This window comes from Saccopteryx leptura, chromosome 5 (genome assembly GCF_036850995.1).
Source record: "Saccopteryx leptura isolate mSacLep1 chromosome 5, mSacLep1_pri_phased_curated, whole genome shotgun sequence".
Taxonomy (NCBI): domain Eukaryota; kingdom Metazoa; phylum Chordata; class Mammalia; order Chiroptera; family Emballonuridae; genus Saccopteryx; species Saccopteryx leptura.
This window is the reverse complement of record NC_089507.1, coordinates 36,076,297-36,364,654: the sequence shown is the minus strand read 5'-3', so window position 1 is coordinate 36,364,654 and position 288,358 is coordinate 36,076,297. Positions and strand designations below refer to the sequence as shown.

The window sequence follows — 288,358 nt, the reverse complement described above, 5'->3', positions numbered from 1 at the left end:
TGCTTTTACTTACTATAAATACTCATTTCTGAATAAGGATAATTTAGATTAAAATCTCCAAGAGGAAAAAAACTCTATCACATGTATTGCCTTTTCCAGTCTCAGGCCATTTCCTACACCTGGGATTTTTTCTCCCCAATGTCCCAGCTCACCGAAATTCTGCCAGATCCAACACCAACGTCCCCCCACACCCCGCCCTCACCACCAAACCCATAAGGCACCACACCTCCTCTGACAATTCTAGTGCTTTCTGCCTCTTTCATGAACTGAATCATAGACCACATTTAATTATTTCAACTCATTCTGATTTTCATATATTGAAACCTATCCGAGAAAGAGACCAGGTTTTAGTTAGATATTTTTGTGTTCCGCCCTCCCCCTCAATCTAGCACCCATGCATACAGAAGGAATGTCTGATCAGGACATTAACAAATATAATGGAGTGAGTGGAGTAACAAGAGATGCTCACTAAACGCAGTAAGAAAGGTGGGTCCTATCACTGCCAGGGATTTTGGTTTCTGTTTTGCTGGGGGCAGGGTTAGAATTTGGGGGCTGGAGCTGCATCATTTGATGTAATTTCAGAGAAGTGAAGTGTTACCAGATACAGCTCTCCTCCCCCATCACTCTCTCTAAAACAAGGTTGAAACAAATATTTTTAAATGTTTTATTTGAAGGAACAATATATTGTTAGCCTGTCTGGTGTCCACATGTCTTAGGCCAGCCCTGTAGTCAAAAGGCATTGACTGCATATTATTTGTTGAATAAATGAACAGTGGTGAATCCTAACAATACTTTTAGTTTTCAGAGATAGTATTGCTATTATTTTTTTTCTTTGACAGGAGTATTAGTAATCCTCCCAAGAACTACTATAAAAAGAGACTAATTTTGTTCTTCTTACTTTGAAGTAGGCGGGAAAACAAATACTTGCGATGCCCTTTATATGGTGTTGAAACCCAGACCTTATGAGCAGTTTCTCCAAATCATGGAGAAGTTCAGAGGAAGGGGCGTGTGCTGGGATCAGTGGACTAGGGTGTCCCCTTCTCCATTCAGAAGGCTGAGATCTAATAGCCCATTTTCTTTCAAAAAGAAAAAGAAAACTATGAAATAAGTAAAGCCTATTAGTCTTTCAACTAATTCAGAAAAACCTACCTCTACTTCTTTCTAGATAATCAATTCCTTAGTCCAAGTTAGTCTGAAAATCAGTTTGGGGTTATTACAACAGATTTCTTTTCTACCTGTAAACTTATAATCACCTCATTTATAAGCTACTGTTGAATTTAAATTGTCAACCATAGGATGATTTGGTGCAAAAATGGTAAGATATGTACCATGCTTAAACCAATATGGCTACGAGGGCAGATGGGACTTAAACTCCTGCTTCGACATCGGGTTACAGGTCGCACTGAATTCCACTAAAAAGCGAGAAAAAGAGAAATAGGTCAATCGCTCATGAAAGCTCACACAGCTTAAAACAATATGCATGTCCAACAGATAGAGAGGTTTTGCTGATATGATCACACTTGCCCATTACTAGTCACCAGCATAAGGTACTCTCCTTTTATTTGCCATAGCTGCCCAATATTTGACAATAACTTTGAGGTATTTCTCAAATAAAATCCCATTACAATGAACTTCTGGATGGTAAAACCCTTGGTGCTAGTAGAATTTTGTTTTGATGAGTAAATTGTTACAAATTACATTGAGTTCCCAAGTGTTAGAGAATGTAAGCTCCCTGTGGGCAGGGATTTGAGTCTGTTTTGTTCACTGCTGAAACGCCCAGCACCTGGATCATAAATAACTAGAAAACAACTCCTCTTGAATGAAATGAATTGAGTGGCTGAGTGAATCACCATTGTCGTCCAGCAACTCTCTGACTAAATTAACAAGTAAGAAGAAAACTATAGTCACTATAATGAGATTTCACTCATAAAAACCCTTCTTAAAATTTTCCTTTCATTCAACCCTTTCTCATTTTGTATTAGGAGTTTAAGTTTGGGCAAATGTTGGTGATATGTTTGACTAAGAGAGAAGGAAATTAAAAGGCAATTGCCTTTTGATGTAGAGCATAAGAGTGGCTATTTCTTCTCCTTCCCTTCTAAATTGTCCTGCAGACTGCCTACAATTAGAGTTTCCTAACAGAGGGTGATTATTGTTGGGGCAAGAGCATGTTCTATGAGCTCATTCATTGTACAGTATGTGTGTTTGTCACATCAGCACAACCCTATTTCTATGGGCTCAACTTTCATAACACAAACTACTTCATTGAGATATTATTAGCTAAAGTGGGCTGCTAAGGCTATAAGAACTTTTGTCTCAAGTTCTTTTAAAATACACTACTTCCCTCTCCCCCACCCCACCCCCACTGGGGAAAAGCGGCTCTGAAGCTTACTCCCTCCTCTCCAGCTTGGAGACTACAGGAACTGGGTCACCCAGGTGGTGTCCTTGGCTGGACCGAGGAGCTACACTTCAGAATTTACTTTAACTCTTTCCAAGAAGGGCAGGGTAAACACCCCATAATGTTCACTATACAGAATGTCCCAGCATTCGTGGCCACCAGTTCCAACACCCAGTCCCCACAACCACACACACTCAGACACTTGCATATCTGTGACTCTATTTTAAAGACTGCCCAATTATTTAACATGTTCAAAACATTCTACCACCAATGTACACTGGAAGTAGCCTTCCAAAACTGATTGGCTCCTCTCTCCCACTGCCTCTATGCTCTTACCTCTCCACCCCTCCCCTCTCTACACTTCATACCAAGGAGAGAAAAACTGGGCACATTCATCGTTTCCCAAAATGTAGAACTGTCAGTACAAATTTGGTAAACCGTTTCCTGAAAGTTAATGGCTTTTAAATGCATAGGGTTAAAGAAGGCCTCCCATAAGGTAAGCTCAAAGTGTTTAATATATCTAAGACAGGGGAGGCAGATAGGACTAGTTCCATCTTAAGCAAGAAACGACTGCCAGGAAATTATGAAGAATTGTGGACAAATCAAAGAAAAGAACCCGTTCTTTCCAGCCAATGCCTTCCTCTCCTTTGTATGAAATCTTATCAAGTAACTCTTTAGGAACTTCTTTTATAGAATCTTTGGGTTTATAAATGTTCTCGAACTTGTGAATCAAACATCTGGGATGAATTGTCACTATGCAAGGCCACCGTACAAAAGCCCCTCTCTTGGTGACAGCTTCTCCCTTCATAACGACGACGTCATTCTCCATGAGGGCAGGCCACACGTGATAGAAGACCAGGGGAGCAGTGAAATCAGAGTCATAGCTGCGACGGTACCTGTTTTAAACACACAAAAGGAGGAGAAAGAGAAGTGAAGCATTTATATCAGTATAAATTGTTTCGATTATGCTCAGATCTAGAAAAATACAGGTCCTAATTCTGTTATTAAAGAGATGGTGCTAGTAGAATTTGTGGGCTTGACTGACCTGTCGTGGGACAATGAATACAGCATCAACCTGGAATGCTGAAGTCATCGGTTCAAAACCCCAGGCTTGCCTGGTCAAGGCACATAGGAGAAGCAACTACAAATTATTGCTTCCCACTCCTTGCTCCCTATCTCTCTCTCTCCTCTCTTTAAAAATCAATAAATAATATCTTTAAAAGAGAGAAAGATGGTGTGGGCTCTTAGAATAGAAACCAGTGATAACAAGGTCCCACATGGACTCTATAAGAACAAGTCGTGCCAGACTAATCTTGTTCTTCTCATCTCTGGAATATAGGAGTTGCAATTATTGATAGGAAAATGCTAGAGACCAGTGAAGTCCCATAGGTTTCCTACAAGATTTCTCATGCTATCTTTCTGGACAAAAGAACAGAAATATAAGTGTATGATTAACTTAAATAGGTAGCTTGGAAACTGGTTCAATGATCATATTCAAAGAGGGTTAATTAATGGGTCAATAAGAACAAGAATGAAGGAGCAAAGAGCTCTCTCTCAATCCTGTGATAAATTAACATATTCATTAATGATTTGCATGAAATACAGAAAAATCATTCAAAGGTGGGAAGTGGGTCAGAAAAAAAATCATGACAGTATCAAATATTAGCTCAACTGGCTGGAAAAATAAGCTGAATCTACTAAGACACAATGTACTGTGGATACCTATGGGGTCCCGTAGTTGAGTCTACGAAGCACTTAACTACATGGACAAAGGTAATAAATGACTTAATCAAGCCCACGTAAAAATTATAACAACAGATTCCAGTTGAACTCAAATGAGTGAATAGTGTTATATGGCTGAAAAAAGAAAACAACCTATAAAATTAATAGAGAGAAAGAATGGAAAGGGTGCTAATCCGAACCTTTCCCCAGTTCGAACCAGGGGGCTACACTCAGTGTGGACACTTTCTTAAAAAGGAATGCTCAGAAGAACATGGAGCACCGACCAAGAAAACAGATCTACACTGCTCACAAGAAAATAGGGCATCAGGGACCGTGCAGACACTCCAGTACTTTCAGCCTTTTCTATAGAGCATTTTCACCGAGGAAATAAAAGTTGGTTTTGTATCTCATTTGCATAATTAAACAACTTTCTTTGACTTGTCGTTTGCTTTCCTGATGTTCTTGTTTAATAAAAAAAAAAATCAAATGCTTCTTTTTTTAATTACTTCATATTCATTTTGAAATATCCCTTCATTTTTGTGAGTAGTATATTTGTCAAGCAGTCTCAAACCCCCACCCCTTCATATGGAAAAACCAGAAGGCATCAGACCAGAAGAAGGAGAATTTGATTAATTGCTTTTAAATAGTGAAAGACTGCCAGAGTTTAAAAAAAAGGGGGATTATACTTGTGCTGTGAAGTCCTAGAGGTAGAACCAAATCCAGTCATTATAGGAGCTGCAGTTTCCACTCCACAGCCCACCAAGAGTCCGGGCCAGAGTGCCCCAAGAGGCTGCGTGTTCCCTCTGATTAAAGGCGTGCAGGCAGGAAGCCCGCCAGAGGTCTGTGAAATGTGCAGCTTTCGTAAGCCAAAATGGATGAAGATTTTTGAGTGGGACCATGCATCCACTAAAGGAAGAAAGAATTTTTAAAAAGAGGGATGCAGATATGTTCTGTAAGAGAATCGGAAAGATCCAACGGCAGTGTAATGTTCTAATATTCAGCTCTTCTTTGAACAGACGTACATTGGGAGCCATGATCTGAAACAAGCTAGAGACAAGGTAATAGCAAGAGAATACGGCAGGCTATAAGCAAAGGTACACATTGCTGTGATTTGCATAAGCAAAAGAAAGATACATGGTCTCTGTCATCAACAAGCTTCCGGGAATAACTCTACAGCCAGAAGGAAGACCCAGGGCTAACATTTCCTAGGCGTACACTATATGCCAGGCCGTGTCCTTAAGTACCTTATCTGAATGACTTCATTGAACCTTCTACAGCCCTAGGAAGTAGAAATTATTATTTTCCCCCATTTAACATAGAAAAACTAAGGGGACAGAAAATTAAGTAACATGCCCAGATTGTACAGCTAATTAGTAGTGGAACTGGGATTAGAACCCAGGCAGTTTAATACCAGAGCCTCTATTCTTATCCACTTGGCCTTCTCCCAGATAATCTCCAGCTCTATCATAAGATCTCATAAAGTTAGAATAAAATGTTCCAAATTCGTTTAAATTCTTTTAATTTATAAAGGAAATGTATATCATATAACACTTGGTAGAAATCTAATGGTCCTAGATAAAAGATTCTAGAGCATTCCTTTTCAAATGTTAGCATACATAAAGAATATTGGGGGACTTATTAGATTACAAATTCCAAAAACCCAGTCCCAGACCTACATTTTTTAACAAATATTTTGTGCAATTTTGATGCAGGTGACCTATACACCATACTTTGAGAAACCTGGCCTAAATAATGTGATAAAAACCAATAAAAGCAAAAAAAAAAATCTGGTTTAAAAATTGGCAAAGAATCTGAATAGATATTTTCCCATACAGATGGTCAACAGGTACATGAAAAGGCTCAACATCATTAATAATCCAGTGAATTGCAAGTCAAAACCACAATGAGATATCACCTCACACCTGTTAGAATGGCTATTATAAAAAAGACATGAAACAAGTGTTGGTGAGGATGTAATGACAAGGGAAGTCTTGCATACTGTTGGTAAGGATGTTAAATTGTGCAGCCACTATGGAAAACAGTAGGAGGTACCTCAAAAAATTAAAAATAGAACTATCATACGATTCAGCAGTTTCACTTCTGGGTATTTATCTAAAGAAAACAAAAACACAAATTTGAAAATATAGATCCATGCCCATGTACATTTCAGCATTATTTACAATAGCAAAGGTTTGGAAACAGCCTAAGTGTCCACTGATGGATGAATGGATAAAGAACATATGATACACACATACAGTGGAATATTACTCAACCTTAAAATGAATGAAATCTTGCCATTTGCAACAACATGGATGGAACTTAAGGGCATTATGCTAAAAGTTACAAGACAGACAAAGAAAGACAAATACCATATGATCTCACTTATATGTGGAATCTAAAACACAAGCAAACAAACAAAATCCAAGTTCATAAACACAAAAAATAGATTGGTGGTTACCAGAGGCATGGGGGCAGGCAAATGAGTTAAGGACGTCAAAAAATACAAACTTACGGTTATAATTAATAAGTCAGGAGATTTAATGTACAGTATGGTAACTGTAGTTAATAATACTATATTGTACATTTGACAGTTGTTACAATGTTAGATCTTAAAAGTTCTCAGAACAAGAAAATAATTTTATAACTATGTATGGTGATGGATGGTAACTAAACTTATAGTGGTGATCATTTTACAACATATACAAATATATTGCATCATGATGTTGTACTTCTAAAAGTAATATAAAGTTATATGTTGATTATACTGCAATAAAAAATTTTTAGACAATGAAAAGTAAGTAATACATGTTTGTATCTATATAGCACCTTTCTTTTAAAATGTTCCAGAGAGGTTCCATGCACTTATTAGTTCTTCCCGGTACTTATTAGATCTTCCCAAGACCAACATGATCAACAAAAATCATATCGTCCCCTCTGAATCACATCTGGCAGGGCCTGGACGGCAGGCAGGATCTGTTGATTTCCCCACCCAGCGATCTTTTCCCTAAGTTTTTCCCAGGAAATAGACAAGATCACTTATTTATATATATCCCTTAGCTCCCTCCTCTAGGTCTCTTACTTGGAATCATTAAAAATTTCTCCATCGGCTCCAAACGCAATATCTAAGGGTGGCTCTAAAGTCTGCATCGCAAAGGCAATGCAACATATCTCCCGGATGAAGTTACTGAGGAGGCAAAAATCGACTTCTGGAGGGAATGAAATCTTGGGATTGACATTCATGGCTCGGATCACATCCTGAAAAACAAAAAGACAGCATCACCTTTTACCAAGCTGTGACCAGAAACTGTGACAGTCCTAAGGACATTATGACTGACAGAGGTGGGAAAAGAAAACATGAATGGAAGCGAGTCAAACTAAAAACGGAATGTATGTGCTAAAGGGAGGGAGCGTCACTCGTAGGGAAGGAGGACAGGTGGCAGGGTACAAATGACATACCAAAGGCCAAGAGAATCCTAAAATAATGTTTTTAAATAAATTTTAAAAACCCCTTAGAAGCTTTTATTTATTCTTTCTGGGGTTTTTTATTCTGGGCAAGTTATATAATGTGCCAACACAGAATTCTTGACTTGTTCACAATTTATAATAATAACAATTATAACTGCTTGCTTTTATGGAGAGTTCAGTATGTGCCAAGTCTTGTGTTAAGAAAATGACCTGCTTTCTTTCATTTAATCCTCTCATGAACTCTATGGGGTCGTGACTATTGTTGTTCTTATTTAAAGATTAGAAACCTAAAGCACAGAGTGGTTAAGTAAATGTGCAAGGTCACACAGCTGGTAAGTGGCAGAGGTATGGTGCAAATCCATACCTCTCTTTTCTAAAGTCTTAGGAACTATGATGTTCTATCTTCTAATCTTAAGGGCCCATCTACAGCAGCAATTTTCAATCTTTTTCATCTCATGGCACACATAAACTAATTACTAAAATTCATTAGCACACCAAAAAATGTTATATTTTTTGTTCATCTGACAAAAAAATATAGGTATAATTTTGATCATTCACACCAGACAGCTATTATTGCGTTGGCTGTTGTCATTTTTTTATTTGACAATCTAAGGGAAAAGAGGTCAGTGCCCTGACTAAATAGTCAGGTATTGCATGTTTTAAAAATTCTCGTAGTACACCAGTGTGCTGCGACACACTGGTTGAAAATCGCTGATCTAAAGAGTAGAACTATTAAGCTCAGAATACTTTTCTCCATACGATGTCTAAGAAAGAAACAGTGAATATTGACTGGTTCTACAAAGTACATTGGATGCTGCTTGTTTCTGCTCTGCCATTCCACAGAAGAATTGAATGGGTTTCTGAGTTACTGGTATTCTGTGTAAACCTCATTCGTAGCAAACCAGCCCCAAGAAGAGACCCACCACTTACGTTGACACTGCTTTCAGAATCATATAGATCAAGGTGACAAATGATATAATCCGAGACGGCATCCTCAAAGTCCTTTGACGCCACATAAGATGGTGACAACGATTTCCTCACACGGATCTTGAAATGTCTGAATGCCATTTTAGCTACATGGAATGCCTCCTGCAATAAAAATTGCAGCAAATTTATTTGGTAAGAGGAGGAGGACAAAGAAGTCCAAAGCAAGGAATGAGGAAATAATGCCTATCAAAAATTCAACATCACATGGGTCTTCTCATAACCAAACACAGTGTGTATATATATTTACATACACACAAATATATGGAGTCCTCGGGTTACGTCAGTCTCGACATAAAACATTTTGAGTTTATGATGCTCACTTCCATAAAAACTTTTAAAAAATGAGACATGAGTGTTTCGACTTACGCCATTAGCGTGGTACTTACAGACTTCATGGGCGAACTAGTTTGGTTGCACGCAGCAGAAGAATACACAGTAAGACATATAATACAGTATATTATTTTCCTTTTTTTGTGGCTTAGTTGTGTTTTTATGTTCTAGATTATGATTTGACAACTGTGTTAGGATAGGTAAGTGACTTAGGCTAGGATGTTTTTCAACTTACACCAAAATTCAGGTTATGTCACTCATAGGAACAGAACTATGTCATAACCCGAGGACCTCCTGAGTCTCAATTTTGAAAGGTACATAATTACATATATGATTATCCACACTCACTAATTTTAAGACAGTGGACCATCTTTCTGGTAATATGGAATGTAGGACAGTACAGAAATTCAAGGAAATAAATCATCTGTGGTAACATAACTACTTGGAAAGTGTTAGCTGATTCTCTGATCCCACAGTAACATCATATTACTGGTCAAGAAATAAGAGAAAGTTACCAATTTAGTGTTTGTTATGCATAGACACATATCAAGTGTTGGACATTTTTCCTGACATATAGTATTTCAACAAATATTTTTTAAATGCTTATTATGTAGTCAGCACTGGGAAAACTTAGTTGTGCATGAAGAACATCACCTCTGTGCTTACAGAACTTTATTGAGCTCAGTAAATGATTCTCAAACCAGGGACTGGCAAACTTTTTTCTGTAAAGAGCCAGACAATATACATTTTAGCTTTGCTGTCATATATTTCTCTGTCACATTTTTTACAACCCTTTAAAAATGTAAAACTATTTTTATAATCTTAGCTCTCAGGTAGTATTTTTTGTAGAAATATAGTTCTCTGCCAGATAGGGCCCACAGCTCCTAGTCTGCTGACCCCTGACATAAGTTAATAAATACAGGATATAGAGTTGAATAGAGTCTGAAAATTCTGCTCTCATACCAATGTCCTGTTTTATTTAATATTCAGCTTTGGCCCTGGCTGTTTGGCTCAGTGGTAGAGCATCAACCCAGCATGTGGATGTCCTGGGTCCGATTTGCAGTCAGGGCACACAGGAGAAGTCACCATCTGCTTCTCCACCTCTCTCCTTCCTCTTCTCTCTCTCTCTCTCTCTCTCTCTTTCTCTTCCCCTCCTACAGTCATGGCTCAATTGATTCAAGCACATTGGCCCTGGGCGCTGAGGATGGCTCTGTGGAGCCTCTGTCTCAGGCACTAAAAATAGTTCCATTGAGACCATCAGCCTTACATGGGCAGAGCATCAGCCCAAGACAGGGGTTTCCAGGTGCCTGTCGGGGTGCATGTAGAAAGTCTGTCTCTCTATCTCCCCTCCTCTCAAATTTTATATATAAGGTCTACCAGAAAGTTCTGTCCATTTCTATCACAACAAGTTTCAACACGTAAGCACATGTTTATTTGGTGTATATGTGCCTCTCTATTTTTATCACTTAATGTATACATACAGACATAGCAAATTAACTAAAACAAAGTTGATTCACGTTAGTCTTATGTGTGAAGCGATAGTATACCCATGGCTACTGATAAAGTTCATTTACGCCACTGTAATTTTTACGAATTTCAACAAGGAAGAAATGCTACAGAAGCATGTCTGTTGCATCCACCATATTCCCCGGACTTAGCACCCTCCGACTATCACTTGTTTTTGTCCTTACAAAATTTTTTGAAGGGCAAAAAATTCAAAAATGAAGAAGATATCAAACAAGCACTGGTTCAATTTTTTGCATCAAAAGATAAAACATTTTTCAAAAATGGGATATACAAATTGCCCTCACGCTGGCAAGAAATCATTAATAATAATGGCAATTATATTATTTAATAAAGTTTATTGACGGTAAGAAAAATTTGTATTTTGTTTTATTCCAAAAATGGACAGAATTTTCCGGTAGACCATATATATATATGGCTGTTCTCATAATGGACTCAGGTCTCAATATGGTACCAAAGAAATAACTCCACTTGCTTTAAGGATTACATATGAGCACTTTTTAATCTGCTATATTCAAGTAGCTGATATGACAGCAGTTTCAGTAACTACTACTGATTTTTCTAATAATGGAAGGAAATCAATCAAATGATAGCCATTAGCAATAACATATCCACTGGTGTATCCATGCCCATTTATAAGCTTCTGTGTAAATCAACTAAATATATACCCATTTCTACAAATGTCTGGCCAATAGCAATATTAATACATAAGAATAGTTATTGATTGTGACAAACGATTCATCTCAAATACCTGCAATGGAATGAGGAAAGGATGAGAGGGAGGGAGGACAAGCATGGAAATCTCACCCTCTTGCAGGGACCCCAGATCTACCAGTTTTTTTAAGCTGTACTGTTTAGTTTACCAAACTGCTGTCTCCCGGCCGCGCCCACAGATCTCTAGAGCGCAGCCCGAGGGTCACATACCACGGTGGCGATGTAGATGATCCGCTGCACGGTCTCGGCTTTGTCGATGCATTGCCGCAGCAGGCACTGCACATCCAGGCGGGCCTGGGAGTAGGCATCGCTGAACCGGGACAAGAGCGCCGCCTTGCGCGCCACACTGGACAGTTTGGCGCGATTCGGGGACGGGGTCCTGATCTTCACCATTGCGGTGGAGGGGCTGTGGTTGCGGCTGTGGCTCTGGCTGCGGCTGTGACTGCGGCTACGGCTGCGGCTGCGGCTGCGGCTGCGGCTGCGGTGGGGGCTGCGGTGGGGGCTGCGGTGGGGGCTGTGGCTGCGGCTGCGGCTGCGAAGGGCAGGGCTAGGAGACCGGCTCCTGGTGGACCTATTGGTAAGCAAGAATCAGCATGGAAGCACCTTGATTCACTTCCCTGTCCTTCCTGGGCTCAGCTTCTCCCCACATGAACTGCAGATGATACTCAAGAGCCATGGGCCCCTGCAGGCCCCGAAAGCAGCTGCCTCCATGGCCTCCCCACTAGGCCTGCCAAAGGCCCTGCGTCGCCGCAAGGTCTCAAATGTGACCACAACCGTGAAACAAGACTCTCTATTTGCATGGTGGATCAGACGTGATAAAGCACTCTGACTCACTGAGCACCCCATTTATCCTTCAAGCAGCCCTGTGAGTCCAGCACTGACTGTCAGGTGTTTTACAGATGAGGAACTTGGAGCTCAGAAACGCTTATTGGCTGTCCTGGGGTACGACCAGCTGGTAAGAGCCAGAGTTAAAGAAGTCAGATTTTCTTTATTGCACCTCCCCAGCCTCGGGGAGCCTTGTGGTGGAAGATGAGATGAACACAGGACGATGGGAAAGGTTGTCTGCGCTGTAGTCCCAGCCCCACTACATCATAGCGGCAGGAACAGTGCCAATCGTTTCTCTTCTCCAGAGCTGCAGTTTTCACCTACATCTTGTCTGCTCTATTTAGGGGCGGGGGGTTGGGGCTGGAAAATCAGGTGAACGAATATATGTGGAAGTACTTGGCAAAGTGGAAAGAACCAAATCAGTAAAATGTTTATGGATACCAAGTACAACAAAAATGATCAGATTAGCTAGCCCAAAGGCAATGCCTCACCCCACAAAAGGAAGTTTCGAAGAAGAAACCATGGGACAAAAAGTAGTGTAAAGTGGACTCTGAAGAGAGGGGGAGAGCCCTCATTAATAGTATATGTCAATTTCCATGGTGCAACAAATACTACAACCTTGGCCAATTTCAAGCTATCAGTGCAAAGTCACTGAAGTTGGAGTTGGTCAGAAATGCACGGAATACATTCTTAGGAGCTGGGACAAGCCAGCAGCAGCACAACACTGAAGTGATTCTTAAAAATGAAAGGCTAAGGTGACATTTAGGGGAATGAGGACCAGGCATCGGGGTGGCTTTAATAACTTGAATAAGGGCTTGTTATCAGGCTGAGGGAGGGGAGGTATTTAGAGAGAACAAGGAAAATGCAATGACTCCAAAGAGAAACATCCTACTTTGCCTTCACTCAACATTGTCTGCATGACCGGTCTTAATGTTGTCCACAGTAGAAAGGGATATTACAAGAATGCTAACCTATACCTTCATCAAACAAAGCCAGAGAAAGGAAATACCTTACAGTAAAATGACAGTTGGTCATCCTGGAGAAAGGACTCTTAGGCCTTAAGAAAATAAGACTGGGTCCTGACAAGTTGGCTCAGCAGTAGAACATCAGCCAGTGTGTCGATGTCCCAGGTTCAATTCCCAGTCAGAGCACACAGGAGAAGCGCCCATCTGCTTCTCCACCCCTCTCCCATTGCTTTCTGTCTAGATCTCACTTCCCCTCCCGTAGTCATGGCTCCGATGGAGCATATTGGCCCCAGGTGCTGAGGATGGCTTGATGGCCTTGCTTCAAGCAATAAAATAGCTTAGTTGCTGAGCAACCAAGCAATGGCCCCAGATGAGCAGAGCATTGCCCCATAGGGGGCTTGCCGGGTGGATCCCAGTGGGGGCACATATGGGAATCTGTCTCTGCCTCCCTGCTTCTCACTTAAGAAAAAAAAATTTTAAAGAAAGAAAGAAAAAGGAAAGTAAACAAGACCCTCATATAATGAAACATTCTTTCAATATGTGTACCAACTCTTGCCTTTACTGGCCCCCTCAAATCTTGTTTTGAGCCAAAGAATTTCCCTTTCTCATACCTCTGTTTCATTCCTTAAGTTTCCATGTCAGCCTAAAATCAATTAGTGCTCAAGCATTGGCCAGCCAGGAGGTGGCTTCTCTCTCTGGAAGGGTAGGGTGCATGCAGTCAGAGAAAACCCTTTACAATTCAGAGCTTCCCATACTTGCCATATTGTTGGGTTTTGGGGGGGTGTTCCAGGGCGTCATTTTACTTCACCCCCCCCCCCAAGCCATATTTTTATAACTAACACAAGGAACTTAAATGAAAAGATGTGTGAGAATATATCAGACCTTCCTTGGAGTGCAGATTTTTCAGCAGACAGAAGAGCGATCTCGTCCTTCAGCGTCCGGACCTGCTTTTCATAATCGGATATCACTTCTGCATCAGACCTGTCAGAGCTGCGCTTGCTGGAGCTGCTATAGTCCGGTCGCCTCTGCTCCAAGGTCCGCTGCATTAAGCCTCTGCTCTCAGCAGGGCGCTGCTCCGGGATCCGACGCGGAGAGCTTCTACGCGCTGTGCTTTTGTGGCGGGATTCCTCCTGGGCTTGAAGAGATTTAAGCCTGAACAGAAAAAAAAAAAATGTTTTGTTTTTAAGTAAAGAAAGAAAAGAGAGGGAGGGAGGGAGGGAGGGAAGAAGAAAAGGTAAATAAGCAATAATCGGCATTAAAACAGAGGCTACTCTACATCGTATGGCATCATTGCTTTGGAAACCTCTAATGGAAGTACATAGGAACAAACACAGATCAGCGAAGAGTAGACTTGCCAGGGTCAGGGGGCCACTCCATGTGTGCAACTTGCATTGGAACAGTTCTCCTGAAGATACATAGGCAGATCCTCTAGCAAAAGCAGAGTGGGCTTATAGTCACATTGTTCTAGGTTGGACCAATACTAACTGCACAGAATTCCAGGAGCATCTGACCTCAAAAAACCTAGTCTGGAAGCTGGGCAAAGATACTATCTCTGAAGAAGGATTATGGAGAGAAACTACCATGGAAACTGAATAACATCCACGATACTAGGTGGAAGTGCGGACCTATGAACATAATGTATTACAGTAACAAATGAGGCTTTAGCAATAAAGTTGGCATACTCATAAAGGTACAGAGGCCTGGCCATCATAAGACAGGAGCAAATCCATAAGAAGACATGCTGTGAGGAAAATGACACTGGGTGAGACAAAAAGGTAAGGGGTAAGACTGGGATGGATGCAGAGAAGCCAAACATGCGACAGCAGAATTAAAAACTGCTCTAGAAATAGTGAAGAACAGAATCACTGGGTAATCTGATCAGTGCATGTGAGAAGGTCTGTCAAACAGGAATAAGAGATTAAAATGATGAGAGAGGAGATAGAAGTGGAAAAGAGAACGGTGCTCCAAGCTAAAATTTAGTGGTATTTCTGAAGAAATCAAAACAATTAGAACATGACTGAAGACAATAGATATTCATATATATATATATATTCATACATAATCATATTTATATATATGTTACTATAAACTTAATACAAAAAATTATATTTTAATACAATTTCCACTTGCTCTTTTTGGAAGGAAAATATCAAAATGAAAATCAAGGAAGGTATCATTTTAAGGATCAGTGTTTATTTTTGCCTCTTCTAGAAATTTAACTTTAGAGAATCATCTGAAATTTAAATTAATATTTGCCACAGAAATCATCATTTAACATTATTTCAAATGTTGAAAACTGGTATCAAAGTAAATAGTCAATATTAGAAAAATACCCAACTGACAAGACATGATGCACTTATTCAAAACTAAGTTCTGCAGTGAGTTATTTTTCATTAGTAATAGAAAAACAATGTTAAGTGGGAAAAACTGGGATCCTAAATTGTAAGCTTATTCTTATTTTGTAGCCTTAAATCTATTTTCAAAGTATGACTTGGAAGACATGTCCAATGGTAACAGAACTGGTTCTGGAATTATGAGAGGGGTTTTTACTTTCCTGTATGCTATATTGTACTTTGAAAATTCTCTCTAGTAGATAGGTAATGTTTTTGTAGTAAGAAAAATATATAAAACACTAATAAAAATATCGTTCTCTTTCCTCTTTGATTTCAAACAGATTCTTTCATGTCGTAATGGAACACCAAAAAGCTAAATTCAAAGATTAATCAGCAGGCTGCATTAATCCTGTCATTTTTTTTTCCTTACTGCTTTCTTAGCTGATTTATTTCCTCCTCTGCAGCCAAAAGGGATATGGCCGATCTGTTCTTGGTTTCTTCAAGAGTCTTTGGAGTTTCAGCCAGACTGTAAGAAAAATCAGTAACTAAAGACAGATTTTCCAAAATTGGCAGACTTTCTAAATCAAGGCATAAGATTCTCTCTAGGGAACTTTTGGCATATGATATAAATTCGACATAAACAAGATCAAATTATAAGACATCTGCATTTAATCAGATGATATTGCAAATATTATGGTGCATTTATATGCAAAAACATGCTAGCATCCTTTTTCAATGTCAAACACAGATATTATGAAGCCACTACCCCCTAGAAGACTATATAAGTACATAATAATTAATATTAAAATGTAAAGGACAAAGAAATTTGTTCAATTCCTTCTTTTCACCCTCTTCATGCATCTGCTCTAATTATATCAGGTCCCCAGAGAGCCTTGCTCTATAAAAATCTTCATTTTTCTGAACTACACTCCTATCTATTCTGATTACTTTGCATAGTAAATTGAACTTGACTTAATTTTCCTAGACTTCCTAAATATATTTTAAAAAAATTATTTCCCCATCTATAAAGTCCTCCACAATTACACTTGACTACCAAGTATTTCGTGTCTTCCTGCCTGTGACTTCCATCTCTTATTAAACACGAGTTTCCTGTTTTTCTGCAGAGCCTCAGTCACTGTTGTTTTAATGAATCTCTCCATTGTAAACAAACCATAGTAAATGATACTATTTCTTTAAGTGTAAATTCAAAAGGAAATGGGCATGTGCTGGATGATGATGGTCGAAGACCAACGGTTCTCAATGAAGTGGTCCCAGGACAGTGAGAGACCATGGGTTGGCAAAGGTTTCTTGATTTAGCTGAGCCCAGTTCCCTGGGACATCCAGGCTTTTACACAGTGGTCCTGAGGCTGAGAGAGAGCAACTGTTATCTAAACCCACACCAGCCATCCTCATCCTTCAGGTGCCACTCACAGGCCAGCCTTGACTCTCTCAAGCGAAGTCTGTCTCCCCTTCTCCTGAGCTCCTCCACCACTAACTGCACATTTACAATAGCCTTACAAACACACTGTGAAGTATTTGGGGAAAAAGAGATTATTTTATTCAGCTTATTATCCCCAGCACCTAAAGCAGTGCCTGTCACATAGTATATATCTTTTTACAATAAAAACCTAAAAAATGAATGAACAAAATGTCTAAAATCTAAAGCAAAGCCATAGTAGTAATAACTTCCCAATAGGCCTACTGGAGGTTGAGAGGAAATTGTTGTGGTCTAATTCAAATGTGAATATATTATAGGTTTTAAAATATATATCAATATATGAGAAAAGGAACATTTTATCAAGAGAAAACTGCAGAAAATTAAAAGAACAAAACAAACTAAGAAATGAAAGAGCATGAACAGGAATAAAGGACTTTTTTCCCTCTGAAAACGTGGCACACACATGTGAGCACATATACACATAACATGCATGCTAATGTGGTACCCTTGGATGACATTCAGAGAGAAGAAAAGGAGGTGTATTCATGTGCCAAGAATTGCTTTAAGGAGATGAACATCTATTTAAATCTTTTTGTTATGGATTTATGTATTCATTGACCGATTTCTGAGAATTTATTATGTGCCAGGCATAATGCTGGGTGCTAAAGATACAACAGTGTCAAAACATCAGTAGACAACAGTAAGCCCAGTCCACCAGATCACAAATATGCAAACAATGTTTAAGGGTTCCAAATTGTGGAAAGTGATATTCTTAGATCATTGTGAAAGAGAAATTTAAGGAGAAGAAGAAAGACTAGTAGTCACAAGCAGACTCTGAGAAAGTACTATTGAAGCTGAGGCGTGAAGGACAATTAAATGCCAGCCATGCAAGGGCCAGCGGGAGACCTCCGTGTTTCTGAAGCAGCACAGGCAAAGGCTTAAAGTGAAGAGGAAGCAGACAGCAGACTGGGTGAGGGGAGTCTGGCATGAGATGAGGGTGAAGCAAGAGGTAGGGTCCGATCAGGCAGCGCCGTGAGAACCCTGGGAAGCCCACTCACAGCTTTTAAGCAGGCAATGACTTAGTACAGTAAAAATATATCAGTGCTTTCTATGTGTGAAATGGCCTGTAGTAGAGCAAGAATGGAAACAGGGAAACCAGGAGGAAGGCAATGAGCTGAGGCCAGAGGTATCCGAAGCTTGAACCAAGGCAACAGTAATACAGTAGACAGAAAAAAGGTGTGGGGGAGGTACTTAGGAAGCATAGGACATGCGGAAAGTGGGATTCCTAACCAGAGCCCAGGAATAACATTGAGCAGTCAAGCTTTGTCTAGAGTTCATCAGAACTGGGCAGACCTGTCCCCATTCAGCACGTGTTGGAATTTGCACCTTTGGAACTGAGTCACAACCAAGCTGGTCTCCACAAAATTAGACATGGGAGCCCTGGCCGGTTGGCTCAGTGGTAGAGCGTCAGCCTGGCGTGCAGGAGTCCCGAGTTCGATTCCTGGCCAGAGCACACAGGAGAAGCACCCATCTGCTTCTCCACCCCTCCTCCTCTCCATCTTCTCTGTCTCTCTCTTCCCCTCCTGCAGCCGAGGTTCCATTGGAGCAAAGATGGCCCAGGCGCTGAGGATGGCTCCATGGCCTCTGCCTCAGGCGCTAGAGTGACTCTGGATGCAACAGAGTGATGCCCCAGAGGGGCAGAGCATCGCCCCCTGGTGGGCATGACAGGTGGATCCCGGTCGGGCGCATGCGGGAGTCTGACTGACTGCCTCCCCGTTTCCAGCTTCAGAAAAATGCAAAAAAAAAAAAAAAATAGACATGGGAATCTCCCTGGGTGGGTCACTCATCCCACAGCAAGTGGCACACTGGTTTTAGAGACAGGTGGGCAGATTAAGAGAGGGAGGAGAGAGCTGGCTACCACAGAAGGTGGGGAACAGCCTCTGTCATGTGTGATGCCTTAAATAAAAATAAAATAGGAACCATAGGTGGGTTCATAATAAAACAAAACAGAACTAGGAAATTCAAAAAAATTAAACTAGGAAATTCAGAGAAAAGCAACAATACCTTCCTGCGTGCAACTTTCAAATGGATGCGAGGGGTAGGGAGGCGTATAGAAAAAGAGAACACACGCAAGCAGATGATCAGGCAAATGAGGCAAAAGGTATATGAAAGGGCGTGCGGGTGTTCTTGGTAATCTTCTTGCAACTTTTCTGTATTTAAAATTACTTTCTAATAAGAAGTTTTAAAAGTGCATGCAGTCACAGTTTCTCAGTCCGTGGTGCCCTTTACAGCTAACTACAGAGCCACAGTGACAAGAGAGAGGGGAGGTGGGAATTCCTGGCCCCTATTGGCAACATCTTGAAGCAAAAAAGGACAAATCAAGAGACTCGGTCATCAGCAGCAGTGGCCAATAAATGCCCCAGGAGACCTCACCAGACAGTCAGAACTCAGCACAAGACCTCAGTACCGGATGGAACCGAGGCCAACAAGACCAGAGCCCCTCTCCTCCCACACCAGGAGAGCAGGCGAGCATCCCGCTACCCCCAGACATCAGTCTGAGAAGACGGAGGGCAATGAGATCCCTTGAAAGGACAAACACAGCCCCTAGTGAAAGTCTGTACTTGGAATTAACTGAATATTTTCACAAAAGGAACTACAATAAACCAGAAAAGACGTGGTAAATTTAAGGATCTTCTTCACCCCACTCCAAATCAACTGACACTGGTTGAAATAAGTTGTAAAATTAGAGGAATTATGCTTTTTGTACCTTACATTTGTAAATTCTGTGGCAGGTATAAAACCGCTCTTTGATGATGGGTATGATCGGAAACATGAATGGGGGTGTGCGGAGGTCAGGTGCACACAATGGAGAAGGTCTGGAGTAAAACAGCCCAAAATATTAACAAGGACGAGGTACCAAGTGATTTCTCTATACACTTGTTTGTTGTATGCATTTTGCAAAAGGTATCTGTATTTTCCTTTCAGGCAAAACTAAATCAGTAGAGATGTTTTCCTTAGAAAGAAATCATCATCAGAGAAAAAGGCAGAATGCCACACCCTAGTCTATCACAAGCCTGAACTAGTTTAAAAAAGAATTCCTTGCTGTCTCAGACATGTCAGCAATGGATCAATGCTTGGGAGGAGAAACATCTTATTGATTGAAGGGTTTTTGTTAGGTATGCTGAATGCAAGTTCATATACGTATACCTGTCCTCCTTAGAAAAACCCAAATTTGGCAATTTTCTTTGAAGTGATTCCTGGAGCTTGCCTGCCCTGGTTTTGTACACAGCAGGCATCTCATGTCTGTCGCTTCCTTACACTGCTTAACTTTTTTTAAATACACTTTTCTATCTGATCGTTATCCCAGAATCTGGAATGGTTCGTCATTTACAGAACCTGCGCTCTCAGTCTCAAGCCCCAGATGAGTACACCTGACAGGGACACGCAGCCTGCTCCAGTTTGCTTCTGCTCTCACCCTCCTAACCCTCTCCCGCCACACCTTCCAATTCTCCTCCCGAAAAACAGATCTTCAGGTAACATTTCTACTGTTTATAAATATGGGTTAATAATGGACCTCAGGAAAAGTAGGCCCAGGAATGGGGCCAAGGGGTCCAGAGTCTTAGGGATCATAACGACGTACAAGGAAAATCCTGGCCCCAAATTCAAAGCCACTGACTCCCAACTCTCTCTCATACACACACACACACACACACACACACACATACACACACACACATTACTTATTAGCAAATCACTTTACATGATTCGCCTTTCAAAATTAAAAATTAAATAAAGAACAAACAACTCTTTTTGGAAAAAGATAACTTGCATTCCTCTTACTCGTCTTGAACCTGGTTGAGTTGACTACGAGTTGAGTTCAGCTCCGAGTCTAGCTGTCGATCCCGAACGCCAAACTCTTTCTGTCTCTCCCTATCAAAGGTGTCCTGGAAAGATACACACATCAAAAAAATAGTCTGAATACATGAAACCATAGACATGTTGCACAAATAGCATGTTGAGCAAAGGAAGTCAAGCACAGAATAGCACATAAGGGACAGTCCCATTTATGGGAAGTCCTAGTGAAGACAAAATTAATCTGCAATGATAAAATCAGAAGAGTGCTTGCCCTGGGGGTGGAGGGATGTACCTGGGAAGTGACATGGGAATGTTCTGGAGTGATGGAAATGTTTTATATCTTAGTAGGAGTCTGAGTTACACAGATATACACATTTCTCCACCCCTCCCCCTCTCCTTCCTCTCTGTCTCTCTCTTCCCCTCCCACAGTCGAGGCTCCACTGGAGCAAAGATGGCTCCTTGGCCTCTGCCCCAGGTGCATCAACCTATGGATGTCACTATAGGTAAATTGTACCTCAATTAAAAAAAAAAAGACATTTAGGCCTGGCTGGTTGGCTCAGCAGTAGAGCGTCAGCCCAGCATGTGGAAGTCCTGGGTTCGATTCCCAGCCAGGGCACACAGGAGAAGCCCCCATCTGTTTCTCCACCTTTCCCCCTCTCTTTTCTCTCTATCTCTCTCTTCCCCTCCCGCAGCCAAGGTTCCATTGGAGCAAAGTTGGCCCGGGTGCTGAGGACGCCTCCATGACCTCCACCTCAGGCGCTAGAATGGCAAACTAGCAACGCCCCAGATGGGCAGAGCATCGCCCCCTGGTGGGCATGCCAGGTGGATCCCGGTCAGGCGCATGTGGGAGTCTGTCTGACTGCCTCCGGCTTTTGGTTTTGGAAAAGTACAAAAAAATAAAATTAGGCCCTGGCTGGTTGGCTCAGTGGTAGAGTGTCAGCCTGGCGTGCAGAAGTCCCGGGTTCGATTCCCAACCAGGGCACACAGGAGAGGCGCCCATCTGCTTCTCCACCCCTCCCCCTCTCCTTCCTCTCTGTCTCTCTCTTCCCCTCCCACAGCCGAGGCTCCACTGGAGCAAAGATGGCTCCTTGGCCTCTGCCCCAGGTGCTAGAGTGGCTCTGGTTGCAACAGAGCGACGCCCCGGAGGGGCAGAGCATCGTCCCCTGGTGGGCAGAGCGTCGCCCCCTGGTGGGCATTCTGGGTGGATCCCGGTCGAGCACATGCGGGAGTCTGTCTGACTGTCTCTCCCCGTTTCCAGCTTCAGAAAAATACAAAAAAAAAATAAAAATAAAAAAAATAAAAAAATTTAAAAAAATAAATAAATTAAATTAAATAAAAAAAAAAAGACATTTAAATATCCTCCTATATCTCTATACCGAGAATAACATGCAGAGGGGGTAAAAATCTAAGAATCATGAAAATCGACAGAGAAAAAAATTGTGTGTAAGTCTATAAAGTACCAAATGTAAGTTGTTTCTCACGTTTATCACATTAATTCTCACGATGACCCTGTCAGGCTAGCAAAAGCATTGTCCCCAATTAGCAAATGAGGACATTATGACATAAAAGGTTAGACAACCTACCCAGGACCACAGAAGAAGGATAAGAATTCTGTTCAGTGATCTCCAGCAGGGATCCTTCAGCCACTACCCCATAAGGCCCCGTGGCTTAGAACAGCCTGCTCGACAGGCTTTAATTTTAGAAGGAAATGTATGGAGATCCGTGTAAACATTTAAAATCAAGATCACTAATATTTCCCTTACCCAGATATAATAATGCCAATGCCTTAAGCAAGGTATATGTTGTTTCCGGTCTGGTCTTCAACTGTTAAAACACTGACCCTGTCCATGGAAACCACCAAGATCAACCACAAATTAGGACCCCCTTTGTCAGTCTACCAGAATTGAGCTTTCTTCTCAGCATGAAATTTCCCAATTAATTTTATTTGACTCTTTCAGAATCACTTTTTCTTCTTAGCTCCTGTCATACCCTAACTCTCTAGGTGATTATTTTGTCATTTAAAAGTTACTATTTTTTTTTTTTTTTCATTTTTCTGAAGCTGGAAACAGGGAGAGACAGTCAGACAGACTCCCGCATGCGCCCGACCGGGATCCACCCGGCACACCCACCAGGGGTGATGCTCTGCCCACCAGGGGGCGATGCTCTGCCCATCCTGGGCGTCGCCATGTTGCGACCAGAGCCACTCTAGCGCCTGGGGCAGAGGCCACAGAGCCATCCCCAGCGCCCGGGCCATCTTTGCTCCAATGGAGCCTTGGCTGCGGGAGGGGAAGAGAGAGACAGAGAGGAAAGCGCGGCAGAGGGGTGGAGAAGCAAATGGGCGCTTCTCCTGTGTGCCCTGGCCGGGAATCGAACCCGGGTCCTCCGCACGCTAGGCCGACGCTCTACCGCTGAGCCAACCGGCCAGGGCTAAAAGTTACTATTTAATGCCTAATGTAGGCGAACCAATATCCTAAATCTAGAACATGACCAGGCCCTTTTTGTAGCTGAGGAAGCTGAGGCTCGTTGATTTGCCTGCTCACACCATTAGTAAAAAGGCAAACTGAGATTTGAATCCAGGTCCATCTTAAGAGAAAATTCAATCCATTCTGTCTCACACTACTATAAATAGAAACTCACCTTTAATACCTATGACCCAATTCCATAAGTAGAGTTGAGCCCCTCTCGAAGTCAAACCATATCTTACATATGTTTGAGTTCCCAGAGCCTGATCAGGATGCTGCCAGTCGAGGGGAGTCCTCTGACATCCTTACCTGTAGAGAGGGGACCTTGCTGTCGACAGGCTTTCCCAGGGAAGCCGCAGTAAAGGAGGCCTCCAGCCAAGGCAGAAGACGCGATTTGATGACTTGCACACCATCATAATGTCCTCCTAAAAGAATCCACAAACCAGGTCAGCCAGAGAAACTCAACCACACCAACTCAGAGAGCACAGAGAAAAGAAGAAAAAGAAGAAAGGAAAGGAAAGGGAAGGGAAGGGAAGGGAAGGGAAGGGAAGGGAAGGGAAGGGAAGGGAAGGGAAGGGAAGGGAAGGGAAGGGAAGGGAAGGGAAGGGAAGGGAAGGGAAGGGAAGGGAAGGAAAGGAAAGAGGGGGGGAGGGGGAAGCCTGGATGGGAAGGCACAGGCTATCCTCACCTTCTTGAGCTGTTACAGTGAGGATTCCAAAGAGTTGTCCCTGCACCTTGGCAACTTGTTCAATGAGTTCGAGGCAAAGACTTAGATTTTGATCACATGAGTTTGTCTGCAAAGCCAAAATGGTGGACATCAGTGCAATTCTTTACTCCCATTGCAGGTTGACAAGGACTTCACTTTACAACAGGGCCACCTGGCTCTGGGGTACTCCCGGGGCCACCTGGCTCTGGGGTACTCCCGGGTTACCTGGCTCTGGGGTACTCCCGGGGCCACCTGGCTCTGGGGTACTCCCGGGGCCACCTGGCTCTGCTGTACTCCCGGGGCCACCTGGCTCTGCTGTACTCCCGGGGCCACCTGGCTCTGCTGTACTCCCGGGGCCACCCGGGTCTGGGGTACTCCCGGGGCCACCTGGCTCTGGGGTACTCCCGGGGCCACCTGGCTCTGCTGTACTCCCGGGGCCACCTGGCTCTGCTGTACTCCCGGGGACACCTGGCTCTGCTGTACTCCCGGGGACACCTGGCTCTGCTGTACTCCCGGGGCCACCTGGCTCTGCTGTACTCCCGGGGCCACCTGGCTCTGCTGTACTCCCGGGGCCACCTGGCTCTGCTGTACTCCCGGGGCCACCTGGCTCTGCTGTACTCCCGGGGACACCTGGCTCTGCTGTACTCCCGGGGCCACCTGGCTCTGCTGTACTCCCGGGGCCACCTGGCTCTGGGGTACTCCCGGGGCCACCTGGCTCTGGGGTACTCCCGGGGACACCTGGCTCTGCTGTACTCCCGGGGACACCTGGCTCTGCTGTACTCCCGGGGACACCTGGCTCTGCTGTACTCCCGGGGACACCCGGCTCTGGGGTACTCCCGGGGCCACCCGGCTCTGCTGTACTCCCGGGGCCACCCGGCTCTGCTGTACTCCCGGGGCCACCCGGCTCTGCTGTACTCCCGGGGCCACCTGGCTCTGGGGTACTCCCGGGGCCACCCGGCTCTGGGGTACTCCCGGGGCCTCCCGAGACCACCTGGCTCTGCTGTACTCCCGGGGCCACCTGGCTCTGCTGTACTCCCGGGGACACCCGGCTCTGCTGTACTCCCGGGGCCACCCGGCTCTGCTGTACTCCCGGGGCCACCTGGCTCTGGGGTACTCCCGGGGCCACCTGGCTCTGCTGTACTCCCGGGGCCACCTGGCTCTGCTGTACTCCCGGGGCCACCTGGCTCTGCTGTACTCCCGGGGCCACCTGGCTCTGCTGTACTCCCGGGGACACCTGGCTCTGCTGTACTCCCGGGGCCACCTGGCTCTGCTGTACTCCCGGGGCCACCTGGCTCTGGGGTACTCCCGGGGCCACCTGGCTCTGGGGTACTCCCGGGGACACCTGGCTCTGCTGTACTCCCGGGGACACCTGGCTCTGCTGTACTCCCGGGGACACCTGGCTCTGCTGTACTCCCGGGGACACCCGGCTCTGGGGTACTCCCGGGGCCACCCGGCTCTGCTGTACTCCCGGGGCCACCCGGCTCTGCTGTACTCCCGGGGCCACCCGGCTCTGCTGTACTCCCGGGGCCACCTGGCTCTGGGGTACTCCCGGGGCCACCTGGCTCTGCTGTACTCCCGGGGCCACCCGGCTCTGGGGTACTCCCGGGGCCTCCCGAGACCACCTGGCTCTGCTGTACTCCCGGGGCCACCCGGCTCTGGGGTACTCCCGGGGCCTCCCGAGACCACCTGGCTCTGCTGTACTCCCGGGTTACCTGGCTCTGGGGTACTCCCGGGGACACCTGGCTCTGCTGTACTCCCGGGGCCACCTGGCTCTGGGGTACTCCCGGGGCCACCTGGCTCTGCTGTACTCCCGGGGCCACCCGGCTCTGCTGTACTCCCGGGGCCACCTGGCTCTGGGGTACTCCCGGGGCCTCCCGAGACCACCTGGCTCTGCTGTACTCCCGGGGACACCTGGCTCTGCTGTACTCCCGGGGCCACCTGGCTCTGCTGTACTCCCGAGACCACCTGGCTCTGCTGTACTCCCGGGGACACCTGGCTCTGCTGTACTCCCGGGGCCACCTGGCTCTGCTGTACTCCCGGGGCCACCTGGCTCTGGGGTACTCCCGGGGCCACCCGGCTCTGCTGTACTCCCGGGGCCACCCGGCTCTGCTGTACTCCCGGGGACACCCGGCTCTGCTGTACTCCCGGGGACACCTGGCTCTGCTGTACTCCCGGGGCCACCTGGCTCTGCTGTACTCCCGGGGACACCCGGCTCTGGGGTACTCCCGGGGCCACCCGGCTCTGCTGTACTCCCGGGGCCACCCGGCTCTGCTGTACTCCCGGGGCCACCCGGCTCTGGGGTACTCCCGGGGCCACCTGGCTCTGCTGTACTCCCGGGCCACCTGGCTCTGCTGTACTCCCGGGGACACCCGGCTCTGCTGTACTCCCGGGGACACCCGGCTCTGGGGTACTCCCGGGGCCACCTGGCTCTGCTGTACTCCCGGGGCCACCTGGCTCTGCTGTACTCCCGGGGACACCCGGCTCTGGGGTACTCCCGGGGCCACCTGGCTCTGCTGTACTCCCGGGGCCACCCGGCTCTGCTGTACTCCCGGGGCCACCCGGCTCTGCTGTACTCCCGGGGACACCTGGCTCTGCTGTACTCCCGGGGCCACCTGGCTCTGCTGTACTCCCGGGGACACCCGGCTCTGGGGTACTCCCGGGGCCACCCGGCTCTGCTGTACTCCCGGGGCCACCCGGCTCTGCTGTACTCCCGGGGCCACCCGGCTCTGCTGTACTCCCGGGGCCACCTGGCTCTGGGGTACTCCCGGGGCCACCCGGCTCTGCTGTACTCCCGGGGCCACCCGGCTCTGCTGTACTCCCGGGGCCACCCGGCTCTGCTGTACTCCCGGGGCCACCTGGCTCTGGGGTACTCCCGGGGCCACCTGGCTCTGCTGTACTCCCGGGGCCACCTGGCTCTGGGGTACTCCCGGGGCCACCCGGCTCTGCTGTACTCCCGGGGCCACCTGGCTCTGGGGTACTCCCGGGGCCACCCGGCTCTGGGGTACTCCCGGGGCCACCTGGCTCTGCTGTACTCCCGGGGCCACCTGGCTCTGCGGTACTCCCGGGGCCACCTGGCTCTGGGGTACTCCCGGGGCCACCTGGCTCTGGGGTACTCCTGGGGCCACCTGGCTCTGGGGTACTCCCAGGGCCAGACATTGCTGTGTGTCACCAAAACATGGTCCCTTCCCTTCTGGGCACACAGCGAGGATGCGCTCCCCAGGTCCCCAGCAGTCTGTGGGGCCATGTAACTGCGCTGGGGTCCCTGGATGGGAAATGACGTGTGCCACTTCCAGTGTGACCCAGAAGAAAACCCCTGGAGAGATTCTCTTCTTTTTCTCTCTTTCCCCACCTGCCAGCCAATCACAGGGACTCCAAGGACATTAGGGACAGTGGAGCCACAAGATTTGATAGGTTGTTAATTGAACACTTACAAGGACCATTACATAATCAAGAAAGTTATTGGTGGATGTTAAGCCACTGAAGAATGGGGGTTCTTTTAATACCAATAACCCTAACTCCATACTCAGTGAAATCTTGCAAAAATTGTAACACAGGACAAATCATTATTTCCTAATTTACCTACTTTATTGGTTCTTGTCCTCTACCTAAGTTCAATAAGTACACAAAAACACTACTTGTTAACAGTAAGAGGGTATTGCTGGGATACAATGGAGAATAAGACAAAAGAGATGGGTCAGGCCATACGGCACGTGCAGATGAATGGGGGAGACAGACAGTGGGCGGTTCTCCTGCTGTGGAATAATGTCTGACCACAGGGCTGAGCACAAGGTCTACTCAGGACCCCTCTGTCTTGGAAAGTCAAGGAAGACTTCCTTCCAAGAGGAAGTAAAATGTAGGCAAGAAGAAAGTAGGCAGACTTGGGGAAAGGGGTGGTTCAACCAGTTGTGGAACATTCTGAGCAATAAGGGCAGAGCATGAAGAAGCCAAGAGGCGGGCCTCTTAGCTATTACCCTGCTTTTGACGTCTCCCTGGTGAATTTCTACAGTTTCCTCATTGGCTGAAACGCTAATAGAGTCTAACAGTAAAGGAAGGGACACAACTATAAGCAACAAAGTGGGAGTTAAAATGCACAGACTGATGTGTCATCTCAAATCATAATAACGCACTAGGAGTGGGTACTAGGAGCCCCAACACAGGAAGTGGGTCACATGGAGGATAGAAACTAGAATGAATAGGAAAAGTTTAGATGACTTCTAGGCAAAAGTTTACAAGAAAAATGCATATCTGTGTCAACAAGAGCAGTGCTCCAGACAGGCAGTAAGCTCCCTGTGGACGGAGGCTGTGCCTGCCCCATTCATTCACTGTTGTAGTCCTAGCCCTGCGTATTAAAGCACAGTAAGTATTGGATGGATGAGTGAGCATGACGTGGTTCACTTATTTTGGACTTTTTACATACCCCCTAAACGTGAGGCGCTATTCAAGCCATGAAGACTGAGATGCATAGGGGTTAAAAAAAACTTGCCCAAGATTACTTAGCTAATAATACGTCAGAACTGAGATCAGAACCCAAGCTGCCTAGGTCCAGATCTCATGCCCTTAACCACTAAATATACTGATGTTTAGATGAGGATTAGTGCCAGGAGTGAAGGGAGCACTAGATAACGTGACAGAGTGAACGGGAGGACAGTCAGGAAGGCCTCTCTGAGGAGGAGACACTGAGCTAGGTCCTGAATGCAGAGACCAGCGAGTGTATAGGGCTGTGGGAACAGCAGGGGCAAAGGCCCTATGGCAGAAAGTTGGCTGGCAACCTGGAGAACCAAAAGCAGGTGCACGTGTCTTCACATAGGAGGTTAGAGAGGTTGGCAGAGAGATCCTGGGGGCCTTGCAGACCCAGGGGCAGCTGCTGGTCTGCTTCCCATGCCTGGTGAGTAGGACTGGGTGAGGAGCTCTGCTGTAGCTTATTCCTGTTGTGGCCATTTGGTTCCCTGTCTCATCCTCTACCCCTTTCTCCTAGGAAAGCTGTGTGTTTTTAAAAAATGATTTTGCCTTTCTCATGTTTGTATCAATTTCCACTAGTATAGCAAAACAAAGGCTCAACAATATTTGATGAATGAATGAATGAATGACTTAGCATAGTATTGGCAAGATCAGAACATTTTGAGCACACAGCTTAAATAGCTATCTTCATTCCTTGCTTGTTGAACCAGCAGCTCCTTGCCCTGCTGGTTGGCTCAGCAGTAGGGCATCAGCCTGGCATGTGGAAGTCCCAGGTTCAATTTCCGGTCAGGGCACACAAAAGCAACCATGTTTCTCCACCCCTCCCCCATCCCTTCTCTCTCTCTCTCTCTCTCTCTCTCTCTCTCTCTCTCTCTCTCTCTCTCCCCTTCCCACAGTCATGGCTCAAATGAACAACTCGGCCCGGGGCACTGAGGATGGCTCCGTGGCCTTGCCTCAGGCACAAATAGTTCAGTTGCTTAGCAACAGAGTAGCGGCCCCACATGGGCAGAACATCAGCCCCAGATTGGGGGGGGGGGTGCCAGGTGGATCCCAGTTGGGGGGCACATGCAGGAGTCTGTCTTTCTACCTCCCTGCCTCTCACTTGATGAAAAGAACCAGCGGCTCCTTGCCCTTGTTATTTAACTCCTGCACTTAGAACACTGACCTTCAATTCCCCTTACAGCCTCTTGCCCCTGGCTGGACCATGCCATGTGCTAGTGGACACAGAATGGGCATAGGAGCCAAGCAGACCTGAAGGAGTATCTCAGCTCTGCCACTTGTCACAAGTTTTATGTGATGTTGCACAGGTTACTTAAACTCTCTGAGCCCATTTCCTCTCCAGAAATGAGGACAGATAATGCCTTGCAGAGTATTAGGAGAATTAAATCAAAATAATGAATATTCAGCACCTCAGAGACAGAATGCATTCAACAATTGGTACCTATGAGGTGGCATCTGGAGTTGAAAGGAGCAGTGGGCTCAGGAATAAGGCAGACCTTAGTTCAAGTCTGGTTTCCCACTTATTAGCTACATTCCCTTAGAAAAGAAATTTCCAATATGAGCCTCTGTTTACTCATATTCAGGAGGTGGTTGATCTCATGAGCTAACTTAGGTGCAAAAGAGAGGAGCTACAGGCCCTGGCCGGCTAGCTCAGAGGTAGAGCGTCGGCCTGGTGTGTGGAAGTCCTAGGTTCGATTCCTGGTCAGGGCACACAGGAGAAGTGCCCATCTGCTTCTCTACCCTTCCCTCTCTCCTTTCTCTCTGTCACTCTCTTCCCCTCTTGCAGCCAAGGCTCCATTGGAGCAAAGCTGGCCCAGGCACTGAGGATGGCTCCATGGCCTCTGCCTTAGGCACTAGAATGGCTCCGGACAAATCGGAGCAACGGCCCAGACGGGCAGAGCATCGCCCCCTGGTGGGCATGCCTGGTGGGTCCTGGTCGGGCGCATGCGGGAGTCTGCCTGTCTGCCTCCCCGCTTCTCACTTCAGAAAAATACAAAAAAAGAAAAAAAAAAGAGAGAAGCTACATAATCATTAGAACTATTATGGTGGTATTATTACTATTTGCTCTTACGCCTTGCCTATGCCTGGTACAAAGTAGCTGCCCAAAGGAATGTGTGTCGCACGGGTGGTTCAGTGGTAGAATTCTCACCTGTCAAAGGAATGTTTGTCGAATGTATGCACAACTTAAATAATGGAAGAGAATATACTGTGAGATGGTTCCTGTTCCCAAGACATGTCACAACACGTTGCCATCTCTAACACAAAGCATTGCACAAGATACAATAGTTTTTTTAATAGTGTCACATTACCAAACACATACTCACACAAGATAAATAAAGATTTGAACTAATTATACTGTCTCCTAATTCAAAGCACAGACCCTCAAACTTCCTTCATTCATAAATCATTGAACTCCTATTATATGTAAAGGCTTGGGCTGGCAACTCAGGACACAAAACCACATTAAAATAAAAATAAAAAGTGTTGCCTGCTGTCCATGAGCTCAGCCACAGGGGAAGGCAGGATAGTGAATGGGAAACATGCTGGGTTAAATAATTACCTTACAGTTTCTTAAGGGTTTTAGGTGGATGGTCAGCTGTCGAGGCGACAAAACTCACACTGGTGACGGATGAGGTTAGGTAAGAAGTTGGGACATTTCAAGAGGAGGAAGAGCAGATAACAAGGCAAGAAACAACAAGGTGTACTACAGGGGAAAATGGAATACAGGCACAGACCACATAACGAAGGACCTGATTGTCACATGGCCCCTGGGCTTCACCCCATCCCTGAAAGATTTAACAAGGCAAGTAAAGGAGCGTGGGTGTGACATGGTCAGATTTGCCTCGCATTTACGAAAATCAAGCTGGCAGAAGCAGACCCAACAGGGTTTGGATTAGAGAGCCTGCCCGGCAGGAAGGTAGGCGGTTTGACTCATCTGGCTGAGGGATGTTGAGGGATGCTGAGATGCCAAGGGCCCCCTAGAAGTCGTTCCCAGCCCCATGTCACATCTGTGTTCACCACTAACACCAGCATTACTTGAGGAAGAAGTTGGAAAGTTTGGAAACAGGTAAGAGGTATAAGAGGGATGATGCTGTTTTGGAGACAGTCTAGGGCAGGGGTCCCCAAACTTTTTACACAGGGGGCCAGTTCACTGTCCCTCAGACCGTTGGAGGGCTGGACTATAGAAAAAAACTATGAACAAATCCCTATGCAAAATGGGAACAAATACAATATTTAAAATAAAGAACAAGTAATTTTAAATCAACAAACTGACCAGTATTTCAATGGGAACTATGGGCCTGCTTTTGGCTAATGAGATGGTCAATGTCCGGTTCCATATTTGTCACTGCTAGCTGTAACAAGTGATATAATGCGCTTCCGGAGCCCTGCCACGTGTCACCAGAAGTAGTACTGTACGTGAGCGACACCGCGCTTTGAGCGCCACTACATACAGTACTCCAGGAACACAGGATGCTCCTGGATCCACATACAGTGCTCCTCTCTCTGACCACCAATGAAAGAGGTGCCCCTTCCAGAAGTGCAGTGGGGGCCGGATAAATGGCCTCAGGGGGCCGCATGCGGCCCTCAGGCCGTAGCTTGGGGACCCCTGGTCTAGGGGGTCTGCAGGACCTCAGATGGAAATGTCAGTCATAGCACCTAACAATTATTGAACACCGACTCTCCGCCAGCCAGGCACTGTGCCAAGAGCTTGAAACACACTGGTTCATGGAACCCTCAAAACAACCCTGCAAACTGAATCCCACCCATCATCCCAAATCCACCACTGAGGAGAATAAAGATCTTAAGAAACTGGAAGAGTGTTTGACCTGAACCCATTCCTGCAGCCTCTGACACTGGAGTCAAGCTCTCAACCACGAGGCATTACCCAGAAGAGCTGGAGAAGCAGTCTGAACCTAAGGGGAGGGAGGGTTGGAGGAGTGGCTTTGGAAGCAGTCAGCAGGTGGGGAGTGGAAGCCACAGGCACAGACGAGATGACTAGGAGGAGAGGACAGGCAGAGGGCTGAGGGCACGTTTGCTAATTCAGAAGTGGGCTAAGGAAGAAGGGCCGGTGAATGAAAAACAACACAAGAGCAGTAAGAAATACGAGGATAGCCAGGAAGAAAGACAAGGAATCAGGAAGGCAAAGAAGGAGATGGTTCATTCTCTGCCTCACTTGCGCCTTTTTGCTCTCAGCCGATCTTCCGGGATGAAGCTACTGTGTGCCGGGTGCCAGGGACAGGATGGTGAAGGAGACTGTCTCTTGCCCTCGAGGAATTTATAGTCTAAGATAAGCACGTTGAAAAATGCAAAACCAGTGACTACTTGCTATAATAAAGGTCGGACCAGATTTCAGTAGTGAGGCTAAGAAATTGTAAGAAGTCAAGAAAACTACGAAAGCCTGCACCTGAGCTTTGTGGGCTCCTACCCCATGAAATTCTCATTGTTCCACAATGGAGCCAGGACATTGAAAAAAAAAACGTAAAGCTTTCTAGAAGACTTCTCTGTGCAAACAATATTGGAACCACAGAGCTAGTGGAAAGTGAGATCAGTTTAGTAACTCTCAACCAGCCCACGTCCAATAAAAATTAAGAGAAAACACAGTATATCACAATTACTAAAGATAAGATTTGTGAAAACCTTGCTCCAGTTATCTTTATTATATGCGGCTTAAGTGTCTGTTTGTCACCGATAGCTTATTGGTTGCTTGCGTAACTGTACTAGCCAATGGGGTGAAGTTGCCACGGCATTCAAATAGTCCCGCCTTCTGGCATGCCACCTCACAAATTGAGGTTAAAGATTGGAGCAATTATTATGCTGTTAATAAATCTTAACACCAGAAGGGGTCTTTGCAATGGTACAAGACTAGAGGTTCTCCAATTGAAAATAATGTCATAATAGCTAAGTCTTTGACTGGCTCCTCTAAAGGTGAAATACATGTCATTCCAAGAATTGATTTGGCTCCATCTCAAACAGGGTTGCTGTTTCAATTGAGACGTAGACAATTTCCTGTAAAACTTGCCTTTGCTATGACCATCAATAAGTCTCAGGGCCAAATGCTTAAGCGTGTTGGCATTTTTTTACCTGAGCCTGCATTTGGACACGGTCAACTTTATGTTGCCTGTTCAAGAGTTCGTGAAAGAACGGACGTAAAATTAAAAATAATTGATGGTCCTCTGCAAGGCGAGCTTAAAAATGATGGAAAGATCTACACAAGAAATGTTGTGTACAAGGAGATCTTTGACATGTGAATTAACATTTTACTATTTAAATCACCTTTATTTATTGAGCTAGCGGTGGCTCTTAAGAAATGTACCGCCAGTGGTTTCCTTCATTGCACTCTACTTTAAGCAATTAAGCAAGTAGAAGGGGGAAACCCCGTGGGGCACTAAGCAAAGGGGCGTCCTCGCCGCCTGCCCTGGGTAATTCAGTTTGAATTAGCAGACACCTTTGCACAAATCATTTTAATTACAATTTATAATATTTAGAACAGCGGTCATTTTGTATGACTGCCGGGCTTTCTAGTATAAGCATAAAGGTGCACAGGTGCTATGTTGTGAAGTAAAGTGCATTGATTTCCGTGGGTAGTTTTTAAAACTTTGCCCTGTGTTGAAAATCACTGGTCTGGGCCATTAGGAGCCACACACACACACACACAAAAAAAAACCCTCAACCAGTGCTTTTGAAGTCAGATTGGAAGTGTACACAGAGGAAGCCGAGGAAATCAATAGGCATCGGCCATGTCCTAGGTGTGGAACTTCAACAAGTAACCTCAAGCTTACTCCTGTGGCTTCATTCAGATGGAAAGCTAGAGGTAACAGGAGTAGAATATTCAGGAATATAACCACCAGAAGAAAACATGTTCTTTTAACTCTACCAACCCCTGTGCAACAGCGGTGGGCCGCCCATCCCCCTTTGTAACCGTAATGGCTGCTGTGAGGGCTGTAAAGAGAGTGTGAGCCCAGTTAGGAGCAGAGTTCTCTGGACAGCATGAGGCCACTGTACCGAGCCTTCTCCCTGGGCTGCAGACGTTTTTGCAAACAAGTTCTCCTGAGATCTGCACTAGGCATACCCAAGAACCTGGTTTTCCCACACATTCAGGAAATGATGGGAACTTCAATTAGAACAATAGCCACTAGAAGAGGAAAGTGGGAGGTATCTGACACATATTTCAGGAGTGGAGTCTTCAGGGCTTGACGTGTCCATTTGTGAGGTGAGATGGAGAGGGAAGGGCCCAGGTTTCTGACCTGGGTGGCAGGGGAGATTGTGATGCCAGTGCCCAACCAGAGGCCACAGGTAGCCAGCCAGAAAGGCTGGACAGGGGTAACTGGTCCCGTGAGGGTTGTATTCATTGGGGGATGTGCAGCTTCCAAGCTGTCTGGAAGACAGGGGACAGGTCAGGGGCACTGGAGAAAGGCCCACACTAGAGAAAGATTGAGAATCACTAGCATCTGCGAAGCAGCTAACGCCATACAATTTGATAAGGTATGTCAACTGCTGCAGAGAAATCAAGGAACTAGGACTAGGGAAAAAGAGATTGGACTCTCCTGACCACCAGGTGGCTTCTAGTGACTGTTATGAGCAAGCTGTTGTAGCAGAATGAAAGGGGCCGGGGGTCCCTGGTGTCCTTCCAGATTGTTCCAAGTTGAGGAAGCAAAGGCGATGAGGACAGAAGGACAGTACTCTCTGAAGATGTTTCATAGTATGGGGAAGGAGAGCGACAGGACAGTAGCTTTGTTCCCATCCCTTCAGTGTCTCCACGCTCTGGCCCAAGCAAAGCTCCTGGTCTATTGAACCAAAATGTTGCCCCATTGCCAAGGTCCTTCCTAAAAGTCTGCACACAATGTATCCGGCCTTCCTTCCCTCCAGTGACTCTCTTCACTCCGGTCACCATCATGCGTTGCCACTGCACACATCGTGTGTGCACTGGCATGAGCACCAACCCTTTGATCCCTTTCACCTCCTCCTGAGCAGCCTCGACCTTAAAGCATCTCCCCCCAGGAGGACCCGATCACCCACGCCTCGCTACCAGTGGTTCTCTCCTGTCTGCTATTCTATTACTAACCTTGCCTCACGTCCACAACATGAAAAAGAGCGAAAATTTTCCATCACTAAATTAATACTATTTGTAATCAACTTGTAAACTTTTGTTTGGAAAGCTATTTAAATCCATCAGTTTCAGTACAAATAACAGTTATTTTCTAAGGAACGTCAGTCACACACACAGAACATGCTTCACCTATATGAATTAAATAGTACAAAAGGATTCATCACAACATTCCTTTATAATATGAATGCTATTACATTAAATGGTTTATCTGATGTTTTTATTTTTAAAAATTTATTTTATATACAATAAGAATACCATTTCAAAATGCCAGTTAGAGGCTTTTTGGATAAGGAAGGAGAAGAGACGATCATCAGTGTACAGAGACTAGTCTGGGGGCAGGGGGCAGCCTTTTGCAGGTCCCTGCATCAAGGAGATTCACACATGGAAAACAAAAGCCCCCTATCCGCCTTCTCTGACTCCCACTGTCCAGAGTACATATGCTGGGATTGGGTGGGGACGGCGGCAGGAAACGGGCACTGCAAGTAAGTGGAATCTCCTTATGCCTTCCCTCCTCTGCAGGAGATAAGAGAATGGACTTGGCCAGCAAAAGACGGGGTTTCAAATCCGAGTTCCACCCTTTCTAGCGGACTGACCTTGGGCAGGCAAGCTGCCCTCTTAAGGTGTGGTTTTCTCATCTGTAAAATGTAGAAAATAAAACTTACTATTTCATAGGTTCTTACAAGGTTGAAAGGCAATAATACATCAAGAATCCTTTGAAAGCATTCAAGGGTTCTTTATATGCTGGTTATAACAGGCTACAAACACTCCCCTAGGGAAGTGGCAGTCCCTTACTAGTCAGTCCTTCAGGTAGCTCTGTTCCCAAAAATAACCCTTTATTCTACATCATGGCTGGCTTTGCACATCACCACTACTTCGAAAACAGTTTTAAAACCAAAATACTGAACTTTAGGTCTAAGAAAATGTAGGGTTATATATACCCCAACGATTTAACGAAAGCTTACAGGTAGGCTTCTCCCTTAGATCTTAGTTAAATTCCTCTATTGGAGTTCTTTCATTATTTATTCTTCTCAAGTATTAATCTTTACATTAACAAGTTGGTCCTAGCCTGACCTGTGGTGGCGCAATGGGTAAAGCGTTGACCTGGAACGCTGAGGTCGCCGGTTCAAAACCTCGAGCTTGCCTAGTCAAGGCACATATGGGAGTTGATGCTTTCTGCTCCTCCCCCTTTCTCTCTCTCTGTCTCTCTCTCTCTGTGTCTCTTCTCTCTAAAATGAATAAATAAAATCTTTTAAAAAACTGCATGATTAAAAAAATAAAAAACAAGTTTGTCCTAAATGAAAATAAGAAAAGTCAAATTAAGAAGTTGATAGTCCGTCTGTAAAAAATAAAATAATCTGAAGCCCTGGCCAGATAGCTCGGCCGGTTGGAGCATTGGCCTGGAGTGTGGAGGTTGCTGGTTCGATTCCCCAGTCAGGGCACATACAGGAGCAGCTCCATGTTCCTGTCGTTCTCTCCCTGCCTCTCTCCAAAACAAAACAAAACAAAAAACAAGCACAAATAAAATTTAAAAATAAACTGATCTGCCCCAATCACTTTTCAGTATCTTTCATAGCCATGAATTCATCATTAGTAACTATGGCAGAAACGAAAGCAGCAATCATATTCATGTGCTCCCCATTGCTCAGGCTCCCTCACAATTAGATTGGAGCCACATAACTAATTCTGGCTGAGGGACGACGAGCAGAAGTGATGTGTCTAATGTAAAACAGTGCAAGTTTGTTGCTTTCTCTCCCGTTGTGGATGCTCGGGGTCCTGTAACGAGAGGGCTGCTGCACCAGATGGAGGGCCCCAAAAGCTGAGCCAATGATGGAGAGAGCTGCCACCAGACTTGGCATGGATAAGACAGAAGTCCCTGTATGTTATGACACTAAAATCTGGGGGTTTTATTCATTCCTGCAGCACAGTCTACCTAATAAAGAGATAAAGTTTCTGAAGGGAAGAAAAATGTTCTCTGTAGATTTACTAATTAGAGTGAATCATCAAGAATGGAGAAGTATGTTGACTATAGGAGAGGAGTGAAAACAGGCAGGGAGTCTGTTTGAAGACACCATAGCAACTACAAATGAACTCTGTACTAAGAATCTGGCATATTTTGCCAGAAAGGCAGCCTCTAGTTCAACCGCAAGATTATTCTAAAGTAAACAGAGTAGATACCTCCTTAAGAGCTTCTCTTTACGTGCTGATATTTAATATGCTGTTTTCACTTGTTAGTGAATATTTCTATAACACAAGAGGAGAGTAATGCCAGAGGAAGCATTACCCAGCCTGCCTTGCCACCCTCACTCATTTATCAAATATTCAAAAGTTGGTCTTGGCTGCATATACACCATGGTATATTATTCAGCTAGGAGAAATGGTGACATCGGATCACTTATAGAGGAATGGTGGAGTCTTGGTAGCATTGTGCGGGGTGAAATAAGCGAATCAGAAAAAAACAGGAACTGCAGGATTCCATACATTGGTGGGACATAAAAGCGAGACTAAGAGGCATGGACAGGAGTGTGGTGGCTATGGGGGGGTGGGGGGAGGGAAGGAGGGAGAGGGGGAGGGGGAGGGGGAGGGGTACAGAGAGAACTGGATGGAGGGTGGCGGAGGATGATCTCTCTTCGGGTGATGGGTATGCAACAGAACTAAATGACAAGATAACCTGGAAATGTTTTCTTTGAATGTATGTACCCTGATTTATTGATGTCACCCTATTAAAATAAAAACTTATTAAAAAAAAAAAAGTTGGTCTTGGCTGGTTGGGTTAGTGGATAGAGCATCAGCCCAGCATACGGACGTCCCAGTTCAATTCCCAGTCAGGGCACACAGGAGAAGTGACCATCTGCTTCTCTTCCCCCTTCCCTTCCCCCTTCTCTCCCTCTTCTCCTCCCACAGCCTGTGGCTTAAATGATTCCAGCGTTGACCCCAGGCACTGAGGATGGCTTGGCTGGTTCGAGCCCATCAGCCTTAGGCACTAAAAAGAGCTTGGTTGATTTAAGAATCAGCCCCGGAAGGGGGTTGTAGGGTGGCATATGTGGGAGTCTGTCTCACTATCTCCCCTCTTCTCATTTAAAATATATATATATATTCAAAAATCTCCAGATTATAATGTCCTGGGGTCTATTATTTTACTTTATGAAATGTAATCCTATCTTATCTTAGGGGTGAGGTTATCAAAGATGTACTAAAGTCTTACTAATTGCTACTATAATTACATAGAACACATTTCAAAAAGTAATATCTCAGAGCATATGACCAAAATTAACTCTCTAGTCCACAGGCCTGAGTGGAAATAAAAGCATCTCAGAGAGAGGAGAGTTTCAGCTTAGAGCTGATCTTCCAGGCACTGCTAACATTGTCTGGAGGCTAATATCTCTTCTCATCTTAACATCTTTATGGAGTAATGAGGTGGTTATTTGACCCTTTTACAGAGCTGACCAATAATACCATAGGGATGTTGCATAATACATTAGAGGTACTGGGGACAGCATCCTCTTACCAGAACCTGAAGGACCATTCTCAGAGTCCTCAACCCATTTACTAAGTGTGCCAGCATAGTTTACAAGAGGCTGGTTCATATTATCTCTTGCCTAATATATATCCTAGCCCTGTCCGTCTTCCCCAGAATTTCCAATGTCCCCATCATGCAACAACTAGAGCAGGGGTCTCCAAACTACGGCCTGCAGGCCACATGCGGCCCCCTGAGGCCATTTATCTGGCCCCCGCTGCACTTCCAGAAGGGCCACCTCTTTCATTGGTGGTCAGTGAGAGGAGCACAGGATACATCCGCACCCTGTGCTCCTGGAGTACTGTATGTGGTGGCACCGCGGCGTCGCTCACGTACAGTACTACTTCCGGTGACGCGAGACGCACGCGTCACGGCTCCTGAAGCGCATCATATCACTTGTTACGGCTAGCAGCGACAAATATGGAACTGGACATTGACCATCTCATTAGCCAAAAGCAGGCCCATAGTTCCCATTGAAATACTGATCATTTTGTTGATTTAAATTTACTTGTTCTTTATTTTAAATACTGTATTTGTTCCCGTTTTTTGTTTGTTTTTTTTACTTTAAAATAAGATATGTGCAGTGTGCATAGGGATTTGTTCATAGTTTTTTTTATAGTCCGGCCCTCCAGCAGTCTGAGGGACAGTGAACTGGCCCCCTGTGTAAAAAGTTTGGGGACCCCTGAGCTAGAGCAACCTTTCCAAAGCACAATCCAAACATGTCTCCTCCCTGCATAATGCCCTCCGGATCAAGTCCAAACTCCTTACGACACCACCTAAGGCCTTCCACCCTCTCACCCCACAACGTGAACTCCTCAGCCTCATCTCACTTCCCTCCCTGCCTTGAACTATATTATTCACAGCCCCCTCTCCAACACCAGCCTCTGCACATCTCCCTGTCTGCACAGGCCGTTCCTCTGTCCTTCACTCTCTTCTCCAGAAGCCCGGCATTAAGAAGCACTTGGCATTTCTATTCCCAGCACCTAGCACAGACAGGTACATCATAAGCTTTGAAAAAATATTTGTTGAATGAATAAATCAACAAATGTGCACCACACAAAGTGTAAATATAGAGTGTCTCACCCAAACCTTTACACATAAGAGACGTTAAAGAATTATTTGTTGAATGAACTATTAAAATTATAATTGGCCCGGTTCTTGGTTAAACGAGAAGGGATTCTCTGTGGCTCTTTCGCCAACATTCTCAATAACTACAAAGGAATAAAACAATTCTGAGTGTTATGTGTTCGCACCAAGCTGTCCCTAAACATTTAGTGGAATCCAAGTTTGAAGGCTAAGTAATGCAATGATCCAGTATTTCTTTAATAACTAAAAGAAAATAAGTCGGCAATGTTTACCATTGTTTTTGTGATTTGTTTCAATAGCCATCATACTGGACAGTACAGATATAGAACATGTTGGTCATCATAGAAAGTTCTACTAGGCAGCTTTGCTCTAGAAAGACAAGAAGGCCCGTATTGCTAGGGTGGATAGAGCAAGGATGAAAGTAATAGATGAGGTCACAGAGTTTGAAGGAACACAGTTGTGTAGGAGCTTGACAGATATTGAAAAAAGTTGGGCTCTTCTTTCTAGTGAGATAGGGAATCTGAAGGGTTTTGCCAAAGAAGTAACTTGATCACACTTGACATTTAGAAGAATCACTTTAGACTTTTATTTGTGTAATAATCCAGATGAAATACTGATCGAAGGTGGACAAGGGTGGTAGCAGTGGGGGTGGAGAAAAGTGCTCAGGTTCTCTGTGAAGTTAGAAGCTGGTACCAACAGATTATGCTGACGAAAAGGATGTGGAGTGTGTCGTGATGAAAATGAGGTCCGTGTTTGGGGCACAGGAGAGGCTAAGGTCGGTGTTAGACTAATTTAACTTTGAGACAACAACAGCAAAACTGAAAACGATCAATGGTCAATCGGAGAAGTGGTACCTCAGATAAGAACAGAACCTGAATGCAGATATGAGATTCATCAGCATACATACAAGGGATGAAGCAAGAATGGAGGTTGGCATTAAATTTAATTAAAAAAAAAAAAAAGAATGGAGGTTGAAGAGTTCTAAAATCTGGCCCTTGAAGAACAGCCGCGAGAGGAAAGTGGGTAAGACAAGGAAACAAAAAGCAAATTATTAGAGCCTTAGAAGAATGGTGTGTCAACAAATGTAACAGAGATGTCAGAGTTGAAAAGAAATGATGGTGCCCAGGAAATGAACACATAACTTGGAAAGGCATGGCTCTCTGAGAATGCAGTCTCTATTATGTGTGGGGGTAAGGGGTGGGGGGCAGAAAGCAGAGGGGCAAATCCCAGGAGAGAAGCTAGGCTGGGCCAGTTTCAGTGAGAACGGAGGTATGGGATGAACTACTATTAATGAAAACGAAAATACAGTAAATTTTGACATTTCTCATACTTACAGGTAGTGTCTAAAATAATCATTTAATTTGACCCAGCCTCCTGACAAACTTAATATACTTTCTAACATTCAGAGTTTATTTAGGCCACAAGGCAATAAAAAAAAAAAAATTTAAGAGGTCGTTTTAAGAAGGGTAAATACCTGTATTAAGATTTGTTATTCTCAATCTTCTGAGACTAGGTAGCAAGTAGGCACTCGCGTTCTATTTGCTATTAAGAGTGGAACTATCTTATTTAAGACGGACGGACCAAATATAAAAGCAAATTCAGCACTGGATTTTTAACTTGCGGGAGGGGGAATAAGGGGGGAGGGGTAATGGGCGCCTGCGCAGGAATGGGATTAAAAAGTCTTGATTGCTCTGGGTTTGATAACAGATATTGTCCTCTTACAAATAAATGCCCAGGCAACAAGCCTTCGGAAATCTGCCTTGGTGTTGAAACTGTGCCAAATGCCACGCTGACCAGCACACCAGTGAAACCCGCAACGTTGGCAAGTGACCGTCTCACTCACTTCTGGGTAAAACAACTGGATGTGTTTAAAAATCTATTCTGATACAACCCCTGGGTATCTTCATAGTGTGAGACTTGCGGAGAAGCAGGAGGAAGAGGGTAGTAAAAAATAATTCGAGATGGTGATAGGAGGAGGATTGCTGGCGGAAGGAATGGGGGGGAAAGTGGCGGATCTCAGGTCTTTCCCGTTGCTAGGGCCGCCAGCGTCCTTGGTTACCACTAAAGGGAAAGCGCTCCCGCGGGCTCCGAGTCCCGCGCTCCGGAGACCGCGCATCCCCAGCGCCGCCTCGCGTCGCGAGGAGGAAAGGGCGCCGGCAGACACGTGCGGGTTTTTCCTTCCCCGCGATCCCGGTACGAGGCTGGGTCTCTCTTAGGAATCAGAACCGCCGGGGCTCTGCAGAGCGGCCACCCCGATGCCAGACCTAAGAAACCCCGGTCGAAGGCTGTACAGGAACTGGAGGGAGAGCGAGCCCCGAGGTCTCCCGCCCTGACTCACGTTGTACTCCCGCAGCCAGCGCTCTAGTTTGTCCTGCATCGCTCGTAAAGACTCGTTGGAGATCAGTTTCCTCAGGTTTTCCGCCATCGTTCGCTTTTCCACTCGGCCTGGCTCTGGGAGATGGAGACGCGGAGCCCACCGGTCGGTGGCCTCCGCAGAACTGCGGGTGATTAGTTGGGAAGGGTGTTATCTTCCTGAGGGGCTCAGAGCGCGGCAGATGTTTCCATCCTCCCCTCCCCCGGAGGACCGGGCAGGGTTCGGGAAGCCGGGGGGAGGTGCCCTGGGCCGCAGCCGCCCCGCCTCATCCGCTGCCCGGCGCGGTCTCCGGGCTCCCCCGCGGCCGTCGCGAGCCCAGGCCGTAAATACCGCAGCGATTATTAAACAAACCTTGACGTGGGCGGGCGGCTGCTAGGGACGCGCGCCGCGGGCGCCGTGGCAACTCCTGGATCGCCGCCCAGCCCCCACTGCCCCCTCCATCCACGTCCCGCCCTGCGGCCCTCCCACTTTCCTGCGGGGTCCTGGGCACCCTCCTGGGCGCGCGAGATTGCTGTTCCCGCTGATCTTCCTCCTCCTCCTCCTCCTCATTCTCCTCCTCCTGCTGCTGCTGCTGCTGCTGCTGGCCTAAGGCCAACGCAACCCATGCCATTGAGATTCCGAGGTGGGGCAGGCACTGCTCAACGCCAAGACTCCATACTGATGGCCGCTGGCCCAGACGGGGCCGCAGTGTGAGAAAGGGTCGAGTCAGCTCACAGCCTCTTGTCTAGAAGAAAAGGTTATTTCTCCAAAGAAGTTTTCGGTTAGGAAAGCACGTTTGGCTCCTTTATTCTTTCGCTTCTCGGGCCTTTAATTCATCGTAGGGGATCAGGGAACGTGCAGATACTCCAGTACTTAACGCCATTTGTATAGTACATTTTCACCAATGAAATGAAAGTTGGGTTTGCATCTCATTTGCATAATCAAACAACTTTCTTTGACTTGTCATTTGATTTTCTGATGTTCTTAAAAAAATCAAATTCTTTTTTTTTATCACTTCATATTCATTTTGAAATAGCCTCTAAATTTTTGTGAGCAGTATATAACCCTAGGGCTTACCTGGTATGAAGTTTGCTTTAACTAAAATTTCAATTATTCCCGCTTCTATCTTTTGCAATCTTCCATGGCCCACTAGGTGGGTGCCCAAGTCAATAGATTTTAGTTCCAAGATGTTCACAAATTGAAGTTAATACCCCAGGATTGAACACTATTTGGCACTATATTTTTAGAAACATTGAGCACTTTAAAGTTTCATTTAATTCTGAACTCTTTAATTTAGACTTTGTGAAAGTTCAGACCTGGTTTGATACTATGTATTTCATAAGGATATATAATATTGCTACAGTGATAGTTTGAACTACTTAAGAAATGAAACCATTTCAACCATTCGTTAAGCACTTTTAAAAAAAAAATCACAGCCCTGGCCGGTTGGTTCAGTGGTAGAGCGTGGGCCTGGCGTGCAGAAGTCCCGGGTTCGATTCCCAGCCAGGGCACACAGGAGAAGCGCCCATCTGCTTCTCCACTCCTCCCCCTCTCCTTCCTCTCTGTCTCTCTCTTTCCCTCCCGCAGCGGAGGCTCCACTGGAGCAAAGATGGCCTGGACGCTGGGGATGGCTCCTTGGCCTCTGCCCCAGGCGCTAGAGTGGCTCTGGTCGCGGCAGAGCGACGCCCCGGAGGGGCAGAGCATCGCCCCCTGGTGGGCGTGCTGGGTGGATCCTGGTCGGGCACATGCGGGAGTCTATCTCTCCCCGGTGGGGCGCATGCCGGAGTCTGTCTATCTCTCCCCGTTTCTAGCTTTGGAAAAATAGAAAAAAAAAAAAAATCACAAAAATCCCCTTAAATATTTATTAGATTCTCTTTTTCTTTAAAAAAATATAAAGGGGAAAGAAGGGAATGGAGGAACACCCTCACACATTTCTTAATTTGGAGCCAATTACTTCATATTTCAAAAACCAATTGAAATATTGAACAGTCCTATTTACATATTCATAAAAATGTTGGAATATTATGTCAGATTAGGAATTAAATCCTCTTCCTTGCTGTGGACACTTTAAACCCTAATCCTTGGTTTCATCTTTTTTTTTTTTTTTTGTATTTTTCCAAAGTTAGAAGCGGGGAGGCAGTCAGACAGACTCCCGCATACCCCCAATCAGGATCCACCCGGCATGCCCACCAGGGGGCGATGCTCCGCCAATCTGGAGCATCGCTCTGTTGCTGCCACAGCTGTTCTAGCACCTGAACCATCCTCAGTGCCCGGACCAACTTTGCTCCAAGGTTTCATGATCTTTAAGGAAGGATAATAGTTCCTACTTCACAGAATTATTACGAGACTAATATTCATGTGAAGTAGTTAGTACATTGCTTGGTATATACAGTACTGTGATTTATATTTGTAGTAATAGTGATCATAGCAAAATGCTATTTTAGAGAAAATTAGGTTGGAAACAATCTAAATCTTCCACAACAGGATAATGGTTGATCAAAGCATTCAATGAAATGTTGCAAAATAAAAATCTTGTGGCCAAAGAATATTTAGTATCTAGGAATTCTTACAATATAAAGCAAAGTAGAAAAAGCAGCACATGGGGGGGGAGAGTAAAGAGGGACAAATATACAGTGACAGAAAAGAATTTGACTTTGGGTGATGGGTACACAACACAATCAACAGTTCAAATGCTATAGAAATGTTTACCTGAAACCTATGTACTCATATTAATCAGTGTCACCCATTAAATTTAATTTTCTAAATAAAATAGAGAAAAGGCAGGACACTAAATTTTATATATATTGTGTTATAGTAGGATAACTACTATACCTTTACTAACCAATAAAGGTATGGTTGTGGTGATTTTAATTTGCTCCTTTACTCCTTTCTGATTTTCCAAATTTCTACCTTGAATACAAATTGCTTTTTTACAGAAACAAATTACCTAAATGTCCACATTACCAATTTAATAATTAAACTTATAAAATCTTTGGATAGAAGGGATCTATGAAATCCCTTAAGGACATGCTATCTGATACTATTTATTTCCACAGTGCTCCAGCCACACAACCAGATTTAAGACCCTTAAGGCCTGTAATCATTTTGTGTACATCCTGGTTTCCTTAGAACTCTGGAGTGTATAGTAGGAACTTTTTATTAATAACAAAGAAGCATAGTACTCAATGACTCAAAACAAAGGAAATGTTTTACATATGCATTATTTACCCCCACTATTTCCAAAATAGGATCGGAGATGGTTTAAGTAAAAGACTTGTAGAAAAATAATGTTATTTTTTAATGGATTAAGCAAACATGCCTGGGCCCTGGCTGGTTGGCTCAGTGATAGAGCGTTGGTCCCGCATGTAGAAGTCCCGGGATCAGTTCCCAGCCAGGGCACACAGGAGAAGTGCCCATCTGCTTCTCCACCTTTCCCCCTCTCCTTCCTCTCTGACTCTCTCTTCCCCTCCCACAGCCAAGGCTCCATTGGAGCAAAGTTGGTCCAGGCGCTGGGGATGGCTCCATGGCCTCCGCCTTAAGCGCTGGAATAGCTCTGGCCGAAAAGGAGCAACACCCCAGATGGGCAGAGCATCGTCCCCTGGTGGGCATGCCGGGTGGATCCCGATTGGGCGCATGCGGGAGTCTGTCTGACTGTCTCCCCACTTCTAACTTCGGAAAAATACAAAAAAAAAAAAAGCAAACATGCCTGAAATTTAAGCCTATGTACTAAGATTGAGCCATATTTTACCTTTATTTCTGAGCTTTGTAGAAGCCAAGGCAAAAAAGAAAATGAGTGTGATAATTATTTATTTTTAAAATATATATAAGTTCTTTGAATGGAAATGCATTTTCCTGGTACTAATTCTAAAGTATGTTTATCCTTTTTTCAAAGAGTATAGAACAAAAGAGATGAAGGTTTCTTTAATAACCTCCTTTCTTAAAATAAAGAAACAATCTTGATATGACTGTTTGTTTCTTGCAGTCACTCTGAATCAATGCCAGGAGGATAACACCACAACACATCATCAAAGAGAGGGACAAGCAATTAACATGTCATCTCTTAGCTCTGGTGATGTTATTTGCTACAAATTTAGAAATTCCGTATCTGTAGGAATAAATGGACATCTTCATAAGTGCCCTTAATGATGATCCCCTCCTCAGAGCTCTTCAGGGTATTGGATAGCTATCAACTAAAGAAAGAGCTAGAGCCTGGAGTGCAAAGAGTCTTTCTGATTAAAGAAGAATCCATATGATTCAAATTCTAAGCATGCAGTCAACAAGGTAGAGGTTCTGTTCAAAAAGCTGGTGAGCCTACTTGTATATATGTAGAAGAACAGGTCAGATAAATAAAGGTTCTATTTGGAGATTATTTTTATGCTCTCGTTTTATCCCAATTTGATTATTTCAGAATATTATAAATTTGGCAATTATTTGGGAAGAAAAGGTAAAAAGCAAACCTTTCTTTTGTGACATACTTTTAGGTACTTGGAGAAGTTGAAAGAACTAACTTGGAACATGGGCACTCTTGCCTCATCTCACACTCTGTCAATAGTGGTTTTTCATGACTTCACACAATTTTAATCACTGTGAGCCTCATTTTTTTTCTATTTACATAAGAAAAAACATGGACTGTTGAGTTCTATGATCTCTTGCAGTTGTGACATTCTTTTTTTTTTTTTTTTCATTTTTCTGAAGCTGGAAACAGGGAGAGACAGTCAGACAGACTCCCGCATGCGCCCAACCAGGATCCACCCGGCACGCCCACCAGGGGCGACGCTCTGCCCACCAGGGGGCGATGCTCTGCCCATCCTGGGCGTCGCCATGTTGCGACCAGAGCCACTCTAGCACCTGGGGCAGAGGCCACAGAGCCATCCCCAGTGCCCGGGCCATCTTTGCTCCAATGGAGCCTTGGCTGCGGGAGGGGAAGAGAGAGTCAGAGAGGAAGGAGGGGGTGGGGAAGGGAGAAGCAAATGGGCGCTTCTCCTGTGTGCCCTGGCTGGGAATCGAACCCGGGTCCTCCGCACGCTAGGCCGACGCTCTACCGCTGAGCCAACCGGCCAGGGCTAGTTGTGACATTCTTTAGAGTTAGTTTTTGTTTCTGTTTTTAACACACTGGTTAAAGTTCAGATTGGGCAAATCTTGCCCTTTGTTTCAAGTTTTGGTTTACAGTTTGGCTCAAGCCTTGCTTCTGACAGCAAAAGTTGAGCATCGTTCTTGAGTAGAATTTATTCTGCAGCCTTGCTGGAATGACAAATACACCTAATGTCCAAGAAATAAACATGGTGTTTCTGCTTAGTTGCACTTTAAATCAAATTAAACCCAGCTAAAATTGACAAAAATCTCCCCATCCCCCCAGGTTCCCAGAGCTCATCACTCTCATCGTTATCTTTTCTGTCTTTAACTTTTGGACATGTTAATTCTATTGCAATTTTCACAGGATGTAGTACTTTATTCTCTGCCTCTGATATAAGCTTGTGACCTTCTTGAAGAAAATAGGCTTATGTAGTTTCGTATCTTCAGCATAGCCACTCGTATTTCTAGGCCTTTCAGATAAGTTTGTAAAACTGAATTGTTAACAAAAAGGGAAAAGAAAGGAAGGGAGGAAGGGAGTGAAGGAGGGAGAAGGAAGAAAGGAAGGAGATGATTGGCGCCTTAGTATCTGATGTCATTATCCCTTTGAGTTTGAAGAAAGCAAATTTAATAGCCAATTGGTGTTCTATGCCTACTAAGGACGGCGTGGCTAAAGAACAGTCTGTTCTGCTCTGACCTGAGTTGCTTTCTCAGGCGCCCCAATCCTCTTCTGTGTGTGCGACACTGTTCTTGCCCTACAACCATTTATATTAGGAGCTCCTTTGGGTCAGGGCCTATATTACTACAGTGTGTTTGTAAAGTCATGGTGCACTTTTGACCAGTCACAGGAAAGCAACAAAAAACAATAGAAATGTGAAATCTGCACCAAATAAAAGGAAGACTCTCCCAGTTTCATACTTATTCAGTGCAGTTCAATGTGGGCTCACACACAGATTTTTTAGGGCTCCTTAGGTAGCTATGCCATATAGCCTCTACAGACTCGTCACTGACTGATGGCCTACCAGAATGGGGTTTCTCCACCAAACTGCTGGTTTCCTTCAACTGCTTATCCCACCAAGTAATGTTATTCCTATGTCGTGGTGCTTCGTTATAAACGCGCCGATATTCACGTTGCACTTTGGTCACGGATTCGAATTTAGCAAGCCACAGAACACACTGAACTTTCCTCTGTACCATCCACATCTCGACTGGCATGGCCGTGAGCTGCTCCACTGTATACACGGTGTTACGTCATCATCTGCACATGCGCACATGCTGCCACATCATCCTACAGAAACTGGGAGGGTTTTCCTTTTATTTGATGCAGATTTCACATTTCTATCGTCTTTCGTTGCTTTCCTATGACCAGTAAAAAGTGCACCAGTAAAAAGTGCACCATGACTTGATAGACACTGTATTTGAAGAAAACCTTTTGGCTTTGCTCCTGTTTTGCACCTGGTATATAGCAAAACACTGACTTGCTGGGATCTGCTCATTTGCTCAGTGGTCTATAACCTGAGCACTCTGCTCTCTCAATTTACCAGCTTCATTTGGTCTTTGTTCTCTGCCACACTGGAAGGTAAAAGATCTTTTTAAAAACTCATCCAATAGAGAAAGAACTATAGTTGACTCTTAAACAAAATAGGGGTTAGGAGTGCCAAACCCTGCAAAGTCGAAAACTTACATATAACTTTTGACTCCCCCCAAAACTGTACTAATAGCCTACTATTGACTGATGTCTTACTGCTAACAGTTGATTAAAATATTTTGTGTTATATGTGTTACACACTGTATTATGATAATAAAGTACGCTAGAGAAAAGAAAGTGTTAAGAAAATCATATGGAAGAGAAAATATATTTACAGTACTATGTATTTATTGAAAAAAAATCTGTATATAAGTGGATCTGCACAGTTCTAATCCGTGTTCAAGGGTTAACTGTAATTGGTAGAGATCTGAGCTGAAGGCTCTTTAATTTCTGAAATGACCACAGTAGCCAAAATCAGAAGGGGAAGAGGAGGAAAAAGTCTATGAGGAATTTATTATGCAACAGATTACCTATTTAAACCTCACAGCAATCCTCTGATGCAAAGCAGGCAGAGCTGTGGAATAACGGCTCCAGACATCAAAAAGCAAAACTGATCTAGTTCCTAGAGAAAGGTTTTGCCAGCTAGTCTGTTGGTGCTTCCTGCTGAGTTAGGCAGCCCTGGGGCCCAAAGATGCTCATTAGAAGTGAGGAAAGTTTTTTACATCTTGGTTGCTACTGTCCTCGCTACATATAAAAAAACAAAACTAAAACAAACAAAAAAACCTACCAGGATTATTGGATCATATTGAAGACTGGGAACAAGGAATGGGTTCTCTGGGCAAAACGTATGTGTTAGATCAGGTGCCCCGGGACGCACTGTCTCCAGTACTAAATGGAAAGGCCACTCCCATTGCCACAAAAAATAAGCATCGGCCTTCATAGGCCCTCCAAAGTTAAGAAGCACCCCTGAAATAGCTGTCCTCCTTGAGGACCCTCCGTTTTCCAGATTTTAGCTGGCTAATTGGCAATTTATTACCTCCCGTCCACCCTGTCACCACTCCGTCCTCGTCCACGTGCATTCTCGAAAACGCCCCTTTCCAGCCCAGCCAGGAGACCCGGGCGGGTGACAAGGAGAATGTCCCAACCCGGGAGGGCACCCGCCCTACATGATGAGGAACGAAGGAGAAAGGGACAGGCGTCCTCGTGCCCGTTCGGGAGAATCCAGAGGCGGCCCAAGGTCGCGTGGAACTCCTGGCGCAGGATAACGTCCCCGAGGCTGCAATCCCGGGTGCAGGGGGCGGCGGGACGGTCGCCGCAGCTCGGCGGGCTCCAAACCTCTCCGCTCCAGCGGGGTAGCGGGCAGTGAGCGGCGATCCCCTCCCACTCCGGCCGCCAGGGCGCAGGCGCAGGCGCTCGGGGCGGCGGCGGCGGCGGCGGCGGCGGCAGCAGCGAGCGGGGAGGGCGGGGAGGGCGGCCGCGGGCGCGGGAAGATGGCGGCGGCGGCGGCGGCCGCCGAGCAGGTCTGTGAGCCCCGCCGCGGTTGGGGGCTGGCAGGGCAGGGGCGCCGGGGTCCTACCGGGGTCCTGCCGTAGAGCTGGCCGGCGGGGACCGGGGCGCGCGGGCCGGCTGGGGCGGGCTCTGCGGGGCGGGGCGGGAGGAGCGGTCCGCAGCCGGGGATGCTGGCGGAGGCCGGCGGGGGCGCAGGCGGAGCTCCGGGGCAGGAGGGGAGCAAGCCCCGGGCCTCGGCCTGGCCGGGCCGCCATGTCCCTCGGCCGCGGCGAGGAGGGGTCGCCTGCCTGAGAGCCCGCGAGGCGGCCGGACAGCCCGCGCCGGGACGTGCCCCGCTCGGCGGCCCGCGGAGATGCGGTAAAAATAACCTCAGGCTGGCGCCGCGAGGCTCCCGGACCGCAGCCAAGCGGCAGACAGCTGTTGCCTGGGAGTCGGCTCGCGGCCACTTGCGGCTGCCGTCCCCGATGTGGGTGTGCGGACACCCAGGTTTCCCCTCCCGCTTGGCTTTATGGAGCGCGGGGGTCACCAGTATGAAACTGCCTCCTGGCCGATTGGTTTTAAATCATTTTTAAATGCTTTATCAAGTATTTCCTGATGTGCATTGTAAACTTGTAGCTTATAATAGCTCCAAAGGCTGTTTTCCCCCAAAAGCAAGATATATATCTGTATACATATACATGAATATGTGTGTAAGTATATATATTTATATAGTTATATAAAATATATATAATATATACATATAGTTACTAGGGTAATTTCTTAAAACAGAAGTAATTTTCATGGTCACTTTTACCTTTTTCTTAACTGTATTTCCCTTTAGAAAAATAGAACTATGATGTGACAGTTGTTTTTTTTTTTAAGTCCCATTCTTAACCCTTGTTTAAAAAATAAATACAAGTTAAGTAACTAACATTCTGCTTCCAGAAAAGCTTTTTTTCCTGGATTTTCTTAGGTGATTAAACTGCTATTAGAGACCTAGTGTGTGTGTGTGTGTGTGTGTGTGTGTGTGTGTGTGTGTGTGTACAATATATCACTGCAAGCGTCATTCTTAGGGATATAAAATCTAAAAGACATGAAATCTGCTTTCAGGAGCTTAAAGTCAAAGTGCCTAATAAATGCAGAACCATCAGCTAAAGGCAGTAGGCAAGCTACAGGTTGGAGCAGTAAAATAAAGGAATGAGTGAAAGTGAAAGGAGACAAAACTTGGAGTTGCTGAGATTGAAGTTGTTCAGTGGCTTTCCTGATCGCCCTCCTAATCTATCAGCTTCTGTTTTAAACAGTTCTTATTTTACCTACAGCACCTTATGATGTTCTTGAGTTGCCACTGAGGTTTTATTCTTTTTTTAAAATAAATTTTTATTAATTTTAATGGGGTGACATTAATAAATCAGGATACATATGTTCAAAGAAAACATCTCCAGGTTATCTTGTCATTCAATTATGTTGCATACCCGTCACCCAAAGTCACATTGTCCTCTGTCACCTTCTATCTGGTTTTCTTTGTGTCCCTCCCCCCTTCCCCTCCCTCCTCTTCCCACCCCCCAACCACTACACTCTTGTCCATGTCTCTTAGTCTCATTTTTATGTCCCACCTATGTATGGAATCATGCAGTTCTTAGTTTTTTCTGATTTACTTATTTCACTCCGTATAATGTTATCAAGATCCATCCATGTTGTTGTAAATGATCCGATGTCATCATTTCTTATGGCTGAGTAGCATTCCATAGTATATATGTACCACATCTTCTTTATCACATAAACAGGGCACTCTCATCCCTCAATCTCCACTTCAAAGTTATGCATTTATGTCTCTAACCCTGAATGTAACTGAATTTTCCACAGACAGTTCAAACTCAAAAATGTTCAAACCTGGATTGCATCCTATTTACTATTAAAAGGGCTAAAATCATTCATTCTCCTAGCCAGAAACTTGGGATCTGGGCCAGCTTAGGGGTGCTCAGAAGGGACCCTCATTTGGTTTAATGCTGTGCTGTACCAGGCTTGGTATTTGAACAGTTTCTTTTTTCTTCAGATCCCAGTAACTATGCAGCAGGTCCTACTGGGGAGCTATCTTAGACCCCACTTTGTCTCATTCACACACAGTCATTCACCAGTTCCTCCTGTCAGTTCTGCCTCTTACACCTCTGCATAATCTTTCATCTCCAATGCCCAGGCTCAGTCAGGCCCTCTTTTGGGACTGTTAGAGAAAACCGCTGTTAATATCTTCAACTCTAAACTCTTCTACTCCAGTTTATTGCATTTTGATTTGATTTTGCTGTAAGGCAAATCTGATCATATCACTAACCTATTCTAAATGTTTGGTAGTTCCCTATCACTTTAACAGTGAAGTCCATCGATCTTGTCATGGTACTTACCTCTATTCATTTACTGGCTCTAACCACATCTCTCACCTCATTTTTTGCCCCGTTCCTGTACTTGTCCTCCTCACCATTCACATAAAACATCCAAAATTAGTTTGTCCAGAGGTGACCCATAAGGAAATCTTAAATTATCTTAAAATCCTTCAGCTGATGCCCCTGCTCGCCAAACAGAACTGCATTCCTCTCGGGTACCCTTTCAGTGGCCCGTGCATTGCTCCACATGGCACTTGCCATGCTGAACTGCAGTTGTTAGCAACCTGTCTGCCTACCCTACTTGCTTGTAAGTTCATTGAGGGTAAATGCTATGCCTTGCTCATCTTGGTAGTCTGAGCATCTGGCATATAGTCAGTCTTCATTAAATGTTAAATGCATCCAGTGAATATAATAATATACATGAGTTGGCAGAGATGAGTAAAGAATGCATCCCAGCAGGTATAGATTTGCCCTGCCTCTATTTTATGCAGACCTATATTCAAACTCTGGCTAAGACTTAAATTGCCCACCTGTCAGCACTGTCACAGGTGTCTGTGAACATTAAAAGCAAGCACAAGGCATTTTACTATCTTCAGGCAAGAACTCTCAAAACGCATCTTCAACTTTAAAATGTCTACAGTCGATTCACCTCATGCAGATATGCAACCTACACAGCTGTGTTCAGCATTCAGTTTTGTATAAAATCTGTTGAGTAGATTGAATTCTCTTCTACCAAGCCTTCCTTACTGTTTTGTGGAATTAAATTTTTTTTATCTGCATATTACTCCAGTGATTATCCCTGTCTTTCCCCATAAGTCCTCACCAGCCTGCTGCCCCTGACACCATGATAAGATTCCAGTTGGCCTTGCCTGTCACATCCCTAGTAAAAAGAAGAGCGTTTTCCTTCCTGGCATGAGTGAAATGGGAGCCCACCCTTTAAGACTGTTCTTTTCTCCTGTGCTCTGTGTCACTTTCTTTCCCGCCTCCTGCAGGCTGTTTCCTACATTCCCCTGCTCTACTCGGAGATCTTTGATCCACCTCTCTTGACATCTTTCCCTCTGCCATCAAACATACAGTTTGGGGGTGGGAGGGAGGTGCTAACAACAACAAAAGCAGCACAGTTTTCCTCTGACAGTATGTAATTCTTTAGATGTAATCTTTCTTTCCTTTCTTCTTCTGGACTCAGAAATACATGTATACATGTCGGCATCTTTTCAAGACTGTTCCCTGCTTACCAGCTTGCTATACAGAGTTCATCTTTGAAGGTAGTGGAAGCACTTCCTGACAAATCAAGTTCAGCAGCACTGCCATTCTGGTCTTCTTACCATTCATTGTAGTTCTCATTTTTAATTGGTTCTGCACATTTAAAGTTTCCCAGTACTCTGTCCCTTGGCCCTTTGTTCTCTTTCACTCAGTAAACTGAAGTGGTCTCATAGATTTAACTTACCTCGAGGCTGAGAGCTCTCAAATGTGTTCCTCCGGACCTCAGACCTCCCATTGCCTTTGAGGCACGTGGTTATTTCTCATTCAGTTCAGACACAACATCTGTAGAATTGCGTCCCTTCTTCATGCCCCATATTTAACTGGTCACCATTTAGTAAACATGCGATTGTGTTCTTGAACTTGGCTACAAATTCAGTTAACTTTTCTCTTGCAGTCTATTTTTAATTGTCCTTTTTTCTCCCACCTGCGTTTAGGCCTTCATTACCTCATGCCCCCCTTCCTGCAACATCCCCAACAGCCTACTTCCTGTAGTGCTGTTCCCTAGCTTTTCTACAGATTCCCACACTTTTAGCATCCTGAAACATGTCACTCATGTTCAGAAACTTCCAGTAACTCCCAGTTAAACAGATATAAAGACAAAAATTTTCACCCAGCAATCCAAGAACTTTCACAAGCTGTTCTACTTATCTGACCTTATTCTCCCTGAATAAGATCGGGCACAATCTGACCCAGCCACTCTGTCCTGTTTCCCTGGAAACTCCACACCATCCCATCTTTCCTCCCATTAAATTCCACAGCATGTATTGTCTATACTATTGACTTTGACACCTGAACATACAGAATACTTTACTGCATTACTATTTTATGTACCCAAGTCACATTTATAATATCTGGACGATAAGGATGCTGTCCTATATTTCTTTTATATTTCTATTCATGGTATTAGTGTTTAAGCTTAAAGTGCTTACCAAATGCCTGTTCAATAAATGAATTTTCTCAGAGCTCTAAAGCACATATGAGTTGGGCAATATCCATTTCTACACATTCCTTCTGTGTTTGTAATACCAGATTAATACCTAAAATGTCAGCCATAGTCTAAATCAAGTTCTCAAACTTTTTGGTCTCAGGTCCTTTTTATACTCTTAAAAATTAGTGAGGATCCCAAAGAATTTTTGTTTACATGGGTTTTACTCATTGGTATTTACCATATTAGTATTTAAAACAGAATACACAAAGCTCACATTTCATTAGCTGTTATAGCAATCATGTCATCACATACAGTCATGGAGCCTATGGGAAATTCCACTGTACATTTATGAGAGGAGAGTAAAAAAGGAAAAATACCATCTTAGTGTTATTTTGAAAAACAGTGTTCACTCTCCAGACCCCTGAGAGGGTTCAGGGGAGCCCCTCCAGGATTCCCAGCCCATACTTTGAAAACTGCTGGTCTAGGATAATGTTAGCTTTAGCCAGTTCTTAGTTTGTTTGGGTTTTTTTTTGTATTTTTTCCGAAGCCAGAAATGGGGAGGCAGTCAGACAGACTCCCGCATGCGCCCAACCGGGATCCACCTGGCACGCCCACCAGGGGGCGATGCTCTGCTTATCTTAGGGCATCATTCTGCCACAATCAGAGCCATTCTAGCGCCTGAGGCAGAGGCCACAGAGCCATCCTCAGCGCCTGGGCCAACTTTGCTCCAGTGGAGCCTTGGCTGCAGGAGGGGAACAGAGAAACAGAGAGGAAGGAGAGGGGGAGGGGTGGAGAAGCAGATGGGCGCTTCTCCTGTGTGCCCTGGCCGGGAATCGAACCCAGGACCGCTGCACGCCAGGCCGACGCTCTACCACTGAGCCAACTGGCCAGGGCCAGCCAGTTCTTAGTTTTGATAAAGTCTATCAGCCTTTCCAAATCCTTTTCATATAAATGAAAATACATGTATAATTGAAAATAATTATACGTAAATCATTAATTTAAAAAAGATTACCCACTGTAATGTGTATATGTTCATTCTTCCTCCCAGTGTGCTAACGGTACGTTCTACTAAGGTGGGACTGTTCAAAGCAGAGAGTGGAAATCTGTTATCAGATAGTCATACTGCGAGTTTTTCTCTATCACCCCTCGAAGCATAGTAATCATGTCCATACGTGGAGACTGAAACTCAACGTGATCTGAAGTTTATTAATGAAAATATGTCACTAACCAATTCAGCTTTCTGTGGTTAGGAATATGCACTTAATAAATAATACATCCAAAGAGAGGCTATAGCTGTTCCAACGTGTTGCGCTTTGTTTTAGCAGAGTTCCAATGGTCCTGTGAAGAAGTCCATGCGGGAGAAGGCTGTGGAGAGGAGGAACGTCAATAAGGAGCACAACAGCAACTTCAAAGCCGGGTATATTCCTATCGACGAGGACCGCCTCCATAAGACAGGCTTGAGAGGGAGGAAGGGCAACTTGGCCATCTGTGTGATTGTCCTCTTGTTCATCCTGGCTGTTATCAACCTAATTGTGAGTATGAGGCACAGAATATTCTTTTGTTAATTCCCATAGGGAACTTTTCCTCTGTTTCCCAGTGAAATCATAGACTTTGTTTATATAATTTCTTTCAGGACTCTCTTACTTTCTGCTTTGCTACACATGTGTTATCTCTTACTGTGTTTTAAAGAATATATATAAGATATATGTATGTGTGTATATCTTAGTATGCATATGTTACCATTTATTCTTTAAAAAAAGGATGTTTATGGATTCTTCCCTTTAAAGGACTTAACTTACAAAAGGTAGAATCAACTCAATAGAAGAGACCTTTTGCTAAGATGATTTTACTGCCTTCACCTCTCCTAAAAAATATAATCCTTTCTCTATTTATTCCGCTTTCCAACATTTAGTCTTGTCTCCTCAGGTAGATTTTTTTTTTTTTAGACTGAGAGACAGACAGACAGAAAGGCATAGAGATGAGAAGCATCAATTCTTTGTTGCAGCATCTTAGTTGTTCATTGACTGCTTTCTCATATGTGCCTTGACCACCAGGGGGCTCCAGCAGAGCAAGTGACCCCTTGCTCTAGCCAGCAACCTTGGGCTTAAGTCAGCCACCTTTGGGCTTAAGCCAGCAACCATGGTGTCATGTCTATGAACCCATGCTCAAGCCAGCGACCCTGCGCTCAAGCCAGGGACTTTGGGGTTTTGAGTCTGGGTCCTCAGCATCCCAGGCTGACTCTATCCACTGCGCCACTGCCTGGTCAGGCTCCACAGCTAGAGTTTTAAACCTGTAAGCCCTTGGATGGCAGTGAAGGGTTATATTTTATGGTCTTCGATCTCTGTTGTCAGAGAAAGAAAGGATTGGTATGTTAGTTTACAGGGAGCTGCTGAGGGCATGGATGTTGCCTTTTTGAAAGATACTTTTTTAAGGAAGACTTTTAATCCAAGGTTGTAACTATCAGAGGGTTCAATTTGTAGAGAGTGATTATTTGTTTACCCAAGACTGATCATGACCATGGACTTCAGCAGTTGTAACGTGATTCCATTGACTTTTTACTTTTAACACTTTCAAGACAGTTCTTTGTCTTTATGTACATCTAAAACATTTGTCTCAAATTCTTTACTTATCTCAAAAAGAACTGGTACTATAAAAAGCTACACTAGGAGCACATATTCCAAATTTATTTTATTGTGTTATGTTATTGGAAACTTTTGGTTAAGATGGCAGATTAAAAACATTGTCATCCCCCTTTTCTTTAAAAAGCTCATCCCAAGGTGAAAATGTCTATATTTTCCAAGAAATATCTTTGGAGAAAGTGGGAGGTAACTGAAAACCTGAGTCATAATATATGAAGACAAACAGTAGGAGGAGGAGTGGCAAATAACTTATCAGAGACAAGAAACCACCGTGTGTGGTGGGGCGGGGGTGGCAGGGTATGTTGGTGAAAGTACCTTGCAGAATCCTGAAAATCAGAAGTACAGGTACCTTGAAAAGCAGGAGTGAGGTAAGAACTGAATACAGAGCTTGTTGAAAAAACCTGTAGAAGGAGCCATGGGATCCCTGGCCACCCCTCCCTCCTAGCCGGCAGTTAGACAGCATCCCCTCCGAACCCCACACAAGAATGCACTGACAGGGGAGCATTCTCACTGCCCGAGGCTGTTGCACAGAGGACGGTGGCGATGGGGTTCTCTACCGAAGGCCGGGAAGTCTGAATCCTAAGTACCAAGATTCCCATTCCCAGGCTCCCTTATCCTCATCCTCCACCTCCCGCTTCTTGGCACACGGCTTATACTCTCTTGGTGAGGGATAGAATAGCCTTCTCTGGAGAAACTGAGGCCCCTGAAGAAAAGACCTGCAGATGCTGGCACTAGGCAGGTCCCAGCAAAAAGGCCATGTGACGTCTGTGGGTCACAGGCCCACCCCACATGGAAATTTTTTTTTTTCCTGAAGTGAGAAGCCTGGAGGCAAAGAAACAGACTCCAACATGTGCCTGACCAGGATCCACCTGGCATACCCTCTGTTGCTCTGGGGCATTGCTCTGTTGTAACTGGAGCCATTCTAGCACCTGAGGCAAAGGCCATGGAGCCATCCTCAGCGTCTGGGCCAGCTTTGCTCCAATAGAGCCTTGGCTGCCAGAGGGGAAGAGGGAGACAGAGAGAAAGAAGAGGGGGAAAAGTGGAGAAACAGATGGGTGCTTCTCCTATGTCCCCTGGCCAGAAATCAAACCCTGGACTTCCACACACCAGGCTGATGCTCTACCGCTGAGCCAACCAGCCAGGACCAGAGAACTTTTTCGGGATGGTTTGCAATTTCATTGTTAAATAGGAACACTGAGCCTCCAAGGATCAATGTAGTTGTTTGTTTGTTCTGGAAAGCTCGCAGAACTGACAAATGATAGAAACCAACAACATCCAAACCATGGAGAAAGTAACAATTCAAGGAGGTGGAAAAATGCAATGAATGACAGAAAACTTAAAAAAAAACCCAAAAAACCTAAAAGCAGTATCTTCAGAGAAATATGAGGATATTGCACTCATGCAGCAAGGATAACATTGCATTAAAAAGGAGCAACTAAAGAATAAGGAACATCTCATGCATACACGGGTGGATGGATACATACATACATACATACATACTGGAGGATAAAGGAATTCTTCCAGAAAGTTCAACAAAATTACAGTATTAATCCAGGAACTGTAACATTTTTTAAATAGGAGTTTCATAAAGTGTTAAGAGAGAACACACTGGGGAGAAAGTTTTCAAATAAACCAACAAAGTTTTCTAGAACAGATTGAAAAGTACCATTCTTTGCCTAGCATAACACATAGACTAGACTCACACCGAGACCATCACTTTGAAATCGCAGAGAACCAGGAGTAAAGAGAGGATCCAGAGGGAAAAAAGCAGGTCCTGCATTAAAAAATAGAAAGTCAGAGTGGCGGCAGATCCCTCAAAAGCAGCACCTGAAAGCAGAAGGCAAGTGAGCAACGGCCTTCAAAACTCAGAGAGAATACAATTTCAGATCTAGAAACATAAACCTAGCTAGACTAACAGTCAAATGTGAGGGCTTACAGAGATATTTTGTAGCGATGGACACTCCAGATTTTTTTTTTTTTTTTTTGTATTTTTCCAAAGCTGGAAACGGGGAGAGACAGTCAGACAGACCTCCTGTATGCGCCCGACCGGGATCCACCCGGCACGCCCACCAGGGGCGATGCTCTGCCCACCAGGGGCGTCGCTTTGCTGCGACCAGAGCCACTCTAGCGCCTGGGGCAGAGAGGCCAAGGAGCCATCCCCAGCGCCCGGGCCATCTTTGCTCCAATGGAGCCTCGGCTGCGGGAGGGGAAGAGAGAGACAGAGAGGAAGGAGGGGGGGAGGAGAAGCAAATGGGCGCTTCTCCTATGTGCCCTGGCCGGGAATCGAACCCGGGTCCCCCGCACGCCAGGCCAACGCTCTACTGCTGAGCCAACCGGCCAGGGCCCACTCCAAATTTTTTACTTCGCATACATTCTAAGGGAGCGCGGGAGAAGGCGCTCCACCAGAAGGAGGTCCCAAGGCAAGCGAGTTGAAGACAAGGACACAGTCAGTGGGTATCTACAGGGAGAACGACAAAGGAGGCGCCAGCAGGACAGTGAAGGAGGGGTTCCTGGTTATAGCCAGCAGACCCAGAGGGTCACAGTCCAGATTGAAGCAAGAAGATAGGGGTTCCAGAAAGAAGTCCTGAGGAAAACAGAACTTACAAATCATCTGAGTGGTTCCGACTTCCAGAACATATTATTGAGACGTTTGACAGAAATATAGGAGGGTTTGAAGAAATTTAGTCAGCTCTTCAAAGAAACTGAGGAAATGAAGGGAAGACAGTATTAAATGTTGAGAGACACAGAGTACAGAAAAGGGTCTGCTATCATAGTATAGTACTTGGGTTAGCAGTGAATAGTACTTACATGGCCATAATACTGAAAATGCTAAACACGGACTTAACCAAAACCTAAAATAGAAGTTGGGGGAAAAGAAATATAAATGAGCTAAAGTTCTCACCTGTTAAAATAGAAAATCAATCGATAAAACCTAAAATTGATGAGAGAAGAAATAATGTACAAACATTATTTTAAAATATGAAGGGAAATTCTAGACAAAATAAACTTGTTGAAAGTTGTTTCCCTGGATGAGATATGGAAGGGTAGAAAAAATAAATTGCTCTTTTTTTTTTTATAATAAACCTTTTAGCACTTTTTGACCTTCAGCTATTTATATGTAATATCCTGATAGAAGTTAAATGATTTTGTTTATCAGTGGAAAACCACTGATAAACAACCACTGGTATGTTCATCTCACTGGTGAAGCACTTTAAGAAGTGTTATCCTTTGGCAATTATCTTTTCTGTTTGTTTTCTGATTACGCTAAATGTTTGCTGCCTGTGAACAGTGGGCTTCTTTTCTTTCTTAGATAACACTTGTTATCTGGGCTGTCATTCGCATTGGACCAAATGGCTGTGACAGCATGGAGTTTCATGAAAGTGGTCTGCTTCGATTTAAGCAAATATCTGACATGGGAGTTATACATCCTCTTTATAAGAGCACAGTAGGAGGAAGGCGAAATGAAAACTTGGTCATCACTGGCAACAACCAGCCTGTAAGTTACCACATTTAATTGAGGGGCATTAGAGAAAAATTCTTTGTAAAAACCTAAGTTGATTATCGGCAATGGGTATTTTATTTTAGAGAAAAACTCATAAATATATTTAATAATATTGTTGGTCTTATATTCTATTAATGTTAGATGCCTGCTTGCTTTCTTCTCCTCTTCCTCCTCCTCCTCCTCCTCTTCCTTCTTTTTCTTCTTCTTTCTCCTTTTTCTCCTTCTCCTTCTCCTTCTCCTTCTCCTTCTCCTTCTTTCTCCAAGTGAGAGGACGGGTGATAGAGACACAAACTCCCAAATGCGTCCTAACTGGGATCTACCTGGCGACCCCCATCTGGGGCCAATGCTCTGCCCATCTAGGGCCATACTTGCAACCAAGCTATTTTTAGCACCTGAGGGAGGCTCCACAGAGCCATCAGTGCTTGGGGCTGATGTGCTCGAACCAATTGAGCCATGGCTACAGGAGGGGAAGAGAGAGAGAGAATAGGGGGAGAAGTGGAGAAGCACAGATGGTTGCTTCTCCTGTGTGCCCTGACCAGGAATTGAACCTCGGCCATCCACACGCCAGGCTGATGCTCTACCATGGAGCCGACTGGCCAGGAACAGATGCTTTCTTAATATAGTAGATTTTGCTGCATGGCAGCATATACTATGATAGATAAAATTACTATAGAAATACATAGTGTATTCCTCTATACAAGAAAACCATTTTAAAAAGCAACCTCCCTGGTCAGAATACCCTCTATGTTCTGGGAATCTGGAAGAGAATATGCCAATCTAGTTAGTGCCAATGCCAAGTGGCTGCTATAACACAGAGTTTTAACTGCATAGAACCTCAAGGAGGTGCCCTTACCTTCCCTGCCCAGCTCAGACTAGATCTGTGCACCCTGTGGCCCGTGTATTTGTGCAGAGCGGGATAAGCAAATACACATGTGAGCCCTTGTTTTACAGAATGTTTCTCCAAGTCGGTGGAAAGGGGGCAGACAGACACAGTTAAAATGATTTGAAATTAGTATATTATTATAGAGAGTTTTTATAATGTTCTTGATGGATTTTGAATGCAGTCTTCTTTGAAAGCCTATTCATGATAAAGTGTTTTCTGAAGATTGTTTTTCAGCAAGGGACAACAAAACTCAGTGTGGAAAAGAACAAAACTTCTATTACAAGTGACATTGGTATGCAGTTTTTCGACCCAAGAACTCAAAATATTTTGTTCAGCACAGACTATGAAACTCATGAGTTTCATTTGCCGAGTGGAGTGAAAAGTTTAAATGTTCAAAAAGCCTCTACTGAAAGGGTACGATTTATTTTCTCTTTTTTATTAGTGGAAGAGAATTACTGTCTAATGCAGCTATTTTCAACTTGTGGCACACATAATAAACTAATTAGTAAAATTCTGTGACATACCAAAATATATATTTTGTGCCGATTTGACAAAAAATACCTGTACAGGTGTAAGTTTGATTCATTCACACTGGACGGCTATTGTCATGTTGGCTGTTGTCATTTTTTTATTTGACAACCTAAGGGAAAAGGGGTCAGTGCCCCTGACTAAATAGGCAGGTATTGAATAGTTGTAAAATCCTTGTGGCACACCAGTTGAAAATTGCTGCTCTAAAGGTAAAAGGTGGGAGGGCGTTTAACTCTTTTTATAGTGGCGTGAGAGACATTCCAGAACAGCCGAAAGGACAAGTCCTAGATGTGTCACTACCTAGGTTATGTGACCATTAGCAAGTCATCTCTTTACCTCAGGATCTGTAAAACATGGATGAAAACACTTGCCTTTCATTTTTTATGGCCAAAACTCCTATTCCTCTATCTTTGATAATAATTATCACTTTAATTTAGAAACTCGCTACTTTTTTTTTTTCCATTTTCAGATTACCAGCAATGCTACTAGTGATTTGAACATAAAAGTTGATGGGCGTGCTATAGTGCGTGGAAATGAAGGAGTATTCATTATGGGCAAAACCATTGAATTTCACATGGGTGGTAATATGGAGTTAAAAGCAGTGAGTATTTTTTTAAGAATTTAAGAGAATTATTAGCTTTTTGGGTACATATTGATGTCTCTCTTTCTCTCTAAAAATCAATTCTTTTAAAATCAAAATTCTAAAAATAAATGCTTTAGCAATGTAAAGAAAATAAAATTAAATGACCACAAGATGGCAGCATTAGAACAAAATTGACAAATTCATCATTAAGAATTGTATTTAGTCTATATACTATGTCTTCCTGGTCAATAACCATTTTCATTATTTCATAACCATCTTTCTCTATAATCTGATGATATTTACATTTGGAATTTCTGCTTTATTCTCTCCTTGGAACTAAAAGTCACTTGTATCCAACTACCTTCTTACGTTCCCCACTTCAATATCTAGTAGGCATCTCAAACTCAGCAATGCTAAAATCGTCATATCTTCCCTCCCTCCCCAAATGTGCATTTCTTTCAGGGTCCCGAGTGGTGCCTGTCAGTCCGCGGGCAGCGGCGCAGGCCCTGCTGCCGCCGCCGCCGCCACCTGCACCAGCACCTCCTGCCCGCGCTGCAGGAACCGCCTCCTGAGTGTTCCCTGCTTCCCTTCCCCCTGTAGTCAGTTCTCTGTGCAGCAGCCAGAGCGAGCCTTTCTCATCACACACTTCCCTATTCGGAACCGTCCAAATGGCTTCCCGTCTAGTTCAGAAGAAAGTCCAAAGTCCGTGCCCTGGCCTCTCCTGTGCGGCCCCTCATTGTACCTTAGACTCCTCTTATCAGTCTTCCCCTCGCGCTCTCTGCTTCAGCCACTACTTGTTCCAGACTCGCGGGCACGTCTTCACCGCGGGGCCTTGCTGTGTCGTTTCCGCTCCCAAGTCCGTTTCCCGGTGACCCACGTGGCTTACTCCTGCACGTGATGCAGCTTCCGCTGGACTGTGACCTTATCCGAGAGGCCTTCCCTGACCACCTGTGGAAAGTGGAACCCCTGCCTGGTCACTCGCTCTCCTTTCCCGGGCTTCCTTTCCTCAGATGGTGTCTTTTCGTTTTACCTGTTGGTGTGTCTATTGTCTGCCCCTCCCCACTTAAATGTCAACTGTGTGAGAACTTGGACTTTGCCTGTGTGTTGACTGCTGTATCCCCAGCACCTAGAGTAGTATCTATGGTAGACATGTAATAGTTATGTGTTGAATGAATGAGAGAAGAAAAGGAAAAAGAGGAGCAGGAAGGGAGAGAGATGCTTAGGAGTTCCCAAAAAGGAAGGGCCTGCAATGCAAGAATGCCCGTGGAAGGGGGGGGGGGGGCACAGACAGACTGACAGACGGACTGAGGAGGAGGCCCTCCAGGCAGTTCCCTGCCCTGCCTTCTTCAGAAGTCTATGGCTTCAGTTTTCTCTAGGGAACAATCCTTTTATTTTATCATTATCAGAAGCTTATCAATCAGTAACTTTGTTCAAACTCTCCTAGGAAGTAAATAAAATGGTCTGAGACTTTATCATCAGCCTTATTATGCACTTAGGAATTTTGATATAATTTTAAGTAATGGAGAAATAACTTGTGTTATAAGTATATGGTATACATTATGAACTATTACTAAGAGATCACTACTTGAACTTTGACATTAGTTTTGTTTTTGTTGTTTTGGTCATGACTTCACTCTTAGTGCCTTCTTTTCTTGGTAATATTCCAGTAAATTTTTTCAATTAAATTTGTTGTATCCCCATTTATGGAGGTAAATAAATCATATTGCTATTCTTCCAATAGGAGAACAGCATCATCCTAAATGGAACAGTGATGGTCAGCCCGACTCGCCTCCCCAGTTCCTCCAGTGGACCCCAGTTTGGCGCTGGCGAGTGGGTGCGCTACAAGCTGTGTGTGTGTGCCGACGGGACTCTCTTCAAAGTGCAAGTCACAGGCCAGAATATGGGCTGCCAGGTGTCCGACAACCCCTGCGGGAACACTCATTAGAAGAACCTGGGAGAGCTTCAATATGCTCATATCTTGACTTGGCCTTTTTTTTTAAGAGTATGCATGCAATTATGTTTTTACAGAGTTTGTGATAACTGGTAATTATTTTATCTGCAGAGCACTGTTATATCTATTACATAATCTCCATACTTAAAATATCCTCAGAGAGCCTGAATTCTAATTACTTTTCATTAAATTGCACTGATCTTCGAGTTACCATTCTCTAAAATAATGATCAGAAATTTAATAAAATAAAAATTAATCTTTAAAAAGGTGTTTTTAAAATTCCACTATTCCTTGTCTAAAAGATAAAGGGCTCTGTTTTTGGTAACTAACGGGCATAGACCCACTTAAGATGTTTAAAAGTACACATCAATGGTGTTTAAAAGACACACCATTACATGCTCTGTCTTTTGGCTTCTAAGAGGAGAGACAGCTTTATGGTGCACTCACTTTCAGCCATAATCTCCCATGCAAGTGAAGTCATTAAAGAACTTCATGTATGTGAGGTAATAAGAAACTGTGGTTCCTTCGTTTTGCACTAGGAAGAAAATACTCTGTAATAGAATGTTTACTTGTTAAATATTGATAAATATTAAGTGTTCACGATGTGGTAGAAACTGAAATAACCATCCTAGCTTTAACTTTTAGGTAATGCTGATAGCTGTCACTTATTAAGCATCTTCTACACCCTACGCGTTGTACTAGGCGTTGCATGTGTAGTAGCACTACTTCTCCCCAGCGCTCTGTGAGTAGGAGTCATTACCCTAGTTTTACCATTAGGAAATCGAGGGCCGGAGGCTTAAGAAACTTGCCTGATGTCACATAGAAAAGAGCTGAGTTGGGATTGAAACCTCGATGCACCGGCTTCCAAAAACTTTCTTATTTTCACTATCTCCATTGATTTAATTATTTAAAACTCAGCGAAGATGAACAAAGAAAGACTAATTCTAACTTACATATAAACAAAGCAAGTATGCTTACTCTAGTTAAAAATAAACCAATTTCCTGTCAAAAAAAAATATATATATATATGTGTGTGGATATATATATATAGTCAATCCATGTTAGATTTTAAACCATCCTAAGCCAATTCCAAAATGTCATACCATAGGGAGGTCAAATTGGCCTAGTTACCAGTACCCGTTTCCCGACTAGTGGGCTATGGCACACTGCACTACCTAAATTGGAGAAAAGGGTTGCCAGAATATTTATACCCTCAGCCCTCAGGGCAGCACAGTAAGAAGTGGGGAGGCCATGGCCCCAACCAAGTCCCACTGGCCAGCAAGGTCCTGGCGGGTTCGGCCCAATGCATGCCGTACAAATATTACACTTTTTAATGTGTGCCATTCCTTGAAAAAAAGTTGGGAAACTCTGGGCTAAGGGGTGCTCATGCAGAAATAATACAAGTAATTTTTAAGTATAAGAGTTGATCTCTGCTCTAATAATAATGTCCCATTATAATGATTTACAAACCTCAAATCAGTGGTTTTTAATGTATTTTGTATTTTACTTGAAAGGAACTCTGGTATTATTAAGACATACACAATATCAGGGAAGGGAACTTCAAATTAGTTTGCTACAAAGTAGGCAAGTAGTGATAAATCATAGACTCTAGCCTGCATTCAAGTATAACAGCATTGTGTCATGGTCACTTTGAACTGTGTAGATAGAAAAATCAATACAAAAAACAACCTGCGTCCAATATTGTTACAATTCTCTGATAGAAAAACCAGCTGCCTTAGAGACTATGAATGGTGTACTGAAGTGTACTCAAATAGAGATTGACTTCTGTATAATATTGAGTGCAGTTTTTAAAAGAAGAAAAAGAGAGTGAAATTTATTGCCTCTGAGTGTTATTAGTTGTAGTGATATTCAGAACCCTATTTCAGTATATTCAGTATCACTTAGTATCTGAAAGATATTCAGAAAAATTTCATTAAAAGTTTCATTCAGATGTTCAGTATATTTTTAAATCTTATATTCATTACTTGTCTGCTCTATTTAGATTTACTTTGAAATTTTCTTTAAATATTTTTACAAAAACTACAGAATACAATGTTACAACATATTATTTATTGACTAAGTCATGAAAGAATCTATTTTTTCTCCTCTTTGAGAAATATTTGTGTTTTTGATGCATCTCCATTAAGTGCTTTTGTCATGACAGAACATTTGGATGTTCTTATAGAACCGATTGCTAAAGAAACAGGTACAGTATTTGAGGACACTGTGAAGGTCTTCCTTGCCTCTTCACTGAAATGTGGACGTGGAGAACCCGCTGGAAAGCAGATCAAGAACGAACAATCCATTTCACCTGTGACTTGTTTTGCATAACAGTAAACTCTGGGGTTCTCATCCTCACCACCAGATGGTCTTCTTCTATAATGTTAACTTTCCTCTCTGCCAGTTGTTCCTCCCCCACAGTGAGTGCTGATGGGACAAGCAGCAGACTAGGGGGAGGTTGTCGACACAGACAGGCTTGTTTAAATCAGTGCAATCGTTTAGAGGTGGACTGTAGTGGTCGGGGAAGAATGAAATAAAAGCAGGATACTTTAGAGACTGTCTCATGAGCGGTAGGAAAATGCTAAACGACACAAGGTGGGGACTGCCTCTATATGTAATATTTTAAAATAGACTTATTTGTATTCGTAGCATTATGAAAAACGAATTTTGTGTAGTAGCTTTGATGATGAAAGATGGAAGTTCTACCTAGTTTTGAATGAGTGTTCCTAAGAGGGTAAGATTGTTCCAGTGCTAAACTTGACAAAAAAGAGACCATTGATGTGCTGATAATTTTAGTAATCTTTTTAAAAAGTGCTGAAGGGCAAAGGTCACAATTATGTCATACCAAAATAAATCTTTAAATCTGATTCAGATGACTAACTCAGTTTCATTTACTTCAGCTTGTAATAACTATTAATGACCTATTTACAATAAAGATTCTGTCAATTGTTCACTGTTAATTTTTTTCTTTTCTTTTTTTTTTTTTTTGTGATAGAGACAGAGAGAGGGACAGACAGACAGGAAGGGAAAGAGATGGGAAGCATCAGTTCTTTGTTGTGGCAACTTAGCTGTTCATTGATTGTTTTCTCATATGTACCTACCTGGGGGCTGCAGCAGAGCGAGTGAGTGACCCCTTGCTCAAACCAGCAACCTTGGGCTCAAGCCAGTGATCTTGGGCTTCAAGCTAGCGACCATGGGTCATGTCTATGATCCCGCGCTCAAGCTAGATGAGTCTGTGCTGAAGCCAGCGACCTTGGGGTTTCCAACCTGGGTCCTCTGCATCCCAGTCTGACGCGCTATCCACTGTGCTACCACCTGGTCAGGCTGCTATTATTTTTTTTAATAGACAATTAGCAGGTTCTGCCTGATCATATATATATATATATATATATATGCAGGTTTCTATTTAATCATGCAAAATGGTGAATTTAAATACAGCTTGAGAATGGGACACCATCAGTATTTATGTCATCTCACTAGAATCCTGGACTCAAAGTGAGGAGTGGTACAGTCCCAGTGTGGACATCCTACTTACCCTCTGCACATTGCAGTAGGCCTCTCTCCCTCTGGTGGCTGTTCCCTCAGCGTCCCAGGGGAATGTGCACACTGTCACTGTGGCAGGAGGCCAGGACCTTGTGATGAAAGGGTGAAGGTTTGCCACGGGGCAGGCTTCATGGGCAGGTAGGCGGAGCCTCACAGGCTCAGGTCTAAAATTCCCACCTGGCTTGATCCAGATAGAGACCCATTTGGAAACTACCTGAAGATCATCAGGTATGCCTTAGACCCAGTGTTACTGTGTGTTCTTTCTACGTCTTATCAAACATAGCCTCTTCAGTCTTTCTTCTAATTGTTTAACTTCCTTTTATATAAAAATGGACACTATTTCCTTTCTACTTTGTTTTTTCTACTGCCTTCTCCCTATCTCTCTCCCTCCCCGACACCGATACACACCCAGTACTTCTAACTGCTTCCTCATACTCCGGTTTGAATATGTTCATTTAAAGATTTACATTTTTTCTAATTGCTTTCAATGTCCTCAGAAAATGTTTCTGGAGTTCCCAGGTGTCCCTTACCTAATATGTATAAGCTTATATGTAGCGCATATCATTTTTCTTGACAAATTAATACCTTTTACTTTAGGATATAAGATTGCCATGACCCAGGTGTTTGAACTCAAATCTATTAATGTATAGATCTCTCCAACTTAGAAAGAATGAGGTCAATGAAAATCTTTAAATTATGTCTCCTGAAGAATAAGTATTTTTTAACCACCTGTTCCTCTTCAATACTGCAAAGGAATGTGCCTGCGAATTACTATATTTTTTGTTGCTGGTATTGTTATATTATTTTAGTATACAGTTGTACAGATAATGACTGTAGCTTTCAATTAGAGAAACAAATATTTTTCTGAGTAGAAATTATTTCTAGTGTTGCCTAAGAGCCAGCCACACTATAAAAATAAGTTCCTTCTCCTGCGGCAGGGCACCTTTGCAGTTTATGGCCACGTGTGCCTGAATTTAGATGCCCTTCAAAACATGGAGAGCTGACCTTGTACAAAACCAAAGTTAAAAAGTTACATGGGGCCCTGGCTGGTTGGCTCAGTGGTAGAGTGTCGGCCTGGCGTGCAGAAGTCCCGGGTTTGATTCCCGGCCAGGGCACATAGGAGAAGCGCCCATCTGCTTCTCCACCCCTCCCCCTCTCCTTCCTCTCTGTCTCTCTCTTCCCCCCCTGCAGCCAAGGCTCCATTGGAGCAAAGATGGCCCGGGCGCTGGGGATGGCTCCTTGGCCTCTGCCCCAGGCGCTAGAGTGGCTCTGGTCGCAGCAGAGCGTCGCCCCCTGGTGGGCATGCCCGGTGGATCCCGGTCGGGCGCATGCGGGAGTCTGTCTGTCTCTCCCCGTTTCTAGCTTCAGAAAAATACCAAAAAAAAAAAAGTTACATGGTAAATCTCATTCACTCCATGCATGCATTCATCCAAACAGAGCATAGCCCCACAACAGACTGCAGACTCTTAAACATATAAAACATAAGGGGGGAAATTTCCATATCCACTATATCACATTGAAAACATGGCCCTTACCTTCCAGGATATTACTGTCTTTCGGGGCATTTAAAACAGATACAAAGCAAAGAAACAGCAATGCAGAGTAATATTGATATTCTGTCAAACTAAATGTTACTAATGCATTCATTCATTCATGCAATAAATATTTACTGAAAGATTTCTGAGTAGAAAATAGAGACTAAGGCTGGAAAAGGGGTCTACAGGCCATAGGATTTAAGATATGTGGGATTTGGACAGAGGAGAGGAAAGGGCGTTGAACTTGGAATTGGGAATGAACTGAAAGCTACCTTCAGCCTGGGATGTACACGTATAGCGCCATGCACAGCCATGTCCTGTAGAGGCTCCATGTGTATCTAAGTGGCCCGTAGGTTAGCTGGGTAATGCAAAGCCCTGAATGACCACAGGCACTACAATGCCCTTTGAGCTTTTTCAATGAGGGGATGATATGAAGAAAAAAGTATTATAGGGAAATAACCCTTTGGAATCTCGCAGTATGGACTAAGAAGAAGGAAAATCAAGAGACTGTGGCAGGAAAAACAGTTAAGTCATTTTAATGTTTCTGACTAGTGATGAACTAAAATAGTGCTCTTAGCACAGAAAGGAAGGGACACTTTCTTGCAAACTTACATAATTATGTGGCTATTTGCATGCTCACCAGTTTTTAATGGGATTTAGTGTCATTAAAACAAATAAAAATTATTTACTGTTTTAAAAAATATTTTTGTTTGTATCTATTTAGTCATTAAAATGTGTAAATACTTGTTTTAAAACTTTGAATTGCTTTTCAAAACTCTTTGGTATAAAAGGTACTTGATCTTTCTATATCTTACTACATTTTCATGGTTCTGAGGCAGAGCACTCCTTTCATAACCCATGTTATTTATGTTTGATATAACTAAAGGATTTCAAAAGGATCTGAAACATCACCAAGACATAGCTCATAGTTCTTCTAGTCATTAAAAAAAAAATCCAGAATCTCTTTTGTGATTTGAATTTTCCACCCATTCAGTTCCACAGTGCAGTGTAACTGGATGACCTGTCACTCTCATAATAAGTCACGTGGCAGATTACAGTGTTGTAGATAATAGACTTTGCTCTGTCCTGATGACCAGCAAGGAAGCAGAGAAGTCTTTAATGTTAGTAGGTTTCCCTCACTCTAGGGCAGACTGCGCAGCATGAATGATCCTGGAAAAGCAGGCACAGAGGTGAGAGAATATGTATTTTCTATAACATTGGGGAGTTCTTTCTTTAGAGTACAACATAAATGTGATTTTATGTTATTGCTATCACATTTTTGGTAGCTACATTTTAATGTTATAATTTATAAGAAATTTCTTTTGTTTGTTTCCTTCTTTCTTTCTTCCTTCCTTTCTTTCTTTCTTTGGGAAAGGAGGAGAGATAGGGAGGCAGACTCCCCACATGTGCCCCAACAGGGATCCACCTGGCAACCCCAATGCTCAAGTGCTGAGCTATTTTTAGTGCCTGAGGCTGATACACTCCAATGGAGCTATCCTCAGCACCCGGGACCACTCTCAAACTAATTGAGCTAATGGCTATGGGAGGGGAAGAAAGAGAGAAGCAAGAGGGGGCAGGGAGGAGCAGATGATCACTTCCCCTGTGTACCCTGACTGGAATCGAACCTGGGATGTCTGCAAACCAGGCCGATGCTCTATCCACTGAGCCACCAATCAGAGCCAAGAAATTTCTAAGAAATCAAACTTTCACCTAAATTGGCAGTCAAGATAAGATCATTTTCCTAAATCTTAAATTGAAAAGTAAATTGTCTGCTTATTTGCTGTTAGCTTTTTTACATGGGTTATTTATAAATAAGTTTAATTCATTTCCTTTTGTCCAGGCATTATGAAAAACCTATGTTTCAGAGTTATAACCATGACCATAAGCCTTTATTTCACTGGAACAATGACAAACCCATCCAGAAAAAGCAGTCTGTTTTTCGTGTCTGAGTGCCAGTGGGACGGATCTCTGCTGACAAACTGCTCCTTTACTGGAAAGCGCGTCGGGCCCGCGGACACGGCACAGACAGCAGCCACGGTGAACGCAAGTTCCAGTTTCTTTAAGGTTCTCCTACAGTCTCCAACGGAAAAAGAGGCACGGAGCATAAAACATCTGGACCTCAGTAACAATCTCCTATCGAAAATAACCTTAAGCCCCCTTGCACGTTTACATGCTTTGGAAATATTAAACCTCAGCAACAATGCCATCCACTCCATCTCATTGGATCTACGCAGTCCTAAGTCCTCCTGGGCGAAACACCACAGAGGCAGCATGGGAAATGGGCTTCCGTATCTAAAGTTGCTAATTCTTCAGAGGAATAAACTCAGTGACATTCCCAAAGGTAAGTACAATCTTAAAAGATACACTAGACTAAGAAACAATAAGTACGTGGAGAGGTAATGTTTTGATTGATTGATTGATTTTAGCAAGAGAAGAAGTGGGAGAGAGAGAGATAGAAGCATTGATCTGTTTCTGTATGTGCCCTGACGGAGGACTGAAATGGCAACCTTTGCATATCAGGAGGATGCTCCATCCGGGCAGGGCGAGTTAATGTTTTATGTCAATGAGAATTCCATGTTTGCTTTCAGTTTTGAGGAAATGGCTGATCCAAGCGTTATAAAATGAGTTTCTTCATGGAATTTGAAGTTATAATATGTGAAATTTATAGTCAGTGCTATTTAATCTCCCTTTATATAATTTACATTAATGTTATGTGGATTTGTCAAGAAACACTAGGAAGTATTTAAGTACAAAAATAACAACACGATTTTAAATTACCTACTTTGATTATCATCTATTTGTGACTATAGAAAAGCACTGAGAAATCACTAGTTCAGATACTTTTAATATGTAACACAATTCAACTTAAATCTATTGCCATATTTATTGTTTTTTCTTAGAATACACTTTGCTTCTACTTATCCAGTTGTTCTCCAAGTGTAGACTAAAAATATGCTAATATTATATACCAATATGTAAAATTTCTTATTATCAAGTCAAAATCAGAATTCCTTATCCTGGTTCTAATAGGACACTGCATATGACCTCCTATTATAGTAAATTTTCATCCATTCTGACATTCAATAAGCTGCATGTTGGAGTTCCTTCACTAATCCATCAAGTGTTTTATTTAGAAAATGTATCAGGTTTGTTAGCCAGAGCTTCCTTTGCCCTTTTTATAGTCAGGTGTGCTAGACAATTTCCTTTCCTTGTTTGTTTTTAGTCTTGGTCACTATTTGCTAAGTACTTATTTTATATATGACACTATGCTAAAAAAGAAAGTGTAAGGATATTGTTATTTTTCTCCATCCCAAATTATGCATAGTAAGTTTTTCTCATTTTTCACTTCTTTCATATTTTTATGTTCTTCTCCTTCTCCAGCTTCTGGTTTTGTTTTAAGCATAATTTTGAAAAAAAAAATAGCCTGAAGGGGTGAAGGAACAACTTCCAGTCATCCTATCAGCAGCATGTGGGAGAAGGGGAGGACTCTCCTCTCCCTGACCTTTTCCACAAAAGCAATGCGTAGTCTTTACAGTGTAATGTGTAAGCCAATTGCATTTTATTTTACAGTTTTATTGTATTCTTCTTATTATAAAGGAATACCTGCTATTTGTAGAACATTAGCATTTGAAGAAAAATGTTAAGGAAAAAATTAACATCCTTCATATAATATATATTCTTTAAGTTTATTTTTCTTATCTACATATATATTTTAATTTTAAATTGGATTATACTCTCCAGAATATTTTTAACTTGTAATTTCATATCACAGAATATCTTGAATATTATGAATCTTGAAAATTCATAATTTAATTTATTATGAATATTCATAAATATTCCAGAATAAATGATATTCTAAATAATTTTTGTATACACATGTATTATAATTGGTTTCATCAAAGAACATTTAGGTTATTCTCTTTTTGTTTGCTACAACTCTTTGATGAACATCATTATAGTTACACACATATCCATGTGACATAACATTTTTTATGTAGTACGGTAGATGTAAATCTCAACCCACAAATTCAAGTGTACTTGAGATATAACCTTTTATTGTCTATTACTCAACATCATTTCTGATTCTGAGCCCAAATTCTACTAGGATCAGTTGGGTTTGGGCTGTAGGGTACTTGTACTTAACATCAATCTTTAGTGAATTTTCCTCTGGATTTTCCCAGATCTGTACCACAGCTCTAGAATTTTATATGCTGACAAGTCATCAGTGTGTGTGTGTGTGTGTGTGTGTGTGTGTGTGTAGGTGTGTATGTCTGTATGTGTCCATCTGTCCCTTATCCCCATTAGCCAAAAAACATTTCTCTACAGTCTTTTTAGTTTGGAGAAAATTTTTCACCCTTTTTGTTTCTTCAGAATTCTCTGTCTAGTTCTAGAAATTCCTTTCCTCTAGAAGTTTAGGCCTCTGGAAAGCAAAGCCAGAAAGACTTGTAGAATCCTCTGCTTTTGCCTTGCAATGTGCGTCCCCTGGGACGATTAACACGGACAGAGCTCTCTGCTTGAATGGAGAGAAAGGGAATGTGGGAAACAGAGAGAGAGAAAAGATTAATCATGTCAAATATTATCCCACCCAAGAGTAAACAGAGAAATACTGAACCTCTCCTTAAGGCAGATGAATTCCCCAGAGCTAATCGAAGGTTAGGGCAAATACAATTCCATTTTAAGGACCAAATATTCCTTTAAAAAATGCAGATCCAGCCACGCCCTCCTTTTGTGAATCAAACTTGACCTCTCAAAATATCAGCAAAATGTTAAACTTGCAAAGGAGAAAAAAGAAGTGAAATGAGTAAATCTTGTGTCTGAAGTTCTCTCAGAATTCTAGCAAACAAAGCCATAGAGAGATGAATGAAACAGATGGGTGATGGAAGCTCTGAACCTAATTGGATGTAATTCGGAGTTCTTTTACCGATAGTATTTTGTGAGGTGAATTACTTTTCCAAAATCGACATACATTTTCAGTTTTAACTAGATTGAGTTCCCTTTAACATTCCGTCCATTGTGTGATTCTGTGACTGTGGCTGGAAACTCTGACTTTAAATCCCACTCAGAAGGAAGAAGCTGGTAAGAGAGAGTGCTCCTAGAATGCCATGCTATTTCTGACATTTCCTTTGTTCTCTTCAGATTTCTTCATTCTAAACCTATTTAAAGGTAACTTCTGGATAATGTAGTATTTACTCATAGAATTGTTGTGAGGAGAAAGAAAGCATATATCTGGAGAACCTAATTTAACATAGTATTTCACATAATAAATGGTAGCTCTTAAAATATGTGAAAAGTACTTTGTGTCCTTGTAAAGTAGCTTGCAAATGTTAGTTGTTATTACTCTCTCAGCACAAACTGAGAATAACAGTCTATTAGAAACAAATAATAGATTTGTTTTTGTTGGAATCTCAAGTTATCTTTTAAAATGTTAAATAACTACTACAGTAGCTGGGACTCCTAGTCCATTGTAATTCATGAGCCAAGAATCACTTGTGCCTAACTATTCATATAGGTCTTTGCTCTTATCTAAAGTAATAACTTAGAGAAGTCTCAAAAAGCAGCTATCAAGCAACTAGCCTTGCAGCACATGTGTACCTTTATAAATCATGTCCCACGCATCTTAAACAGTGGCCATTTATAGAGCCAACAAAGAGTGACTTTCACTCAAGAAAGTCCACTTTTGTAAGGGTGAAATATGACATTGACCAACCCAATGTCAGCCCATCCTGTCTTCAAAGTCAGCTGTGATGTCAACAATAAGTTTCACGTTGGGAAAACAGCCAGGGCAGGTGCCAGCCAATGCAATTTACAAAACAGAAGCCAGTTGTATGGCCAGTAGCTGTGGCTGTGCTGGCCATGCACATGCAGGTTCTCATTGGATTCGGGCAGACAGTAAAGAAACAGCGGAGCCAAAGAACAGTGGGCCGTTCCTTTATTAAAGTCTCGCACTGGCCGACGAGAAACACACAGGGAAAAACACTTCTCTCTTCATTCATTCAGAGCTCACAAAGCTACTGACACATTATCTGGTTCCACAACCAGGAGAATCTTCTCTGGTTCCTCCTAGAATCAAAGGCTTCACCATCCCAAAGCCCCTCACCTCTGGTTACCCATCTGCCAACATGGCTTCTTACTCTGCAAAAATTGGCTTCTCTCTCAGCACTCTACATCCTCTCCTTTCTTTTTAAAAATTTTCTGGCTCAAAACCTCTCCTCCAGCAAATATTAGCATAACAATGACCCTTCCCAAGCAGGAAGGTAATTAGCAATTTCACAGATCACATACCTGGTGCTGCCCAGCGCTGTTTTTTAACAATAAAAGTAAGCAAACTCAAATAACACAAATTTTACAAACTCATTTGCCCAACACTGGCCGTGAATTTAACCTCACTGATTATTCTGTCTTCCTCCCACTGTTGGGAGTACAGTGTTAATAATGGAAAATCAGTTTAAAACTTTAAAGCAATAGGGTGGGTCTCCAGTTAAACTATCCCACCTCCATCAAGCAACATTTTCAGAGTGTTCACAGCATGGCTAGAAATCTTTCAGGACCAGTATCTTATTGGGATTCCAGTTAGGTTGACAGACCAGAGGTGACAGACTAACATTAATTAATACACTAAATTTCAGAACCCAAGAGATGAACGTGTTGGAAATGAGATGAAATAATACCTGACTTTGAAACTGGTGGAGTAAAGAAAGAAAGAAAAATGAACCATTTATTTTAAAAAACAAAAAGTACATTGTATATATTTTTTATTTGTAGGGAATTAAGCATTTCCTCCTGATTGCTATTGGATTATGGAAAGACCAATAACCAATATTTTCAAAACCATTTCAGGTTGTAAGTAACAAAATGAATATATGTCACTAAGCTAAGAGAGCAAGGTCGATGGCTCACCTCTATAAATTTGACCATGTTAAGGGCTCACCTTATCAATAAATATCTTATCTAGGACCATTCCAGCCTCTATTCCAATTCTTAATAGTCTTTGAACTTTAAGCCATGATCCCTGAATGTTGTTGTTCTGTGTTATCAGGTAACATACTTGGGAGAACATTTAAGAAGTTCATAGTCCAAAGGAATATTTCTAAGGTGGTGTAATATCTGGGTGTACCTTCTGTCTCCTCTTTTCTAATAGACATTGAGATAATTTCTTGGAAGTAATAAAACTTCCTCTGGCCTCTTAAAGGCAAAGGCTAATCAAATTCCTGATTCTCATGAACTATGTGCTTCAGAAAGCAGCTCAAAAATGATTCCATCTCCACACAAGTGCCTCTCTGTTTTTTCCCAACAATTGACTCTCCTCTCTTAAAATACAGAATCTACAATGATGTCCAAGCTCCAGTTAATGCACTCCCTAATCTCTTTCACTCACCTGAATACCAACCCCTTCAACATTGCTTCACCATGCAAAAAAAATTGAATGTATTTGGTTTTTTTACTGAATTTATTGAGATAACATTGGTTGATAACATGACATAGGTTTTAGATGTACCACTCCATCATACATCATCTGTACACTGCGTGTTCACCTCCCCAAAAGTTTCCTTCCATTACCAATTATCCCCCTTTACTCTCTTTCCTCCCCTCACCTCTTTTTCCCTCCCTAATCACCACACTGTTGTCTGTGTCTGTGAGCTTTTTCTTTTCTTTGCTTAATCCCTTCATCTTTTTCACCCAATCCTCCAACCTCTTCCCTCTGACAGCTGTCGTCTGTTCTCTGTATCTATGAGTTTGTTCTATTTTGTTCGTTAGCTTATTTTGTTCATTAGATTCCACATGTAAGTGAAATCAAATGGTACTTGTCTTTCTCTGACTGGTTTGTTTCACTTAGCATAATACTCTCCAGGTCCAGCCATGCTGTTACAAAAGGGTAAGATTTTCTTCTCTTTCACAGCTGAGTGGTATTCCATTATGTGAATGTACCACAGCTTTTTTATCCATTTGTCTACTGATGGGCACTTGAGCTGTTTCCAGAACTTGGCTATTGTAAACAATGCTACAATGAATGTAGGGGTGCATATATTCTTTTGAAATACTGTTTTATATATTTCTAGAAGAGGTACTGATGCAATTTTTTTAAAGAACATATTTTTCTCCATTGAGAATGGTAGCCAAGTATCATAGAAGAGTCCTCAGATTTCCCAAGTCCATCTTGTAAGACTCTAAACCAGGGGTCCCCAAACTTTTTACACAGGGGGCCAGTTTACTGTCCCTCAGACCGCTGGAGGGCCGGACTATAAAAAATAGTATGAACACTGCACACTGCACATATTTTATTTTAAAGTAAAAAAACAAAACGGAAGTAGTACTGTACCTGAGCGACACGGTGCTTTGCGGCACCGCCACATACAGCACTCCAGGAGCACAGGATGCGGATGCTCACTGACCACCAATGAAAGAGGTGCCTCTTCCGGAAGTGTGGCGGGGGCCAGATAAATGGCCTCGGGGCCACATGCGGCCCACGGGCCGTAGTTTAGGGACCCCTGCCCTAAAAGAACAAGGTCACATCTCTTGTTATCTTTAGATTAGCAGGCTAATCAGGGCATGTTTTCTTCATAACAGTGCTCTTTGGCAGAAGCCAAGATTGCAATCCCCATCGCATAAGCACATGTCAAATCTTTGCTCACATCATATCTGCTAACATCTCCTTGGCCAAAGCAAGTCACGTGGCCAAACTCAACTCATCCGGATGGGGACGTATATACTGCTCACAGTGAAGTGAATATTTGCTGAACAATAATCTGAGCTCAAAATATTGAAGATCATAGCAATCAAATATAGATTTCAATTCCACCTGCGAGAAACAATTTTTAAGGGAGGAAACTGAGGCATGGAACCTTAAGTGAGACTTCCCGATTCACATCACGAGTTACAACCGGAGCTGAAATAAAACTCAACATCCTAAGTGCCCTATTCGCTATATGACACAAGTAGAGTCATTGATGACCCCCAGTACTCTGGGCAATTTCATGTATTCCATGCCTATACCATTCTCTTGTGTGGAGAGCCTGGCCCCAGCCTTCTTTTCCTTTTTCTAAACGCAAGTTATCTTTCAGGGCCTTGACCATGTTTTTGTTTATTTGTTTTGTTTTGGTAAGAAATGTACATAGTTAAACGGTAATGAATGGCTAGACAACCGAGTTTCAACCCCAGTTCCACAGCTTAACTCACCATGACTAAGGGCACATTCTTAACTAGTTTCCCCTAGGTTTTGCCATTTGCAAAATGGTAGCAACCCACAGGGCTTCCTGAGGATTAAAAGGAGATGTTTGTGAAATGCGCAGAGCCTAAAAAAAAGCACACAATTAAATGGGGGTTTTAAAATAACTTCCTCCTTCCACTCCATCGTGAGGCATGATCTCCCCTCCTCTGGACTCCTGGCATCCCTGTTCAACTCAGTTTAGCACTGAGAAATGGCAGGAACGGGAAGTGTTCATCTCTGCATAGGCCGTGTAATGTCAAGGAAACAATGGCTTTTTTCATACTGGTGTTTTGTGGTGTTGTTTTTCCCTCACAAACCTGTATGTTTGCATACAAACACGTGTTGGAATATTCTTCACTCCACAAAGGAATGTTTTCTCCAGGGGACATAGTGAGGCACCTAGGACAGGGGGCAGCTCACAGGGCGGGGCCACACCCAGGGGCTCAGCAAAGGCTAACTTACCAACTGATATGCAAGTATTTCTTACCAGACTCCAAGGACGGACTATCAGCCTTCATTCTCTCCCATTTTTTTAAAAACATGCAGGCTTCTTGGCCTAGCCTTTGTTTTCCTATTTTTGACAGAGATATGACTACAAAGAAATCATACTTTTCTAGTAGAGCATGCCACATCTCAAACAGGCAGCCCTCATTCAACTCCAGCTGGACGTTGTCTTGTGCCAGTTGAAACTTCCAATTTTTCGAGAGAAGCTGGAAATGGAAATTCTTTGTATTGAATCTTTCTTGTCAGCTCACTAATTTTTAAATCTTTATGCTGGCCAAACACTGTGACCTGGCTTACTGGACGCATTTTATATTCCAGGGGCGTCGCAGGAGTTCTCAAAGATGTGAACTCTGGCCTGAAGAAGGAACTAGTCCTCTGATGGAAAGGATGGTTGGGGGGTGGGGGGGATGTAACTGCCTGTGTAACTAGTAACCTTTTCTAGATTTTGTCATTCAACCAGCCACAAGGATTCTATGCTATATTTGTCCTCAGCACCCAAACGCCTTGCTCATGATGTTTTGATCGAGTTGTCCTAAGGATCGCTTGCTTAGTCTGTCCAGCTGAACTGAACATATGAGAGCATAGATGCACAGCCATTTCAATTAAGTCATCATCTTTCTGCATAATCAGTCTCCCAGTATGTACGTTGAAGACAGTAAATAGGCAAAGAACAAGCGCTTCTGGAATTGAACCAGCCTGATCTGCTCGGTAGTAGTTGGATAAAGTCACAGACTACATGTGAGAACAGAGCAGAAGGAACTGTAAGAATGCAGGGCTTCTTGCGAGACTCAGCTGGCAAAGCCAGTCTGGGCGACCGCTGTGACTGGCACCTCTTTCCCAAGCTTGCTTTCAGTGCCAACAGCGCTTCCTGGTTCCTCGCTCTCTGGCATCAGGTGAAATGCAAAAGCAATCAGATTATTTTACCAGAACACAAAATCTAGCTGGAATGTATTACCTTTAAAAAACACAAGAATGCCTAGAAAATAATTATAATATCCACAATAAGTGGTTAAAAGAAAGACTATAGCTACAGAGTGGGAGGAAGAACAACTTTAAGCTCCAAGAGTTGGTCCATATAAATACATCATCAAAACAACTCTTCAGTTTTTACCCATAGTTCAGCCAGATAAATATTTATTCTTGGCCCTGGCCGGTTGGCTAAGTGGTAGAGCATCGGCCTGGCGTGCGGAAGTCCCGGGTTCGATTCCCGGCCAGGGCACACAGGAGAGGCGCCCATCTGCTTCTCCACCCCTCCCCCTCTCCTTCCTCTCTGTCTCTCTCTTCCCCTCCCACAGCCAAGGCTCCATTGGAGCAAAAGATGGCCCGGGTGCTGGGGATGGCTCCTTGGCCTCTGCCCCAGGCGCTAGAGTGGCTCTGGTTGCGACAGAGCAACGCCCCCGGATGGGCAGAGCATCGCCCCCTGGTGGGCGTGCCAGGTGGATCCCAGTTGGGCACATGCGGGAGTCTGTCTGACTGCCTCCCTGTTTCCAGCTTCAGAAAAAAATACAAAAAAAATACACACAAAAAAATTTATTCTTCAAAGTTAGATTTTTTAAAATGATGCATTTTTAATAAAATTAAGACATGCTCCTTGAAAGAAAGGAGTCAAAGACATATAAAATAAAAATAAAATGGCCTTTCTTCTCCAACACCCTCGCCCCCCACTACCCCCCTCCTGACTGTAAGTACTAGTAGTTCACCTCCTTCTGAGGAGCCACTGAGCCACTTCACCCGCAAGTGTTGTAAGGTACCAAAAACTACAGAATTAATATTAATATTTTAAGAGGCTTGGAGAACATTTTATTAATTTGGGTTAAGGTGTGCAGAGAAATTGTGAGAATAGTTTCTGTACTGTGTGACTGGCATAACCAGGATGGCCCTTGGCATTGTATTGTAAATGCAGAGGGAAGGAAAACATGGATCCCCAGACATTCCACCACACCTGTGGGGAAAGGGGTGAATGGCTAGCCAGGTGCAGGAAGAGAAAAGCCAAAATAAACCTTTTCTTATAGCAATGAACCATTTGCGGGCATTTGTCCCCACGGAAACTACCTCTCCTATGTAAATGCGTGTGGTTAACATGTGTGACTCTGGACAGAGAGATAGCAGATGAACACTAGATAATATGGGAAGGCCTTTTAATATGTAAAAAGATATCTTTCTGCCATTGTGTTGACTTGTAAATTTTGTTTTCTCCAAAAGGATGTATGGCTTGCAAATTGAACATGGTCCTATCATGTTAAAGGACATATGACTATAACCAATAGTGGTAAGGGGCTCCTAATTGCAATTTTTGCTTCTGTACTTCCCACTTACAAAACTGTAAAAACTAAGTAGAACAAAGGGCCAGCGCGCGCTCTCCCTCAGATTTCTGTTTGGAGTAGCCACCTCTTGGCCAAGCTAGACAATAAAGCTTTGGTGTGTAATCGATGGACTTTGTTCGTATCTTCAATGTTTTGGGTCCCTCCGGATTAGGCTTAACACTTCCAGGCCCTATTTCCTGCTCACTCAAAATATATGTATGTGGGTGCACATGGCTCTTTTTCACTGGTCTCATGCTCTATACTGTTCAGCAACTTAACATATTCCTTCTTGTGCAGTCACGTTGCTCTACCCTAGTCTCTTTTAAGACTATACACAGTATTTTATAGTATTGACATATTGTGCTTAGTTTGTTTAACCACTTCTCCATTGAGAACCATTGAGGTTGCCTCCCGTCTTCCACCCTTGCAAACAATGCTGCAGTCAGTATCACCAGTTTATATTCTAATGTGCTTTTGGGTTTTAATAGGATTGTGGAAACTGAAGTCCTTACAGAGTTTGGATCTGTCGTTCAACGGGATATCGCAAATCGGCGTGTCTGATTTCCACAACTGCCTGCGACTGGAGAACCTCTATTTAAGGAGCAACAAGATATTCAGAATTCACCTGGAAGCCTTCAAGGGCCTCAACAACTTACAGGTTATAAAATTATTTTTACAATACAGGTATTTCAAACATGCCGACATACAGACAGTTACATTAGAAGAGTATATGAAGAGCTTCTTCATGTCCAGTAATACTTTCAATCAGAAAATGTAAGTCTATTTTAAGATTCCCCTAAAATTGCTGAAGTCTCTCTCTTGCTTTAAAAATCAGAGGTCTCAGTAACTGACATGAATTTTACTTCGAACAGAATATTCAGCAGTGACCATTGGCACATTATTTTTCTAAATCAAATTAAACCCACCCCCCAGTCTGCACTTGCCAGTCAGCAAGTAATGAAACGTCGGGCTGCAAGGGCGGCCCGAGGTCCTGCGGCCGGCCGGAGGCAGTCTGGAACACCTGGGGAGGGGCCTCTAGACCACAGCCTGGTGGAGGCTGAATGTCAGCCCGCGGGACTGGGCGGCTCCGAGAGCCAGGGACCTCGTCGCTCCCACACCGAAGCGGGGATGGAATCACAAAAATGATAACGAGGAAAGCCATACTTGCCCGCACTCCCCACATACTGATACTGTTCTAAACATCAGCTCCCTCCAGCGGTGGGGGGCGGGTCCGTGTCACATCTGGAGTGCCTGGCAGTTCATCTCACTGGTGTGAGGGGAGGGGAGGGCGGAGAAACCCGGAAGCTCGGCTCTAGTTTCGGCAGCTTTAGCCCTTTCTCCTCCAAGTACCTTCCTCCTCCCCGCTTCTCTTTGGGGGGATAGTGTAAAATCTCCCCTCCATGCTTCTTTAGATACACTAGGGTGGCCTCCAGTGTGGCACCTGGAGATGCCTTAGAAAAGGCTTTAGTCCCCCATCCCATAACCTCCATCACACACACCCATTCTTTATCTAGGCCAGTATCGTCCCGTAGAAACGTCATGTGAGCCACAGATGCAGTGTTACGTGTTCTAGTTAACTAGGTTTTTAAAGCAAAAATGAGCAGGAGAATTTCATTTTAGTAATGAATTTTAACCGATTATACCCAACTATTACCTTTTATACACGTATTCAAAATAAATATCATCAATGAGATATGTTACATTCTCTTTTTCATACTAAGTCTTCAAAACCTGGTGGATATTTTACACTGACCACCCATCCCAATTTGGACTAGCCACATGTTAACCCTCTACAGCCACGTATTAGACAGCATCAGCATAGACAGCTGATGTTTTCCTAGTTTTATGTAAAGTGATATTCAAGCACAGCTGCAAGATAAATCTCCAACTCCCTCCCTCCATTCAACCAGAATGGCCCCCAACTCCCTCCTCTATCAGAAGAGGAGCAATGGCTGAAGTAGCTAGAGTAGCTTTCATTGGTGTAATGCCAGTGGCTGAGGCCAGGCAGGTTCACACTGGATTTGGGCAGACGGCAGAGAAACAGAGAAGCCAGAAAGCGTTGGGCCATTCCCATTTAATAGAGTCTTCCAACGGCGGTCGAGCAAACAGGCAGGGGAAAACCACTTATCAAGCAAACAAAGGGCAAAAATGGCCCCTCACAGTGACGGGCAGGCAATCCGCACTGAGGGCAAGCACCCGTCGCCTTACAGAGTCAATACACAGGTAGCGTTGCCATGTGCTCACGCGCTAGTCAGGCAAAGTACAAGCGAGCAAGCCTAACACAGCCATTTTCCCAACAATTGGCATTTCACAGGGGAGTGGACTCTAGAACCAGCTACCTGGATTTAAAGCTAGATTCTGCCACGTGCCCGCCACACGATCTTGGCCAAGTTACCAAGTCTCTCTGTGCCTCAGTTTTCTCATCTGGAAAATGGAGACGGCTTATTTCCTTCCTCGTAAAGTTTTGTGACAAATGTCTTAATACATAGAAAATGCCTCAAACAGTACTTGGAATATTGTAAGTTCTTTATAAATGTAGACTATATATAGAAATTCTAAATAGACCACAGAGTCCTACTCTTTTAACATACAAATCTGACTGTGTCGCTTATTTCAAACCTCTCGGCTTTCATAACAAGGGCCTGGTTGCTCTCCAACCTTTTGCCTGGAAGAGCTAACTCTTATTAATTTTTCCAATGTCACTTCCTCAGGAAGGCCTTCCCTAGGCTTCCAGATTGAATTAGTTGCCCTTTAATACACACTTATAATGTGATAGGTTTTTTTCACATTGCACTTGTCTAACTGAAATTATTAAGTTTTAAGTATGATTAGTTGTTAATGCCTATATCCCCATAACCCTTCTACTAGATGCTGAGCTCTTTTAGGACATACATCATGTTTATTTTGTTTTCTAGTGCTTAGCATATGTCTAATACAGATTACCTGTTTTAAAATGCCTGTTGAATAAACAAAGGATGAAGGAATGGATGATGATCATGGATAGGAGGGTCAGTTATCTGTTGTTGCACAACAAATTACTATAAACGTAGCAGTCCAAAACCACATACATACATTATGTCACGATTTCTATGGGTCAGGAATCCAGGCAAGGCTCAGCTGGGCCCACTGCTAAGGGCCTCTCAAGAAGCTTCAATCAAGGTGTTGGCCAGGGCTGGATTCTTACCAGATGGCCCAGCTGGAGCAGTGTCTACTGCCAAGCTCACGTGGAAATGAAGGGGAAACCTTCATTCAGCTCCTTGCGGGCTGTTGATGAGGCTCCGTTCCTGACTGGCTGTGAGCCGAGGCCTGCCCTCAGATCTGTGCCATGTGGGCCTCTCCACAGGGCAGTTCACAGCATGGCAGCTTGCATCAGAGCCCAAGGAGAGCGCCAGCTTAGGAAACACAATGCAGTCTCAAGTAATGTAATCACTGAAGTGACATCCCATTGCTTTTGCCGTATTCTGATGCTTAGAACCCAGTCAAAGGCCCCGCCTACACTCAAGGGGAGGAGATTTCTCAAGGCATAAACACCAAGAGGCAGGATCATCGGGGACTGCCTTAGAATCTGCCGCATTTTCAGAGCAGATGAGAAAGCCCACGTAGCCTGGCAGTGGTCCCCAATCCACCACAGTTAGGTTGTCAGATTACCTGGGGACCTCATTTAGTGTACTGCATACTGGTTATAAGTACATTTGTATATGTAATTACCTTGTGTCTGTTTTATTTTCTATGCATTTCAATTGTGCTTTGCAAGTCTTCTGCAGCTCACAGGTAATAAATAGATGCTACAAACAAACTAAAAAACAACCCCAAGACTGTTTTAAATCATCTGTAATTCTCAATTCACCTGCCCAAATTATACAATGTCTCCTTCGCTATTATTCCTTCTACATATTTGGTAATAACTTAAAACCTGGTTTTGGAAAAGGATGAACATATTTGGTACCAGAAAGATGCATATTAAAATAGATGGCTTTTTTCCTTCAGATGTATTTAATACTGACACATGCAATATGTCTTCCCATATCAGATTCTTCTCAAGCCAGAGAGAGTTTTCAAACCATGAATTCATCATCGTGGTTAGATGGAATAAATTAAGTTTCACTGGCATTTCAAATTAGCATCCTTTTTCTTAATCTTATTCCATTCTTCTTAGATTCAGTGATTTGAGGAGCAGTATACGCTTCCCCCAACTTTCCCTGCGTACATTTCTGTCAAGCGGTAGGGGGCGGCTGCTTCCTTAGCCGCATTCGACTGTTCTGTTTTCATCTTTTCTCAGAAATTATTTCTCCTGGATCCTCTTATTAGCTTTCTGGCCGCTCTCCAGTCTTGCTTTCAATTCAATGATAGCTGCTAGAATGGGGGGGGGGGGGGAATGCAGACACGCACTAAAAAAAAAAAAAAAAAAGAAGAAGGAAAACAAAAACACAACGACCTGAAAACCCTGAGAACATTTCGCTCCATGCTGGAGCAGGTGTCCATGAGAAAATTATTGATCCTAGGCAAGGCAAGGCCAGGCCAAAGCAAAACAAAAAAAAAATATTTTTCTTGCCAATCCTAGTCTCCTACCTCCTATCCTGGCAACCTTCCTCTGGCAGCCAAGACCGCTTGGCTGCTCCACATGGGAGAGGTCACCCTCATTACCTATGTTCAGGGAGAACTCGGACTCTGCATGTAGTGGTCTTGGTGACAGTGCTGTTGGATTGATCCTTTAAATCAGCTCTTAAGAATTTATCTAACCCAAGATATCAGCGCTACTTTTTCCCTGATGTTTATAAAACAGTTGACCTAAGATAACATTCAGCTTCTCTGATTTTCGTCCATAGTCCTCTTTTTATGTGTCAGCAAGATTTCTATTATTCCTTTTCTATCTTTCTCTTCTTCTAATAACCATCTGCTCCTTCCCAAATGCCGAGATCCCACCCTGGTGCCTCGCTCCAGGCCCCCTGCCCCCAGCCCTTCCCTCCAGGGTGATGGGAGCTCAGCTCCAGGAGGGTGTGCTATGGGGCGGAAGGCACCTTGTGAAGCCAGGTCAGATTTCAGCTCTGCCCTTTCCTTCCTTCCTTCCTTCCTTCCTTCCTTCCTTCCTTCCTTCCTTCCTTCCTTCCTTCCTTCCTCCACTATTTATGGAGCACCTGCTGTGTACTAGGGGCCGCATGGAATAGACTAGGGTTCTATCCCAGTGTCCTCCTCTGGGAACAAAAGGGAGGGGGATGAGGAATTTGTTGGGAGGTGTAGAGATAATATATATAAGGCACCCAGTGAGATGCCTGGCAGACAGCGGGCTCTGCAGATGGCAGCTGGAGCTGCACCCGACTGGGCTTTCCCTGCTGGAGGCTGCCCCTGCCGTGCCCACCTTCAACGGGTCCTTCTCTGTGTTTCCAGTGCCACCGAACCCTTGCTGTTCCCGCTTTCCCTTTCACTTCTGATTAGTCTAGAAATTAGACATCTTGTATGCTCTGAGTAGCACAGATGCAGAGAAATGTACGACTGCCCTTGATGCAAAGGTTGTGTCCCTGCTACTTCTGGTCAGCCACAGTCTCGTGCTGGGTGTCCCCGTCATTCAGTATCTTCTACCACTTACAGGACCATCGTGCTTTTAGACAACTTAGACCTCGTATCTAATTCTAGACCTCGATAACAGTGGGGAGTCTAGGTTTTACCTAACAGTACAATTCACAATGCATAGGGAAGAAGGAAGGGAAAATGATCGGGCATCTAATATAGGCACCATACATAAAGCTTTTGCATACATTTAATCCTAACCACGACCTTGGCAGGCAGACTCCTAGAGAGCGATCAGTTTGCTGAGGCTCACAGACTTGTTAGAGACAGAGCAGAGACTTAATCCCAGACCCCTCTGACTCTCAAGTCAGTGCTAACTTCTGATTGCCTCCATAAAGATAGAAATAATATCTGTAACTCATGTATTTTCTCTAAATGCCTTTATTCCCAGACTGTCCTAAATTCGTTTCTCTCGAGCAGGTGGTGGACCTCAGCCACAATGCTCTGAGCACCGTCCTGCCGATGATGCTCGTTGCTCTCGAGCTCCCCCAGCTGGAGGCTGACCTGACAGGAAACCAGTGGCAGTGTGATGAGAGCCTGGCGCTCTTCCAAAACTTCATTTCTGAGTCCTGGAGGAGAAAGTGGGATGTGATTTGCAACAAGTCTCCGGGTAAGTCAGTAGTGCCTCTCCTCTCTGAAGGGGTTCCAGCTAAACGGAAAACAGAACAACAATTTAGTATCATTTGGAACAAGGGCAGCGAGAGTGGTGATCCGTAGCCTAGGTCAGCCTTGGGCGGTATCACAGAGCAACCGTCGCTACCTGTTTCCCTCAGTTCATGAATAATTCTCTTTATGTGGTCAAAGAAACCTAGTTTGGCCATCTCAAAAACCACTAGAGTCCCTGGCCGGTTGGCTCAGCGGTAGAGCGTCAGCCTGGCATGCCGGGGGCCCGGGGTTCAATTCCTGGCCAGGGCACACAGGAGAAGCGCCCATTTGCTTCTCCACCCCCCCCCCCCTCCTTCCTCTCTGTCTCTCTCTTCCCCTCCCGCAGCCAAGGCTCCATTGGAGCAAAGATGGCCCGGGCGCTGGGGATGGCTCCTTGGCCTCTGCCCTGGGCGCTAGAGTGGCTCTGGTCGCGGCAGAGCGACGCCCGGAGGGGCAGAGCATCGCCCCCTGGTGGGCAGAGCGTCGCCCCTGGTGGGCGTGCCGGGTGGATCCTGGTCGGGCGCATGCGGGAGTCTGTCTGACTGTCTCTCCCCGTTTCCAGCTTCAGAAAAATACAAAAAAAAAAACAACAAAAAAACCCACTAGATTTAGTCAAAAACTGAAATTTCATAAGGAGATAATTTTGCCCTGAAGACCTCCCCCCACCAATGTCATAGTTTTATCCCAATTCAAACAAATAATCAAAGAAAGAATTCTTAAAACTTGAAACATGATTATTTAAAACATTTGCTAACTCTAAAAATAAACTCCTATACAAAAACAAAATACACATAATTCAAAAGTATCTTTTCCTTCGACTTGTCCCCTGCCACCTCCCAAAGCGCTAGGATATGTTACAGGAGTTGAATATTCTGGAAAGTTTTTTTTTTTTTTTTACTATTGTCTTTGCTTAACCTCAAACTCATAACTCCAGGGTTGGGGAGAAAGTTGTTTCCCCAACTTTCCTCCTCTGGGAACAAAAGTGAGGGGGATGAGGAGTTTGTTGGGAGGTGTAGAGATAGATAATATATATAAGGCACCCAGTGAGATGCCTGGCAGACAGCGGGCTCTGCAGATGGCAGCTGGAGCTGCACCCGACTGGGCTTTCCCTGCTGGAGGCTGCCCCTGCCGTGCCCACCTTCAACGGGTCCTTCTCTGTGTTTCCAGTGCCACCGAACCCTTGCTGTTCCCGCTTTCCCTTTCACTTCTGATTAGTCTAGAAATTAGACATCTTGTATGCTCTGAGTAGCACAGATGCAGAGAAATGTACGACTGCCCTTGATGCAAAGGTTGTGTCCCTGCTACTTCTGGTCAGCCACAGGACTCATTTTTTAAATGAGTCCTGGACTCTGTTCGATTTACAATAGAACTGACATTAAAGCAGAAACATGGCCATGTTTTCCATGTTTAGAAGAAACCTACGAGGATCAGAGAGAAGTCTTAATGTTGTCGGCACCCTACTTTCCTTCCTCTCTGAAAGCCACAGCTGGCTCTCTGAGGGCGTAAGGCAGACCGGCAGGAGCCAGGAGAGAGCCCGGCTGTTTCTGCTGCTTACCAGCCCTGGGGACCGGTGCGGAGATGATGGCGCGAACACGGCAGGGCTGAGGCAGGTTTTGCAGGGGGCTGATGGACGTTCCGCAGATGTGCAATGGGTCAGGCTATGGGAGAAGAAGCAGTGAGGCTCTCCCTCCAGTCTGGCTTCTTTCCTCCTGTGGGTGCCCACCAGCCCAGAAACCTAAGGAATACACAGCCTCCTGGCCAGTGAGCAGCAGAGCCATGCCTGACAGCCCTGTGTCAACGTGCACAGAGCCATGTACATATTACCAGCACTAGCCAGTCAGTAAAACTGCTTATCACCATGGAAAATGCCCTTTAAATACAGCTAGGTAAGGATTGAGGGGACTCACAGAAGCCTTTAAAACACTGGACTCTAATTTCAATGTGTTTTACGCCCCACCTCCAGGGAATGAGGAGGCACGCTGGAGGACTCCCAAAAGCAGAATTTCCAGGGAGACCCAAGTTCCTCACACTAACCCGAATCACAGGGGAAGCCTCGTAAGGAGCAACGCTGGGCAGATCCAGCAAGGAATGCCCTTGAGCTTTCCCGCCCTGGGGAGGAAGGACCGGGCCGGCTCTGATCCACGGGAGCCGAGACTGCCGCCACGAGGGGGGAGGAGCGCCCGGGACCTGCACACCGCCGTCCGGAGGGAAGCCGCCCCCCAGGACCTGGCCCGGGACCTGCACACTGCCGTCCGGAGGGAAGCTGCCCCCCAGGACCTGGCCCGGGACCTGCACACTGCGGTCCGGAGGGAAGCCGCCCCCCGGGACCTGGCCCGGGACCTGCACACCGCCGTCCGGAGGGAAGCCGCCCCCCAGGACCTGCACACTGCCGTCCGGAGGGAAGCCGCCCCCCGGGACCTGCACACTGCCGTCCGGAGGGAAGCTGCCCCCCGGGACCTGCACACTGCCGTCCGGAGGGAAGCCGCCCCCCAGGACCTGCACACTGCCGTCCGGAGGGAAGCCGCCCCCCAGGACCTGCACACTGCCGTCCGGAGGGAAGCCGCCCCCCAGGACCTGCACACTGCCGTCCGGAGGGAAGCTGGCCCCCGGGACCCGGCCCGGGACCTGCACACCGCCGTCCGGAGGGAAGCCATCCCCCGGGACCTGCACACTGCCGTCCGGAGGGAAGCCGCCCCCCGGGACCTGCACACTGCCGTCCGGAGGGAAGCCGCCCCCCGGGACCCGGCCCGGGACCTGCACACCGCCGTCCGGAGGGAAGCCATCCCCCGGGACCTGCACACTGCCGTCCGGAGGGAAGCCGCCCCCCGGGACCTGCACACTGCCGTCCGGAGGGAAGCCGCCCCCCAGGACCTGGCCCGGGACCTGCACACTGCCGTCCGGAGGGAAGCTGCCCCCCAGGACCTGCACACTGCCGTCCGGAGGGAAGCCGCCCCCCAGGACCTGGCCCGGGACCTGCACACTGCCGTCCGGAGGGAAGCCGCCCCCCAGGACCTGCACACTGCCGTCCGGAGGGAAGCCGCCCCCCAGGACCTGGCCCGGGACCTGCACACTGCCGTCCGCAGGGAAGCCGCCCCCCAGGACCTGGCCCGGGACCTGCACACTGCCGTCCGGAGGGAAGCCGCCCCCCAGGACCTGCACACTGCCGTCCGGAGGGAAGCTGCCCCCCGGGACCTGCACACTGCCGTCCGGAGGGAAGCCGCCCCCCAGGACCCGGCCCGGGACCTGCACACTGCCGTCCGCAGGGAAGCCGCTCCCCAGGACCTGGCCCTGGCTGTCTGCTTAGCAGTGTTCATCACGTTCTTCGTGGCTTTCTGCCTGGGGGCCTTGGCAAGGCCTTATGTTGACAGGCTGTGGCAACAGAGATGCAGAAAGAGAAGACCCGGTTCAGACCACGTGTATCCCAACGAGGGCTTCTACGATGATACGGAAGCTTCAGGGAGCATTCCGCACCCAGTGGAGGGTCTGCACCAACCTTGCCGTGGTCCAAACCTCTGTGAGAACCTTGGCTCTTTCTTGGGGACAGAGGCCAACCCACAGCCTGCTGGCATTGCTGACAGAACTCTGGGAAGGCGCAGAAGGGAGCCTGGCAGTGGGCAGAGCAGGGAACAACACGGGAACAGCACTAACGCAAGTAGAAAGGACAGTGTGCTTCCAAATGGCAGTGCGGCCTATTCCATTGTCTACGAGGAGCCGAACGCTGACAATAACGCACTAACTTCTGCAGAACAAGACCCCGTCCGCAGGAATGATGTTCTTGGAGAAATCCATTATGAAATTGAGGCTCAGGAAGATTCTCTCCGTGCGTGGTCAGTGGGCGTCCCTGCAGGAGCTGGCAGGCTACTAAGTGGCTCTGGCATAGTTCATAAGGGTTCGAGGGCGTTAGACCCACCGCTGCCAAGAGAAACAACAGCTGCTCTCTCTAACATGCACACATATACAAATGTACAAGGGCTGGCAGAGAATGAGGAAAGAGAGGGCATTGAACAGTCACCCGTGGAGTTTTCTGAGGAAAGGCAAGTGAGCACTTCCATTCGTTTGCTGAACGCACAGGAGCAAAGGCTCGAGGGGGCCGGTGCTGAGGAAGAACGTTCCACCTGCTATAGTCCAGCCCCACCCAGTGACCTGAGAGATGTGGGCACGTCCCCCCCGGTCCTTCTTCCAGGATGGGGCCATGCCCTACATGTCACTTCTGCTAACGAGGATCCCGTGCAGAAGTGCGCTCCTGACACACAGTATGAGCTGGACGTCAACTACGATTCTGATGAAGAAGGAGGGTCTTTATTTACTCTGAGTTCAGAAAGTTCAGAGGATGCGAGAGATGTGATTCAGGAAGAGGCAGATGGCAAGGAAAGTTGTAGGACCAGTGAGCCCCCAGAGGACGAGGACTCAGGGGTGAGAAAGGACAATGTGACGTCATTCAAGGGTCTTGAAGACAACATCACCTTCCAGGAGATTCAGAGGAAATGTGAGAATCGGGAGGATCATTTTGAAAAACCTCTCATTTCTGGCTCAGACTCTGGTTTGTACGAGAATCATCTGCAAAGTGCCTTTAACACCAACAAATTTGAGAATCCAGTGACCTTGCCCAGATCACTGGGCAATAGTCCTTCCAGAGAAGGTATTCTGGGCACGCCCATTGATGACGGTGTCACTGCTCCTCAGTCTGAGGTGGCAGAGTGGCATCACTCCCTTAGAGACCTAGAATTTTTCAACGTGGATAATTTGCCACAAACACCACCACATTCTGCTGACGTTCCCTTGGATCCTGATAAGACTGTCTATTGTGAAAGAGAGCCGGACATTTATAAACATGAGCCTTTTGTTCAGGGAAGAGACATGGCTCAAAACAGTGTTCCTCTCCAGATCACTTCAGAGGAAAACTTGAGACTCCCGCAACAAAACTCTGAAGGGGGCAGCATGCATTCCAGTCTTGTGGACACTGATGCCAATGAGGGCTTTGTGTGTCTTCCGGAGGACTGTGATTCCAGACAGCTCACAGGCCAAACACATTTCCTACAGTTCTATGGCGGTGAACCATCTTCAGTGTGAAAGAGGAGGAGGGGAATATTTTGAAGAGGGTTCCAAGAACCAGGGACCATCATTATAAGAGCTTCCAAATAAAACCAGCTCACTAAGAACACAGGCACCCTTCAGCGACAGAAATTAGGGTAAATATTCAGGAGAGAATCTGTTGCAATTAGAAGATGACTCTAACTTATATGCTCACATACAGACTGAGAACAACCCAATGGGAGTTGGCTGTCCAGGTGAGGACCAGCTCTAATATGACAAAGATGAAGATATTCAACTTGAAAATCAAAGGGAAGGCAAGTAACATTTCTAGTGCAGGTCGGAGCACTTAGGTGGACGGCTGAAAGGATTCTAACAAAGTCTGTCCAGAGAACAGCACAACATTTGGGAGGTTGATCATGAAACTACGAAATTGGAGGGACTCAGAGAATTCCTAAAAATATTTAATAAGTTGTGTTAAGAGTTGGACCATTTTATAGAACAAAGCATATATTCAAAATAAATTTTCAAGAAGAGACGTGAGTTTTTTTTGTGAAAGAAAGAGGGCTCCAGCCTGACCTGTGGTGGCGCAGTGGATAAAGCGCCGACCTGGAAATACTGAGGTCGCCGGTTCGAAACCCTGGGCTTGCCTGGTCAAGGCACATATGGGAGTTGATGCTTCCAGCTCCTCCCCCTTCTCTCTCTCGGCCTCTCCTCTCTCTGTCTCTCTGTCTCTCTCTCTCCTCTCTAAAAATAAATAAATTTTTTTAAAAAATTAAAAAAAAAAAAAAAGAAAGAAAGAGGGCTCCACCATTTCCCTTGCTTGTCCCTTCCTTGGCCTGACTGGCCAAGCCAGCCTCTCCTGAGCTGCGCCCCCTGCTGGTCCTCCTGCTCCTCTGACACTTCCTCCCAGCTGCGCCCCCTGCTGGTCCTCCTGCTCCTCTGACACTTCCTCCCAGCTGCGCCCCCTGCTGGTCCTCTTGCCCCTCTGACACTTCCTCCTCTTCCTTCCTGACACGCCTCCGCTGCGTGTCCCCTGAAAGAGCATTCCTCAAGGGTCTGTTCCAAGTCTTTCTTCATCTCCCTTTGCCCCTCTCCTTGGGCCCTGTTCGCTTCATGACCAGCTGTCACAGGTGACACCCAGGTCTGCAAGACCAAGGCCCAACCTCTCTCCCAAGTTCCAGACTCACATTCTCAACCCCAACCGCCCAAATTCACAAAGGTCCTCTTGGGACCTAAAATTCATCATTTTCCTTCACAATCATGGTTTCCCATATTCTTTTTCTTGGTCAATAGTATCGTGACATTCACACATACAGTAAGGCCAGTTAATATTTCTGACTGACTCCTCTTTTCTCCCCTGTACTCAGTAGCCTCTCAGCCCTGTGCAGCTGAAGTTCCTGTGTGTTGAGACAGGAAGGTTTTTAGTGTGGCGATGCGGATGGGGGCAGCCAGCTGATGTCAGACCAGTGTTGGCATAGAAAGCGGCTTGCTTTTACTTAGAGTGCATATTTAGGGTAGACTAGGATGGAAGGTGATTGAGTTTGGGGGAAGGGGTCTAAGGATCTCCCAATCCAACTGTTGGCATCACCACTGGTCATGTGAGATCTCGCTCTTCAGTAACTCTACTCTTCACCCCGAAATAGGGCACACTTCTTATCCATCACCTAGATTATTTTAAGGCCTCTTTGTGCCCTTTAATACTTCTCCTTGCCCTCACCCAAGTAATCTTATATCCTGTTCATCTCTCCACTTCTCATTGCCTACATGAAGACAGGTTCAGTGGACACATCCCACGTTTCCAACTCGATCTTATGACGTTATCACTTCACCACACGTTCTCTAGTCTGGTTTACGTCACGTGCGTCAATCATTTATTCACTTATTTCAGCAAACTTTGGAGCCCTTCACTAGTCCCTGATCAATCTCCTCACCCCATTCAAAATTACTATTTTGAAATTTTCCTATCCCTGAACTTTCACTGAAAATATTTGAAGGTATCAGGAAAACACTTCCTCAGTCCCCTACCCCATAGTGGCAAACATTTTACTATTCATACCCATCCTCACTCCTTTCCTCCAGTCTAGGAAGTCAGAGCTCTGCGGTCAAGGTCAGTTTCTCCCACCTGCTCGTACGGCAGTCCCGGTCACAGATCCATTCATGGTTCCCATTCCTGCACTTCCAAGCCTTCCCTATGCCATGGCTCCTCTCTACACGCTAAAAGCATGCTCAAGTCCTTTCAACGTTAAAATGAACAAAAGCGCCCCCTGTTGTCCCCTCGCAATACCACCTTCTTCTCTCTTCCGTAGCTGGGCCCCTCACAGGAACGGTCAGAGCACTGTGGGCAGGCGTTTCAGCTCACTGCTCCTCTAACTTGTGCCAGCAGATGCCACCAACAACCTCATACTTCCTTCTGCTTCTTCTGCCTCTGGTCATCCTGCCTCGGGGTCCTTCTCTACCTCTTCTTTCTGCGTTCGCTTCTTTAATACCTCTGTTTTCCAGGGCTTGGTGCTGCAACCTCTTGTCTTTTTACTCAGCTTTCTTTTTTTTTACTTTCCCTCTGTGAGCTATCAGTTGTCAAGGCTCCAACACTACCTGAGGCTGATGTTTCCTGTTTCTGTAACTCCCGCTTTGAAATCTCTCTGGCACTTGACACATACATCCAGCTGCCTGTTGGGTCTCTCCATTGGCGTTCCAAGTTAGTGTGTTCAAAAGGAAACTCACTAGCTCCCCCTAACCCTCTCTACCCACCACATCTGATCCTCTGTGTTCCATTTCACTACCTCCCCCCCCCGCTCCCCCCCCCCCCCCCCCCGCTCCATCCAGAAAAACTCAGGACTCATTCTTTGACTTCCCTGTCCTCACTTTCCACGTCTAACTCATTGGTCATTAAGCGCAGCTAATTCTAGCCCCTAAATAACTGTCAAATCTGTTCCCTCTTTTCCATGCACACTGTCATAGCTATAGTGACACTCCCACGAGATCGACGATGACAGCCTATCCCCTGGCTCCTTTACCTCCACCCTGCGGGCCTTTGTGACCCCCACACGGCAGCCAGGACGTGGTTTCTGAAACCCGAACAGGATCATGCAGCTCCCTGATTTAGCCCATCCATAGGCTGCCGGCTTTTCTGTTTCTCTGAAGCAGAAACCCATCTCGGGGACGTGGCCCACATGCATCCGCCTGACATGTTCTTTCCAGCCCTCCCCCAAACAAGCCCTCCGTTAGCTCAGCAGCTCCTGCTCGTTCCTCAGGTCACTCGTCACCTCCTCGGGGAAGCCTCTCTAGGGACCCCAGACCATGTCAGATTTCCCTGTTACGCACTGCCACGACACAAGCATGGTCCTTCACAGAGGAGAGTCTATACAAGCAAAATAATGATGTGTCTCATTTTTTATTTAATAACTATCTGCCCCACTTTTATACTGTAAGCACCGTGAGGACAAAAAAATCATGCCTCTTATCTCCCCAGGCTTTCACCGCATGTCTTGTCGTGTTTGTCTGTGGGCCATCTTCCATGGAGCCCTTTCCGTCAAGGCTGGTGCACGTCCTCCACCTGGGCGCTGACCGGGTGGCCTCTGTCCAGGCTCTGTGGGATTCCTTGATTCCAAATCAACTTTGACAGATCGTGGAGAAGGTATGCGACTGGAGAAAGTGAGATTACCATAGAGACCACTGCTGTACTTTGGGCATTCGTTAGAGAAGCGGGGGGTGGGGACACACAACTGAAGGAGCCCAGTGGGAAGACAGGACGAGGTCAGGATCCACTGTGTTGAGTGACTAACCCTGAGTCTGTCTCACAGCGAGTGCCCAATAGCCATCTGTCAGATGCATGAGGGAATGATCGGAGGGAGGAAAGCCAGAGGGAGAGTTCTGTTACAATGAGGTGCGGCAGGTTGTTTAGATCTAGTTAGCCTCCCTCCACCAGCACCACTTTCCAGCCCACTGACTTGCTAGAGAAACGGTAAATGGTCCTCCAGAGTGACCTACATTCTGGGCTTGGCAGACTGCTTCCTCCTAGTACTGTTTTATTCCATCTAGTCCGGAATTCTCGCTGGTCCTGTGTCCAGGAATCGTGTTTCCCTGTTACTTGCCCACGATTTTCCACCCTCTTCTCAGGACCAGGCTCCCAGCGGCTCCTGTCTTAATGAAGCCTTGCCTGAGTGCTCCAGACCAACCACCCCCATTCCTTCCTCTGTGCTCCCGGATGCAGACCTTGTACTTCTAGTCAACCTTCATTCCATCCTGCTTGGAACGACATGATTGTCTGACACAGCTGTATCTCGGTAGAGGTCCCTGATCATTTCCTTCAGGAGTTCGCTCCTCCCCTAAAACACCAGGACTTTAGTCTTGTTTTCTTTAGTCAGCAGACTGTCCTCCAGATGCACCGAGACGAAAAGCTGGCTGGTGAAACTGGTTGCTAAACAGCATCTTAGATTTAGGCCCCAATATTATGTTTGAAATGTAAGTGTGGGACTAACTATTTGCCATATATTTTTAATAGGAGGGCAGGGAGTTGGGGGTGTTTGTACCAGGGCAGCCCAGGCTCTTAAAGCTGGTCTTTCTTGATATGGGCCGGGACTACACCACTGATGCCACATAGGAAGAGGGCCCTCTGACTCTGCAGGGTGGCCCAAGGCACAGGGTGTACACTGTGTATCACTAGGAGACTTCTGGCTGTGCACTATGGGGGCTTAATTGGTACTGATATATTATTTGTTGTTTATCTAATATTCAGATTCAACTCAGTGACCTGTACTTTACCTGGCAACCCCATTTTAATGTTCAGACCAAAATGAACTGAAAAACCTTCCATGCAAGGTACTGAAAGGGTCTGCAGTGCAGCAAGGGTGGAGAAAGCATCGCTGAGCCCGCTCTGCCGCTGCACAGAAGTGACCAGGTAGATGTCTGGTACGCTCTGCGTTAGGCACTAAGCACATGCTATCCATGCCTACAAACGCACCTCCCTCGGAGCCTGGGCAATGATTTACCCAGCAGTAAACATGGAAATTCACTCACACGGGATCCAGGGGAGGAACACTCGGAACACCAAGTCCTGTCTGCAGTTGCCAAGGAAAAACAAACCGTGACAAAACCAAATAGCTGCAAAAGTGTTTTCTTTTCTTTTGCACAGAAGCAGAGAGTTCCTTGTAGGGAGAGTGGACTATATAAAAGCTCGCTGTTGTAAAAGGAGAGGCTCCTGAGAGGCTTCTGTTCTGTAAATTCTGACTCTCTGCTCCCACCACTCACACACCCTCCACCCAGGCGCCCATCTCATGGCTTCAAAATGCACCAGCTCTTACCTTGGCTAACTTGGCAACCTGGAGTGGATAACTTTCAGTTAACTCTGTGACGTACTTACAAATACTATAAGTACTACTTTAGCTAGCTAAATTATACACACGTACCGGGAAACATTCTTGTGTTTACCACTAACTTTAACTGAATGACTTGAATGAGCAAAATGCTAGGCAAGCCAGGAGGTGAGCCATCATGGGGTGGGGGGGCTGGACCAACACAGTCCTGCCCTCAGAGCACTTAGAATCCAGAGAGGAGGATTCACAAACACAAGCTCCTGACACCTGCGGTCCCCACAACTGTCCAGAGAAATCAACTCCATGTTCGGGAAGGGGGAGTGGAGGTGAGGGGGCAGGAATGAGATGCCAAGGAGGTGGGAAATACGCATACTAGATTTCTGTCCATATTATAAAGTAACGTATAGATCAGTGGTAGTCAACCTGGTCCCAAGTGGTAGATTTAACTATAGTAAGTTGTTTTATAAAGATTTATTCTGCCAAACTTAACGAAAATCCGACATAAAGTACTTGGTAAGTGATTATTATTATATGCTTTAACTTGCTGTAACTTTGCTTTATAAATTTTATAAAGTAAAGTTACTTCCCTACTTTATAAATCACCATTACTGCGGAACCGGTGGGCGGTTAGATAATTTTACTACTGACAGATGCAAAAGTGGACGGTAGGTATAAAAAGGTTGACTACCCCTGGTATAGATGGATGCAGAGGGAATGTCAATGTATTATTTAGACCACATATCTAAATAATAGATGCTATATTGAAGCCGGAAGTAGTAACATGTAATGAGCTATAGCAGTATGTGGGTCAGTAGAGGAAAAATCAATTTATAAATGCATATACAAGATTCGATTTACATTTAATGATGAAGGCCCAACCATTTCATCTTTTATTACATATTGGTGTTGTCTTTATACTTTCTTAAATTATCTACATTTACAGTGGTAGTCAACCTAGTCCCTACTGCCCACTAATGGGCATTCCAGCTTTCATGTGGGCGGTAGTGGAGCAACCAAAGTATAAATAAAAAGATAAATTTAACTATAGTAAGTTGTTTTATAAAGATTTATTCTGCCAAACTTAGCAAAAATCTGACATAAAGTACTTAGTAAGTAATTATTATTATATGCTTTAACTTGCTGTAACTCTGCTTTATAAATTTTATAAAGTAAAGTTACTTCCCTACTTTACAAATCACCATTACTGTGGAACCGGTGGGCGGTTAGAATATTTTACTACTAACAGAGATACAAAAGTGGGCGGTAGGTATAAAAAGGTTGACTACCCCTGATCTACAAGATTATTGTTTATTTAAGTATTTTCTTGTGTTATTGTCTATCTTCCCAATAAGGGAAAAAGTCTTGTCTTGGTCAGTAGAGCATTCCCTGGGCAAGGGGCAGTGCCTGGCTCATAGTACCATATTCCCCATGTATAAGACGCACCTTGATTTTAGGGCCCAAAATTTGAAAAAAAAATGTATTACATAAAGTTATTGAACTCAAGTTTTATTCATCATAAAATTCATACGACTTCTTATCTGTGCAAAAAAGCACAAAATGCAAGTAAAAAACTACAACCACTGTATAAGACGCACCCAGGTTTTAGACCCCAAATTTTTCGAAAAATTGTGTGTCTTATACTTGGGGAAATACGGTAGGTACTTAACAAACACCTGTTGACTGAACAAATACATTTCAACTGCAGATATACCAGACACAGCACTTTTCGACACATTTACATTAGAAAGGACACACACAATAGTGATGGGAAAGAAGTCCCAGACTGTTCACCTTTTAGGAATTACTAAAGAAAATGCATTTAATCTCTTCATGAAGCATCACACTCAGGAAATGAAAATATTTAAGTGTCACGAATTCATAGCCTTTACAACTGGAGTGGATTTTTAAAAATTATTCAAGTCCAACCATTCTGTGTTATGTTTGACCAAAACAGGCTCAGAGCAGCATGTCCATCTTGGCAGGGCTGGGACTGGACTGTGGTCCAGAGCTCTTTCCAGCATGCTCACGGTGCTCGGTGCTTATCCAATACAGCACCGTGTGTCACTGGCCATGCTCAAGCCAGAGCCTGCACTGCAACAATCAAGCGTGGGTCTGAAAGGCAACACAGACGTGCAATGGAATAATTTGGAAATGACCCCCAATGCCTTCATGATCCCTCTGTCTTTGGCTTTGGAGTACCTATAGAAACCTGACTCTTTAATCCCATATCCTCTCGAGCTGTGGTAGGACACCACCTCTGGGCTCCACCAGCTGCAGCTTTGAATGGAATTCTGGGGATTCAATGGGAAAGTTCTTTCAGTTCTTCCCAAATAAACTCTGTCTCAACCACCTCTTAATTCTCCTTAAGAAGTCTGTTGTCCACAGAGAGTTTATGTAACTTTCTGCTAAGGTCAAAGCACTGTTCTCTTCGGCAGCTGAATATTAATTAGTTATTGATCTTTGAACTCTGCTTTCCAGACTGCTGGGCTGAAAAAACACTCATTCTTTCCTCTCTTTGGCCACTGCCACAACTTCAAGGGGCACCCCTTTTCCGTACTTGGTGATTTAACACTGAGGTGCTATAGTGCCTTGGTGGAGAGGGTAGTTTGGGGTGAGAACTTGGTGGGAGCCCTGGCTCTGCCACTCATGTGCAGGGAAGTGCTCTGGGGAAGTCACTTAACTCCTCTAAGCACAGATGTGCTAGAGCTGGCCAGAGTCAGCAGCCAGGGGTGAATTTTGTGCATCTCTTCTCAATTCTGTATTCAGTGACATCGCTCTGGTAGCATGAAACTAGCCATGGTGATGTTTTACACCATGGAAATTGGCAAACACTGCAAATTAACATCTCCCTCCCTTCCCAAGCTGGTTGTTGTCCATTCACCAGCACAACCCTGCTTCTAAACCTTAGTTTCTTCACCCATGTAATATGGACGACAACAGTACCTATAGGATGTGGTGCAACTTAAGTAAGACACTGCCGGTAAATGCCCAGGAAGCCTCAGACATACAGTGCTCAGTGCCATTGCTGGTATTGTCCACTAGTCTCGTAGCTCCAAGCTACTTCCATTCTAACCCATCACTTATTCACTCAACCAATAACACATTGTATTTAGGCCATGGTCCAGGTAAATCTTCCTACACCATCCTTTTCCCCACACTTTCCTACTGTCTATGATCATCTTCCCCAGTCTCAACAATCTGCAGATCTATTCTGGATACTAGGTTTTGTAAAGGGGGAGCCGAGGAAAGGGGTGTGAGTGAGAGGAGGGAAAATACACTGCTCGCAAAAATTAGGGGATATTTCAAAATAAATATGGAGCTATAAAACCTCCCCTAATTTTTCTGAGCAGTATTTAAAGTAACCACAACACTATTCCTGCTTCCTCCTCAGGACTGCCTTTTATTCCTGAATCCTTCACTAATTCTTTGTTGTCATGGAAATGTGATATTTTCTACATGCCTCTGTTTATGTATCAGCAAAATGTGGGCAGATGGACGCATGTCTGCACATAAAAACAGGTGCACCACCACCATCACTACACACTACACACCACCACTGCCATCACTACACACTACACACTACCACCATCAATAAAAACTACACACCACACACCACCACCACCATCACTACACACTACACACCACCACCACCAGCACACCATCACTACATACTACACACCACCACTGCCATCACTACACTCTACACACTACACACTACCACCATCAATAAAAACTACACACCACACACCACCACCACCATCACTACATACTACACACCATCACCACCATCACTACACACTACACACCATCACCACCATCACTACACACTACACACCATCACCACCATCACTACACACTACACACCACCACCGCCATCACTACATACTACATATCGCCACCACCACCATCACTACACACTACACACCATCACCACCATCACTACACACTACATACCACCACCACCATCACTACACACTACATACCACCACCACCATCACTACACACTATACAATACACACCATCACCACTATCACTACATACTACATACCACCATGACCACCATCACTACACACTACACACTATACACCGCTATTACTATACACCACACACTACACTCTACACACCACACACCACCACCACCATCACTATACACCACGCACTACATACTAAACACCACACACCACCACCATAACTATATACCACACACTACACACCACCACTACCATCACTACACACCACACACCACCATCACAATACACCACACACTACACACTACACACCACCACCACATACCACCACCACCACCATCACTATCACCTAATGTGGGGAGGGCTCTGAGGTTTAAATTATGATGTTCAAACTTTTCTGATAGAAGGTGAACTCTGCCATTCAATTCTGCAAGGATGCTCTCCAGGCATTTTGCTGCCTTTTCTATTTCCTGTTTGGCTTTCGGTTTTCCTTGTCTGTTAATATCATCACCCTAATGAGAGAGAGAAAGGGGGTTACACTTGGACTGTGCCCACAAAATGCCAAAAAGCTATTGAGCCTGAATGTGTACAGAGCCAACTTCTTCCAGAACGCACCAGCAATTTAGTGGTTTGCTGGCCTCACAACATGTGCTTTGTGATTGGCTATGAGCTCCAACAGAATAGCGGGAGGAGGATGAAACTATTAACTGTCCTCACTTTTAAAGTTTGCAAGGTTAATTATTTGTGCCTGGGTTCTACACACTCCCTTGAAAAATGGGAAGGGAGAGGTGTTTTTCCACTAGCTCTCTCCAACTTCTCCTTTCTGCCCACATCCTCACCACAGCTCTCCTCGCTCTTCCCTGGGCTTCCAGCTGCCTGCGGCTGACCAGCCTTCTTCCCTGATCCTCTCTCGGACCCACAAACCTGCTCTCGCCACTTTGTTTCCCCTAGCTAGCTTGCTCCAGACCCGGGCAACTCGCCCTCAGTTTAGTACAAGAGTTTGTATGTTTTTAGAAAAAGTGTTTTGTTTTCTTTTTTTGTATTTTTCTGAAGTTGGAAATGGGAGGCAGTCAGACAGACTCCCACATGCGCTGGACCGGGATCCACCCGGCATGCCCACCAGGGGGCGATGCTCTGCCCATCTAGGGGCGTCGCTCTGCCGCAATCAGAGCCATTCTAGCGCCTGAGGCAGAGGCCACAGAGCCATCCTCAGCGCCTGGGCCAACTTCACTCCAATGGAGCCTTGGCTGCGGGAGGGGAAGAGAGAGACAAAGAGGAAGGAGAGGGAGAGGGGTGGAGAAGCAGTTGGGCACCTCTCCTGTGTGCCCTGGCCGGGAATCGAACCCGGGACTCCTGCACTCCAGGCCGACGCTCTACCACTGAGCCAACCAGCCAGGGCCTAGAAAAAGTTATATTAAGAACCTAAAGGGCAAGCTAGTATTGAGCTAGCATTCACCGGTACGATCCTATTGATTATAAAGGTATTGAGACATTGCCAACGACAGAATTTTCTACATAAAAAAGCTTAAAACTCCCACCAAAAAGCTGTTAAAATAAACAAATGCAACATACAAAAATCAGTAGCATTTCTATAACTAATAACAAACTATATGAAAAAGAAATTAAGATGGCAATTCCATTTACACAGCATCAAAAATAATAAGACACTTAGGAATGAATTTCATGAAAGAGGTGAAATAATTGGCACACTGAAAACCATAAAACACTGATGGGAGAAATGGAAGATGACACAAGTCATGGAAATACATCTTGTGTCGTGGATTGTAACACTGCCTCTCATTAAAATGTCCAGACTACCCAAAGTGACCCACAGATTCAATGCCATTCCTACCAAAATTCCAATGACATTTTTTACAGGAATACAAAAACAGTCTAAAAGTTATATAGAACCAAAAACCCCAAATAGCAAAATTGATCTTGAGCAAAGAGAACAAAGCTGAGGCATCACACTTCCTGTTTCAAAATACACTACAGAGCTGTAGAAACATAGTGGTGTAATGCTGGCCTAAAAACAGATATTTGTTTCTAGCCCAAGCCTGGGCTCTCTTTTATTTTATTCTATTTATTTTTATTTTTTTCAATTACAATTGGCATTAACATTCTGGATCCTATGGGGATTCTTTTTTTTTTTTTTTTTTTTTTTTTTTTTTTCTGAAGCTGGAAACAGGGAGAGACAGTCAGACAGACTCCCGCATGCGCCCGACCTGGATCCACCCGGCACGCCCACCAGGGGCGATGCTCTGTCCACCAGGGGGCGATGCTCTGCCCATCCTGGGCATCGCCATGTTGCGACCAGAGCCACTCTAGCGCCTGAGGCAGAGGCCACAGAGCCATCCCCAGCGCCCGGGCCATCTTTGCTCCAATGGAGCCCTGGCTGCGGGAGGGGAAGAGAGAGACAGAGAGGAAAGCGCGGCGGAGGGGTGGAGAAGCAAATGGGCGCTTCTCCTGTGTGCCCTTGCCGGGAATCGAACCCAGGTCCTCTGCACGCTAGGCCGACGCTCTACCGCTGAGCCAACCGGCCAGGGCTGGGGATTCTATTTTTAACCTTTTGAGGTGCCTCTATATTGTTTGCTGTAGCAGCTGCACCATTTTACATCCCCACCAATAGTGCACAAAGGTTCCAGGGTCTCCACATCCTCACCAACACTTGTTATTTTCTCTCTGGTTTTTAATAATGGCGTTTCTAATGGGTGTGATCATGTAGAATGTGAAAAGATAGATTTATTCCATCATTTGTTATTCTAAGGTTATGTCTTTTCATATTTTTTAAAGGTTAAAATCTTTCTTTCATCAAATGATGACGCTCATAGATACTACTACTATTTTTAAAAAATACATTTTTACATGAAAAAAATCAGAAGTTGGCATCACTATGTCAGTTCCTGCAATTAAAAGAAAATGTTCAGCTTGACCAAGTGGTGGCGTGGTAGATGGAGCATTGTTGGACTGGGATGCAGAGGACTCAGGTTGGAAACCCCGAGGTCATCGGCTTGAGAGTGGGCTCACCAGCTGGAGCACGGGGTCACTGGCTTGAGCGTGGTATAATAGACATAACTCCATGGTTGTTGGCTTGAGCCCAAAGGTCACTGGCTTGAAGCCCAAGGTCGCTGACTTGAGCCCAAGGTCACTGGCTTAGACAAGGAATCACTTGCTCTGCTGTAGCCCCCTGGTCAAGGCACATATGAGAAGCAACAGCTAAGGTGCTGCAACGAAGAATTGATGCTTCTTATCTCTCTCCCTTCCTGTTTGTCTGTCTGTCCCTATCTGGTCACTCTCTATGACTCTCTCTGTCTGTCAAAAAAAAAAAAAATGTTCAGGCTGTGCAATCCAAGTCTAGAAACCTGTTGGGCAGGAAAGAACAGTAAATGCACTAATACCTGCTTTGGGATATGGTGGGGAGAAGATGTTTGATTTTACATGGCAGAATTTACAAGGGATTATATCACTGCATTGATCAGAACAGCCAACCCAGGTAACAGAAATGATATAAAGCCTTATATTAGTGCCTGGATTTTTAACTAATAAGACGTAGAGAGACAAATTGGTGTGTGCTTTTAATGTCATTACCTTGAAAGCCACAAACATTTTTTAATAATTTTTGAGTACATTCTTTTAAATGACTCCGTAGGCAGTAAATCGCATGCACCCAGAATGGATGTGACTTCTGGAAGTAACTAACAGTGATTCCAAGCCACATCTGGTGAAGATGACTGGGGTCACGCAGGGAAATGCTAATGTCATCGAAGGAAGGTGCTATGGCTACAAAATAATAGAGCTGATATGTACACCTTTCTGAAGGCAATCCCAAAGAAGGAATTCCAGAAATATTTTGAGCAATGGGAGCATCATTGGTAAAAGTGTATAGGTGTCCAACTTGACTGCTCTGAAGAAAAACCTTCAAGTTTAAATTCTGCTCTAAGCATTTGGGTAAAACAAAAACTTTGCTTTCCAAGGGCACTTCATTATGTTGGAACACCAAACACAAGCTGGTAACCCGCAGGCCATACATAGCCACACTTTGGTTTTCTCTGCCTTGCAGTCTTTTATTTATTTATTTTTTAATTTTTATTTTTTTTAGAGAGAGAAACACCAATTTATTTATGTACTCATGGGTTGATTCTTGTATGTGCTGTGACTGAGAATTGAACCCACAATCTTAGCAGATCAGGATGATACTGTAACCAACTGATCTATGCGGCCAGGGCAAATCTTTTTTTTTTTTAATACTCTGAATATTTACATTGGGAGATTTACATTTCTTTTTAAACCTTAGTCTCTGACTAATCGTGAACCATCATCAGAATTGTGCTGTCACTATCCGTGTGCTGTGCTCAGAGACAGACTGCCTCAGTCTGAACCCCACCCAGCTCAGCCACTTCCTTGTTTGACCCTCAAGTTTCTAACCTCAGAGCCTTAGCACGCAAAGCTGGTTATTTTTCTCATTTGAAAACTAGGAATAATAATAGTACCTTCAGCATTGGGTTATTGTGAGCCTAAAGTGAGATCATCTATTTGTGTCAATAAATGTCAGCTATAACATGTTGGGGAGCACCGTCCCCTCTCTTCGGCAGGAGCCGGGCAGTGGCTGCCCTGATTAGAGGCAAACATATTCCAGGGGAACACAGTTCCCACCTGAGCCGCTTCTTCCACTCCCAGGACCGGCCAAGCTCCTGTGGGCATCTGTAGTCTGCAAACCCTGTCTTAGAATGATAGACCTGGCCAAATCACCACATTTAACAATAGAGACAGAATTGCCTCCCACTCACAAAGTTAGCCAACAGTCTTGCCCCCCGGCCATCTGAATGTCCAGGGCCGTTTTTTAGTGCTCCCTAGCCTGCAGCAAACGCCCTCACCTAGCACTCTAGTGAGTTATAGCAGGGTCACAAAACCATTCACAAGGCACGCAGACTCACGGAGCAAATGGAATTTCTTTCATCTTATAACTGATGTTCTCAGGAATAACTTAGACTTGCCAAAGCAAAATATGTATATCTCTTCCAATCTAAATTATCTTCTTTCTATTTAATGTTTTAGCCCGTTGAAAATTCATTGAACTCTCTATCAGGGCTGGTGTAAGCAGTCTCGCCAAAATGACTTCATGTCTCTGATTTTTGTCTCATCTCTGTTTCTTTCCTTGGGTTGGTGTCTGGGTCTTTGAGGCATTGGGGAGAAAGTGTCCTCAAATGAGGCTTTGCAGGAGGTGTTCCCAGACTGCCCAGGGGCTGCTCGTGACCATTCTCTGTCTGTCACTTGTCTTGGTTTTGTCAAGGTCTGGTAACCTGCCCTAACTGCCCCCTGACCCAGCCTCTCACATCCAAGGGGCCACCCTGCCCCATCTCCGTGATCCTCTTTGACAAGGCCCCCAGGCAAGTTAACCTCCACATGGGCCGCCCTAGCCTGGGTCCCTAGAGAGAGTTTGCAGTGAAATGTACAAGCCAGTGCCTGATTGGTAGACGGATGGGACAGGGAGCAAGTCCAGGAAAGTCAGAGAGGAAAAGGTAACTAAAGCAGGGGACAAGGGAATGCAGGTACAAAAGGACGCAAAGGGAACAGCTGGTTGCTCAGGCATGCGGACATCCCCGGAGAGGCTGCGTGGAATCCCAGGCTCAGAAAAGTCCGGAGGCAGGAGGTGGGGAGGAGGGGAGAGGAGGAAGGGTAAAGAACGTATCTGCTGGCTTCTTCCCAGTCCCTGTATCTCCCTGTTCACATTCCATGCACACACCCCCCCATCAACTCGTCTGTACTCCTGGGTTGCTCCCTGTCCCTCCTGAGAACACTGAAGGAAGCTAAACCCCTGTCAAATGGTGCTGCATCTGAACTTGAAAACCCTGGGGTTCCGGCTTCAGCTGCCATTATGGCCTCAGGGGCCACATTGCAGACGGAGGGTGAGGTCACTAGCACAGGCCGGGCGAGTGGCATGCTTGGGCTATGCTGCTGCAGGCTGAGCTGGCCAGGTTGTCACAGCTGCTGGCCCAGGTACCTACAGTGAGTGAAGAGTGGCAGAGGACAGAAAGGGTCCAGCATGGCTGGGAGCAACCCCGTGACTGGGCCTCGGAGCACGTGGCCAAAGGAATCTGCAGAGGCAGATAAATTAGGGCCAGCACACCTCTTTCTGGGTCATTGCAGGATTGCCTGGGTCTGAGCCACACCACAGTGGTACAAAGAGCAGCCCTGGAAAGCTAACTCCCAGCCCCCATCTCCTAACTGGGCAACACCCCAGAGTCTTGGCTCTGGTGGCCCCAAGTCAGTGCAGGAGGGGCGTCTCAGGCGATCTCCCTCCCAGGGTCCTGTGTGATGCTCTCAGCATTCTCCTGGTCACACCGAACCCAGGTATACTCTGCCCTTCCTGCTTTCTCTTGTCACCTCCTAAAGCCCTCAAGACCAGGAAGGGCAGGTCCCCAGTTCTCACTCCACTCTTTCACACCCGCCTGCCCTGGCAGCAAGCCTGTGGGCAGAGAGGGGACCTTCCCTGTTCAGTCGGGGAGCTCTCTGGGCTGGGTCTGCAGAGACTGGTCTTTGCTGTTGTCGGCAGAGGTGGCATGGGTCCCTGTGCTTTCCCGGGGGCTGTGCAGCAGGGCAAGACTCTCACCCCCTTTTCTGGACACTTCTCAGGGCAGTCTGTAGGGGGCACACTGACGGGTGAGGTAACATCTTCAGACAAAGAGCAGGCTTGCTGTAAAGGAGGTGACGCCTCACGCCCAGCGTTCCTTGGGCACTAAGCAACCTTTCTCACCCTACCCCAGCGCTCCCCTGAGCACCGGGGAGGCCCAGTGAAGAACCTGCCAAGGGTGCAGATTGTGAGGCTCCATGGGGTTCTGTATCTTTATGTTGGTCACACTCAGGCATTAGCAATTCACTAAAAATCTTAGTTGAACCCTCCGTATCAGCTTGTAGGACATCTGGAAGCACCCGCCCTGGCCAAGCAAGTGCTCACGGCCCATTCCTCCCTGGATGTTCCTGTTTCCTTGGACTTCAAGTTAGTCGGTTGCGTGTGATCTCTGCTTTCTGAGACGTTCCAGGAAAGTTGTGCATTTGCAGATATTCTGGCAGATTGTCACTTATTTCAATAAGGGGTAAAAAGATAAACTAAAGATAGTATTTCAGCAGTAAATAAGTTGAAGAACAACCGATCAAATAACCAGAGAAAAGTCTTGGCTGTTAAAAATATAAGGAGTAAACTGAGCTGGGAATGATACTGCAGATGACTTGATTTTCATTAGAATCCTTTCTGAATTAGACACTTCTTAACCATGTCCTTGTATGACTTTGATAAAGAGTTTAAAGTTATGAAAGGCACACGCAATCTCATTGATTCCTAGAAGTGAGCAGTAAGCAAAGCATCCTCATCATATGTTGCTGCTACAGTTTGGAGACACGTCAAAACAGCAGAATGCAAATCTGTCCCATGGAGAGACTTTGAATCAGCTCCTTTCCAGAAAAAAAAAAAAAAAAATCCAGAAATGATAAATTTGAGAAGTGTCGGCTCACGGTTAAGTTGGCATTTCTATGACTCGTCTTTACCTCTCCGATGACTAAAAAAAAGTTTGAGTTGCCTGTGGCCCCAAGTTGGCAACTAAGAGTATCCTTACAATTAGTATATTTGTGTAATTAAATTGCATGAGAGGGGCCATGCAGAGCAGGTCCCTCGTGTTGAGATCACTGCCTGCACAAGCTGAAACACCGCAGTGGTTACAACAATCCAACTTGGCTGCCGTCAAGCTTCATTCCAGCGAACAAGCACGCTGCCATCGGCTGACACCCAGCAGTTATTTGGGTTGGGATCACGGAGCTCCCAGACAGCCTGGCACCCCGGAATGATCTGAGCCGCGTCGGGGCTCTCCTTGTCTTCTCTTAAAGCGCTTTTCTTTCATCCAACTTTTGCAAAATCAGTTACGGAAAAGAAATGAGTCACAAGGATCTGATGTGTCATATTTTTGCTACTAGTGAATTTCTTGGGCATTTTCCATTCAGTGGTTCAAGACTTAATTTGAAGAAGTAACTGGCTTTCACTTACTATAAGATGAAGTCGGGTCAAGCAGAAATGGAAACTTGGGAAGTGCAGAATGTTCTCAGTAGCTTGAGGGGGGGAGAAAGTGCCGCTGGTTCCCACTTTGGCCCCGTTCTTATCAGAGAAACAAGTAATAAAGTTCTATCATTTCGTGTGTCATCAAATCAACAGATAATTAAAAACCAAGAAACTCTGAGCCCCCCAATACTGAAAAAAAGTCATATATTACAATATGATATGCAGTCTATACTATAGACTCTAAAGTCTTCCTTCTTTCTAATTAATTGGGTTTGAATCAGACAAGGTGCCTAGCGGAACAGGGCTTGGAGGAGAGAGCTCCTACTGCTTGCAGAAATGGGTAGTTACTGTCTCAGCCAAGCTCTTCCAAGGTCAGCAGCCTCCCTTATGCCAAGCCTCCCCCAGGACTAGGAAGAGTTTCCTGTTGCAAAGCTGCCCAAGCAAAGGCTTTCTGCACACAGAAGCATTTCCAACCACAGTCAGCGAAGCAAAAAATATTTTCTTTGGGTGGGAAGAACATTCTTCCCAAGCATCAAAATTGTACTTTCTGTACCAATAGTGAGCCATGTGTGCAAGAGCAGTTTGGAAAGCTGCTAATTAGCCGAGAGAAGCTGTGTGGATAGAAGTTAAAAATATGGGAAAATTTATGCCTGTTGACTCCCTGTGTGTGTATTAAAACTTGATTTTCTGCTGTGTGTGTGTGTGTATATGTATGTATATATATTTTTTTCTTAAGTGAGCAGGGAGGAGGCAGACAGACTCCCGCATGTGCCCTGACTGGGATCCTGCCGGCAAGCCCCCTACTGGGCAATTCTCTGCCCATCTGGGGCTGCTGCTCCACTGCTCAGCAACCAAGATATTTTAGCACCTAAGAAGAGGCCATGAAGCCATCCTCATCACCCAGGACCAACTTGCTTCAATCGAGCCATAGCTGTGGGAAGGGAAGAGAGAGAGAGAGAGAGAGAGAGAAAAGGGAGAGGGGGAGGGGTGGAGAAGCAGATGGTCGCTTCTCCTGTGTGCCCTGACCAGGAGTCAAACCCGGGACATCCACACCCAAGGCCAATGCTCTACCAGTGAGCCAACCAGCCAGGGCATATATAGATTAGAGAAGGAAAAAAAAAAAGACAATGTGAAGGTATGGACTAAGGCCAGGTAGGTTCAAATCTTGCCTCTTCACTTCTTAACTGTGTGACTTTGGGAAACATGCTTAACCAGCCTGGTCCTCTGATATTTTTATCTGTGTAATGAGAACAATAAGGTTGTAGTGAGGACTAAGATGTCTGCAAGGAGCTTAGGATGGGGCCTGGCTCATAGAAAGCACTGAGCCAATGTTTGTTACGGACGATAATTTTGGTGGCAAACTTTTCATGTCCTGACTGCTTGTGGTTTCTGAGGCGTCCTCTACCAGTCAGCAGAGGAGGAGTGTCTCAGAGGTCCCCAGGGTATTTGTTAACTGAGCTTTCTTTGACGCTTTCCTCATGCCTTGTCTTACGCATCTACATCTCGTCCATCTGGTTGTTCCTGTGTCATATCCTTTTAAAATAAACTGGTGATCTTGAAGTAGAATGTGTCCTTGAATTCTGTGAGCCACTTTAGCAAATTAATTGAACCCCAGGGGGGTGTGAGAACCTCCACTTCCTAGCCAGTTGGTGAGAAGCACAGCTGACAACCTGGACGGCTTGGCACCTGAAGGGAGGGGGCAGAGTCTAGCGGAATTTCACCTGAAGGATCTAATGCTACCTCTAGGTAGTGTCAGAACTGAGTTAAGTGTGTGGCGCTGTTGGAAAACACACACATCAGAGGATGCCTTTGAGAGTCACCCACACTTCCAAAAGGTGGCCAATCAGCAACAGCCTCACTCTGGTGACCTCATTCCTTGGCTGAAGCTTAACTAATCCCTAAGCATTCCCACTTCAGAAAACCAGCCAATTTCTGAACCCTTTGATTCCCCAAAACTCTCTATAAAATTAGCAGAAGAGGGGCCCAAGGAAGTCCACCAGGCAACCAAGAAGCAGTCTGTCTCTCAGTAAACAGCGCTCAGCAGGGAGGATGGGGGCGGAGCCAGGGGAAGACCTAGCAATGAAACTGTTTTTGCTGCAAAGACTTTGACAATGTAACCGCTCAGAGAAACATAAGCTGCGTGAAAACTGTCCATTCTGATGAGAGGAGTGAGCCCAGGGTCTCACCAGCCTGCAAGCTCTCCCTGTAACTGCATGCTGGCAGTCAATGCCTCCCCTATGGGGAATTTGATGTAAATATAATGTGAGCTTTGAGTCTCTAAAGATTAGTTCGCAGGTGAAATTCCTGTTCTTCCCACTGTCCTCCAGTTCCTCCAGCTGGGAACATGCTTTATCTTCTGCTTTAAGTAGCTGCCTCGGTACATTCCATATCTTTTATCATCTAAGTCCCCGTTTTTCTTTCTTTTCTCTGTTGGCATCTTTCTATCAGTTGTATTGCCATCTCTTGGTGACAACTACAAATTCTTCTGTCCTTAAAAGCCTAAGCTCTCTGCTGTCTCCACTGTATCTTTATATGTACTCTCTAGGAGTCTTACGCTGAGTCCCCATATATCCTTACAATGTCCTTCTCTCCAAAAGGACCTCCCAACTTCAACTGAGTCAGTGTCTTTCTGGCCTACCACTTGTAAGTGGCCAATGCCACTTAACCCTAATGGACACAAGAGGCTCCATTCAGTCCCTTCCTAATTCCTCAATCTATTTTCTATTTAACCCAGCCCCCTCTCTGCATGTTTAAGAATTTTAAAGCCTGTGTTCTCAATCTCATACAGGAATTCTGCTTGCCATACAATTAAAGTTTGCTGATACAATGATTACGCCGAGAATCTGAAACCCAACCCTGCTGTAGGAGGAACAACGGCTGGCAGGACTTATGGGCACTAAAACCTGCTTAAGAGGTGGCTATAAGGCAGTGGTCCCCAACCCCGGGGCCCCGGACCAGTACCGGTCCGCAGAGAAAGAATAAATAACTTACATTATTTCTGTTTTATTTATATTTAAGTCTGAACAATGTTTTATTTTTAAAAAATGACCGGATTCCCTTTACATCCGTCTAAGTTTTAGACTCTAAGACAGGGGTCCCCAAACTACAGCCCGTGGGCCACATGCGGCCCCCTGAGGCCATTTATCCGGCTCCCGCTGCACTTCAGGAAGGGGCACCTCTTTCATTGGTGGTCAGTGAGAGGAGCATAATTCCCATTGAAATACTGGTCAGTTTGTTGATTTAAATTTACTTGTTCTTTATTTTAAATATTGTATTTGTTCCCGTTTTGTTTTTTTACTTTAAAATATGTGCAGTATGCATAGGGATTTGTTCATAGTTTTTTTTATAGTCCGGCCCTCCAATGGTCTGAGGGACAGTGAACTGGCCCCCTGTGTAAAAAGTTTGGGGACCCCTGCTCTAAGACTTACTCTTGACGCTTGTCTTGTAAGTTCAACAATTATATTTAAAAGTACCAGTTTGTCTGACCAGGCGGTGGCGCAGTGAATAGAGCATTGGACTGGGATGTGAGAACCCAGGTCCGAGACTCAGAGATTGTCAGCTTGAGCACGGGCTCATCTGGTTTGAGCAAAAGCTCACCAGCTTAGACCCAAGATCACTGGCTCGAGCAAGGAGTTACTCAGTCTGCTGAAGACCTGCAGTCAAGGCACATATGAGAGAGCAATCAATGAACAACTAAGGTGTCGCAATGCGCAACGAAAAACTAATGATTGATGCTTCTCATCTCTCCATTCCTGTTTGTCCCTGTCTATCCTTCTCTCTGACTCTCACTCTGTCTCTGTAAAAAATAAACAAACAAACAAAATCCAGTTTTTATGCCGGTCGCATAATTTTATTTTGTGCATTTATCCGTCCCACCCTAAAGGCCGGTCTGTGAAAATATTTTCTGACATTAAACCGGTATTCGACTTTAGGGTTTATGTGTGATAGGGTTATAACCCTTGTCCAAATCCTTCTCTCACGATGGAGTCTTAGGAGCCATGACAGGTCATGGTGCCATAACATACACGGTAATAAGCAAGTAGAGAAAACACAGTGGCTTTCAATGTATGTACTACCAGAAGGCCCAAGACTTTTTAGTGACTGAGCTTGTTGCTGAATTCAGCTGCTGCTCTATTCATCATCACACATGTATGGAAAGATTTCTAGAGAACACTAGTTTGAATTTCAACTATTCAAACGCAGGGAATTCTGAGCTGCCCCTGCTGGAAAGCACCAGAGGGAAAAACAGACCCTTTCAGCCAACTTTTCATTGCCGGGACTCATCACCGCTGCGTTCTGCAGTGATTGCAAAGGATTCTCTTTCTAAGGACTGAAGGCATGCTTTTGAAAATCTCCATTTAATTACTAGTTCATTTTTTTCAGTTTCCAATTATTATTCTCAGCATCACCTCCTTACTTACCATAATGAGAGGAGTGAGCCCAGGGTCTCACCAGCCTGCAAGCTCTCCCTGTGACTGAATGCCCTTCCATATATATTAATACATGGGGTGATTCTATTTTTTTTTTTTTGTTAAGGCAACTGAAGATAAATGCTAGGAACAAATTCAGTGGGAAAAAAACAAAACTATTTTCTGCTGAATGTGTCAAATATGCCCTATTTTGGATTATTATCTGCCGTACAGGCTTAGAAAAGTAGGCAGGGCTGGAGAGCTTCATGTATTATTTCCTCAAGTGAATTTTTTCTTTTTTTTCTTTCTAGCTGTAACAAGTTCCAAAGGCAATGCTTTCTAAAGGAATCATAAAAGCTTTACTCTATCTTCTGCCTGAAAGTTATTCTTCTCATCAGGATTTAGGGATAATATTCAAATGAGTCAGCTACATCTGAAGCAATGCATTATAGCACCATGGAAAACATGTCTGACCTTTCTGTGGATTCAAACAAATCCAGAATGTTGCTGTCAAGAAAAAACCAAGCCAGCTGTCCTAGTGGCCATAGATCAGGGTCGACCCAGTGATCTTCCTTTTCTCTGGGTCCTGCTTTTCATTTTTCAGTTCACTTTCCTCATCCCATTATTTGAAAAAGCGACCTTTTAAAATGCTCCCCCTGTAGAGCAACCTTCCTGTATGCCCTGTGCCTCAGCGGGGATTTTAGTTTTGAGCAGATATTAGTGACTGATTCTCTCCCATCGTTCCCCCCATTTCCAATTACACTGTCGGAGAACTTGCCTGCAACTCACTAATTTTTATGTGAACTACTGGTATTACCCAGAGAAGACATCTCATGTTCCTAGTTCCTATTACTAATAGAAATGTACAACAACAAGTGCCACATGACTGTCTACTGTCACTGTCGTCCAGGTTAAAAATACCGTCTGTAAGAATCCATTTGCCACTTCCCACTCCTTTTATTAATTTAGGATTAAGCTTTTTTCCTTTATGACCACCTACCATCCGTCTTCTCTCTTTGTAGGTAGGTGTCCAGAAGAGTATTTTCCTGGTTCGATCATCAGCTTTTGGTCCAAACTAGAGCTGAAAGAACCATCCACATCGCCAATGTAAACAGTGTGCACCTGGATTCTGGACTCTATGTCTTAGAAATCTTGGTGGGTTTTTTTTTTTTTTCCCTCCTCTCTTGCTTTTAAGCTTCCAAAAATCTTAGCCTGCATCAGTTCTTCCTGGTTTCACTCGTCTTCACGTGAGCTGTTTAGTTCCTGACGATCCCTTGCTGAGTGCGGACTCTGTTCCTAGCTTCCTTCCACATATATGCTCTTTGGCACGAACTCCATGCCGGAGGGCCTGCCGGCGGGGAGCTGACCTTCTGGGGCAGGACGATTTCCGAGGGGTCCCCAGGGCTGACACACATTTCTGACTGAATGGGTGGTAGCGTTAAGAGGTGGAGAAGACGGTCGTTTCGCCCCAGCTCCTGGCACAAGGTAAGCACTCAACTCTCAGCTCAGTGTTTAGAAATACACAACATAAGGTAGTATATTTTTTTAAATCACTATTTGGCCTAAGAGTGTTTGCACTATATCTGGAAGTGTCCTAGATGAAAAGAGTAGAGACTAAAGCAGCATGCCAACTAAGTGCCATGCTTACCCCTGGGCTAAAAATAAAATAGCTATCACATTGATACAAACGGGGAGACTTCAATCTAGACTGTATATGGAGTAATAGTATTAAATCAATGTTAATTTCTTGAATATGACCACTGTATTGTGGCTGTAAGAATGTCCTTTGGAAATATTAGGTATAAAGTGTCATAATGTAATTTACTTTCAGTTGGTTCAGAAAAGTTTATTTAGAGAGAGAAACACACACACACACACACACACACACACACACACAGTGGCATAGAAACGTGGCAAATGTTAAAAACTGGAAAGTCTAGGGCAGGGGTCCCCAAACTGTGGCCCCCTGAGGCCATTTATCCAGCCCCCGCCACACTTCAGGAAGGGGCACCTGTTTCATTGGTGGTCAGTGAGAGGAGCTCCTGGAGTATGTGGCGGCACTGCAAAGCAGGGCATGGCTCACTACAGTACTACTTCCGGTGACGCAGGATGCACACGTCACGGCTCTGGAAGCGCGTCATATCACTTGTTACGGCTAGCAGTGACAAATATGGAACCGGACATTGACCATCTCATTAGCCAAAAGCAGGCTCATAGTTCCCATTGAAACACTGGTCAGTTTGTTGATTTAAATTTACTTGTTCTTTATTTTAAATATTGTATTTGTTCCCGTCTTGTTTTTTGTTTTTTTTTTTTTTACTTTAAAATAAGATATGTGCAGTGTGCATAGGGATTTGTTCATAGTTTTTTTTTTTATAGTCCGGCCCTCCAACGGTCTGAGGGACAGTGAACTGGCCCCCTGTGTAAAAAGTTTGGGGACCCCTGGTCTAGGGGATAAGTATATGTTGGATGTTCATTATACTATTTTCACATTTTTCCTATGCTTTGAAATTTTTTCAATATAAGAGGTTGAAAAAAGAAAAGGAATTAAAAATAAAATACTTTAAAACTACTTTAAGTGGTTTTGGAAGAAAAAGCCAAAGAATAATTCACAGACTAGTTCTGAAACCAAACACAAATACTTTTTATTTACGGGATATCATTTTACATCAATTCCATTAAAACCTAAAACCAGTTTGCGGTACTCAAGTTAGGTGGCATGACAGTATCTGAGTTAAGCTGGGAGTCACAGGACTTGCACACGTTTATGAATGTAATGCAAATACTGACGACACGAGGCATTCACAGTTACAGGTTAGCTGCTGTTCATTTAACAGTAACCCCCAAGAGAAAGAATTTTATGAAAAAAGCAACCCACGTTTTGGTCTCATTTACAGACACCCAACATTTTAGTTGGTCAGTGAATTCTATACACTTATTATACAACATAAGGTATGAAAGAATAAAAGATAAGGCTCACAGAGGTATTTTATTTAGCAGTTGTAAGAATAAAAACTGAGGGCACAACTTTTAAAGCTTTCCGTATAAACTTCAAAAGCGCTGTTAAAATGGAGACCGAGAGGCAGTGGGAATCTGCTGTTAAACCAGGTTTGTCTAGTTAGGATTATAAAACACTGAATTGAGGGTGCATGCTTTAAAAAAGCTGCGTGTGACATTACAGTGGGTGTTTATGGCAAATCAAATAATGAAATTTCCAACCTACTGCAGCAGTAAACACCTAAGAGTTATATTGCGTTACGACAGAGTATTGCAGTATGGAGTTCAAACACAGTGGAAAGACGTAGACGTAGGTAATAAAGAAAAACTAGAAGGCACCCTAATTTACTTAACATAAGCCAGTAACTAAGCGCGTGGTGACTGCTCAATTTTATGTAATTTAGGGACATTTTTTAGAAAAGGTATTTTACTCCTGTCTGGCCCACTCACCTCCCTTTCAAAATAACAGCATAACATCAAGAAAACCCAGGAGAGCACTCTGCAGTCACAGTTTATTTTTCAAGGAAGTTTAAAATTCATCTTGAGCTTTCTACATAACGCAGGATAATCTCTTTAGAGTATTTTCACATTATACATCATGAAATAGTTTTTAACTTGGGTTTTCCCCTCCACCATTAATGTTCATTGTGTGTGAAATGCAACATCTCCCCTCTAACAGTCCTGTTTTAGAATAGTTATTTTAGGATTAACTGTGCTTAGTGTTTAAAGAATTCTCCAGTCTCTAACAATAGCTTTTAAAGTAATCTCATCTATGATTTATATTTATATATTCATGTCTGACTTATCGTTGACCAAATTTAAAACCTGTGGAATTTACAATGTGATATCTTTTTAAACTTCATGGGACACCTCTGAAAATGAATCAAGCTCTGCACGATCTGAACCTGGGGCCAATCACCACCGAGCGGCACCGTCGGAAGGGAGACCCTTTCAACACATTGGTCTCCAGAGCTGTGCTTGCCAGATACTGCTTTGTGCAAACTGGGATGAATTTATAGGTAGAAGTGAGTCTATAATCCCTAAACAGGGAATGGTTAAGTAACTTCTGGTTTATTTCACAACAAACCAAACCTTTCTACTTGGTAGAAAAAGGAAGTAACCCTACCACATCATGACTTTGTATATACGCACACACTGTATATACATACAAAATTTCTGTCTTTGGTGGTTCAGTTAGAGGGAAAAAAATATGAAAATCTGAACACTGTTTGCAAAGAAACTGTGAAATAGTGGTTAAGAGTAGCACTGTCAGTGTGCCTCTCTCATTTAACGCCATTTAATCCAAAAGATTTTCCAGCCAGAGTTTGAAATAATCCCAACTTCTTCCAATCATTACATGTCCAATCACGGATCTCGCTCACAGCGGTAGCATTCACTTACTCAAGTGCACCATTAACTTTTCACTTGGTTTAAATCATTAGACTTTTATGTTTTCACAAAACTTTAGGGACTAAATTAGTCATTCAATAGCACCAGAGAGCTGAGGGGAAACATGTTATCTATACATTTCCTAAAAAAGGGTAAGGCGAGGGGAGAAAAAACAAAACAGACAAAGTACAAACCTAAAATCCTGACCTGTTTACTCGTTTCATCATCCACATAAAAAACGACTGTCACCTTTCTGTACAAATTACTCAGGTCACGACGAGCGGCCTGTCCGGGAAAGGCCCTACGTGTAGCAGGGTTAGCACTGCTGGTGGTTTCGTGCCCGCTGCCTGCAGCGGACATTCTGCCAGGAAAAGCCTAGCATGAAAGAAACAAAAGGAAAACAAAACACAACAAAACACCTCTCACTCATACTAGAGTTCCTTCCCCAAAAGGCAGGACAGTTAGACATCACGGACGCTTAACTAAAAACTCAAGCTGCAACTAAAACTGCTCTGCGGTTGTAAAAGCCAGCACGCCGTCGAGTTTCCACGGAGGTGGCAAAACCCAGTCTACTCCGAATGGCATAGGAGGCAGCAGCAGACCAAGCTCTGACAGGATGCAAAAGAGAAACACGGTTCCCGGGAGCTCATAAGGGTTTATAACCACTCCACTTAATAATAATAATAAAAAAAAGGTGCGATTTCAACTTGTTCATTTGTACCTATGTTCAAATTACTACAGCCTTTTAACTTTAGAAAATCATATCTATGCCTTGCATGGTGGATATTATTGGTGACATGGGACATGTCTGTATGTTCAAATAATTGTAAGTTTCATCATTTAAAAATGCTAATATTCAGGTAAACCACATTGTATTTGGCATATGCCTCTGCAAAGTTGTAACTCCCACCTCCTTTCAAAAGTTGGCCTCTTGAACAATAAGGTGAATTTTGGCGACATTTACTTATGGTAACAGTTGTTCTGTCTTGTTTTCTGAAATGCTACATTTGAGACCAAATAAAGTATAATTGGTTCATTTGAAAAAAGGGACTAGAAATATGCCACAAAAATTATTTTTACAATACATTTTTGCAGAAATAATCTCTAGGTGAAGCTTTTTCTTTTTATACACATATACAAAATTTAAACAGCAATATACACATAATCACAGTGAGGACGTTGGCAAATTCACCAATCTGTAGTGTAAATACAAACTGCAAAGCAGCCTTCCAAGAGAACAATGCTACACAGCAGGCAGAGCTGGCCCATTCAATAGCAAACACCAAAGACGTCCCTGCAAAAGGGAGACAGTGCAAGAAAAGCAGCATGCGCTTTGATACAGACAGCGATTTATGGCTAATGGTTGACATAACTGTGGTAACAGTGACTCTCGCGCTGCGATGCATGAAGTCCTAGGACATCTGTTTGTCTTTATACCACTCCACGAACTCGTCCAACAAAACTGGCCCTGGAGAGAGGGGGAGAGAGAGAGAACGACACAGCTCTGAGGCTCTGTACAAGAAGGACGAGTGACTGCCCAAGGGTGGGGGTGGGGGTGGGGTAAGAGGGCTCCAGTGTGTACTCACATGCGCCATCTTCGTCGTAATTGCTGAGGTCAAGACTAATTGTTCGGCTAAACTCTAGCACATTGCACCACTGGTCTTTGTTAATAACTTTATATTTTGATTGCTGATGGAGGGAAAAGTAATACAAATTATTGACACAATTAACAAATGGGACAGTTTCAAATGCTGTATACAGCAGTTCATAACAGTTACCTCTTTCCATCTGGTGTGTTCAACACCAGTCTAGGAGGTCAGTGAGAGAGAGAGCAGGTGTAGAACTTAAGATGACAATTTTCATTATAAAAATATTATGGAGACCTAACACAGAATGACAAGCACATCAAAAAAACAATTTCATATCTCTAGAAGTGATATTTCCTGACTGCAAAGGCCCTTTTATATAAAATGAGGATGATACCTACTTCGTAGAGAAGTTTCAAGGATTAAGAGTTCATTTATGCAATATATGCAAAGCACTTCATTCATGCTTGGCAAACAGTAAGTGCTAAATAAAGAGCAGCTGTGAATAAGCCCCAGCATGACCGGATGCACACTGGCACGCTGAGCGCTGCAAGTACACACAGCGCCACGGGCGGCCTCAGACTAGGCACGCCAGCCACTGCAGAGATGACTGTTCTAGTAAGTCAACACTTGAATCCGATCAGAAAAGTAATCAGAAGAGCCATGCAGCAGTTTTGCATTCCTTTTAGAAATGTGCCATACGTGTATTTTAAATGACAGTATTCTTGTATAAAGATTTGAAATAAAAGCCAGATCCAACAATTTTTAAATCCTAACCACTAATGTGAGACACCCTGGAAAAGAAGACATGCATACAAAAAGCAGAGAGAGCTGAGCCAATGGTTTTGAGGCTGCACACAGGAAAGCTGAGAATGAAAGGATTACCATCTCTTTTTAAAAGAAAAATGCAAACTAATAAGAAAGAACGAAGCAGACTACAAGTTTAAATTTCTAAGCAACTAAAAGCAAAACCCAGTCATTGAAACACCTGGTAGATGCTGGTCAAATAAGTTTGTAAAATACGATTTTTATGTTTGCTCACTTATAGTTTGCATTGGGGGCTGGGCAGCGCCAGGTATATGTGGTCTGTGAAATTGCAAATTATCTTCCTGCTTGAGAAGGGCCGTTGTTTTGCTAGTGTTTGATGGAGTAGAGGTTTTTGCACGAGAAAGTTTCAAAAAGAGTGAGAAAAGAGGAGGCAGAAAGAAAGCCATGATTGCCTAGTGAGAACAGAGGGAATGGAGAATGCCGAAGAAGAAGCCAGTCTGTGCAGAGAGAGAGGGGTGCAGATGGGGAACCAGAGCAGAGGGGCTTGGAGCCCTACTGAGGTTTGTGGGGGCCTTTGATTCTAGGAGAAACTGGAGAAGATTCTCCGGGTTGTGGACTGGAGGATGTGTCAGGGCTTTGTGAGCTCTGATGGGTGAAAGGAAAGTGTTTTCCCTGTGTGGTGCTCGTGGGCCGGTGCCCACCATGTTTTAGCGCCACTGTTTCTTGACCGTCTGCCCGAGGTCAATGAGAACCTGCCTGAGCACGGCCACGATGGTGACGGCCCCTGGCCATACAGTAGGGCTCCTGGAATTGTGCAGAATCAAACTAGCTTGCCGCAAGATCTTTCAGCTAAAGAACCCTGCACACTCAGGCTCAAATTCTGCTAAACTCTCTGAGAACTAGAGCTGTTTCTACTCATTTCCAAATAAAGCTAACATTTCACAGGGTTGTCAGAGAACTTAGGAATGGATCATTTCTAAATGGGAACTGTCATGTAAACAGGTACTTCTAATATTAAAGCTAGTTTTTATACCTGTCTTGAGGAGTTTCAGTAAGTAATGTTACGAGCAATTTTTAACAATAGTCTTCAAAGAATCATATTTGTTAAAAGTTTTTCTGGACAGATATATAAAGTAACTTGTAAGAAAGATTATTTCAAGAATGAAGCTGGAGGCAGGGTAAGTCCCTGGATTTCCTCAAAGACCTAACACTCTCATCCTTTCAAGCAAAAGACATATTTTTAAAGTGGTTTAGGGTGAAAATAGAATTTTTTTAAAGGGGGGGAGGGGTTGGGGCTGGAGGGCAAGAAGAACGCTGTTGACAATGACAATGCTAGTAACTCAGACTTACATCTCAGGTATTTCCAATTCCTATTGATAATGACAATGCTAGTAACTCAGACTTACATCTCAGGTATTTCCAATTCCTATGGTACCACATTGCATCAAAACCAGCTCTTTTTTAAACAAAGAATGATGGGGTAAAGTGCTGGATTATTTCTAATACAAATGTGAAAAAAATTTAAACTGAAGGAGACTTTGTCACTATGCCTAATACTTAGATTGATTCAAGGTCCCAAAGTTACTTGGAGATAAAAGTAAAGACTTCTTTTAATAATAAGGCCAATGTCTCTTTTTTAATCTTTGCTTAATGAAAGTGAAGATTCACCTAAAGCCATAAAGGAAAGTAAATCTTGTTTTACTATTGTTATAAAGAGCAGGAAATCTAAACAAACGCAAAGCCTTTAAAATGACGATGAGGAAGGAGAGGAGAGGAGAGGAGAGGACAGAACTGCAGCTGTTCCGGATGCATTTTACCAGGAGTAATACAATACAATACTAAATGCACACACAGACGCCAGCAGGAAAAACAGCTAGTTGCTAATTGACAGCAATCATGTCACAATAATTCCTATTGGCAGAAAAGTATAACAAACAGAAAATTATATAAATGGTTAAATAAGTATACTTGGTAGTTCTAAGCAAGCAAAAATATATTCCATAAAATAGCAAACTTGGTACCTCTAAGAATTGGTGAAAAACTGGAAAAAGGGGCCAGATTTTTCCTAATAACAGTCCCAACATGCACTTGGCAGTGTTTATGTCTAGGCTGCGCTGGTCCTTTTCCTGTTTAACAAACAAAAACAAGGATGAGCCAGATGCCCCCAACAATAAATTCCAATAATCCAAGTTTCTACTTCACATCAACAGGACATTAGTGAACAGCTCATTGATCATTTATCACACACCACAGAAACCCTGGGTCACAGCTAAGGGGGAGGAGAGGCAGTCAAACACAGGAAGGCTGGATCATTCTGGTTCTATATACTCATACTGTTGAAGATTTGTGTCAACTGAATGATTACATTAATATAAAATCAATTAGTTATGATTTAACAGTATCTATGATTATTTCACAGGGTAAATAAAAATCCGTAACTCAATCACTTGCTGTTTGATGTTTACAATTATCAAAATCATAATTGCTCACCCCAAAGCCTGTAATTTAACTAAATGGAGTTTAAAGGTTTTGATTTCTATGCTTAGGAATTAGGTTTCCTTAATAAATATCACTTTTCCCAACAATTTTATTTCATTGGTAACTGTGGGGTTCTTTTGTACCTAAAAATGTAATTACATTCAGCTCACAATAAATGCTGGGGCTCTGGAGGTTCTCTCCACGTAAGAGTATGATCCTCCACCCTCTCTGGGAGAAAGACAGCCTATGTATTATGGTTCTTACCTTGGATTTGTTGGATGTGAAATCGCCTAGCAGAATACTCCTAACTAGTAACCAAGTGAAAGATAACATTACATAAAGAACAGAAAAAATTAGTCCATAACCCTGAAATGGGCAGACTAAGCTCATTCCACTTACATTTGCAATTAAAGATCCTAGTTTTCATTCCGCACTTTCTTACAAATTTCCTTTCCAGAACTACAAGTGGGGGACTTCTATGTCCTGGGACACAGGACCTGGGGCCGTAAGCAGTGACCTTACATATATCCAAAGCTAGCCTCCATGTGGTGTCTTTACTCCAGTAGAAATTTGCAAAAGTGCTTTTATGCAAAGGGAAAAAGTTCCCGACTATCCCGTTTGTGGTGGAACCCAACTGCCCACCAAATTAAGGTACGGTACTGTGACTGCCACTGTCAGCAACGTATGCAGCCACACGTATCTCCCGATGAAACACAGCGCTGCCTCAGGACTCAGCAGCGAGGAACTCTTTAGTACACAGAGAATTTCTGGCCTTGACACTGATTTAAAAGTGAAGGACTTAACAGAGCAAACATAAGGGCCTCACTCAGCAACAGCACACAAGGCAGATGAAGATACAAGAAGAGGTGCAATAGGTCCGTCTCTTCGTCTCAGTCATACAACATAATAACCGTTCCCGAACAGGCCAGGTCAGAAGGCTCCGCAACACCCTTCTCTGTTACAGGCCACACAGGTTAAGTCTGGTGATGGTGGGGGAATCCCAATTCCACAGTTCAGCACTAACAGGTGGGGCCTCCTTTCCACAGCGTTCTCTGCCTGACCTTTGGCCCTGTCATCCTGCTCAGGCCGTAGTACTTAGTCCTGATGGAGAGGAGGACAAGGGAAAAGCTGCTCTAGAGATTGTCCACCTTTTGCCAACCAAGCCCTACTGGCTTGTTGCATGTCACAGGCTTCTACTTCTGTGACGCACTGTGCAAGAAAATGGAAAACTTCCTCTTACCCTGACACACAGGCATGGCAGACGGCAACAGCACACCAAACTATGAAGCAATTCACAAGAAAAATGAGTAAACTGTTGAAAACACACGAGGAACCACAGGACTGAGTCAAAGTTCACTTGTTGAACAGCACTGAGCTGATGACACTGGTGCTTGGGAAAGATTTCCCTTGGAAAAGTTTGTAATCATTCACTAAAACTAAAATCACTGGTCTTGCCATGATATATACTGTGTCCTTTTCTAACATCATCAACGCCTATGTCCCCATCACAATGGACATACACTAAGGTGACAAAAAGAAAGAAAAAGATACAAAAGACCTAGACAAGACTCTGCAACAATAGAATCATCTGACAAACTGATGATCATGAAGGACTTCGATGCATGTGTTTGGTTGGCAGTGATGCCCAAACAGGGAGGAAAGGCATCAGACTCACAGGACCGGAAGCTGAACAGCACTCACTCACTCCTGCTCTGCAAGGGTGCCAGCCAGCAGCGCACAATCACTAACACCATCTTCTGCCTAGCAAATAAGAGAAAGATATTATGGATGCACTCAAGATCTGAACAGTGGCATCTCGCTGATAACCAACATTGCCTGTGCGTAGATTTGAGGCTATATGCAAATGGCTATAACTGTAAACACTCAGAATTCCTGGGAACAACACAGTCCAAAGATCCCACAACAAATATCTACTGAACATTAAAATGAAGACACGCCCAGGGGGTTCTTCAACAGCAAAGATCCTAATGGCATTCTCTGCCAAGGGGTTCCCAATTAAAAGTGAAATGAATCTCCCAGGATGCTATGAAGCCAGGCATTTAAAAAAATAATAATCACCTTAACTAATTCAAAGAGTACAGCAAAGACATCCAGAGCTCTTTATAAGAAATTAAAATAGTATACTGTCATTGCCGACCCTGGACCCTCCACTCATGGGGCAAGGGACAGGCTCCTGCGTCCTCAGATCAGAATCTAAGCAGAATGAACCTTGGCACAGACGGTACGAGTCAATCAGCATTCCCAGGAGGCCCATCAAGGTTAAAGAAGAAATGAGACTTCTCTCTGCCTACCTCTTGACTCAAGATAGTGTTGTAATGTATTTCATAAACTTATTTTCTAAGATAAATTCAATTTTTTTTTATTTTTCAAATAACAAAAACTGAACAGATTTCATACACCAAAGACATACTAACCCCCTAAAACACACAACTAGATTCTGTCTTGTCTCCCTTAATCAGATTAAAACTAGCAGTTACAGATGAGATGAGGCTTCTTAGTGGTACAGCTTCAGCTATAAAACCAAAGGATTCTACTCTGAATATTTTAAGAAGTCATGTTTTGTAAGTGGAATCAATGCAACCCTCCAGGTAAGGACCAGTACAAGCTAACATACAGAATAATGACTTATTAGGGTAGATTTCTAATGTGAAAAAAAATTACTGCCTTTGTTTATGTAAGACTGTTCCAGTCTAAGTCTCCTATGATATGTGAAAATTAGGCATTTTTTCCCCCTTAAATGGCACAAATGACTTAGACAATAACTGAAATAAACGGGTAATTGTATATATGCAAATATAAACAATATTATAAAAATTCATCTTCAACTATCTATCCAGATATGCTATTCAGAGGCCTATTTCAGATGACCTATTTCCAATTTTCACAAAGCTCTGAGAGCTTAAGACTTAGATGTGAAAGGTTAATCTTTTGTTATTAAAATTATAAAGAAAAAAATCTTCAATTGACAGTATTCCTAAGATATTCAAGAACTAGTTGGGACTCAAAAAATAACATATAAGTGACCCTGATTCACAAACATACATGGTGACAACCAAGTCAGAAAGCAGTATGTGAAATCAAAAGGACTACAATGAAGACCTACGACATACGTCATAGAATTCTATCTAGACCACAGGGAATAAAAACACAGTGAGAAGAGGCAGCCCTCCTTCACACAGCTACCTAAGTAAACAAACACACGGTAAAAATAGAGAGCTCTAACTCCAGTATCAAATACTGTGACTCAGTTTATAAAACTGAAAATACAGCAAATCAGTTTTTTGAATGGGAGTTGTTCCTTTTTCTTTTTAATACATATTTTTTAAAAAAACACGTAAAAAGTCATAAAACCCAGGAGTATCCTCCCATTGGGAAAAATGAATCTAAATAATTATGCTCTTAGAACTTACCCAGCATTATCTTATAGATCACAATGTTTGCAAGGTAATGAATTAAGCTCACCTACTGACATTTCCTTAACAAAAGAAAAAACATCTGCCAATGGGCAGTCTTTCCTCCTCATTTTACTTGCTACAGATTCTATCACTAAGCACTACTCTTGGAAAATAATGAGGTTTGCAGACACCTAAGTAATGTCAGTGAATAATAATTCAATAATTATTTCTAATTCTATAATTAACTTTTATTGAGAATTTAATCAGAGTCAAAAATTGTTTAACTGCCTTATACTTAAAATCATTTAATACAACAACCCTTTTAGGATAAGCATTATTATTATCGTCCCCAATTTATGAATAAGAAAACTGAGGCCAAGGGGGTTAAAATGACAGTCATCTAGTGGTAGAGCTGGGACTCGACCCGGGAGGCCTGATTCCAAACCTGGGCTCTTCACTGTGTACCATCCTGCTTCCCCGGTAAGTAATGAAGAAAGAGAAATTTAATTATAAACTGAAATGCAGTCCAACTAGCTTTACAAGTAACTGCTGAGCAAATCTGTGCCTGCAATAAGCAAAGAATATTTTTTTTACTGAGGTATAATTGACATACAATATGTTTCAGGTCTACAACAGTGATTCAACATTTACACACATTAGAAACAAAGAGGACTCTGAAAGATAAGGCTGACAGGGTTCAGGATAACGGACCTGGGATGAGAAAACTATAAAACCTTCCTACTATTGTTCTCACCCTGACCTATCCTCTTTTTTTTTTTTTTTTTTGTAATTTACAATGAAAACATGGGGGGAAAAGTAGAGGGGTTTGTGTGTATGTGGTGTGTTGGGGGAGCTGTGTGGAGAGGGAAACAGACAGTAGTTAAGAAGTAAAAGTCCTAGTCCAAGATGGCAATGGAGTAGGCAGACATTCCAACTGCCACCTCCCAGGACCAAACTGGATTACAACTTAATTTAAGAACAATCATCTTGAAAAACCAACTTTGGACTAAACGAAGAGGAGTCTATAACCAAGGGTCACAGAAGAAGCCACACCGAGATAGGAAGGGCGGAGATGCGGAAAGGGCTGCCCCGCTCCCAGGAGCAAGCGGTGGCTGAGGGTCCGGAGGGACTCTCACGGTGGGCTGGGTCAGCCTGAGAGGGGAGGATCCTTAGCCCCAGGCCCGGAGCCCCAGCCTAGAGCCCCAGAGCCCAGCAGAGGCGCCCGAAGAGCATTTGGTGATGAAAAGAGCAGGGTTTCTGTCTGCAAGAAAGAGACTGAGCTCTTGGACGCAGACTGTTTTAAAGGGCCTGCGCAGAAAATCTTGTTCACAGCCACTTACTCAGGGCTCCAGCAGGGCAGAGCTGAGAGGACTGGAGTCGCAGGAGGAAAGTGTGGAGTTGGAGGCCCAGAGAGAAATACTGTGGGGGTCAGCCACTGGAATTTCTGTGCTAACTCATTCTCCAATACTGCAGTTGCCATCTTTCTTAGTGGAACATCCCCTTTGTGTGTCATCAGCCCCGGGAAAAGCAACTGCTCAGCCCTCGGGAGTCTCTCCTACCCCAGTCATGGCGACGGGTCATTCTCACAGGCCAGGAAGCAGGGGACGTGTCAGTGACTCAGTTTTCTGGTGTTGAGACCGGAGCATTCCCTCACACACTCCAGACTCGAGGACTTATGCTTCCACATCACAGGAGACTCAGTAGAAACTGTCCAGAGAGAGTGCAGACCACACACCTCTGGGTCTCAGAGGCCACATCCTACTGAGGTCTGTGAAAAAGTCTGGACAGACTGACACCCGGGGCTGAGGGGCAGAGCCACACACCCACCACCCTTAATTCCTGAATTGCAGCAGGCGCTAGACTCTAGCAGAGGTTTGTTCAGCTGCTGAGCCCAACAACAGCCAGCAGACAGAGGCTGCAGGAGGCAGGACTCAGGGAAACTTGGCCTCTTAAGCAGACCTTCCGCCAGGCCCAGTGTGGGTAAAAGCCAGTCCAGGAGTGCAGCTTGGTATTTCCATGTACACCTGGGCCCAGCAGATGCAGCCACAAACTCTGAATTGCTTGTAGCTCCAAGAAGGTTGCTGAGGGCCAGTCACAGGCAGTGTCTTCCACTGGTCTGCGCTGCGTTTCTGCCAGGGAGGTCCAGGGCTGGCACATTCAGGGGCCAGCTGTGGAGAGCATCAGTTCAGGACCCAATAGCCCTTGCTAGAGCAGTATCCTAAGGAAAAGCTCCTTACACCCGGCCCAGCTGGGGTGAGTTCCATTCTCTGTTTTCAGCACCAGCACAGCAGCTCCTGTGCAATGGACAGGGAGGAGCTTCACAGCCAGCCAGCCTGGGTGCTGGATATCCTGTCTTGCTAGGCTAGATTCCACAGGGGGAAGGCAGAGAGGCCTGGAGCATGGACATTTAATGTGTAGGTCCCTGTGAGTCTAGTACTGGATCCGGTCGAGGGGCTTAGCCACCTTCGGGAGGGGCACAGTCAGCCCCAGGAGAGGACTCTCTCAGTCTTCCTCCCTGAGACCAGGGTCTCAACAGCTGAAAGAACTTCTGCAGAGTAAACTGTCTGACACACTCAGTCTGAACCTGCTCACCTCATTGGGGAGAAATAAAATTTGAGTATCCAGCAGTGGCTGAGGGATCAAGCTCTGGATGAGGGGCCACATTCCCTGTACTGAGCTTCTGACCAAGAAACTCCTGAAGTAAGGGGTCCCACAAATGTTGTATTCACAATCTCAGCTGCCCTAACCCACCAAGTGTGCAACCTGTAGAGGCCTATTTCAGATGACCTACTTCCAATTTTTGTAGGTGAGGCCAGTCTGAGCCCACACTACATCTTACTACAGAAGACTCTGTGGAAGCCCAGGCAGCTGCAAAAAGAGGAGGAGCAGTTGAAAGGTGGAGAGAAATCTTACAGAGCTTAGGGCTTTACAGAGCTGCTGTCATCTCTAAAGCAGGAGGAAGCTGATCCTTATACAAAGGTTGGCCCCTCCCTCACTACTCACACACAGAAAAAGCAGACAGAAACAGCGAAAAGTGCAGTAGCTGCAGACAGGTAGCCCACAGCAGGTTACAAACAACAGTTAACCCCAACCTAAGAAGATCTAGAGACAACACAACTGGTAGTGGGTGGCAGATAGCACCAACCCTAGACTCAGCTTCCTACACAAGCAACATGCCAAAAGGTGGAGCCTAGCAGGCACCAGACACTGTGGAGAATAAATACGCCCAACAGGACAGACATTGCACACAATGTGTATACACAAGATCAAGGTTGACCCTTAGAGCCAGTCAGCCTGAAGGAATAACCATGCCCATGAAAGGACCAACTGCATGTAATACATAAAACAAGAGAGAAAATAGCACCCTCAAGAAGCATTCTTAGAACAAGGAAAACAGGTGGCATGGAGGTCAGTACCACTGAGCCCATTTTCTTCATAAAGATACCACAAAAATTTCAATGTCAGACAGCACTACCTAATGCACAGACAAAATGGGAAGACAGAGAAATGCAACCCAAATTAATCAACAAGAGAAATCCCCAGAAAAAGAGCTGAATGGGATGGAAGTAACCAAACTACCAGATGCAGGGTTTAAAATAATGATATTTAGGATGCTCAAGGATCTTAGAGCAACAATGGATGGACATAATGAGCACGTAAATAAAGAGATAGCAAGCATCAAAAAGGACATTGAAATCATAAAAAAGGCAAGTCACAAATGACAAATACAATATCAGAAATGAAGAATACACTAGGAGGAATCAATAGCAGGCTGGATGAAGCAGAGGACTGAATCAGCAGTTTAGAGGACAAGATAAAAGCACGAAAGCAGAGTGGCAAAAAGAAAAGACCTAAAAAAGACTGAGGAAACACTAAGGTGCGCTGTAACATGAAGAGAAACAACACATCATAGGGGTTCCTGAAGGAGAAGAGAACAAACAAGGGATAAAGAACCTGTTTGAAGAAATCCTAGCTGAAAACTCCCTAAATTGGTGAAAGAAAAAGTCACACAAGTTGAAGAAACTTTTGGGTTCCATTAAAGAGGAACCCAAAAAGGGCTACACCAAGACACGTCATAATTGAAGTGACAAAGTTAAGAGACAAAGAAAAAATACTAAAAGCTGCAAGAGAAAAGCAGTTAATTACCTACAGAGGAGCCTCCATAAGGATGACATCTGAATTCTCAACAGAAACACTTGAGGCCAGAAGGGATTGGTAAGAAATATACAAAGTAATGCAAAACAAGAACCTACAATCAAGAGTTCTTTATCCAGCAAGGCTATCATTTAAAATTAGAGGAGAAATAAAAAGCTTCACGGACAAAAAAAACAACACAAAAAACCTCAAGAAATTCATTACAACCAAACCAGTGCTGCAAGAAATGCTAAGGGGCCTGCTGTGAAAAAAGCAAAGAAAAAGAGGACTGTAGATTTAAAAAATAAAATGGCAATAAATAAGTACATGTCAATAATAACCTTAAAAGTAAATGGATTAAATGCTCTAATCAAAAGATATAAGGTAGCTGTGTGGTTAAGAAAACAGGACCATACATATGCTGTCTACAAGAGACCTACCTCAGAACAAAAGATACATATAGACTGAAAGTGAAGGGAAGGAAAAAAGCATTTCATGCAAATGAAAATGAAAAAGAAGCTAGGGTAGCAATACTTATACCTGACAAAATAGACTTTAAAACAAAGGCTATATACAGTAAGGGAAAAAGAAGATCACTACTTAATGATAAAGGGAGCAATCCAACAGGAGGATATAACCATTGTAAATATTTATGTGCCTATATAGGAGCACCTAAATATATAAAGCAGATTTTGATGGACTTAAAGGACGAGATCAACAGCAATACTATAATAGTAGGGGATTTTAATACCCCACTAGTATCAATGGACAGATCCTCCAGACAGAAAATTAACAAAGAAACAGCAGCCTTAAATGACACACTAGGTCAACTGGATTTAATAGATATCTTCAGAACCTTTCACCCTAAAGCAGCAGAATATACATTCTTTTCAAGTGCTCATGGTACATTCTTTAGGATAGACCACATGTTAGGACACAAAACAAGTCTCAATAAATTTAAGAAGATTGAAATCATATCAAGTATCTTCTCTGGTCAAAATGGCATGAAACTAGCAATCAACTAAAATAGAAAAACTGAAAAACATTCAAATATTCGTTATTTAATAACAGGCTAAATAGCATGTTATTAAGTAACAAATGGGTTAACAATGAGATCAAAAAAGAAATAAAAAATCTCCTTGAAACAAATGAAACCAAACATACAACAACTCAAAATTTGTGGAACACAGCAAAAGCAGTCCTAAGTGGGAAGTTCATAGCATTACAGGCATAACTCAAGAAGAAAGAAAAAGCTCAAATAAACAACTTAATCCTGCACCTAAAAGAACTAGATAAAGAACAACAAACAAAGCCCAGAGGAAGTAGAAGGAAATAAATAATAAAGATCAGAGCAGAAATAAATGACATAGAGGCTAAAAAAAAAAATACAAAAGATCAATGAAACCAATAGCTGGTTCTTTGAAAAGGTAAACAAGATTGACAAACCTTTAACCAGACTCATCAAGAAAAAAAGAGAGCAGACTCAAATAAATACAATTAGAAATGAAAAAGGAGAAGTAACAACTGACGCCACAGAAATACAAAGGATTGTAAGAAAATACTATAAAGACTTATATGCCAAAAAATTGGACAACCTAGGTGAAATGGATAAATTCCTAGAAACATACAATCTTCCAAGACTCAATCTAGAAGAACCAGAAAACCTAAACAGACCAATTACAACAAATAAAATTGAAACAGTTATCAAAAAACTCCCAACAGCCTGACCTGTGGTGGCGCAGTGGAAAAAGGGTCGACCTGGAATGCTGAGGTCGCTGGTTCGAAACCCTGGGCTTGCCTGGTCAAGGCATATATGAGAGTTGATGCTTCTTGCTCCTCCTCCTTCTCTTTCTTTCTCCTCTCTCTCTAAAAATAAATAAAATCTTAAAAAAAAAAAAAACTCCCAACAAACAAAAGTCCTGGACTGGATGGCTTAACAGGCAATTTTTACCAAATATCCAAAGACCTAACACCTATCCTTGTCAAGCTATTTCAAAAAATTCAAGAGGAGGGAAAACTTCTAAGCTCCTTTTATGAAGTGAGCATAATTCTAATTCCAAAACCAGGCAAAGACAACACAAAGAAAGAAAACTACAGGCAATATCCCTGATGAATTTAGATGCTAAAATTCTCAACAATATTAGCAAATCTGATACAGCAGTACATGAAAAAAATGATACATCATGATCAAGTGGGATGTACAGTGTGTCCGTCAAGTCATGGTGCACTTTTGACCAGTCACAGGAAAGCAACAAAGGACGATAGAAATGTGAAATCTGCACCAAATAAAAGGAAAACCCGCCTGACCAGGCGGTAGCACAGTGGATAGAGCGTCGGACTGGGATGTGGAGGACCCAGGTTTGAGATCCCGAGGTCGCCAACTTGAGCGTGGGCTCATCTGGTTTGAGCAAAGCTCACCAGCTTGAGCCCAAGGTCGCTGACTCGAGCAAAGGGTTACTAGGTCTGCTGAAGGCCCGTGGTCAAGGCACATATGAGAAAGCAATCAATGAACAACTAAGGTGTTGCAACGAAAAACTGATGTTTGATGCTTCTCATCTCTCTCCGTTCCTGCCTGTCCCTATCTATCCCTCCCTCTGTATAAAAAAAAAAAAAAAAAAGGAAAACCCTCCTAGTTACTGTAGGATGATGACTAACACCGTGTATACAGCGGAGCAGCCCACGGCCATGCCAGTTGAGATGTGGATGGTACAGAGGAAAGTTCAGTGTGTTTTGTGGCTCACTAAATTCGAATCCGTGACCAAAGTGCAACGTGAATATCGGCGCGTTTATAATGAAGCGCCACCACATAGGAATAACATTACTCGGCGGGATAAGCCGCTAAAGAAAACCGGCAGTTTGGTGGAGAAACCCCATTCTGGTAGGCTATCAGTCAGTGATGAGTCTGTAGAGGCTATACGGGATAGCTACCTAAGGAGCCCTAAAAAATCTGTGCGTGAGCCCACAATGAACTGCACTGAATAGGTATGAAACTGGGAGAGTTTTCCTTTTATTTGGTGCAGATTTCACGTTTCTATTGTCTTTTGTTGCTTTCCTGTAACCAGTCAAAAGTGCACCAGGACTTTACGGACACACTGTATTCTGGGGAGTCAAGGCTGGTACAATATTCGTAAATCAATCAATGTGATTCATCACATAAACAAAAGGAAGGAGAAAAACTACATGATAATATCAATAGATGCAGAAAAAGCACTTGATAAAATCCAGCACCCATTTATGATCAAAACTCTCAGCAAAGTGGGAATACAGGGAACATACCTCAACATGATAAAGGCCATCTATGACAAACCCACAGCCAACATCATACTCAATGGGCAAAAATTAAAAGCAATCCCCTTAAGATCAGGAACAAGGCAGGGATGCCCCCTTTCACCACTCTTATTCAATATAGTTCTGGAAGTCCTAGCCACAGCTATCAGGCAAGAAAAAGAAAGAAAAGGCATCCAAATTGGAAAAGAAGAAGTAAAACTATCATTATTTGCTGATGATATGATACTGTACATAGAAAACCCTAAAGTCTCAGTCAAAAAACTACTGGACCTGATAAATGAATTCAGCAAGGTGGCAGGATATAAAATTAATACTCAGAAATCAGAGGCATTTTTATACACCACAATGAACTATCAGAAAGAGAAATTAGGACATCACGGAAATGGCGCCGTGAGCAGCGCGTCCGACAGATCTCCCCAAAATCACAACAAATTTATCAACTAGAAACAGGAAAATTTATCTTCGGAGCATTACGGAGTTCCACACAAACTGAAAGCGAAAGGACTGTTATCACTTGAATCTGAGAGACGAGGGTGTGGAGGAAGCTACCGCAGGGACGTTCATTCAAGCCGCGAGGAAGTGCGCCTGGGGTGAGTCATCCCGCACTCGGGAGCCGCGAGCCGCCGCCGCGAGCCGCCGCCGCCGCGAGCAGCGCCCGGGTCGGTTGCAGAGCGAGCACCGCCGCCGCGAGCAGCCGCGAGCAGCTCCCGGTTCGGTTGCAGAGCGAGCACCGCCCACACTCCGGAGCTGTGAGCAACCGCTGGCGCGCGCCCGGTCTGATTGCAGACCGAGCATTGCAGACCGAGCACCGCTAACGTTCCCAGCGGCCCGCGCATGGGGAGCGGGAGAGGCCCCAGGGCAGTATTCCCTACTTGGGAGATTCTCTCCGCGGGCGGGGCACCTCACCCAGCCATTCAAGCTAACAATCAAGCGTTGGGGGAGGGGCGCGCGCAGGCAGCCTGAAATACCTTCCGGAGCACAGCTGCGACCCAATTACTAAAATTAACTTAACCCGTGAAATCTGCGCACCCTCGGTTCTAATTGATAAGATCTCTCTCAGTTCACCGACCCAAGACAAGAGGGGTGATATTTTTTAGTGCCTCTCGCTAAAGGGGCGGGGGCAACTTCTGATTGATAGAGCCTCCATATTCAGGGATAAACGCTAACAAGAAGGACTTGGCAGATAATAAGATCTATACTACACTAGTCGCAAGCAGAGACTAGTGCCTCTTCTTCCCAGCCAAAACAGGCTACAAAGTGTGGAAAGCCTGGGTTGAGAGGTCCAACTGAATGCTAGGCGCTGAACAGTCACCTTGACAACAATTGACTCCCACCCCCGCCTGATTACACTGGAGGCCCTGACTGCCAGAGCCTTTCCCAAAGCCTTGCACTGAGTGGGGATAGAGTGGGGATTTCCCAGCTCTTTGAGCCTCTTACTCCCCAGGCAGAAGCAGTGGCAGCCTTATAGCTGGATCACCAGGCTGCTAATTCAGGAAGGGGGGACTAGGAGAGAGAATCCAGGAAAGCAAACTCTCTCATCGTTGGACCCTGCAAACGCCAACAAGCCTTGACTACCAGCAAGACTAAAGCCAATTATATGACATTGCCATAGAATCTCATCAACTGCAAATCCCTACCTAAGTGTGACACAGGGGCAGAGCCTGGGGTACAGAGTCACCGACCAGGAAGAGGGAGAGGAAAGAAAAAGGAAGAAGTTAACATCTCAAAATCAAGAAAAATCCACAGACTTTACAACTTGTTCCACTAATTTTTTTTTTTTTGTTGTTGTTGTTGTTTGTTTCTTCTATCTTATTGCCTTTATCTCCTCCACCTCGGTCCTTCTATTCTCTGCCCATCTTATGCTTCCCTTTTCTTGAACTACACTACCCATAAGTGTTACATTTTATTTCTCTTCTTCATCCTCACCCTCCTTTGGGGTTATACTCCAGGACACTTAACTCTCACTCTCTCATCTTTTGTTTTTTTGTTTTGTTTTTTTGTTATTTGTTTTTTGTTTTTGTTTTTGTTTTGCTTTATTTTGTTTTTTTCTCTTCCTTTTTTATTTCTTCCTTCGTTCTTCTCTTTTTCTTATTTTTTCCTTTCTATTCGTTTTTTCTTTTCTCGTTTTACTTTCCTCCCATTTAATCCTCAATCACGAACAAATTAGTTAATTTGGGACTCAAGGCTTTTTTTGGCTTTATTTTTCTTTTTAGCTTTTGTTTTTGTTTTTTTCTTGTGAGTTTATTTTTGTGGCATTTTGGGTCCTCCCAACCCAAGGTCTCCATTGTATTTGGTCTTCGCTCCACTTAATACAACAGATTTTTACTTATTATTTTTATTTTTTTCTTCTTTATTATTCCTTTTTTTGTCCTTTTTTCTGGTTCCCTCTTATCCCTCTCATTATATCTCTTAGTTGACCATCACCCACAGGCAGATCATCTTATGCTTGTCTAAGATTTTCCTCCTTTTTTTTTTTTTGCATTTAGTAGGTCCCTACTCCCCTTTTTTTTTGCCCCTTGAACTCTTCACCGCAAACCAGGCCCTCCATTATAGGCACGATATTTCCCTGAGGAGGGGAGAGGAGGGAAGGAGAAGAAAGAAAAAAAGGGGGAAATAATAAATTATTACTGCTTTTTTTTGTGGGGTGTTTTACCCTTTGTTTTTTTTTATTTTTTATTTTTTTATTTTTTATTTTTTTTACTTTTTACTCTTTATTAATTCTAATTAGTGCTATCAACAAGACCACCCTCAGATGCCAATAAGAAAGAGGAAATCGAATATTATGGATACAAAAGAAAGAGAGGTAACACAAATAGATGTGGAAAAATCTATGGAGAAAAGACTTAACATATTGGACGCCTTGGAGCTAAATGACAGAGAATTTAAAATAGAAATCTTAAAAATACTCAGAGATATACAAGAAAACACAGAAAGGCAATATAGGGAGATCAGAAAACAACTCAATGAACACAAAGAATATATTACCAAGGAAATTGAAACTATAAAAACAAATCAAACAGAAATGAAAAACTCAATTCACGAGCTGAAAAACGAGGTAACAAGCTTAGCTAGCAGAACAACCCAGATTGAAGATAGGATTAGTGAAATAGAAGACAAACAACTTGAGGCACAACAGAGAGAAGAAGAAAGAGACTCAAAAATAATAAAAAACGAGAAAGCCCTACAGGAATTATCTGACTCCATCAGAAAGAATAACATAAGAATAATAGGTATATCAGAGGGAGAAGAGAAAGAAAATGGAATGGAGAATACACTCAAACAAATAATAGACGAGAACTTCCCAAGCCTGTGGAAAGAACTTAAAGCCTCAAGTTCAAGAAGCAAACAGAACACCGAGTTTTCTTAACCCCAACAAACCCACTCCAAGGCACATCATAATAAAGATGACACAAACCAATGACAAAGAAAAAATTCTCAAGGCAGCCAGGGAAAAGAAGAGTACAACATATAAAAGGAAGGCCTATTAGATTATCATCAGATTTCTCAGCAGAAACTCTACAAGCTAGAAGAGAGTGGACCCCAATATTTAAAGCCCTGAAAGAGAGGAACTTTCAGCCAAGAATACTATACCCATCAAAGCTATCCTTCAAGTATGAAGGAGATATAAAAACATTCACAAATACAGAAAAGATGAGAGAATTTATCACCAGAAAGCCCCCACTCCAGGAAATATAAAGGGGGTTTTCCAACCAGATTCAAAGAACAAAAGAAAGCAACACCACAAGTAACAGCTCCACCAAGAACACAATAAAACCAAACTTAAACTGTGACAACAAAGGAAAAAAAAGGGGGGAGAGAATGGAGATTAACAGTAGCAAAGGACGATGAAGTGTAGAAATACTTATAAGATAGGGTACTACAATGAATATGGTAGGTACCCTTTTCATTACTTAATGGTAACCACCCTAGAAAAAACCACCACAAAAACACATGACATATAAAAAAGGTAGAAAAAAAAAAAAAAGAAAAAAAAAAAGAAAGAGAAATTAAGAAAACAATCCCCTTCACTATTGCAACAAAAAAAATAAAGTACCTAGGAGTAAATTTAACCAAGGAGGTTAAAGACTTGTACTCTGAAAATTATAAAACATTGATAAAAAGAAATCAAGAAAGATACAAACAAGTGGAAGCATATACCATGTTCATGGTTAGGAAGAATAAACCATTAAAATGTCTATATTACCCAAAGCAATTTATAAATTCAATGCAATACCAATTAAAATACCAATGACATATTTCAAAGATATAGAACACATATTCCAAAAATTTATATGGAACCAAAAAAGAATGAATAGCCTTAGCAATCTTGAAAAAGAATAATAAAATGGGAGGTATCACACTTCCTGATATCAAGTTATACTACAAAGCTGTTGTACTCAAAACAGCCTGGTACTGGCATTAGAACAGGCATATAGATCAATGGAACAGAACAGAGAACCCAGAAAGAAACCTACACCTTTAAGGACAATTGATATTTGACAAAGGAGGTAAGAGCATACAATGGAGTAAAGACAGTCTCTTTAACAAATGGTGTTGGGAAAATTGGACAGGTACATGCAAAAAGATGAAACTAGACCACCAACTTATACCATTCACAAAAATAAACTCAAAAAGACTTAATGTTAGTGTTGAAACCATAAGCATCCTCGAAGAAAACATAGGCAGTAAACTCTCCGATATCTCTTGTAGCAATATTTTTGTCGATTTATCTTCACGGGCAAGTCAAATAAAGGACAAAATAAACAACTGGGACTATACCTAACTAAAAAGATTTTGCAAGCAAAAGACACCATGGACAAAATTAAAAAGAAAACCTACACAATGGGAGAACATATTCACCAATACGTCTGGTAAGGGGTTAATAACCAAAATTTATAAAGAACTTCTAAAACTCAACACCAGGAAAATAAATAATCCAATTAAAAAATGGGCAAGACAACTGAATAGACACTTCTCCAAAGAGGACATACAGATGGCTGATAGGCATATGAAAAAATGTTCAATGTCACTAAATCATCAGAGAAATGCAAATTAAAACCACAATGAGATAACATTTCACACCTGTCAGAATGGCGCTCATTAACAAAACAACACAGAATAAGTGCTGGCGAGGGTGTGGAGAAAAGGGAACCCTCCTGCACTGCTGGTGGGAATGCAGACTTGTGCAGCCACTGTGGAGAATAGTATGGAGTTTCTTCAAAAAATTAGGAATATATCCTAAGAACACCATATCACTGATTCAAAAGAAGATATTCAGCCCCATGTTTACTGCAGCATTGTTTACAATAGCCAAGATATGAAAACAACCCAAGTGTCCGTAAGTGGAGAAGTAGATTTAAAAAAGCTGTGATACACACACACACACACACACACACACACACACACACACACACACAATGGAATACTATGTGGGTGTGAAAAGGGAAATCTTACCTTTTGTAGATGGCATGGATGGACTTGGAGATTACTATGCTAAGTGAAATAAACCCGGCAGAGAAAGAAAAATATCATATGACCTCACTTATGTGAAATCTAATGAACAAAGTGAACTGAGGAATGGAATAGAGGCAGAGGCGGGGTCACAGGGAGTGGAGGGACAGCAGTCAGAGGGAAGGGGGATGAGGGGATGGGATCAGAGAATGTGAGGGGATAAGTGAAATTATATATATATATGTAACACACAGATACAGATAACAGGACAGAAAATCCCAGAGGGAAGGGGGGAGGGGGACTATGGGGACAAAGTGGTAGGAGTAACGGAGTTACATTGAGGACACTTAATTTTAAAAAAAGGAAGTGAAAAACCGTCTCAAGTTAGAAAAGGACGTGAATGAAAATGATCACAACCAACTGAGGTTCAAGTCAGGCAGAATTCTCTGATAAACAGAAGACCCAGCAAATTTTCCTTAACAAATTGTGTATCTATAATATAATTTCTAGTTTAAAATAGAAATGCCTGAGCTACTGTTTTACTTAGAAAAAGAAGAGACATTATCTGTAACAGGTGTGACCTCTTACATCTCCCTGAAACACCACCTCGGAGACAGTGAATTGCACTGGTACCTCATGCTGGAAAGGACAATGCATCAGGGACACATAGGCTCGGCCTCCAGAGTCCTCTGTTTGCAACTTCTTATAGCTTTATTTCAAGGAGTGAGCCAGCCAAGACTCCCCCACCCCAGAGAAATCTCCCACTCCTCTTGCCCACTGCCAGTCCTTCTCCCTCCCCTGGAAGGCTCCCTGTCTCCCCCTCCAGCAGCTTCTCTACACGCCGCTGCCTTCGGATTCTATCTAAACCTATCTCACACACTCTAGAAGGGCTCCTCTCACCTCCTTCTGCCCTCCAAGCCCACGCACTCATCCCTCTCAATCCATCCCATTATCTCTCCTTCCAGCACCGAGGCTGGACCACACAATCAGAACAAAACCCAAGAGCAGCATCAGTGAGTTCACGGTGCTACTCAGCCAGGCCACGGCGCTGCTGCTGTCAGTGCCCCCTCAGCCAGCATGCGTCCTCCTTACAACTCCAAGTGCCAGCTCTCTCCGGGACTCAGCAGAGTACCTCGCTACTACACATAGAATGTAGATGGACCAAATTTAACTGATATTTAATAACTATCTCCAGGTCAACAAAAGAATTACTGTAGTTAGTCTTTTATTGCATTCTCTTTGTCCAATATTATTTCTCTCTGGGTCCTTTTAAAAAAGGGAACCAAGAAAAAAAATGGGCCTGACCTGTTGTGGCGCAGTGGGTAAGCACTGACCCAGAACACCAAGGTCGCTGGCTTGAGCAAGGGGACCGGGACCCTGACATGATCCCAGTCAAGGCACACAGAGAAGCTCAATGCACAAGTAAAGTGAAAGCAACTACAAGTTGATGCTTCTCACCCTCTCTCTCCCTTCCTAGCTCTCTCTCACACAATAAAAAAAGGAATATTAAAAAAAAATTTTTTTTAAAGGAAAAAAAATGGATGTTTTATTTAAAAGAAGTCATACAACAATATTTGTATGTATATATACACTGAAATAATTCATATTGAGGGGAAAACCCTATGCATAAACATACTGAAACAGATTTCCACTTGTTAGCTCTTAACTTATATCCCACCACCTTCCTCTCACAAGATCACCTAGAAAGGTGACAGATGTCAGTCAAGGAAGGTGAAGTGGAGAGGACACTGTGAAGAGGACACTGGCCTGCGCCTCAGGGGCAGAGCTTGGCTGTACTGTCCCCTCCTCTCTGGCTGTTTATTCACCTGCATAATGACAAGACAGGACAGATGACTTTTCACTTCTTTCAGCTATAAAGTTTCACGAGTCTATGACACCCATAACACTATAAATAAGTGCAAATCAAGGTAAATTTAGGAGAAAAAAATTATAACTTGATAGCCAACTACTATTTTTTTAATTGATTTTAAGAGAGAGGAAGGAAGAAAAAGAAAGAAAAATTGGTTTGTTTTCTCCTTATTTAGGCATTCACTGGTTGATTCCTGTATGTGCCCTGACTGGGGATTGAACCCACAACCTTGGTGTATTGGGACAATATTCTAACCAACTAAGCTATCAGCCTGGGCTACTACTATTTTTAATGAACTTCAAAGTTTGAAGGTGAAGAAAAAAACGATCCCACCCCTTAAGACTACAATCTGGGTGGAAAGATGTTAAATGAGTCACTTCATCATTTTCTGGTATTGTATGATAGTTTCTTTTCTGGTATATTAAAGCACAATATTTAACATATGCCATTTTTATTTGCAATAGAGAACATTTAGGATATTAAAACTGTTAGAAAATTTAATTTCCATTCAAAGTTTGATTTTAAAAGGTCCGCTATGTTAATTATAAGTTATTACTTCTAGAAGTCCTTTTTCTAGTAGAAAAAAGAGATTGAAGAGATATAAAGCTCTTTGAGTTCTGCTTCTCACTAAGATTGAGTTAGAGAAACTAGATTTCCCTTTAACTTCAAACAGCCAAAAAACTGGACAAAAGATGTGAACTGATGGCTTGCATTCCCTGGACAACAGGCAGCACAGGACATGACCCCGAGGAAAAGGAAGCACGAGGCCAGCCCCACAGTGATGCCAGCTGACTGTGTGGAGGTGGGTCCAGGCCACCCAGGAAGGCGGAGCCCGAACCAAGCCCGGGGGCCTTGCTGAGTTGGAATAGACAGAGTTCGAGGAGACAAAAGTGACTCTAATTTGTGGGTCAAAATACTAGCGAGGTGGGAGCTGCCCAGAGGGAAATCCGACCTGCAGCGCCTCCGCAGTCTGTGGCCCAGGACTTCCCTGTGCCCGTGTGAGAGGGAAGCACTGAGCTGGGGGAAGAACCACCGCGGAGAAAAGCAGAACGTCCCGAGGACTTCCCTGTGCCCGTGTGAGAGGGAAGCACCGAGCTGGGGGAAGAACCACTGCGGAGGGAAGCAGAACGTCCCGAGCTCACAGGGCTGGGAGCAGTTTGTATTCCCACGAACCAGAGTGGAAAGATCTCACAATACTCAGGGCTGTGGGTGGTAGAATCCCTGTCCTTTCAAAGGATCACACTGATTCCACATAACCATGTACCAGAAATAATTAAAAATCCAACACTGTTTAAAGGAATACAAAAAGACCCAGCAACCAAAAACATAAAATTTATCATATCTAGCATCCAATCAAAAATATATATATATACTAGGAATGCAAAGGTGCTATAAAATATGACTCATGGCCAAGATAAAAATTACCACTAGCCAGAGACTCAGAATTGGCTGTGAGGATGAACCTGAAGACCAAGTTGTTATACACTTGTTATAAATGTGTTCTGGATGTCCCAGAGGTAGAAGAAAGGACTATCACGATGAAGAGAGAGATGCAACACACAAAAAAAGACCCAAATGAAACTTCTAGAGATGAAAAACAGCAGTATTTGAAATGAAAAATATACTGGCTAGGATTAACAGCAGATTAGACAGTGCAGAAGAAAAGATTAATATTAGAAGACATGGCAATCACAGCTACCAAGGAAACAGAGGGGAAAATACCCTGAAAAAAAATGGCATCTGATGTTTATGGACATCAAGCACCGAACATAGGTATAACTGTAGTCCCACAGGAGAGCAGAGGAAGAACAGAAAAACATCTGAAGAAATAACAGTGGAACATTTCCCCAATTTAATACAAACTATAAGCCCATGAATAAATAAAATCATTAAAAAAATAGTTCTTAAAAGAAAATTATGCCAACACACAGTGTAATCAACTTGGGAAAAGCAATGAAGAGAATAAAAGCAGTCAGAAAACAAGATATTATGTTCAAAGGAATAATGAACAACACTAGTCTTGCTACCAGAAGCTACTCAAGACAGAAGACAATAGATATACCATTACAGTACTGAAAGAATATTACATCTACCTAGAATCTTTTATCCAGCAAAGTACCTTTTCAAATTGAAGGCAAAGTAAAAGCTTAGAGAATTGATCATCAGAAGATCTGTACTATGAGAAATGTTAAAGAATTTTTTTTGGCAGGAGGCAAATGATATCAGAAATCAGTACAAAAGAAATGGAGAGCATAGAAATGATATATATTTGGGTAAATATAAAAAATATCTACCAAAATGATAACAATATATGCTATGGTCTAAATCAGGGGTCGGGAACCTTTTTGGCTGAGAAAGCCATGAACGCCACATATTTTAAAATGTAATTCCGTGAGAGCCATACAATGACCTGTGTACGTTATGCATTATTCAATAAAAATTTGGTGTTGTCCCAGAGGACACCTGTGATTGGCTCCAGCCACCCGCAACCATGAACATGAGCTACGGTAGGAAATGAATGGATTGTAATACATGAGACTGTTTTATATTTTTAATGTTATTATTTTTATTAAAGATTTGTCTGCAAGCCAGATGCAGCCATCAAAAGAGCCACATCTGGCTCGCGATCCATAGGTTCCCAACCCCTGGTCTAAATGTTTGTGTCCCTCCAAAATTCATGTTAGAAATCCTAGTCCTCAAGGTGATGGTATTAGGAGGTGGGGCCCTGAGAGGTATTTACCAACCGCCCCCATGAATGTGGATTAGTGCTCTTAAAAAACTGAGACTCCAGAGGGATCCCGCCTTCCTTCCGACACTGTGAGGTTACAGCTGCTAGCAAGCTCTCACCAGACATCTAATCTGTTGGTGTCTTAATCTTGGACTTCCCAGCCACCAGAACTGTGAGAAATAAATTTTTGTTGTTTATTAATTACTCAGTCTCTGGTATTTGTTAGAATAGCCTGAACAGACTAAATAAAATAAATTGTGAGATTTATGGCACATGTATAAGTAAAACATACAACAGCAAAATAGGAAGTATACTGCTATAAAGGTTCTTGCATTATACATGAAGTGGTATATTATTATTTGAAGAAAATTTGTGAAAAATTTGAGATACATACTATAGAGCCTATAGCAACCACAAGAAAAATGAAACAAAGAGAGATATAGCTAACAAGGCAATAGTGGAAATAAAATGAAATCATAAAAAAAAATCTCAATCCAAAAGAAGCCATGAAAAGGGGAAAAAACAAAAACCAGATGAGAAAAACTGGGGGGGGGGGGGGGAGACAGCAAATAGGAGATATAAACTTAATCATACCAATAATGACATTAAATGTAAATGGCTTAAGCATCCCAAGACGGATATAGTCAGATAGACCCAACTATATGTTATCTATAAGAAATACACTTTAAATACAAAGACACAAATAGCTTAAAAGTAAAAGAATGGAAAAAGACATGTCTTGCAGACTTTAATCAAAAGAAAGCTGGAGTGGGTATAGACTTCAGAAGAAGTAATATTACCAAAGACAGAGACATTTCATAACACTAAAGGATCAATTCTTCAAGACCTAACAATACTAAATGTATCTCAACCTAATGTCTAAAAAGAAACCAAAATAATGACAAAAGTGACAAGAGAAATATAGTTGGAGAGTTCAACAGTTCACATTGCTCTCTCAGTATCTGATAGACTAGGCAGAAATCAATATAAAAGACTGAACAACACTACCCATCAACTTGACTTGACTGACAGTTATGAAACACTCTATAGAACAGAGCCCAATGTTACTTCTTTTCTGGACATGTAAAAAATTCATTGCAGCAGACAATATTCTGGACTATAAATCAACCTCCATACACTTGAATGGACTTAAATAATACAGAGTATGTTTTCTGACCACAACAGAATTAAACTAGGTATCAATGATAATATTACTTTAAAATCCTAAAAACTTGGGAAATAACTCAAACAACACACTTCTAAATAACCAATGAGTTAAAAAAAATTACAAGGGAAACTGGAAAATATTTTTAACTGAATGCAAGTGAAAATGAAAATCCAGTATCTCAAAGCGTGTGGGATAGAGCTAAACAAAACAAAAGAAGGATTCAATAACAATTTATCTTACAGAATAACTTAGCTGAATGGTGGGTGTTAGTCATCATTATGTAAAACAGCTTAACTAACTGATATTTCCTGATCCTCTCCTTCAAAGCAAAGGACTCTGTGGGCTGCTACTGGGAGCACCTAGAAAGAAAACGCAGTCTCCCTTATCTGGCAGATCAAATCAAGGTCTTCATCTAAACTCCAAAGCCGAGGAGAGGGGGCTACGTTTGAGGGCACAGTCCCTCCAGGACAAGGACCAGCCAGCGGGAGTGTGCACACAATGCAGAGCGCTGCGTGAGGACACACGGGGCTGGCCGGAGCTCCAACACAACAAAAGACAGAAAGGCCAAAGGCAGGCGGTGGGTCCAGTGAACAGCTCACTCAACTACACAGGTGTCACAGGTATCGCAGAAGAGAGGAAGTTGGGGACTCGATTATAAGGGCCTGAGTGACCTGAAGGTGGGACTTGAAGCCAGAACCTGGGTGTGAGTCCCGGGTCTACTGTTATCAGTGGGACCATGGTCAATTTCTCCATTCTCTGAGGCCCACCTTCCTCCTCTGTGAAGTAGGCGGAAAGGACCGTCTGTCACTCATTGCAGTGGGAGCAACTGCACTGCCCACGGGAAGCAATAGTAACATAAAGGCAGAGGGAAGGATGAGGGCAGCCAGTGACCCTGGGCTGAAGGAAGAGGAACGACACCCTACTGGTACGGACGCTGGATGAGAAGATGTGGAAAGAAGGCCGCCACAGTGCAGGGCAGGAGGAACAGCGGCCCACCAGTGGGGCTATGAGGGGCATCGAGAGGGTGGCAGCTGATGGAGCTGCCACCCCAAGACAGGCCCCAGAGCCTGACCGAGGGGCACGGACACCAGGGAGGACTTAAATGGAACCTGGATCTAAAGCAGTGGGCATGTGGGAAAATCTGATCCCCAAACAGGCAAGTTAGAAAATAAGCCCTATTTTCTAAGTATAAAGCTTCTAAATAAATTTTGATCCATACAATAAGAAACAGCTGCCTTCTACTAAAGGAAAATAAAATCTCATGCAATAAAATATTTAATCCTAGAAACTACATCTATTCTAAAAGCATCCGGCAAATAACTTCTACATGTAATTATACAAATGCCATTTAGTAAAATATCACAGCTGAAATTTCCATATAATTTCTAGTATCTATAAAGTCTCATACATCTTGTCATTTTATTTGAAGGTTGAAATAATGCAAAAATTCACAAATGAAGACAGCACCCAAACTACTAATGTATTACTGTAGATGTTCCAGAATTCACCACTGAATAAATCAATTGGTGCTGGACCAACAGAGCCAAGGCAAGTAAAATGTGAAAAAATCAGCATGGTGGTAGGAAAAACAAATCATCTGTCACTGAGTTCTTGGCTTTAATAAAAAATTCGTTTTAAAAATGCAATCAATCAAGCAAGCCTAGTCCTCTGAAGCCACTAAACACACGAACATAACAGAAAACACCACTCCTGAATCAATTATAACTATGAGCTGTGGATTGTGTGTGTATGCAGCAATACCAGTTAGTGCCTGAGGATTCTACCTACGGTTGCCAGGCTGAAAAATAAGACTTCATTTCACTCCAACAGAACCACTGTCACATACTTGGACCTAGTCCACTATGTAACAATACGATCACTTTTCAGAATGATTAGAAATTATGTTTGAATAAGGCTCACTGAAACTAGGTTAGGTTTGAAATTCAAATGATTTCCAAATACAATATAGCACCCAAAGTGAAAATAGATTAGCTCTAATTAGCTTATTCCAATAAACTCAATGGATAAAGGTTTGTTGTTTCACAAGAAGGAAGAGCCCGTCCAAGCTTACCCAGGAGATATTTAGAACAGTGTCTATAACATGCCCATTTACAAATCACCCCTAAAGCAATCACGAGAACCATTAAAGGTCTGCCACTACAGCTTTTTGCTAACATACTACATTTTTGCCCAGAATCAAAGTTAGCTAGAAAGTGTACATGTAGGAAGAAATTCTAACTAACATCCTGGGAGTAACTTAACTTCTTTGCTGTGTAGTATGTAAAAACCAAGCTCGAAAGGCAACAAAAAGGGGGAGGGAGGAGAGGGGAAACATCTGGATAGGCTCCAGAGAACTCACCCGTGCAAAGTCAAACGCATATCTGTAAATAAGTTTAAAGTTTGTAGAATCATTTAATAATGTTCTTAAGTAATCCAAAGTATTTCTGAGTTTTTCTGTTGTATCACATCTAGAAAAACAGAATAAAGGCAAATTATAACCAGAGGTTTTTTTTCTTCTTAATTGGGTCAGTAAAATAAAACACAATACCAAAAGACAGCATAAAAACCCTCGAGTTGGAACATATCCTATCCATAATGACCTACTTTTTCCTACACTTTTTTTTTTTTAATTTTAAATATACAGAAAAGCTGAAAGAACAGTAAATAAGACCCATATACCCATCGCCTCGGTTCACAATAAACAGTCACACTTGTGCTCTCTCACACACACTTTTTTTCTGAACCATTTGAAAGTAAGTTGCCAACACGACCCCCCTACACACTTAAATACTATTATCACTCTTTATATTCCAACAGTGACAACTTTCTCTGCTACCATACAACCCACACTGTCAATTTCCCAGTTGTACCCCCAAGTTTCTTTACAGCTGGTGCTTTCAACAGTTCAGGACCTCATCCAGGCCCAGGCATGGCTTTTTGTTGTCAGATCTCCATAGTCTCTAAAGGGTGTCCTGCCCTTTCTGTCTTTCTTGACAATGTCATTTTTGAAAAGATCAGACTAGTGGTTGTGTAGAATCTCAATTTGTCAGACAGTTCCCCTACGCTTATATTTAGGTTAAACATTTATGGTAAGAACACTACACATGATATCCTTCTCAGTGTGCCCCAGGAGGAGGCTCAGAGCATCAGTCTGTCCCACCATTGGTGACCCTGAGGTGATTCTCTAGGTTAAGGAAGTGTGCACTGGAGACCCCATTTAAAGGCACTTCTCTCCCTCTGAAATAGCACATAATCTGAGGATATTTCAAGACTCTGAATCCTGTCCCTCAACAATCTTCCCTCGATAGTTTTGCATCCACCGATGATATTCGCCTGAACTGACTTTACATTTGAAGATGCACAGTGGGGGTATTTCCAACTCTATCATGCTTTACACTCACTGGCTGGAATTCTATAAAGAAGGGTCTACTTATCACTTTTCCTAGTTTTTGAAGTTAAGAATTTTTGCTTTTTATTCACTGTTCTAAGCTGTTACTGTCCTTATTTTTTTATGCACAAACTGTCCTCATTTGGGCAGGGACCCCTTCAAGCTGGCTCCAGTGCCTTCTGACGCCCCCATCAGTCTGAGCACGTCCTCACTCTCTCACACAAGATATTCCAGCTCACTCTGTACTTTCCCTACCTTAGACTTGCAGTCAGCTATTTCTCTAGAGAGCCCTGGTGATGATAACCTATCCTTACAGGAAAGTGACATATTGTTTATTTTTCCTAAGAAAGTAGACTAATTGGTTATTATTACAAACTAATATTATGCTTGTAATACCTAGCCCTTGGAAATGAGGACCAAGAGTCACCCTTTTCACTGGCAATATTAGAGCTTTTCAATGCTTAATGTACTTCCTGGTGCTTCTCTGTAGAGCTTTCACCTACTAATAAGTATAGATAATACATATAGGTATCAATGTAAATATTGTAAATACTTTATAAACTAAAACAGGGTTTGTAACAGAGCACACTGATCTGCTTTTAGCAATAAATTTGTGAAAGCTAACTACACAAGACCCCATGATCTATTGAGATAAAATATCTAAAGAGTCAAAAATTAGAGTAAATGTTTTGTTTATAAGTCTACAATAATTCAGAATGTCCTTTATTTCTTCTTGATATTTGAAAACTAAAAAGAAAAAAAATCAAAATCAGACTATTTCAGAAGTCAGAAATGGCTTATTTAAGGGCCATGGAAAATAAAAGCTGAAATGTAAGAAGAAACTAGCCGTTTCCGGAGGAAGGGCTCTCCAGCTGAAAGGAGCAGCGTGTGCAGAGGCCTGGTGGCAGAGGGAGCATGGAGTCCGGGGACAAAGAGAAAGCCTGTGACTAGCCCAGGCAGAGCAAGAGTGGAAGTGGCACAAGATGAGGCGAAAGAGAGCTGGGACCAGACCATAAAGTTCCGATGGTCCACAGTGTTTTATTTTTTAATTGAATGCCAGAACCAATGGAAGCCACCTCCTACTACGGGAGAGACCAGGTTCGGGCTTGCACCTTGAGAAGCTCACTCTGGGTCTCTGTGGAGGAGGGTTGTGGAAGGGGAAAAAACAGCAATAGCCTAGTTAGAGACGTAGTTCTAGATCCCAACAGGGACCAGTAGAGGATAAAAGGATACACAAGAAAGCAGTAAGTGGGCAGTATGGCTTTATTTACTACCACATATATAAGTAAATAATATTTTATTAATAATATCAGGGAGAGTCAAAGAGGGAATGCTAACCTCAAAATATATAAAGTTGTGGTCCCTGGTCTTCACTGGAAAGAAGATTAAAAACCAAAGTCACAGGAAATGGGTCAGATTTTGGCTGATGGGTTAGCTTAGTCCTGCCCAATGAGAAGAAGAGCAATTGTTTGTTTTAATGATTCAAGGACGGAAACCGCTCATTTAAATAACTATGTAGCTAAAAGGAAATAAGGAGGCTGTGAGTCTTTGGGTAGAACTGCAAGCAAGGCAAAATGTCAAGTTCTGCTGCATGCCTGGGCATGAGACCACACACCTTGGCAGAAGACGTCCCTATGTCTGGAAGACCACACACCTTGGCAGAAGATGTCCCTATGTCTGGAAGACCACACACCCTGGCAGAAGATGTCCCTACGTCTGGAAGACCACGCACCTTGGCAGAAGACATCCCTATGTCTGGAAGACCACACACCTTGGCAGAAGATGTCCCTATGTCTGGAAGACCACACACCTTGGCAGAAGACGTCCCTATGTCTGGAAGACCACACACCTTGGCAGAAGACATCCCTATGTCTGGAAGACCACACACCTTGGCAGAAGATGTCCCTATGTCTGGAAGACCAGAGATCTTGTCTGGAGTGTAAAGCAGAAAATGCCCAAAGTAACACTTCAATTTCATGCATCAATTACGGAAGTTACATGGGTTAGAGATGATATTGCCAATACAGAATGTAATCTGCTCTAAAAGGGGCTCTGTCCCTCAGCTCTTCTGGACCAACTCCCACGCGAGAAGCAGCCCACCGAGTCCCCAGGTCTGAACCACAGACTGCCATCTAGTGGCCATTCAACGAGACCATCTGCAGTGTCTCGGTTCTCACAAAGGGCCTGTGAAGAAACAGGCCTTTCTGTGTACCACATGTAAGGAAGCTCACTGAGGCTGGAGAGTAAGAGTGCCGTACCACTACGGAGCATTATTTGCAAAAACAAAATATACACATGTCGTGAAATCATTTCTTGAGTTTTGCTGCCACGAAACACCTTCGGAGTCAACAGGAATAAGGACAACAGTCCTCAGAAGTTATAAAATTCTTCCCCATGACCCAGACAAGGCCTTCTCCCCCTTGCTCAGAGAGCCCCAAGGTATTTTCCCAGCCCCATCATCAGTTCTATCTATGCAACGTTAGTTACAACTCTAACATCCTTCATTTGGGTTTTAGTTTAGACATCCCCAAAAAAGCTTAATTCATCAGTGGCAGACTTAACCCCACATGTTGGAATAACACAATAAATAAAGACAGTTAAAACAAGAGCTGTGCCTTCTCTGAGAATGACCTAGGGAGCTCGGGACAGACATTCCCTCCCTGCTGCTGTCACACCTTCCCAGCCCCGGAGAGGCCATGCCCATAACTCCTCTACACAGTGTCAGGGAGACACAGTCAAGACTAATTTCTGAGCGCCCAAGCATCTGCCACATGACATCGCTTCACCTCCCTGGTTGTGGAAATGCTACCAGAGACTCCCAGGAAGTGGCCCAACTGATTCAAAAGTATGTGGTTCCAAAACCCATGGGCTATTTTTAGCACGCTTCCACTGCACAGCATTTTAATCAAATATACTAGCATAGATATAGTAGATGTACGACTATATATATTTTGTCATATACACACTTTAAATCCAATTTAAGTCCAAAACTTTCCATCTTAGAGCATATAAATGTGGCCTCTGAGTCTTCTTATTTATTGGGTGTGCATACCTTACAAATATAGAATTTATTTAGTCAATTCATATAGCATATAGAGAATTCATATTACTTTTGAATCTTTTACCTGAACATTGTTTCTAAGACCCAACCCCAAACTGACTTGGTCTGGTTCGTGAGTTTTATTTCCCCAAGACCCAGAACATGGTGCTGGCACACCACTGCCATTCAAATATGTGCTGAACAAATGGTAAATCTACAGATGTTGGGGGTGGTTCTTAAAACATGAAATTGGTCTATTTTTGAAGTAGAAAGAAACGTTCAGGTTATTCTGGGCAATTACCTCCAACTCACTGATGAGAAAACCAATCTCAGAATTTCATATCACAAAAAGAAAGCAGACTCCTCAGTGTCTACAATGGGTCAGGCTTGTCACTGCACCTAAACTTTATAGGGACACAACTACCACCCAGCAGAGTCCCCAGCGAAGAGCCTGCAAAGTGCCCCCCCAAACACATATGCAGACCTCTTCCAGCAACTGCAAATTTCACTTCCCAGGTGGGAAGGTTCTCAAAACACACTGGCAAGGCCTGGCATTGTGTAATGTTCATTTGTAAAGGCAAATGTAAAAGAGAATCTAGAACTATACAAAAATGGCTATTACACTTTCTTAAGACAAATGAAAATGTGCCTGACAATATGGTGATGATGCCTCCCGAGGCCTTGAGACAGGCTTTCGTGTGGCCGTGCCGCACTTCAGAAAGAGCAGCCACCACTCCTCTACTCCCAACGCAGCAAAGAGAAGGGCAGCGAGGAAAACAACGAAAGAGTGTAAGGCTTAAAACCACAAGTTGTTTGCCAACATGACAACACAATTTGAGAGATTTCAGAGACCTAACCCTAAAATTCTACAGCATTCCAAGAGGAGAGTCAAATAGGTGATTTGCCTTTTACCTGAAACTCATTTGCTCTCAGACAATAGTTGTTAGAGGAAGAATGTGATTTCAGAATCAGAGGTCTTGGGTTTTCTTCCCATCTCTGCCACTAGATTTTACAAACCACATATCCCCTCTGAACCTCAGCTTCCTCATTTGTAAAATGCACACGGATCAAGCCTGGTCTGTCCAGGTAGCTGGGAGGCTCAAATGAGAAAACAGTGATGAGGCATCATAACTACTAAAGCACAATGCAGATAAAGCATTATTATCAATAATAAATAAACAATGACACTAAAGGTTGACAAATCAAAAATTATTTCAATAAAACCATTTCAACTCCAATTTGAATCCAATAAAAAATGAAACCTTTATTCCTAAAGTAAAAAGAGAAAGAGAAGCCATTCCAAGTACTCTACATCAAAATTACTGTTCAGAATTAGCACTTCAACTTCCAGTAAGTATCATTTGAAATGTGTAGTCATCCACCTCAGCTGTACCCTCCAATGCATAAGATAGAACAACTTATGTTTTCTTGAATGAAACTTAGCAAACACAAACATACATACACAAACACACCACACACACAAACACACAAGCACAAAGTGAACACATAAAACCACTGATTTTTTTCTTATTCTGAGCCAAGTAACACAAACAGAATCTTTATCATTACAACGTTTTAACCACTAGAGTAAGGAAGTTTCCATTTTGCCCTAAGCTAAAATAGAACATATAAAATAGAAGATATCAAACATTTTCACTTACAAGTTACACATTACTCAATTTTTTCTCATTGACTGTAAACCAGATTCTAATAAACCTCTGCTTTCTACGTTCTGACCTGGTGCTGTCTAATACAGAAGCTACTAGACACGTGGCTCCGGGGCCTTTGGGATGCAGCTAATGCAAACTGAGATGCATCTAAATGTAAAAATAATCACATTTTGAAGATTTAATATAAAAAAATAATGTAAAATAGCCCGCTGATTTATAAATGTTAATTGTATGCTAGAATGGTAATAGTCTGGGTTAAATAAAATAGATCAAAATTAATTTTACCTGTTTCTTTTTATGCTTTTATCATGGCTATCAGAAATTTTTTAATTACATATAGTGGCTCACATATGAGAAAAGGCTGCTCTATTTCTATTGGACAGAGCTGCTCTAGAAGAATACCAAAATAAATAATATCCATTTACATGAAAAGTGTTCTTGCCCCTCCTCAGTATGTCTTTATACCCATGGCCTCAGGTGAAGTCTGCCCAAGTCACCCACCCCAGGCTTCCTGAGACCCCAGGGAGGAGGCAGCCAGCTCGGGAGAGTAGGGACCCCCAGTACAGGCTCAGGACTTACTGTAGAGAAGTCATTCCTTTTAACCATTCCTGTAGAGTAAAATAACCCATATTTTGTGCATCCAATTTCCAAGCTAGGACAAGCATGACTACCTGTTAAAACAAACACACAAACAAACAAAAATAGAAAACCCCATCACATCAGAACAACAGATTTCAGCAATTAAATACATTAACATCTTGCCAAATGCTTCTGTTCACAGTAGGTTAGTCATTGAAACATGAACAGAGTAACTTCAAAAATGAGTTCTGGTTTGGCAAACATCTAGAAGTTTGATAATTCAGTCTGCTGACAAGGGTTTGGAGAAACACAAACTCTAATGATACATGATAGTACAAGGTGAAGAAGTGAACCTTTCTGGAGGGCAATTCTGCAGTATCTATCAACTGAAACCAGGTCTGGACTTGGCAGTCCCACCTGTGAGTGTTATCTTATAGACAGACCTGCATATGTATGCCAACATGTATATTCAACAATACTTACCACAGTACTATTTCTAGAAGCAAAAGATTGAAAATAAACATTTATAAAGAAAGGACTAGTTATTAAATACTTCTTTGCTTAACACATTCCGTACACAAAAGAATACCATGTGCCCATTAGACAGAGTGGAGCCATCGGTACAAATAGGGAACAATCTCCCAAGATTTACTAAATGAAAAGAGCGAGGGGCAAAGCAGAATGTTAAAAATTACAAAGGTGGGTGATGGGGCACATACAGTGGGTTTGTATCACAATACATTAATGCTTGTAAACTCCACTATATACACTGGGAGGGAGGGCATTAAAAAACCCAATACTCTATGGACACCCTGCTATGTGGACTGAGCACAGAGGAATGTGTGGCCCAGTCATTCCTCTGTGGGGCACCAGACAAAGCTATCAAAATAGCTGTGCTACAGTGGTAGGATAAGTGTACTTTTCCTGTTTAAAATTTCCTTTCATCAGCCCTGGCTGGTTGGCTCAGTGGTAGAGCATCGGTCTGGCGTGCAGGAATCCCGGGTTTGATTCCCGGCCAGGGCACACAGAAGTGCCCATCTGCTTCTCCTTCCCTCCCCCTCTCCTTCCTCTCTGTCTCTCTCTTCCTCTCCCTCAGCCAAGGCTCCATGGGAGAAACTTGGCCCGGTCACTGAGGATGGCTCCAAGGCCTCCACCTCAGGTGCTAGAATGGCTCCGGTTGCAACAGAGCAACACCCCACATGGGCAGAGCATCACCCCCTAGTGGGCTTGCCAGGTAGATTCCAGTCAGGCAATGTGGGAGTCTTTCTCTCTGCCTCCCGCTTCTCACTTCAGAAGAAAAAAAAATTACTTTCATCAAATTTCAATGAAATCAGTACATATCAATTTTTAATATCATCAGATGTATTAGATTTTAAAATTTTAGATTAATAGGTAGATTACAGGACTGATTAGTAAACTAATCATCACAAAATGATTGTTAAATAGGTTTAAAAATGGTAGCTTAAAGAGACTTATGGTCTACTTAGAAGAATTTCTCCAAAAGAAGTTATATGTTGTTCAAAATATTCACACATTAGAGGATTTTCTCATCTCGTGATTCAAACTTTGGATGTTTTCAATATCTATACTCAATCCTGTATTAAAAAGACTAAAATGTTCACATAAACACTAAAGTTAAAAAAAAATAATGGTGAAGGTGCCCTGGCCAGGTAGCTCAGTTGGTTAGAGGATTATCCTGATACACTACGGTTGTGGGTTTGATCCCCACATAGAAGAATCAACCAATGAATGCATAAATAAGTGGAACAAATCAATGTTTTTCTCTCTGTCTCTCTCTCCCCCCTTCTTCTCTCTCTCTAAAAACAATTTAAAATATTTTAAATGGTGAAGGCACAAGAACACAGTGTATATGAACTATGTCTAAACTGCCAAGCAGATGTTCACAATGGGTATTTCTTTACATAAAACATAACTTTTCTTATGATAGCTGATAAGAAAGTTAGCTTCATAGATAAAGGATCTTGCTGTTACCTTACTAAATGAAAGTAGACTTGAATTTTACAACCTGCTTAAACTTCATAAGCTGTAAGTATCAGGCAAAGTGAGAGCTAAATACTGCTTACTGACGCAGAGAGACAGTCTTTTGAAAACTATTTTGGCACTGGTTTTGAAATGTTCATGTTTCTGAAGTTGGGATGTATCCCCAATTAGCAGCATGTCAGAGTTTATTTAGCAACATTTTTTCTTTCTTAGTGATGATACAACTTACATAGCATCAATTAGTGACGTCTTAGAACTGTACAGTAATAAATACTTTAAAATCGTATTCTAGATTCAGCCTTTTAGAGACTTCAGTGTGCTTGATTCAACATTTCAAGACTATGTCCACAGAAAGAGAGAGCCAAATGACTCATGACTGCCCCAAAAGAGTAGTAACAGCAGCTCTTTCACTGAGTACTGGTATTTGGGGGTGAGGAACTTGGAAGAGCTGGGCACCCCTTTTTCTCGGTTAGAATCACATCAGCACTTCCTCGCACCCCGACAGGCCTATCAACCTCTGAGAGTAACTGCACACACAATCCTCCCACAATGCAGCCTCACCCTGGCCCCTGACCTCCCTACCGCCAGCCCTGTGGCCCACCCCTCTGAGCAGACGGACTGCTGTCCTCTGGGCAGAATCTGTGGAACCCGTCTTATGCCCCATTCACTCTTAGACTGTTCAGAAAACATCCTGCCAACCTGGCCAGCTCTCATCAGGCCTTGTCCTTCTTAACATCAGCGAAGGTTTTTTCTACATCTATACGTAGTCTATGGACCAGTACTAGGCAAAATACTACTGACCCAGTTGTCCCTAAACCTTTACACCACACTGAATAATTTATCTGGATAGCTGAACTAGATTACACTAAATTTTTAAATACGGGACGAAAACTCATGTAAAATAAGTTAAAAACATTCCAAAGGCTCTTTAGAAAATTTAAAATGTTATTAGGGGAAAATGGGGGAGAACAGAGGTACAGAAATGATAAAGACCAAAAACATTTAAAAAAGCTTTAATTAAAAAAGTGTGAAGTTTCAATTACTAGTTTTCTTTAAGAGCAGGACATACATGCATGAGCAGCAGATATCTTACAAATAGTCTGAATAAAAGGGATGATCTTCAGGTCACTTCCAGATCATAAATTCATGTAGGACCTGAGGCATATTTGTTCAATTGGAGGCTAATGTAATATTAAACTGCACAGTTAGTGATCCCAGGCATCTGTATGAGCATCATTTCTCATTTTAGTGTAAGAGTGTAGATGTGGGAACGGGAAAAAAGATTCAACAATAACATGGTAAGAATTAGGTAAAAATAATTAAGCACATAAAATAACTTCTATTAAATTTTTTAAGGTAAGTACTTAGGGCCTTTCCACTCAAAAGCAATCACTTTCTGAGCTAAATTCAAATGGAAGCAAAAGAGCTGTGAAAAATTCTTGATAATTACAACCTCCTCAAAGCCCTTATGAATAGTTTCGTTATTCAAAGTCTTGGTAAACTCTACATACAGCAGGCTGAACAACGAGAGAGGGAGACAAAGGGACAAAACGCTGTGACGCGGTCCCACGGGTGATTTGTCCTTGTAGGGACACATGCCCATAACACTTTTTAAAAATCTAGTGTAACCACTTTATTACTGTACCTTTTAGAAAAAAATGACTGTATACCATACCAATTACAACAAAAAATTTCACGTATAAATCAAATTAGAATTGAAACTTATTTCTTAGATTACCTCACAGAAACTAGAGGAATAAAACTAGTACATCATTACTTTTTTATTGTGGCTTTATTTGTCAAGGGACAAAAGACTTAAGAAAAATAACTGATTCACCCGACTTTAATAAGTTAGACTTACATTTTCTGGTTCAACACCAATGTCTTCACAAAATTTCTCCATACCTTCAGGACCTACAACATCATCAGTACCTGCGGTGAAATGCAATCTTACATAAATTAAATCTAACCATGTACAATTGACTACTATAGTAGTATTACATTGTCAACATCTTTATTATCCAAGTAAACTACAATCAAGTAACACTTAAGGGCTAAAACTCCTTCTGAAGATGAAATCACCAAGTATAAACTGAAAAATTATTCTGACATTTCATTTATATTTTCAAAAGATTCTACTCTGCACAAGCATTTAAAATCAATTGATTGCCATGTCCCTCAACCTCTGGACATATGATATACATAAGTTATGTCTAAAAATAAGGCTACTTGAGTTCAATTTCTGCTCTTCATTAAAATAGCTTAAAGCGCCTGACCAGGTGGTGGCGCAGTGGATAGAGCGTCAGACTGGGATGCGGAAGGACCCAGGTTCGAGACCCCGAGGTCGCCAGCTTGAGCGCGGGCTCATCTGGCTTGAGCAAAGAGCTCACCAGCTTAGACCCAAGGTCGCTGGCTCAAGCAAGGGGTTACTCAGTCTGCTGAAGGCCCGCGGTCAAGGCACGTGTGAGAAAGCAATCAATGAACAACTAAGAAGTCGCAACGCGCAACGAGAAACTGATAATTGATGCTTCTCATCTCTCTCCGTTCCTGTCTGTCTGTCCCTGTCTATCTCTGCCTCTGTAAAAAAAAAAAAAAAAATAGCTTAAAGCTTTATTCATATTTTGGTAATAATTTCAATACATATAACAATTTTTGGAAACATAGCAAAGAAACACATAATAGTGTTTATTAAAATTGGGAAATAACATAATTGTTTCTTTTATATAGAAAAATAAATCAAGTAGTCTTTGTTCTTGAAAATGCAATAAAGCCTCTTCCTTTCTGCTCTGGGTTTAGCTTTGTTTCTTCCTGAAACATACACGTGTTCCATCTCTACTTTACCCCCATTCAGTCTTCAACCCGGCACTGTAGCTTCTGCTCATCTCTGCACTGAAACGCTTCTTGCCAAAGTCACTAATAACCCCTTCGTTGCCAAATCTAACAGACACAGTGCATCTTGACTCTATTTGACCTCTCTGTGAAACCTGAAATTTTGAAGCAGTTCTTTCTTCACAAAACTTGTCTCCTACTATGACTCCTGGAAGTGCCTTCTCTCACCTGGTTTCCACCCACCTCTCCTCTTTTAACTTCTTTATGGGGTTCTCTGCTTCTCCCAATTTGTTCAATATGATGCCTCAGCCCATATTCCTCTCTCCCCCTCCCCTAGCTTACCTGGCTAACTCCCTCAATCTTTAAAGACTAATTCAGACAGGTAGCCCTCCCAATCTCCCTCTGCTGCCTCACCAGCAGAGTCTGGGTCAGGCAGTCCTTTGTGACCCCTAATGCAACGCCAGGAATAGAAACTACCATTAATGTACAGGGTGGTCGTTCTCAACAAAGGATGGACATTAAAGTCACCTGCAGTGCTTGTGGAACAGTCTTACATCACTTCTATCAAATCCTTGTCTTCCCCTGAACTCCAAAACTCAGGCCCTTCCTCATACTCTGGATGGAGCAAATGCTTTCTTTGTATTTTACTCATGAATGTGCTATTTTGTTACAAAATGTTTTGCTTCATATATTCAAATGTTACCTTCACTGGGATTTATTTTTCTCCTTTCATATTATATAATTTTCTATGTACTCCTAATTTTCTTAACTTGATTATTAGGGGAAAAATTATTCAAATAAAAGTTTAACTTTTTTTTTTTTAATTCAGTGGGAGGAGGGGAGGCAGAGAGACAAACTCCCGCATGTGTCCTGACTGGGATCCACCCGGCAAGCCCACTAGGGGGCGATGCTCTGCCCATCTATTGTTCTGCAGCAAGCTCTTCTTAGTGCCTGAAGATGAGGCTATGGAGCCATCCTCAGTGCCCGGGGACAACTAGCTCCAATCGAGCCATGGCTGCAGGAGAGGAAGAGGGAGGGAGAGGGAGAGAGAAAGAGAGAGAAAAAGAGAGAGGGAGAGAGAGAGAGAGAGAGGTGAGAGGGGGAGGGGGTGGAGAAGCAGGTGATCGTTTCTCCTGTGTACCCTGACCGGGAATCAAACCCAGGATATCCACATGCTAGGCTGACACTCTACCACCAAGCCAAACCAAATGGCCAGAACCTTTAATTTTTAATTTAGTTAATATTGCTATATTAACATGAGACAAAATTTAATTTAAAAATAAAAGTGAAAATTTTAACTATATATAAAGGAAATGTTTCCCTTCTCACCCCTTCCTAATTCCTAGAGATGACCACCATTTATTAAAGAGTTCTTTTAAATACCCTTTCCAAGCTAAGTTCTACTTACATGGAATACAGACAATATTTATTTGCTGTTTCTAAGTTTGTCCAGGCAATTCTCTTTGGCTTTCCAGATATAACAATAATTTAATCATTTCATCTCCAACAAATGATCATTTCCGCCTCCTCCTTTCCAATATTTATGCTTTCTCTCTCTCTCTCTCTCTCTCTCTCTCTCTCTCTCTCTCTCTCTCTCTTTTCTCTTATCTAACAACACTATCTATAACTTCCAAAACAATGGCAAATAAGAATAGAGTGGCCATCTTTATCCCCTTCCTAACTCAAATGTGAATACACTTAGCATTTATCATTTCATATGTTGTTAGCTTTAGGTTTGAGAGCCCATATACCCACATATGCACATTCCTGCATGTATTTCACAAAGAATACATTAATACATTCACATGGTAAAATGTTCAAATAGAGAAAATCCAAGTGAAAGACAGTAAACAGAAAATGCTTGCCTCCTCCCTTCCTGCCCAGAGAGGCATTTTTCTCCAGGCCTGTGCTATGTATTTATGTATGTGCAAACATACAATGAAAAGTAGTTTTAACTGATAGGGTTGATGCCGTACCTATAAATTATACAACTTGCTTTATTCACTAAATATGTCTAATAATCTTCCTGTGAGAGCACCTATACATCTACTTTGTTCTTGTTAGCTGACACATTTTCCATTATCTATTGTATGTGAACATGGGTGTGTGTTCACGATCTCACTACTATACTAAATATGTCTAATAATCTTCCTGTGAGAGCACCTATACATCTACTTTGTTCTTGTTAGCTGACACATTTTCCATTATCTATTGTATGTGAACGTGGGTGTGTGTTCACGATCTCACTACTATAAAGCATTTAGGCTGTGAGAGTAAAGAATAATTATTCTCCTAAGGAAACATCCATCTGTTCAGATTTCGTTAAGAGGTTTTGTTTTTAGAAAAAGATGCCTTTTTGATATTTATTGTTGGAGGTGGCTGAAAACATGTTACTTTATCATTCTTTTTGGATTCCTCTATTTGGTTTCCATTCTTCCTGGTTCTATAAAAGCTGTCCCACTGTCACCTCCTCAGGCCTGGCCAGCCTGCATTCCCCATGCCGGTGCACTTGGCCTGGTGTCTCCAGGCGGCTGCCCCCTTGTACCCGCATCCTGGCTGCTGCCTCCGCACTGTCAACACTCATCACAAAAACGATGCTTCTTGACTGACTCGTCCCTGTGCCACACTGGAAAGTAGCGCAGTGCTTCTGTTGACTGCACGCCAGAGCCCGGCACATAAGTCCCATGAGACAGTGTGCTGATGAATGCTGGTTGTCCACGTTTTTCCTTTTTTCCACATCTTATGCAATGCCACTGCCATATTAATGTATACACTCACCCTATCTGGTTAGAAGAGCAAGTTTTTAACAGTATGGTTTGCAGTGATATAACTCTGCCAAAATTATTTTATCCTCAAAATATTAAAATATAGCTTGTCAATTAACATTATTTAAAAGCTACCCATAATCCTGCTGTGTAAAACAACTTTTTCTTTCAGCTCATTACCTTTCTCATGTACTTATTTAGGTCTGTGATCACATTATTCATTGAGATTATGGTGATATTTCTACTGAATTTATCAATTCCCCTGTAGAATGGAGCAATCTCATTCTAACAAATAGGCCAATGTATAACACAAAGTAGGTTAGAAGTGGTGTTTGAAGATGGTTTTTAAAAAATTGTATCTAAAGGCCCTAGCCGGTTGGCTCAGCAGTAGAGTGTCAGCCTGGCGTGCGGGGGATCCGGGTTCGATTCCTGGCCAGGGCACATAGAAGCGCCCATTTGCTTCTCCACCCCGCCCCCCTCCTTCCTCTCTGTCTCTCTCTTCCCCTCCCGCAGCCAAGGCTCCATTGGAGCAAAGATGGCCCGGGCGCTGGGGATGGCTCCTTGGCCTCTGCCCCAGGCGCTAGAGTGGCTCTGGTCGCAGCAGAGCGATGCCCCGGAGGGGCAGAGCGTTGCCCCTGGTGGGCGTGCCGGGTGGATCCCGATTGGGCGCATGCGGGAGTCTGTCTGACTGTCTCTCCCCATTTCCAGCTTCAGAAAAAGAAAAAAAAAAAAATTGTATCTAAAATAAGCTATGGAATGCCCTGGTAACAAGATACTGGAGATATATCTGGAAGGTGATATACTGGCAATAATCTAGAAAAAAAGTGGTCATCCCACTTGCCCTACCATTTTAAGCAGGGGCCCCAAACTAATTATATTCAAGCTTTTCAAGATGAGCCAAAATCTTCATGGTAGTTTCCATAATTACACCACGCTGTGTCCTGGAGGCAAACGGGCCCCACTGTTTCCCTTGGTAGCTGGTAACGTCTTTCTTTGCTGACACTCACTTTGTCACTTAGCCCCTGCTCTTGGTCCCTAATCTCATTTTGGTAAACCAAAACAACCATTCTGCTTTAAAACTTAATCCAAAATAGAGACTAAGGGCCTATAGTCAGGACTTGTAGAACTTTTATGACCGGCATATGTGAGCTTTAGGGTAACTGAAATCAATGCTGGACTTGTGTATTTGGTTTAATTCTTTAATCTTAGATATATTCCCAGAAAGTACAAGTTATTAGAAAATGTATGTAAAACTGGTTATTTTCATTCCAACAACAACAAAAAAATGGGATTCCAGTTTCACATAGAGGTCTATATAACAGTCCCTCGCTTTACCCCACCATCTTTCTAAAGTCACAGAGAACTCAAGTACCAATGTATGAAAGGGAGTAAACCTCAGAGACAGGCGCAAGAGCCTCCGGCAGCGGGGGTTTCACTTATTAAGTTTCTGAGAGTTGGTTATTGAGCTGACAGGAATTTAAAAAGTAATTAGTTGGCCCAGTGTATGGATGTCCTGGGTTCAATTCCCGGCCAGGACACACAGAAGTGACCATCTGGTTCTCCACCTCTATTCCTTCTTGCTTCTCCCTCTTTCTTCTCCCCTCCTGCAGCCATGGCTCGATTGTAGTAAGTTGGCCCCGGGCACTGAGGATGGCTCCATGGCCACTGCCTCAGGTGCTAAAAAAACGAATCAGGTTGCAACAAAGCAAGAGCCCCAGATGGGCAGAGCATCGCCCCCTAATGGGCTTGCCTAGTGAATCCTGGTCAGGGCGCATGCAGGAGTCTGTCTCTGCCTCATCTTCTATCACTGAATATTAAAAAAAAAAAAAGTTACACCACATGCTAGAATGTACAAAGGGGAGCTGGGGTGAACAGGCCAACAGAAGCTGGAGAGCGGGACTTAGGCTGCAGAAGCCACAGTCAGCAGAGAGCAAGGACAGGAGTGAACTGAGAGCTCTGCAAAGAACTAAAGGCCCAGCCATGTGAACCAACAGCACACCACGGCCCTAGTTGCCTCTTTAACCCCATGCAGACCAAAGTACTGAGAGTCGGCCCAAACCAGCTGGCTCTCTCCTGGGGAAAGTGAGCACACCATGGGTGGTAAAGCCCTCTTCATTCCAGGGGGCCTGAGGCCTCACTGACTGCTCCCACAGACCCACCCTACAACACAACCAGAAGTCATCCCTGAATTATACTGATCTAGTTTTTATTCATGTGGTTAGGATATTAAAAGTGACAGAGGTACTATTTAGAGATTTTAATTATTCCCAATTTCAAACCATTTTCCCTATTAAGGTATAGAAGGAGGAGGAAATGGGGTGAGGACAGGTGTAAAAATAGAGCTAGCCATACCCACAGAAACCTCTCTCCCAGAAATGGACTACCAGGAACCACCAGCAGGGATCTCAAGGATCCTAAAGAATGTGGCTTAAGCTTTATCCCAAATGTAGTCTTTCTGAGCCAGAGGAAAGCAAACAAGTAGGAAAAGTGTACCTGCTCTCTTTTATTTTATTTTTTTTCAGGGACAGAGAGAGAGTCAGAGAGAGGGATAGATAGGGACAGACAGACAGGAACAGAGAGAGATGAGAAGCATCAATCATCAGTTTTTCGTTGCAACACTTTAGTTGTTCATTGATTGCTTTCTCATATGTGCCTTGACTATGGGCCTTCAGCAGACTGAGTAACCCCTTGCTCGAGCCAGCGACCTTGGATCCAAGCTGGTGAGCTTTTTTCTCAAGCCAGATGAGCCTGCACTCAAGCTGGCGACCTCGGGGTCTCGAGCCTGGGTCCTATGCATCCCAGTCCGACGCTCTATCCACTGCGCCACCGCCTGGTCAGGTGCCTGCTCTCTTTTAAAGAAAACAAAGCCCTGGCCAGTTGGCTCAGTGGTAGAGCGTCGGCCTGGCATGCAGCAGTCCCGGGTTCGATTCCCAGCCAGGACACACAGGAGGAGCGCCCATCTGCTTCTCCACCCCTCCCCCTCTCCTTCCTCTCCGTTTCTCTCTTCCCCTCCCGCAGCCGAGGCTCCATTGGAGCAAAGTTGGCCCGGGTGCTGAGGATGGCTCTGTGGCCTCTGCCTCAGGCGCTAGAATGGCTCTGGTCACAACAGAGCGACGCCCCAGATGGGCAGAGCATTGCCCCCTGGCGGGCATGCCGGGTGGATCCCGGTCGGGCGCATGCGGGAGTTTGTCTGCCTCCCGTTTCCAACTTCAGAAAAATATAAAACAAAAAAAAGAAAAAATAAAACAAAAGTGTAGCTTATGCTATGGAAAATTTTATGCTTACTTATAAAAGAAGACACAAAAAAAATCCAAATAGCTGTGCTACAATGGTGGGATTAAGTGTTCCTTTTATGTTTAAAATTTCCCTTTTATAATTTCATAACAATAAATGTGAGCCAAGAAGAAAGTAAAAGCTCTTCATAGTCACAGTGATACAAACATGAGAGAACTCCTAACTCGTTTAGCAGTCACGTACTGAACACCTGGACAAGTGTCCAACCTTTTTACTTGGAAGACAAAATGCTTTCAAGAGATTCGTGTTCTTATGACATAAATGTGAAAACATACATTCTAATACCATGTAAGTGTTTGTACTAGTGTTTATACTCTGCAAACAAAATCCAGTTCAAGCTAGTTCAAGAAATGATGGGGAGGCTCACAAAAACCCAATGAACTACAGCAGGGGTAGCCAACCTTTTTATACCTACCGCCCACTTTTGTATCTCTGTTAGTAGTAACATTTTCTAACCACCCAGTTCCACAGTAATGGTGATTTATAAAGTAGGGAAGTAACTTTACTTTATAAAATTTATAAAGCAGAGTTACAGCAAGTTAAAGCATATAATAAGAATTACTTACCAAGTACTTTATGTCGGATTTTCGCTAAGTTTGGCAGAATAAATCTTTATAAAAAAACTTATTATAGTTAAATCTATCTTTTTATTTATACTTTGGTTGCTCTGCTACCGCCCACCATGAAAGCTGGAACGCCCACTAGTGGGCGGTAGGGACTAGGGTGACCAGCACTGAACTACAGGAATCAGGGCTGCATCTCTTCAAGTCCACCCAGGAAGAGGAAGAGTCTTCTCCCAGTTTCCTGATAATCCCACAAAATTTTATCTGACTGGCCTGGCCTGGATTGCCTGTCAGCCCCTGGAACGATCTCTATGGCCAAAAGGGGCAAGGTGCTTACTAGAAAAAGGGTAGGGTGGGGGGAAATGGCAAGATCAGGCCATGGGAGAAATCCTCACTTTGATACCCAGTAGATAGTATTAGAACAGGGTCCCCAAACTTTTTACACAGGGGGCTAGTTCACTGTCCCTCAGACCGTTGGAGGGCCGGACTGTAAAAAAATCTATGAACAAATCCCTATGCACCCTGTACATATCTTATTTTAAAGTAGAAAAACAAAACGGGAACAAATACAATATTTAAAATAAAGAACAAGTAAATTTAAATCAACAAACTGACCAGTATTTCAATAGGAACTATGCTCCTCTCACTGACCACCAATGAAAGAGGTGCCCCTTCCAGAAGTGCGGGCAGGTGCCGGATAAATGGCCTCAGGAGGCCGCAATGTGGCCCGCGGGCCGTAGTTTGGGGACCCCTGTATTAGAACTACATAGTTATGAACAATGTCCTGGAGAAGTACAAAAGCTATTCAGCTAATCAGGGGGCTTTAAAGTTGTACAGCATCTTGTCAGATGGAAAAATGGAGAAAGGCACTTCAGACAAAGGGATGGCAGGGAATTAGCTCTTTCACCCTGTAGGCAACAGGGATCTTTAAGTGAGGTGGGGTGGGGTGGAGGTAGACTGATGACAGGAACATTGTTTTAAAGGATGCTGGGAGAGTCAAATTGATAGACAATCCATTAGGGAAAAGGAAAGGTAAAAGACATCCAGCTCCAACCTGTCTGAAAAATTTCCTTTTCCCTTTTATAGCACACACAGCCATGATAACAACCAAAGCCTAGTTTTCAGTATTACATTATCCAACCAATTATAGTAAGCTGAAAAAATGGGACTGAATTTAACACATTTAAATGACAAAACACACCTTTTCTGTCAAATGATCTTTCAAAATAAAGACACTTAATATAAGGAACTCTGTTGCACGACATACAAGTTCAAAGCAGCAAAGCTTATTTTAACATCAATGTGTAAACCAAATAATTACCCATTACCAGCATGTGAAATAGGTTTCCTAGCAATCCAAAGTATTTCTCCCAAGTGCATTTCATCTTTCAGTTCACTTCTAGTGTTCTGAATTCATTGGCTTAGCTGCTGGCTATAAATAGGACATTCAGTGATTGTTTCAATGATGTTCTCTCCCTCAAACGGGGACACATATATACACACCAAATTCGCAAAGTACAGATTTTTTAATTTCCTAATCTCCTCTAAGGTAGTCCCCATTTTCATGAGGATCAGTCTTAGATGACATAAATGATTACCTACCTGCATATTCATAGAACCACTCTAAGCACCTCTTACTTGAAAAAGCTTCTTCTTCAGTCTTTATTCTAGTTGAATCATATTTTCTATACATGCTAGAAATTGAGAAAGCAGTTTTAAGTTATTTAAAGTAAAGATTCTGAGTTCTTTTTAAGTGGCAGATAGGTTTTATTCATTTACCAAAACCATACATCTACTGAATTGGCATTTCAAATATATTTTAAGTATTTTCCCTCCTGCATTTGAAGCTTCAGCTTTTATAACTAGTTTCAAACAAGTCACACCCAATACAAAATTAAGTGGTAAGCACTAAATACAGGTTTTTCTCTGATTAACGAATAATCAGTAAAAACTGAACAGAACAGGTATTGGATAGACCCCCTTCCCCCTCACTTGCCAGAACTAACTACAGAATGATACTGAGATACAGCAAGAAATGTGTACAGTGTTTTCTTCAATTGATGACCCTGGAAGTCACTCATGGCTCACATTAAGTGCTCCTGACTTCTGTGTCTTATGAGTGTCAGGTTAGGCGCAGAGCACAGTCTAAGGAAGAACCTGTCAGTATTACACACCTGAAGGAAACGCTAATAAAAAGAAACATTAAACTATTCAAGCTTCCATGAAAAATAAAATCAGGTATTCATTTGGATCACATAAAGTCTCGTGGATGTTTCTTGATTAGGTTAACTTTAAAAACCTCAGGAGAGAGAAGTACAGAGATACCCTAGCTTCTGCCATTGCCTACAACTCCTAGGACTGTGGAAACAGCCAGCACTAGCTGAAGAACAAAATCAGGAAGCACAGAGCCTCCTTCCAACAACACCGTGACCTTTGGCAGGAATGTCTTACTTCATAACAACCTGGGCTGAGGGCTGATGTTGTCTCTATGTGGGGACAGGACAGCAGACAGTATCTTTACAAACAGTAATTTAGATTAAAAAAACTATAAGTATACATTTTTCTTATCCTTTATTCATATATAAATTGCCTAGTTATATATAAACACTTATTATAATTTTCATTTACCATCACAGTATATAAAAATCATATAATTCTTTTTTAATGAGCATTTATTCATGACCTGCACATTCACCAGAATAATATCTGTATATACATATGATTAGAAATTCTGAGTTTCAATACCAAAAAAAAAAAAAAAAAAAAGCCATGGTTATAGGGTGGTAAGATATTGAAAATGTAAACCACCAGTTTTGTATTTCTTCAATAAAAGGTGGTCATAATACCTAGAAACAAAGGCAGATACTTTCCTAGGGTTCAAACAGATATGCTCCTATCCAGGGCCTGAACATTCCTATCTCAGCTCAGCTCAAAGTCTTTAACTGGTCAATAACCTAGAGACCTATATACAACACTGTCATGCTTGAATCGCTTAAATACATGAAAAAGAATAATGGAATACCATTCAGCCAGTAAAAGAAAAAAAAACTGATATAGGCTATATAACATGATAAACCTCAAAAACCATTTATCTAAGTGAGATAAAATGACCAGAAAAGGCAAATCTGTAAGAGCTAGAAAGTAGATTCATGGTTGCCTAGGACTGGTGATGAGAACACGGAACGAATGTGAATGGGCATCTAGGACCTAACTGAGGTGACTGAAGTCTTCTAAAACTGGACTGTAGTGATAGCTATACAACTCTAATGACTTCGTAAAAACCACTGAATTTGTACACTCGAAATGGATGAACACTATAATATGTAAAAAGTTATTTAAAAATATATAGAAAGACTAAGAATGAAACTCAGATAATGCTATAGCTCCCTCTCCCTTGGGTGACCACGGAAATGCTTTAGCATACTTAATTATATTAGACAGTGGTGGAAAAAATAATGAACACTACATACAGTCATAACATGCTTTGTGATTATTAAAATGGAATAATTCCCCGATATCAAATCTACACTGCCAAGGAAGTAGAAAGTAACCTGGCCTCTTAATGCCAAAAAGCACTGGTCTAAACATTGCTGGTGATTATTTTCTAAATCACTGCTATCTTCTTTTAAGTAATATTGTATTTCCTACTTATTTGGGATACAAACAGTGACATTATTTGTGCATTTTCAGTCTACCTCCCTATCTCTCCAGCTGAGTTGTAGCATATTAAGTATCAAAGCAAGAAACAGAAATCTCATCTAAATCTCCTTGATTTATAGATGTGCAAATTCAGGCCCCTTCGTGAAGAGACCCACAGAGCTAACATAAAAGGAGATAGAATTTTTTCATTGTTTAAAAAAAAAGAGAAGGAAAAAAATGACATTAAAAATCATGAGGAAATAATCAAGATGCCTAAAATAAACAAATCTACAAACCTTTGGAGTTACCAAAATTCACAGTTCACTAGTCTTAAAGAGAAGTGGTTTAAACAAATTTTCTAACAAATCTGTTTCTAACAAATGCTCACTCTTCTGCACAGAAACCTCAGCTCAGCTAACACTCACGGCAGGCTAAGAGCACAGGCACAGGCAGCCCTCTCAGCCACGGACCTGGTCCCCTGCAGAGGCAGTTACGGATTCCTGTGATGGCATTTAGTGCGCACACACACCAATCCTGTGGTCAACACGCACAGGCAGCAAGCCCATGAAAAGGAAAGAAAGAAACCCTACACTAGTTTTGGCAGATTGGTGGCTAAGATAAAACTTAAATTCTAAGAATTCAAACTACCTAATGTGTTTTTGTTTTATAAACCCACGCATCAAATTAAGAGACATGAAATAATTACACTTTGAGAGTTTGCCTTGCAAAACCAAAACCATGCTCCAGTGGCGTCTACACAGAGAAGACCCACAGGGGAGTGGGCAGGACCGTGCCTCTCCGGTGCTTCTGTCGTCAGTTCTGTGTACTGTGTGGACATACCTCTCATGTCTGCTCTTCTTGGCAGATAAGTCATCCCCGGAGGCGGGTCTTCTCTTTTTCCGCGGCGGCATGGCCTTACTAAAGCAGTCCGAGGGGCCACAGGCACGCAGGCTTCCTGCGGGACAGGCAGAGGGCGCGGGGTTAGAGCGCGGGGTCAGGCACGGCACCTCCCAGCACTTGCACAGAAACGCCCCCACCAAATCAGAAACTTGTGTGGCTGGTCTGGTAAAGACTTTACATGTTCTGTAAATGCTATGAGGTGAAAATAATGGTTTTAGTTTCTCTTTGAGAAAATGTTCTAGTCAAGAATAAACCTAGCAATGACACACGTTAATACTCCCCCCCCAAAAAAAAAACCATACCAGAAATAGAGGTTATCATAACTTCAGTGTAGCCTCCAAAAATTGATTAAGATAAACCACCTAAGCTTTCAGCTTCTCTTACATGTCAATCCCTGTTCCTTCAGAAGGAACTGGACTGCTGCCCCATGTGTGCACATCACTAGGCAAGGCCGGTTCAACGGGACACCCTGCATCAGAACGCACACAGCATAGCAGCCCCACATTCTTAAGCTTTAAGAGACAGCTGGTATGGAGTTCAGAAAACTAAAGAAATAAATAACAGGATTTAGATAGTTGGATTTCTGGGGAAGAAGCCTGACATGATCATGAGCAAAATTTCCATAATAATCTTTAGTTTATTACTGCCACCTAAAAAAATTTTTTTTCCACTTTCACTCAGGGTTTTCAGAAGCATACCTTTCATTTGGTAAAAAAATAATAAAAAAAATTAAATTGTAATAACAACAAACAAGAGCATGGAACACTTATTGAGACCTTACTATATATGAGCCAGGTCCTCTTAACTCAACCTCTTAACCTCATAACAAGCTCATGAAAAAAGAACCATCATTATTGCCTATGCAGATGAGAAAACGGAGGCAGGGAGAGTTAGGTGGGTGGCAAAATTGGAATTCAAACCCTGACAGTCTCACTTTAGACCGTATTAACGATTATAAACTACCAGATAATTACAAGATAATTAAAACACCCATTTAATACAAGTATTAGTAGATTTTTATGTCAATAACTGAATGACAGCAGGGCAGAGATAATTATCCCTACTTAACAGATGGAAAAACTAAGGCTCAGGCATCTGAGTGGCTCTGCAAGGTCTCGGAAGTGCTAAGGGGTAAATTCTGGCCACAAGCCTTACCCTGCCACTGTCCCATTGGTAGAGGCCCTGACTCTCAACGTCAAGGCATATTGGGGTTGAGGATTTGCCTTTAATGAATGAGTTCCCGCTCTTGACCTAACAATGTGACTTGGTCAATCACGAACGTATTCTGGGTCTGTGGTGTGCCATTTTAAGTATGAGAACTGTGCTACCTCTCAGGAGTTTTATGAGAAAAAAAAATCCACGCAATAGGTGCCAAGCACTGTGTGTGAACAGATGTTGGGGATATAAAGAAACATGCTCCCAGTGATATAGTGGAGGTATGGCTGTAGAGCTCATGCTGGACCTCAGTGCTCACTGGATCCTCACAACCCTACAATGTAGAAATTGTCAGCATTCTCATTTTACAAACGAAGAGACTGAACCAGAGAAATCAGATGATTCATGGAAAGCAGTAGGTGAAGTCAAGAGTCAAACCCAAGCAGCGCTCAGCCAAGCCCAAGCTCTCTGCCGCTGCTCACTGCCGCCTCCACTAGACCCCCCGGCAGAGGCTGAGCTGCTCAGAGAAGCAGGACGAAGCCTTGGGGAGTGCGGACAATCAAGGGGCTGGGAAAAGAAGGTAAAAACCCGGGTAGGTTGAAAACCTTGGCAGGGTCAGGTCCTAGAAGCCAAAGGAAAAGAGTGCTGCAAGGAGGGCATCGTCTGCTGCACACAGAGGAAGCAGTGAAAGCACACCCCGAATTTCCCAATCAAGTCCAGGAGCAATGGGTTGCTGACGGCAGCAGCGGACTTGCAGTGGGCGGGGAAAGATGTGAGGTGAGGGAGTGACATACCAAACGTGGACAAGTTTGAAAGGCAAGGAGAGTTGTCAGTAGCTAATAGTCACAACCCTGGTAAGAGCAATGGTCAGGACTAGAACTCAAATCCTAGTTTATATACACTAGGCTTCCACCACTGTGCTAAGTTACCAGGGTAACTGCTTCAAGAAATACCAACCAAAAGCACTATGCTGTTATAAAACAAGACTACAGCCTGAATGAGGTCTGTGCCCAGTGCCAGGGACTGGACAAGGTCCTGCTAGCTTCTTCAGCACAGATGCAGACCCCAAACAGGGCAAAAAAAAAGACGACCCTCTTAGTATCTTAGTACACTTCCTTCCTGGGAGCCCAACCAGGCTCTGTCCTTCCCAAGGGTGGGGCAGGGAGTAGAGGGTTCTTCTGAGACACATATTTCTTGTTGCCCCACAACAGCAGCAAGAAATGGAAAAGAATGAGCCAGAGAAAAGTGTTGCCCACCAGTAACAAGCACCTCATTCATCTTCCCTTTGAAATGGTGGTCCTGTTTATAAACACTAAAGCATTCAAAAGGGTCCCAAAAGTTGCAGAATAATCCAAGCATTTGCAGACTGCCAACATACAAGAAAAAGATTTATTCTTGGTCCATTGGTGCCTTGCAAAATGAAAAAGTACACCCTATAGAGCTGAAAAGCCTGTGACACTGCTCAGAAATGAGTCTGCCTTACACACCCAGGTTTGCTTCTCCTGCCTCGGATGTGCACATGGGAAGGAAAGACATTTTCTTCCAGGATCGGTCATGGTTTGGTTTTGGCATTGGGTCTGGCAGTTGCCTCCACCAGTGTTGGCAGAACACAGAGGAAAATGCACTTCTCTCCTCAGCCCACGGGAAGATGCACACTATTTTAAATAATGTCTTTACCGACAGACACCAATAAAGGTTAGTCCAGTAGCTCCTCCCCATCTGCTTCTTCACAGAAACACTGGTGTAATGTCAGGCTTTCACTGAATCCTACTTGTCAAAAGCACTGTGCTCTTGTTAAACACAAACACCCTGTTAACCAACTTTTTCAACTTTCCCTACTTCCTTATTGATGATGCTTTCTATTAAAAAATGTAATGTCATTTTTTCTTGTGTCTGCATAAAAGTTATTCAAATTTGAGCCCGATTATCCTAAATGTGTCATTTTATTCTTTCATTTATTCTGCATTTTTATCTTCTAGCTAAGAACCATTGCTTCTGTTTAGATCTCTCTACTCTAATGGTCTGTATGAGCGAGGGGTTGTCATGGGGCTGACTTTCACAGAGAAACCGTGTTTGCCTTTCTGCTGCCCCTCACAGGAGGCACCTCGGCTCACTGGCCCTCACCCCACCTCACAGGAAGAACGAGTTAAATTCAATACCCAGTGATCGTGCAAAGGACATAGCTCCTCAGGCAGACCCCTACAACTCATGACGGTGAAAAGTTTTAGACTACATAAAAAGCCATTTTTTAAGGTTGTGGAAAACTAAGTTTACTTAAAATAATTTGCCAATGTGAACCAAATAAACAAAATACAGAGAAAACACAATTCAAGGCTTGTTTGCCCCAAACCCTCTACCCCAACATGGCTCCAAGGATCCTACCTGAGCAAAGCCACAATGAGGGTTTTTAAGTGTGCATACAAAGGTACACCTTGGTTTGCAGGGCCCCATCTGGGTTACCTGTAATACACATCAGCTAATAATGTATCATAGTGCCGCAACTATAAGATACATACACTGACAGCCCTATAGCAGAATCTAGATAAATGTTTGTTGAATAAATGTGTTCCTAAAATATGTGTAAATCAAGTTCTGCTAAAACACCAGTACGTTTCCAGGGATTTAAAGCACTTATGAATAGATAATATATCGCAACTTCAGATTTTCCCATTTCTCAGTAAACAAGCAGTTGATTTTAAGTTTCTTACCAGGCAGAATTTTTAAAAACATATAGTCTAGAATGTTTGTTTCTTAAAATAACTCTGATGTCTTTTTATAATAAAAATAGTTAAATCTAAGTGAATAGGTTTTAAAATTTTGTATTTATTTATATAGTTAAATTTAGACTTTATTGACTCATAACTTGTATCCTAATCTACTTCAATTAAACTATCTTTTAAATAAGTTTAGAGTGATGGCAGAGAAATAGTGGCATGAGAGATACTCCTAATCTCTCCCCTTGAAATTTCGACAAATTTAACAACTAAATACAGAGAAAAAAAAAATTAGGAGCACCCAAAATTTACACACACCAGACAAAGGTATGACTGGGTGAAAAAGTGGCTGAATATATAAAATGGAGGACGGAGCATTTCGCTTTCCGTGCTAATCTGAAGTAGAGGCACTTTTGTTTGGAGCCCAGCGAAGAGGAGAGGCTGAACTAATAGGGATGGAGCAGAGGAAGGGTGGGTGCCCAAACAAAGGAAAGATCACACTGGCTCTACCTGAGATCACCGACACTGGGCGCGCACACAGGTGGTGGGATCCACCTAAAATTACCAGCACGGGGTGCCCGTGTGGGCCGGCGCAAGCCTCTTTGTGTATTCCCAGCAGCGCTAGCGACTCCCCCTAGCATCACCAGCATGGGGAGCGAGCAGAGCGCAGGCTGAGGTGCTTTGCCTGAGATTAACAACGCTGGGCATCTGCGTGAACACCAGCATTTTTGAGCACTCCCCACTCCACAATCCGCAGCACTGGGTACCTGTGAGGGCACCAGGATCTTTGGACTTTACCAGCTCCACGCCGGGCATGCACATGGGCCAGGACTCTTGGCCTGAGAATGCCAGGGCTGGGCGCCTGCACGGTGGCTGCACTGTCTGTGTGTAGTTGTGGGAGCTGGACACATACGTGGCCTGTCCCCAGCTACCAAGCAGGGCAAATGGGAAAAGCCCATAGAGATCAAAACTACGGCATGCTGAGCCATGCCAGAAAAGCCCGCTGGCCCATAGAATTTTGCCTGTGTGTAACATAAAGGAACTTGGCCCTTGGTCTGTGCCTTGCCCTGCGTGCTCATGCTAGTGGCTCTGGTTCCCACTGCCTTCCCCAGAACTGTGCTTTGAGCAGTACTGAGGGGGGACCTGGCTGTGCATAGATTCCCTTGCTGCAAGACAGTGGCTGAGGTGGACCCCACAACTAAGTCTCCAGGCTGCTAGCTCCCATGGGAGGGACATATGAACAGGTGCCCGGAAAACTGACACTCCCATTACTAGAGCCAGAAAATTGCAAAGCCCTAACAAGCCCCACCTGTCAACGGGACTGAGGCCCAGCCTACGCCATTGCCACAGTGAGACATCAGCAGACCTCTGCCAAAGAGCCACGCAGAGGCCAACTCGTAGTACAGTAGCACCTGCTAAAAAAAAGGGAAGAAGCTACCTCTCAAAACCAGGAAAAAAATTACTTTTTTTTTAACAGTTTTTGTCACTTTTACTTCTTTCCTTTTTCTTTTTCTATTATTTTTCTTTTGAACTACATTATTCACAGTTGTTACATTTTTCATTCCTGTTTTTTGTGAGGGTTTCGTTTCAGAAACCTTTACTTCTGGGTTTTTTTTTTTCTTTCTTTTTTCTTTTTCTTTGTTTTGTATTCTATTTTTTGTCCTCTCTTTCTCTTTATTCTCCCTTCTCGTTTCTTCTCCTTTACCTTTTTTTCTTCTTTTTTCCGCTCTCATCCAATCATCACTTATCAAATTATTATATTTCAGACTATTTTTTTGTGACATTTTGCTTGTTTCTGACTACATTTTTTCTCTATTTTGTCATCTCTCCTCAATTTCTATTCCTTGTTCTCTGTAGTTTTTGTTCCACTATCATTATAGAATTTTCATTTCTTTCACTGTATTTTTAAACTTTTATTTTACTTTCTTAATTATCTCTTATTAGTGTTATTAACAATACCACTCTCAAATGCTATTAAGAAAAAAGAAATAAAATATCATGGATCCAAAGACAGAGACGTAGCTCAGATAGATAAAAAATCTCTAGAAAAAAATTTCAATTACATGGAAACCTTGGAGTTAAATGACAGGGAATTCAAAATTGAAGTCCTAAAAATACTCAGTGAAATACAAGAAAGCTCTAAAAGGCAATTTAGTGAGCTCAAAAAACAATTTAATGAACAAAAAGAATACTTCAAGGAAATTGAAGCTATAAAAAGGAACCAAACAGATCAAAAACTCAATACATGAACTGAAAAATGAGATGACAGGCTTAACTAATAGAACAGGCCAGACAGAAGAGAGTACTAACATAGAAGACAAGCAACTAGAGATACTACAGAGAGAAGAAGAGAGAAACTCACAAATTTAAAAAACTGAGAAAGCCCTACAATAATTGTCTGAAAAGAGCAATATAAGAGTTAACAGGTATATCTGAAGGAGTAGAGAGAGAAAAAGGAATGGAGAACATATTCAAACAAATAATGAGAATATCCCAAGCCTGTAGAAAGAATTAGAGCCTCAAATCCAAGAAGCAAACAGAACACTGATTACCTTAACTCAAACAGATCTACTCCAAGGCACATCGTAATGAAATTATCACAAATCAATGACAAAGAAAAAATCCTCAAGGCAGCCAGGGAAAAGAAGACTACAACATAGAAAGGAAGGCCCATTAGGTTATCATCAGATTTCTCAGCAGAAACTCTGCAAGCCTGAGAGTGGACCCCAATATTTAAAGTACTGAAAGAGAGGAACTTCCAGCCAAGAATACTATATCCATCAAAGATTTCCTTCAAATATGTAGGGGAAATAAAAACATTCACAGATATAGAAAAGATGAGAAAGTTTATAACCAGAAAATCTCCACTTCAGGAAATACTAAAGGGCGTTATCTGACCAGATACAAAGAACAAAACACACACACACACACACACAAAATCACAAGTAAAAGCTCCAACAAGACCAAAATAAAAACAAGAATAATCTGTGACAATAAAAACAAAAAAGGGGAGAAGACAAAAATTAGCAGTAACAAAGGAGGATGGAGTGCAGAACTCATGAGATAATGGACTACAATGAATATGATATATATTATTTTAATTACCTAATGGCAACCACCCCTGAAAATACCACTACTGAAACACATGGCTTAAAAAATGAAGAAACAGAGAAAAGAAGTATGGAATATAACCAAATAAAAACAAATGACAGAAAAACAAAAGAGAAGAACCAAACAATAAATACAGCTATTAGCATTATTTAAAATGGCAATAGGAAACCCTCACGTGTCAATAATTACATTAAACGTAAATGGATTGAACTTACCAATAAAAAGACACAGAGTAGCAGAATGGATCATAAAGAAAATCCAACTGTATGCTGCTTTCAAGAAACACATCTAGTGTACATGGAACATTCTCAAGAATTGACCATATGTTGGGCCACAAAGACAATATCAGCAAATTTAGAAAAATTGAAATTGTACCAAGCATATTTTCTGATCATAAAGCCTTGAAACTAGAATTCAACTGTAAAAAAGAGGGGGAAAAACCCACAAAAATGTGGAAACTAAACAACATACTTCTAAAAAATGAATGGGTCAAAGAAGAAATAAGCGCAGAGATCAAAAGATACATACAGACAAATGAAAATGAAAATACGACATATCAGAATCTCTGGGATGCAGCAAAAGCAGTAATAAGAGGAAAGTTCATATCACTTCAGGCCTATATGAACAAACAAGAGAGAGCCGAAATAAACCACTTAACTTCACACCTTAAGGAACTAGAAAAAGAAGAACAAAGACAACCCAAAACCAGCCGAAGAAAGGAGATAATAAAAATCAGAGCAGAAATAAATGAAATAGAGAACAGAAAAACTATAGAAAAAAATCAATAAAACAAGGAGCTGGTTCTTTGAAAAGATCAACAAAATTGACAAACCCTTAGCAAGACTCACCAAGGAAAAAAGGCACAGGACTCAAATAAATAAAATCCAAAATGAAAGAGGAGAGATCACCACAGACATCATAGATATACAAAGAATTATTGTAGAATACTATGAAAAATTATATGCCACCAAATACAACAATCTAGAAGAAATGGATAAATTCCTAGAACAATACAACCTTCCTAGACTGAGTCATGAAGAAGGAGAAAGCCTAAACAGACCAATCAGCAGGGAGGAAATAGAAAAAACTATTAAAAACCTCCCCAAAAATAAAAGTCCAGGCCCAGACGGTTATACTAGTGAATTCTATCAAACATTCAAAGAAGACTTGGTTCCTATTCTACTCAAAGTCTTCCAAAAAATTGAAGAAGAAGCAATACTTCCAAACACATTTTATGAGGCCAACATAACCCTCATACCAAAACCTGGCAAGGATGGCACAAAGAAAGAAAACTACAGACCAATATCTCTAATGAATACAGATGCTAAAATTCTAAACAAAATACTGGCAAACCGAATACAACAACATATTAAAAAAATAATACATCATGATCAAGTGGGATTCATCCCAGAATCTCAAGGATGGTTCAACATACGCAAAACGGTTAACGTAATACACCATATCAACAAAACAAAGAACAAAAACCACATGATCTTATCAATAGATGCAGAAAAGGCTTTTGATAAAATACAACACAATTTTATGTTTAAGACTCTCAACAAAATGGGTATAGAAGGAAAATATCTCAACATGATAAAGGCCATATATGATAAACCATCAGCCAACATCATTTTAAACGGCAAAAAACTGAGGACTTTCTACCTTAAATCAGGAACAAGACAGGGTTGTCCACTCTCTCCACTCTTATTTAACGTGGTGCTAGAAGTTCTGGCCAGAGCAATCAGACAAGACAAAGAAATAAAAGGCATCCATATTGGAAAAGAAGAAGTAAAGGTATCACTTTTTGCTGATGATATGATCCTATACATCGAAAACCCGAAGGACTCCACAAAAAGATTATTAGAAACAATAAACCAATACAGTAAGGTCGCAGGATACAAAATTAACATACAGAAGTCCATAGCCTTTCTCTATGCCAACAATGAAATATTAGAAAACGAACTCAAAAAAATAATCCCCTTCACGATTGCAACAAAAAAAATAAAATACCTAGGAATAAACATAACAAAGAATGTAAAGGACCTATATAATGAAAATTACAAAGCATTGTTAAGGGAAATCGAAAAAGATACAATGAGATGGAAAAACATTCCTTGTTCTTGGATAGGAAGAATAAATATAATCAAAATGGCCATATTACCCAAAGCAATATACAAATTTAATGCAATTCCCATCAAAATCCCTATGAGATTTTTTAAAGAAATGGAACAAAAAATCATCAGATTTATATGGAACTATAAAAAACCCCGAATAGCCAAAACAATCCTAAGGAAAAAGAATGAAGCTGGGGGCATTACAATACCTGACTTTAAAATATATTATAGGGCCACAATAATCAAAACAGCATGGTATTGGCAGAAAAATAGACACTCAGACCAATGGAACAGAATAGAAAGCCCAGAAATAAAACCACACATATATGGTCAAATAATCTTTGATAAAGGGGCCAACAACACACAATGGAGAAAAGAAAGCCTCTTCAACAAATGGTGTTGGGAAAACTGGAAAGCCACATGCAAAAGAATGAAACTCGACTACAGCCTGTCCCCGTGTACTAAAATTAATTCAAAATGGATCAAAGACCTAAATATAAGACCTGAAACAATAAAGTACATAGAAGAAGACATAGGTACTAAACTCATGGACCTGGGTTTTAAAGAACATTTTATGAACTTGACTCCAATGGCAAGAGAAGTGAAGGCAAAGATAAATGAATGGGACTACATCAGAATAAAAAGTTTTTGCTCAGCAAGAGAAACTGATATAAAAATAAACAGACAGCCAACTAAATGGGAAATGATATTTTCAAACAACAGCTCAGATAAGGGCCTAATTTCCAAAATTTACAAAGAACTCATAAAACTCAACAACAAACAAACAAACAATCCAATAAAAAAATGGGAAGAAGACATGAATAGACACTTCTCCCAGGAAGAGATACAAATGGCCAACAGATATATGAAAAAATGCTCAGCTTCATTAGTTATTAGGGAAATGCAAATCAAAACTACAATGAGATACCACCTCACCCCTGTTAGATTAGCTATGATCAACAAGACGGGTAACAGCAAATGTTGGAGAGGCTGTGGAGAAAAAGGAACCCTCATTCACTGTTGGTGGGACTGTAAAGTAGTACAACCATTATGGAGGAAAGTATGGTGGTTCCTCAAAAAACTGCAAATAGAACTACCTTATGACCCAGCAATCCCTCTACTGGGTATATACCCCAAAACCTCAGAAACATTGATACGTGAAGACACATGTAGCCCCATGTTCATTGCAGCACTGTTCACAGTGGCCAAGACATGGAAACAACCAAAAAGCCCTTCAATAGAAGACTGGATAAAGAAGATGTGGCACATATACACTATGGAATACTACTCAGCCATAAGAAACGATGACATCAGATCATTTACAGCAAAATGGTGGGATCTTGATAACATTATAAGGAGTGAAATAAGTAAATCAGAAAAAAACAAGAACTACATGATTCCATACATTGGTGGAACATAAAAATGAGACTAAGAGACATGGACAAGAGTGTGGTGGTTACCAGGGGTGGGGGGAGGGAGGACAGGGGGAGAGTTAGGGGGAGGGGGAGGGGCACAGAGAACTAGATAGAGGGTGGCGAAGGACAATCTGACTTTGGGCGAGGGGTATGCAACATAATTTAATGACAAAATAACCTAGACATGTTTTCTTTGAATATATGTACCCTGATTTATTAATGTCATCCCATTACCATTAATAAAAATTTATTTAAAAGGCAAAGAAACACATCTAAGCTATAAGGATAAAAACAGACTCAAAGTGAAAGGCTGGAAAATGATTCTCCAAGCAAATAATATCCAAAGAAAAGGAGGTGTAGCTATACACATATCTAACAATGCTGACTATAAGACAAAGATGATCATTTCATAATGACAAAGGAGACACTGACTCAAGAACACATAACACTTCTTAATATATATGCATCACACCAAGGAGCACCAAGGTATATAAGACATCTACTAACTGATCTAAAAATAAAAACCGACAAAAATACAATCATACTTGGAGACCTCAATACACCACTGATAGCTCTACATCGTTCATCCAAACAGAAAATTGGTAAAGAAATATTGGCCTTAAATGAAACACTAGAACAATTAGATATGAGACATCTACAGGACATTTCATCCCAAAACGTCAGAGTATACATTTTTCTCCAGTGTACATGTTACATTCTCAAGAATTGGCCATATGTTGGGACACAATACTAACATCAACAAATTCAGAAAGACTGAAATTATACCAAGCATATTATCTGACCATAGAGCTTTGAAACTAGCATTCAACTTCAAAAAAGAAGTAAACAAACCCATAAAAATGTGGAAATTAAACAACATACTTCTAAAAAACGACTGGGTCAAAGAAGAAATAAAAGCAGAAATCAAAAGATATATACAGACAAATGAAAATGACAACACAACATATCAGAATCTCTGGGATGCAGCAAAAGCAGTAATAAGAGATAAGTTCATATAATTACAGGCTTATATGAACAAACAAGAGAGCCCAAGTAAACAATTCTCATATAAACAAAATCCAAAATGAAAGAGGAGAAATAAGCACAGATATCATAGATATACAAAGGATTACTGTAGAATACTATGAAAAACTATATGCCACTAAATTTAACAATCTAGAAGAAATGTATAAATTCCTAGAACAATATAATCATCCTAGACTGAATCATGAAGAAGTTGAAAGCCTAGAGCAGACCCATAAGCAGGGAGGAAATAGAAACAACTATCAAAAACTTCCCCAAAAATAAAAGTCCAGGGCCAGACGGCTATACCTAGTGAATTCTATCAAACATTCAAAGAAGATGTGGTTCTCAACCTACTCAAAGTCATCCAAAAAATTGAAGAAGCAACTCTTCCAAACACATTTTATGAGGCCAGCATAACCCTTATACCAAAACCTGGCAAGGACAACACACAAAAAGAAAACTACAGACCAATATCTCTAATGAATACAGTTACAAAAATCCTAAACAAAATACTAGCAAACCGAATACAACAACACATTAAAAAAATAATTCACCATGATCAAGTGGGATTCATCCCAGAATCACAAGAATGGTTCAACATATGTAAAACAACATAATATACCATATCAACAAAACAAAGAACAAAACCATTGATCCTATCAATAAATGAAGAAAAGGCATTTGATAACATACAACATCATTTTATGTTTAAAACACTCAACAAAATGGGTATAGAAGAAAAATACCTCACCATAGTAAAGGTCATTTATGACAAACCATCAGCTAACATCACATTAAATAGCAAAAACTGAAAACTTTTCCTTTAAAATCAGGAACAAGACCAGGCTGCCTACTCTCCACTTCTATTCAGTAATACTAAAGTTCTAGCCAGAGCAATCAGACAAGAGAAAGAAATAAAAGGCATTCATATTGGGAAAGAAGAAGTAAAGGTTTCAATTTTTGCAGATGATATGATCCTGTATATAGAAAACCCCAAAGACTCCACAGAAAGACTATTAGAAACAATAAACCAATACAGTAAGGTCACAGGATACAAAATTAACATACAGAAATCTATTGCTTTCTTAAATGCCAACAATGAAACTTAAGAAAATGAACTCAAAAAAATAATCCCTTCTACGGTTGCAACAAAAAAATAAAATATCTAGGAATAAACGTAACAAAGGATATAAAGGACCTATATGATAAAAATTACAAAGCATTGTCAAAGGAAACTGAAAAAGACACAATGAAATGGAAAAATATTCCTTGTTCTTGGAGAGTAAGAATAAGCATAGTTAAAATAATCATATTACCCAAAGCAAATTTAATGCAATTCCATTCAAAATTCCAATGTCATTTTTTAAAGTAATGGAACAAAACATCATCAGATTTATATGGGAACATAAAACCCTGAATAGCCAAAGTAATTCTAAGGAAAAAAAATGAAGCTGGGGTCATTATAATACCTGACTTCAAATTATACTACAGAGCCATGATAATCAAAACAGCATAGTATTACAGAAAAATAGACACTCAGACCAATGGAACAGAATAGAAAGCCCAGAAATAAAACCACATACATATATGGTCAAATCATCTTTGACAAAGGAGCCAAAAACACACAAGGGAGAAAAGAAAGCCTCTTCAATAAATGGTGCTGGGAAAACTAGAAAGCCACATGCAAAAGAATGAAACTCAACTATGGTTTGTCTCCTTGTACAAAAATTAATTCAAAATGGATCAAAGACCTAAATATAAAATCTGAAACAATAGAATACATAGAAGAAAACATAGGTACTAAACACATGGACCTTGGCCACAGAGAACATTTTATGAATTTGACTCCAAAGGCAAGGGAAGTGAAGGCAAAGATAAATGAATGGGACTACATCAGACTAAAAAACTTTTGTGCAGTGAAAGAAACTGACAACAAAATAGCCAACTAAATGGGAGATGATATTTTCGATCAACAGCTCAAATAAGGGGCTAATATCCAAAATATATAAAGAACTCACAAAACTCAACAACAAACAAGCAAACAACCCAATAAAATAAATGGCAAGAGGACATGAACAGACACTTCTCCCAAGAAGAAATACAAATGGCCAATAGAGCCTGACCAGGCGGTGGCACAGTGGATAGAGTGTCGGACTGGGATGCTGAGGACCCAGGTTCAAGACCCTGATGTCGCCAGCTTAAGTGCGGGTTCACCTGGTTTGAGCAAAGGCTCACCAGCTTGGACCCAAGGTCACTTGCTCGAGCAAGGGGTTACTTGGTCTGCTGAAGGCCCGTGGTCAAGGCACATATGGAAAGCAATCAATGAACAACTAAGGTGTCACAATGCACAACAAAAAACTAATGATTGATGATTCTCATCTCTTCGTTCCTGTCTGTCTGTCCCTGTCTATCCCTCTCTCTCTCTCTCTGTCTCTGTCAAAAAAAACAACAAAAAAAATACCACCACCAGCAAAAAAACAAATGGCCAATAGATACATGAAATGATGCTCATCTTCACTAGCTTTTAGAGAAATGCAAATCAAAACTACAATGAGATACCACTTCACACCTGTTAGATTAGCTATTATCAACAAGACAGGTAATAGCAAATGTTGGAGAGGCTGTGGAGAAAAAGGAACCCTCATTCACTGTTGGTGGGAATGTAAATTAGTACAACCATTATGTACTAATGAAGAAAGTATGGGCCCTGGCCGGTTAGCTCAGCGGTAGAGCGTCGGCCTGGCGTGCAGGGGACCCAGGTTCGATTCCCGGCCAGGGCACATAGGAGAGGCGCCCATTTGCTTCTCCACCCCCCCGCCCTCCTTCTTCTCTGTCTCTATCTTCCCATCCCGCAGCCAGGGCTCCATTGGAGCAAAGATGGCCCGGGCGCTGGGGATGGCTCCTTGGCCTCTGCCCCAGGCGCTAGAGTGGCTCTGGTCGCGGCAGAGCAACGCCCCAGAGGGGCAGAGCGTCACCCCTTGGTGGGCAGAGCAGTGGGCAGAGCGTCGCCCCTGGTGGGCGTGCCGGGTGGATCCCGGTCGGGCGCATGCGGGAGTCTGTCTGACTGTCTCTCTCTCTGTTTCTAGCTTCAGAAAAATACAAAAAAAAAAAAAAAAATGTAAAAAAAAAAGAAAGTATGGTGGTTCCTCAAAAAATTAAGAATAGAACTACCATATGACCCAGCAATCCCTCTACTGGGTATATACCCCCAAAACTCAAAACATTGGTACCTAAAGACACATGCAGCCCCATGTTCACCGCAGCATTGTTCACTGTGGCCAAGACATAGAAACAACCAAAAAGCCCTTCAGGGCCCAGGGCCGTCAGCCCCTCTACGACACTGTGGACAAGCCTAGGGTATTTCTTCCAAGAAGCAGGTAAACTGATCTCATTTGCACAAGGGCCACTTAACTATGTCTTGCCTGAATAGACAGGTTTTTTATTCTTCCCTCGAAGATCTCTGTTGTGGGTGTTGATAGTCCTATTTTCTGCTGCTTTGTTTAATATATAGTGTTTCCTTTATTCCTCCTACCCCCTATGCCCCATTCATATTTCAGGCTGGGACCTAATCCTAATTTAGAGCTCTCTTTCCCAGCTTAGTGTATCCCAAGGTTCTCTTTACCATGCCACAGTCGCAGAGCTCCAGGGAAAAGCAACCTGGTCTCATCTCTCTAGGCAGAGAAGAACAGAAGCTCCATCTCCACACATGCTGCAGATGGCTTTTCCAGTCTACCTGAATCATTACCAGCTAGAAGCAGCGGTCATTGGAACTTGGACGTGAGCTGCAAAGTATAGAATTGTGACAATTCCAGTGCCATGCGGACTTTTCCTGGAGGTGGACTTGTCCTGGACTCCTGCTCCTAGAGACAGCTCCTAACAGACTGAACTGGGGTTGGGTTGCATTTTTCAGGGATTTGGCATGGTGTTGGGCCTAACTTGGACTTGGTGAACATGTTAAGGACACTACTCTTTTACAAATTCTTGCTGTATTGGCCAAGAGTTTACTTAAAGGCTTTAATCACTGTAAAAAAAAATAGAAGACTGGATAAAGAAGATGTGGCACATATACACCATGGTATACTATTCAGCCATAAGAAATGATGACATCGGATCACTTACAAGAAAATAGTGGGATCTTGATAACATTATATGGAGTGAAATAAGTAAATCAGAAAAAAACAAGAACTGCAGGATTCCATACATTGGTGGGACATAAAAACGAGACTAACAGACATGGAAAAGAGAGTGGTGGTTACAGGGGATGGGGGGAGGGAAGGAGGGAGGGGGGGAGGGGGAAGGGGAGGGGCACAAAGAAAACTAGATAGAAGGTGACGGAGGACAATCTGACTTTGGGTGATGGGTATGCAACAGAATTGAATGACAAGATAACCTGGACATGTTTTCTTTGAATATATGTACCCTGATTTATTGATGTCACCCTATTAAAATTAATAAAAATTTATTTATTTAAAAAAAAAAAAAGCCCTTCAATAGAAGATTGGATAAAGAAGATGTGGTACATATATACAATGGAATACTACTCAGCCATAAGAAATGATGACATAGAATCATTTACAACAACATGGATGGACCTTGATAACATTATACTGAGTGAAATAAGCAAATCAGAAAAAGCTAAGAACTGTATGATTCCATACATAGGTGGGACACAAAACTGAGACTCATGGACATAGGTAAGAGTGCAGTGATTACCAGGAGGAGGGAAAAGGAGGAGAGGGTGGGGGTGGTTGGAGGGGAGGAGCTTAAAGAAAACCAAATGAAGGGTGATAGAGGACGATTTGACTTTGGGTGATGGGTATACAACATAATTGAATGTCAAAATGATCTGGAGATGTTTTCTCTAAATCTATGTGCTCTAGTTGACCAATGTCACCCTGTTAAAATTAATGGTCTAAATAAAATTATTATTTTTGTGTGTGTGTGTGTATTTTTCCGAAGCTGGAAACGGGGAGGCAGTCAGACAGACTCCCGCATGCGCCTGACCGGGATCCACCTGGCACGCCCACCAGGGGGCAATGCTCTGCCCATCTTGGGGCATCGCTCTGCCGCAATCAGAGCCATTCTAGTGCCTGAGGCAGAGGTCACAGAGCCATACTCAGCACCCGGGCAAACTTTGCTCCAGTGGAGCCTTGGTTGCGGGAGGGGAAGAGAGAGACAGAGAGTTAGGAGAGGGGGAGGGGTGGAGAAGCAGATGGGTGCTTCTCCTGTGTGTCCTGGCCGGGAATCGAACCTGGGACTCCCACAAGCCAGGTCGATGCTCTACCACTGAGGCAACTGGCCAGGGTAAATAACATTTTTTTTTAAAGTTTAGTAAGCAAATAATATAAACAAAAATGTTATGGAATGTTTATCTGCTTCAAAGAATGAGCTATTTTAACCCTTTGAAGTATCACCTTGAGTACAATCTGACATTATAGGCAGAGGCAAAATATTTATATTAAGGCTTTTTTTTATTGCCATTTCAAATAAAAGCAACTTTCTAATAAACTTTAAGGAATTCAGAAATTCATTAAAAATGATCAGAGCTACAAGTTTTCATTGTCTAACAATCACCAAGGAAAAGCAATGATAAAAAACACTTTAAAAACAGTAAATGAAAACCCTCCCAACTCTCCCATCATTAGAAGCTCTTTCTTGATGCTTTCATATTTATATGATCCTTAAGAAAGCAATAAAAATTGTTTATATTTTTTACCCAAGGGTTATGACTTGAGTTCTGGTTTCTTTCTTTTTTGGTTCAGTGTTTAAAGAGAATAAGTTCTTCTATTAACCAACTAAATTTTCAAATAAATCAGATACTGAATGAATATAGTCATTCCTTCCACATTAAACAATTGGAAATACTGCCAACATTTTCCAACATAGCTATCTTAATATTTGGTCCCAGAGCAACCTGAGTTTACCTGAATCAGACCAAAGGCCCTACACTGTCTCATATGCAACTTGTCTTGGTACTTTAACTAAGTAAGTGATTCTCAATAAATGCTGTCTCAGTGGGTGCTCCACTGCCTCTATTTTTTAAAATCATTTGCTCATGAGCCTCAAGTTAAAAAAAGTCCTGTGCAGGATTCATTTTCTATAAGACACGTAAAATTGTGTACCTAATTTCTAGTCCTCTCCAAATGAGAGGTCTTTGATACTAGAGACGTCTTCTGACATTTCTGAACTTAGTATAAATACATGTTCCAATACAAAAATCTTACTAATTTTTCATTTTAGTGACTTTGTTATATCGTATCGCTTTGTTCCACTTAATAACATTTTACATGGTCCATTGTGCCACTTCAATACCTTTTAGATAGCTTTTTCAACCTCACTTTTTACTGAACAATGTCACAAAGATAGAGTAATTTGGGTTGATAAACAGATGGCAATTTAAGGCACCTTACCAGTACCTAATATTTGATTTCATTTTCTTGAACAGATCACTGAATTACTTGCTTGCTTGAATAAAACTATTAGTGTCTGAATGCACAATCTTTATCCTACTATTTAAGGCAAAAAAGAACTGCCTTTCCTTTATCATTAAATAATATTGACTTCTAAGATCTATCATCTTCCTTCATCATTTTATTTTTGTCCCTTCTGCATTTTTTTACACACTGCCAGTATTTTGGGCTTCTTCTCCAACATTAACTGCCTGTCGGTCTGTCTCATTGTTTTGTCTGTTTTAGGGTATTGTTTTTTTGGTGGAAGACTGAAAGCACCAAATAAAAGTGGTAAAGGAGACAGAACAGGAAAATACTGGCCTCTTTGCACTGGCATTTGGCTCTTCCATGTACTGTGTAATAGCTGTTGCTCAAACTATTGTTGGGCCAAGAGATTAGAACAGGCATTACAATGATTAACTTTCTCAGATTTCCAAACATTATAGACTTTGTGTTTTTTTTTGTTGTTTTTTTTTAAGGGAGAGGAGGAAAGATAGTGAGACAGACTCCTGCCTGTGCCCGACTGGATCTACCCAGCAAGCCTTGTCTGGGGCCAGTGCTCTGAGAAATTGAGACATTGACAGGCACTCACAAGGCATCAGGCACTGCACCAGCATGTCATATACCAAACATCAGACACATCCACTGTCTCCAGGAGGCGAAAGAGGAGGCATGAGATTAAATTCACTTTCCACTTTCATTATCCTTAATTATAACTTCCAGTTATTAAATTGCCACATTCAGATTAAATATTTAAATGTGAAATTACTATAGTAACCATAGTCATTTAAATACAAAGTTCAAAGTTAACTACATAATGTACAAGATTCAGAATTTAGAGATTTTTTTACCTCAGCTAAGTGGAAGACAACTCAAGGCTTTATGAATACAAGATTCAGTTTAAATCAAAACTACACTAACTCTGAAGTTTAAAAAAATCTCTAAAGCCTACCAACAAACTGTCCCAAAACAGAAGAGAAGTGTGCTTTTTTCTTAACTATTAAAACTGAAATTAATGCTGAAAGTTTTATTTCAGCATTATTGGTAGTAGTTAAAAGTAAACACACTTAAATGTATATCAAGAAAAACATATTATGATCTATCCATGAATTAGAAAATTAGGCATTCATTAAAAAAAGAAAGCAAATGCTTATAAATGTGCTACGATGAGAAGATCTCCAAGACAAACTGAGTGGCAAACAAGAGAAACATACAGATGTGCATTTGTACAGTATGTGGGAAAAAATATGCCATCATCACCACCACCACCTGGGAAACAAATATAAGACTGTAAGGGTTGTGTCTACAGAGTCAGATGTGCAGTACTAGTGGGAATGGAAGCTGGGGTAATATAAATAAAATGGGACAGAAACCTTCACTTTTTGTATACCTTTTCGACACTTCTTTTTAAACCATGTGCAAACATTGCTTGTAAATTATAAAGGAAACGGCTTTTGACTGTCTTTGAATTATCTGTATTTACTGAAACAAAAAGATCTAGTATAGACTCTGTGGCCTGACATTCTAGAACACTCCTGACAGCCTCTGCCAGGTCTGATCTGCCTGGTGAGAAGGAACTGAGCAGAGGGGCCAGCCCCTACTGAACTCCCTTCCAGATGGGCCTACCAACAGAAGTTCACACCCTCCACTGTCGCAGGGGGGGCTAGACAGGGAACAGAGCATGCTACTCTGTGCTTATCTAGCTGCAGTGGTGACTGAGTGTAAGGCTATCTGATGCAGGTGAAATACTGAAAAGCCTCTGCATTTTTGCTTCACAACTAAGCTGTGTTTTACTTCAATCTCCATCTTGTGCCGAATTTTCAACTGATTCTGAACCAACTTGGAGGGGAGAGTGAGGAGAATTTTAAATCCCAACAACTTCCAAGATATACTCTTAAATGAAAAAAGAACAATGCTATACAGTATGACCTCATCGATGCTAAAATAAAAAAACACTACTATAAAAAGATATGCATGTATAAAAATAACAAACACTAAACTGGGGATTCAGGACATTAGGAGATGTCACTTTTTTTTTTTTTTTTTTTTTTTTTGTATTTTTCTGAAGCTGGAAACGGGGAGAGACAGTCAGACAGACTCCCGCATGCGCCCGACCGGGATTCACCCGGCACGCCCACCAGGGGCGATGCTCTGCCCACCAGGGGGGCGATGCTCTGCCCCTCTGGGGCGTCGCTCTGCCAAGACCAGAGCCACTCTAGCGCCTGGGGGCAGAGGCCAAGGAGCCATCCCCAGCGCCCGGGCCATCTTTGCTCCAATGGAGCCTTGGCTGCGGGAGGGGAAGAGAGAGACAGAGAGGAAGGAGGGGGGGGGGGTGGAGAAGCAGATGGGCGCTTCTCCTATGTGCCCTGGCCGGGAATCGAACCCGGGACTTCTGCATGCCAGGCCGACGCTCTACCGCTGAGCCAACCGGCCAGGGCAGGAGATGTCACTTTTTACCCCAAATTTACTTTCATGCTATTCAAAATTCTCCAACAAGTGTGTATTTATATATTATTGTGGTAATTTCCCAAAAAATTTAAATATACTTTAATTTTGTTGGAAGTTTTAGTAACTGTAGATGCAGTGCAAGTTTCTAAACATTATGATTATCAGCAGTTTAGAGAAGTGGTTCTCGGAGTGCAGTCTCCAGACTGCCTGCTTATAGCATCTCTGGGAGCTTGTTAGGACAGGAAAACTCTAGGGCCCCACCCTAAATCTACAGGATCAGAAACACTGGGGGTGGAAGCTAGCAGTGTTTCAATAAGCCTGCCCCAAATGATTAGAATGCTAACTCAAGTTTGAGAACCACAGGGCTAGAGAATCATTTACAATAATCAAGTTTCAATTTTCCCATTCATAAAACCTCAGGGCCTACACAACACATACATATACCCTATCTACCTATCAAATCATTTTTCATCTCAATTCAGCAAATACAGAATGCCTTGCAAATTGCATTACTATAGTAACTTTTTAGCATAAACTAAAATACTTCAGTAGAGAAAAGACATCCTGAAACCACTAGGGATAATCTTCATCCAGCCCCTTTAAAAAAAAGGAAGGAATACTCTCCACCAAGAAACAACTTGCTAATGGAATGTATTACAACGTTGAGCATTCTCAGCTAGTATTTCTCTTGCGTAACTTTGTATTAAGACGTTTATTTTAAATTGAGTATTGTTAGCATTTACAGATACCTGTTTGGTGATCGTCTTGGCCAACGTCTTCTGTTAGATTCTGCAAGAAATATGGTCACTGTTACCAAGAGATCACATACTATCACAGCAAGTTTTAAAATTCAGTATTTTCTTAAGCAGCTAGTAGCATAGTATCTGTAACCTAAATTTTTATCAACTACATTTAAAATAACTATTTAAACAGGTGGTAGTTTTGTCTTTAAAAGATTGACTTACTAGCTTATTAAGGGTGTGGTAGATCTTATGAATATTTGCCAGTGTTGAGAGATGAGAATTCAGCTGAAAGTCTTTAAAAAAGAGAAAGGGAAAATCAGTGTCATTTATTTCCCATACTACAAAGACTATAGAAAAAGAAAGCTCAAACATGATGTTCAACAAGTGTTTTGATACAATTCAACAGTATCTCCATGAACTTGGTACTTAGTAAATAAAATACAACTACTGACCTATCTCCTCAAAATAGCCTAGCAATAGTTAAATTTCCAACCAAATGTTAAAGTTCATGAAATTTTTATAGAATAGTAAGATAAAATACTTCAGTAGTGATAAAATCCTACCAGCAATAAACCTGAACTTAATAGAAAAATATCAATACTGTTGAGCAAATTAAACAAGTTACACAAACAGAAGACAGATCTCAAATGAAACATGTTCCCTTTCTCTCTCCGTTTCTCTCCCACAGAAATGCTAGTAAAATATCAAGCTCCCAACACAAAAATAATAGAAAAACATCTCAACCATTTGGCAGTTCTTACAATATATTTATTTTGTTGGCTCTAACACAACCTAGAGAGCAAAAGAGGAATCAAAGCCCCTCCCCCTTCCATTAGTCAAACACAGGCAAATCAAAGAATTATCCTGCCAGCTCTGAGTCTGGCAGGCTGAGCGCTGTGATGGTGTCTATGGTTACTTGTACCACAATGTTAAATGTGCCACAGAACCAGAAACACGGAATCAGAAATCCCACTCAGAGAGAAACAAGTCCAAGTCAAAGCCTCTACTGAACTGTCTCCAATGGTTGCAGAATTACACACTAAATCATATACATAAGAATTAAGTTGCTCCATCTTAGAATCCTGCACAACACAGAACTTTCAGTTAAACTGTTAGGCTTCTGAATTTCTAATTTCAAATGATTTTTATAAAGTAGGCTTGCATATACATTAGGATATGTAAAAGTGAATTAAAAGTATGTAAGTATTAATAATTTCATATTTGAATTAGCATCAATAGATGTATTTTCACAAAATACCAGGATTTCCATTAGTTGCTTTTCTTTACTATAATAAAGGTTAATAAGTTTGGTCTTCAAAATAACCTTGAAAAGACAGTGCAACTCTCCAAGTTATACCATTCTGATAAAAAATAAAAAACATCACCTTCACTGGAATATTTCACTTGGGACACGTATCAGATGCCAAGAACAAACATGAAGAGAAGACAACAGTACAAGCTGTCTGTGCAGCAGGACTGGACTCTCTGGGTGGCTGCTCTGAATCTGGAAAGTAGCTGATTTCCCTGCCAGTATTTAGAAAGCTTTACTTTCTTTTCTACATCGTGGCAGAAATCCAGGTCTTGGCTGGCCTACAGGGCAGAGGAGCCAGCAGGCAGCAGAGCCCTGACATTCACACTCCATTGTCAGGAGCAGCAGGCCATACATGTACGCGTACACAGATACTGCTCCGGCCTACCTGGTGGCAGCCAAGCACCTAACCCCAGTCACAGCCAGTGACAATGGGCCACAGAACGCCAGTTTTTGGCTGAGAGATTACCAGAGCAGGGCCTCGAGCTCTAAATGGACCTCGAATATAGACAAGTGTTGTTTGGCATTTAAATAGCTTAGCCATACTCAAGGTAAATGGTGACATAATGTGACACAGAACCTTTTCCATCTTATTTAGTGCATTGCATTGCACAGAGAAATTTTAAAGTACGGTATTTAGGGGTATGTGACTATATGTATGTGTGTGTGTGGATTTCCTTACTTACGTTTATACTTAATAAAATGGATAGAGATCTCTAAAGCTAGAAGCAACAGCCCTCTCCTGACCTGCAAGAGGCAATGGGGAGCTTATCAGTTACCAGTACACTGCCCCCCCCCCCCCCCCCCCCCCCCCCCCCCCCCCCCCCCCCGCATCTACTACCAGGCCATAGGCCCCCTCTGTACTCGCTTTTCAAAAACAGGAAGACGAATAACACATTCCTTTATCATCTTGAAATTAAATCCTGAATTAAACTCTTGGGTCCTTCAAAAAACAAAAACAGAAAACTTAAGAATCTTGATTCTTTTTTTTCTTTTATTTGGGAGGGAGGAGGAGGGCAGGAAGGAGAGAGAAAGGAGAGAGGGAGAAGGGAAGGTGGGAAAGAGAGGGAAGGTGGGGGAGAGAGGGAAGGTGGGGGAGAGAGAGAAGGTGGGGGAGAGAGGGAAGGTGGGGGAGAGAGGGAAGGTGGGAAAGAGAGGGGAGGTGGGGGAGAGAGGGAAGGTGGGGGAGAGAGGGGGGAGAGAGGGAAGGTGGGGGAGAGAGGGAAGGTGGGGGAGAGAGGGAGGGGGAGAGAGGGGGGGAGAGAGGGAGGATGGGGGAGAGAGGGAAGGTGGGAAAGAGAGGGGAGGTGGGGGAGAGAGGGAAGGTGGGAAAGAGAGGGGAGGTGGGGGAGAGAGGGAAGTTGGGGGAGAGAGGGAAGTTGGGGGAGAGAGGGAAGTTGGGGGAGAGAGAAAGAGGGAGTAGAGCGTGGACTCACTGTTCCGCTTTGTTGTACACTCATTGATTGCTTCTTGCATGTGCCCTGAGGGGATAGAATCTGCGACCTCAGCACTCAAAGAGGATGCTTTACTCACTGAGTCCACTGAGCCACCAGGCCAGAGCCTTGATTCTTTTTTTTTTTTAACTGAGGCCTCACAGGAGGGAAGAGAGAAAGGGATTTGCCATAGATCAGGGGTCCCCAAACTATGGCCCGGGCCGCATGCAGCCCCCTGAGGCCATTTATCCAGCCCCCGCTGCACTTCCGGAAGGGAAGGGGCACCTCTTTCATTGGTGGTCAGTGAGAGTAGCACATTGACCAACTCATTAGCCAAATGCAGGCCCATAGTTCCCATTGAAATACTGGTCAGTTTGTTGATTTAAATTTACTTGTTCTTTATTTTAAATATTGTATTTGTTCTCGTTTTGTTTTTTTACTTTAAAATAAGATATGTGCAGTGTGCATAGGGATTTGTTCATAGTTTTTTTTATAGTCTGGCCCTCCAACGGTCTGAGGGACAGTGAACTGGCCCCCTGTGTAAAAAGTTTGGGGACCCCTGCCATAGATCATCAAGTAATGTGGCTTCCAGGTCCCCCTGGTCTCCCATGCTATACTTTTTTCATTACGTTGATGTTGATTCAACTGTCAAAATTCACACAAGAATATCTAAACAAGTTAAACTGCTAAATCCTTTCAAACACACACACACACACACACACACACACACACACACACACACACACACACACACACTTCCTGCTCAGATACCACTTTGCTTTACAACCTCTCTCTCTCTGGAGTCTGACAGCTGGTTTAAATCTCGGGTCTACCAATTCTTTAACCAAAATTTGATGTCCTCATCTGTAAAATGAGATTACAATACCTGGACCATGATAAGTGTTCAACAAAAGATATCAATTATCACTATATCCCTGTACACCGTTTTCCACACCACACAGCTATCTAAAATGGCCTCTAAATTCCATAGGTCCAATCAAGCCCTATCCCAGGAGCCCCAAGGTTGGCACTCACTCCCTCTGCGATGGAGGCACACGGCCTGTACATGTGCACAGCCTATGAGGGCACTGCTATACTTGTACGCCACAATGTTCATAACGATCATCGAAGATAATCTCCACCCAGTGGAAAAAATATACAGAAGTGTTTAAGACCAGGTTCTGTACATGAAGTTTTACTTTATAGGCAATGAGAGTAAAAAGGTTCATTTCATAAACCATGTAATATATGTCAGCAAGTCTCCATTTCCATATCTGATGTCTACTATCATCGCAACCTCGTCATCACTTCAGAAAAAAAAGTAAAAAGAAAAGAAGCTAACAACATAAATACATTTTCTTTAGTTTCTCCAAGGTAGAAAGAAGCTTAAGAGGAGACACAAATTCAAGGAAAAAGACAAAAATGATACTGAAAGATAAATCCACAAAGGTTAACACATATTAAATTTATGGTTCATCTGTTCAGTGCTCAGGGCAAGTAACAGAACTTAAAATCTGAAACAGATTTCACATCCTAAAGGAATAGATGTTAAGAGTAAAGATCAAGTGCTTTGCAGAACATATTTAGGAAAAGCACTAACTGATTCATAAAAATCTCTGGCTTCTATTTCAATTTTGAAGGCTAAATCCTAGATTGAGTCAACTTTATTCCATGATCAAATGGCTCTCCACAGTAAAGCAGTTGACTGTGTTTGACTCCCCTGTGTGACATGCAAACTCTATATTCTGTACTTATAAGCAATAAATGACTAAAAAGGCATAGCCTGCCTGCTTGATAAATAGCTTGCTTAAATTATCTTTTGGGTATTTTTTAAACTACCAAGAAAGGCTGACTGAGCATAAAGTTTCTAGTGTGTTGTTTTTGGTTTTTGGTAATTACCATTTGCTGTGATGTACGTAATACATATATAAAAAAAATTAGTATCACTGGGAGGTCAAAGGTCATTCCACCACACCACCCTTGGTTCAGAGTCCCACAATATAGACACAGATATAACTATTCAGAATGAAGCAATTATAGGTAAGTTCGGACAATGACCATCAACCAAAAAAAAAAAAAAAATCAAATTAAAAAATTTACAGTACTAATGGAATTTACTTCTGTAAGAAAGAGACAATTTGCATAAAAAACAAAACCTTTCCTTTATACCACAGTCACTTCAAAAATGAGAGCAGGGAGGTGATCTCAATTCTAATAACAAAAAGCATTAATACATGTAGGAATAAATATAAATATGCAACATTCAAATGAAGAAACAATGTAAGTTTACTGAAAGACATAAATGTAGAGATATTACATTCGTGAAATAGAAAGACCCAGTATTATAAAGCAAACACATCTCCCTTGACAAACTACAAATTAAATGCAATCAAATTCCTATTCTTTGTGTCTCCCAGTTCCCCACTTCAAGAAAGATGTGGGGAAAGAGAGGGAGTCAAACAAGCTTGGCAGATTGGTTCTAAAGTTCACCTGAGAGAATGAATATGCTAGACTTGCCAAGAAATTATTGAAAAAGAATGTGGAAGAACTTGCCCATCATATATCGATACATGGGTTAAAGCGGAGGTTGGTAAGCTCTCTGCGGAGGGCCAGATCATAAATATTTTAGGCTTTGTGGGTTATATGATCTCGTTACAACCACTTTGCCATTATAGCTCAAAAGCAGCCATAAACAATCCATGAACAAGAGTGTGGCTGTGTTCAAATAAAACTTTATTTTAAAAAACTAAGTAATAAGCTAGATTTGACCCCTGAGCTGTCGTTTGTCAGTGTATACATGCATGTATGTAGAAACACACATATAATCAACATACATGATAAAATTGTATTTGAAATTGATGGGGAAGATAATTATTCAGTAAATACAAGGACAACTAGCTAGTACGTGAACAAATTAAAATTAATTCCAATTTCACCAAAAAGTTACAGATGGAAAGAGAAGGCACTCAAAGTAAAAGAAAAGTTCTTATCATGGACTCAGGGCTCTGCAGTCTCCCTCCACCCAGCTATCCAATCTCATCTCCTACTCAACTTCCTCTCGCTCACTCTTCTCAGTCACAGTGAACTAGCTTCCTGCTGTTCTGTGACCACTACAAGCACACTCCTACCTCCGGGACTTTGCATATGCTGCTCTCGTTGCCTTAAGCCCTAGTTCCTCTAATAATAGCATGGCTTTCTCTCATTCTTCATCAGGCTGCAACTGAAATATCACCTTATTACAAAACCTTCCACACTCAACAAACAGGACTCCTCCATCTTTATCACTTTACCTTGCTTTACTTCTCTTTATAGTATTGCCTGATATTGTCATATATTTGTCATCTTCTTCTTCCATTAGAATGTGAGCCACATGAAGGACTGCTGTGTCCCTAAGCACCCAGAACAATACTTGACACATATTAGGTGCTCAATGAACACTCAATGAGTAAGTGCATGCAGACACAGACACCAACACCTAAATTCTGTATGTTCAGAGCATGTCAGTGCATCCACACCATTAGATCTCCAAATGTGAGAAACATGGTAAAAGAGGAGACTCAAAAGGTAGGCGGAAGTCAGAAAAAGAAAAAAGGCTGAATCCTGCTTCAGAGTTTAGATTTAATCTCCTAAGTATTTTCGACTGAGCCACCAGAAGATACACAAATGTAACAGATAAACATGGCGCATTAGAGCAGCATCAATTCCACTCAATGGTAGCTCATCTATAAAAGTTTCACATGGAAAAAAAAAACAGGATTATGGCACAAGACTGAATAAACTTCACTACACTGAGCTCAGCTTCCAGGACCCAAAGGAACCTCATTCACAGAACCTCTGCCATCGCGGAAGGCTGGTGAAGAAGTTGGAGAAGCACTGAGTCCTGGGCGCCATGAACAGTGTTTGAATCAGGAGTTGTTTAGGAGGCCTGTTCTATGGCAATGTGTGAATCAGGAGTTGTTTAGGAGGCCTGTTCTATGGCAAGTGTGTGGCAGAGATGATCGGGGCCCGGATTTAGAATGGGCTTTCAATGAAGACTACTGACAGTTGACTGAGGCAGGAAATAATTATCAACAGTACAATGGAGTCAAAATCCTGAGTACAGTGAGACCACAGAATATCCACCTCTAACTCACACAAATTCACCTGGGGGAAATAGGAGGGAGGGAGAGATACTGGCACCATGAATCCCACAGTCACTCAGTTTCCATGTGCCAATCACATTTTACGCATCTCACAACACTGTATGAGTCTAGTTTTTAAAGATGTATTTTTCATAAAACATGGTCCCTAAACACAAGCCAGCTGTTTCAGCTGGTGCTCAGCTGAAGAGCCAGCGATCTGTTCCAATGCTGGAGGGAAGAACTGGCTGTGATGGGCGTTCCTGAGCCAATCTCCAGCGGGACACCTTCTGAAGAGATTTCCAGCGATATTTTTAATATGGGTGATTGTCACCTTACATTCACACCGTAGCACTAACTTCTATACAAAATGTGACTGTGCCATAAGGAAAAACCACTAAGACTGCATTTGGGAGATGAGAGGAGCTGTGTTGCATGTCTTTTTGTCCACTTGTCCTCATTTTATTAGCTCAAGTAGGTCAGAGGGCTAGCGATAGCCAAGCTGAGAGTAAGTCACATCTTCCAGTTCCCAACCCAAAGCCTTTCCTCCACACTAGCTTATTTATAATCAGACCGAACACTGATCTATTTCCATGACTATAAAAGGAAAAGAGCAACAGCATTTCCCACCCAAAGTCATTAATAACCAAGCACACAAATGTAGGATGATATTTTTAAGTTATTACAACTGGCTAAATCTGAAACAGCCTACCATCTTTTTTTTTTATGGAAGATGTGCAAAAAAGATACCACCAGTTACACCCATGCTATTTCTACTTCGTGTGCTTCTTTCTTCTAGTCACTGAAGATTCATAGAAGTATTTTATTATTAGCTAAACTCCGGTTGACCAATCAGTGAGTAAATGCTTTCAGATATACAAGTTTTTAATGCAGCACTATGCACAGTTATGTACTTAATAACTGCTTTTTCTTTTTTATTGATTTTTAGAGAGAACGAAAAACATCAATTTGTTGTTCCACTTATTTTTACGTACATTGGTTGATTCTATTATGTGCCCTGACCGGAGATTGAACTCAGAACCTTGGCATATAAGGACAATGCTCTAACCAACTGAGCTACCTCGCCAGGGTTAATAACTGTTTTTTTGTTTGTTTGTTTGTTTGTTTTTAATTTTTCTGAAGCTGGAAACGGGGAGAGACAGTCAGACAGACTCCCGCATGCGCCCAACCGGGATCCACCTGGCACGCCCACCACGGGCGATGCTATGACCACCAGGGGGCGATGCTCTGCCCCTCCGGGGGCGTTGCTCTGTCTCGACCAGAGCCACTCCAGCGCCCGGGGCAGAGGCCAAGGAGCCATCCCCAGCGCCCGGGCCATCTCTTCTCCAATGGAGCCTCGCTGCGGGAGGGGAAGAGAGAGACAGAGAGGAAGGAGGGGGGGAGGGGTGGAGAGGCAGATGGGTGCCTCTCCTGTGTGCCCTGGCTGGGAATCGAACCCGGGACTCCCGCACGCCAGGCCAACGCTCTACCACTGAGCCAACCAGCCAGGGCCAATAACTGTTTTTTGATGACAATGAAAATGATGAACTGTATCAGTAAAGGTTTGGGGTGAGGGAGCCATGGACACTGGAGTAACAGAATAATGACCATGTTATTGTTAAAAGAGTGAAACAGAATTGGACAAAATTAAAGGTTATCAAAATCAGCACTCATGCTAAACATTACTGGGACAGAACAAGAATATGATCTAGCGGTGTAAGGTTAGGCCTCTCATGGCCCATCCTCCTGAAATGTCAATTTAAAAATAATTTTGTTGTTTAAGCCAAGGGGGTAGTATAGTTGAGAGCCACTTCAGGTTTGCCTTTCTCCTTTCTCCACAGTGGCCTTCTTTCCTGTGGGTTTCCGACAAACAGAAGATGAAAATGTCAATGATGTCCAGTGGAGACCCCCGCCAACCTGCAAAGGACCTTTGATTTCAATCAGAGATTCCGGATATGTTACTGCAGCATAAAACAAAAGAATCCAAGTGTTCAACAAGTCCTTACAAAGCCCAACATGATCTAAGTCATCTGACCTAAGTCATCTCATTCCACTGTCCTCGCTCACTCCGTTCTAGCCACACTCCTTAAATACGCAAGTGAATTCCTACCTCAGGGCCTGGCATTTAATATGCCCTGTGCCTCCATAACCTCTGGTGTTCACAAGACCTGACAAGTGACTTCGTTGAAATATCTACTCAAATGTCACCTAGAGAGGTCTTCCCCAACTTCCCTAATCAAAGCAGCACCTCCACTCCTACCAGATTTAGATGTTGACATACAGCACTCATCACTTTGACATTTTTAAACAGCGCTACTGAGATGTAGTTCACAAATCACACAATTCACCCATTTAAAGTACACAAGTCAATGGTTTTTAGTGTATCCACAGAGCTATGCTACCATCACCACAATCTGAAGGTGAAACACTTTTATCACCCCCTTAGCAGTCACTCCTCGTCTCTCTCCTCACTCTTTCAGCCTTAGGCCACCGTGCATCCACTTTCTGTCTCGAGAGATCTGCCAATACCAGACATTTTATATCAATGGAATCATACAATGTGAGGTCTTTTGTGACCCTGAAATATCTTATATACATTTGCATGTTTAACCTTTGTCACTGTCCCTAGAGCACAAGCTCTATGAGGACAGGGACTCTTTTGCTTTGTTCTCCACTGTATCCCAGTATATAGGACAGCAAAAGCCTAGCATAAAACGGGTACCAATAAACAGGGGAGGGACTAAGGTATAGATTTAGCAATGGGAGGTTACTCTGTGGCCTTGGTGAAGATTTCGAAGCCAGAACTGAGGCCAGGAGGAAGTGGGCTAAGATCCAGTAGGAGCTGAAGAAACAGACTCCATCAAACAAAATCTTGTTCTAGAAGTTTTACTGTGAAAGGGAGACGAGAAGTGCACATAAGATTGAGGGAGAGTGTAGCTCTGGGTTTCATGATGAGCCTAGAGCATGTTTAAAATGCTGATACTAGATTTGCTTAGTTTCCTGGAAGCCTGAGTGTAAAAAGCAGGTCAGATCACAAGTCAGTACAGATCCATGTATGAGCTCAAATGTGTGATTTTAAAAGAAAAGTACAAAATGCAATTTTAAGTTAAAAAGATCTTTAAAAATGAGTTCTACCTCAAAATGACTTGGAAAATAAAATCAGCCTAAAGTGAAGCCTTGTTTTCTGACACTATAAAAAGTAGTGTTTTAAATGATCCACAATACCAACTGACACCTTTGCATACCGACAGTCAGCTATATAAGATGGCACAGGTATACAACTCTTGTAAAAACAAATATTCATATTTGAGGCCAAATTATTAAAACACAAAAATTTGAAATGTTTTCTGTAATGCAAAACTAGGAAATCCCAAAAAGTAGGTCTGTGGGTCAGCCTCACTCTATGTGCCCTTCCATACCAGAAGCAGGAATCTCTTTACCTATAAAATGGGTATTAGCGCCATCTTCATAAAGACACTGCAAGGATGAAATGTGCTGCTGCTGCAATGAGCTCAGAACAGTGCCTGGCACACCGTGAGCCACCTGGGTGCCGGCTGTGATGTCACAAGGTGAGTAGGAAAGGTCTGTGCCACCCACCCAGAGGAAGAACTGCTGAGGTTTTGAGCTCTCTCCCCCACAGTTCAAACCAAACCCAACTTACTAATTAAGCTACTTAAAACTAACCCAATGGCGTGCCGGGTGGATCCCGGTCAGGCGCATGCAGGAGTCTGTCTGACTGCCTCCCCTTTTCCAGCTTCGGAAAAATGAAATAAATAAATAAATAAATAAATAAGTAATAAAACTAACCCAGTGAGTGCCCAGAATCACCGCAGGGAGCTTGGAAATAATACAAGTGCCAGGACCCCGATCCAGATCAATGAAATAAAAATGGGGGGTGGGGGTAGTCAACATTTTCTCAAGCAGCCCAGGTAATTCTCATGTGCAACCAGAGTAGAGTTCTGTCCCCACCCTGGACTCAATCCCCAAATTGCTGCCAGCCAGGCCATTCCTGGAACAACTCGGCACAAAACAGACAAGAATCCAACTCATTCACAAGTATGTAGAAAGGTAAAAAAAAAAAAAGATCAAGACCCAGGGAAAAGATTACAAGATTGAAAAGTCAGGCCAAAATGAAAAGAAACAAAGTAGCAGTGACGAAGGTGTCAACGTCATTCTCATCAATAAATATTTGCTATTTACAAGGCACAAAGCCAAAGAGTATGCATAGAAAGGGAAAAATCACTAAGGGGCGGGAAGCAGGTCATCATCGGTGACTCAGCATTTTCCCTGAACACAAGATCCAAAATTAAAGCCATCCAAGCACACCGCTGCCAGCTCTCTTCTAACTCACAGGACCATACTAGAGGCTATGGAGAGGAACCTTCCGCACCTCACCTTCCACCTCGCCAGGCCTGGGCCTGCGGGAGACATGGCAAAGGCGTAGGCCACTTCAGGACACCCAGTCTGGCTGCACTCCAAATGTGACAAGTTACAAAGTGCTCTAGATTCAGTGTCTGCACCCCACTCTCCCACTGAAGAACACAGACTCACTCCATAGTGCAGAGTAAAAATTCATTCTTTAACCTCATTCATGCTACCAGAGCCCAGATCTAGATTTAAAGAGCGCAGCTTTGATATCAAAAAGCCCTGGGTTTGAGTCCCGGCTCTGGGTCATCCCAGCTGAGTGACCCTGTCCCTAGCCCAACCTCATGGTATCTCAGTGTACCCATCTGTATAGCTGAAATAACAGGACCCACTTCACAAGGCTATTGTGAGGATTAAATGAGATGATGCTTGCCAAGCATTTAGCAGAGTGCTGGTCCATTACTGTGCACTAATAAAAGTTCATTATTTTAATCCCTATTATTATTAAGAACATGAAAGAGCCTAAAACTGACTGAACTTAGAAGATCAAAAAGTAAAGACAAGCAGAAGGGATGACAAGGTGATGGATCTTTAAAATTCTGACTTCAATAGCCAGTTGCCTGGACAACTATCCTTCTCAGCTTCCTGTTTAACGAAGAACAAGTAATCTGTGGTCTAATTTTGGGAATGACATTTGTAGAAAGAGATCTTAAAGGAAAAAAAGATTTAAATTCACCCTCAACTACAGAAAAAGAAAAATATTTCAAAGATGTTACTCAAAAACTACGTTAGCTCTACCAAAAGGTAAGTTTTACATTTTCTGGCTGTTCTGCAATGTTAGGTATCTTCTATATTTTAAAAAAAATACTATAAAAAGTGTGTGCTTAAAAAATATTTAATGCACATGCCAAAAACAAAATCTAAAAAGACTAAAAGTGAGCTACAATAAAGTATGGAAATATGCATTTTTGCCACAATTAGAATCTGTTTTTAAACACCTATTGTTGTGGCATGTCAGACGGCAGAAATGAAAAGCAGGAAAAAGGGAACCACAGATCCTGATCCTATTGGGACCCATCCCAAGAACCAAAAGCAAAACAGAATCCTATCAACTGCCTCTGCTGTCATCGTTGGTTGGCCAGTGACAAAATATGTAATTCCAATATACCCACATTGTTACCAGAATGTTTTTATGAAAAGCACAAATAAAATGTTGAGTATTACTTCATTGGCAGCGGTGGGTCATCTAAACCGTGGAGTCAGAATGTCTGAGTAAGACTCTTAATGCACCATTTACAAGCTGTCAAGAGTTAACCTGAGAAGGTTAATTAAACTTTCTGCCCCTCAGCTTTCCCATCTGTAAAATGGGGATAATAATAGTATACACCCTACTTCAGAGGGGGTTGTTGCAAACCAGTTGAGGAGGCCAAAAATAACCACCAGTCCCCTCTCCCTGCACCCAGTCCCGATTTCTCTTTCCTTCTCTCACTGCCTGGTGCCTCTCTTCAGCCCCCGCCCCCAAGTAGCTGCAGCCCGCCCTTCCCCCCCTCTCCTCTCCCCTTCACTGGGCCATTCTGCAGCCACAGTCCTAGGGACTCACACCCATGCTGCTCCCACTGCCCGAAGAGCACCCTCCCACCTTATCCCCCAGCTGCACAGAGTTCCTTTTCCTCATATAATAAAACTTCAAAAACTAAACACACACAACAGTTGCTAACCCTTCCCTGAAGCCTCATTTTAATGACTCCATCCTTGTACCCAATGCGCCCTGAGCACCCATCTAACCCAGCAGCCACAGCCCGGTACTTGAACTGTCCATTACTACTCTGCCTCCAGCACTTAACTGCTGGGGGGAGGCTCCTTAACACAGGGCTCCTGCTCAGTCGTGTTTGTTACAGCAGGGCCTGGCAACAAGAAAACCTCAAGTGTTCGGTGAACGGCTGAGTGAGGAAATGCCGCACTCCCTGGTGGTTCTGGTCACCTCCTGCCCTCCTCAAGCTCTCCTTTTAAAGTCTGAGGAGGAGCTTGTCATCACCATGGATCACTAGCAACAAAAACAGAAGTGCCGAGCACTTCTCTAAAAACCTTGTGTTTTATCTCCTTTAATCCTTGAGATCATTTTTTATCTTTCCTCCTCCTCCTTCCTCCTCAGCCAAACCCTAGCTCCATTCTAAGCACCCCAGGCTCTTTGCTGCTCCTCAAATACAGGCCTGCTCCCTCTCAGAGCTTCTGCCTGTGTTCCCTCGGCCTGGAATGCCCCTCCCCTTATCGGTCTTAACTTAAAATCTTAGTGAGGCCTTCCCTGATCATGCTATTCAAATATTCTCCACTCCCTCTCCCCTCTCCCCTCTCCCCTCAGTTCTAGAAGTGCCTGTGCTCTCCCCTTCCCTGCTTTATTTTTCTCTACAGAACTCATCCCCATCCGACATACTACATGATTTACCTATGGGATGAAAACTTCACGAAAGATGAAGAACAGGGCCTGGTGCATAGTAGCTGCTCAATAAACATTAGCTGACTGACCAACTTCCTACCCTGCCATGGGTACTTCTTATACACGAGGCCTCTAAAGCACACACAGAGCAGCTGAGCAACCTACCTACACTCACACAGCTAACAGATGACAGACGCAAGGACTTGAACCCATTATGACTTTAAGACCCACACTTAACTACAATAAAATGCTTTCCGGTCTCCCAATTTGACCCAGATAACAATTACCGTATTCCCCCATGTATAAGATGCACCTTTTCCCGAAAAATTTTGGGTCTAAAAACTGGGTGTGTCTTATACAGAGGTTGTAGATTTTTTTTTACTTGCATTTCCCACTTTCTCACACTTGTTTTTGCACTCATTGTTAAAGACAGTGATTCCTCATCAGACACAGATAAGGACAAGCTAGTGGATTGGAGTTTTGACAGTGATGAGGAGTTGTATGAATTTTATGATGAATAAAACAAGTTCAGAAACTTTATGTAAAACTTTTTTTTTCAAATTTCAGGCCCCAAAATTAAGGTGCGTCTTTATACTTGGGAGCATCTTACACATGGGAAAATAAAGTAAAAGACATCATCACATCTGTGGAGCAAATCCTAGCATTATGACTTCAGGCCATAGAGAAACAAAACTCATCCACTGAAAAACCTTTCAAGAGAACAAGTCATCATCTAACTCTAGACCAGGGGTCCCCAAACTACGGCCAGCGGGCCACATGCGGCCCCCTGAGGCCATTTATCCGGCCCCCACTGCACTTCCGGAAGGGGTACCTCTTTCATTGGTGGTCAGTGAGAGACGCAAAGCATGGCATCGCTCACATACAGTACTACTTCCAGTGACGTGGGATGCACGCCTCATGGCTCCGGAAGCACGTCATATCACTTGTTAGGCTAGCAGTGACAAATATGGAACTGGACACTGACCATCTCATTAGCCAAAAGCAGGCCCGTAGTTCCCATTGAAATACTGGTCAGTTTATTGATTTAAATTTACTTGTTCTTTACTTTAAATATTGTATTTGTTCCTGTTTTGTTTTTTTACTTTAAAATAAGATATGTGCAGTGTGCATAGGGATTTGTTCATAGTTTTTTTTATAGTCTGGCCCTCCAATGGTCTAAGGGACAGTGAACTGGCCCCCTGTGTAAAAAGTTTGGGGACCCCTGCTCTAGACAGTTCATGTGGTAAAGTATTAATTAACAGATTTATAATTTATACAGCAGTGATAGTTTTTCTTTGGATTTAATTGTTCAGTAAAAAAAAAGGAAAGACTTATCACCTCTCTTTATACTGTAATATTCCCACAAACAGCAAAATAATAAAAAAAATGGGAAAGACTAAGATGATATATATTAAAAGTTAAAAATTATATTGGGGCCTGACCTGTGGTGGTGCAGTGGGTAAAAGTGTTGACCTGGAATGCTGAGGTCGCCGGTTCGAAACCCCAGGCTTGCCTGGTCAAGGCACATATGGGAGTTGATGCTTCCTGTTCCTCCCTCTATTCTTTCTCTTTCCTCTCTCTGTCTCTTTCTCTTGCTGTGTCTCCTCTCTCTAAAAAAAATAAATAAAAATGTAAAAAAAAATAAAAATAAAAAAATTATATTGGGAAGTAGAGAAGCATAGAGTAGGAGGGGCACAGGGAACTTCTTGGGGGTAATGACAATGTTCTGTATCTTAATTTTAGTATTGGTTGCACCGGTGTAGTTATTTATCAAAATTTATCAAACTGTATACTTAAAATATGTCCAATTTTATCTATTTATGTCTAATTTTATAACATGTAACTTATACTCAGTAAAGTTGACTAAAAAGCAATTAGTACTAAACAGATATTCCACCAAAAAGAGCTTCAAATATTATTTCCACAGTTAATATGCCCAAGTCAGATCCAAAAAGATGCAGAAGTTACACATGAGCTCCTGAACACACCACCTTTCAATTTTTTTTTAGAGACAAACAGGTGACTACCGAAAGACAGCAGTGCAGAGTTCCACACAATGAGACCAGGAGTGGGGCTGCTGTGTGGCTCTGAGCCCTTTCTGACCACCACCAGCAGGGCAGCCCCCAGCTGACACTGCCTGTGTGCTCCTTCAGTCCTAAGTCACCTGGAACCAGGACTCCTGGACCCTGAACAGAGTCCAACCAGGCAGATCACTGCTTCCCACAAAAAGCCTCCACGGGAAATTGACCAGTGACAGGTCTGAATGTTGAATTTGTCGTCTTAGCTGTGAGCATCAGCAATCAAATAGCTGATTTAAACAGAAGAGTGATTTGCTTGTCAAAGGCTACAAACAGCTGACAGAATCTCTAGGAAATCCACAGAACCAAGCAGTTCAGCTACACAACCAAAACAACGCCTAAGGGCACATAGCAGAGTGCACCTGTCCACACGGCCCGGGGACCAGCCTGGCACCGAGACCAAGGCCTCCAGACTCTGGAAATAGAAATCCCCTCCAAACGGCCTGCAGGCGCCCCTTGCTACTCCCAGCACTTGCCTCCAGGTTCAGAGTCATACCTGGGGTCGGCGTGTCTGAGAAGCCCTGCCTGAGAAAACAGGAATTCCCCGATCAGAGGAAAAGCCAGGTGCCTGCCCACCAGACACAAATGGACCGCACACCTGCTCTGCCAATACTGCTGAAATACATCAGCAGGTAAGGAAAGGTTTTCAAAAAAATATTCTCAAGGAAAAAAAATCCTAAAGATAGAACTAAAAAAAATCATATCCAGAGGTAATGCTATTTGAAAAGAGTGCAATGTTTTTCATATTATTTAGTATTTTACTCAGTATATTAATTAGTTTCAAAAACTACAAGCCTACCTTCCTAGATTGAAAATATCTCATTAACAACATTTTCTAAATAAAGGAAAAAATCAAATTTGAAGCAATTTGTCTGCTTGAACACTGAACATGAAAAAAATATATCCTTAAAGCTGAAATAGTCATGCAATAATGTAAAATGCTTGATTCTATTTAAAATGTAGTATTTTGATTCTTTCTTCTACTTAAAACATAAGCCACAAACAATAACCTCTTTGATAGCCACAAATACTTTTAAATACATATTCTGCTTAAAAGACTAATTCTCAAGAGGTGCTTCGAACCTGAAATCTCTGAATAAGGAAAAAGAACAAGCTTTGAAAACCTATTAACACTTATTTTAGCTGACCAACTATAAAAAGATATCAGCAATAATGTCCAATTCTCAGAAAATTCATTTCCAACTAAGAGTTTACTTTCTAAATGAAGAAGGCTTTTCATCTATCTCAATGCATTGTTAATATTCAGAAATAAAACCTTAGGACCAGAATTGGTCATAAAACAAAAAAGAGGGAAAAGGCAGAAACACTCTGGGCCCCTTAATGTCAGACCCACCAAGCTCTGTATTAGGTCTCTGCACACAGGACTGCTACAGGCCAGATCTGAAATGGACAGGTGGACTTTCCCGTGCAGACTCCTGGTTCCTCAGTACATTACTAGCATTTTATTCTCCCTCAGAGAATTCCTCCCCGGGCCCTGGCTGGTTAGCTCAGTCAGTTCGAGCATCATCCCAAAACACCAAGGTTGCAGGTTCAATTCCCGGTCAGAGCACAAACAGGAACCAACCAATGAACGCACAACTAAGTAGAACAATAAATAAATGCTTCTCTCTCTCCCCCTCCCCCTTTCCTCTCTCTGCCTCTCTAAAACAATCAATTAAAAAAAGAATTTCTGCATGCCATGGACATTCCTCAAAACTGACATGCATACACTTTAAAAGACATATCATTTAAACTGGTTTGTATATGGCTGACTTTGTAAAAATAAAAGGGGGGGGGCAGAGATAAAAATGAAAGTTTGTACTCCCTAAAGAAAAATCTGAAGATAAAGAAAGACAACTAGAAGCATGCTGAAAAACAGGAGGAAGAATTAAAATTTTCCAGATAATTCACAAACCAACCTGATTTATCAATGTCACCCCATTGAAATTAATAATAATTAAAAATATCACTAATAAAGATATTCACCACACACAAAAAAAAGAGTAGACCAGTTAAATTCAATCCAAAACATATACAAGGACCTAAGCAGGACAAGATGCTGGACAATAAAGTGGATACTAAGAAATAGTCCCAGATCTCAAGGGGGTAATAACCTAATTGGGGAAGGGAACAACAAGCAGCTATTGTTACATAAGAAAATGGCGACTAGAAGTAAACAATACTTCAGATATTCAATGGAGAGAGAGAGAATCTTCCTAGAACAAGGGAACAAGGAGCACAAAGAACAAAAGTTCCATCATGAAGTAGCAGTGAGGGCAGCGGGTAAGGAAGGAAAAGTCCAGGGGAGAAACTGAACTTACATTACAGAAACTGGTTCAACCCCAGGTTCTGAGTCTGTATTTCAGTAAGCAACTGACAGCCCTCAAGGTTTCTGGGTAGGGGAACTGAAAGGAGAAAGATGATTCAACTGCTGATGGAAAAAGATAGTTATAGAAGGCTGAGACAGGCAAAAGGATCACTTGTATTATGAGAAAGGATGGATCAGACCTAAAACGATGGCCACAGACACAGGAGAATACAGGCATGGGAAGAGATGCCACCTCTCTATCACTACTGAACAGGGATGAGAAATGTCTGTTTCTAGCTTGGGTTATAAAGTGAATTGCTTCATTAACCAAATGAATAAAATGAATTGCTTTTGTTTCCCTCTTTGTTTTGCCTACTACGAAGCTAGAGCCAAATATATGGCCTATTTCAAATATATGGCAAGCATTTATGTGCAGCTTGTAAATCTACAGTTTATTTTCCTTCACTTCACAAGACTTATCTCTAATTATTTTAGAATAGGCAGAAAACAAACATAAAAAGATTGAGACCAAACCTGAAACAGCTAGACAGAGTAGCTGGCTCAGGCATACAACCTGTAGGCTGCCAACCCAGAAAGTTCTCCTGACCCTTTTTCCAACCTGACAAAGGCCGCATCCCATAACAGAAGCTGAAAAATGCCAGATTTCACCTTCTCAACCTCCCACACAAGTAGCAGTGGCGTGAGATGAGTTCTAACTACTGAAAACTGCAGAAGTCTCCAAGGTGACTTTCTGAAAAACACTCCTCTCTGATAAGAGGAACCTGTATGTAAATAAACTCCTTCCCTACCTATCTTAGACAGGCGTAATGTCTGGTGCTGCAGCAACCACTTTGCAAACATGAGGCAATGAGCCTGAGACTTGATAAGCCAAAATATTAAGAAGAGAGGAAGAAAAGGATGCAAAGAGTGCAGATTCTTAAAAGTTATCATTAAGATGCTACACCAGCCTTTGAGCCTAGACAAGAGTACTTATCTAGACTTCTTGCTACTGGACAATAAGGTCTATTATTTAAGTCTTTCTTCGTTTTAAGAAAGAGAGAAGATAGGGGAGAGAGAGAGAAACATCGATTTGTTGTTCCACTCATTTATGGGTTGATTCTTGTATATGCCCTGACTGGAGATTGAACCTGCAACCTCGGCCTATGGAGACCATGCCCTACCAGTGCCAGCCAAGGCTATTTAAGTCATTTTTTTTTTTTTAAAGCAAGAACAAGAGAGACAGAGAGATGAGAAGCATCAATTCATAGTTATGGCACTTTAGTTACTCATTATTTCTCATATGTGCCTTGCCTGGGAGGTTCCAACTGACCCTGTGCTCAAGCCAGAGGCTTTGGGCTCAAGCCAGAGACCTTGGGCTTCAAGCCAATGACCTTTGGGCTCAAGCCAGTGACCCCAATCAAGCAGGCAACATGGTGCTCAAGCTGGTGAGCCTGCACTAAACCCAGATGAGCCTGTGCTTAAGCCAGCAACCTCAGGGTTTCAAACCTGGGGCCTCAGTGTCCTAGATTGACACTCGATCCACTGTGCCACCACCGGTCAGGCTTAAGCCATTTTTAATTGGGCAGTTGCTTGCCAAAGGCATACTAACTCATACAACAGAGGTCATCACAAGGTCAGTTTCTGATAGGTTGATTTTTAAATTGCTGAGTCAACAAGATTATATTATTGAGATGAGAAGAATGCAAATGTTTATTATGGTCAGGAAAAAAGCAGTAAGTTAGTAAGAATTTCTAAGCAGCAAAGATAAAAACAGAAAATGATTAATAACATTTGAAAAAGTGTGATCACATGTTAGGAGGAACAATCTTCTTGGAGAGAGGTATAGAGAAAGAAAAGAGTAAATGTACAGAAGTGCTTTAAGGTGGAGAAAAATAAGAAGACTTTCTTTTCTGGCAATGTTATAAACAATATTATAAACATCCTTCCTGATATAAAAGAATCCACAAAGTCTGAGTAAAGTGTAAGAAACATTAGTTTAAATGCATAGCTAAGTTCATAAGAAAATAAAGGACCTCCCCAAAGGCCAAAAATCAAAGAACCGAAAAACCAAGCAGAAAGTTTAAGCTGATAATGTATAGAAACCCAGGGTTTGGAGGGCTGGGGGGGAAGGGGTACGGTAAAGTACATCCGCCCTTTAAAATGAAATAGAAAGAGGGAAAGAAATGAGTAACCTAATAGTTTCTTTAAAAACACCAGTTAGAGCATCATTTGGAAAAAACAAGGTTGAGGTTTTGATTCCCAGTCAGGGCACATACCGGAAGTGACCAACGAATGCACAATTAAGTGGAACAATAAATGAATGCTTCTTTCTCTCTCTGCTCCCCTTCCTTTCTCTGTCTCTCTAAAATCAATCAATAAAAATAATAATAAAAACAAAAAACACCATCTTGAAGACAATTACAACTCTTGTTTTCAATCTCATACATTTTTATGAGAGCAAATTCCAGGATTAAATGTACATTTTTAAAAATATGTCCATATTACAAACTTATGTATCACAAAGGGTCCCCTGGATATTTCACCATAAACAAATAAGATAGATATAAATTATTTCCCCCCAAAACCACACATTGCCCAATTTCTCAGCCATTATGAAAAGAACTATCAGTGAATCAAGTACATAAATTCAGTATATTTGTAACCATATTAAAAGGTTCACAGATCTTAGGGCTCTTTGGTAAAATTTTTATCATTAGGGTCATTCAAATATTCTTTTAGTGACTATGTTACCAATAGTTTCCAAAAACTCACATAAAAATTACCTGTCATCTCTGAGCTAATCTTACAGCCCTATAGATTAGTTTTGAATCACTGCATAAATGGTAATGGAACCCACAAAGGCTGTGATGTTTAGGGAGTCGAGACTAAGAGAATGGTCTCTAATACTAAAAAGGCAGATAGAAGGAATTATAGGCCATAGCAAAAAACAAAAACAAAAAAACATGAAAACCTCTAAGGGTCCTCCACTGAGTTTACCTTCCTCTAGTTTCATTTGCTTCCCATGCTTCTTTTAAAACTGAAGACATATATTCCCATTATTCATCTTCACATTTTCACGCTGGCTTTATGAATAGGTCCACCCTAAATTCTATTAAGTCACCTCCAAACTCAACTCAAGATCATTTTTCGAAGTCCCCTCCTTCATCCTTGGAGACAGTCCAATAAATACAAACACATAATTTATATTATCTTCACAAGGGTTAAATTTGTCTCCACTGTGTTCCCACATTTATATAAGGCTGAACCTTTGAAACTAGTGTTTACTTACAACATAAGCCACAATAAGTACACCACCCTAAACGCTGCTTTACATTGTGTTGCATCCTGAATGTTTTACCCACAACTTAGTGTGCTTGATGGTTCAAGACTAAGCATTTATTCCACAAATAAGGCCAGCAAATGCAGGGGGAAATAATCAAGTCCGGAATCAAGACCCCAAGTGTGAAAGGGCTGCATTTGACTTGGTTTTCCCCTCCCGCTGACAAAAGGAAGGAGGTCTGTCTAGTGACCCTTTTCCAGTCCCAGGGGACACAAGAGCCTCCCGAGTACGCTCTGGACTCCTCGGGGGAATAAAGCACGAGTTAGCAGAGAAGGGAGGCTCCAAGGGGCGCACTGCATTCTGGAACTCGTTTCCACAGTTACCCACGTGCACCCAACCCAACCGCGCCAAAGCCTACAAGTCCCAGAATTCCACACGACCGCCTTTCCCCTTCACACCCGGCAACTGGAGCCAGACCCTAAGCCCCTAAAGCGCTCTCTCCGCACGCCCTGGAGGGGTCGCGTTCCCCCCCGCGCTACGCGGGGCCTCTGACCCCACACTCCCTAGTAGGGAAGCGGGTTCAGAGGCACCAGCCTCCCAACCGGACTACCAAATATTAGAAAACTGCGTCACAGACTGCCAAATTCAGGGACCACCAGAGACTCCGACACCTTCCCTGCGCAAAACCCTCCACCCCGCCTCCAAGGCCCGACCCCTCCGGCTCCGGCCGCGGAAAACCCGCAGCCCGCGTCCCTGCCCCGCCTCCCAGTTCTGCAGCCGGAGCCCGCGCCAGCGCTGACCTCGCTTCCCGCCGCTCCGGAGGAATCGCGGCCAGCACCAACCTCGGGGCGCCCCCCTTCGCCCCCTCCACCTCAACCCCGCACCCCCGCGCACCCCGCAGCACAGAGCTCTCCCCTCCAGGGACACTGCCTTAATGGAGGAAGGAAGAGACACCTCCCCCAAACACACAGTCTGACACCTAACCGCCCCACCCCCAAGCCCCACACAGACGAAATCTGGACTTGACAGTCCATCCCCTGCCCCGGCCCCTCCCTATCTCCCTTCCCTCCCAACTAGCTCTTCACCCACACTGCACCTCCTTTCCCCCTGCCCCCATCCTATACCCCATGCCCTCCCCTCCGTCCTCTTCTCTTACTGCCAATTACCCTATCTTCCCAACACCTGCTCCATCCTATTACCCCACCGTGGACCTCCTTTCACCACTCCCAGTTACCCCATCAGCCTTCCTATGCCCCTCCGCCTGCCGGACTCCCCAACTAGCATCCCCTCACACCCCAATCCCTCCCACCATCTCGCTCTCCCGTTACATCAGCCGCATCTCTTTGCCCGCCCTCCTGCCCCGCTCGGCCGCTGCCCCCATTCCCCCACCCCATTGTTCCCCCCCACCCTAGCCAACCAGCCCTTCTTCCCATTGTCCCCGCCCCCGCGCTCCCCCTAGCACTCACCCGCCTTTCTCACCAAGCCACCCGCACCGCTCAGCCCCTAGGAAATCCTCACCCCTGCGCCCCCCGCTCTCTCGCTCGCTGCCTCTCTCTCCCTCCGGTGCCACCCCCTGGCCCTGCCCGCTAGCGCCCGCCACCGCTTCCACCTCCATTCACCCCAGACACTCCGGTCCCGGCCCTTCATCGCACGTCCCGCCCCCCACCCCCACTGAAATGAAGCCAGTCCCCACCCCCCTCACCTCCGCCCTCCCCGAGCAGGCCAGCCCCTTCCCCCGACGCCCGCCCCCGCCCCGCGCCGCCCAAGGCGTCACCCCCCGCCCCGGCCCCGGGAGGGGCAGGGGTGGCTCCCGGGCAGAGGCTCCCGGCGCGTTTCGGGATAGGAGACGCGAGCGCAGGGACTGCGAAACCCGAGTGGAAAGTGTTGCCAGCCGCCGGACCCCAACCCGCTCTCACTCTCTCTCTGTTACTCACTGACAGCCGCAGCATCCGAGTGCATTTTCGGACAGCACACCCCGCTCCCCGCCCAGGATCCCGCGCTCGCCTCGCGGTATCCCCACCGGCTCGCCGCACCTCGGCTGGGAGCTGAGGACCCGCCGCCAGGCACTCCGGGCCCGCCCACTTCGCCTCCCCCATTGGCTAAACTTCTGAGAGCAACCGCCCCTCCGCGTCTTTCATTTGACAAAAGGAATGCAGAAAGCACCGGTCTGGAGCGGTCAGGGAGGCCCCGCCCCCTAAAGTCCAATGCGATTGGTCCCGGTCCCCGTCCTGGTAACGCCCCTGGCGGAGACCACGCTCTGGAGTATCAGGTTGGGCCCGGCTTCTGTCACTCATCCCCAGGAGTCTGAAAGCGCGTGTAGGGGCGAGGCTGGGGAATTGGTCCACCTTGACCCTGAAGCTCCGCCCCGACACGGGCGGGATTGGTGGAGCTGCAGACCAACCAAGAAAGATGGGTCGGCGTCTGAAACAAAGCACGCGAAGTGTTCCCAGAAAAACCTAGAAGGGGAGGCGCAATCCCGGCAGTTTGCATCTTGTTTCGCCTAGGAGTAGAGGCAGCTTATACCACCCGCTTGGAGCATCGCGACCGCGCTTCCCACTTGTCTCGCACAATTCAGAACGGCTCCCTGCGGGAGCCCAGTCCACGCCGGACTTCGACTGGGACCTCTCTTGCCAGCGGTTTCCTACAGCTGGAAACTGGAGAAAGAACTTCCGCGTCGTTTCCAGCAAACCCTATGGTGAGGAACACATTCCCATTTCTTGTACAACAATCTATCCTCACCCCGTTTTCGAAATGCATTTCATTTCCAGAGTTAACACTTCTTCCCCTTTGGTCACAAAGGGGTTGTTCGTAAGGCTTCGAATGCTACAGGCATTGTCCCTCATACACACGTCTGCAAGCTTGAGACTGCATACAGGAAATCCAGGGCCGCACTCTGAGCTTTGGGTGCACTCTGGCACAGGAACAATTCACCAGCCCTCGAAGGACAGCCAGCATAAGCTGAGACAACCTAAGTCATTGACGCTGGGAAGTCATCCAGAAAACAAAATTGGCTGTTACTTGGTAGAAGAAAACCTTAATTTAGGTGAACTCTGACCATTGAGTTTCCTAAGTCATGAATTTGTACCATGAGTTCTGACCAGTATTTTCAATGCTTTCAAACCAACTCATCATACTCACTACGTTACTGTAGTGAGTAATATTATTGTGAGGTATAGTGGAGGATCGCTCCCTCCTACCCCAATCACAGCACACTCCCTGTGCTGACCCCATCTCAGAGAATGGATGACTCCACAAACATCTCTTATTTTGATTTTAGATTTCTATAGCCCAAACACTTAAGTTTCAGGGTTCTGAAATTTAGGTTTTAAATCAGGGATAATGTTTCACCAAACACAAGATATTTTAAAGGGAATCAAGCCAGTTCCCCTGTCCCACACCACTGGCATTGTAATATATTCCATACTACTTAATCCCTAATGTTTTAGGAGTATATTACTCCCTTATAATTTAAAAAATATAATTTATGACATTTCTATCATTCAAATGTTTATGAATTACTTCATTTAATCGTAGAATCTCAGTATTGAACCTGAATTTATCCACTTCAGTTTCCTTCTCAAGACAAGAATAGCATCCATATTGGTTACCTTTAACCTGAGAGCCTCAGCTGGGCCCCACAGAGAGCAGTAGGTACCTCTCTGGTCTCTGAAATAGGCCATCTTTGTCTAGCAGATTTAATTATAAGAACATCCATCCTTACTCTCAGCAGAAAAGATGCTCCTGCATTCTGTATCCCATTTATGTTTCCAACCTATTCTACATCAAGAAAATAATAAATTATATATAGTTTATACAAGTTTATAATATTTTGTATATTTGTATGGGGCTTTTTGGGGTTTGTTTTTTTTACAGAGACAGAGTCAGAGAGAAGGATAGATAGGGATAGACAGGAACAGAGAGAGATGAGAAGCATCAATCATCAGTTTTTCGTTGCAACACCTTAGTTGTTCATTGATTGCTTTCTCATATGTACCTTGACCGTGGGGCTACAGCAGACTGAGTAACTCCTTGCTCGAGCCAGTGACCTTGGGTCCAAGCTAGTGAGCTTCACTCAAACCAGATGAGCCCGCGCTCAAGCTGGCGACCTTGGGGTCTCGAACCTGGATCCTCTGCATCCCAGTCCAACGCTCTATCCACTGCGCCACCACCTGGTCAGGCAATTTGTATGGGTTTTTTACTGTTCCTGGTACTTCAAGAGCTGAGATATGTTATTTTATACATAAATGGACTTACTCCTGGACACCTCTAAAATTCAAATAAGCCCACAATAAATTTGTTTTAGGTAGCCGTTTGCTATACGGATTTATTTTTTCCGCAAATTTTGTAGCAATGTTATGTAACAACAATTAAGTAAGCTACATGAGGGGCCTGCAAGCTACTTTGCCCCTAACTCACAGCACTCTTCTGGCACAGGGTGTCCCTAAAAACATACAGAATGTACAGCCTTTGTTATTTCAGTTTAGTCAGTATGATTATTTTCAAGTAAAAAACAGATTTAGTAATTTACACAGCTCTTTGTAGTGGGTCAGCTACAGTCTGAAGGTTGAGAGGCAAAGCTCATTCTTAGTCTGCTAAAGCTCACTGCCCCCACATGTTTTATGAATAATAAAACAGATATAATTAAATGATGACATAATATTCTGCAAATATTATCGCATCACTATAATAATCCCTAAGACTATAAACCTTTGAGGGCAGGAAATTTATTACATTTTTTTTGAGAGAGACAGGAAGGGAGAAAGATGAGAAGCATCAACTCCTAGTTGCGACACTTGAGTTGTTGTTCATTGAGAGCTTCTCATATGTGCCTTGACTCTGGGGGGGGGGGGCTCCCACAGAGCCAGTGACACCTTACTCAAGCTAGCAACCTTGGGCTCAACCCAGCGACCTTGGGCTTCAAGCCAGCAGCCTTGGGGCTCAAGCCAGCAACCCCACGTTCAAGCTGGTGAACCTGTGCTCAAGCCAGTGAGCTTGGGGTTTCGAACCTGGAACCTCAGCATCACAGGTCAACACTCTATCCATTGTGCCACTACCAATCAGGTAGGAAACCTACTACATTTAACTTTATATGCCTAGTACCTAGTATAGTACTTTCAATTAGTAGGTACAGTTAACTGTTCCTTAAAGTGAACTAAATGTTGACTGTAACATGAAGTTTTAGATCTGAAAGAAACCTTGTAGGTTATCAAATCCAACTTCCTCATTTTAAGACTATGAGACTAAAAGTCCAAAAGAGTTAAATGTCTAATCCAAGTCACTCAACTAGCTAACAACAAAGCATTAATTAAACTCGGGTTTCCTAATTCCTAGACCAGGTATTTTCCCCTGCACCAACCAGTGTCCAATATCAAAGCTTCAAATTCCAAACATGGGTAAATTACTTTCCCTTCCCATTTGAAAGTTATGCCAACCTAGTACAAATTCTATAGAAGACAAATTACTTCACACTGCACTGTGTCTTGGTTTTCTCATCTGCAAAATAGTGAAAATAATATGATTTACTTCATAGGTATGTTAAGAGGATTACATGAATGTATAGATTCAAGTAAAGCACGTAAACGTACCTGGCATATAGTAATTCTCAATAAATGGTAGGGGCTGCTGTCAATGTGACACTCTCCAATACTGCTCTCATTCTTAAATAAACCCTTCCTCCTCACATCTGACATCATCCCCAATCTGTCTTTTCCTCTAAGCTAGTCCCTGAGTAAACAGTCACTGTTTTATGAACTTGGCTTCCTTCCTCCCTTTTAGAGTTAAGGGTGAACATTGACTTAGCATGCAGAAGTGTCCTTCCCCAGGACATGCCACCAATGGGAAATGAGCCTAGTTTGGAACTGAAATATGAGCAACCTTACACTGAACAGGAAAAGATGAGAACCTAGTATCAATGCTGTATCATTCAAACTCCTTGAAAACTGGCTTAATAAAAAAAAAATCTGGTGATACTAGAAGTTTAAATGGACATAGGAAATTCCTCTGGATATAAAAAGAGGGCATCCCAAACGAGTAAACAGATTGTAATTAATTATAGGAGATTCTACATGCATAGAGACACATTTTGTATTTCCAGAATGAATAATTTCTCTTCCTTGTACTTTGAAATAATGTTACCTTTTCCTGAGAGCCACAGTTACTGGTGTATAAGATTTTTAGTCTACTATACTATACCAGAGGCAATGGCAAAATGTCTTTTAAGTATTACCCTTGGGCCAGCCTATATTAAGACTCAAACCTTACCACTTAAACCCCTGAGCAGGCATTAAACTTGTCTGGGGCCTCAGTTCCTTCATCTATAAAAATGGGAGTAACACCTTCAAGGAAGTATTAAGGATGAAATAAGATAAAATATATAAAAGTATAAAGCAGGATTGAATGCATGAGCACCAATTATGTGATGCTATTACATATTTCTTTGTGAACCTAATTGGCTAATTTTTATGCTTGGGATTATTTCAAGTAAAATTAAGTCTGTATTTTTAAATTTCTAGAAAATTTTGGGTTCTTTCTTTCTGAAGTAGCTATCTTAAGGATCTCTCAGAAGAGCTAAGATTTTCCAATTCCATTGAGATTTTATATTAGTGTTTTAATTCCATTTACCAACGAATTGCCTCTAGACATAGAGAAATTTTTATTTATTTTAAAAACTATTTCTGACTTCCAAGATTTCTTGACACATGACTGTTGCAGTAGCATTAATAAGCCATTTTTTTTCCTAGTCTTTTTCTCCAACACCACTGTAGGATACTTAAACAGACACTTTTCTTTTTTACCCAGGGCCTTTTATTTTACAAAAATCACACCTACCTACAGATTTAACAGCGTATTCGAATAAAAATGTATTTATTCATTACCACATGTTCTTCCCTGAATTGGGTATTTTCACCTTATTCGCACTGAGCCAATCAAGTTCTAACGATGTCACATTAAGTCGATCTCAGGAGGTATAATTTTCCAATTGAATCTAAACAATGCATGACCTTTATAGTGACTTTCAGAAACATAGCATTGCTTCGGTTACTCCAGCTAGCAGGGAATGGACAAAAAGGAATAACCATCCCACTTGGACAATGGCTTCTGTGTGTCAGGCTCTTCATGTCTCCTCGCCTTTTCTAGCCTGCTACCATGAATACAATGTCTTTTAATATCCTTCTCAGGGCAGTACAGGAGGCCCATCCATCTCTAGACATTGGTGCTGCACAGCAGCCGAGCATCTCATTATGGCAGAGTGAAGCATTCTGGGAGAGTGGATAGAGCCGCAGACAGCAATAGGAGCCAGGGGAGGGAAGAGGAGAGTGGGAGCTGGGGAAAATATATGCACACTTCCTTGGTGATGACACTATTCATGGAAGTAAGAGCTTCCTGTTTTAGAGAGGAAGAGGATAGAGGATGTCAAAGACCTGTGACTAAGCAGATTCTTCAACTAAGCCTCTACAACCTGGTACTAGCTGCCTCTGCCAACCCTTCCCTGCCTCCGGCACTCACACCTGAACCCCACCTGAAGCAACCACAGGAACCATATTGGTGGAAAAGAAACAATGAATCCAAGCATTTAAGAAAAACATCAATGATTCCAAAACAAAAAGAATTTGGACACACACGTGCACATATGTGGGTACAGACACATACATGAATCAGTAATTTATGGAATTGAAAACTATTTTCTTCCCACTAACCTGAATGCCTACAATTTACTTTGTCACACTGCCTTAGCCAAAACAGATGAAAGCAAATACCCTTAACATTTTGAGAGTCACGGGCCCCTTTAAGAATCATTGAAAACGATGACTGTCAAGGACCTGAAACCTGCCTGTTCCCACCCTAGCACTCTGGACATTAAGAATTCCTAGATTACTCATTTGCATCTTTGAGTATTTCTTTTTTATAATTCAGGCCCTTCAGGGGCCAGGCAGTGGCCATTGGTAATTTGTTAGTGAGATGTGAGTTCCACTCTGTCTGAGCCTGCACTTGAACGGTGGGAATTTTGTTAGGGAACTGGGGGTGGGGATGCAGGGAACAGTTTCAGGCCCCGGAGCAGTGAGTAGGAGAGGAGGAAGGCTTTGCTCTGGGGGCAGCATTTTTAAGGCAAAATGGAAGTATTGGATATAGAGCAAGAGAGTACCCTCTGGAGAGGAGATGCCAAATTTAAACTTCATCTCTTTCCACATTTTGCTCACCTCTCATTTCGAACTGGGTTACAGTCAAAACTGCTTTCTCTGCAGCCACCCACACCCAGACTCGGTCCTGCGCACCCATCCTTTGCCTCCTCTCTCTGATTGTTTCAGCCCCTGACCCCAGGCCCTGATGGCTCCCACTGCACTGTAGGCCCCAGCCACCCTGCCCCCGCTTCCATGGGGTGATCATTTTATCCTGAAAGGCCAGCCTTGGGTCCCTACAACTGCTTCTGTTTTATCTTTCATCCCTCCATCTAACATTTTTTCTGGCTTCTAAACTCTATCACCACAACCTTAGTCTATCCTAGCCTCCATTCAAATTTTCTATAACTTCCACTTTGGGAAACATTTCAAATCCACAGACAGTAGATTAAGGAATAAAAATATTGGCAAACACTTGGCATCAGGTACTGTTCTACTTGCTTGAATTAATTCACTTCACCCTCCCAACAGTCCCAAGAGGCAGGAACTTTTGTTAAACTCATTTTGCAGGTGGGAAGACGGAGGCAAAGATGGGTAAAGTAACTTGCCCAGAGTCATACAGCTAGTAAGCGGCAGAACTGGGGGAATTAACGCCAAGAAGACTAGCTTCAGATCTGTATTTTTAATCATTGCTAGATTGCTGCTTTGCCTAGCATTTTACAGAAGACTGCTTGCTCACCCCATTTCCCCCTAACACACTCAAGTTCATTAATGTGGAAGCTATACCTATTCTTCTAGCACAAGTAGGCAGTTACACCAAGCATAGTTCTAAGGCCTTGCAGTCTCTCTGCCCATCATTATAGCAGCATGAAACACAGTTTCCCCTGTTCCAGAATATAGAATTTGATTCTCATGCTTGTTAAACACATTGGAAATCCAATGACAGGACTACATGTTGAGGTAAGTTAAGAGTAGGCTCCAAACTGGCCGAGTGTTGTTACAGGCAATCAAGCTTTAAGGCAGGGGTCCCCAAACTGCGGCCCCCTGAGGCCATTTATCCGGCCCCAGCCGCACTTCCGGAAGGGGCACCTCTTTCATTGGTGGTCAGTGAGAGGAGCATAGTTCCCATTGAAATACTGGTCAGTTGGTTGATTTAAATTTACTTGTTCTTTATTTTAAATATTGTATTTGTTCCCGTTTTGTGTTTTTTACTTTAAAATAAGATCTGTGCAGTGTGCATAGGGATTTGTTCATAGTTTTTTTTATAGTCCAGCCCTCCAATGGTCTGAGGGACAGTGAACTGGCCCCCTGTGTAAAAAGTTTGGGGACCCCTGCTTTAAGGAACAGCCATTGCATGCAGTCTCAACTGCACCGCTTGGCCTGTGCTCCCACATCCCCTTGGAGAGCCTTCCCTCCCTTTTCCAGCTCCCCCTCCAGGTGCCCACTGTTGCACCTGATGGACAGCCCTGCTAAACAGACTGCTTCCAATGTCAGGAGGAAGCCCATCCTTAGTAAGTGAAGGCAAACCTCACTGTTCCCCGATAGGGGCGAGACTGAAGAGGATTGAAAGGAGCTTAAACCACATCCTTGAGGAAAGCCACAAAGGGATCACCTGAAGACCTGGAAGGGGAGCAGACAGGTGCCGGGAGGTTATTGTACTTAATGATCAGGAGACATGTTTAGGGCCAATTGTGTAAGGGTTTAAGGACACTTCTTTGGCGCCTCCGAGTCACTCTCCCACATTGGAGCAAATCTCTCCCCTTCCTCCGCCCACCCCCCAGCACACATACAAAGTGTATATCGACCCCAGCATGATCCACCTAAATGATACACCCTAGAGGTGCTTGTTCTCAGGACCTGTTTTGATTATCGAAACTTACCCGTCCAATGTCTCATTCCCACAGATCCCTGTGGATGACCAGCTTCTTGTTCTGGATTAAGCTAATTCAGAGGAAGATATAGATGAGTTAACATGGTACCCCTTGCAAAGATATTTGCATTAAAAAGAAACCCTAATAAACAAATAGTGCCACACCAATTCCTAACCTACTTCCCCCAGCCGGCCTCTCTCCCTGAGAAGTCTCCCCTTCTTCCTTTCTCCATTTACAGCTCTTCACCTGTTCAGACTCAGCTGAAAGCTCACCTCCATGAGGACTTCCTTGACTAAGGCTGCCCTCAGTCATGTCTTGTTCCACTAAGACCTGCAACCCTAGAACAGAATTTGGCATGAGGAAACAGAACCAGAACAAAAGGGAATAGAACATTGGGCTGGATGATCTCAGAGGTGAGCTCTGCACATCCCCCATGGCAGGTCAGCGGCAGTGTGGGGGCATCTGGAGCTGTTTCTGCCCAGCCCTCCCCTCTTTTGCTAGGAGGAGCCCACTTTTCTTTTGAGAAACTGTTCAACCCCTCATTCGTTCGTTACACAGCTTTGATATGGGGTGCCAATCAGGGTACCTCCCACTCCCAGTAAGCATGCGCTCTAGCTGGGCCAATTGGCATTCTTCCCTGGAAATTTCAAAATCAGAATGAAAGAGAGAGAGCCTTCTCTGTCTGTGGTCGTAAGCTGTGAGCAGCCAGGGCTCCCACCTCATAGAAAAAGCCAGTCCAAGAAGAATAAAGAAACACTCATTTGCTTGCTCATTCATTTATTCATGAAACAACCATTATTTATCAAGGGCTTTCCACGTGCCAACCTCTGCTGGGCTCTAGGAATAACATGTTGAGCAAAAACGAAACCAGTTGCTGCCCTCATGGGACTTCCAAGCTTGCAGGAGAAACATTCCTTAAAAAATCATGCAAGCAAAATAGAACGGCAATTTTGACTGGTAAGAAGAAAAGGTACGCAGTCTTCCAAGAACATCCAGTGAGGGATCTGAGTCAGCTACTTTGCACAGTTGGACAGTTTGTGCACCGCGCAAGGAAGCACAGCCAGAGGGCGAGTGAGCGGCAACCCCACTTCCGGTCTGCCCACCGAGCTGCGGGGCCTGATGTGAAGCTGTATCTGCCCAGAGGAAGGGGTCTTTTTCTTCACACACTGACACTGTCTACATAAAAGGGTCACCTTTTTCTACTTTGCCCCAAAGTCTTGAATAGATCAGTCAGAACTCCGTCTTACCATCAGGCAGAGGCGTGAGGGGAGGGCAGCGCTGCCCTCAGGAGGTGACTGGAGGCACAGGAGTGATGAGTAGTAAGTATACTAAGCAGGAGGGAAAGAATTTCCAGACTCAGGGCACAGCCTGGGCAGTGGCCTCGTCTTGATGGTCATCTAGTCCTTGGTTCCAGTCACGTCTGAGGCCTGGCTGATCCTCCTCCCCTTTCCGAGGAGATTGGTTTCATGACAATACAGTTTCTCTTTGTCATTCAAATTAGGTTTCAGTCCCTTGCAAGCAGGAAAGTCCTGGCTTATAAAGCCATGCTTGGTGTAGCTCTTCTTGTCCCAAGTCCAGCTGTACTCCGCACTCTGCCAGGTCCTGTCCCTCCATGTCAGAAACCTTCGGAGCAGGAGCTCTGTCTTTGGTGATGTGGCACTGTCTCCAGTGCATAACAGAAACAAAAGACATTTCATACATCCAGAGCTGATGAACTCTGCTGGTGATCATTTTGTCTACTGTGACTAAAAGAAGCGGTGAAGGATCAGAGGACCAAGGGACTTTTCTGTACTTCCCCATCGCCCACTGTTGGGCAAATGAGTTTGTAAAATTTGTATTTATTCAGTTTGCTCACTTTTAGTGTTAAAAAATGGTGCTAGGCAGCACCAGGTATGGGATCTGTGAAATTGCAAATTACCTTCCTACTGATGTTTGCTGGAGGAGAGGTTTTTCACTCCAGAAAGTTTGGCAGAGAGAAGGAAGCCATGTTTGCAGAGTGAGAGCAGAGAGAATGCAGAGTGCTGAGGAAGAAGCCAGTTTGTGCAGAGAGAGAGAAAGTGTGCAGATGGGGAACCAGAGGTGAGGGGCTTTTGTGAGCCCTTACTGACACTGGTGAGGCCTTTGATTTTAGGAGAAAAGAAAATTCTCCTAGTTGTGGAACCAGAGAATGTGTCAGGGCATTGTGAACTCTGAATGAATGAAGAGGGAAATGTTTTCCCTGTGTGTTTGCTCATCGGCCAGTGCCAGACTTGAATAAAGGAATGGCCCACCATTTTTTGGCTCCATTGTTTCTTTACCATCAGCCCGAATCCAATGGGAACCTGCATGTGAATGGCTGCGACGGCCACGACTACTGGCCGTACACTCACCAAGTTCATCCGGGTTCCTACTGGTCTTGAGCATATGAAGTCTCTAACTTATCCTATGTTAATAGATGGCTCTGATATTTCTAGAGTTAGGCTATGGAGAGCCAGTGGGATTAATTTCACAAAGAATCAGAGTGACTGGCATTGGTGCAGTTGGTAGAGCACCAACCCAGAACGCTGAGATCACCGGTTGGGAACCTGGAAGTCGCTGGCTCTAATCAGCCTGGAGTCACTGGCTTGAGCAGGAGAATCATTCATATGATCCCGAAGCTCACAAGCTTGAGCTCAAAGGTTGCTGGCCTGAAAAACTGAAGGTCACTGACTTGAGCAAGGGAACCCTGGCACGGCTCAGTCAAGGCACCTACGAGAAGCTCAATGTACAAGGAAAGCGAAAGCAACTTCAGGTTGATGCTTCTCACCTTCTCTCTCCTTTCCTGTCTCTCTCTAACTCTCTCTCTCTATTCCTCTCTAAGTAGATAAATAAATAGAAGAGTCAGTGGTGTTTCTTTTATCTCTGCATGCTGAATGCCAAAGGGGCCCAGAATGCCACTTTCACCAGCTCTCCAGATAATTCCTACGAACACTAGTGGTTGGGAGCGCTTCCCAGGTCTCTTAGGGAAAAGCTCTGGCCAACACTTTTCACCATCTCCCATGAACTAACTTGGCTGTGTCTGGCTGTCGGGCTGAAGCATGTACAGCTTGAATCAGAGGCTACTTGTTCTATCAGGATAAGCAGACATGGCTTTGACTAGCTGTCCCTCACAACGGTGTGATATTGAACTGCTCTAGTCTGTGGCATCACTGACACTGCTATTCATTGCAGCTTAAAATTTCTATGGAAGCCTGACCTGTGGTGGTGCAGTGGATAAAGCGTCGACCTGGAAATGCCGAGGTCACCGGTTCGAAACCCTGGGCTTGCCTGGTCAAGGCACATATGGGAGTTGATGCTTCCAGCTCCTCCCCACTTTCTCTCTCTGTCTCTCTCTCCTCTCTCTCTCCCTCTCTGTCTCTCTCTCTCCCTTTCTCTCTCCTCTCTAAAATGAATTTTAAAAAAATAAAATAAAATTTTATAAAAGAAAAAAATTATGTTAAAAAAAATTTCTATGGAAAATCACATGCAAGGCTCGGAAAGGGATATATGTTGAAAAAACTCATTCATTGCCCTCTGTGTCTTCATTGTCAAGGCTTCACAAAATGTAATATACCAGGGTATAGCCTGGAAACTGGAAGAGATTTTGGGCACGGAGGCTTCCATATGTGTAACATACTAATGTGTTTAAGGACACACAGGCAGGCCAAAGCTTAACCTGCCGATGCTGTGGAGTCCACAGCGATAAGGGGAAAAGAACCAAGCATCTGTTTTGTGCTCAAGACTCACTATGTGCTTCTGGTATACACGAACTCATTGAGCTCTCCTAACACTCCTGTAAGATGGTACGTCTCACTTTATTTTCATTTTCCAGAGTGATTAAGTAACTTGCTTAAGCTCACTCAGGAAGAAAAGGAGACTAAATGGCTTCTCCTCCCCAGAGTTAATGATCAAAATAGACAAAAAGTCGGCCTAGCGTGCGGAGGACCCGGGTTCGATTCCCGGCCAGGGCACATAGGAGAAGCGCCCATTTGCTTCTCCACCCCTCCGCCGCGCTTTCCTCTCTGTCTCTCTCTTCCCCTCCCGCAGCCAAGGCTCCATTGGAGCAAACATGGCCTGGGCGCTGGGGATGGCTCTGTGGCCTCTGCCTCAGGCGCTAGAGTGGCTCTGGTCGCAACATGGCGAAGCCCAAGATGGACAGAGCATCGCCCCCTGGTGGGCAGAGCGTCGCCCCTGGTGGGCGTGCCGGGTGGATCCCGGTCGGGCGCATGCGGGAGTCTGTCTGACTGTCTCTCCCTGTTTCCAGCTTCAGAAAAATGAAAAAAAAAAAAAAATAGACAAAAAGGGAGAAGAAGGCTATGTGGTTCTTGAGTGATCAGGTTTCCAACACAGCACCATCTTCAAACTTTTTTGTTTTGAGCATCCCATCAGCAAAGACTTCTGAGCGCATCTCCCCTGTGTGTGCATTTATTTGTAAGTGTTTACTATACATTGGAAACTAGTTTGCTCATCAAATGTTAATGGGTATCAGAATCAACCAGAGAGCTTGCTCAAGCACAGGTTATTGGACCCACCTCCAGGGCATCAGAGATTCAGTTGGTTTGAGACAGGACCCAAGAATTTGCATTTCTAACAGGTTCCCAGATGATCCCAAGGCTGCCTGGGATGGGACTCACTTTCATCACTTTCGTTCCTACATAAACATAACCCAAAACAGAAATTTAAAACAAGAAAATACTATGGAGCAAAATAGTAATTCTAATTAATACTTTTTTCTGCACCCCAAGTAATTGTCTTAGGGAGTCAAAGATTCCATTTTGGAAATCACTACACTAGTCTGAGCCACACTGGCTTTTCTTGCTAGAGATGCAAGCTTGGTGGCAGGCATTTCATAAATCACAGAAATTTCCCAGGCCTTAGACCTTGAGAATAAAGGAGATAATAAAGGGATACGTCAGATGGGCACAGCTCACGGTCCCACTAATCTCCCCCGTAGTGCTCAAGCACTCGGCCTTTCATTCCAGCTAACTCGACTCCCACCATCTTTTCTCTGCTTTGATTTCCTTTTTCTCTTAGAGATAACAGCTCCCATCACTTGTAGCTATTGCAATCTAGCACTCCTGTTGTTCCTTTTATGGAAAGCCTAACCACTGCAAGGACATAGGGTGCTTGATATCCACAAAGCAAAAATGTTCCAAGTGAACGATGCTTTGATTGAACTTTAATTTTGCTATGACTTTGAAGTCCTGGCTCTGGGTAACGGATGTGCTGTTTAGCATGGTGACATTCAGCATCACCTGGAAGGGGACTGTTCCCTGCTCACATATGATATAGATTTCCAAGGGGCTTTTGTAGATTTCTTCAGTGCATTTGCTATTTGGTGAAAAATGAGTCATATTTAAATGCAGTAAATAAAACAAATCCCAGCATTTTGAAAGAGCAAAGACAAGGTGTTTGCAAAGACTTAGCACATAAATTTGAATCTACAGAATACTATAGCAGTAGGCTATAATAGCAATAGCAATAGGCTATTATAGCAATATATTGATTACATAAATAAAATAAAATAAGATATCATTAATATAATTATAATATAAAATTATATTATATAATGTAGCAACAGGCGTCACTATAATCACAAAAGAGGAAAGAGCATAGTCATCGCTTCCCTAGAAAAGAGGCATCTTTTGGAATTTTGAGATAAAGGAAAATGGAAACATATCTTATTACTAAAGACTAAGTGCCAGAGATAACCCCAGGATTTCCTGTGACCAAATCTGAGCAATAGAGCAAAGGTCGCAGGCCGGGAGGTGCTTTTCAAAAAGCCGTTTGTATGTCCAGAAAAGCTGCTATGCAGCACACTCTGGCTTTCGTTGAATAATTCCTTGGTTTAAAACCAGATTCCAAAGGACTGATTCATATTGGCCAACAAAATGGCTCAGACTTATTTCTTCACCTCACAGCTATTTATTTCCTGACTAGATTCCCACCCCCATTAATCTCAAGTAAATGTGCTTCTTTCAAAGGTTAAGCCCTCTGCTCAGGACTCAGGGTAATGTTAACCCAGCAGCATACACTAAGGGCGGCAACTGGTACCACTATAATCATCCCGGCCCTCTTTCTTCTACATAGTCTTCAACCCCTCCCCTCTTACCCCTGACCTCACAGGGAAGGAAATAGGTCAAATGGAAGAAGAGAGGCATTAAAATCATGTTAAGGGGCCATCTGGGCCCTCAAATGCTCTAGACTCTACCAATAACTTTTAAAAGAGGAAAAGCAAAAAAGAAGCAGTCTTAACATATTATGTCACTCAGAAAATATTTGAGTCCAACTAGGTGTGCAGCAGTTATCTAGCCTGGGAATCAGCAGCCCTGGGGCAGCACCTCACCTCTGCACTTCCTCCATGTGCCACTCTGGGCAAGTGCTTTATTAGCCTGATATTAGTTTTCTCGTTTAGAAAATGTAGGTAACACCTCCCAAAAGCTAGTTGTGGCAGATTAAAGATAGTCACATACTTTTTGATACTGTCATGTGAGTCAAGTCAGCTTGGACTGTCTGGCCCAGCTCAGCTACCATCCACATGCTAGCAAGTGACCCCAGTCAGTGCCACATGGAACAGAAAAGGGTTGCCCAGCTAAGTTCCACTCAAACTTCTAATCCATGAAATCATAAGACATAGATTATTATACAATAATAGACAATCAGAACATTCGCTAAAAAGATGATTGAGAATCAAAAAGGAACTGTAGATGGAAAAGAATCTGTAGGCTACAAAGCAGCATGTTTTGTCCATATTACATAAAAGAACAAATATAGGCACCGACCATATAATATTATATAATGTTTACAATTATTCATTTTTGTGACATTTGCCATTGCTGTTTAGGAATGCAAGTCATTAGCGATCAGGTAAAGATGGTGGAGATGAGAGACATACATTCAGCTTCTTGTTCTTCACTTGGGCGAGGATTTGAGAGTCAGACATAATAACACAAACCGTCTGTGGCCATACCACCCTGAACGCACCCGATCTCATCTAATAACAAACACAAACCACAGCTGAGAACAGATATACCATCAGGCTTTAAGTTGTTTATTTCATTAAGGAACTTGGAACCATGATTTCTTCTCCTATGACTATATTCACCTTAGAGTATTTTGAAATAATAACCTCAATTAACCAGAATATTCCAAGAACGTGATACTCTTATTCTCTGAAAATTCCATCAAATGCTTCTTGTTGAAAACCCTTTTCAAAATGCTGTAATAACTTTCTTGCCTTAGTAAATTGTTCAGGAAATCCAAACTCTTGAAAAGACTGTGAAAAGTTAATTTATTAGAAAATTAACTTATAAGTTTAATGTTTGAAACTTGAAATGCATTTCCCATTGAAATAAGACTATAAATGATAAGTTTCCAAGACACCAAGCCACCACAGAATTCCAAATGTGCTATAAGACTGCATAATTATATATTTTAAGATTTTTTTTTAATCCACAATAATTCCATTCATAAATTTTTTTTTTTTTAAGCCTCATAAAATACACTCAACCCTATCAAACCCTTTTCAATCAGATCTAGAGAGGCTTCAGGATGTCAGAGGCCAGGAAGATGGCAGCTTTCTTTTCTTTTTTTGTATTTTTCTGAAGTTGGAAACGGGGAGGCAGTCAGACAGACTCCCGCATGTGTCCGACCGGGATCCACCCGGCATGCCCACCGGGGGCGATGCTCTGCCCATCCGGGGCGTTGCTCTGTTGCAACCAGAGCCATTCTAGTGCCTGAGGCAGAGGCCACAGAGCCATCCTCAGCACCCGGGCCAACTTTGCTCCAATGGAGCCTTGGTTGCGGGAGGGGAAGAGAGAGACAGAGAGTAAGGAGAGGGGGAGGGGTGGAGAAGCAGATGGGTGCTTCTCCTGTGTGCCCCGGCCAGGAATCGAACCCAGGACTCCCACACGCCAGGCCAATGCTCTACCACTGAGCCAACTGGCCAGGGCCAAGATGGCAGCTTTAAGACCACAGAGTCTGCATCCCTGCTGCCTGGGTGTCCAGGGTTTAGCACAGTGCCTAGCACTCAACAACTGTTCATTGGCATCCCTGATGCAGCGCAGCACTGTAACTGAGACACACTTCAAAGCAGAGAGACTTGGCTTTGACTCTGCCCTGCCTCTTGCTAGGGGCAATGGGTCAAAATTCAGCTATCTCAAAACCTTGGTCTTGTCAACAATAAAATGAGATTTGGTAGTGCCTAGCACATGGAGCTCCTACAAAAGTTCAATGGAATGTTTTCTGTAAAGGCTTGATACCATGCTTGGTACCCAGTAAGTGCTCCAAAAGTGACAGCAATTATTATTACTCTTACGGAACCCTGACTTACCCCATGTGTGGCTCCCACAGTATCCGCTGGCCAATTCAGCAGGGGGCGGGGGCAGCACATGCAAGAAACTATTATAACTTCTACTTATATTTCTTTGTAATCCAAAAATATTGGAGAGAAATTAATCTTTATATTTGATATATAGATTTATAATATATATGTATGTTATAAAAATAATATATACTGAGATTACATGATTTTTATTTTTATTTATTTTTTACTGATATAGCAGCACACATCAGAACTTTGGTCTAATCTTTCAAATAAGTCAGTGGAACCAAAACAAGGGCTTTGGGAGGTAAGATTTCTTTCTTTCTTTCTTTCTTTCTTTCTTTCTTTCTTTCTTTCTTTCTTTCTTCTTTCTTTCTCTCTCTCTCGCTCTCTCTCTCTCTCTCTCTTTCTCTCTTTCTTTCTTTCTTTCTCTTTCTTTTTTTTGACAGAGACAGACAGTCAGAGAGAGAAACAGATAGGGGCAGAAAGACAGGAAGAGAGAAAGATTAGAAGCACCAATTCTTTGTTACAGCACCTTAGTTGTTCATTGATTGCTATCTGATATGTGCCTTGACCAGGGGGCTACAGCAGAGTGATTCCTTGCTCAAGCAAGCAACCTTGGGCTTCAAGCCAGCAACCTTTGGGCTAGAGCATGCGACCACTGAGTCATGTCTGTGATCCCACACTCAAGCCAGCAACCCCGCGCTCAAGCAAATGAGCCCGCGCTCAAGCCGGCGACCTCAGGGTTTTTAACCTGGGTCCTCTGGTCCCAGTTCAATGCTCTATCCACTGCGCCACCACCTAGTCAGGAGGGAGGTAGGACTTCTGCAGCACTGCTGACAGTAGGACTAACAAAGTCAAGGGGAGAAACGAGATCAAAGAGGTGGTTAAGACAGGAATCTCCATGGGAGACACTGGCCCTGCACTAGTACCTGGGGGGAGGGGAGAAAGAAGGAGGAACAGAGCCGCAGGTAGAAAATCAGCTTGTGTTCATGGAGGGTGATGAGACCAGGGCTGGGGGTATTTGAGACAAGTGTAAGACAAATAAATATAACCAATATGGAACATTAGTTTTTATGGTGTAGAGGTTTGTGCTATCTATCAGATCCTCATGATATATTCCCAAAATGTTTTCCCCACCAAGTTTTATCAGAGACAATCTTTATGTGGAAGACGGGAAGGCTAGACTAGGGAGTCCAGAAAACTGCATTGTTGTTCCAGCTTCTCCACAATTTAGCCATGTTCTTGTTTAAGTCATCCAGGGCCTCTGAGTTCGGTGTTCTCACCTGCAACGCAAAGAGCTGACTTATGTGATCTCTGGACTTCCTTCCATCCCTGTGTTTATGTATTCCGGGATTCTGAAATGGGCATCTTCTCTTATGATTTGCCTCTTCTGCCTGAAAGTTGAATGCAGGGGAAGTTATAATTTACTAAGGGTGTTTGGTTATTTGTGTTATCAATCAGTGTTTAACTAAGTGGTTCCCATTTAGAGTTTTCTTTAACCTTTATTCTGAAATTACTTAACTATGTTACTGCTCCTATTAGTTACTCACATGATGAAGGCAGCTCTAGGTGTTAACTCTTTCAGAGCTCCTTAGTACAGATGAAGATAATCTAATTAAGAGAAAGAGATTGCATTACAGGTATTGATCGACTTACGACCTATGCAACTTACGTCCATTCGACTTTATGACCACAATTGCTAGCCATGACTGCTCTGCGTCTGGCAGCGCAAGCGTTGCCCAGCTGGGCGTATGACAGTGCGGACCAGCTTCTGGCAGCACTACCATCTCCGCGTGCACCATTTCAACTGTTATCCCAGACTCGGTACAGCAATTTGTGTTTTGTGTCTTGGATATTTTTCATCAAACCCCTCCCAAGGTGTCTACCAAGAGGAAATTGTCTGTCTTTGACTTAAAGATTTTTAGCCCTGGCTGGTTGGCTCAATGGTAGTGTCGGCCCGGCATGCAGGAGTCTAGGGTTCGATTCCCGGCCAGGGCACACAGGAGAAGCACCCATCTGCTTCTCCACCCCTCCCCCTCTCCTTCCTCTCTGTCTCTCTCTTCCCCTCCCGCAGCCAAGGCTCCATTGGAGCAAAGTTGGCCCGGGCGCTGAGGATGGCTCCTTGGCCTCTGCCTCAGGCGCTAGAATGGCCCTGGTTGCAAGAGAGCAACGCCCCAGATGGGCAGAGCATCGCCCCCTGGTGGGTATGCCGGATGGATCCCAGTCGGGCACATGCAGGAGTCTGTCTGACTGCCTCCCCGTTTCTAACTTCAGAAAAATACAAAAAAAAAAAAAAAAAAAAGAGAGAGAGATTTTTATACCATCACTTCACAGTACTGTACATATAGCCTACTCAACTTACAACCAAATCGTGTTACAACCGGTTTGTTGGAACCAATTGTGGTCGTAAGTCGAGCACTAGCTGTACTAGCTTATAGGAAGCTATGGCTAAAATAATTGGATGCTTCCTAAATACATGGGAATCAAAATAACTACTGACCCAATTGTATAAAAGTGAAACATGTCAACCCAATAAATTTTTTAAAGTAATAAGTTAAATTCACCCCTCCACAATATAGCAAGTAAGCACTTTTTCTTTTTTCTTGTCGCTTTTATCATCCCCAAAACAATCCATCTGATGATCTAAAAAATATATCAGAATTAAAAAAAAGAAAAAGAATGAGAAATGAGAGACCTAAGGACACATCTCTTGAACTGCCAGCTTGCACTACCTAGAAAACTGGTTGAGACCAAGCAGGGAGGAAAGGGGAGGCTGGTGTCTGGAAGGGGGTCAGCATGCACTGTTAGGAGGTTGGCCCCTGCAAAGCAGGGCAGAGAGGTGGACGCTTCCATCTCCCTCCAGAGGGCTCTGACTCCTCAGTCCACAGGCCACCCTACCCCAAGTTTAGTGTCACTGGCTTATTTTAGTAACCCAGTTCTCTTAGTCAGTTCGGGCTACTAGCACAAATTACCATAGACTGGGGGGCTTGCACAACAAAGCTCTCTCACAGTTCTGGAGACCGGAAGTCCAAGATCAAGGTGCCAGCAGGTCTGGTGTCTGGTGAAGACCCTCATCCTGGTGTGCAGATGGCTGTCTTCTCCTTGTAACTTCACATGATGGAGAGCAGGGAGGGAGAAAGGTCTTGTATTTCTTCTTCTGAGACCAGTAATCCCGTCCACAGCAGTTCCACCCTCATGACCTAATCACCTCTCCCAAAGGCTCCATCTGCTCAGACATTAGGGGTTAGGATTTCAACATGGATTTAGGCAGGGCACAAAAACTCACTTCATAATACCTGTCGCGCAAAGGGCATACTCAACAAACAAATTCTCATCTTCAATTTAAAAGGAATGTGCTGACCTGTGGCGGTGCAGTGGATAAAGCTTTGACCTAGAACGCTGAGGCCACCGGTTGGAAACCCTGGGCTTGCCTGGTCAAGGCACATACAACAAGCAGTCAGTGAACAACTAAAGTGAAGCAACTAGGACTTGATACTTCTTGCTCTCCCCACTTCCTTCTCTGTCAAATCAATAAATAAAATCTTAAAAAATTAAAAAATAAAGGAATGTGGAAAAAAATCAAAAACCCTATTCAATGTCTTGCTAAACTGCTAAATATATATTTTAAGGGGGAAAAAAAATCAAAGTGGAAAACTGCCAGAAATGTTAGCAAATGTGTACAGAGATATTGTTAGAAAGTTTCCGTATGGCAAAAAACAAAACAAAAACAAAAAACAGAAAAATGTTTATATTGTGTTTTACTCTGCTAGGAAAAGTACAAACAGAGGAATCTGTGTACTTCCTTCTCGGCAAAGTAAGCTGGAACTCAAGGGGATGACGGACGGCCCCAGAGTTCCCAATCACCCCAGATCCAATTATAGAATATGAACTCTGGTGTTAACATTAATGAGGACCGCACATGGCCATAGAACTGGTTTTATTTCTACCCTATAGATTTCCTCAGAAACCTTAAAAATAAGGCAAGCTAACAGCATGTTGTATTTTGCTGGGTTGACAGATTATACCAGTTTGCTAATCACTTCAGGTTCACCGACATTATCAACATCTCCAAAGCAGTCCCCTGTTCCCAGAATGGCAGTCTTCCCTCCCCTGCAATTTACTACAGGCCTTATCCTCCTCCTCGAAGGTAGTCCTGAGTCTGCACAGAAAGGCCCAGCAATCAGAAAAACCGGTCAGCCACACCTTCACTGCACCAAGAACATCAGGGCTTTTATTTCACCTCAGGAGTCAGCAACAGCAGCTGTGGGCCAGGCCGGGAAGGTTAGAGGCACTGTGGGTTACTATACTTGCAGGGGAATAGTCATCATCGGGTTGAAGGGGGTTACATAACCTCAGTGCTCCATGTACTTTCTGTTAAAACTAGTAAAAAGTGTATACTTTATCTTGCACAAAGCACAGTGCGGTATGAAGGCATAACAGGATTATTAAATGTGTTTATTTCTATGTTACAAAGATAATGTCTTTGCAAATATTTAAAAGATGCATTTCAATTTTCCTCTTATTCCTATGTCCTGGGAGCCTTCCAATTTCTTCTGACCTACCTTCCAGTTCTTCCACTATTTTCTATTCTGATAGAAGTACCAGATAATTTGTGGACATGTTTTTAAAACCATAACCAGGACATAATGTTTTGCATATGGTTGTGTGCTCACTATGGCATGTTTATTAAATAGATCCAAGGAACGCCTTTAGATGGTGACATAAACCTTTTGGAAATTCTTTCTCTTGTCATTTTTTTATCTCTGCCCTCAAAGATAAAACAACATTCAGAGCCCATTCTGGTTCTAAAATGTTATGTGCCTGCCTCCCTGAAGAGCATTCAAATCACTATTCTTATGGAGATGGTGCTCTTGGGCTGAATTCTCCCTTCATTTACTCACTTAATTCTAGGGAAGAAAATTCACTCTGTGGGACCCTTCTGTGTGTTGAGGAGCGCTCCCTGACAGCTGGTGACAGGACTGGTTGGAGACCTCCCCAGCGTGTCATGTACAGCCATGGAGTGATAGAGGCATGGGAGAATAGACATGATTCCATCATAGGTCGGAGGAGGATGGTGACAGGTATGCTGCTCCTGCTGAGTCAGCAGTAGTTACAGTTAAGACTTAATCTCTTTTTTTTTTTTTTTTTTGTATTTTTCTGAAGCTGGAAACGGGGAGAGACAGACAGACTCCTGCATGCGCCCGACCGGGATCCACCCGGCACGCCCACCAGGGGCGAAGCTCTGCCCACTAAGGGGCGATGCTCTGCCCTTCCGGGGCGTCGCTCTGCCACCAGAGCCACTCTAGCGCCTGGGGCAGAGGCCAAGGAGCCATCCCCAGCGCCGGCCATCTTTGCTCCAATGGAGCCTTGGCTGCGGGAGGGGAAGAGAAAGACAGAGAGGAAGGGGGGGGGGTGGAGAAGCAAATGGGCGCTTCTCCTATGTGCCCTGGCCGGGAATCGAAGCCGGGTCCCCTGCACGCCAGGCCGATGCTCTACCGCTGAGCCAACCAGCCAGGGCCTAGACTTAATCTTTAAATATTCTTTCCCTGCTTTCTCAAACCAGGTATTTAAGACTGCTTGATTTTTGAAATAGTTCTTCCAGCTCATCAATAAATCAATTTCTTATTTTAAAGCATTACGAAGGTAAGACATAGTAATGATTTTATCTCTAGTAGTAAAACTTTCCAATGTTATCCCACATTCTATTTTTTTATCAAAAATTTAAGGAAAACGATTTGGAGCAATATTTTTATTAAGCAATATATTTTATAAATTGATAGACTTTCCCACTGCATAGATACCATACATTTTCAAAACTGAGGTTCTTTGTGTGTAGTTTCCTGCTTCCATCCGTCTTTCTTTTTATCTTATATACTTTTGTTTTCCTTAGACTTGCTCAGTCTGTGAATTATTGTTTTAAATAGTTCATAAAAAGTATTTCGGTGTACTCATATGGAAACGGTGGTTGTTCTCATAATTGTGTCCTTCTTTGTAGGATCCAAATCTAAAACAAAGTAATTAACATGTAAAAACCATTCAGAAAGGTATGTTCTTATGTAAAATTTCAACCATAACCTATTGTGGTTTTACTTATCTATCATAAAACCAGGAGAGATGTGATTAATTTATAAAACAGCAAATAAAGAAATAGAAAGGGATTCATGCATTTTAACCTTCAAAGTCCTCTTTCTGTGGTTACGGGTCATTCCCAAAGCACAGCTGGTGAGGAATTATTGGCTGATATCATTAGTGAAAAAAAAAGCTGGATTTTTTTTCTCTAGTCCTCAGCTGTAATATTATCCATTTTATAAGTGAAGGGATCATGAAATCTGAAATATTATTTATGTTACAATTATGCACGTATAAGATCTGTTTTGGCACAATTTCAAATTTTAAGTCTCTACCAGAAGGGCCCACATGCTGCAGCTTAACTATTTACTCTCCTGATGAAAAACTGATTAATGACACAGCTCTAGTGTGTAGGCCTGGTGAAACGCAAAAGGCACTGAAAAGGAAGTAAAGACCTGAGAAAATGAAGCCCTTGACTTCTTTTTCTTCATCAGCAAATAATCTCCATAATGTAGGAGATAGGAGTCAAAACAATACTGTCCTCACAAAATAATAAGAAATCTTAAAATTTTGCCCAACCTTTTACCCTGCCATTCCATATTCAGAACTGAGTCCTAAGGAACTATTCAAGTGTATGTCCAATGATATAAGAAGTCCCTGGAAGACTTTCTATATTAATGAAAAAATAAATGTGCAGAAACAACTAAATTGGTTAACTAAAGTTTGGTACAACCATACAATAGAGTATTATTGTGCAATCATTAAAAAATATTTGCAGAGCAATACTTTTTTTTATTTTTTTGTGTGTGTGAGAGAGAGAGAGAGACAGACAGACAGACAGGAACAGACAGGGAGAGGAATACTTTATTATGGAAGCAAGTTCATAATATATTATTGAGATGGGAAAAAATCAGGTTAATAGAATGAATACACACACACATATGGATGCTTCCTACATTTACAAAGTTGGGATAACTGTGTGATATATAGATATATTTGCATATAAATAGCAAAAAATCTATCTAAAAATGTTACCGTGATGACCTCTGAACTGCTTCTCTGCCCACCAGAACATTCGCTTTCCAGGACAAAGACTCGGTCTCACTCACCACTCTGTCCTCACATCCAGCACAGGGCCTACCTAGCAGGTGCCGGCATCATGGCACTCAAAGAATAGTGTTGAATTAAAGAATGGGAATTTGGTGAACTTAGTATTCTTTGACTATTTCTAGTTTATAAGTTTTGTATTATATATTTTTGATAAGAAAATTTTAAATCAAGCGGGCCTTCTACTTATGCTTCTGTTATTTTGCTGATTAAATTGACTGGGATCCAGTCCCCTTTACAGTTGGGTAGGAGCAATCTGCAGTTGTGATTATCCAGAAATATTTTATTTGAACTGTTCTACACTCCTGGTATGAAGACTAAGGAAATGAGAGTACCTTTTTCTTCCTAAATCGTCTAATTTCAACAAAAGGAAAGAAACTTTCTATGCATTTTGCTTCTAGTGTCAATACAACAAATACTACTGTTGGCGATTGTAGCTGCCGGCTATCGAGCATTCGCCATGAACAACTCGGAAAACATTCTGTCATTCAAACCTCAAACAACCTTAGAGGTCGGCACTGCTGTTCTCCCCGTTTTGCAGGTGAGAGACTTGAGGTTGAGAGTAAGCAACTTGCCCACAGTGACGCAGCTGTTCAATGGCAAGACTGAGGATTTGAACTGAGCAGCTTGACCCCACCCAGAGCCCATGCTCTTCACAGCCCGTTACACTTACAAAGGGAATTCCTTTTGTATCAAAGATAGTAGTGGAGGCCAACCAAGACTTGGTCATGGCTCTCCTTACACACATTGCCTACACTCGGGTCTAGTCTTTTTCTTGTTGTAAGGAGACACAAGGAAGAAAAAGAAAATGAATAACTGTCCTTTATTTCCCCAAACAAAATGAGCTCTGAGAAGTTTCTATAGCTATTCGTTGGTAAAACTAACAGAAATGTCAAGTAATAATATACGTGACGTGTTCTGGGTTTGGTTTTATGCAGATGTTTCTTCTCATTATACAGTCGTGGGAGGAAGCAAGAATGAATACATACGCCAAATCACAGCTTTTGCTGCAAATGGATTTCTCAGATAACCTATTTAAAACTAAACAAAACCCAATACGCTTCACATGGCAGAATATCTGCGATGGAAATGAACGTGCCACTCCATAGTCTCAATCCTATCTGCAAGTTAGAATGACCTGGAAAGACGTTTTAAAATCCAAAGCCTGTAAGACCAAGATGTCCTGATGAACTGGTCTGGGGTGGTGCCCAGGCAGTGGAGTTTTTAAAACCTTTCTAGGAGAGCCTCATGTGCAGCCAGCTGTGGGAATCAGCTATATTTGCATTGACATTAACAGGCTTCCTTCACACTTCTTAGCCTATTGCTGACAAGTCAGGGAACCCTAGCGAACTTACTTCCTGTTCCCCTCCTGAGCTCCCTTACCTATAAAACCAGGGTAACAAAAGTACCAACCAAATGGGGATTAAATAAGATAACACACAAAGCACTTAGATCATGGTCTGTCTGGGACACAGGGACAAGCCAGTGTCAGCTTTTGTTACAGTGTTAATGACGGGGATAGCAACGATGATGTCTATGTGGTCTCTTTTACCTGAAGTTGAGACTACAGCCCGTTCCTCTATCCCAGAAGGTAGGGACCATAACTTCTACCAAATCTATCATCTTCCCCATGAGCTCCATTACCTGACCGAACCTCTAGAACCAAATAAAATCTATAGCTCATTGTGGCCTAATATTTAGGTCCCTGGAGGAGATACAGTGTCCCATGACTGTCATCTGCAACATGGAGAAGCTCACTCACCTGGGATTGAAATGAATTTTCTCAGGAACTTCCCTATGGTCTGTGACCACTTTCTGGTTGTCTCTATAATTAATGGGGTCATCAGGGATCTTAAATTTGGCCATCTGAATTTCAGAGTCACTCAGTTCAGCATGGGAGATTCTTGCATAACCCAATCTGTGGCAGATGTAGAAATGGTTTGTAAAGATTTTATTGTCATACAGAAATCTGATGAGATCTAAGTAGATAAAACCTTCATAATTAAGCCAATTTCCCATATCTAACACTACCTTGTATATCACAAGAATTATCTTGATTTGTTACTCTAAATATTTAGCAACATATTACCTCTGTGATATAAGTGAATAAAGAACATGCATATGGAGTTACTTTACTTTTTTACACTAACAAATATTCTATCTATACAAATTGCCTCTCACACAATATATTTTGGAATATATATAAAATATTTACTTTCTGACATGGATGGTATTTTTTTAAAGCTAAAATTTACCTAGAGACCTCACCACAATATATTAGTGGCTCTAACAAGTGAGTTAACTTAACCAAGATTACCTGACTAGAAGTTGGCAAAACTAGAATTCAAAACCAGGGCTTTCTTATTCCATGGTCCAGGCTGTTTCTACCATACCATACAGTCAAGAATGGTGCCATTCCTAATGTGTTGGCAATTACACACTTATGCTTAATAGCTTATACAGTATCCTCTCTGTATAATTAATCTTAATTTGCTTAGCTATTTATTTCTTCTTAAATCATTAGGCTGTGACTTGAAAAGAATGTTAAACTGCCTAACTAACCAAATCAGTGTTTATAAAAAGCAACAAAATTAATTAACTTTCTCTCCAGGATAGTCCCAAAAGATTACAGTAATAATAATAATTAATTAATTAAACACCAGCCTTTGTTGGTTGGCTCAGTGGATAGAGTGTCAGCCCGGTGTGTGGACATCCCAGTTCAATCCTTGGTCAGGGCACACATGAAAAGCAACCATCTGCTTCTCTTCTCCTCCTTCTCTCCTTTCTCTCTCTCTTTCCCTCTCACAGCCAGTGGCTTGAATGGATCGAGCATCAGCCTTGGGTGCTGAGGATGACTCAGTGGATTCGAGCATCAGCCCCAGTGGAGGTTGCTGGTGAATCATGGTTGGGGCACATGCGGGAATCTGTCTATCTCCCTTCCTTTCATTTAAAAAGAAATCAAACACTTGTGCTCACCTGATCAGGCCTCGATACATAATGTATTCACACCATCTGTCCTGATCTGTGCTGTCAATATCCTAATAAACAGAGAAGAGAATATTTAAAGCATTAAAACAGTGCTCTATTCTGAACTGCCAAGAAAATGTATAACCTAGCATAATAAATATGACTTTGTGCGTGCTATTTTCTCTGCCTAGCTCCTACTGATCCTTTAAGGTCCATATTCTTTATTCATCTCTACAGATATTTCTGGAGCACCTACTCTATGCCTGTCTAGCTCCTGTACTAGATGCTGAGAGAGCGTTGGGCAGGGAAATCAGTGATTATAATACAGTTCCTGGCTCCCTGCAGCTTTCCAAGTATCTCATCCTAAGCAGAATTTACAGAATCTGCATCAGTCATCCTGTGTGTTCACACCAGCTACGCTGTTCTGCACGGCTATTTGTTTCTATTGATATGTCTCCACCCCTCCCCTCCCTGAGCAGAGGAACTCGTAGTCACGTTAGCTCTCTGGTACTTAGCAAGAAACCTGGTGTTTGGCAGGCGCTCATTCTGTGTTTGTTAAATTGAAATCACTGGAAATAAACACATTTTGGGAGTAATTATGAGTCTTTTGGATGGTGAAAGCTTGAGACCAGGATTATTTTTCATCAGAGAAGCAGAACATACACACATATACTTTTTTCTATAGTATGCTGGAAAAACTCTCCATATGGAGCTTTTAGTCTAAAGAAATTTCCATTTTCTTTTAAAAAAATCTTATGAACTATAAACATACCTGACTTTTGATCATTTCTCAATTTTACTATTAAAATTTAATTTAAAACATTTTTAAATCACTAAAAGAATATACCACAATTTATTATCTATTTCTTTTTTTTTTTAAGATTTTATTTATTGATTTTAGAGAGGGGAGAAAGAGAAAAGGGGAAGGGGCAAGAAGCAGTTGCTTCTTGCATGTGCTTTGATTGGACAAGCCCAGGGTTTCAAACCGGCGACCTCGGCATTCCGGGTTGCTTTATCCCCTGCGCCACCACAGGCCGGGCTGTTATTGTCTATTCCTTAATTATTTTTTCATAAGCTTGGTGGGAGAAACTGGATACTTGTTAATCTTTACTACTGTATATCACACACATACATATATATGCCTTTAGTATACATAAAAATTGTAATAATTTAACATTTTTATTTTATTTTTTTATTTAGAAAATTAAATTTAACAGGGTGACATTGATAAACAAGTGTACATAGATTTCAGGTAAACATCACTACATCATTTGAATAGTCGATTGTGTTGCAAATCCATCACCTAAATTCAAATAATTTTCCATCACCTTATACCTGTTCCTCTTTACACCCTTCCCCCCACCCCTCCTCCCTGTCCCTTGCATCTCCCTCCCCCTGGTAACCACTGTACTCTTATCTATGTCCATGAGTCTCAGTTTTATATCCCACCTACGTGTGAAATCATACAGTTTTTAGCTTTTTCTGACTTGATTATTTCACTCAGTATTACATTCTCAAGGTCCATCCATGTTGTCATAAATGTCACTGTATCATCATATCTTACAGCTGAGTGGAATTCCATTGTATAAATATATATGTACCACATCTTCCTTACCCAGTCCTCTATCAAGGGGCACTTTGGTTGTTTCCATGAATCAGCCACTGTGAATAATGCTGCAATGAACATGGGGGCACATTATGTACCAATGTTTTTGAGTTTTGGGGGTAGATACCCACTAGAGGGTCATATGGTAGTTCTATTTTTAATTTTTTGAGGAACCACCATACTTTCTTCCATAATGGTTGTACTACTTTACATTCCCACCAACAGTGAATGAGGGTTCCTTTTTCTCCACAGCCTCTCCAACACTTATTATTACCTGTCTTGTTGATAATAGCTAATCTAACATGTGTGAGGTGGTATTTCATTATAGTATTGATTTGCATTTCTCGAATAGCTAGTGATGATGAGCATCTTTTCATATATCTGTTGCCATTTGTAGGTCCTCTTGGGAGAAGTGTCTGTTCAGGTCCTCTCCCCATTTTTTAATTGGATTGCCTGCTTGTTTGTTGCTGAGCTTTATGAGTTCTTTATATATTTTGGATATTAACCCCTTATCTGAGCTGTTGTTTGCAAATATCATCTCCCATTTTGTTGGCTATTTATTTTGTTGACAGTTTCTTTTGCTGTGCAGAAGCTTTTTAGTTTGATATAGTCCCATTCACTTATTGTTACCTTTACTTCCATTGCCTTTGGGGTCAAATTTATAAATTGCTCTCTATAGCCAAGGTCCATAAATTTAGTGCCTATGTTTTCTTCTACGTAATTTATTGTTTCAGGTCTTATATTTAGGTCTTTGATCCATTTTGAATTGACTTTTGTGCAGGGGGACATAATTTGAAAATTTAAACAAAAATTTTCAGTGATTAAAAAGTACAATAAATAAATAAGGAAAAGACTTTTCTGCTTTGCCTGAAGAAGAAGTAAAAATTTAGTCATTCAGCTGTATGTACTAGGAATACTAAACTGGGAATACACTTAACTATCATTTTATTTTATTAGGTTTTAAAAAGATGCTGTCAAGTTTTATGACTACAGAATTTAAATACTCATTTCTTAAGGAGAAAAATCTGTTCATCCAAGCATTTATGACCAAAACTTTCTGCATTAATAAACTTCCTAATAGAAAAAGCTATGTAAGAATCTATTGCCAATCTTGACACAGCTTATGACTGTGAAAACCAAGAGAGCATTAAATAAAAATCAAATTCCTCTTCCCTAATACTTCCCATATGCCTACATACACACACACACACACACACACACACACACACACACACAATTCCTTCTCTTATTAGGATGCCAGCGACCTTTGGACTCAAGCCAAATGAACCTGCACTCAAGCTGATGAGCCCACGCTCAAGCTGGTGACCTCAGGGTTTCAAACTGGGGTCCTCAGCTTCCCAAGTCAATGCTCTATCCACTGCACAACCACCTGGTCAGGCAGGATGTAATTTTTTCTTAAACTTGCCAAATATCATATTTTCTAACATCTTTTGTGCTTCATGGGCCATGTACCTACACATGTAACTAATTTGATTGTCTGCATACAGTCAGATGCACACAATACATATATGTGGCTACCATATACCGAGTGCGAACACTTGCTTATACTTTATTATAACAACCCTCTGACACAGTGGATATTGCTATCACCACTTTATAGATACAGCCATTGAGGCTCAGAAAGGTTAAGTAACTTGCCCCAAGGTCACACCACCAGTAAGTGAAGCACCAGCGAGGCTAGTAAATGATGACAGGCTGTACGGAGAGACAGGCCCAGCCAACAGTCAGCACAAGGCCCCAGACTGAGACCATCTTAGAACCCCAGCCACAGCCCAGCCACCAGCTGATGGCAAAGTGAGTCAAGAAAAAAACAAACACAAAAACAGAAAACCGCCTGACCTGTGGTGGCACAGTGGATAAAGCGTCAACCTGGAATTCTGAGGTCGCCGGTTCAAAACCCTGGTTTCCCTGGTCAAGGCACATATGGGAGTTGATGCTTCCTGCTCCTCCCCCTTTCTCTCTCTCTCTCTCTCCCTCTCCTCGCTAAAATGAATAAATAAAATCTAAAAAAAAACCCACAAAAAAAAAACAAACAAACAAAAACCAAACAAAACAGAAAACCACTGAGTCAACCCACAAAATCATGAGACCGTTAAATCATTGTTTTAAGCCACTAGGTTTGAGGTGGTTTGGTACATCGTGATACAAAATTGCTGCAGCCTCCACACTCTCCATGTTATCTTTTACTCTCTGGCCTCTCCTTAATCTCTCTTCTGAGATAACGCCCCTGCTCTTCCCTCACCCATTGCTGTCATGATAGCCACATTAAATCAGGGATTTTCTTTGTTCTCTGTTTTGCATTTCTCTAATTCTATAAGCAGCATCACTCACTTCCATGGTTTCAAGGATGGCCAAAAGGGTGTCGACTCCTTAATCTATATCTCTAGTCTGGATTGCCTTTCTCGACTCCAGACTCAGACCCTGCTGCCTACGGGACAGCTCTGTTAATAGCCCACAGACGCTTCAACTCAGCCTATAGCTGAGCTTCTCATCTTCTTTGCAGAACTTTTCTTTCTTATATATTTCCTATGTCACCATCATAAACCCTCTGACTGAAGCCAAAATCAGGAGTCTATCTTGACTCTACTTTCTGCCTTATTCACTATGACAGAAATTAACTCACCTCCCCGACTGCCTTGCTCTTCTTCTAATTGTGCTACTTTTAGCTGGGTATATGGGAAAGTCAAGGTTAAACACTGCAGCTCCCAACTTCCTGTACATCCAGGTATGACCATGGACTACATTCCAGTCAATGAAATGGAAGTACATTGTTGGAGGTCAGTTTCCTGGAATTCCCCAGTAGAGATAACTGGCATATATCTCGGCCCCTTCTTTGCCCCTTCCTCTCTTTGTCTCACTGACTAGGACATGGACGCCGCCATCGTGGACCAAGAGGCAAAGTTTGTAATGAAGACTTCATCAAGTGGAGCCATGAGAGAGAAGGAGCACATTCCTGACACCACTGTGCCATACTGGCATCGACGCCCTTACCCAGACTTCACAAAAGGAAAGACCCCATTTCCATGGTCAAAAAAAGAAAGGAAAAAAAATACACTTCTCTCTTATTTAAGCCACTTTGTGTTTTCTGTCACGTGCAGAAAATTGTCATTATGCCATCCTCTCGCTCACCTGTCCTCCCAAGCACTGGGGAAGATGGACAGACTTTTCTCTCTGCAGATATTATCTCAAGTCACGAGGTCAAAAACAAAATGTAAAGGACCAAGACATCTCCATGGGCTTACCTACCCATATCAATTCTATTTCTCATTATAAGTGAGTGCAGTTAGCATTCTAGTGTGTGTGTCAGTCTCCAGAATTTGTTTGTGTGTCAGTTCCCCAAAGCATGATTATATCCGGTACGCTGACACACTCAAGAGTTTAGACCTGAACAGGTAAGGACTGATTCAGTGTCCTTTAGCGAGGCCCTGTCTGCTGGCCAGCCAGCCCCTCTGTATGCCATTTCATTTCATCTTTTACTCTCAATATCATACTTAACTTTCATAGGGCGGCAGATAGTATTTTTGAAGTATGGCTACAATAACTCACTTTACTCTGTAGAGTACGGTTATAATGTAACATCGATACTCCTCAATGGGGTTTATGTGTCTTGAATGTGGGCATGCCGTGACAATGGCAAAAGTCATACTACATGACTTCTAAGGCCAGGTCAGACAAGGCAGGACAGCTTCTTCCTGGTTCTCTTGGGACACTGATTCTTGGAACCCAGCCATCATGCAGGGCGGAAACCCAAGTACCCCATGAATAGGAACCAGGACCCCAACCCCAAGCCCCAGATGAGCTTCTAGTCAACAGCTAGCACCAACTTGCCACCTGTGAGCTGTCTGCCACATGAATCCCCTAGTCCCCAGCCGCACCCCTAGCTGTGCGGAGCCAAGATGATCACCCCTGAGCCCAGTCCACACTGCAGATTCATGAGCAAATAGATGACTGCTATTGTTTAAAGACAGTAGTACATCTTTAGGCGGTTTTCTGTGCGGCAGTAGATAATTAGATTACATATTAAACTGTTGGGTCAGTTTATTTTTTCTTAAACATGAAGAACAAACACATTACTTAATAAATCCTATTAAGATTGTGTTACCTTCACATTGCCATGTTCAATGAGCTGTCGATAATCTCTGGAACCAGGTGCCGAAGTGATGTATCCCAGAAATACAACTTGATTGGAGCTACATTTCAGTAGTTTTGAAATAGCAATAGCCTGAAGCTTCCTGTCGAGGTCATCTCTAAAAGAACACAAAAATGTAATATATATATATTTTTTATATTATGCTTTTTTTAATTTTTATTTTATTTTATTTATTCTTTTTTTTTTTTTTTTTTTAGAGAGGAGAGAGAGAGGGAGAGAGAGAGAGACAGAGGAGAGAGAGACAGAGAGAGAGAAGGGGGGAGGAGCTGAAAGCATCAACTCCCATATGTGCCTTGACCAGGCAAGCCCAGGGTTTCGAACCGGCAACCTCAGCATTTCCAGGTCAATGCTTTATCCACTGCGCCCCGGGTCAGGCCTAATATATATATTTTTTGTCTTTGCAAAACAATTTTTTAAAAGTCTTCGGTAACTAAGTCCCCCCCCTCCAAAAAAATATATCTTCAGGTTGAGCACAGACCCAGAGTGATTCCTACCTGAGCAAATGTTTTCATGCTAAGGAAATAAGTAAGACCGAGACGCAGTGCTTCAACTGAGTCGACTGACAAACTGCTGACTAAGAACAACATGATCTTGCCCCACTAAGCAGTTGGAGTCAAGTTGATTTAAATATTGTTCCCAAAATCAGCATTTGTGAACTTCTTTCATCAGAAGAAATTGTGTCGGTAATCATCTGACACCTGATTATCAGTATTACAGCTAAAGACTAGTAATGAAAAAAATAATCTTAAAGAATTTTTTGTATGCAGCTTCTTCATAGGTAGTTTGCCTCAGCTTTATTGTGCAGTTTACTTAGTTATGTTTTCATGTATTATCGGGAGCAAATCTTGAAAAAACACATGTGAATAATCTATAAATGAGTTTTATAATCAAAATGTACTGAACTGTTTACTAAAGTTAGTTGTACACATTATAATTGTTTGCTGCAGCTTTGACTTTTTCTATGCTCTGAATTCCTAACTGGGATTTGGCAGGCATGAGATTTGTTGTCCTTGTTAAAACATACATTTTAAGAGAAAGTAGCATAATTAAAAAGTGGTAACATAAACACCCACAGAATCCTAACATTCACAGAACACACCAAGCTTATGTAACCTCAGCTCTCTCAGCTGAACATCTTCTAAAGGTGGTTAAACACAATACTTTTATTTTGCAAGGCAGTGTTAGTGTATAACTGAACGAATTTGTCAAGGACATCCAACTGGGGTGGTTTACAATCTATCTGGGGAAAAATGGGGCATCATATTTGAAATGATCCAGCCAGGAAAACTGAAATTACTCTGGGTGTCTCAAACAAAGTGAATTTAATATAGGGAACTGGTTACCTAGGTGATGGAAAGCCAAATAGCAGTCAGTGAGGCAATTGGAATTTTGCAACAAGGAGAAACCAGCCCCATCTCTAGAGCTAGAGGGGTAGCAGGCGGAGGCCCAGCAGCCAGAAGCCAGCCCTGACTGGTGGGAGACAGTGCTACAGGGGCGGGCACCCAAAAGGAGCTGGGGTCCCCTAAGGAGGAGCTGGAGTCACAGAGGACACTCACCTGTTGCCAGAAAAACAGAGAAAGCAGAGAGGGAGGATGGGAAATACCCTGGCTTCCCCCCTCCCCCTGCCCTCCAGCCTTGTGAGCGCCTCCCATTGGCTAGCCCTACCCAGAAGTCAGAAAGCAACAAACTCTGGGAAATGCGGTTCCCTACAATGTATAGCTGGGAGGGGGATACGCCAGGAATGGATACAAGAGCAAATAAGCAGTAGTACACAGACGCTTACAGAGGAAGAAAAAATAATAACAGAGGAAGACTCAGGGAGATCTCTAAGGACCTAGGAGATTGGAGAACACCTCATTGAGGTAGTATCTGAAGACAAGACTAAGCTTAGATAAATATTAAATATGTGTGGACAGCTGAGTACTATTAAAAAGATGTCTCCAGAAATGAAAGCGTGAAAAGAATGACCATTTGTTTAACATCTTTGAAACTGAATTCTCAATAATTGAGAGGCAGGCGTTAGCTCTATCTTTAAAGGATGCTAAGTAACGAATCTATGGTTATTTTCCATCTATCTCCTCTGCCCAGAGCCATTCTCAACCCTCTTCTGCACCCTGGGAGGCTGACCCTGCAGATTTCATCTCTCGGACTCTCTTGTCTGCTCATTTTCAGTTATGTTTCCCCAGCTGGAGACAGCAGCAGGAGAGGAAAGGTTGACAGGAGAGAGAAGTCAGGGTATTTCTTCCTCACCTGCAGTAGCTGCATTCCTCATGCCCGGTGGCCCCTCTTCCTGGTTCCAGCTCCCACTCTGGGAACACTATTTCCTCTGCCTGTCGCTAAGGATGGTCATTGATTCCCCACTGTTACTAGTGTCTGAGGGCCTCAGCATCTTTTATCTGTTCCTTTGACCCACCATGTTGGTAAGCAGTCCGTTAAGTCTGCAGTGAATTCTGTTCCTTCTGACATATGGAACCAGGGTTCAAATCCAGGTAGAGAAAATCTCAATGCCAGTGCAACACGGACAGTGTTTTTGTACAAATATATTTTAGTAATATATTGTTGGAAAAAGATCTATGCCTTCGGTTTTACATTTTCTCAGGAGATAAATGTTATCCAGTGATAATAAAAACAGAAAGTTTATGTATAGGTATAAGGCAAACAGAAAGAGAGAACACAATATGTTTTCTGATCTGTTAACATTTGTTCAGCCCAATAACCTTATAATATGGGCTGCAAAAGAGAATTTTAACCAATTTTCAGTGACAACTGATCTGAAACTCACTAAGGTTATGTCATCCAGTATTGGAACCAAAACTAGAACACAGGTCTTCGGATTACAGATTTTGTGTTCTTTCCTGCTTGTACATTTATGCACATTTGTAGATGAAAGAAAAAACAATGGCGATGGACTAGTGGCTTAGTTAATTACTTAAAATTGAATTTAGCCTGACCAGGTGGTGGCACAGTGGATGGAGCATCGGACTGGGATGCGGAAGGACCCAGGTTCGAGACCCCGAGGTCTCCAGCTTGAGTGCGGGCTCATCTGGCTTGAGCAAAAAACTCGCCAACTTGTGTTCAGGGTCACTGGCTTGAGCAAGAGGTTACTTGGTCTGCTGTAGCCCCCCAGTCAAGGCACATGTGAGAAAGCAATCAATGAACAACTAAGGTGTCGCAGCGAGAAACTGATGGTTGATGCTTCTCATCTCTCTCCATTCCTGTCTGTCTGTCCCAATCTATCCCTCTCCCTGACTCTCTCTCTGTTCCTGTAAAAATAAATTAATTAATTAAAAAATTTTTTTTCAAAGTAAAATTGAATTAAAAAAAACGGTGTGTTCCTAAATGAATCCTAAGAAGAAATGCTGTTATTTACATTTATGGGCTGAAAAGAGATATTTCTGTAGTCCATAATTTTTAAAATCTTGTTGAATCAGCTAATCATAGGCACAAGCATTCTGTATTTCATTCCTAATATGACTTCATGCTTACATACCATAATCGCTAGAAAATGAAATCTCTAAATATTTGTTCACAGTATGAATCTTGTATTTAGTATTATAGAAAACAGACAAACAAAAATATATAATGATGGCTTCACAAATTATCTGAAGTGTGAACCTTCTCGTGTCACTTGCTGGGAGGCTAGAGTGTTTGTGCACGGAGGGGCACAGGAACTGGGGCTCTGAGGACAGAGAGTGCACCTAGCCTGTGCTGCAGACATGGCAGAGGCTTGATTTATGGTTGATAAGTGAATTCTTTTTTTAAGCTGCCCAATGTACTTATATTTAGAGTTGTCTGACTTGGTTTAATAGTAACGGCCAGCTTTAATTGAGCACGTACTATATTCATGTACTTTGCATGAGATAATATACTTCATGTAATACTCATAAGAAACTTATGAAGTAGACAGGATTACTGCCCCTAATTTACAGATGAGAAAGCTAGTTAGCTAACTTGATAAAGGATACACCTTGAATTAGGATTCAAACCAGATTGTCTGATTCTAGGTTCTGGAATTCCATGCTCCTGACCATTAAACATACTACCTCCCTCCTTCAAATTACATCTCCTCAATAAGGGTGAGCTCTATTTTTTTTTGGGGGGGGGGGAGAGAGAGACAGATGAGAAGTATCAACTCATAGTTGCTACACTTTAGTTGTTCATTAATTGCTTCTTTTACATGTCTTGACCAGAAGCCTCAAGCCAAGACAGTGACCCCTTGCTCAAGCCAGCAACTCTGGGCTCAAGCCAGCAACTTTGGGCTTCAAGTCAGTGACTTTGGGCTTCAGGACAGTGACCTTTGGGTTCAAGCCAGGGACCTTGGGATCATATTAATGATCCCACACTCAGGCCGGTGACCCTGCACTCAAGCCGATAAGCCTGCCCTCAAGCCAGTGACATTGAGGTTTTGAACCAAGGCCTTCAGCGTCCTGGTTCGATGCTCTATCCTAGGCCTGGCCAACATACGCCCGTAATGAGTTTATGCGGCCCGCGATTAAATTTTTAATATTCTCCGCTACTTTAAAATCTCAGTTACTCAGAAGCGAAAGCATCTTTGATTATTGGAAATCGAGATATTTAAGAAGACAGTGATACGCGGAAAAGAATTCCGCGTGTGACTAATCTAGGGTTAACTTCCAATAATTGGTCAAATGGATTCGTGATACTTCTTTATTTTTTTTTTAAATCATTATAAAGATTTACAACTTTTGTACTCGTCTGTACTCGATATAAACTGTTTGATGTTTAGTGGCGATGTGAAACCCATATTCTTTTAGGTGGACTTTGGCAGTGCGCACCCAAGGTCAAACAATTTGTTATTTTTGTGGTCAAGTGTGCTGAATCAAGTGGCATTGTAGCATAGACAATAGCTGCAGCTGATAACTGAAAATATGTCCAGGCTGTTTGTAAAACGAAATAATTGTTTTACTTGCAATATAACCCCTTCAAGCTCATTCTGTTAATTAAATATTGTTTCGATTGACTGCGATACAGTTTGGATATTTATATGGTATGTAATTATAGTTTTATTAATATGTATTTTTATTAAAATAATATTGTATATAAAAAATTTTCACTCACATTTATTCATAAACAAATTACATAATAAAATTTTGTTTACTTAAATGAATCATTGTTGTATTTAACATTTTTTAATTTTAATATTTTAGCCGGCCCATGAAAAAAGTTTTCTTTCTAATCTGGCCCGGGGGCAAAAACTGTTGGCCATGCCTGCTCTAACCACTGTGCCACCACTGTTCAGTCAATAAGGCAGTGGCCCCCAACCCCTGGGCCGTGGGCCATTTGGTACCAGGCCGCAGAGAAAGAATAAATAACTTACATTATTTCTGTTTTATTTATATTTAAGTCTGAACGATGTTTTATTTTTAAAAAATGATCAGATTCCCTCTGTTACATCCGTCTAAGACTCACTCTTGACGCTTGTCTTGGTCACGTGATACATTTATCCGTCCCACCCTAAAGGCCGGTCTGTGAAAATATTTTCTGGCATTAAACCGGTCTGTGGCCCAAAAACGGTTGGGGACTACTGCAATAAGAGTTAGTCTTATTGTTGATTCTGCTGTTGTCATTATTATTAAATCAAGTGAGTAAGATCGCAAGGAACAAGTGTTATTCAGAGAGCTTCAAAGCTGTGTAATAGGAAGTTGGACAAGGCTATCCTTGTAAACACAGACTGAGCACTTTCAGTCCTGCCTTCTCTCTCAAGCCTGTTCTTCACATTGCAGAGGAGCTTGGAGAGAGCTGAAAAGGATGGGGAAACAGCAAAAGCAAAAAGGGAAGGAGTAGATTCAACTGGTTTTTAGGTTAAAATCTTGCAACCTTTAAATGCAAAGTGCTTATTCTTAAAAAGATACACCCAATTCAAGTGTTATTTAAGGTCAGTGGAATGATTTTTGAATGCCTGCACTTGCTACATGAAAATTACTGGGAGAAACAGAAGGCATTTCTTGAAACAGCTTTTTAAAGAGATATGAAGCATCTATATCATCTGTCTCCCAAACACCCTTCTTTCTAAGGAGGCAAGCAAGAGTCTGATTATGAATAGATCTCATAATTTGTTTATATTACTTATGTTCTGACTTATTTCAGAAAATATGCAAGCATGATTTCACAGATCCCCATAATACTGTGAGGAAAAGTGAGGTAACCAGGAAAGTAAGGGTAGTGAACACATTAGTTTTGTTTAAATAAAACTTACAGAACAACAATGTTGTTTTTCTAATGTTCTGTATGTCACTTTAAAGTGCTGTGGCCTCATGTTATTAATGTGAACAGAACCCATGTGCCTGATTTTATGGCACTTAGCACTTTATATCACTGTTTTCTATTATTATTACAGAATGTTTACTCTGGTAGAATATCAATGATATCTTTTTTTTTTTTTTTTTTTTTTTTTTTTGTATTTTTCTGAAGCTGGAAACGGGGAGAGACAGTCAGACAGACTACCGCATGCGCCTGACCGGGATCCACCCGGCACGCCCACCAGGGGCGATGCTCTGCCCACCAGGGGGTGATGCTCTGCCCCTCCAGGGCATCGCTCTGCTGCGACCAGAGCCACTCTAGTGCCTGGGGCAGAGGCCAAGGAGCCATCCCCAGCGCCCGGGCCATCTTTGCTCCAATGGAGCGTTGGCTGCGGGAGGGGAAGAGAGAGACAGAGAGGAAAGCACGGTGGAGGGGTGGAGAAGCAAATGGGCGCTTCTCCTGTGTGCCCTGGCCAGGAATCGAACCTGGGTCCTCCGCACGCTAGGCCGACACTCTACCGCTGAGCCAACCGGCCAGGGCATCAATTATATCTTTATCTTTACTTTTACAATATAGTTTCAGCATTTCATGATTTATTCAGTACTAAGTCACCAGCTGTGAATGTTATTTTGGGGGGATAAAACTCATTCCCCATTCCTCATGTCTCCTTGTAGAGGGACTTTCTTAGAAAACCATCTCTGGCCTCTCTCTCTCCACTCTCTTCTTCTGGGGAGGACTTTTATAATTAATTAAGTTTAGAAGAATTAACGGAGCAGGCTTGTCTCAGATTCTTCCTCTCTCTTCTTGAAAACTGCTAGTTTGCAAACAGGGTGTTTTCTGGCTTATTCTCTCCACCTAGGTGACAGATGGACAAGGCAGACTCTGCCCCTAACGGGCAGGCTGCGGTTTTCGGGAGTCAGTTTCATGTATTGTTGGAAGATGTATTAGCGGGTCTATATAGACGCATGAAGTCATGTTGCCCAAATAGGCTTATCAGAATTAAAAGTGATATTTTGGGCCGTGACCAGTTGGCTCAGCGGTAGAGCGTCGGCCTGGCATGCAGGGGACCTGGGTTCGATTCCCGGCCAGGGCACATAGGAGAAGCGCCCATTTGCTTCTCCACCCCCCCCCCTCCTTCCTCTCTGTCTCTCTCTTCCCCTCCCGCAGCCAAGGCTCCATTGGAGCAAAGATGGCCCGGGCGCTGGGGATGGCTCCTTGGCCTCTGCCCCAGGCGCTACAGTGGCTCTGGTCACGGCAGAGCAACGCCCCGGAGGGGCAGAGCATCACCCTCTGGTGGGCAGAGTGTTGCCCCTGGTGGGCGTGCCAGGTGGATCCCGGTCAGGCGCATGCGGGAGTCTGTCTGACTGTCTCTCCCCATTTCCAGCTTCAGAAAAATACAAAAAAAAAAAAAAATGATATTTTGGTATCCCTGACAGATTCCTCTGCCTATCCATCAGTAGTAGACTGTGTAACACACGCAGGGAAAAGGAATGCCACTTAGTACTCTCAAATTCCAACAGTACTCCCAGCTGCGGTAACCCTGTAGGAAAAGGAAATTTCCTTTTTTCTGCAGTCTGGTTTACCCTGTGGTTCCAAGTACTTGCAGGCGAGTTGTGCCTACCTAATTCCTAGCTGTGTGACCCTGGTTGGACAAGTCATCCAACCTCTCTCAGCCTAATGGGGTTTCTTTATCTATAAATGGGGCTTTAACAGCTCTTACTTTGTACAGAGTGAAGATTACACACAAAAATGCACTCAGCACAGCCTCTGCTCAGTAACTGCCCACTAACACAATCATCATTGCTGCCTTATAGCATCAGTAAGGACCGCCTGCGTCTCAAATGTTTCTAGGCCTTATTTTTAAGAGCAATCACACAGGGAAAAAGTGTTTGGGAGAAAAGAAAGAAGAAAGTAAGATAGGTCATTGTATAGAAATCAGAGTATTTGTTAATAGTGTTTCTTGGCATTTGGGTACCATCAGATAGACAAAAAAAAAAAACCCACTCGTGATTCCCAAAGTGTGTCACCACAAAATCCACCAGTTTGCCTGAGATGTTCACCGTCAGCGATATGGCTGGTGCAATCTCGCCCTCTGGTGACGGAAGAAGGTGATGCTTGGATTTTACAATGGGGTATCTTGACAAAACCATAATCCTATGTGGGGATAAAAAGAAGCATCATTGTTGGTCTGACCATATCACACAGACAGAACTAAGCAAATGTGTTAAAAAGGAATGTATCACACTTCAAGCATCCCACCTAGAAGCATTCAGAGCAGTCAAGTGGCAGACAACTTCTATAGAAGAAGTCTCCTTGTCAGTACGTTGTATCCTGCTACTTTGCATTTCTCAGTGTCACTAATAAACTCTCATAAAACAGAATTTTATCTATTCTCTTTTAGTAAGTGCTATGAATACATGAAAAAGGAAGTATTAATGATACACGAAATCCATTTTACTTGCTTTGTTACTTTGGCAACCTATCTGCACGAACAATTCTAATATTAATCAACTCACATGGAAATGTACAATCTTGCAAACATGGACACAAAGTAACAATTTACCAAGTTAGAAATTAAAAAACCTGTCCAATAAAGATATGAGCGCATGGACTACCTCCACCTAAGTCAGAGCTCGGACTCTGACTGGCTTCTCTTCACTGGCTGCACGCACCATCTCTCCTCCCTTCCTGGAGGCCCTCTACTGGGCAATACCTGAATTTACATGTCCAGTCTCTGCTGTCCTACTCAGCTCTAGAGGCTACACACAATTGCCTACTGGATGTCACTTGTCTGTCTAGGGTCGTGGTCGGCAAACTCACTAGTCAACAGAGCCAAATATCAACAGTACAAAGATTAAAATTTCTTTTGAGAGCCAATTTTTTTTTTTTTTTTTTTTCATTTTTCTGAAGCTGGAAACAGGGAGAGACAGTCAGACAGACTCCCGCATGCGCCCGACCGGGATCCACCCGGCACGCCCACCAGGGGTGACGCTCTGCCCACCAGGGGGCGATGCTCTGCCCATCCTGGGCGTCGCCATATTGCGACCAGAGCCACTCTAGCGCCTGGGGCAGAGGCCGAGGAGCCATCCCCAGCGCCCGGGCCATCTTTGCTCCAATGGAGCCTTGGCTGCGGGAGGGGAAGAGAGAGACAGAGAGGAAAGCGCGGCGGAGGGGTGGAGAAGCAAATGGGCGCTTCTCCTGTGTGCCCTGGCCGGGAATCGAACCCGGGTCCTCCGCACGCTAGGCCGACGCTCTACCGCTGAGCCAACCGGCCAGGGCCGAGAGCCAAATTTTTTAAACTTAAACTATATAGGTAGGTACATTGTTATTAACTTAATTAGGGTACTCCTAAGCTGGCCAAAGAGCCGCAGTTTGCCGACCACTGGTCTAGGGACATCTCAAACTTAGCACACCAATGCTCCTCTCTTAGCCATGTCCATGCCATTCAATGTCATCTCCTATCAGGTATTCAGGTCTGGAACCTACACGTTGCTCTTGACTCTTCAGTTCAGAGCCCCTGACGCCTACACCATCCCTAAGTCTTGCCAGCTCATCTCCAAACCAGGTCCTGAATTGGCCCCCCTCTTTCCATTGCCAAGGCTCTCACAGTCCTCGCCCACCTGTGCTACTGCAGCTACCTCATCACCCGTCTCCCTGCTCCCACTCTCGCCCCTGCATTCTGCTCTGCCAAGAACAGCTTGAATGATCCCTTAAAAATGTAAATCAGATTAAATCACTCCCATGTTTCAAATCCTCCAGTGGCTTCCCATCACAACCGAAGTAAATCAAATCCTAAGCATGGATGAGGGGGCTCTCTGGGATCCGGTGCTCATCCGGCTGTAGGAAAACGCTCTGAGATTAGACTGCCCTGAGACAAGTCTTCCGTGCGGACTTTGGAACGCCAAGTCCCGTGGGGGCAGAACACTGCCCCCCAAGCACTGATCAGATTGTTCAAAGGAAACAGCCGATCCCCATGGCCTTTTCCCTACATACCTGAAAGGTATTAGTTACACATCCTTCTCTGCACCTGAACCCAGGCTCCGCTAATTTGCTTGATGAGCAAAGAAATGAATAAATACGATGAGGCTACAGAGATCTGGGCTCTCAGTCCTAGAGGCTGGGAGTCCCCTGTACCTATCTTTTCTCTACACTGTGTCTTGTGTGTGTTTTTTCTTAAGTCCTGCCATGCTTTCTTTTCGCGCGCACCCATTACCGAGCTGGTCTTGGCATTTGGCCTCATTTTTTATCTGTTCTCCCTCAGTCCCTATGCTTCAGGCATGCCAAGCTTGATCCTGCCCCAAACCTTCACCGTGGTGTGTTCCCTCAGCGCTTGCCATGGCTGGGTCCTCGGCCCTTCTCACCATGAGGTTTGCGAGCAAATTTCCCGACCATCTGACCTATATTAGCGCCCCCCGTTGCCCCGGCCACCCAGTCACCCAGTCACTTTCTCTTTCAATAGCTTGTTTCCTTTTCTACATAGCATGTCATCACGATCTCAAATGATCTAATTTCCTTCTTTGTGTAGATGTTTATCTTCTGTCTCTCTAGAGTGCAAGCTCATCGAGGGCAATGTCCGGGTCAGGTATTCTTACTGTTGTAACCTCGGCTTCTACACTGAATGGTTTATGATGGTAAATTAAAAATACCCAGTAACAGGGAAACCATTAAAGCAGATATGGAATAGGCGCATTTTGGGCACCTCCTCAGCCCCCAAGAAGCATCGCTGGACAAAGGTGTGAAAAGGTCACCTTTCCACTCGAAGCCCACGCTGTAGCCCTCGGGCACACTCACCCCCAAGTGTGATCCCTTGTGCTTGGGCCAAAGTCAGTGTAGAAACCCAGCTTCTCCCCTAACCACATGGTGAGGTCATTGTTCCCAATATATGGCTTAGAAGCATCACTCTCCAAAATTGTTATGAAATCTGCGCCTGGTCAGGAAAAAAAAAAATGTACATAGTGATGAACCACAGCAATGCAGAAACAATAAGCAGAACTCTGTTCCTGAACCCTTTGCCTTTCCTCATAAATAAAAAATTAAAAAAAAATTCTAATGGGTCACAAAAATGAAGTGGACCAAGTCTGAGCTATATGAGAATTTTCCCATATTTAGAATGTAATTGATACATGGAACACCTTAAGAAAATGCAGGAAAGGATAAAAACATCACTTTTCCAAATGTTCATATATTATTTCTTTTTTTTTTAAGATTTATTGATTTAACAGAGAGAAGAGGTGAGGTTGGGGGGAGTGAGAAGTATCAACTCATACTTGCTTCACTTTAGTTGTTCATTGATTGTCACATGTGCCTTGACCAGGCAAGCTGAGAGATTCAAACCGGCGACCTCAGCATTCCAGGCCGATTCTTTATCCACTGCACCACCACAGGTCAGGCAATGTTCACATATGATTAACGTCATTCCCCAAATCTCAAATAAGCTTAATGCATTTCTCAAATACTCAATTTATGTAAAAAAAAAAAAAAACAACAAAAAACAAGAGAGTGGTACACAATAGTGTTTTATTCTTGGGCAAATGCCTGCATGGTCTTGGCACAGAGGTATACTGGTTTTTCCAGACCCTGGCCAGATGTGCCTCAGAGATCTGTAATCAGGAATAAAGGATTAAAGGCCTTAGCAGCATTAGACTTGCACAGAGCCTCAGCACTTTCCCAGGAGACATGCTCCTCATTAAGAATAACCAGAGCAGTGCAGACCTTTACCCTCCATGCAGTGGATCTATGAACCAAATGCTGACATATTCCCAAGGATGCTTCCTACAAAGATGAGCACCCCCAGGCAAGAAAAGCTTAAAATTGTACCTTAGGCTCTTGGAAGTAATTTGCTTCACAAATGAGCATTACTCTGACCCATGCTGCTTTTTGATCTGACAATTTTCTGGTCCCCAAAGTGAGCCCCCAAGTGGCAGGAGCCACCAGCAGGGCCATCTCTAAGAGCAAAGGCATGACAAGAAGTCCATGTAGATGCCCAGTATGAGGCTTTGTTCAGAATCAGCTGAATTAATTGCTCTTCAACAAGAACAGATGTGGTTACAGAAGCTAAATCCTCCTGCAGCTACCCACCACAGTCAAGCCTTTTTAAGAGGTTAGTTTACGACCCAGCAAACCTGCTTTTTGTTACTTAGGATCTTGCTCAAAGTAAAAGTAACAGTAGTAGTTTCTCAAAACCTAGAACTAATGCCAGTAAGACTTACCTGTTTGATTAAGCAGTTGAGCCGATCTTTCTAGACTAGACCATCCTTCATTGTCGTAGCCAAACCTGAAAGGCCAGATGGCAGCCGAGACCTCCGTGGCTGATGCCTACGGAAGTTTTAATGGTGACTTGGGGTGACTGTCAACAGTGTCAGGTTCAGTGACCCAGTTTTTCTCCACCTCTCTCTGCCAAAATTCACATTTCAGCAAAGGAAATTTCCTTAGACATTTGCCCACACATTTAAGTCACAAAAATAAGGACATGTTTGCTAGGTAGTAGTATTCTTTTTTTTTTTTTTAATTTTATTTATTCATTTTAGAGAGAGAAGACAGGGACAGATAGAGAAGGGAGGGAGGAGCAGGAAGCATCAACTCCCATATGTGCCTTGACCAGAGAAGCCCGGGGTTTCAAACCAGCGACCTCAGCGTTTCAGGTCGATGCTTTTACCCACTGCACCACCACAGGTCAGGCGGTAGTAGTATTCTTATAATCTGTGGCATTTCTAGCTTAAGCTTAGAAGTCGTGAGGAATATTTAGAAAGTGAGCATTTGTAATAAACATTGTTTATAATAGCAAAACTTTAGAAATAATCAGGCTGTTTTTTCATAGGAAAAAATGGAAACCAAATAAACGGTATCATGTACATATCATGGAATACTGCACAGTACTAACAAATGAGTCGAGGCTACATATTTCCATATAGATTAATCTCACAAAGATGAATCTATTATTTTATTTTATTTTATTTTTTTAATAAGAGAGAGAAGGGGAGATAGTGAGGCAGACTTCCACATGCACCCCAACTGGGATCCACCTAGCAACCCCTGTCTGGGGCCAATGCTCGAAAACCAAGCTATTTTAGTACCTAAGGCTGAAGCACTCAGACCAACCAAGCCATCCTCAGTGCCCAGGGCCAACATTCGAATTAATTAAGCCACACGCTGTGAGAGAGGAAGAGGGAGAGAAGGGGGAGGGGAAGATGGAGAGAAGCAGATGGTTGCTTCTCTTGTGTGCCTTGACTGGAAATCAAACCCAGGACATCCATATGCCAGGCCAATGCTCTTATCTACTGAGCCACTGGCCAAGGCCTCACGAAGATGATTTTAAATAAAAAAGGAAGTTGTAAAATGTACATGTCAGATGTCATTTAGATAAATTTAAAAACATGGAAAAAAACATTATTGTCTAGGGATATATCATCTGTCATAACAATATAAAGAAGTGTATGAAAATGATAAACACTATATTCAGCAGAGGGGTTTCCCTTGCACTGGAGAAAAATGAGATCACAGAGGGATATATAGAGTCCTTCAACACATTTGTAAAGTGGTATGCTGATTCTAAATGAGTCATAATTTAGAATATAGGTGTTACTCCTCTATTGTCCTGGCAAGGCCAAGGTTCAGGAGCCCAGCCCCTTTGAGAGTTCCCCTTTTGAGCCCATGGGCTCGGTCAGAGAATGTACTGCCCATACCTAACCATCCATCTCAAACTAATACCTACAGATCCACAACAGGGATCCTATAAAAGAGTATGGCTGGATAAGAACAAATCTATCATTGCAACTGAAAAACAACTCAAAGTGGATCATAGGAGCTCAGACTGGGAGAAGAATAAGTAGCAATCTCTAGGCATAGGAGGGCTATTACTCAACACAAAAAGCTCAATGTGCCACAGCAGTGAGCTGGGCATTTCATCTTTATACAAGAAAGATTATTCAATTTAGTGAATGTCAAATAAAGAGAATGGAACCATCAACAGAGATTTCAAGAAGCATAATTATATTCATCAAACTAGCCCTTTTTATGCAACTATATAAGTAACTAGATTTTATCACTTGAAAAGCTGGTATTTCTTTATTCTCTCAATCTCAGTAAGTGCTACCACCATCGTCCATCCAGTTGTTCAAGCCAAAAACAAAAACAGAAGTCATCCTCAATTCCTTATTTGTTCCTCTGAATATGGTCTTTCTCCCCTACTAGAATGTTAACTCCGTGAGAGCAAGCATCTTGTCCAACTTATTTACCTCCGAATCTCTGTCACCAGGTACAAAAGAGACATTCAATAAAGATTTGTCAAATGAATGAATGAACAAAAGACCAAAAGATCAGGTATGAAATCAAACTGAAAGGACTCCTTTTGAAAAGAATCCCCAACATTACTATCCCCTTCTGACTGACATTATTTGTAGTTGTAACAACTAATAAATAAAAGGAAAGGGAGATCACATGATTAAGAAATAGCTACTGAGTTCCGAGCCTGTGCCAAGCACTCCAGGAGGTGCTAAGAGTACCAAGGTAAACAAGAGAGACGTGGCCTGCCTCTTCGATACAGCTTTTTATTCAATATGAAAAAAATGTGCCTGGTAATACAGACTGCTGAAATCCAAAGTTAACCCACAAATTCTATTTTCCCCAAAACTGTAACTCTAACTGCATGGTGAAACACATCATACATTTTATCAGAGCAGATAGAAAGCACAACATTGCAATGGCTTACTGATGCCCACCTCTCGAGCAGAAAAAGGGACAATAAAGTATACAAAACTGTAGACAGCAAGAGGCAAAAGGGACAAGAAAACTTCCCCAACTCATCCATACACAAGTTACCCTAAATCTGAAAATCAAGAATTAGCTGTTTTTCCTTAAACCAAAGAATCTCACATTATTGCCTTCAGCAAGATCTACCACACAGTACAAAGCAGCCCACTATAAAATAGTTCATTATTTCATAGGGTAGATATGTTCAATGGGATGACAAAAATAACTTCATATAACAAAATAATAAGCAGTTTACCCCTATTATATGTGTTTATCCTGTCCCAAGAACTAACCCAATTTCATAAAATAATTCTACTATGTTATTAGCCTCTGACCTAAGGGTTAAGGAGATGAGATACAGGGCCCTAAAGTCATTAGATCCAGGTCTAGAGTTCAAGTATAATGGTGAAGTGTACAGAGGTATGCATATGCATAAGTAACATATAAAGTTCTACTTACCATTTTGCCCAATTTCTTCTCATAGGTTTTATGCCGTAGTCCTAATCCTAATAACCCCACACCAACAAGCAGCCATAAAACTAAACAGAAGGAAAAGATACTTGTTTAAAAGAAATTATGTTTGCTTTCAATTTTTTTTCATGAAATTATTGAATCTATTCATCAAAGATTTTGTGAAAAGGAGAAATGTCTAATTCTTGGTTAATTTTCATGCGTGACATGCATACATGACCCATACTTTAAAACCAGGTTTAAAAGAATCTTCCCTAAAAATATTCCAACAGCCATGAGCTTAGAGTAAAAATAAATCATAAATACATACAGGAAGTAATAGATGAGAGAACAACTCTCCATGAGCAGGAACTGGCAGGAAAAAACACCCTGAAGAATCAAGTCCACAAATAATTAAGACATTTAAATTTAAGAATCAGAATATAAAATAAGATGCTTAACATGTTTAGAAAAATAAGAGGAAATCCAATAGTATGACTGAGGGACATAAGACTAACTCAATGATCAGGAAAAATTATAAAGAAATCAATAGACTTCTAGAAATAAAACTATGTAACTATAATAAATGAAACTAAAAACTCAATGGACGAGATAAACAGTAGATTAGACAAAGCTGAATAGAGAAGGAATGCAAGAAGCAACTTAATAAACAAAGGTAGAGACTGCAAGAAGCTCAGAGACATGGGGAAGAGAATAAGAAGAGCCAACACATATCTAATTAGAGTCAAAAAGGAAAGAAGAGACAGAATTAAAAAGAGGCAATATTTGCAGAAATAAAGCTGAGAATTTTCCAGAATTGATCAAAGACATGTCTTTTAGATTCAGAAAGCCTAAAGACTCCTAAGCAAGATGAGCGATGCCCCTGGTTGAGTAGCTCAGTTGGTTAGAGTGTCATCCCCATTCACCAAGGTTGTGAGTTTAATCCCTGCTCAGGGCACATACTAGAATCAACCAGTGAATGCATAAATAAGCAGAAAAACAAATTGATCTCTCTTTCTCCCTTCCTCTCTCCCGAAATCAATCAATAAAAATAAATAAATAAGTTAGCATTGTAATATCACATTGTTAAAAACAAATAAAGCTGGGTGGCAGAAGAAGAATCTACATCTAGATATATCACAGTAAAACTACAGAACACCAACAAAGAGAGAATCTTTTTTTTTTTTTTGTATTTTTCTGAAGCTGGAAACGGGGAGAGACAGTCAGACTCCCGCATGCACCCGACCGGGATCCATCCACCCAGCACGCCCACCAGGGGGCGATGCTCTGCCCACCAGGGGGCGATGCTCTGCCCCTCCGGGGCATCGCTCTGTCGTGACCAGAGCCACTCTAGCGCCTGGGGCAGAGGCCAAGGAGCCATCCCCAGAGCCCGGGCCATCTTTGCTCCAATGGAGCCTCGGCTGCGGGAGGGGAAGAGAGAGACAGAGAGGAAGGAGGGGGGGGTGTGGAGAAGCAGATGGGCGCTTCTCCTGTGTGCCCTGGCCGGGAATCGAACCCGGGACTCCTGCACGCCAGGCCGACGCTCTACCACTGAGCCAACCGGCCAGGGCTAAAGAGAGAATCTTAATGGCTGCTAGAGGGAAAAGACAGACTGCCTTTGAAGGAGGAAAGATTACATTGATAGCCCACTTCTCATCAGCAAAACTAAAGCCAGATGACAGGGGCTTATCTTAAAGGTGGTGAGAAAAATAAGCAACTACTAAGAAGAACAGAAATTAAAGGCGTAATTTCCAAACTAGAAAGAAAAGTAGCGGGATGGGGCGGGGGGGGGGGGGTTCATAAGAAATGAAAAACCCAACCAATGCAAAAGAAAGTAAGAAGATAAGAAAAAATATATACCTAGACAAAGTAGAAAAAGAATGAGAAAAGAAGATAGAAGTAAATCATAATACTGTGCATGAGAATCTGCTATAAAAATAGATTAAACTTTGAAGTTAAAAGACAAAGGCTAATGTTCTAAAAAAAAAAGCAAAACAATGGAGACAGTGGAGGCAAGGCGTTGTCCAGAGGAGGGGGAAAGGGGAGTAAGTGAGACACAGGAACGCTCAGGTGGCAAAACTCCTCTGGGTGATGCTGTAATGGTACGTGAAATAGACACATCTGATTATGGAGTTGTCAGAATCCATAGAACATCCAACAAAAGGAGTGAACCCTAATGTAAGCTAGGGACTTTGGTAATAATTTATCAGTACTGATCCATCAATTGTAACAAATGTACCATAATAATGCAAGATGTTAGTAATGGTGGAAGTTGTGGGGTGGGAGTCAGAGGGGGTATATGAGAACACTATACTTTCTGCTCAATTTTTCTGTCAACCTAACCCTGCTCTAAAAAAATAAAACCATTTAACATTTTAAAAAGACAAAGATAGTGGTCGCCATGGGTAGGGGAAGGGAGGGATGAACAAACAGATCACAGAAGATTATTAAGGCAGTAAAACTACACTGCATGATACTATAAGGGTGAGTACATGTCATTATGCATTTGTCTAAACCCATAGAATCTACAGTACCAAGAGTGAGCCCTAACGTGAACTACGGACTCTGGGTGACAGTGATTGATGTGTGATGTCTGTTCATCAATAGCAATGAATGTGCTTCTCCAGTGGGGAATGCTGATGGTGGTGGTGTGGGGGGTGTTGTCTGTGTGTGAGGTCAGAGCATAAACGGAAATCTCTGTACTTTCTGTTCAGTTTTGCTATGAACCTAAAATGGCTCTAAAAATAGTCTATTTTTTAAAACCACATAAAACTATCTAGACAACCCTGTGAGTAAACTGTTCCAAATGCTTCAATTTGATGAATGAATGAAAGAATTATGGCTCTCAATACTAATAATTTAAAAAAAAGATTATCAGCACTAAAAACTAATAAAAACTGCTGGATCCTGGTTTTGAGGGACATAACTAAAACATAAGAACAACAACAAAAAATTTTTAAATACCCCTTAAATTTTAAAATAATTTTTTCAAATTCTGATGAAACATATATTAAGGTTTTTATATAATGGTCTCATTGCTTTGTGATATTTCTTTTAGAAATATATTGAAATTTTATTTAGTTTCTTAATTGTTGTCTATTTACACTATAATATTTTGTCTTCTTTAATAAAGTATCTACTCATTAAAGATGGAGACCAGTTTTCACATGTGTTTAAATCCTACATAACATTATGTAGTTATAAAATTTATTGTATCCTAATATACTATCTGCAAATTTTACACATTTACTACACATTAAATAAATATTTACTGAATCCAGTTCATTTGAAATGATTCATATTAAATAGTAAACTTATTTCATGTTTGAGTTTCCCGTTCATCAATATTCTGAAACTTAACATATTTAATCTCCTAAAAAGGAGAACAAGAAATGGAATACATAGTCTTGACTATTAAAACAAAGCATTTTGGAAATTTTACCTCTTAAGTCATCCTATCTACATTAGAAGTGAAACACAATTAACACAGTATATTTACAGTTGAAATAATATGATATCAGAGATTTGCTTTAAAGTATTTCACACATACACACTTAAAAAACCTGGGAAAGTTAGCCATCGATAACATTGGAAAATTGTTAACCATTTTTGGAACTGGGTGAAGGGTAGAGGAGGATTCATTATACTCTAATATCACATATGTTTGAAGATTTATACACTGCTCACAAAAATTAGGGGATCAAGGAACATGCAGATACTCCAGTGCTTTCAGCCTTTTGTATAGAGCATTTTCACCAATGAAATAAAAGTTGGTTTTGCATCTCATTTGCATAACTTAACAACTTTCTTTGACTTGTCTTTGCTTTTCTGATGTTCTTGTTTAATAAAAAAATCAAATGCTTTTTTTTATCGCTTCATATTCATTTGAAATATCCCCTAATTTTTGTGAGCAGTATATTTATAAAAGCATTTTGAAAAGAAAGCAAAACTATACTTACAAAGTTTCATGTACTTTTCACTCTTTCTGAAAAGCACTTTAGGAGTGCTTTTTGTTTGAAGAAGAAAGTCAAGACTTTTCTTAGGACCAAACAGCATATTCAGCCCAATAATTAGCATCACTGATCCTAGAGATGAGAAAGAATATATTAGACTATATTACATTTTAATCCAAAAATCCTTCCAATAATAAATTTCAGGAGCTAAGATTTCAATTCAATGGGTACACCCTGAAAATTCAGTTACTAAGTTAATTTATCTCAGAACCTAAGCCGTTACTCTAGTAGTACTTTTTTTTTTTTTTACAGAGACAGAGAGTGAGTCAGAGAGAGGAATAGACAGGGACAGACAGGAACGGAGAGAGATGAGAAGCACCAATCATTAGTTTTTCATTGCATGTTACAACACCTTAGTTGTTCATTGATTGCTTTCTCATATGTGCCTTGACCGCGGGCCTTCAGCAGACCGAGTAACCCCTTGCTGGAGCCAGTGACCTTGGGTTCAAGCTGGTGAGCTTTTGCTCAAACCAGATGAGTCCGTGCTCAAGCTGGCGACCTCAGGGTCTCGAACCTGGGTCCTCTGCATTCCAGTCCAACACTCTATCCACTGCGCCACTGCCTGGTCAGGCTCTAGTAGTACTTTTGATCATTGGAATGAGCGTAAGAAATTAGCTCGGTAGAACCCTGATGGATTCTTTTCATTTCCTGAGTGCTTCCTAGCTGTTAGATTGCCAGAGTGTGCATCAGTGTTGACTGGGCAGAGCAGAGTGGAGCTCAAGAGAAGGGAGCCTTCTGAACGGCCCGAAGGACTCAATCTTCTCCATGGAAGGAACCTCACATACACCAAGTTGAGAGTGCAAAGGAGGGCATATGAAAGTTCTCAAAATGGCAGTGTTTGTGGCAACAACTCTGGCCTGGGAAGAGGGTATTCCGGGCACAGGCTCCTCAGAGGATGCCTGCCAGAACACTCACTGTGCCAGTAAGGTGGGCCTATAACGTTGAGCTCAATTGGGATGCATTACAGTGTACCTTAATGTAAAATTTCCATATTTCTAAGATTGTATTTATATCTAATAAAAGGGGAAACAGAGGGATGAGTGAACAATATATGAATTAGGAAATGTCAATTAAAAGTTAAGTCAAGCCTGACTTGTGGTGGTGCAGTGGATAAGGCATCAGACCTAGAATACTGAGATTGCGGGTTTAAAACCCTGGGCTTGCCTGGTCAAGGCACATATGAGAAGCAGCTACTATGAGTTGATGCTTCCCACTCCTCCCTAAAATCTCTAAAATAAAAATCTCTTCCCCCCCTCTCTAAAATCAATAAATACAACATTTTTTAAAAAGTTAAGTCTAGGTGGAAGGCTATCAAAACAAACAAACAAAAATAAATTATACATATATATGTGCAATTTTAAAAAAATAGTAGAAACCCAGAAAATAAACTTATAACTAGTTACTGATATAATATGAATTCTTTTCAGTTGTATTAAAAGCTACTCTGAACATTACCAACATTTCTTAATTTTGTGGCCTTATCAAGATGCCACTCTTACTAAAAAAAAAAAAATTCTTTGTTGAGAAGGCACTCAAAAAGCACACCTCTAAATAAATAAACACATGCTTAGAATGGCTCTTACTTTCATTTGTTTTCTCCACATGGCAGACCCCTAAGCAAGCTGGAGGAAGGAAAGAGCAGGGCATTGGACAGGAAGACAGAGCAGGACAGAGCACACACACCTGAAAGAAACCAGAAGAAATCCACAGTTCGCAAAGCCAAGATCACCGCAGAGGAAGTGCAGCAATGGATTTCTCTAATAAGGGGAGAGCTGGGGTATTTGCCAGAAATATCAAATTCTCAAAAGTCATTTTAAATATTACATGTAATTTAGAAATCCCTCTCTTAAATCGCCCTGTCCTGACAGCTGTCTAGCTCACGGGATAGAAACATGCGTGTGAAACTGTACAGAGTAGGTGGGTGCATACCAAGGGCGTAAAGGAGAGGCTGCAAAGGAAGGAGCTCAGGTGGACACCCAGACCTATGTGCGGCACTCAGCCCACTGTAAGCCCGCAGTAACTGTCTGTTTTTTTGTTTGTTTGTTTTTTTTTTTATTTTTCTGAAGCTAGAAACGGGGAGAGACAGTCAGACAGACTCCCGCATGCGCCCGACCGGGATCCACCCTGCACGCCCACCAGGGGCGAAGCTCTGCCCACCAGGGGGCGATGCTCTGCCCCTCCGGGGTGTCGCTCTGCTGCGACCAGAGCCACTCTAGTGCCTGGGGCAGAGGCCAAGGAGCCATCCCCAGCGCCCGGGCCATCTTTGCTCCAATGGAGCCTCGGCTGCGGGAGGGGAAGAGAGAGACAGAGACAGAGAGGAAGGAGGGGGGTGGAGAAGCAAATGGGCGCTTCTCCTATGTGCCCTGGCCGGGAATTGAACCCGGGTACCTGGCACACCAGGCCGACGCTCTACCGCTGAGCCAACCAGCCAGGGCTGTCTGGTTTTATGAATGGTGTTTCCTCCACCACAGTGAAGCTCCAGGTAGCCAGGGACACGGTGTCTCTTAAGTCTCCAGCACCTGGCACTGTGCCCACAACACAAGAGGGGTGCAATATTTTTTTTTAATGAGTGAATGAACAAAGGAGAAAAAATAAATATAAGAACAAACAAGAACTGAATCCCTTACTGATATGTTTCGGCTCCTCACTTTTCAACGATTTTATCCTAGAAGCATCTGACATGGGTTACTTTAACTAAAATGATAAGCAACATTTGATTTATATATACATTGCTCACAAAAATTAGGGGGTCAGGGAACATGCAGATACTCCAGTACTTTCAGCACTTTTGTACAGTGCATTTTCATCTATGAAATAAAAGTTGGTTTTGCATCTCATTTGCATAATCAAACAACTTTCTTTGACTTGTTTGCTTTTCTGATGTTCTTGTTTAATAAAAAAAATCAAATGCTTCTTTGATTTTCATATTCATTTTGAAATATCCCCTAATTTTTGTGAGCAGTATATTATACAGCAGTAATTTTATTATTGCTAGCAGACTATTTTTAAAGTATTAAATTCAGATGAAGTTTAGGAAATTTTACTTTTGGCATATAAGTTCATAACCACTGAAATGAAAACCGTATTTATTCTATGACTTGGGAATTTATCATTTACATTAAGATTCATATATGCAAAATATATATTTTTTATGGGTAAAAATAAATAAAAATCATAGATAAAATTCAGGAGAACCAAAAATATCAATTTCTATATATATATATTTATAAATCTACCACTGAAGTAGCAATGTAGGTGAACATCGTTATCATATCCTATACCCTTTCCCAACATGTCAGATACAAGTGTTACACAGTACCTCTTTTATACTTTATTATGAATTAAACTTGTTTTTTATAACAAATTTGCCCAGAAGGACTTTGTACAATAGTAATAAATATTCCTGAAAGTCAGATGAATGAAGAAATTTATTTTTAAGTAGTAATTTAGACATGCCTCCGGGTTTTTTTTTTAAATCAAGAGACTCTGTTTCAATGAAGAATGCAAGATCATCCTCTTTATTTCCATCCGTCATTTAAAGTGCTATATCCCAATCTTGAAGGGTATTTTCCCGTAGTTATGACTCACCCAAAAGCACGTCAGATCTTTCTCTAGCGTAGACACCTCCTGGGACAAATTTAAAAGCTGTGCACCATGCACAGAAAAATATGCCTAGAATATAAAATAGCATGGCAATGGTCATGGTTTTCCCAGGGCTTGGCCCCGAGCTAATGAGGTGTCCAAGCACTTGCGGCCACACGGACGCTGTGAAGACGGCGAGCACACAGCCAGACGTGGCGGCTGCCCACGTGGGCAGGTAAAGAAGGCCAGCGGCCGCGGCTGCTCCTGTTTTTCAAAGAGAAAAAGAAAAAGAATCAAACAGGAAAGCAGTGATAGTCTCTTCCACTTTCTAACAATAAATAAATAAATAAATATATAAATAAGTAGGGAGGGATAATAAGCTTATAGGATAACCAGTGTATAGTCATTTAGACCCAGAAGGGACCTTGAGGGCATTCTGGTTCAATCTTTGCACTAATGAGAAAGGTTAACATTACTTGCTAGAAGTCACCCAGCTAGTTATTTGCACAACTGGAGGTGGAATGTAGTGTCTAGTGAATCTCCACCCAATGATTTTCTTCAGGAATGGTGGGGAGAGGGAAGAAGGTTTGCATTAAGATCCTCAGAACAATAAAAACTTTAAAAAATGAACTTACCTATAAGACCAAACACATGTCCATTTAACTAGCCAGATCCTTGACATTAGAACACAGGTAGAGTCAGTGTGGTTTCTGAAATGTTTTTGTTAAGGTACTTTCTAAGTTAACTTGTTAAGACATTTCCATCCATTTAAAGACTGTGCCTCGTCCTTCTGTAAGTAAGTTGACATCCCCAACCACACAGGCCCAGAAGAAGATGTGGCTGGGAGAGTATTGCAGGCACGCTGCCTGAGTGAGTCTGCGGTCAGTGCACCCCACCCAACAGCCCGCTGGGTCTGGGGGCTGTGCGACCCGCCTGCTCCACCGCAGGCACTAGAAAGTATATATATGTTAGGGTCTCACAGCACCCCATTTTGGAGCCATCAACATAATACTTTTCCAAAGAATATGACATTTTCTAGATATTTCAATCAATACTGTGTCATTGTGATCCACCCTTCAAGTGTGTCTGCAGCAGATGACTCACTGCTCGGGGCAAGAACTCCAGAAAAGCCAGCGAGGGACAGAAGGAGTGGCTCCAGCCAGCTTCTGAGTGCCCCACGGCTCCCATCCATCAGTGAGTTCCACCTGCACCATCACAGGACAATGCCATGTGACTGTCTATTCCCCCCACTTCAAAAGACTATCACTCAGATAAACATGAGACCCAGATCTATGGCCCTCTACAACTCATGGACTTTTAACTCCATAGTAAAACCATCCAACACTTAGATCCATCCAACAATGGTTATTTTAGTAACAGAAACTGTTTTTTTCATAGAAATAAAACAAATGTAATGTCTATTCACTGTAGACATTTAAAAAATACAGAACTGTAAGGAAGCAATTAAGAGTTGCCTAAGGCTAACATGACCAGAGCCAATACTCTGATATATTTCTCCTAATCTTTTTCTATGTCTAATCTGGAAGTATTTTTACATAAATGAAATCATAGCATGTGTTGAGGATTATATTCTGCTTCTTATGTGACATTATATTAAGAAGATTGTCAGAGGGAGGGGGTGGTGGGAGGGGAGGGGCACAAAGAAAACCAGATAGAAGGTGACGGAAGACAATTTGACTTTGGGTGAGGGGTATACAGCATAATCAAATGTCAAAATAATCTGGAGAGGTTTTCTCTGAACATATGTACCCTGATTTATCAATGTCATCCCATTAAAATTAATAAAATAAATAATTTCACATGTTAAAAAAAAAGAACATTGTCTGTGTCTGACCTGTGGTGGCCCAGTGGATAGAGAGTTGACCTGGAACACTGAGGTCCCTAGTTCAAAACCCTGGCCTTGCCTGGTCAAGGCACATACAAAAAGCAAGTAATGAACAACTAAAGTGAAGCAACTATGAGTTGATACTTCTCCCTCCCTTCCTCCCCTCTTCTCTCTGTAAAATCAATAAATAAAATCTTAAAAAAACAAACATTTTCTCATGTGACTATATTTTTGCCTAAAACATTTTATATATAACTATTCCACTGGATAAATGCACCACAAGTTAAGCAACCTTGTCCTATCGCTGGCCACGTATGCAGCTTCTGACACTGGGAGGAACATCTTTCTTTTTTTTTTTTTTTTTTTTCTGAAGCTGGAAACAGGGAGAGACAGTCAGACAGACTCCCGCATGCGCCCGACCGGGATCCACCCGGCACGCCCACCATGGGGCGACGCTCTGCCCACCAGGGGGCGATGCTCTGCCCATCCTGGGCGTCGCCATGTTGCGACCAGAGCCACTCTAGCGCCTGGGGCAGAGGCCACAGAGCCATCCCCAGCGCCCGGGCCATCTTTGCTCCAATGGAGCCTTGGCTGCGGGAGGGGAAGAGAGAGACAGAGAGGAAAGCGCGGCGGAGGGGTGGAGAAGCAAATGGGCGCTTCTCCTGTGTGCCCTGGCCGGGAATCGAACCCGGGTCCTCCGCACGCTAGGCCGACGCTCTACCGCTGAACCAACCGGCCAGGGCACATCTTTCTTTGTCAACGGATCTCTTATTACAGCTCTGATTATCTCCTTAAAACAGATTCTTAGAAGTACAATTACGGCGACAGGAGGTAAAAAGAGTCATTACTTGTGGTCACCTGCTTTCCTGACAGGTGACAGCAGTGTCCTTTTCCTCCAGGAACCTTGCCAAAAGTCTTACTTGTTGAGCCCTGACAAAATCACTTTGTCTAAAAATCTTTGCCAAATTAATGATAAAAAAACAGTATCACATTCTAAATTACACGTATTTATTAGTGAAACTAATTTTTTTCCCTGTTTATTAGTTTACAATGACCAATTTTGAAAAGAGTGAGTCCTGATTTGATATTCTAATCTGAAGATGTCAGAATGACTTTGTTTCTTCCATCTTATTACAGAGAATTCTCTGGAGGAAAAGAAAACACCTCTTCAAATTTTCCTGGACTGTTACTGTCTTTATTTTTAATTTACTCTCTATTTTTACATAAGCTATATATTTTTAAATCTACTAAAACTGTATTTTTAAAAAGGTTATAAATTCAAAACCCAAAATTCAAAAGGTAGAAAAGAATTCGTCTGGCCATCCACCATCCACTAGTTCCCGATAGTGAAGACAATCAATGTTAGCATTTTCTGCGTCCTTCCTTATGCAGAAGTCTGGAGACACTTATGCATAGAAAGAACTATATATATGCATGTACATTTCTCTTTTTGTACACCAGTGGTGGCACACAACACCCACTTAATCACTGTGCCTTTTTCATTTAATTGTTTACCTCAACTATTTTTTTGTTTGAGACTGAGTCTTCCAAATAATTTCCTCCAAATCTTTACAACATCTAAGACACTAAATAGAATAAATGGTACTTGAACATTCCAATAATAATTATAATGTCTACAATGTTCATTTTCTAAATAGCAAATTTTTCATACAATAAAATTATAGGCACACTGTGCGGTACACTAGAGTCCTAAGAATGTGTTTAGTACATTTATGTATTTTTTTAAAGTAGAACTTTGATTTTACTAATTTAATTACCATCAAGATGTCAAGCTCTTTGCATTTATGAAATTCTATTGGTCATTGCCATAATCAATATCCTGTTGAGATCCAGTTGGGATTTCCAACTTTAACTGTACAATGAAGAAATATGATTTCTTTTTCTATATTCTTTATGATGTGGTTCCCAGGGATGAATCAGTGAAACCTGGGCATGATCTCTAGATAATTAAGTGAAAACTCCAGCTTATTTCAGGTGAGCAGGTGAGCAGGTGAGCAGAGGAGATGAAGCTTGTGAATCAGGAGCCTGCTTTCCTGTCTACTGCAGGAACCTATTAGGAGTTTAAATCTGTTTGCCCCTAGAGTCTTTTAAGCTACCGTTTAATACTTCAAGAAACCATAACACTAGATTAGATTTGAGTCTCAAGGGTATGACTGCTTATCTGGGGAAGTAAGTTTAAGCATCACACTAAATTCACAGCTTTTCTATTCTTTAACTAACAGCTGATATGCTGTGGACCTCATTTTTCTCATGTTTAAAATGAAGATGCTAATTATCGCCCCATAAACATTTTACTTTTATCCCACGAGAAGATGTATGAGATAAATGCTGAACAAACTTTCAGTGTGCTCCATGTTCCTTTTCCCAACTGCAGACCGATTAAGAAGGTATACAGGCTCATTGCAAACTCAGCGCTGGCAAAGTTATCTGGATTTTTTTTTCTTTTTTTTTGGGCGGGGGGTTTATAAGTGAGAAGCCAGGAGGCAGAAATATAGACTTCCACATGTGCCCAACCGGGATCCGCCTGGCAAGCCCACTAGGGGGTGATGCTCTGATCATCTGGGGCCATTGCTCCACTGTAACCAGAGCAATTTTAGCGCATGAGGCGAGGTCATGGTGCCAGCCTCAGCGCCCGGGCCAACTTGCACCAGTGGAGCCATAGCTGCAGGAGGGGAAGAGAGAGACAGAGAGGAAGGAAAGTGGGAAGGGTGAAGAAGCAGATGAGTGCTTCTCCTGTGTGCCCTGACTAGAAATTGAACCTGGGACATCCATACACTTAGTCAATGCTCTACCACTGAGCAAACTGACCAGGGCTGGTCCTTTCTTGAGGCATGTCACAAGGCAGCTCTCTAATGAGAAGAAAGATTACACAAACTTCCTCCGACCCCATAGGGAGTGCCTACCAGTAGTCACACCAGCAAGTAAAACCAGCTCAACGTGACTGCCATATTTCACTCACACAGCTCCAGGAAGATGAGGACCTGGCCATCCTCATTAATTGAGCAATCTACTTGGAGTACATGTACACCTCCATGCAAGGGCGATGACACTCAGGATGTACAGAAATTTACCTACTATGTTATTCAACCCACATCTTTTACCAATACACATATTCTCCACACAGCATCTAGTACAACACTGACTCACCTGCTTGATCTATCTAAGAAAGGACATCTCTCCTCACAGAAATCAAATATACTGTTTGTCTGTCACAGAGTGGATTGTGTTTTTTTAAACATTAAAACTGACTCTATTTCTTCTTTTTAAGAGAAAGGGAGAAGAGTGGCATAATTCATTCACAAAATAAGTAAATGCTTCTGAAGTATAATAACTTCACCAATACTCTGTGATCCCAAAGAGAGGAGATGGCCCAAGCCTCTGGACCCCAAAGCTGGCTAGAGGGCAGAGGAACTAAGCTGTTGCATATAAAATAGACAGAAAAATTGACCTTCATTACGGAGTCCCACAGGGCATTCCTGAAAACCAGAGAAGCAAGAAATCTCGAAGAGGGGAGGAGGTCAGGCAACATGGTGATGAACAAACTCCATCTCCTCAGGCCGTCAGTCAATCTGAAGGTCCCTGACACATGTGTCTCAGAAGAGTTGTTCGGGAGATGGGGGAGATCATGTCAGCATAGTCAGGACAGAATTAGACAGCCACAGCCACAGGAGGGGAGGGGAAATGAAGTAGGAGGACATGGGGTCCGGCGCCAGCTGTCACAGCTGGTTATAACAGCCCACTTAGCAACAGCACACATCTGTCTCGCTGCCTTGGTCGTCTGCATCCAGTCTAGGTACGCATGCTTGCAGGTAAATTGGACAACTAAGCTAAACGGCTGGCATGCCTGCACGCACACTCCACGTACCTGTCACCCACCAGATTGGACCAGTACCCGGGAACCACGAGCAAGTCGAAAGCATCAATCCGCTCACCAAGCCCAGCAGAATTGCACCTCTGTAAAAAAAGGGACATGCCATAGACATCTGACATTATTACTATCTCATTGTCCCCTATATAAAAATGAAAACTATCTCCTGCCTCTAGGATCACCCAAGAGAGAACATGAGTGTGAAACAACCAATGAGATACTGAGAGCCTACGGGAACCTATATTACATACATTCGGAACACTGAAGTCATAGCAACTCGGACTTGAAATAAATGATATCTGCAGTCTCTTGTGCTCAGTGTAAACAAAGTAATTGAGTGTTCTCAGACTATGAAGTTACAGTCCATACTGGCCATATGATTAATTCTAAATGATTCTGCAAAGACAAAAATAAAAAGTCACTACAAATCATGTCTACTTAGTTTGTCTCTTTCTTCTTTCTGCCTCAATACTGCCTTTAGCTACAGTCTCTGCCTTCCTGCCCGGGACTTGTGTCAGTTTGATAAGTAATTGATAGTTGTGTGTTTTTAAGACAGCCACACGCTATTTCATTCTTTTGCTACTTTGGCAAAAACTTGTAAGGGAAGAGAAAAATTTAACTTTCATGGGGAAATCCAGTAGCAATAACAACAAAGACATCGCACTCAATCAAGTAGCTATAATATAAATTAAGCTAAAACACATAGCACTTTGAGGGGCTGGGTGAAAAAGGTGAAGGGATTAAGCGATGAAAAAAACCTCACAGACACAGACAAGAGTATGAGGGTTACCAGATGGAAAGAGGGTGGGGGAGGTAGATGCGGGTAAAGGGGGACAGAGGGTGATGGAAGGAGCCTTGACTTGGGTGCTGAACACACAATACAATATTACTGATGATGTATTATAAAATTGTCCTCCTGAAACCTGTATAATTTTATTAACCAATGTCAGCCCAATAAATTTTAAAAAAAAGCACTTACTGCCTTCTAGGCACTGTTTTTTAGATTTTTACATTTAATTACATTGGCTCATTTAATCCCCATGAGTCTGTAAGATAAGTGATACTATATCCCCATTTTGCAGAGGAGGACGCTGGGGGAAAGGAGCAACAAAGTAACCTGCCTGAGGTCACACAGAGCTGCGCACGCGCATAGGCCTGAGAATCCCAAAAAGGCGCTCAGGCTCCGGAGTGAGGTTCCCAGCTGCTGTCCTGCAGCCCCCCGCATCCTAAGGTTAAGGATGAAAGCCTGGATGAAAGATGAGGAGAGCTCCACTAAGGCAGATACGGTTGCAGACAGGGAGGAAGGGATAGATTCTTGCAGAGAAGTAGTAGAATCGAGGAGATTCAACGCCCAATTAGACACAGAACATGAGGAAGACTCAGAACTCTAGGAGGACTTGGCAGAGTGAACCCAGGACTGGAGGAGGAACACGTTTGGGAACTGGGAACCACAAAGTCCAGATGTGGACATGCTGAGCCTGAGACACCTGTGGGTATGCCCAGATGTTGGCTGGGGAAAGACCCAGTAGGCAGATACATGCATCCAAATGTGGGAATTTCAGCGCTTTAAGAGAAAACAGATCTCTGAGGCTGATGTTTAAAGGTCCCTGCAATGTTTTGACATAAATGGCTGGATGTCGCCACTGGAGAAAAGAGGTGTGAGTAAGAGCAGAGAGAGGGTTAATGAGGACCAAGCACACGGACCCATTGCTTAAACTCATGACTGCTAACTCCCTGGGTGCTTTATGGCTGGAGCAGGTCCCAAAGTTCCAGCGGATGCAGAGATCTCCCAGGGCTTCTGTCCTTTGCAGAGAATCAACTTCCATGCTCAGGTGACAACCCAGTTTCTCATCAGGGCACTCGGGCCTCATCCGACCAAATGCCCGTAACTGTAATGGGGTGTGTCTGGGGAGAAGGGGTCTGGAGAAAATGGTCAGGGAACGCTATGCTTTCCCTGCCACCAAAATGGTGTTCTCCACCGGGGAAGCCTCGGAGGCTCAGGATGCCATGCAGGAGCTCCCAGCACCTCTTACTTAGCGGTGCACAGCCCTCCGTGCCCCCCATTTACCCACAGCAACCCTCCAGCACTGGGCGAACACCTTTCTGGCTCCTCCATCTCCACAGTGCACACAAAACTTCATGCACCGATTCAGATATCTAAACGAAACAGAATAGGAACTACCCGGCTGGCACAGAACCAGCTGCTCAACAAGGAAGGTATCTCTTCCTTCAACCGTCACAGCCAACTTCCAAACCCAAACTTACCCAAATGGGTTAGGGTCCGGCCCTGGGTGGGGATGCCCACTCACTGCCCATCTGGAAACAAGGGAGACTTCTCCAAAAATCCAGTGGGTGAGGAACACAAGACTGCCAAAGGCTGCCCCGGCCAACACCCAGTGAGGTCTATGGGCCATCCTTTTGGCTGACTCACTGGTCTTTTTTCTCCCTGGTTTACTGCAGTCACCGTCTAGAATAAAAAATGGAAAAGGGTCAGTTACACGGAAATGTACCCTCTACATTTAACACGGTTTCACTGAGTATAACATGGCCCGTGGCTTCAAGGAGCTTACTTTAGAAGTGGAGAGGAGACCGGCAACTACAATACACAGCAGAATCTGCTGAGAGCCAGTCAGTGGGAGAGACTATTCTTGGCAGGCTAGATCAGAAATGGTTTAGGGAGAACAAAGCGTCTTGAAATTTGACAAGTAAACATGTCAAAAGTTATTTACTTCAAGTGAAGTTAATGGTAGGAGCAAAAATAGATGTAGGATAAGTGAAAGATGCACTCAGGGAACAAATATGTGGAATATTTCCAGAACCAGCCTGCTTTTCCCCCAAAGAAAAGGGCTTTCCTCCAAACCTCATGTATCCAGAGTAATCCCAGTGCATTGACTGAGCAGATGCTATATGCTAGGCCCTGTGCTGAGTGAGCCCTTCTTCTGAGCTCATTTAATCTTTACAGCAACTTTATGAAGTTGGCTTGATTACGAATCCGATTTTACAGATTAGAAAATTGAAGTCTAGCGAGAGAACAAGTGACTTGTCTAAGATTGTCTATTAAAGAGAAGCTGGGATCAGGACTTCGGCTACCCGGCTCCAGGGCCTGAGTACTTAACCAGACTACACTTCTGGGGCTGTCTGACCAAGAGGTCTCAGCTCACTGCATAAATGCCTGACCACACAAAAACGTACCGAAGTGGGGGAAATGCAGGCAGGAGGACTTCTTTGTAGGAACGGAGAGCCTGTTAACAGGGCAGATGCTTTAGGACACTGTGAAGCTCTCTGCAGCGCAGAAGGACTCCTTAGGGTCGGCCTCAGGGGCTGGCATTCTGCCAACACAGGAGTCAGAGGAAGGAGGAGCAGAGCTGAAAGCTATGGGGATGAGGGAGAGGGTGGTGAAGACAGAGGGGAGGACAAGGCCTGGAGGCGAAGCAGACAGTCTTTGGAGAAGAGAGATACTTAAGCTGAATTTGCTGAGTACTACACTGTGTATTATTATGGTGGGCGACCCTTCCCTCAGGACCCAGCAAATATCCAATAAAACTACATATGATCAGATTTTCTAGAGAAGCTGATGAGGAGTCTGGAGTTGCATAAATGTGAGCACAGGGGAGAAGAGGGACGGGACCCCCAACTGGGTCACATAAATTTAAAACAGAGGCAGGAAAGAAGAAAATACAAGTCAGGAAACATAAAAGATGCCCTGACGTTCAGACCCTTATCAGGCTGCACCTGTGGAGTTTGCGGCCTGCGTGTCCCCCTTTAGATGCTAGTGTTTGCCTGACTAGGCGGTGGCGTAGTGGATACAGTGTCGGACTGGGATGCAGAAGGATCCAGGTTCGAGACCCCCGAGGTCGCCAGCTTGAGCGCGGGCTCATCTGGCTTGAGCAAAAAAAAAAAAAAAAGCTCACCAGCTTGGACCCAAGGTCACTGGCTCGAGCAAGGGGTTACTCGGTCTGCTGAAGGCCTGTGGTCAAGGCACATATGAGAACACAATCGATGAACAACTAAGGTGTCGCAACGAAAAACTAATGATTGATGCTTCTCATCTCTCTCCGTTCTGTCTGTCTGTCCCTGTCTATCCCTCTCTCTGACTCTCTTTCTGTCCCTGTAAAAATAAATAAATTTAAAAAAAAATAGATGCTAGTGTTTTATAAAATACAATATTAGTGCACTAAACCAATGTTCTAACTGATACTAATGCCACTTGATAAATGGACTTGTACGATGTTCCCCTATTCTCACTACCCCCATTCATGCCGAAATTGGGGCCCAAGGGGGATTACACAAGCACTTTGTTCATGGAGAGCCAAAATCCTCTAAACTTCCACGAACCTGTGAGATTCCTCGTTGTATTTACAAAAGAACAGTGACTCATTGAGAGCTACACAAAAAGGCAGGAGCGCATTAATTAGACTCCAGTAACACTTCTCCCTTCTTTTCAGAAGAGTGTCAAGTTAACCGATCAGGCAAACATCCAGGTTGAGTTTGTGTCTCTCTTGGAGAAAGTCAGTTGCAGAGAAAGACAGGTGATTTGAATGGTTATGTGAATATGCAAGATTTCCTTTCTTTTCGATTTTGAATTTAAAGTTTAATGATCTTCAGACTCCTGGAAATAAAAAGCCAGGTAGTTTCCACAGCTCTCGCTCACTAATAACGCTCCATCGTGTGAGAAAGATGCTGGGGTCAGAGGAAGAGAGATGAAGGATCCTCCCTGGAAAGCCCTCTCTGAGGGGAAGAGGAGAAAGGCGGGCTGTCAGCCGGCCGGGATCATGGGGCCTGGACTCCTCTCCCTTTTCACAGAGACACATGCCAAGACAGCTTTTTATATCCACCCTCTGTACTAGCAACAAAAAGGTGCCTTCCACTTAGATAATAGCCCACCGACTACATCTGTTACTGTTCCAGAGGGAGAAAAAGTTGAAATAGAGAAATAGTGCAGAAGAACCCATTTTTACCTTGCTAAGGTATGTTACATTCAGGTCAGAAATACAAACTATGCAAGAGAGAGAATCCTTAAATTGCACACCCGCTAACCTGTGGAAATGCGGTCAAGTGTGGCTATGGTACTCAATGTCAGTATCACTCTGTTGGGCATCTGATAACTCCAGATCGGGTTGAGTGAAGTGTACCATATGCGGAGAACAAGAAGAACAATCTGTCCTAAAATGAGTCCCCACATTCTGAGGTACCTGTAAGTGCAAAAGTATTTTTCAATGACTTTTTATGTGGTTTCAATGAACTATGTCCATCGTGAATGTCATAGTTTCCTAGAATGGGTATACGAAATAGTCTGGCTGGTAATCTGCAGTTATTCCCATGATCTAGCCTTTACCTAGCTCATTACCTAGGCCATTTGTCAAAATTCCTTTATTCTTCAAACAGTATTAAGACTGATAGCAGGTATTCATGTCCTGATTTTGTGAAAAGGTAAAAATAGAAAAAGGAGACTTCTACAAGGGCATATAGAAGATAAACACTATAACTGGAGCTCTTGGTCCCAACTTGCCCTTTGGTAACTGATCATGACACTCATTCACCTATAGGTGCATAGGATACGGACCATACCTTTGCAAACCACTTCCTGTCCACCAAGTCACAGTTTGCACTATCAGCGAGGAAGACACACCAAGCGCAAGGACAACTAGCCGAAGTTTGGCATTCGGAGACTGGAAGGAGGCTATGCTGCCTACAAACAAATTAAGGAGAGTTAGATATTTCTGGCAATCATGCATTGGTGCTCAATCTTCTGCATTTCATAAATGTTGCTTCTGATACCATCTTTATACTCAGGAAGATAGAGTAAGTATATATTGTGTGTGCATATAAATCTTTTTAAAACTTTTATTGGGTGGGATATCATTCATTCCATAAAATTTACCATATTAAAGTGTATAATTCTATGGCTTTTAATACATTCACAAAGTTGTGTTACTGTTACCACTATCTAACTCCAGAATATTTTCATCACCCCAAGAGGAAACCCATAAATCCATACCTGTCAACAGTCACTCCCTTTTCTTCCCCCCACCTCCCAGCCCCAAGCAATCACTCATCTACTTCCTGTCCATTTTTCCTATTATTGGAAAATTCATATGAATGAATCATACAACATGTCATGTCTTTGGTAGCTGGCTTGTTTCACTCAGTATAATGTTTTCAAGGTTCATCCATATAGCATGTTAACAGTACAATATTCCTTTTTATGGTTGAATAATAGTTCATTGCATGATATACACTGTACTACACTGTTTATCTATTCATCAGTTGATGGGCATGTGAGTTGTTTCCACTTTTTGGCTATTATAAATAATGCTGCTGTGAACATTTGTGTACAGGTCTTGTACGAATAGATGTTTTCATTTTGGGGGGTATATACCAAGGAGTGAAGTTGATGGGTCATAGGATAACATTTTTATGAACCACCAAACTGTTTTCCAAAGGAGCAGCATCATTTTACATTCTCACCAGCAATGTGTGAGTGCTCCAATTTCTCCACATCCTTGTCGACACTTGTTATTGTCGATTGTTTTTATTATAGCCATTCTGATGGATCAAAATCTTTAAGGTCAAAATAACCTAAGTCAATATGAGTAAGAACTAGTTTAATAGTTACCTTCACAGTAATTAACCTAAAATACCTGAGGTATCAGAGGTAAGATAGCATATCACACTTAGCTCTTCTCTGTAGTTGTGTAAAAATACCTTAAAACTCTTTTTTCCTTAAGAAGCATGTGAAGGAAGTTTTAGGGCAAGTCATGGCTTACTTCAGCCTTGCTTAGTTAGCATCAGCAAAACTCGATGATTAACTGGAAGAGTAACTGGCAGAAACTAGCCTCTTCACCTTCAACTCTGAGTCACTACTCCACTTTCTCAAATATAATTCTTCCTCTACCCAAGATGATGAGTTTCATGGAGGAAGGAGGTGAAAGGGGAACAACAGGAAGCATCTCATGTACCATACCCACCCCCAAAATTATTTAATATCACATCTCTTTTAGCCACCAGAAGTTTCTGGGCCAGAACTGGACTTAAATAAGAAAATACTGTCCCAGTAACTGCTCAGACAGTGACTTTGTAAGTAAGGCAGCATTTTGCAAAGGCCATCAACAACAACAAAGTCTCAGTGATGAGATCAGTCCCATAAAAGTCAACCAGAGAGTGTGATGAGAAAATAAAACATGCACAGCTTAGGGAACATAGTCAATAATATTGTAATAACTATATATTATGTCAGGTGGATGCAAGACTTATGAGGGGATCACTTTGTGAGTTCCATAAATGTTGTACATCTGAAATTAGTATAATATTAAATGTCAGTTGTAATTGAAAAATAAAATTAGGTTAATCTTTTTTTAAAGCTTACAGGAAATTCAAGTATGGGGGAAAATAAGGAAATAAAATTTGAAACACTCGAGCCGTTGTAATTCACAGAAGGATGCTGTAAGCCGATGGCAGTTTAACTCAGTTACTGTAACTCAATTGAGGATGGAAAACTTCATTTCTATTATTTCTAGGAACATAAAATTTCACGGTCATTTGACACATCTTTCCATTTTGGGGGGCACCATATTTGTAAAGGGTGCATTTTTTCAGTGGTTTCTACCACTGTTCTTTCTGAGCCCATGCTCTATAAAAACCAGAATTCTACACCTTGGTGGGTAACCCTACAACTCACTGCACCAACCATGCTCTGCCTTCCCCAGAGACTGATGCACAAAAAAGCAGAAGGCAATTTCCTAGTGATTTCTCCCAGTGTTCCTGAAAAGAAATCAACCGACTGTTCCCAGCCAGGAGAAATACAGCACATGGTTCATAAACAAATGCCACTGAGACAACTCAGAGAAACCAACTGTGTTCTAGCAAAAGGGCAAGACATCTGGAGTTTTCAGCAACACATCCAACCAGACTGGAGTCTGGTGGGGTTTTCTCTTAACATTTTCTCAGTAATCTCTTCTTACTTTTTTATTACCACTATATCACCAGGTGTCTCAATATTTATTAATAAGAATACATTAAATTTTTAATTGCTATTTCTTGGCAATGTAACATGCTCATATTCAGAATTCAAAAGGTACAAGAGGTATCCAGTACAAAGTTCCCTTTCATACCTGTGTCTATGTAACCATATTTTTCACCCTGGAAGCAACTGAAATGCCATCAGGTTTTTAAAAATCCTTCTAGAGCTTTTTAATGCATGTACTAAATATAATTTCATTGAACCTTTTTTCACACAAATGTTAGTATTCTGCACACTATTTAGTGCTTCCTTTTTTTCACTTACTCTTATGTTGAAGAACATTCCATTTTGTTACATAAATAATAGTTCTTATTGTTTTTATAGGTGCAGAGGACTCCATAATAGTCCAAGCTTTATAACCATAATTTAATTTACTCCCTGTAAATGACACTTAAGTTATTTCCACTCTTTCTATTAAAATATTGCCACAATGACTAAGTAACTTTGTGTTTTTATCATTTTACACATAGGTGAGTATAACTATAAAATATATTCCTAGAAGTGGAACTGTTGGACAAAAGAGTATGTACACATTTGTAATTTTAATGAATACTGCTACATTATCCTCCACAGAGGTTTGCCAACCTACATTCCCAACAGCATGGCGAGCGCTCACTTTCCCATCCTTATGATACAGTATTATCGACTTCGTTTTCCTGCCAAACCAATAGGTAAAACTATATATAAAAATATTGTGAATATACTTTGTATTCTACACATTTTAGTATATTTTTAAGAACCAACTATATTTCCTTTCCAGTAAACTGATGACAGCCTTTGCCCCCTTTTCTATTGAGTTGTTGATTCTCTTTTATTACTGATTTGTGAAAACCCCAAAGATTAGAGAAGTCAGCCTTTGGATGAAAAGAGCTGCAAATATTGCCTGACCTGTGGTGGCACAGTGGATAAAGCATCGACCTGGAAATGCTGGGGTCGCTGGTTTGAAACCCTGGGCTTGCCTGGTCAAGGCACATATGGGAGTTGATGCTTCCAGCTCCTCCCCCCTTCTCTCTCTCTCTTTCTGTCTCTCTCTCCTCTCTCTCTCTCTCTCCCTCTCTCTGTCCTCTCTAAAAATGAATAAATAAATTAATTAATTTTAAAAAAAGAAAAGAGTTGCAAATATTTTATCTAGGTTGTTGTTTGACTTAGCTAACTATGGTTTTTGTCATGCATAATTTTCATATTTTTATACACTATCATGTAACAGTTTTAATGGTTTCTCAGCTTTGTGTCATATTTGAGAAAAAAACACAGTATGTTCAAGAGCTGACCTGTTTACGAAGGTTTCTTTCTCCTCCCTATTTCAGTGATTTCTTAAGGCTTTTCCAATCAGATAGAAAAGTTAGAAATGCACAATACATTGGCTTTTGGTCTAACAATTTTACTAAAATTCAGAATTCTAAGGTAGTGGTAAGAGAAAATCATTTTTTTATTCAACCATTTAGCATTCAGAGAACAGTACATATTTTCACTTGATTTTTAACTAAAAAAAAAACACCTTAAAGGAATACTTTTAAATCTTACCAACAGTAATAATCCTCAGCAAGGTTAGCATCCACTTCCTGTTAACCAATTTCCAGAAAGAAGTCACTGTTAGGCATATGGGAGAAAGAAACGCTATGCCAAAAACTTCGAGCCCCGTGAGCTTCAGTGTCTGCAGGGGAAAGTAGTAAATCATCGGAGGCAGGCCATGCCAGAGCGACCAAGAAACATATCCTAGAAAAAAAAAATTTTTTTTTCAGAGAAAGACGAAGTGTAACATTGTCATTGTTTCAAAGCACAGCCATGCCTCTCCACTACCACTGCCCCAGCTCGCCACCCTCCTTCACAGCTCCCCGTGACTGGTTTCCCCTCAGAGAACTCCGCCCTTCGCCTGCCAGGCCAGTTTAAGAACGGCTCCCTGCTGTTGTAAATCTTTGGGCATCATCCCTTCGTGGGGTCCTTTAACCTTGTTCACACCCCCCAGGTCATTCCTCTATTAAAGCCTCTTCATTTAGAACATACGGGTTAAATGTGGTTTCCTGTCAGGACCTTGATCGATGACAGTTCCTTATCTAAGTTGACTTGTAGAATGAGAAAAATGAAAACCAACCGGGGCAAAAGGCAGCAGGTTCTTTCCTTCCACTCCAGACTACAAGCAAAGGTAGATTGGTCAGTTAATAATCACTTTCTTGAGAGAAGACTATTTTAAACCCAACCCTTAGGAAATGGTATGTGGTAGCAGAATACCCAGATCTGAAGTCAGTTTCACCTCTGCCAACTGCTGGCTGACTGTGAACCCTTCCACAACAATGACAGTGAACGCTTGCCCTGTGCTGGGCTCTGTGCGAAGGCTTCACACGGATCATCTCTCTCATCCCTCACACCAACCATGTCCAATGAGGTCGACATTATTTCTGCTCCTCTCTTACAAATGCAAAAACAAGCCTCCTGAGACTCAGAAAGTTAAGTAATTATCTAAAGTCACAAAAAACAGCAAAGGCAGAATGAATTTAAACCCACGCAGTCTGTCTCCAAGTAGCCTTCTAACCACTAAGTATACTAAATTACTCTCAAGTTACTTCTCAGCCTTTCTTAATCAGCAAAATCACACTTTTAAACACCGTACAGTTGTTCAACTTAAATGAGATCAAGTACAAGGAGTGCCAAGCACTCTAAGTCCTCACAGCCAGTCTCTTCACAGGGCGGTGCTCATGAGACACAAACTGAGCCAGAGAAATGGGCCCTCTGAGCATTACCAGCTCCCAGAAAATCAAGTTCTCAGGAAGGCGCCCCTCCCCGGCGGGAGGAATGCTTGCTTAATAATAAACTGCAAGTTTCCAGCAGTCTCCCAAACGTTTGTTGGGGAAGTCTGACATTAATCACACACTCCGACAGAATTACATCAATAATTGTTCTTGGGACTTCTTATAAAGCTGCTAAGTGAGCACACGGGGCTGGAGTTCGATGCTTTTTGCCAAATGCCCAAATGTGCAGCCTCAGTCACCAAGACCACGGATACCGAACCAACACCAGCAGCAGCAACCACTGTCCTGCGTGCTCACCCACCGCCGCCGGGGGAAACGGGTGCCCCTTGAAAGTTCGGTACTGAGTCTTATTAAGTTAAACATAAAGGTCCGCGGTTGGAGGGAGCGCTACGAACCGCGCGAGTGCAAGGCCGACACGTGGAGAATTCGCGCGCCTTGGGAGTAATCCCAAAGTGGCGTGGGAACTCGGGAGGCAACATCTCCCGCGGGCGCCTGGCCTGAATCCTCGGCTTCGGAACCTCAGTCCAGGTCTTTTCTTTTTCCCCTACGGCAGCAAAAACTCCCAGGGGACGATAAGCATCTCTACTCTGGGCACGGAGCGCACCTTTCTTCCTCGCGGAGCTCAGCCGAGCCGGCCTAGCGCCGCGGCTCCGAGGGAGGCCGGCGGGAGCGCGCACCTGCGGACGCGCGGCGAGGGCGGCCTCAGCTTACCCAGGAGCGTCTCCAGGACGATTTCTCTCCACAGGGAGCGCATGGCCGCGGCGTGGAGCAGTGTTTTCTAGGACAGCAGCAGCGCGGGCCAGCCCAGCCACGCACACCCTGCGCCCCCACCAGCCGCAGGTCCTCGCGGTCCCAGTGTCCCCACGCCGAGTCCGCCGCCGCCCGCGGGCCGGGTGCCGAATCCAGGCTGGGGTGGGGCCGCAGCCCCCGCCCCGCCACACCCAGCCCTGCCTACCCGGCCCGGCACCGCCTGTGCGCGCTGCGCTGTCACCGCCGCGGGCGCCTCGCGTCCCTGCGCAGCCTTGGCTCCACTGCTTCGGCCCGAGCCGGCCGCCACTGCCAGAGCGGGGACCTGGGGAGCT

The 288,358-nt window shown here is 42.8% G+C and overlaps 5 protein-coding genes and 1 non-coding gene across 14 annotated transcripts in view; 2 read left to right on the top strand and 4 right to left on the bottom strand.

Annotated features, from left to right (window-relative positions):
- The window catches only part of SPATA18 (spermatogenesis associated 18), a 47,129-nt gene extending 4,407 nt beyond the window's left edge, over positions 1-42,722 (bottom strand). The window contains exons 1-11 of one of the 2 annotated variants that reach the window (XM_066387612.1): positions 42,226-42,722; positions 23,704-23,809; positions 23,325-23,440; positions 20,539-20,642; positions 15,691-15,786; positions 13,810-14,079; positions 11,348-11,708; positions 8,513-8,671; positions 7,197-7,372; positions 3,168-3,291; positions 1,329-1,412 (exon numbers count right to left, since the gene is read on the bottom strand). In XM_066387612.1, the coding sequence (XP_066243709.1) occupies positions 1,329-1,412; positions 3,168-3,291; positions 7,197-7,372; positions 8,513-8,671; positions 11,348-11,708; positions 13,810-14,079; positions 15,691-15,786; positions 20,539-20,642; positions 23,325-23,440; positions 23,704-23,809; positions 42,226-42,312 (1,683 nt within the window). In that variant the 5' untranslated portion in view covers positions 42,313-42,722. The remainder of the gene's footprint in view (positions 1-1,328; positions 1,413-3,167; positions 3,292-7,196; positions 7,373-8,512; positions 8,672-11,347; positions 11,709-13,809; positions 14,080-15,690; positions 15,787-20,538; positions 20,643-23,324; positions 23,441-23,703; positions 23,810-42,225) is intronic. The other variant, XM_066387613.1, reaches the window with a different exon arrangement.
- A 7,541-nt stretch (positions 42,723-50,263) lies between these two features.
- SGCB (sarcoglycan beta) lies at positions 50,264-67,931 on the top strand. The gene is made up of 6 exons (XM_066387614.1): positions 50,264-50,358; positions 56,215-56,424; positions 60,842-61,027; positions 62,139-62,330; positions 62,914-63,045; positions 64,769-67,931. The coding sequence occupies exons 1-6, from the start codon at positions 50,329-50,331 to the stop codon at positions 64,970-64,972; spliced, it is 954 nt and encodes a 317-aa protein (XP_066243711.1). The 5' UTR covers positions 50,264-50,328; the 3' UTR covers positions 64,973-67,931.
- Positions 67,932-68,629: 698 nt separating this feature from the next.
- Positions 68,630-93,840, top strand: LRRC66 (leucine rich repeat containing 66). The gene is given in 8 exon segments (XM_066385882.1): positions 68,630-68,749; positions 71,051-71,246; positions 71,897-72,397; positions 82,557-82,726; positions 88,054-88,243; positions 90,242-90,466; positions 91,514-93,338; positions 93,340-93,840. Coding segments are annotated over 6 exon segments (3,201 nt in total). The 5' UTR covers positions 68,630-68,749; positions 71,051-71,246; positions 71,897-71,901; the 3' UTR covers positions 93,635-93,840.
- Positions 93,841-103,915: 10,075 nt separating this feature from the next.
- On the bottom strand, positions 103,916-103,991 carry TRNAS-GGA (transfer RNA serine (anticodon GGA)). The gene has a single exon. It is a non-coding gene; the product is annotated as a tRNA-Ser (tRNA).
- A 13,677-nt stretch (positions 103,992-117,668) lies between these two features.
- On the bottom strand, positions 117,669-215,546 carry DCUN1D4 (defective in cullin neddylation 1 domain containing 4). 7 transcript variants are annotated; one of them, XM_066384761.1, is made up of 12 exons: positions 215,424-215,540; positions 192,387-192,457; positions 192,171-192,210; positions 170,930-171,044; positions 168,053-168,144; positions 158,861-158,931; positions 154,999-155,090; positions 148,681-148,789; positions 133,545-133,682; positions 123,810-123,914; positions 121,021-121,123; positions 117,669-120,902 (listed from the first exon to the last, which is right to left on the bottom strand). In XM_066384761.1, exons 1-12 carry the CDS (start codon positions 215,446-215,448, stop codon positions 120,847-120,849), a joined length of 1,017 nt encoding a protein of 338 aa, XP_066240858.1. In that variant the 5' UTR covers positions 215,449-215,540; the 3' UTR covers positions 117,669-120,846. The 7 variants fall into 7 exon arrangements, with proteins under 7 accessions (XP_066240858.1, XP_066240855.1, XP_066240856.1 ...); XM_066384758.1 differs by lacking the exon at positions 215,424-215,540 and adding an exon at positions 215,109-215,127; XM_066384759.1 differs by lacking the exon at positions 215,424-215,540 and adding an exon at positions 214,956-215,058.
- Positions 215,547-237,534: 21,988 nt separating this feature from the next.
- On the bottom strand, positions 237,535-288,151 carry CWH43 (cell wall biogenesis 43 C-terminal homolog). 2 transcript variants are annotated; one of them, XM_066384827.1, is made up of 16 exons: positions 287,988-288,151; positions 286,054-286,245; positions 282,078-282,198; positions 281,547-281,701; positions 278,775-278,976; positions 276,507-276,595; positions 270,781-271,038; positions 267,139-267,264; positions 263,189-263,268; positions 260,191-260,296; positions 258,773-258,908; positions 255,986-256,135; positions 247,673-247,817; positions 241,953-242,014; positions 240,739-240,894; positions 237,535-237,804 (listed from the first exon to the last, which is right to left on the bottom strand). In XM_066384827.1, exons 1-16 carry the CDS (start codon positions 288,028-288,030, stop codon positions 237,726-237,728), a joined length of 2,100 nt encoding a protein of 699 aa, XP_066240924.1. In that variant the 5' UTR covers positions 288,031-288,151; the 3' UTR covers positions 237,535-237,725. The 2 variants fall into 2 exon arrangements, with proteins under 2 accessions (XP_066240924.1, XP_066240925.1); XM_066384828.1 differs by lacking the exon at positions 287,988-288,151 and adding an exon at positions 287,881-287,974.
- Positions 288,152-288,358: the final 207 nt, after the last annotated feature.

Excerpts from the sequence above, each read along its gene's own strand:
- CWH43 (XM_066384827.1), bottom strand. The coding sequence starts at position 288,030 with ATGCGCTCCCTGTGGAGAGAAATCGTCCTGGAGACGCTCCTGG. Across the intron at positions 282,199-286,053 it reads GCTGAGGATTATTACTGTTG|GCAGCATAGCCTCCTTCCAG; the intron begins GTAAGATTTAAA and ends ATTTGTTTGTAG. Across the intron at positions 260,297-263,188 it reads AGAAGAAATTGGGCAAAATG|GCATCAGCCACGGAGGTCTC; the intron begins GTAAGTAGAACT and ends AAACTTCCGTAG.
- DCUN1D4 (XM_066384761.1), bottom strand. The coding sequence starts at position 215,448 with ATGCACTCGGATGCTGCGGCTGTCA. Across the intron at positions 192,211-192,386 it reads ACCACACCCTTAATAAGCTA|AATCTAACAGAAGACGTTGG; the intron begins GTAAGTCAATCT and ends TATTTCTTGCAG. Across the intron at positions 155,091-158,860 it reads TTGGTGTTGAACCAGAAAAT|GTAGTCATGCTTGTCCTAGC; the intron begins GTAAGTCTAACT and ends TTGTTTTAACAG.
- SGCB (XM_066387614.1), top strand. The coding sequence starts at position 50,329 with ATGGCGGCGGCGGCGGCGGCCGCCGAGCAG. Across the intron at positions 56,425-60,841 it reads TGGCTGTTATCAACCTAATT|ATAACACTTGTTATCTGGGC; the intron begins GTGAGTATGAGG and ends TTTCTTTCTTAG. Across the intron at positions 61,028-62,138 it reads TCACTGGCAACAACCAGCCT|ATTGTTTTTCAGCAAGGGAC; the intron begins GTAAGTTACCAC and ends TGTTTTCTGAAG.